General features: G+C 39.8%; 1 protein-coding gene across 2 annotated transcripts; it reads right to left on the bottom strand.

Annotated features, from left to right (window-relative positions):
• Positions 1 to 32,473: 32,473 nt before the first annotated feature.
• negr1 (neuronal growth regulator 1) lies at positions 32,474 to 239,972 on the bottom strand. Of its 2 annotated transcripts, XM_030727994.1 has the most exons (8): positions 239,488 to 239,972; positions 164,724 to 164,962; positions 128,171 to 128,296; positions 99,022 to 99,153; positions 82,780 to 82,900; positions 80,468 to 80,616; positions 67,769 to 67,810; positions 32,474 to 35,614 (listed from the first exon to the last, which is right to left on the bottom strand). In XM_030727994.1, exons 1-8 carry the CDS (start codon positions 239,907 to 239,909, stop codon positions 35,514 to 35,516), a joined length of 1,332 nt encoding a protein of 443 aa, XP_030583854.1. In that variant the 5' UTR covers positions 239,910 to 239,972; the 3' UTR covers positions 32,474 to 35,513. The 2 variants fall into 2 exon arrangements, with proteins under 2 accessions (XP_030583854.1, XP_030583855.1); XM_030727995.1 differs by lacking the exon at positions 67,769 to 67,810.
• Between the last annotated feature and the right edge of the window lie 48,386 nt (positions 239,973 to 288,358).

Below are 288,358 nucleotides of genomic sequence, written 5' to 3' on the forward strand. Positions count from 1 at the left end.
CTCTCAGTGCAGCTGATAACGTATGATTACAGGGGAATTGTTCACAGGTGGATAAAAGTACCAAAACTGGAACATAAACACTTTTATGATTACTTTTTGATGAAGCCCGTTAGCCATTTGAAAACTCAAGATGGTGGCCATTTTCAAAATGGCTGTCAACAAAGGCAAGAAAATATTAGTTTTTCAGTTGAACTAGACTTGCCTTTCTGAATGATTTTAGTCTCAAATCATAGATCTTCAACTATATACAAATTGACTTTGGAAGGCTGAAATTACTGAGAGGTTTTTGGATGTAGTGGTACAAGTAATACTATTTGTTTCAGTCACATCTCCTGTATGGACCCCTACACTCCTCACTGGTTACCCATTTAATCTTATTGTTTATGGTGGCTCAGGATTTAGAGTGCGTTATCTACTGTTGAGAAGTCAGTAGTTCGCCCTCCAGCTCTTGTATGCATCTGTATGTTGAAGTGTCCCTGGGCAGTATACATCTATCTGGGTTTGCAGGTGTGCAAGAGTGTTAAAAATGTCTCTGCGCAGCTTGCAGTGTAAAAATTGCTTTGAGTCCAAGGTGAGAGTAATTAAGTGGTATATGCAGTTCATTTACCATGGTCTAAACCAGGAGAGGGTAGAACATAGACAAAACTAACAAACCTAACTTGATACTATAGTTAGAATAGGTGCACCAGTCTCCTGACAGCAAGAAGGCTCCAGGTTAGAACTGTCCAAAGACCAGAGGCCTGTACTAAGAAGCAGGATTTCATCTTATCCAGGTAACGTCAGGGTTAACTCTGGGTTTTCTGTACTATGAAGGTGGTTCATGTTTTACTGGTGTACATCACCATGGTAACCTAGCCTGCTCCAGAGCAGGATAACTTCCAGATTAGAGATCAACAGGTATGAAATCACCACATAGTGACCAATAAATCCTCAATTTCAGCAGCATCTAATCTCTTTGTGTTTCCCTGATGTCCATCAGTAATAAATACTGATTCTTAGACGCAACTTTATTATGCAATTTTTATTGATCTTAAAACGTCAATATACAATATGATTCTAAAACAGGATACTGTACCTACATTGTACTTGTGGACATATCAAATTTGTAGATAAACTAAGCCTATGTTCGAAGTCGGTTTTCAGTATTTACTCTCAAACCCTCAAACAGCACCGAGTCTGCAGCTGAGAGAATAAAAATGAAAACTGTCAGGAGCAGGTTATGTTCAGCGTATTGGTTTAAACTTATTGGAACAAAGACACAATTTTGGTAGTTTTGCCTCTGTCCACTGCCACAATGGATTGTAAATCAATTGGTATGTGAGTGAAGTGCAGACTTACAGCTTTAATTCAAAGGGTTTTATAAAAATTTTGCATCAGCTGTTTAAGAATTACAGCAATTTTTATACACAGTCCCCCATTTTCAGAGGTTCAAAAGTAATGGGACAAGTGTTTGAAGCAGTTTCATGGCCACTTGAGGTTTGCTCCCTTCTTATTTCATGACAAATGAATCAGACATAATATTTAAAGCCCAAAGAGATGGTAGTGCAAGCGCGGCAGGCCATCATTAAGTTTAGTAACCCACATAAACCTGTCAGAGACACAACAAAGGCTTTAGGAGAGGCCAAATCAACAATCTGGTGCACTGTTAAAAAGAAGGAATGCGCTGAGCAGCTCAGCAACACCAAAAGGCCTGAAAGACCACAGAAGAAAAACAACATCACAACATCCAACCAAGTACAGAACACTCTTGAGGATGCAGGTGTACTGTATATCTGTCAAAGTCTACAATCATGAATGGAAATACAGAGTTTAGAAGAAGCTGCAAACCACTGATTATGCTTAAAACCAGGAAGGTGAGATTACACTTTGCCAGAAAACATCTAAAAGAGCCAGCACAGTTCTGTTAAGAGAGAGAGAGAGAAAAAAAAGCATCTTTGGGCAGATTAAATCAAGGTTAGCTTGTGCCCAAATGCTGGGAAGAGAAAAGTATGGAGAAAGACAGAACAGCTGGTGAGCCAAAGCACACCACATCATGTGTCTCACATGGTGGAGGTAGCGTTATGCATAGCTGCCACTGGAACCGGGCCACTAGTATTTATTGATGATATGACTGCTGATAGAAATAGCAGGATGAATTGTGAAAGGTACAGACCTATAGTCTCTGCTCAGATTCAGCCAAATTCTGCAAAGCTGATTAGACAGAGTTTCACAGTGCCAACAGATAATGACCCAAAGCATACTGCAAAAGCAACCCAAGGGGTTCTCAAGGTCAAGAAATGGGATATTCTTCAATGGCCAAGTCAGATACCTGACCTCAGCCCAACAGAGGATGCTTTTCAGCTATTAAATACAAAACTGAATGCAGAGAGGCCCACTTCTGAACTTCTGAAAATGGGGAACTGTGTATAAAAATGGCTGTAATTCTTAAACAGTTAACATTGTAAAACCCTTTGAATTAAAGCTGAAACTCTGCACTTAAGGCACATGTTGATAGCTTAATTTACAATCCACTGTGGTGGTGCAAAACTACAAAAATAGTGTCTTTATTCCAATAATTGTATATGAATATGTTTTATATGTCCAGCTTGGTAAGCTTACCAAAACCACAGAATGCAGCACAAATGGATCCAGTTTCAGCACTCTACTGTGCAGCCATCACCTAAAAAAACCATCAGCACTGAGAATGCACTGTGACAAAATAATTAACTTGAATAAACATGTTTATTTTACTGCTCTGTGCATTAAATCACCAAATTAACAATTTCCTGCAGGATTAATCACACGTTCTTTTAATGTTTATGTTCTTCTTTTTTTTTAATTCACCTTTTATTATCATCTAATAACATCTCTGATTGGAGTAGTTGGCACTCAAAGGAATAATTTTCTGTAGAAGAAGAGTCATATGATCTGTGTGATTTTTCAAATTAATGTCTCCAGAGGGACGAATGTGGAAAAGTTGGCCCTTGTATCCACTTTTGAAAGATTGTTTCCGTGATCTGCTGCACTATCCATCCCAGAGAGTGAAACGGTCACAAATTAACTTTTTTTCTTCTCTGAAAAAATACAGCCATGGTATCCTTAGCTAGCACACAAATTGTATACCAGACTGCACAGAAACAGTTTGCATGTCTGGTGATTATTTGAGCTGCTTGAAAAGTTGCATTTGAAAAAAGATGCATTCACTGTGTAAGTGGGACATGGGAGGGCATTTTTTCTTATTACTGAGCAAGTATATTCCTACTGTCACTGGAAGCAACACCAGACAGCAGGACATGAAAAAGACTCTTTTGAAAGTTACAGTATATGCATGAGCCTACCTATCAGATTTACATGCTTATTAACTGAAGGTGCCAGAATGCTGTTCTGGATTGTTCTGGCTCACTTTAACTCTTGTTTATGCTCATTAGCTGCATTCTGAAGTACCACAAACACAACTTTACATCTGAATCATGAACTCTTCGCAGGAATGACGCACAAAAAGGATGTGTGCAGGTGGGGTTATGTGATGGCATCAGCTAGAACGACCACCAGGCTGCAACTCATAAAACACACACACACACACACACACACACACACACACACACACACACACACACACACACACACACACACACACACACACACACACACACACATCAATTTTTATCAATTTATCTGTCTAAGCGCTGAAACCATCTTTACGGCATCCTTTTCAGCAACTTTTACATGAAGCAAATGGAGAGTGATAGTACACATTTATGACACACTAGGAAGCAACAAACTGTTCTGTTCTAGCTTTCTTTTTGTTTCCTTTGTTATAGGGCATTTAGTTCTGTAGGGAGTTGACAAGCAAGGATTTATCGCAAACACTCACGATAGTCAATGTGGACTCAACAAGGACTGGAAGAAAGACAAAGTAATTGTTCCTGGATTCTTTCACAGCAGCCAAAAAGTTGCTACATTAAAGTCTGAACATGAGGAAATAACAGATGTTTTTTGAAGATTCTGTCACATCCATTTGTAGAAAAAAAGAAGCAAACATTGTGGAGTATAAGAAAGGAACAATATGATATTTTACTGAACTAAGGAGCTAATAGGGAGATTTATATGCTCACTGACCACTTTGTTAGGTACACCTGTTCTGTAACGCAAATATCTAAGCAGCTGATCACATGGTAACAACTCAATACATTTAAGCATGCAAAAAATGTCAAGACAACCTGCTGAAGTTCAAGCTGAGCAAAGGAAGAAAGGTGATTCAAATGACTTTGAACGTGACATGGTTTTTGGTGCCAGGCGGGCCGGTCTGAGTATTTCAGGAACTGCTCTACAGGAATTTTCCACACAACCATCTCAAGGGTTTACGAGAATGGTCCAAAAATAAGAAAATATCCAGTGAGTAGCATTTCTCTGGACAAAAATTCATTGTTGACGTCAGTGATCAGATGAGACTCACCAGACTGCTTCAAGCTGATAGGAAGGCAACAGTAACTCAAGAAAGCGCTCATTACAGCCACAATATGCATAAGAACATTTCTGAATGCACAACATGGGGAATTTTGTAGCTGATGGGCTACAGCAGCAGCAGAAGACAACAATGGATGCCACTCCTGTCAGCTAAGAACAGGAAACTGAGGCTACAATTCTCAAAAACTCATCAAATCAGACAGTAGAAGAAAAATCGTTGCTTGGCCCGAGTCTCAATTTCTGCTGTAACATTCAGATGGTAGGGTCAGAATTTGGCATAAACAACATGAAAGCATGGCTCCATCCTGCCTTATATCAATACTTCAGACTAGTCATGCTGTAATGGTGCAGGGGATATTTTCTTGGCACACTTTGGTCCCCTTAGCACCAGTTCAGCATCGTTTTGATGTCACAGCCTACCAGAGTGTTATTGTTGACCATCCTTTTATGACCACAGTGTGCCCATCTTCTGATGGCTGCTTCCAGCAGGATAACACACCATGTCACAAAGCTCAAATCATCTCAAACTGGTTTCTTGAATATGACTGTACTCAAATATTCTCCACAGTCACCAGATCTCAGTCTAATAGACCAGTAGAGAGAAAAGGTGCACAAATATACATGTTTATTTTACTGCACTCTGTGTGTTGGAAATGTGCAAATTAGCACGTTTACTTGAGTAATATTTGATTTGCATATGTAGTGCAAAACAAACAAACAAACAAAAAAATATTGTCTTGATGTACATAAGTAATCCACTCCACCCTGTTTTGCCCTGTATTCACCTGGAGTCTCCTGTCTGAAAACATTTGGCTTATTTGTGTTTGAATTGGAGTAAATGATGTGCATGTATAAATATAACAGCTTCATTTTGTAGAGTGTGTAAATGAGTAACTGTACTGTAGTTATTATGTGTATAGCTGATTTTAAATTCCTGTGTAATTGCATTCATTGCCTGTACAACTTAATGTTAGAGCTGTGTCTGGAAAAAAGAGAAACTTAACAAAGATCTTATAAATAAGATAAAATAAAAACCTTTCATTTGGGAACTGCCAAAGCATTGCTTCTGTTTGAAAAAACTGAACACAGAGGACAGAAGTAATGACCTTTCATTTATTTAATCATGAACTTAAAAAATTGAGTGTTTGTAACAGTCATTTACCATTTGATATGATGGGACTCAGATCACAATACCTGATTTAATTTCCTTTTATTTCCTCTTTTGTTTCTGAGTCACATAGATGGTAATATTATTAATGTGTCAACATTACTGAGGTATTTGAAGCTTGTTTTCACACACACACACACACACACACACACACACACACACACACACACACACACACACACACACACACACACACACACACACACACACACACACACACACACACACACGCGCGAAAGAGAGAGAGAAATGCACAAACAAAAGGCTCTCTCTCTGATCTACTTGAGTTTGCTCCATCAGGCTACAACCAGCTGTACCTCCTGAAGATTATTTCACAGTTTCAAATGCTGCATTGTAAATGGGACCAGTTCACTTCCTGTTGCTGGGTTTGATATTTGCTGGTAGGAAGTAAGTTGTTTTCTTGCAATTACATTTCACTAACAGCCATTCAGATTTCCTTTCCTTTCCTTTCCTTTCCTTTCCTTTCCTTTCCTTTCCTTTCCTTTCCTTTCCTTTCCTTTCCTTTTTTTTAAATCTGAAAGCACTGCAGGGTCACTAAAGTTTCCTGAATTTGTACTGTACCCCTAATTTCATATGACTTTTGCCCTTGTATGTACATGATCGGCAAGTAATTTTAATTTGATCATTCCAGCAGAACCGCTTTCACACAGAGACTTTGCCACTTTCCACCTGTGTATCCTCAGGGAGCCTTTGTTAAGACAGCCAATTTATCAGATAATAAAATAATGATAGTGGTAATTAGATTAATTCTCTTGATCATGACCCGTGCACCTTGAATGCCGATTACCATGTAAACACAGTCTCTGTATGATTTTCCAGGCTGATAGCTGTGTGCCAAAATCAGAACGCCAAACGTGTATCCCAAGGTCTAATGAAATAATAACTTTAGCAGCTCAACCGTAGTCAAGTTTTACTTCTCCTATTCATGCTGCTGCACCATGGAAAACGACTCATCTGCCTGCTATGAAACATTAGCCATCAATTATGTTGTAATTAAGCAATATCTAAGCTTTGGCACCTACAACCATATTATAAATTCTCCACAGCTGACTGATTTCAATGCATTCGGAAAGTGAATGCAAATTGACTTTCAATTTGGGAAGAGGATGTAGGCTAATTGAGTTGACCTTAAAATGGTATTTTATTAAAAAAAAAAAAAAACAGAATGTTAAGCAGTGGTCTGGGTTTTTTTTTGGAGGTTAGTAAGTAACATTTGCTAAATGTGAGCCTTCATTTCACCTGCACCTCCAGCTTCTGCAATCTAGTCATTGCACAGGCAATTTTTTTTTCATTTCATGGGAAATAAACAACACGAGGAGACTAAATCTGACATAATATTTGTTGCTCTGTCAGTTTTTGATTGTGTCTTATAGCGCTGCCCTAATGACTGGAAAATATCAATCTGAACAATTTCTGTATGCAATTGCACACTTGCACAACACAGACTTCAAGCAGTGTATGCGTTATAAAAGCTGACAGCAGGCTCACGGATGCACAGCCAGCTTGAGGAGTTGGGTTACCAGCGCTGGCCGCGGAGAACGATGTCACACCCTTAAATGGCAGCGAAAACTCTTTCTTCAGCTGCAGAACAAGCAGATGCGAGGACGCATGGTCCCACACTGAGCGGCACCGCATTAGCTCAGCTGTTTATGCATTTAATGCCAGCTACAGCTATATATGCAGCAGGTCATGAATCACAGAGAGGACTTTTGGGCGGTATAAATCATTTATATTGTTAAGCTTTCAAGCGGAAACAGTCATTCATCCTCAGTTCAAGGAGACACAGGCAGCTTAAGACACTTGTCATTGACGTGTTTGGAGAGAGTTCATAACAGGCTGTCAAGCTGAGATTAGATGCACGCCATGTACCAAGACAGCACTAAAACCAACATCCTCTTGCTTATCTGTGCTATAAAGGGATGCGCACACACACACACACACACACACACACACACACACACACACACACACACACACACACACACACACACACACACACACACACACACACACACACACACACACACAAACTTAATGGATGGAGATTGCGCCATCACCCCGTCCTCCGCCCTGCAGCAGCCATTGTAAATTATCACCTGTCATATCTGTGACATTTCAGCAAAGACACTTGATGTGGTGATGCTGGAGATATGAACTTTAGAGGAGGTGGAGGGCTGTGGGGGAGTTTTACATCTACAGATGCTGCGCTAGCATCTTATATTTCAGTGTTATCAGTGCATCTTAAGAAGAAAGATCAAAACATGAAACAGTGGCAGTATGTTCCCTGAACAGAGATCGAAGAAAGGATAGGTTAAGCTGTAATTCACCACGCGTAATCTGCATCAGGCGAGATGTGCTTGTCAAAAAACTGCTCTTAGTGCTGTGAGACACGAGTGTTATTAACACTGCACACAGGCACTAAAGCTAGCCATATGTCCAAGTGGAAAGTTTAAACACGAGCATATTCATACGGGTCTTACATGAAAGACACAGAGTAATAAGAGGATTCTTTATCTTTGAACAGTTGCCAGTGCAGAGAGAGGGGAAAAAAAAGCCTCAAGTCAGACACCCAGTAATGAGAAACACCTGTAATTACTTGGAAATGTCAAGTTGCATGACAAAGTAAGAGAGTTCATGTGTAGAAGACAGCAGAGCATCTCAGCTGGTATAAAAGCTCATGTCTGGAGGTAAACAGCATGATGAGTCATTTTGTATTGCAGGTTGCTTCTCTAATCGCCTTGTTTTTCTGTTCAAGTTTCTCCTGAGGGAGAGCTGGCCGAGTTCTGAGATGGAAGCGACAGAAGGAGGAGGACACACTATTCCCACGTGGGATTGTTTTTGTGTCTGTAAAGGTAGCAGGAAACCTTTCAGCTTCACACGGTTACACGGGATCATATGCTGCCCACGAAATGCCAGTTAGCATTCTGGAGAAAGAATTCAGCTTTAACAAAGAGAAACACAGCTGAGTCCGTGTGGGGTCTGTGTGTTTGAAAAACAGACAGCTTCGTGATGAAAAGGGATCTTTAAGGCTACACTTGAAGCAGTGTTTGTAAAACAACTGCAAACTGTCCTTAAACTTTAGGTTCAGCCGTTTCAGACATTATCAGCCCACTGATGGGCCATTATCACTTGTAGTTATCACAGCATTCATTGTTAGGCTGGAGTCACGGTGAAGGCATGATACAAGTGAATCATAACTGAGACACATAATGTAAATCTGAGACCCGTCTTTCTGAGTTGCCTGTTTTTTGTCTTCATGATATTTGGTTAGGTTTAACCCCCTGAAATAAACATAAATAAAACTTTATTAATGACATTCATGATTTTATGAAATTGGTGGATTAATTCAGGAAGCGGTGACAACACTGTCCTCTCACATAGATTATAGACTTGTCAAGGCTTCAGTCTCTCCTGCAGCCACAGGTTGCCAGAGAGAATTTTGTGTAGTCGCTTGGTGAAATTGGTCACAAAGTCGAATACACTGCTGCACCAAAAACTTCACTAGCAGATTGCTGTGGGTGCCTGTAGTTTGCATGGCAGAAGCTAACTTATTGCAGACATTTACCAACTTGTGTCTTATTGGGCGGCACCAACATGCTTCGAACAGCACAACTTTGACTTTGAAGCCTAACATTCCCTGTTTCTGGTTTATGCTGCACTTTTCACAGTTTCACTACAGCAAGTAGCTGACAAGTGTTTTCAGACAAGTCGGTGTGTTTCATGCAAATCTGCAACCGAAACAATCACAAGGAGGTTTTTGGTTCAGCTTTTTGTGACCAATTTCACCAACTTCCAGTAACCACTCGCCAGCTGGGCAGAGGAGACACATTTTTCCCTAGCAACCAAAGGTTGCCAGGGGGCTGCTGACCAGTCCCTAGACCTGTGTGACTGAGGCCTAACACGGTGATTTTCACAGAGGTAGCTGTGATTGAGGATGGGACTGATTTATGTGCTCTGGAGCAGATAGCGATCACACCACATCCTTATTGTGCCAGAGTCCAACTGAACCGTGCCCAGGCCTAGCTCTTCAAGCAAGTCACATCACAGTATGCTTAACCACACCTGGGAACAGCACACATCAGTGATGTTAGTCAACCCAATTAGACTTTGGGGGTCACAGGCACTCAGGTATAGTATGGCTCATCTAGTGTGAGTAATCTTTCATATCCTTCTTTTATTAAATGGTTTTCCTGCATGTGACAAGGACAGCTCTTACACTGAGAGATGCATTTGTGATCTTTCTCTGATAAAAGCAGGTTTGTTCAGATAAAGTGCTGGCCCTTCAGCTGCTTTGCCAAAATGAACAAAACACACAAAGTGCTCAAGGTCAGTCTGTCCAGGGATTGATTTGATAGTTTCCTATTTTTGCTGTAAATTAAGCACTTTTTAAAATAAAATGATGATTTACAGTTGCATAAAAAAATGCAATAAAGACTAATTGTTACTGCCCATTTAATAATAAGTAAGACAAACCCCTAAATGAAGAAACATAAGTATGTTCTCCTGCAAGTCATGACCTTCAAAGTTTGATGGCGAGGACTGTCTGAAGTGAAGGCAGACTTAAATGTTGACTCAGGTCATTGTCCTAGAACAGTAGCAATTTTGTCCAGTCTGCACCCGGGGCAGTTAAATTCTAGCAGTTTATTTTCTCTGTTTGACATTTTTGTTGCGCACTGTGGATGTCAACAGATGTCAGGTAAAGTCCCCGTTATTTATAGAGTCTAATATTTATATTTATATCTCTAACGTCCAGCAGTCCTTCATCTTAGACATGGCAAAAACAGAGAGACAGAGCATGAATCCCAGGTGGCTGCTTTATAAATATACAGAATTGGTCGGTAAGTGGCAAGCTTTCTGCTTGCAGTCTGATTTTGAGTACAACTGATCGCATTTGAGCAGGCTTTGGCAGCAGGGTGGTGAACAGCACATGTGGAGAGCAAAATGGGAATCACATCAGCAAAAGTGCAACCTCAAAATCATCAGCTCTGGTTTTTTATTAGCATTTTCATTTTATCTGTACTCGTAAACAGCGACTGGCGCTTGGAATAAGAAGCGTTGCCCACATAGACTTGACGTTCCCACACTGAAAGGCAGAGCCTTGGTCCTGGAGGACACACAATTAATGATCTGTATGTACAGAATATAGCAGAACATGAAACATTAAAGCGTGGATGTATCACGATACAGCTGGTTTCTGTTGCACTTGCGGATGGCTAACATGTGAATGAAATTCTAATGAACTACCTAAAAAAAAAAAAAAGGCCTGTGGTACCCATGCAGCATAATAGCTGTGAAAAAAAGAACCAGCTGCCAGATGATACTAGTTTTGACTCGTTTTTGGGAAACACACTTAATGTGAGCAGCACAGTGAGAAGACTGCGCATCTCCATATCTCAAACATTTATATGCCACCCATGTTTTTTCCCCCCCTTTCTTTGTTTTGCCACTTTGAGCTATTATTCCCCTTTTAATAGCATGCCATTTATTTGGGTGCCATTTTCTTGTACAGAGAGGTCCCTTGTTAACAAAGGGAGAAGAAAAGCCATTAAAATGGATGGCTTTCTAATCAACAGGAAGCTAAAAAGCACAGACACGCTAGTTGTTCTCTGAAACCCTCTTAATCATTCAGCAAACACAATTATCAGCATCATTTCCCTGTGAGCCCGGCATGGTCAGTGTTCTTTGATATGAACTTTTTTACTTTCACTTAAAGTAGGGCACCAAAAGATGAAGCTAAACAAAGAGCTTTGGGGCTGTGGAACTGCTCAGTTTGAATTTGACTTATATGTTTACTTGTATTTGTCTTTCTAAAATACAGTTCTTGTGGTTGTTTTGTTTTTGCCATGTTGCTGTTTCGAAGAAGGGGGGAAAAAAAAATCGTGGCAGGGAAACTTGTGTTATCTCAGCAGGACATCGTGCCGCAAGCTCCCGCTCTGTCGTATTTTTTTCCTCACAGCAATATGCTCAATAGATTGCACTTAGCTCATCTTAATTTTGAAATATGGGCACTCACTGAAGACTCAGTGCACATCTCTGGGACCGTGAGGATGGTGTTTTATTATTTTTACATTTTAGGTGTTTATGAGAGATTATACGTCAATGTCAAAAAAATCTGTTGCAGTATATCGCTGGAAGCTTTTGCCAAATGAATGTTTCCATTTTCTTAACAGACTCTCTGTGGGGAGTGCTATGAGGGTGCACTACAGACTTAAAGACATTAAACATGAACATATAACAATTTTGAGACTAAATGGGGCTCTTGCAGCGCTCTTACAATTCAGGATGGCATTATACGAAGCATAGAAGTGTGCACATGAAATGCCAGGACTCATCTAATGACTTCCTCTCATGAGCTGCCAGTTCGTGGGAGATGTGTTACAGTATTGACATTTCTGAAGCTATTCAGTGAAGTCCGACTGTTAGCTGTTGAAGACCAAAACAAGATCTGATTAGCGATGCCTCTGCAGGGATGCTGCTGTGTACAGCAGTACAGTTGTCCTGACAGCGAGGTATCAGCCAGAGTCAAGCATTTGAAGAAAAACAAGAAACTTAAAGAGAGGGACGAGCGAACTGACTCAGCTTCACTCGAGGATGGCCAACAGTTCTGCAGATCCCTTGACAGCTATATTAGTGCTAATGACAGGCTATGTTACTCTGTGGCACAGATGCACCTGAGCCGGAGGGCAGAATAACTACTGACCGGTGTAAGAGCATCACGGTGAACAACAAAGGCCTTTCATGTGTAAAGTATACAGTAAAAATGAGTCCAGTACAGAAAAATACTCAATAATATTGAACCTGACCTCCTTCTGCGGCTGCATCATAGACTTCTTAACAAGTAGATCAGCGCTGGGCCTCTTTCCTCAGCTTTTTAGGATTGTTTGCTGAGCCTAGTTTTTATAGTTTTTTTTTATCCATGACAATATCACCTCTGGTTAGAGAAACCCTGTCAGTGAGTCGGCTGACAATACGACTACCATAGTCCTGATAATGAATGGTCATGAGACTTTGTACAGAAAGCAGCTGGTAAGGTTGGTCATCCTAAATATCAGCAAATTCAAGGAGATGATTGTGGACCTAGGGAGAATGAGAACACCATAGACTGCACCAGCTATTGTATGCATTCTGGACAGGTATGAGGTTTAGTAGGTGGCTCCTTTAAAATATATGAACTCTTAGATCAGTGATGACCTATCATTGATGGGAAACAGCAGCCAAATAAGCAAGAAACCAGCTAGGAGTTCCTCAAAACTGATGCCTCTTCACTCACCTGTTAAAACTGAACTCACAAAACAGCCCGACCTAAAGATAGCAACGCTCATTTACAGTAAAAAACATTATTCCACATACTATAATACTGAAGATGAGATCTTAATTATTAAGTGTGATTATGCATGAACTTTAGAAATTCCTGCATTTATTGAACTTGTTGAATTACCCAGACCATAGGATATTTTTAAGCGTGAAGCCCGTTGTTAGGTTCAGACCACCGTTAAATAAAAGAAGACAGAAACCCGTAGTGATCTTTTTACCTGCAGGGAGAGTCCCCGTCAGCCAGCACACGTGTGTGTCTGAGAGAGAGTCTGACTTCCTTCTTCCTGCTGGCTCTTTTATTTTAGCATCACGTGAGTGTGTGGGGGGTGTGTGTATGTGTGTGTGATGTCAGAAAACAGGCGTTACCTGCTTTCCTCACCTGGAGGGTTTGGGTATGTACAAGTATGTTTTGTCCTTACAATCCGATTGTCATGTGCATGTTTATGATGAACACTTCCAACACACTGTGATATACAGAAAAACAGTTAAACGTTTATCTATTCTTACACCCGTGTTGTAGGGAAAGGGCCAGACCCCCGGAACAAAAAAGAATAAAAATAGATTTCTTTTTTTTAAATAGCAGAATCTAAAATAAAACAACACTGTTGAAAATTACCACAGGCCTATACTGAAAGCCTTATAATCTGAGGTAGTGAAAGTTTTACATGTATTTGTATATACAATAAAATTTAATAAAAAAGATGAAGTAGCAGAGCAAATGTCATTAATATATAACATGTAAACTGTTCAAGAAGTTCAGGATGGAGGCTTACGTGGAGCTCTGAGTGACCAGGTTGAGGCGGAGGAGGAGGTGGGCTGCACAAATGAGAGACTGAAAGGCAGAATGACAGAAAAGCACTGAGATTTAAATCAAAGTGGAAGTGATGTCGAGAATAGACTTGCCACCAAACAGGCAGATGAGTGATTGCAGACGCTCCTTACTGATCTTGCACGTAAGCTTCATAAATCTGAGAGCAGCCAGAAGGTTTGATAAAGAAATGTCCGTGGAATCTTGTGTCCTCACAGGTGTGTTTACCTGTCAAAAAAAAGGAGAGCGGTTGTAAAGTTCAAACAGAATGCTAAGAATGATTTCCTGAAGTGTTCTTTATGGCAGCGAGGTTGAATAAGTCTGAGGGAGAATGGGCTCTGCTGCCTCTGTGGTGGGGAATGGAGCAGGTGTGATGGGCTGTTCATGACGTAGAGCAGTTGGTTCAGTGACCTCCTGCCCCTCACTGACTCAAACACCACCAGATTCTGGCCAATGATGGTTCCAGCTTTGTGGATTAGTTTGTTGATCCTGCTGGCATCTCTGGCACTGACATCTCTGACTCCAGCCTCTCATTCAAGTGACCACCCAAGTACATGTAGCATGAACATGAAGTCAACCACCACCTCTTTTGTCTTGCTCACATTCAGGAGGAGGCGATTTCTGCCAGACCACTCCATCTCAATTATTTAACACAATTACTTTTTTACCAATATTTACTTCCTCTGGATAGATAAGGTTGAGCACAGGGTGTCTTTCTGACATCCTGTTCTTTAGCTGAATGTGTGATTTGGGGCAACAGTAAACAGCTATGAAAACAAATTTTAACAGTAACTTACAAGATTACAGACAATCTCTATTTAGCTTGAAAATGCTTATATTATATTAGTTATACTGGCTGTATTGTCCAGAAAGTGTGTAGTCTCCTGTAAACCTACCTCTGAATGTATTGACTTTACCTCATTGCCTAGCAAGCTGATACTCACAGCTTCTCTTCCACCACATAACCAAAACAATATCTTGCACAATAACTTGGGCCAAATTAATAGCTGGCGGTTGTGGTTTCTGAGCTGTATCACTATTCTCAGCTGGCCTCTGCATCAGTGTTGTGGAGCGGTACTTAACCTGCAGGTTCTTCTCAAAAAATGTGAAGTAGAGCTTGCGAGCAGCTGACAGATACTTTTTTTCACCTCAGCCCAAAATAATGCAAATACTTCACAATGTAATATCTGTCCTCTGCTATCACAGGCAGCTGTAGGCCAAGGAGTCAAATGGAGACAGAAAAAGAGGATTCTTGTCTTGTTTCAACAGAAGCAACAGGGAAATGTGGCAACATTTTAACAGTAACAAGTAACCAAATAACTTGTTACCAGAAGCGCCGAGTAGCCTTGTAAGCTATTAAAAGATTATACCCAACACTGATTGAGAAAAAGGAAGCAGCACAATGTTTATTATGATCATTATTTTTTTTTTTTCATATTCAGCAGGCAAAATTGTAATTGAAAACAAAATAACATTAATCAAACCCTACTGTGTGGTGTGGAACCACACTGCCAAACCTGTGATGGTCTCAAGGAATTGCCCTTGGCCCCCTTCACACCATGAACAGCGTCTTTGCGCTCATGCAGTTTAGCAAGTGGTATCAAAGTGTGCTGACAAACTCCACAAGACTACAGGATAGTTTCTACCTGCAGGCTGTGAGTCTCTATAAAACACCCCTGCCCTTATGCCCACCCATGTCACCCCTCCACATCGTCCCAAACATGTTGATACAGCACTCAGTGCCACAGATACTTCACTGTAAACTCCCGCTGTGTCACTCTGCCAGCATATGTTTTCTACGTGGTGTAGTGCAGTTCATGACATGACATCTTACCAGCCAGTACCTAATTTCCTCTGTCAACTGTTGGTGGTATAATGACAAAATAGAAGCGATTGGGAACAACAGCAACTCAGTCACAAAGTGGTAGGCCACGTAAAATGACAGAGCGGGGTCAGCGAATGTTGAGGCGCATAGTGTGCAGAGGTCACCAACTTTCTGCAGTCAGTCACTAAAGACCTCCAGATGGGTTTCCATGACTGAGTAGATAAGATAAGATAAGATAGTGTTTATTTGTCACATGCACAGTTATACACAGTACAATGCACAGTGAAATGTATTTTGTACCTGCAACCATATATACACACCAGGGTTATTATAGTTAACGAAAACGAACGAAATAACGAAAACTGAAATTGAAAAAACATTGTCGTTAACTGAAATAAATAAAAACTATAATTAAAAGGAAAAAACGATAACTAATTAAAACTGAATTGTGAGTTTACAAAACTAAATAAAACTAACTGAAATTATCGATAAACTGACTTTCATTTTAAGCCTTGTGGATTGATATGAAATCATTGTTTCCGCTCTCGGAGTTTAAGCTGGGAGCGCCACAGGACAACTGTGTGAGTGCGCATGTGCGTGCGCTCACCGCGCTGGTCCGCAAAGTAATTGCTGCGGTCTGCCGAGAAAGCGGCAGAGTCCCGTATGGAGGTTCTTTGAGTACAAACACCTGCACACGACCACAAGGTAATAACACACACAATCCAGCTACACAAGCATAAATGCGGACATGAGGTCGGCAACTTCTGTAGCTTGTGTACAGAGGCCGCAAAGACCCTGCAGGTTTAATTAGCGAGCATCTAACCAAGCTAGCTCCAAAACAGAAGCAGCTTCAGGTGGTGAGAACATCAGGATGCAGCTGGATTTGAGCTTTGACTCCTTCAAAGAGTTTGTTTTTGTTTAACACCACATGTAGGCGTTATTAATCTGCTGCACTGATGCTGAAGTTTATTGTGGAGTTTATTGTAGAATTTATTGAGTTTGGGAGTTCATGTTTTTCTTTGTTTCTCCCTGTTGATGTTCATGTGTGTCCTTAATATTACACAAATTTAGCATGTCTTGTGAACAGTTGGTTGTTGACTATATTTCTTTAAACTGTATCTTTTGTCAAGTTTTCATTACACAATAGTCACTTTTGCGCCTTGAATCTTGCACCTGATCAGGTATGAAAATACTAAAACTAATACTGAAACTAACTGAAACTAACTAAAACTAAGCATGAAACCAAAAATAAAAACTAATAAAAACGAGCAAAACCACTCTGAAAACGAATTAAAACTAACTGAATTAGAGAAAAAAAAAGTAAAAACTAACTAAAACTAAACTATAATGTAAAATCCAAAACTATTATAACCCTGATACACACATATAAATAAGAAGAATAAAAATAAAAATAAGTAATTCACACTATACACTATACACACTTTTACACAGAACTATAGAATATTATAATATTTACATTGTGCAATAATGGTCCAGTTAGGGTTCAGAGTTAAGCAGACGGATGGTGTGTGGGTAAAAACTCTTCTTCAACCTTTCAGTCTTAGCCCTCAGGCAGCGGTAACGCCGGCCTGATGGGAGCAGGGAGAAGAGAGAGTGTCCGGGGTGGCTGGGCTGTTTTAGGATCTTCATGGCCCTCAGCCTGCACTGCTTGGTGTAAATGTCCTGCAGGTTGGGGAGGGTGGTTCTGATGGTCCGTTCAGCTGAATGAACCACCCTTTTTAGAGCCATGAAGTCCTGCTTGGTGCAGTTTCCCATCCAGGTGGTGATGCTCCCACGCATGATGCTCTCGATGGTGCAGGTGTAAAAGTTCCTGAGCACCTTGAGTGGGAGCTTGAAGTCTCTCAGCCGCCTGAGGAGGTAGAGACGCTGTCTGGCCTTCTTCACAGTGATGTTTATGTGATGAGTCCAGGACAGGTCCCGTGAGATGGTCACTCCCAGGTATTTAAAAGTGTCCACTCCTTCTACCTCAGCACCACTGATGACAAGTGGATGGTAGTCCCTCTGCTGCTTCCTGCTGAAGTCCACGATCAGTTCCTTTGTTTTGCTGACGTTGAGCAGAAGGTGGTTCTCCCGGCACCAGTTCTCCAGGCAGGAGACCTCTCTCCTGTAGGCTGTCTTTTCATTGTGGGAGATTAGTCCCACAACAGCAGTGTCATCAGCAAACTTGATGATGACGTTGGACTCTGACGTGGCCTCGCAGTCATGGGTGTACAGTGAGTACAGCAGAGGGCTGTGCACACAGCCTTGGGGGGATCCAGTGTTGAGGGTGAGGGAGGATGAGGTGAGGTGACCCACTCGTACCACCTGTGGTCTGCTGGTCAGGAAGCTGTGAACCCACCTGCACAGGGATGGGCCCAGGCCCAGGTCCAACAGCTTAGAGACCAGCCTGGAGGGAACTATGGTGTTGAATGCTGAGCTGTAATCTACAAACAGCACTCTCACATAGTTCCCCTTACCGGTGTCTATGCAGTTTTCAGGAGAACAGTACTTGTCTGACTGAATTGAGCCAAGTGTAAAGTTAGGTGGAGGGGAAATTATGGTGTGGGGTTGTTTTTCAGGAGTTTTGCTCTTTAGAACCACCCATTCTTTCATAAATGTGCTTGATGTGGCAATGGGACTGAAAACACCTGAATTCAAGGATTAAGAGGCCCAGTACTTTTGTCCATGTGGTGTAACAGTCCAGTCTATTTGTTCATCGACACAAATTGTTGAATTTTTCTAAATTTTTACTGACTAGTGAATTTCAAAATCCATCACCATGGCAAACTAACCCAAGTTGAGTTTGATGACCAAAATGAATCAAGTATTTAATAAGGTATTAAAAAAATGTGAAACTCTGTTACGTGTATGACTTCAATTTTGATCTGTGTTGTGAGAGGCAAAATGAGTCGCTCTACCACCAACCATTCCAACCTCCAAATGCTCAGTTTTTTTTTGCCCTTTAAATGAGGAAAATATTGATTTTGCATACAAGGACACACATCACTACAAAAGAGGCCAGAAAGATGAAAAATCATGTTCAATAGATTAGAGGTTGTGAGTATTTCACAAACTGCTATGAGACTGTGTTGAACATACCCACACTCCACCTGTTCCTTTTTTGCATACCATTGTATGGTTCCTCATTTTGAAAATATGCTTTTTATTCTCCTCTTAACACAGCAGCGTGCAGAGAGGCTGCAAAGGATGAATTTTGTTGCATAGTGTAAATGTTGCTCTGTGTGTACTACAATAAAAACTTTGAAGTGAACTGAAAGAAACTTGGTTTTGGGTGAAAATCTTCAGACTGTTTGATCTTCGGCCATTTCACACAAACCTCTCACATGACGGACAGCGCCATACAAGAACACAAGATCCAATTAGTAGCCGCTCTGCAGCATGCAGGCGTGTCACATGAGGATTACTGTAGAAAAACACTCTTTAGTCACCCTGAACAACAAGTCAATGAAGTTGTAATGGTCCAACATTTATGGCAAAGCACATTCAATATACTTAGATTTAGTACTATATAGTAGCATTTGTTTTTCTTCCCCCACACTAAGAAGGTTATGTGATTGGTTTGTTTGTCTGTTTGTTAGGAGGATTACTCAAATGGTTATGGACAGATTTGCATGAAGCTTCTACCAGACGCAGGGCTTGGCCTAACTCAGAAGTGATTTAACTTTTGGAGTCAATCTGAATCTGGAATCCAGGAATCTTTGGAAGGATTTTTTACCACTGCAAGATAGGCAAAAAAAAAATAGACATCTTGCATTACAGCTTCACAAATACATATAAAATTGAAATGAGAAAATTGTGAGATATTATCTTGATATTTTGTATTAAACATCACAAATTACACCAGATGCAGATATCGCTCTGGATATCTGGAATGGGTGGGACTCCATTTCTGCACGATGTCGAAGGAGTTTTCAGCCTTGGTGCAGCCATACAGTCTTGGACTGCTCTTGCTGCAACATGTGATCCAGCACTACTGTCAATAGATTCATCTTAGCCAGAGTATTTACAGTTCTTTCTCCTAACACTGTCTCTGTATACAAGGTTCCTGTGGAGTTAATGACCTGGAGAAGCATTTTAAAGCTATTTTTGATGTGTAGATCCCCTATATTGTTGTTGTTGTTAATGTTTTGGACTCACAGTGGTTTCACACCATTACAGAATTGGTGGGAAAACAGCAGAATGTGCAGTAATGCCTCTCAATAGAAGAAGAAAGGTAAAACACTAAATTTAGCTTTGCTGTTTTGTTTTTTGTTTTTGTTTTGTTCTTTGTGAGTAGAGCAATAGGAGCAGCATTTATTATCAAGTCTCCATGGGTTTCAGTATACTTGCATATTTCATCGACTTATGAAGAAGATCATTTTATCAATTGCTCTTTCCAAGGTCAGGAATTTTTAAGCTCGACTCTCAATAACAGTTCTGGCACTTTCAGGTCTTTCATCAAATATTCATTTTCGGTGCTGCATTTGTGACGAACATTTGATACTAAAATAAAAAATGACATTAAAACCGAACCTCTAAATCTGTATAATTATACTTGAAATGTCACCAAGCAAGGAGCTAAAGCTAGTCCTGGATATTTAACACATTCTCAGATAGAGTCATCAGGCACCCATGTGCTGTTGCTGAATTTCAGAGTGAGATCATGTTGAGGAAAAGAAAATATTGAATCTGTGTCATCTCGAGGCTGCAAAGACAAAGCAAAGACTGATTAAGGCTGTTAAATGTGTCCTTCCAACACGGATGAATTGCAAAAATGTCACTCTGTGGACATTTAAAGAAACAGTCTTTATACTTCTTGTAGGAGGCCCAGGCTATAAAGCACTCACATCATATTGGATCATTCCTAAAGGCACCCGTGAAAGGAGTGATTTTAACTGAAAATATTTGCACATGCTGGGAATTTTTAAGGACTCTTGAATGTCTCCAGTTCTTAAATACTTTTGGTTTGTAATGACTGCAGCAAATTACATTGCTTTTTATTCATTTAGACCTACTGCCATGGTGCTCAGGCGCCACTGACAAGACAGATTTTGAGAGGAAAAATAAAAGGGGGGTTAAAAAAAATTTCTATGAATAACACAATTTATTCCATAAATGATAGGCTGTGAAATATGGTGTATACCACTTCAGAGCCATCAAAAGGAAGCTTCAGGGAGAAGCTGCATGAGGAGGCATTATCAGACTTGTCAGCACAGCCTGTCTAAAATAAATACCATTTGCATCTTTCTTCTATTTATCATCTGTTGCATTATGCCTGCTGTCCTCTCTTGTTGCTGATTAAATTTCCATTAGCCATGCTTACTAGTTGTGCTGGGCAGGAAACTCCTGAAAAATGCTCTTTAGATGCGATTGCTCTGAGAGAGTGAAGGTTGGGTAATGACATGGTGGTACCATTTTTTTTCTTCTTTTGGAGAGGAGGGGGATATACACCGCGTGACAGCGTGCCTTTTTCCAGTGCATTTCTGGCTCCTGTCTTCCAGGCTGGCAGAAAGAGAATAGAAAATGCAAAGAAGGAGACTCCATGAGATTGAAGGGGTGGAATGGATGCAAGATTGACATTGAAATCAAAATCAAAACATGTTTTCGTGTGCATCGTTTATGTATTAAGATGAGAACTAGTGCTGCAGGGCGTTCAGGAAAGAAAATTATGTTTCAGGGAATGAGTAAGAAGCCCCTAATTCATACTGCAACATGAAGACTACATAAAAAGTTCTAGCTTTACTTACATTTTAATTAATAAAGGTTCTAGCTTTACCATGCTTGAATCATTAATCCACCACATATTTACATAAATGCTGTGCTTGTCAATTCAACCCTGGTTTTGAACTCAATCCTCTAATCACGAAAGGTTCTGGCTTTCAGTTGTTGGCTCCAACAATCCCTTATGCAGCCAAAAGTACAGAAACTGTGGTGGGAAAATCCAAAACCCCTCCTGGTCTCGAGGTAATTTGTCTAACAGTCATGAATATCATCTGTTTGTTTATCTACATTAGACACAAACTGGCCTTTTAAAAAAAAAAAAAAAAATCTATGACAGCACAACTTTGAATCTAAGGTTTAATGCTCATATATACATTCACATAGGTTTTGCACATAAATACTGCTCTTTTAGTGCACAGGTGTAAATGAAATGAAATAAAATGAAAACTAAATGGAATTAGATTAGAGCACCCTTAAATGTAACAAAATAAGGTATTCCTGTCCAGTCTGAAATGTCCTTTAATGTTACCCAGTAAGGACCAATAGTCCATAGGGCTTATCTGAAATCCAAGGAATGGCTTGACTAGCTTGGTACACCTGACCCGACGAGGAAAACTCAAACAATGTCTGACTCCAGCTTGTCGGTTCGGTGAACCACCACTACATCTGACTCACACAGACTCTCTTCCACACAGTCCTCATTTATAAAGTGCTCTACAAACCCGAACATCACTGCAACTTTAGAGCATTCCCTGAACGCGACAGGTAGCTAACAGGAGCATGTAACCCACCTGGATTTTCCAACACTAATAACTTGACAGAAGCCCGTTTCTTTGTGCCCACAGTCCAGGGCCTGATTATGTAGCTTATTAGCATTGATATATGGAAAGAATTAGGTTTTGTCAACTTCTAGCAGGCACTGCATACCAGGAAATATTTGCACACTTGACCACCGTTACTGGGAATGATCTCACCAGGGAAGAAACAGACAGGGCTTCCTGTGCACAAGCTGTAAGGTCATCTTATACATAAAACAGCCTCACAGTGCCCTTGTGTGCAACAATGCTAAATGACAAAAAAGGGGCTTAGTAATGCTGTGTTTCACACGGGTTACATTTGTTTCCATGGGCACAAATCAGCACGACAAGTTTGGAAACTAACAAATTGTCATAAAACTGCCTTGGAAAACCTTGGATCTGCAGTTTAACAGCTGGTAACCATTTTAGGCCTCGGTCACACAGGTAGAGAGACCGGTCAGCTGGAGGCTGCTGTCAGTGCCTTGGTGAAATCACAAATAGGGTGCTGCACCAAAAACCTTCTTGTGATTACTTTGATCACTAGCAGATCACTGCAGTCACCCATAGTTTGCATGGAAGATGGTGATTTGTCTAACTATGAGCCACGTAGTGGTAAAACTGCAGTCAGCACGTTTCAAAGGGGGAAGCTTTTACTTTCAAGGCGGATGGTGTCCTCCATTTCCAGTTTGTGTTGCACTTTTTGCTTTATTACCACTCGGAGAGAAGTTTGCAGGTGTTTGGAGAAGAGTCCGAATCTTGGGAAACTATGGGAAACAGCAGCAATCTGCTACTAACCAAACAATCACAATGAGGTTTTTGGTGCAGCACAGTGTCCCTCTTTGCAACCAATTTGACCTAGTGACTGCCAGGAACCACTCTCCAACCAGTCAGCGAATACATATTTTTCCTTAGCAACCACAGATTGCCAGGGTTTTACTGACCGGTCTGTAGCCCTGTTTGACGGGGCCATAAATGAAGCTTTAGATGACCACTTCCTGAAAGTAAGCAATGGTTTAAGTAGGTATGAATGCAACTTCCTCTTACTGGCTGCAGTTCTCCTTGGTTCCTTTAATGGCCAGCAGGATTGATTAGTGCAGGAAGAACGGGCTGCTATGTGGCCTGCGGCCTCATTACTCTCAGTTTGCAGGTGTTCTCAATGCTTCGGTGCTCCCGCTGCCTTGGCAAAGAGAAGACAGAGGACAGAAACCAGACCCAACTCGTTCATCTTGCTCCCTGTGATGGAGGTCACGCAGGAAAGCACTCTTGCTCGGAATAAGTCGCTGGGAGTGACAGATGGAGTTGCAGAATAGGAGGGGAATCAGCTCAGCCTCAAAGTGTTTCATTTGTTTTTCATCTCAGGAAGGCGGCTCCAGGCACACTTTTGATGACAGCGCCTGCCAGGCTTTCTTTATGGTTATGTAAGGCACCCTGACGCTGTGTGTTTGGATTTTATGGACTATAAATGTGTGTACTGATCGCATGTTTATTGTAGGGTTAGAACAGCGCAATATTTCTGTGCTTTGGTGCGATAGAATAGCTGTGGTGGGGACATAATGAACATAATGAACATAAAAATAATGCACTCGCACTCGTGTCATTTTATCAAGACGAATTGAAGTGGATAAGAAGGCAAAATATGCTCCTGAGCGCACACATGCTGACGTCTGTGGCTAAGAGCAGATGTAACTATTTAAGCCAATTCAGTCTTGTAGAAATTATGTTTATATAACATCAGTGTGTTACCAAACCGGTTTTGATGGGAGCCATTACTGCTGCCTGAATTATCTTCGTGGGCAAAGGCACGTCTGACGTTTTTTTACCGCCCGCTGCATGTGTGTATTTTTATACAATTCTGAGCCAATTTTCCTGTGATAATTACAGTCATTTTGTTTTGAACTCCCAGAAAACACAAGTGAACTACAACAAAGTACAGTGCCTGAACTCAGTCTGTAGAAAAAAGACAAAACCCTGTCATGACAGTTGTATCTCCTTCATCAAGAGAGCCACATAAAAATCTTAAATGATGAATAAGAGCATGTGAATACTTACTCTACATACATGACAATCTACACACAGCTGAAAATCAAATGAAACCCGTGGGTTTGCAGGTTGAATGTAGCGACCTTTGAGTTTCACTGGGACAGATGTTGGAAAATACTGATGACTGGACTCCATCTGTTACAAAGAGATTCATTTTTATTCAAACCCTTTGTTTAGTAGAGTGTACACGCTGAAGTCCTTCCTTCCATCATCTGGGTGAGGGTGGTTTGTGGTTGTAGTACTTTACTAGTCTGAGGGAATCTCAGTGGGTACGGTCTCTCCACAGTGGAGATGCTCTGATGAATCTGGATGCCATTTGTTTTTAAATCTATTATTAAGTCATGTTTAAGAAGACAGAGAAGGATCCTGGTGACTGATCGGAGTCAGGCAACAAACAGGAGACCAGCTTGGACTGTGGTGAGCAATATTTTGCAAACTGTCACACGTGATAATGCAGTTAATCCAGGCAGCATTGTGTCAAAACATGTTTTACTGTTCCAAATTGCTTACAGGATACTGCATGCTTGTAGGAGGAAGGCTCTTAAAGTACCTTTTTGAAATTCATCAACAGATATATTTGAAATCAATTCAAAACAACACCAATTTTTCTTCCTAAAGGCTGCCTCATCATCTGATGAAATCGGCGGTATTAACGTCAGCCAAATGGCCATCTAGCCTGTCACAGCTGTCCTAATTGCTGTACTAGAAGCGGTGAGCTGCCTGAGATACAGGTCTCATTATACTGACTTTCATTTCACAAATACTTTGCTAATTCTTCGTCCTGTCTTCAACTGCTGTCACTTATTGTTCCATCTCTGAGCTGAGTAGTTCTGGATGATAAATTCTATCTCTTTAAATTTAAATATTCTATTCAGACTCAAACAGCCTGCACTTTCCTTAGCTGTCTTCTCAGGTGAGAGGGTAGACCACTGTAAAAAAAAATTGTTACAGGCTATGCCAATTTCAAAGACACTGCAATTAAGCAACATGTTCAGGTCACTTTAATTTATGGGGCTTATTGTTGTGTTGGACATTATCTTGACAATCTAGTATGTGGGCTTTAATTATTGGAACACTTAAAGTGTGTTGTGGAGTTCATCGGTGCTCTGTAACACTTAACACTCGGCTGCCGTGAAGGAAACGAGTTGATGGGCGGGAGGGGGCAATTAGAGTGGAGAGAGTCTTTCATTCAACTCTTCTCCCAAAGGAATTCTGTGGGACAAATTTTGGTTCAAGTCAACAATTTATCCACTGGATTTAACCATCTATCATATCAGACCTCCCACTGCCAGTGTGACTAGCTATTAGTAGATTTTTTTTGAAAAGAAAGAAAATAAAGAAGTAGGACTGTTCTTAACAAATCAGTACTTAATTATAGAAATCAAAGAATTTCATAGCTTGACTTTTGCTGACCAATGGCTCGGTTAAAGGGCAAATTTGTTCCAACATATATATCAGCTGCCTTGTGCTAACTGTGGGACACTGAGCAAGATTTAGGATAAACATTTTTACTTTGACTTTTTTTTATTGTTGAGCAGACTATGTTTTAAAAACCAGAAGTGATGAGAGAGGGATCTGAGAAATCGCTTGACACTGCACGCTAACACTTATAAAATATACACTGCTTTATTGTCCTTTCTGACTCAAGTGGCGACCGAGATTTACATAAAGAATATTATGTTGTATTCCAGAAGACCTGAAACTAGTAAGCAAAGACAAGTTGTGTTTGCAGTTGGAGGTAGGATGGTCATTTCCATAACATCAAAAGTTATGAAAATGTAAGTGACTGAAGGTAAGTAGCCTAACTATTATTCCCAAGCTTCGCCATTATTCCTTTTGGAATATTTTTAGAATATATCTGCAACTGGTATAGCTGAGGTAGAAAAGCTTAACAGGTGTAGTGACAGGGGGTGGGACTTAACAAAAGGTCAGTTATTTGCAGTAAAGATCTCTGAGGCCTTACTCGCACCTCCACAGTGAAGGCAGAAGCACAGCCGAGTTTCCACGTCTTTGATCAAACGGGCATCAAACTAATGTATTCCTTAGTGTTCATCTAAAGCCCACACACTTTTCAATTATATTTAAATGTCAGGCTTTTGTAAATAATATAACTCTGCCGCACAAACATTAAAAAATGCAGAAACATCCACCAATATGTTTAAAAGTAATGAATCAAAAGGTCTGTTTTGTTTTTAAATACACATATAACTCAGTATTATGCTGCTAGTCACGAGCTGCTCAGAAAAAAACAAAGTATCTTCTAATTAAATGGACGACTTGGATAATTTTAGTCTGTAGCATGTTGTTATGAATAAATTACGTCCATTAAAATCACTCTCTCTTGAATTCATAAAAGCATCGCTTTGAGTGGTGGAGAAGACGAGAAATGTTCTATATGAATGCGGTTCCCTGAAGGTGGTTCAGAGCGCCGCTGCTATAAAGGTCTGATTAGTTCAACACAAACACAATCTGCAATTCCATCATCAACTGCCATTTATTAGTATCAAACCACTGCTACAAAATTACATCAAACATGATGAAAAGGGACTTGCATACGTGCTATACACAATGTAAGCTTTAAAGTAACTGAAGTACATGGATTTCTTATTTCTGGACAAATATCAATATATATTTATATATATTATATATAGATATATCAATGCCACTTAAAGCCATATATATCATTCCAGTGATCTAGACCCTATAAATGTACAACTATACCCCTGGTGGCTAAAAGACCTTCATACACATTTAAGTAAACATTTCCATTCGAGATTTCTCATCAAATGATTTTTCAGCATGAAGATTTAAATAAAAAAAAAAAAAAAAGTAAAAAAAAGTAAAAATTTAAACACACACACACACACACACACACACACACACACACACACACACACACACACACACACACACACACACACACACACACACACAAACAATAAAAGTCCATACAGAAAACTTACAATATCCTTCACTTTTTTTGTGAGGAGAAAGCAAATCAAAATAATGGTATAAATAAACATTTTTAATTTGCAGAGACAAACAGAGTAAATGCTGCACCTCATTTCATTTAAACCAATATAACACTGATGCACTGGTGCTACAAGGGGCTGATTTGCTGTGTCGTTCAGTGTATAAAACTACATGTACTGTAATCTGCCTTTTGAGGCGTGGAAACAAATAAAATGGGATTACATTTACTGTCAGTCAAATAATGACATTTTCTCTATGGCAATCCTTTTAATTCTTCTTGAAAAATGACAATTGCCCAGGAGCTTCATGAGAAAACACTTTGCAGTGTGTGATTCAGTCATAGGCGTCGTGGAGAGACCTGGTTCAGATAGCTTGCTTTAAAACCCCGGCATTATCTCAGGCTCTGCATCATTGGCTGGCAACTTATTTTCCAGTTCACTGGAAATAATGAGGGACAGGTTGACAAATACTTGATGCAACCTCTATTTAAAATAGCACCCCCCACCCCCAAACTTGGCAGCTGCCACAGTTTCATAGGGATTTCAAAGAAATTGCAGCGTCACATCAGTCAGAAATTACTCCGTTTGTGCACAAACTGAAATGCTTAAGAGAACCAAAACAGGCCCATTTTGAAAGAGATGACTGTTGTTCCTTTTCCCCCTGTAGAATAGAATCAAACTTACTCAGAGGCTGGCTATAGAGAAAGATATTCAAGCCTTTTTTTTCTCCCCCTTTTCCGCCTGGTTTTGACAGGAGGGATAGCATTTGCCTGCTGTGCAACAAACATATCTACCAAACTGAATGCATTCAGGAAACAGAGGTTTTTTTGATCCTGACAACTCAGTATGCTGCTCAGGGAAGTGGGATGGAGACTGCAGGAGCCAAGCAGCAGCCCCAGCGTGTAGTATGACACAATCTCCCAGTTAAGACTGACAAAGGCACAGGAAGGGTTTCATTAACCGCAAGGTCAGGAGGAACCCGTGTCTCTCACAAGTCCTCCAGTCTCTCCCCTCTGTTCACGCTGTCCACAAAATGCCTTTGCGAAGGGCCAAAAAAAACCCCCAGTTTGACACCATCCTAATCATTTCCACAACTGACATCATTCACCTATATATATATATATATATATATATATATATATATATATATATATATATATATATCAATTTGCAGGAGAACTGCAAATACTCATCTTAATGTCATAACATGCACTGATAGGTTGAGGGGTTGCATCAATGCGAACTAACTCGTCAAGTTTTTATGCACATTTGTCATTTAAGACTGTGCATGCCACTTACCATCTACTGCCTCGCCTCCCTGCTCTTACCGGTGACACGTACAGTATGTGCACTCCACAGTAACGCGCTGTCTCAGAGTGTCACAGCAGTCTGAGTTTGTCATGATGTTTCCTACGCTCTCATCCACAGTCACACAGGATACACAGAATCCTACTCGCTGTTTTTTTAAGCATCAGGAAAAGTTACAATAGTGTCAGGCACAGTATGTCAAAAAAAAAAAAAAAAAAGCAGGGAAGATTAATAAATGTGCCTTTCAAATACAGCTTACACTAACTGTAAAAATAATCTGTGTGCACACTTTGACCCCATAACATCCAGACCCTGCTTCTTATTCCCTGGAAGGTAAACACACGACTACACTGAATTATTCCTTAATCAGAATTTTTTATTATGATAACATTTAACCATCTTTGATTTGCTTTTTTTTTTTTTTTTTTGTGTACTACATTATGTGGGAGTAAAATGTGGCTGAATAGTTGTTAAACATATTTCATGATATTACTTCCAAGGAGAACAAATATGGAGGATCTCAGTTACATGAAAGCTGTAACCTGTGTGAGTGGTTGCTGTTTGCTTCTGCGTTAAAGTCGAATGATTGGTTAGTGTTATAAACTGCAAAGAAATATGACATTTGTGCTCGAGCTAAAAGCATAGAAGAGCTTTTGCTTGGCTCATGGCAGTAATGCTCTAAATAAGGGTTGGGTTATAGCATTCAACTGATTAATAGCATACTTTGAAGGCACATTCAGTACAGTACTCGTCCCCCCTCCGAGACTCACTTTAAACAGCTGTTGTCTCACAATGCAACAAACTCAAGCTCATTATAAGTGCATTCACAGAGATCAGTGTGATTCTGATACATTGCGGTGAGAGGAAGAGGATGCTTTCAAATGGGGAAATTTAAAAATTCAGGGTAGGGATTGCGGGCCATAATAATACGCACAAGCATGAATATTTAAAATCCTCTTATCTTAAATTTAAAAGTGGAGAGATTTTTTTCCCTCTGCTGTCAGCTGGGAGCGTGAGGTGAGGCAGTGATCTCTGCAGGTGGGTGGCATGGCCTCTTTTTAGCTTGTACATCAGCACAACTTTTTCATCTGAACTTTTAAGAGGTAGGTCACACCGTGGATGTTTTAGTCAAGAGTGTATTCGGGTCATACAATACTAGAAAGCCCTGTGCTATTTCCTCCCCCCCAAAAAGGTAAAAAGTAGCACAGGTGTATATGGAAATGGAATGAGCGGTGACTTATGGCCGCTGATGTCTCCAGATCACGTATACTGAGTGATGCATGCCAGTCGGTGATGATGATGATGCAGTGGGAAAGGTGGTTAATCCTACGTGCTGTGGAGTCTGGCCATCTGTGCTCAGGAGACTTTGTGCCGTGATCGAGGCAGGAAGGGAGGGGATCAAATATGCATGATACTGCACATTTACGATGATAAGTTAATTTGAGCTGCACCATAAAAAAGACTGATACCTTCCTCAACCACAACCTGCTTATGCCAGGACGGATACAGCAGTTCTTTTACAGATGAGCAGCAAACTAAATTATATAGAAAATAATATTAAATTAACTTGCAGTAACAGATGCATTATGTTAGAGATTCATATGAATCTAAACATTAGCGTTGACTACAGTAATGTTAGTTGACGTTACAATTTCACAGGCTTACAGAACAAACTGATTAAGGTGATTAAAGATTTGTGATTTTTAAAGCATTTTGGGGAAGATTCTGACTGTTTCGCTGTCACTTTGGCTAACACTTGATGGCTATCTAACTAGAGAAGTGAGGTTTTGCAGACACGTGACCGCTAACCAAAGGGAGGGAAAAATGAGCATTCCTTAACCGGTTGGCAAGTGGTTGCTTGAGGTTGATGACAGTTGCTGGGAAACTGACTGCTAAAGACCTAGTCACAGAGAACGGTTGCTAGGGAAAAATACTGTGATGTGTGTTGTCTACAGCAGTGAGGCACAAGCTTTACTTTGAAGGTGAGCTGCTGTTAGTTAGCGGTAGTTAGTAGTTCACTACAAGTGGACACGGCAATCTGCTTGTGCTCAAAGAAATCATAAAGACATTTTTGGTGCAGCATCCTCTTTGCGATTTCACCTAGCGACAGCCATCAACTTTCAGGAACCGCTTGCCAACTAGTCGGGGAACGCATATTTTTTTCCTTGTGACTGGTGGTTGTATCACAATTCTCAAACGACATGTTAATAACATCACGAGAAATCTCAGACTTCACTCATTTGGTCCACTTGACCAGGAGAAAGACACAAACTTTCCAAAAAAAAAAGGAGAGTACATACATACACCAGCTGTTCGAAGTCCAGTTTTAGGTAGTTCTAATGTAAGTGTTTACTAAGTCAAGATTTATACATTACTAAATTATAATGGGCCACACCAAAAAAGCTAGTTCTTAAGTTGAAAAATTACATAATTTGGGAACGCATGGTAAATGGACTGGTACTTGTATAGCGCCTTTCTACTCAGTTGTGCACTCAAAGCACTTTCTACTACAAGTCTCATTCACCCAAACGAACACACATTCATACAGCACTTTTCTACGTGCCTAAGTGCTTTCTAACATTCACACCCACACTCCGACAGAAACACTGGGGGTATCTCGAGGTTCAGTATCTTGCCCAAGGATACTTTGGCATGTGGACTGGAGGAGTCAGGGTCAATCCACTGACCTTCTGATTGATAGATAACCCGCTATACAACCTCAGCCACAGCCATTCCAATCCATAAATGGGGACATTGAAAACAATACTAGAGGATACAGACAAACCATAGACAGAATGAAACATGGATTTAACTTATGGGTCAGAAAATGAAGTCAGTATAGAAGTGCCCTAAATCTGCACTCTATCCAAATGCCACCAGATGGCGATAGCTGTGGTTCTAAAAAAAGGGCCATAAGGAATAAAAAAATTAAGTCTGTTTTATAAATTTGCTCATACCATGTTTCAAAATGGAGGATTATCCTTGATATGGCTCACTGGCTAACAAGTTAAAAAAAAAGTTAACTTGACCACGCCGCATTGCGGTGCGGGCAGCGTGGGTTCGAGTCCTGGTCTGTCACCAATTTGCCCGCGTGTCTTCCCCTATATCTTTCCCCCATTTCCTGCCTCCCTCCACTGCCAATAAAAACCGCTGTGGCCAAAAATGCGAAAAAAAAAAGACCTGCCCCTCCTCGTCACATCGATTTCTTTGCAATCAAGAGGGTGGAAATACTCAAGAATTTACAAACCGACGGGTGACATCACGGTAGCTACGTCCATCTTTAATACAGTCTTTGTCAGAAAGTGACTTAGCACAAACTGTAACTAAAAGATGGACACTCATTGGTTTGTGGATTTCTGTTTAAGTTTGGCATTTTAGCTGTGGCCAGCTTGGTGGGCGAAGAGTGGATCTGACTGCAAAGCCAAGGACACTACCAAACCACAGTTACTGAGCATCTCCTAAGCATCCCCTGCTTACAGTAACTGTCTATTTTACTATAAATGGGAGCATACTTTATAAAATAAAAATCACAATGCATTGAAGATTTGAAACTAGCGATAGAGATCATAAAGCGATGAGGAAATGGCTCACTGGGGTAATAAAACAAGCAAGAAGTCAGGTCATATTCCCACAGACTTCTATGTAGAAAAAAAAAGGCTTCATATTTAAAAGCTATGACCATTTTTATTTGTCACTTTATGGTTGTTACTATGAAAGACTTCAAATGTAAACATAGTAACAGATTTACGAATGACTGGTCCAGCCCACACGAGCTTGCGATGAATGTTTACAAGGTAACTTTTAAGTTAATTTTGCAGTTTGGCTGACTCATGCAAACATAAAAAGCTGATAGCTTTTTAAGAAAAAAAACTGTCACGGGAGGGGGGGGGGGGCAGTTATGTGCAGTGAGGTTGTAGTGATGGGGCATCTTATGTTTTGAGGATGCCATCTCTGCTATCTTTACACTCTGGCTCAAAACCTCATGAAGCAACAATGACAAACTCTTTTTGAGTGCTCATGAACTGAGATGTAGGTTTATATTGTAACATGAAGACTTTTATTGCAAATAATATTGATTTGATAAAAGGGACTTGTTAATACCATTATTCAAAATAATCAACATCCAGTACATTTCATATGGAATACTAGCATGGTTTTAACTGCTTAACAAGCAACCAACATAACTCCAGACTGTCACCAATGTGCCACAATAATCATCATGACTCTGAATAGCAGTTGTTTTTAGTTTATCAGCAAAGCTGATTGAAATAAATCACAAACAAACATAGCCTGGCAATCTGTAAGAGGTATGTATTTTTAAGACCAGGTTTATGAACCAAACGTTTGGAAAAAACTGCTTCCATTCATAAAAAGTATGAATATCTGTAAAATGCCCACCTCAAAAACACAGGTTAACTTTGACATGCAGCACAACCATACTCTCTGCACATCGTCAAACACGCAAGTGTGTGAAACTATGACTACACACTGGCTCTAAAGATCAAAAGGTATCATATTTTCTCCAAATATACACACATTGATTCTGTTCTATAATACTGTTATATTGGTTCACACCCTCTCTCTTTCAAAAAGTAGGTCATTTGATTGCAAACATTATTCTTTTAATGTACTTAAATCAACAACAGTTATGGCATCTAAATGAACCAGACAACATTATAAACTATGCCATACTGTGCCTCATTCAAATAAATGTCACATATTCAGTTTTACATGTTTCAAATGTATTTTTTCTTTTTACATTGTTTTCATAAAGGAAGAGAATAAATATACGTCTGACCCATTTTCATTATACCTTAACATTTAAACAAGATCATATGGTGCAGTATTTTTATAATTTGTAAAACAAGCTGATAACAACTTCAGTACAAACAATAAAAGAAAAAAAAACAAAACAAAAAAAAGAAGTTCAGCAGACCTTAAAACAAATCACCACAAAACTTTCAAATAATAATGTTTGTGCTTTAAGTCTTTTAACTGCGATGGCTATTTTTCTATAGATTTGCAGTTACAAGTTCGCATCTTAAAATACTCTGAACTTGAATACTGTTAGTCCCTCGACTGTAGGGCAAAACACAACAGAGTCCAAATCCGAACGTGTTAACCTGGACCACAAATACTGCATTTGTACAACTGACTTATTTGAAAATACCTGCAAGTGCCATCTGTAGGATTTGGCTGAATGTAATGCCTAATTTAACAGAGAAGTCAGCTAATGAACATTCAGTCATCAATAATATGTCAGACAAATAAGTTGTATCATATTGAGATTTTTTTTTTTCAAGGTGTCCATTTAAAAGAGGGTAATTTAATGTCTATGGTACTATTAAGGCATTACAGTACAGTTTCTCTGTTTCAACCATGAATTAAAGATACGTGAGGATGAATATGCCACGCTGACAGTCTCATCAAAAAGCAAACCCTTTAAATAATGCTGATTTTGAGCCTTGAAATTGTTTCAGAGAGCAAAAAGTTACAGTTTTTCCTATTATTAAGCAAGCCTGTGACTGAATTTTGAGTGAACTCAGATGGACACTGATCATCTCTTTGTTAACCTTGATCATCTTGGAGGGGCTGGTAGCACCTTGGGCCATGTTTGTTTGGTAATGATCATGTTCTCTTGATCATAACATGAAAAGAACTCTGGTTTAAGCAGCAGAAGGTGCAATTATTGTACTTTTCCTTTGTAGATTTTACACTTAGCCAAATATACTTGGGGAAAAAAAGGCTTTGGCTCTTTATCTGAAGGAAACAACAACAACAAAAAAGGTTATATTTACTGTAAAAGTGAGTGGGGAGTATTTCTGCATTTAATTTTCTGCACTGGAAAAGGGAGTAAAAAAAAATGAATAAAATTCAATGCTGCAGAACGGTGCTTTCCCAGACTCCATTATCCAAGTTTCATACCCAAAGTTTGGGGCAAAAAAAACCTTTCCTACAGTACAGAGCTGTAGTTTTCAGCCAAAGATGATCAGTAGGTGCACAGTGTATTCAGAGACAAAAGGCTCTGCCCCGATGCCTACTGGAGGTGGTGTGTTTCAACTGCAAACTGAAAAGCAGTTGAACTTGGGCTCTGCCTTTTCCTAACTGCAACAATTTGTTGTGTCTTTCACATATGTGGACTCACTGGAAAAAAAGAAAAAGAAAAAAAAGTCGAGTATGCTTTTGTATTTATATTTTCAAGAAAAATGTAAACATAGGGCAGCGATGTTCCTCCCTTCATACTGTACAAAGTCATGGTTTGTGTTAATGCTCTTGGTCGAATGAGGAAAGCTGGTCCCACTTTAAAACAAAAGCCTACACTATATTAAAATATAAAGATACGATACAATATATTTTGCTACTTTGACGGCTGCCTGATTGAAGCTGTTAGGCAGGCATAGTAACTGAAGGACCCATTTCAGGATACAACAAACACTCTTCACACTCTTCAGCCATCTACTGAGTAATCGTGACAATACAGATCCTGAAAAAGCCCTGCCTTTTTACGATTTTCTTTTTTTTATGTTTTTTTTTCCTGTTTTTTTTTTTTTTTAAGCACACTCCAAATTGTATTGTTAGGAATCTAAATGTCTTTCCTTTGTTCAACAGCCCGTAATACATTCAATACAACATTGGTATGGTAATTCTTTGTACTGAGAGACTTTGCACAATTGCTTCTTTTTAGCCATGTACAAAAACGGATGAAGATGTAAATTTTGCATCACAGGGAAAAGATGCATGAAAGTAACTCATTTGAGAGGTTTGGGGGCTGTTGGTTTCATTGGAGGTGGTGTGGGGCTGGGGATGAGCACTGATTCACAAGGTGATCAATCAATCAGAAAAGAAAAAAAATAAGAAGGGAAATAATATTAATAATAAAAAAACATCATAGTATTTACATGACAGAAATTTCACCAAATAAGAAAATTAAAAAAGCAAAAGGAAAAAAAAAAAATTCCCCACACAAAAAGTAACGCTGATTTTCCCACCACAGCTTTTCAACAAACTGTACCAGATTGGATTCCAGCCATCAGCAATGTCAAAAAGGATTCATAAATGCTCTCGACAGTCATTGTGTCTGGACTGGCCTCTGCTAGTACACGCTGATGAAGGAGGAGAGAGCCATGACCAGGTACCGGCAGGCCAGCGGGATGTGCGCACTTCCTGTGCTCCCATAGGGTGCGGTGTTGGGCGCTGTGGGCAGGAAACAAGAGAAGCTCTGATTAGTTGTGATTGCACTTTCACTCACTGCACCGACCATTTGCAAACCAGCAGTCAGCTTGGCATGGTGCTTCCAAATGAGATCGCAAAAATGGCAATTACCATACCGCTGCCACTGATTCCAGTTGGTTTGTAAGAGACAGTTAAGCACTGGTGCTACTTTATAATCCCAACAATGGTGGAAGAGTTATCAAATGTTAAACAACTAAAAGTCCTGTATAATAACCTCATCTGTAGCTAAATGTAATGAAGCTATCAAAAGCAGCAGTTATTATTACCATACATGATATTGTAAGACTTTTAGTGCTGCTGCATCAATGAGTAGGCAGCATTTTAATGAGGATGGTGATAATTTAACTGATCAACAACTCAACTAGAGGTCAAGAACCTGCCAAATGGCCCCTAGATAACTGGGCGGGATGGTGAGATCAAAAATCAATTTATTTATGGAGCAGATTTAAAAACAACAAATAATGAACCTTCCAGGCAACTACATATCTCATAACATGAAAGTAATGTTCAAAATCAATCAATGACCAATGTGTGAAGAAATGTTTGGTACAAAATTATGTAGCTGTGTTAGGTGTTAATGGATTTATTTATTTTTTTTACATTTATACATTATTGGTCATGTAATAATTAAATAGATCTGATCACTTGCAGATGTTTAAAGGCAAAACTGTATTGACACAACAGCCCATTTACTACTTCTTGAGTATAATACCACAAACCAATAACCACTGGTATGACCTTTAACAATGCTTCATAGATGTTTAAACGTAAAATCCTAACATGCACGTGCCAAAAGTGACATCATTACTGCTGATGCGGGAGCACAGAGGTTCTCAGAGGGAAATTTTCTGCAACATTTAGAGAAGATGAGATGTTCTGCTGGAGTAAACTGAAAAAGTCACCATGATTGCATTGTTTTCTGTTTTGAATTTTTCTTTTGGTAATCCAGAGCTGATTTTTATTGTAATTTTTTTTTCTGAGCTGCAACACCTGTCATTTGGAAGAAGACTGTGGTGAGTATAAATGGTTATGCAGCGAGCAGTGATGAATGCATCACCCATAATTGCAGCTTAAAGCAGTAATAGTTAACTGAGACAGGTGTTAGTGTGTTATGCTGTCTGATTAGTTTACTTCTCAGAAATGAATGAGGGTGTGTGTAGCCTGATTGACAGCTGTTTATTTTCCTCTTCGTTTTGTTGCACATTCAGGTGCCTGGACAAACCCAAAGGATCCAAACCCCTAAGTCACTGTCCTGTCACCACAGGAAAATGTGCAGGTGGTGTGAATAACATTAATGATGCTCCAATAAGAGTCCAGTTAACTAGCATCTACAACAGCAGGACCTTCCCATCACACCTTTGGTCCTCTTACAGTAGAAGTTGGTCAATGGCTCACACGAGTAAAAACATGATAGCAAACTCCTTGTGACTAGGACAAATTGGTGGTGGCCAAGTGACTGCACTGAATTTTTCTACATTCGAAGACTGACTGCAAATAGTTGTGGCGACCGATTGGTTGCTCAGAGGTTGAATGTTCAACACCCTCAACCTCTGGGTGACCACTGTTAATCTTGAGGTGACCGCACAGGTTGCCTGGTGGGAGGCAACCTGTCTTCAAACAACTGCAGTCTGACACAGAGAGACTGCAATCACCCTCAGACAGGTTACAAATAACTGTCATCTAATTTACACATGATTGCCAAAAAAAATGCTGCAATCAATCTGAGTCAGTTGGCGCTGATGAGCGCAACTCAGACACTTATTATGTGAGGTGCGCCAGACATTAATGTATATGCAGGTCTTTTGGAAACAGGTAACCTGAGGGTGCTGCTAAAAAAAAAAAAAAAAAAAAAAATTCTCCTTCCAAAAGTAATATACTAATAAACTGACGTCAAACTCCAGTGGGACCTTATGGCCTTAACAGTATTCAATACTTCAAAGCAGTGGTGCATCACTGGTGGGCTTTAGCAGATTTCTTTAGCACCAGCACATACTGCATTCTGTCTACTATGATGAGCCAGAATTTTTGTTGTGAAAATGGTCTCTTCATCCAACTTTAACCATACCTACAGTTTAATCAGGAGTAGCAGCACCAGTGTCAAAAAAAAAAAAGAAAAAAATTTTTTTCTTCCATCTCAACTATTTTTAGTTGAGTGTCAAAACACTTATTCCCCCTTTTCCTTCTTTCATATTAGTGGCCCAAAAAAGTCATCAGTGGAGAACAGCTGAGGGCTGTACAAGGTCTTTTCTACCATTGCTATTGAAGGAGCCTTTGTTTTGGCTTGTTTGTGTTTCTCTGACCAGCAGACAGCCACAGTAATATGAACAGGTCTCTCTAGAGAGCTGCGTCAGGCGGGCAAAGAGGAAGAGGGCAGCCTTTCATTTGGAAAGGGCTACTCTGCCTCCTCATCACACTCACACACACTCTTTTAGGTTGTAGCTCAATAAAGCACACCTCACATGTTACAAAACAAGCACTCCATCAGTGCACACATATATAGTTGCATGTACAGGTCACATGCACGCTTGCACACACAGAAGCAGCACAAACAGGCTCTGCTGCACCAGGGGAAATCATGTGGTGCACAGCCCATATCAGCAGGGTGCCTCTATTTACACAGCCATATAATTAGTTCACAATGTAACTCCTCTGATGTGGACCTCACAAACACACAGCGCAAAGTGAACGATGGCAAAGCCTAACACACAGACATACTGTGCAGAAACCCAGATTCTGTCAAAAACAAAAAATTAAGGTGTTTTCGTTGTGTTTCAAAGGTTAGAGATACATGATTTGCAAGAAGACGACTGATAACCCACTTAGCCACTGGTAGTGATGACAATGCATTTATTCAATAAATACCTGCAATGGTTGTCATTAGAGTGTTATTAGGGTGTTATATGACTGCTGGGCTGTTAAAATAAATACAATGATGCAGAGATTGAGTGTTTTTTGTTTTTTGTTTTTTTAACCAACATAATAGCTTGTTGTTGACAATTTTCACAGGCGATGTGATGGAGAGAAAGGGAAAAAGCCACCCCGTTATCACCTGATATTTTCAAGCATTATTTGTCAGCGCTGAAGTTGTTTACCTATTAGAGTGAAAACTATAGCTTGTCTGACAGATGGAAAGGGGGACAAAAGAAAAAACTAAACAAAACAAAAAAAACAGTGAATAGAGGTGCACAGTCACACTGATCTGCCACAACATTAAAACTACACAGTTAATATGGTAAAGGTACTCCCAGGGCTGCCAAAACAGCTTGGACCTGTCAGGGAAGGGACATGTGACCCAGGGGGTTGTCCTGTGGTGTCTGGCAGCAGCATGATATTGGCACCAGATCCTTCGGGTGCAGGTTTGGGCCTCCATGGATCAGATACAACCCACAGATGCTTGATCGGACTGGGATCAGGGGAGCTTGTCTGGAGCTTTTTGTTGTGCTCCTTGAGCCATTACATTACTAAATAGCCTGTGATGTTTTTTTTTTTCAGTGAAGCAGCGCATATCCACACCAGGATTCCATCGTCCGCTGGTTTTTGTTTACGAATGCAGATAAAATTAAAATAAGCTGATGATAAGCTAAATCAGATGATAGTTGATGATTGTAGCAAATGCATTTCCCCCTTTTTCTGTCCACGTGGACACTTTACTTGTGCGGAACCAAAGCTTGCTTAAATGTGACTGGTTAATAGATATGCAGAATCTATTTATAGAGATTAGCTGGGGAGGCTAATAGGTGAGGGTGATAAGTCTGCAGCAATGTTTAGGTGGGTGGTATGTGTTAAAGTAACATCCACATAACTGCAAGGACCTGAGGTTTGCAAGAAGGACCTTGTATTGTAACAAGATAATCAGTGTTATTCACATTGACTGTAAGCAGTTCTAATGTGTTTGATCTGTGATAATATATGTGTTATGTTCGTGGCTGGCCCGTATGAGCTGCAGACCATCTTTTCTTTCTCCTTTTTACCTTTCTTTCTTTGTCACCCCTTTCCACCTCATTCTCTCTCTTTGTATTCGTCCCCTCCCTCTCTCCCTCTCGCTCTCTCTCTCTGTTTCACCTCCTATCCAAAGTACAGGATAATGACACAGTTTTCCTGGGCTGTGAGAGAGCTGAGAATTGGTAACCATAGCAACAGCTCCTGTCCTGCTCAGCCGGCCCACTGTTGCCTGCGCCTCAGTGCGCAGCATTGTGCTAGCCATGCTAGCAAAATCATTTTGGGTGCTGTTTGTGTTGCGTGTGAGTGTGTGTGTGTGTGTGTGTGTGGCGGAGGTGGTGGCGGTGGTTGTGGGTGGGGGGCAATAGGCAGATGTCACTATTTGCCTTCTTCAGTCTCTCATCTCATCAGTGTCAGTGTAGTTTATGGCTCAGTAAATACTGCAGTAATCACATTAATATCTTGTGCACAAGTGCTTTCGTGCAGCAGTTCAAAGAGCTCACAGAAAGTAATTACTGGATTTCTACGATGACTAATGTTGACTGGGCTGAAAAGCATAACAATAAACCTCTCAGTACTTCAGGAAGGGAAGTGTTAAGTGAGGTTGAGGTATAGTCAGACTTACTGGTCCCTGCCCCCTCTCTGTGTTTGATTTTGGGCTTGTTTAATATCTCCCTGTGTCACTGCGAAAAGCCTCCATTGTTTTGACTGTGTGGGTTGTAACTTGCCATTTTAATTAACTCCCCAACCAGGAACTGCCTGCAATACTATTACTCTGCTTATTACCATGAAGGGAATAGAAGGAGAAAGATACAGACAGTGAGTGCAGAAGAAAGACCGATATGGGGAAAAGAGGGGTGAGCTAAAGGAAGAGAAAGCGGGGGAAAAAAGACAGTGATTGAAAGGGGTGTGAAAGTGAGGCTGCAGCAGCAGCAGACAGGAGAAAGAGGAAGATTTTGGGGGGGGGGGTGACTGAGCTCTACTTCTTTGGGGTTTGAATTTAATTGCCATGTACATCAGCAGCAAGCTACAATGAAGTACCAGAATCCCAGACAATATATCATAGAGAAACCAATAGTGTCAAGATGCGCAAATGCAGGGAAGACAAGCAGCGCTCCAAAGGGAGAGGAGCAGAAGAGATAAGTGGAGATGAAAGTGATACACTTCAATTACTGTTTTGCAACAGAATTGAAATGAAAAACTAAAGCCTCTCCAGCTGCAGCAAGAGTCATATGAAAATAACAATCCTTGGTACTCTCCCCTGATTCTGGACTGGAGCCATTAGCTGTAAATAGTGAACTGGAGTATGAGCCATGCTCACTCTCTCGTCCTTCCCTACCCCTTATCTCTCCCAAATTTCCATCGACAGCAGTTTTGTCACCCACATATCATATGCACAACAAATGCTAAGGCCTTGAACTTCAGTCTCTGTTGACACAGATAATGAATCATACTGAAATCTGCAACTGTGGCACTCAATGCAGGCTTTGTATTGAGCATTATCTCGAGTGCTGCACTGCACTGTAATTCACTGGAATACCATTATTTATTAAGTAGTAGGGTGCTTTTCATTATGCTAACCTATTCTTCCTTGCATCCTATCTTCTCCTATGACCCTAAAATTATTCCCCCTCCGCCATCGTGAGGACCTTTCAGTCATTTAAATGGTCCTCAAGGAGCTCGAGGAGGCTTCTGGAGGAACTCACAGCAAAGAAACACAGGTGTATCCTTTTTGCATAGCATAATGAAAAGCATCCATAGTGTGCAGTAATTGGCTGGCTTTGCAGACACAGGTTTCTTTGCTGTGAACTCCACTGTTGGTCCCGTTATAGCTCAAATCAACGTTTTAACCAATCATCATTCCACCTATGCATGCTCAGGCTATGCACTGTTGGCTTTCTGAAGGGCAGCATCCACAAGCATCTATGCAGCCTTTGAATAAGTTGAAGTCCCATTATCCTTCTCTCTGCATAGCCAGAGAACTATGGAAACAGACACAAATTCAGAACCATAAATGCAACTTCACTCTCCCTCCCACTTTAAGCCCTTTAACCAACACATGCTGAAAAAAATAACTGAGTCCTGTGGTTTTCTTTCCTTGAGCTTCATACTGCGTACACTCAATAAAGCACATGAAGGAAGATACATAGAAAAAAAAACTGTGCATGTTTTTGTATTGGATTAAGCCTCCAATCTATTCATTTGCCTTTTATTGGATTCATGGAGTTAGCTGTATCCTCTAAACGGCCTGTCACTAGCGGCACACAGACGGCAGCCAGCCAGGCAACATCCCAATCCCCCTGTGGACGTGGCTTCAGAGATGGGCTCCTCTGAGCAGAGGGTGTGGGAGGAGGTTCAGTGTCCTTGACCATCAATCAGTGGCCTCTGGTCCTTCCCCCACAGCTCCCCTGAGAGACACCAGATGAGACACTCCTGAGCCAGAACTGATCCTGTACATGCCATGCTGTAAATCGGGCTAAATCCCTCTACATGCAAGCTTCACAGTAGCCACCAAGGATGTCTTTAACACAGTACTATAAACACTAAAAGCACATTTTTTTCCCCCAAGCATCATGTTTGGTAAAGAATAGAAATGGAAAATAATGCAACCCTCATGACATGTGATGAGGGGATGCCTCACCTTCAAAGAATGCGTCGCGCTTCACTGTCTTCTAAGGGCTTGCACACCGAGAGCGTACAGAAGGCGATCAGACATTTTCCATGCCTTACCTCACTTCAGTCCACTGACAGTGAAATATACTCTTCTACTTCACCATTCATCTTGTACCCTCTTGCCTGTAGCAGCCTGCCATATTGAGTTGGTGCACAATTGACTCACCGACCCATCAGCTCATTCATCCATTTCTTTCTCTATTCCTTCTGTTCCTGTACAAGCAAAATGTTCATCATGAACAGATATGATGTTCAAAACTCATCACCTCTGTCTCTCGCTATGATCATCACACACTGCCGCTCCACAGAGCCCTCATTCACACAGACCTTCGAGCTCATTAGCCCCACCAATCATTTGCATTAGTGCTAGTAATGAAAAGCCTCCATTAATAAAATGGCCTTCAGAGATCATTTACCCTCCTCCGCCTCCCAGTGGTGCCATTTCCTCACCCCTCTCCCCTCTTCTTTCTCCACATCATGGTACCTGCCAGTTATCACCACCTAGCAGAATGCTTTTTGGGTCTGGCTCTAATAGCTCCTCTCAGCATCAGTATCTGACTGGAAAACGAATGAGCAGGAGACGGGTCACCTGATAGCTCACTGAGTAAGCTGGGGGCTCTCGATTGCAGGCAGGTTTTGGCCTTCAGCTTGACTTAATCAACACCTCTGTGGGGTACCTGGACTCTTAAGAGAGCCCTCAGCACAGTGTAAGCTAGAGGAAGGAATCCCAACAGAGAAGACATTTCCGGAGTTCTTCACAGAGATACTGTTTCGTTTCTTCATTGATCGACTTCTTCCTCATACAGTTTCCTCTTTAACCCTCCTCCTATAGCATATTTACATTCATTTTATCGGTAGTGAGTCAGGTGTTTGAGAGAATCCACGATTCAGAGTGACCTCAATGTATGTTTATTACACCTATCAATTCAAGGACATGCTTTGTGCAGGAAATCAATGAACTTGCAAATGAAGTACTTTATATGCAAGCCTGATGGATAAATCTCCATTTTAAAATGTTTTATGAATTTTCCCTTGTAGGTTTTTTTTTGCCCTCGAAATCTAGAGGGTAAATTCAGATCAGCATGTTCTGGGAATAAATAAGAAAATGCAGTACAGTGTGGATTGATAGTTTAAGCAAGCGCTTTTAATCACAGCATTTTCAAAAGCATAATTACTTCATGACTTTGGCTGCTCCCACTAAATCTGTTTAATGTTAGAGGCTTAAGAAAATGCACAGGGACACAAACAAATGGCGTCAGCATGTAGTAGGTTCATGCAGCTCCTTTCGCCTCCTCTCTTCTTCTCATTGTCTCCATAATAATCTCCTATTCACACGTGGGTCTCTCGCTCCCACTCTCTCTAATAATTCCCCATACCCCCTTTTCTCCCTCGCATTTTAATGCTTATCAGGATTTTATTTCTGTGCAAGTCCTGCTGCAGGGCCAAGGATTTCGCTGAGTCAGGCACTGCTTAGCTCCAGCACCCCCATGATGACAGCGACAATCTGGCCAGTTATGAAGAATGCCTTACGACAAACTGCCTCTACTTGCATCTCTATGAGCTCCTCCATCAATACAGCCTGATAGCATCTGATCTGCAACTGGGAGGCAACTCTTTCTTCCTGCCTGTTCTGTGCACCCATCTCCTTCACCTGTAACCTCCTAAAATAGCAATTCCCTGCTGTTATGTATGTGGGATTATGATAAGACAGCTCCCTTTTATCAATTTTCATTATGCTGCTGATAACATGGCACTGCTGGATGTAGAGGGTTAAGTGCATTTTCTTCTTGATGGATATAAGATAACTTTATCACTGCAGACTGCCTGGTTATCACAGTTCACCTGAGGCTACTTGAACCTTACCAGAATTTGCTCATGCTGAGCATCTCAGCACAAGCACACAAGCTGCAGCAAGAATTTGCTCAGATGGTCATACTATATGCAGAGCGATCCATATTTTTGTTCATATTTACCTACCCTGAGCTGTTAATTGATTTCTCTCAAATCAATTCGGTGGTTTACAGAAATTGTTGGACCAAAAAGGGCCAAATCAATTGCCAAGTGATTAGCATGTGCAGTGGATTATTTCTAGCCGAGGCACTGTGCAAGACTGAGGATGAGTGGACGACACACACAATTCAATGACGGCACAAGCAATATGTTTTTGTTAATTATTTCTAACTCAAAGTCTGCTTTAGATAATGTACGCCCACAGGCTGTGTGAGTGTCACACATGAAATATTCCTTTATTACGCCAAGACAGAACCTGAGGCAGTGAATTCACTCCAGTCTCTACTCCCTACCTTGTTGCTGACTGCCTGCGGGAGGTTCAGATAAAAGCTATAGTGTCCTGAAGTGAGCACCATTGATTCAGAGGGATATTTTATACAGCAGTTTGAGACAGTACGGGTACTGCTGATATAATATCAGGCAGCCTGGTTTCTGTATGTGCCTTCCTTTCCTTTCTCACAAAGGAATGTGTTCAGTGGTTCACAGTTCAAGGTCTCAGAAGCAGATATAAAGTTCTCCTGCCACAAAGGCCTCATGGACAACAAAACAAACAAAACAAAACAGAACCCTAATGCTACTTATGTGACCCCCATGACACATGCAGCTTTAGGAGACTGCAGTCTGGAATGAGAATGAATCCCTTTTACACTGAAACCAGAAAACTAATTGCAGGGTTGTTAATTAATTCTTAATAGCCTCCGTCTGTCGTCCTGGAGATGGGCTGCACTAGAAAGGCTCAAGACTAATTCACTAATGTCAGCTGCAGTTAATTTGGGGACTGTATTTAAGGCAGAATTAAGAGTGAATTTGACGTGTGTCACAGCGATGGTCTTCTTATGACATGTCTGTGTGCACAAAGGAATTAAACACAAAGGATCTAGTTTGCAAAAGTTCTGTATGCTACATTGACCATCCAAGGACAATAAAAAAAGTGGCACATGTTAAGGCAGCGCTGTTAGATAATGTTTTCTGTACATGAACTGTTTTTGAAGTATATGAAAGGAACTTTACACTTATCACAGTTATAACGTGCACAGTGAGTGTTTTATGGTTGTGGCGGAATTGATTTGAACTACTTAGTTGAATGGCTCTAAGAATATATTGTAATAACTTGATGCTCATGCGTTTTAATGTAGAAACTATAACTTTCATGCAAACCCCAGAGACACCTGAAAACAATCAACCTCAGTCATACACTCCTTTTGTTGTGGGGAATTACTGGTTGAATCTGTACCGATGCGGTGTGCAAATGTCAGATACATGCAGTGAAATAAAAAGCAAAATGTTTCGCCCTGAAATTTAGTGGATCAGAAGTATTTAGTAGCATAAAATAAATGATTTTAACTTTAAATGAACCCGAGATTGGTGATAGGGCTCTGCCACATCATATGAGTCATGATAACACTGGTATAAATTTTTATGTGGTATGAAAATGTCATATCAGTATATCACTGATATCACAATGCCATACGTTTACTTCCCCAACACACACAACGAGTCAAGCCCAGTCATGTCTGACAGTGAGAGCCATGTGACTGCCTGATTTAGTGAAAAGGGAGCTACTTCAAGAAAACTGTTTCTGCTGAAGGTGGAAACAGAATTGTTTCACCACTTGAGGCAAAAACATGCTGTTGAGTACAATCAAGCTATGAAGGCATGTGACAAGGAGATACTAAACAGCTGGGGACATGTGACCCAAAAGTAAATGAGCATTGCTGGGGCACTTGCTAGTTAGACTTCATATAACAGAAAGAGCAAAAAGTTGGGTGGAAATGACCGATGCAGTTGCATGGTGGAAAAGCAGGGCTTTTAAGCAGCTGGTTAAAAAAGCTTGACCTAAGCTACAACATCCCAGGTAGAAAATATTTTTCACATTCAGTTTCTTTCTGTGATGATATTGTGCCGGCTTCCGCAGAGTCACAAAGTTAAGTTAGCTGAGTTACTGTTAAACCAAACTGTTTAGCAGTTATTTAATTTGTTTGTTTTTTTAACTTCAAATTTCCAGGGAAAGCACTACCTAGGCTACTTTTTTCTTGCATTTGTCTTATGCTGTGTCACTCTAATAGTGCTGTGTCAGTATTATAATGCTGCCGATACTGGCACCTTGTGGCAATAGATTCACACTGTGAATTAGGTAGTCATCAATGATGGTAGGTCACTGGCAAAGGAGCATAGAAAATGCCCTTCATGTTGTTTGCACTAATAAATAAATGCTGCTCCCTGCAAGCTGCAATCACAGATAAAATGTTCAGCATTTTTTTTTTGGTTGAGACGCAATTAGAATTGTTCGGAAAAAAAAAAAAACAGCCAAAAAAAAAATTCCCCAGCAAAGCCCCCCCCCACACACACACACACACACACACACACACACCATCTACGGGTAGACAACTTGAGGCAATAAAAAAAGCAGCCAAGTAAAAACAACCACCGTGCTTAAAAGTTATATCAAATTTGCTGTCAGTGTATTTAGACAAGAGTGCAGGCAGAGCTGTGTGCATTGTGTACACTGACAATAACTGTGCAGCAGTCCTGGATGTTTAGGTTGTATGAATAAAAGGCAGACAATATCTCCTCACACTGCAACATGTCAGATGCCCAAAAAAGCCCTCAACTCTTATCTGCTCTTCAACATCCTCCCCCACTACTCCAAATCCACTTTAGCCTTTCCTCTGTAGGCTTATCCGCTCTGCCACACTGACACTATCGATGTTCAACTTTCATGCCTGCATAAATACCATAACCAATGATTGTGACACGTGCTCTTTTCTTTTGATGTGGGACTACACTTGGTGAATGTGGCTCTCAAGTCTGTAAGTACTACTCTCCTTGCCTTTGTTTTCCACATGAGGTTAAACATTATTGACTGGAATCACTGAGGGGAATGAGTCTGCGTTTACCGACAAATTGGACCGGTGGATTGACCCCCGGTTCAACTCAGCTGGGTTTCAGGAGCTGAAAAATATCAATACATTTGGTAAAATGCACATAACTCCCTCTGTCAATGGAAGTAGAGCAGATGGCTTCGCATTTACATACAGTATTCATCATCAAGTTGACTCACTGCTCTCGTGACAGTGGATGTGAACATGGGAAATGTCACTACAATTATACTACATTCATACCATTAAAGGCAATTACAGCACAATATAAAGGGTCACCCAGCAGCTGTATAAAAAAAAGCTAATGTTATCTGTCTAAAAAAACTGATCAAAGTACTCCCAGCAGTTTCAAAATGCTGCTTTATTGGTTAATCAGACCCAACATCCAGTTACCATGTCCCTCCATCACCATTCATTTGTCCCTGTATAATGTGTGAGATAAAAGAGTGGACAAAGATTAACTGAATCTGCACTTTTCCATCAAGGTTACATGCAGAGTTAAAGCACCATTTCTGAGAGAGGTAGCAATCTTACCAAAGAAAAACATGCAGCTTACAGTACTAAAAATATATCTATCTCAGACGTGATTAAAAAACAATCATCCATACTTGTTAAAAAAGCAATTCCGACAAGCTGTCCTTATGTGATTACTGACAACTCTTGTCTTAGGCTTGTCCAGCACCATTCAACTACACGCATACACAGTGAACCACTTCTCACCTTAAAAACTGTCAAACTGCAGACCCACATAATACAGAATTTCCAGAACTCCTCAGACCACAGGGATTTTTAGCATAAAATATCCTGTCATATATGTTATCCATAAGTTTGATCATCAACAAATCCAGTGACAAGACAATGTCTTAGTCCTTTTGTCAGTACTTTCCAACACCGCTTGGCAGCATGAGTGTAGCACCAGCTCTATTCACAAATATACAAATATTTAAATAAAATAAGCACTGTAGTTTTTCTCAAAAAGGATTACATCCTTCTGTGCAAGTGATTAAACATTCGTGCACTAGTGAGCATTTATGGGTGCCCATGGTCTTTGTAATAAGGGAACATGTCACCCAATAGAACAATGTGACTCATAGTTTTTGAAACAAGGCTAATAACAAATATTGCTGATCAGACTTTAAACCAGTGGTTCTCAAATCCAGGCCTCGTGGCCCAGTGTCCTGCAGGTTTTAGATGTGTCCCTGATCCAACACACCTGAATCAAATGGCTGAATTACCTCCTCAGTATGCAATCAAGTTCTCCAGAGTCCTGCTAATGACTTCTATATTTGACTCAGGTGTATTGAAGCAGAGACACATCTAAAACCTGCAGGACAGTGGGCCACGAGGCCTGGATTTGAGAACCACTGCTTTAAACCAACAGACAGGATCTGCATGAAATATAAAAGAACACGGTTGGCTTTTTTTGTCCCTTGTCTGCTTTCATGTTTCTGTTTATTTGCCAGTGTTTTCGATTTGTTGTGAAAATCGAATCTCTTTTGTCTAATTGCAGATACTTCCTGCACCCTTTCCCACCTGTGTGATCATTGCATTATCATCCTATTTTTCTTGTGTTTATAGTCTCTGTGTTACTTTTCCCCTCTGCTGGTCTGTCTCAGGAGTTTTTCCTCATGTTTTCCTAGTGTAATCAAGCATTGTTTCTTGTGTTATTTTTTAATTTTTTTATTTGTCTTTTGCCAGACTTTTTAAATATCTCTGCCAGATTTTTGGGACTGACTGCTGTGTACCAGAAACCAGTCTTTAGTGAAAACTTTTGATTTATAACTGCCTTGTGTTTGAGCTGTGCATGTGCGTCCACTGCCTGTTTTAGTCATATATGCAACATATAGACTGAGAGTTAGACTGAGAGATTTATCAAAAAACAACAAAAAAAAAATACACTTCACAGTCACTTTCTTAGATATACCTTTTCCAACTGCTTTTTAACACAAATAAGCATTTAGGCATGTAGACAGGGTCAAAACGACCTGCTGAAGTTCAAACTGAGCATGGAGAGGCAAGGCAATTTAAGTGACTTTGAATGTGGCATTGTTGTTGGTGCCAGCCATGCTAGTCTGAGTGTTTCAGAAACTGCTGATCTACTGGGCTTCTCCCACACAATCATCTCTAGGGTTTACAGAGAATGGTCTGAAAAAGGAAGAAATATCCAGTGAGCGGCAGCTCTCTGGGTGAAAATGCCTTGTTGATGTCAGAGATCAGAGGAGAATGACCTGACTGCTTAGAGCTGATAGGAAGGCAACAGTAATTCAAATAACCACTCATTAAAGCCAAGGTGTGCAGAACATCATCTCTGAATGTACATCATGTACAACCTTGAAGTACAAGGGTTATAATGGCAGAAAACAACATTGAGTCCTGCTCAGCTAAACACAGGAAACTGAAGCTACAATCCAAACAGGTTCATCAAAATTAGACAACAGAAAATTAGAAAAATATTGCCTGGTCTGATGAGTCTCAATTTCTGCTGCAACAATCAGAAGGTAGGGTCAGAATCTGGTGTGAAAGCATGGATCCATCCTGCCTTGTATCCACAGTTCTGGCTGCTGGTGTTGGTGTAATGGTGAGGAGATATTTTCTTGCCACAGTTTGGGCCCCTTGATACAACTGAATGTTGTTTAAATGTCACAACCTACTCGAGTGTTGTTGCTGACCATATCCATCCTTTTATGACCATTATCTGATGGCTGCTTCCAGTACGCCATGTCACAAACCTCAAATAATCTCAGACTGATTTCTTGAACATGACAATAAGTTCACTGTACTCAAACGGCCTCCACAATCACCAGATTTTAATCCAATAGAGCCCTTTTGGAATGTGGTGGAATGGGGGATTCACATCATGAATATGGAAAAAAAAAAAAAAAGTGGTCTAAAATCTCTGAGGAATTAAGGCTGTTCTGAAGGCAAAAGGGGGTCCTACCTGACAAATGAGCAAATAGCTGGTGTGTGTAAGTTGTTACACAGAATAAAATAATAGGAATCCCATTTTTTTTTTTTTGTCCTGCTTTGTGATTTGAGTCCTTTAATACAGATATCTCTTATACCAAGTTAACTCTGATACCTCCTACCTGTTCCTTAAGACTGATGAAATCTGAATCTATTTAGAAGTAACAGCTAGGGCGCAGTTATGTTCAAATGCTTCAGCTCCAAATTTAAAACTTTGTTTCTCTTTTCTGATTTTCTTTGTTCTTATTTAAAATGTTCAGATATTGCTTTTTGGATGGAGTATTATATTTTCTCTTTCTTCTGTGAAGCACTTAACTGTAACTTTGTGAATTAAGTGCTATATAAATAAATTTCATTATGTTATGTAGTACTGTTATTAGTCTTAAATCAGCAACAATACGAGCGAAGGTTTCACTGAGAGACTGTGACTACTGTGCTGACTATTGGTGTTTTGGAGTGGTGGCTCCACCATCACAGAGACTTGGAGAGAACACTTACATAGTCTAATGTAGTCGTTGCTTACAGAATCAATTTTATTAGTGAATGATGATGTGACTTGCTGCCAGCAACCCTTGGTCGTCCTTTGGTAGTCAGGGCAATGCAACCTGTGCAGTAACTGTGTTGCATAACACACTTTTTTAGTTACTGTTAGTTTAGCAAAGCTATATATTTTGACAATCTAGGTGTCAGATGTCAGACTCAGTTTAATAGATGCCTGCAGCACTGATCCTTAGGATATACTTGAAAAGAACAGAATAAATTCTTGCGTAGTCTATCACTTTCTCGTCTCTACTCTGGTGCAAAATAAATTAAGTTATGTAGCAAAGATGGGGCTTGCCGAAACTCAAAACACACATCAATCATCCAGATGTCAACAAACAGTCAAAAGACACACTGGTGTCACTAGTGATATGCAAATGAGCAATTCTGGAAGAAGGAAATAGTCATTCTGGTCTGTGCTAATACTGCTCACTGCACTGGTAAGAGGCATATGGGTCTCTTTCCAGTCATTTTCTGCTGTTTCATGTTGGGATGCAGATCTGTGGCTGGGTGCCCACGGGGAGCCACCCACCATCACTGAGATCTCCGCATGCTAGATGGCATTAGGAATAACAAATGTTAAGCAAAATGGTCTAATCCTCTTGTCTCCTTTCAAATGTGCTCAGACAAAAGCGCCTGGGATTCTTCAGTGCTAATTAACAGTGTCAGTGGTGACAGGACTCAGACTCGTGAGTAGCTCAGCCCATTGATTGTTTCAAACATGTTATATGGGGTACTTCGATAATAAAGGGCCGTTTATCACTTCAGAGGCCGTTATGATCCTTAGTGCATTGAATCCTGAGATTATTTTGCCAAAGGCATCTCTCAGCAGCACGTTCATTGACCTTTCTTCATTACTAGTCTCTGCAAAGAGGGTGGATCCTTGTCAAAAGCCTTGAATAACTCATCACTTTCAGGGTCAAAAGAATACTAAAGGGTTAATGGTTTCCGTTTGTGTCCTTCGAGGCTTTACTCTTAAGCACTTGCATTTCAATTCCCCTGTTGCATAAGAAGAACTGAGAGTAGGGAACTGAGATAGCAATGAGCTGTGCAGGATGCAAAAAAAGTTGTGGATGCAGGGGGTTTAATTTCTGTGTGTGTGTGCATGCGTGTAAACAAAGGAGGGTATATCATTAATTGTCAGAAACAACCCCTCTAGCCATCCAGCACTAATGCATCCATCCCTGCACACACCACCGCAACCAAATGGGAGCATACTCAGCATATACGTGCTTATATAGTATGTGTTTCTGTATGTGTATGGGAGCTGTTCTGCTTTATTAGCCATAACACAGAGTGAAACCACTCCAAGTTGTGCAGAAAGCCTTCAGAAATGACCACTCTTTAGAGATGCAGAAGATGCCAAACTGCTTGGAAATCGAGCCGATAGAACTAACCTTATTTAACGGTCAGACATCTAAGCCATTTCCCCAAAGAGAATGCCATTTCTGAATGTCATGACCTTTTCTAACCGCATTTAAACACCTCCAAGGTCTTCAAGGTGTGGTTTGTCAATGAAAAGAATTTAAAGACTATTGAGGAACGGTAACAGACGGAAATGCGACGCAAATGCTCAGCTTTTAATGGGCACTTCAGTGTAGATACTGTCATTCGTGGTTTGGATGACTGAGAGGATTTTCCTGAGGCTCATGACAGCGATTGAAACAATGCACGTAGGCTTGATTAAGAGAGGGTCCAGACAGTTTCAATAACATAAAAAATAGAAATGAAAAGAGCTCTGTGTGTGAGTGTGATTTAGTGTGTTTGCAAATAGAAAAGAGTAAGTGCTATTTAATGGATGATGGGCAGTGTGGGCTGGTTTAAAGGTTGGGGAAATCGTCATGAAGAGCAGGACTCTTTGTCCAGGCCCTTCAGAGATAATTGCCTGAAAGAGTAAAACAACACCGCACAGCAGTTCATCCCGAGAGAGTGGAGGGGCAACACAAAAGACATCAAATTTGACAAAAAAACGAATTCAAGAAAAGGTGAGGGAAAGGTGTCTGGAGTGTGACTTAAGAGGACTGTGGACTAAACTCTTTGCTCTGTCATAAGGACACCTAGTATGGGTCCACATAATCGATAACACAGTGTTGTTGAAGGTGAAACAAGTGCAGAAAGTCACAAGGATTCATTTAAGAAACCCTTCACTGTGGAAAAGTGTGGAAAACCTTACTGAAGAACACCACTAGTGAAGCCTCCTGTTACATTTCTTCCTGTATGATCATGCATACAAAGTAGAAACCAAATACATTTAGAGCTGTTTGTCTCCGGGCTTCTGTGATTAACAAAGGGTGAGTTCTGTCTCAGTCAAAGCCATATGAAATGCAAATCAGTAGCCAGTACAGTCACATCTCTGATGGCTGACAAGCATTTTCATGCAAGTGTTGTAGCAGGACTTAAAGTTCAATTTACAAAGTGAGCAGAGAACAGAGCAACTGAACTCAGGTGAGCCCTAAACAAATCTGTTACACACAGTGGAAGATTCCTTAAGGATGTTTTCTTTTTTCTTAGCGTAAAGCTGCTATGTAGTGCATGGATTAGAAAAAAAAGCTAGAGGGGCTTGAGTGATATCAAACTGGATACCTTCATACATTCCTTTACTGAAAGTATACATTGTGTATATGCATATGACTGATCTCAGTTGCATTTGGTTGCGTGAGTAACATTTTGCTGGGGGCCAGACGTAGCATTTGCAAACAGTAAATCAACACAAGGGTAGTTTTAAGTGTGGATTAATCCAAAGTAACTCTACAACAGACCTATTTTAGATAAGCTATTTTGATATGAAATAGGTAAACAGAGGTAAGACTCTGTAGCTAAATAGCAAAGAATGTTCACTGATGTCACTACAAACACCTGTTTACCTACTGTACTATTTTATGCCAAAATGGCTGATGTGAAATAGGTCCCTTAAACAGTGCTGTGAAAAAGTATTTGCCCCCTTCCTGGTTTCTTATTTTTTCGCATATTTGTCATGCTTACATGTTTCAGATCATTAGATAAAGATAACCTGAGTAAATACAAAATTCAGTTTTTAAATGATGATTTTATTTATTAAGGGGGAAACAACCCAAAGGCTCATCTCACATTTGCCAAAAAAACATCTTGATGATCCCCAAGAATTCTGTGCACTGATGTGCACTTTCTGGAAGGTTTAAGTCCTGTTACATCTGGCATAAACTTAACACAACCTTTCATAAAAATGACATCAGACCAACAGTCAAATGTGGTGGCGGCAGTGTGATGGTCTGGGGCTGCTTTGCTGCTTCAGGGCCTGGATGACTTGCTGTAATTGATGGAAGCATGAATTCTGCTGTTTACCAGAAAATCCTGAAGGAGAAGCTCTGGCCATCAGTTCATGCCCTGAAGCTCAAGCGCACTAGGGTTATGCAGCAGAACAATGATCTGAATGGCTCAAAAAAATAAATAAATAAAAGAGAGAAGGTTTGGGAGTGGCCTATGTCAAAATTCGGACCTCAGTCAGATTGAGGTGCTTTGGCATAACCTTAAACAGCTGGTTCATGCTCAAAAACCCTCCGATGTGGCTGAATTTAAACAATTCTGCAAAAAAGAGTGTTCCAAAATTCCTCCACAGCGATGTGAAAGATGCATTGCCAGTAATCACAAAAGGCTGATTGCCATTCTTGCTGCCAAGGGTTGCACAACCAGTTACTACTGTATATTTTGGGGAAAGATTACTTTTTCACATAGGGCCAGGTAGGTTTGGATAGCTGTATTCCCTTAATAAACATCATTTAAAAAGTAATTTTAAATCTTTGTCTAATATTAAAATTTGTTTGATGATCTCAAACAGGTTAGTGTGACAAATATGCAAAAAATAAAAATAAATCAGGAAAGGGACAAATAGTTTTTCACAGCACAGTAACTCCCCCCATAAAGACATATTTTATATCAGTTCATAACTGGGCCTCCACTAATGGGTGCCCAATGGAGGAGTTAAAACTGTTGACAATCACTTTGATAAATACTTGGAATTGCACTATAAGGGATCATAAACCACCACACTAAGCAATCAAAGTGGGCAGTATGGTGTTTCTCCGTGAGTTTAGTGATTCCTTTTGGTGTTGACGATGACTTGTATTTTCGTTTGTCTCCTTCGTAATATTAGTTAGGTTGCTAGTTGGTCTGTCATTTATTATACCCTCTGTTTTTAGTCTCTGTTTGTATTCTCGTTCATCTTCTTGGTTATGTAATATTTAGCTATTATCTTTTGTGATCCCTTCCTGTTTCCCCATCTGTCTGGTCTCTCTGTGGCCTGTCTCCGTGAGTGTCTGGTTTCCCCTTTTGTAATCCCATGCTGTTCCTTCTTGTCTCCATGTTTGTTTTTCATTTGTCTCTGTGTCAGGTTAATACAGTATGTCTTAGTCTTGGTCTCGGGGTTAGTTATATTTCCTGTTTTATTTTGGTAGTCTTTGTCCCATATGTTCTGGTGTTCAGTTTTACTTTCCCTAGTCTTATTTCCCCAGTGAGTTTCAGCTGTATTCCCTGCTATGTCTTGTCTCTCTGATTACTGCATGTGTATATATATTGTCTGAGTCTTCCTCTGTTCTTTATTGCATCCTCCCCCTCTATGTGCTCTCTTGGTCCATGGGTTCCCTTTTTTGTCTTCGGGTTTTTGCATTTCTGGCTCCAGCCCAGCCCTGGTTGTATTTTGTATATTTTTTCCCTGTGACTTCCAGCAAATAAAGCTGAGTTTAAGTTTACACCCTGCCCTTCAAGTCCTAATCCTTGCATCCTAATCTGCCTGCCACACAGCTGTTCCATGACATTAGCCTTTGTTATATACATAATATATAATATCAATATACATTAATTAACAAAATGTGATTAATTTATTGTGGAGAAATGCACATTTCCCTGCATCACTAATCTGCTTGTTGATTTAAACAGGGGAAAAATTATTCAGCAACAGACCTAACAACAGAACAGCAGCTAAAATGCATCTCCATATTATTATGTCTGTATGTTTGATTTATACAACTGAAGCCAGTCTTCAAATAATGATTTCTTTTCAAATTTTGGATGCAAGTGTTTAGCATAGGTTTCTTTTAGAGGCAGTGGGCAGAGTATCTTTACTCCTCAGGCTTTTGCCACTGCCAGTGTCAGCAGGGGTTGTTTAAATTGGGCAAGTGAAGAACTGTGTAATTCCTAGCACTTATCATGGAGTGACATATAGGCACCAGTCTCTCTAAAATTTAAATACAGGGGAAGAAGACATGTCATGGGTGGGCAGCGTTCCCGAGGTCTATCAGGGTGGTTGCCAACACAGACTCAACCGCCCTGGCACAATTGCATGACCCGTAATCTTGTGGAAGACAGCTGTCACACACAGATGGGTGACAAATTAAAGAAAGAACTGACATCAAGAGTCTTAGTAAGGTGTTAAACCACCTTGTGCTGATAGACAGCTTCAGTGCCCCTTGGTACTGATTCAATAAGTCTCTGGAACTGAAGTGGTGGGATGGAAAACTAATCGAAGTTCACTAATTTGGGAATGAGATCCAGTGACTTCAAAGGACATAGCATATGATTTCAAATCATATTTAGTCAGACCAACTTTTTACCCCAACTGCAGCATATTACTGTACTATTAGGGTCAAAGGTTAGGTTTTATTTTAATTTGGGTACACACACACACACACACACACACACACACACACACACACACACACACACACACACACACACACACACACACACACACACACACACAAATAAAGTGTCCATTAACAGCAGATTAAAATTTCACTGTTAAGATACTACATATACAACTGTGTATTTGCATAATATTACAGATACAGAAATATATTTTTGAGTAGATTCTCATGGTTTTATCTCAGATTCTAAAATGCTAAGGCTGATTTTAATGTGACAATAGTGCCTGTTGATGAGGATGCAATGTTCAGCTGGCTCTGATTTGTTTCAATAAGCCACTACAATAAGAGCCTGTTTAGGGTCATCACTAAAATCCCAAAAATGTCAAAGAAGAGTTACTGTATTACAGTGAAATTCAGCCTTACAGATAATACAGCATGTACTGGCGAGCACAGGCAGCAGAATTAATTGAGCAGGAACAGCCATAAATGATCAAGGTTAAATCTAAAATCTAATATGCCTGTGTTTTAGATTCTGTGAGAATAAACTATAGGACAAAGACTACTGTTCAAACAAGCAGAGTTTAGGAATGACATCTGTATGAGGCTTTATTGGATTAGCGGGAGTATGCAGCTTGAGCCTGCAGGTCTGCAGATGTCTTAAAGAAAGCTACTTTCTCAATTCTTCGTTTCCTCCAGAACCCAAAACTGAGCATGATGCAGCAAAGAGCCTCCTGAGAAATGAGTGAGCCTGAAGAGCGCATTTGCTGTATTTCCAAGGGCAATGACAACATGTCCAAAGCTTTCTCTCCATTACTACCCAAAAGTGTTCTCTCCTCTACCTCAAAATTATACCCATTTAACTCTGTTGAAGAGTGCACTCACCAAAGATGAGAGAGAGGGAAGACCTAAAGCACTGCACAGTGTGAACCCACTGCAATCTACAAATTGGCCAGAAAGCCATCTTTTCTGATTTACCGTGGCCTCTACTGTAAGTGTGTGGCTTTCTTCAATCATCCTCCGTAATGCACTAACCATTAGAGTCTGTCCAGAAAGAGAATATACCCTGGTGTCTCAATTATAGACCAAGACTGAATCTCTACAGCAGCCTTTCGTGGTCATAAAAGGAAATGACTATCCATTTTCTGCTCCAGCTCTCACACAACAACTGCACGGTCCTGTCTGTTGTTGGGAGCACCAAAACTCATCTTTCCAACTGAATCGTCTTATTAATCACCCCCACCGCAGTGGTGCGAGTGCCAATTAAAGTTGGAAACAGATTTAAATTGACAAAAAAAAAAAAATGTCCCTTTAACAGTGACTTCCCTTTGTGGTCTTTTCTGCTTATTTACAGAACTTTTTACACAAGAGTAGGAATGGCAGTTTTGTAAATACAACATCAAAAATTGGGAAGGATGTCGCAGACCTGAAAGCGCTACAATGCATAATGTGCTTTGATCTTCTGGATACAGCGTGAGATGTGTGAGATTTGGTGATCTGCAAACTCTGAAAAGTTATACTAGAGAAAAAAAAAATATATATAAGTGACAGCGACAGGGATAAAAGTGCTGCCTGCAACAAAAACTCAAATAAGAGATGGAAAGAAACACATGAAAGAAAAAAGAATCTTTGGCACAATTTAAAAACTGGAAAAGGCTCTGACAGGTCTCAGTTTTAATATCCAACTCCAATATTATCATTGCAAATACAGAGAAATATCTATGAAAGATGAATACAGAAAGAAGTCTGTGAAATAGTTTTCTTGCTCTTCTTGAGACAGTTGTTTAAGTGAGCGCCGCTGTGTTTCTTTTCTGTGTGCGTGGGACTGACAGCGTGACCAGGTTTGCATTTAATGGCCGGCACTCCTGAGGAGATGCAAAATGGGAGAGATAATCAGAGGCAGAGAGAAAAGCGGTGCATGTGGGAGCAAGGGAACAACGGAGTGCGAAAAAGAGGCAGAGAAAGAGAGACTCAATGAGAGAAATGTGGGATAAGTAAAATAATCTGCTGACAGAAGGGGGGGGGGGGGGGGGGGGGGGGCACCATGGCCATTTTTATCAGAGACTGACAAATAGGTGAAAGGGAACCCTGAAAATGAGTCTTTGCAGGGGGCAGAGAGGAATAGTGAATGCTAAGGCCCATGAAATATAGACAATAATCTGTTTATGTAGTTAAGATTGGGAAGAAGAGTGGTAAAAGGGCCTTTGTGGGAGCTGAAAACGTGTTGTGAATACTCTATGAGAGTCTGGAATCAGAAAATACTGTATTACTGCTAAAACAGACTTCCTCAGAGGAGCACTATCCCTACATTTAGAAAAATGTAATTTCAGTACATATACGTGATTTCAGAGCTCTAGGTTAGACTGTAAGATTGTGTCATTGTACATACATTACCACATTAATGATAACTGGATGGCTATAGTATACAGTGCATTTCCTACTATATCGTATATAATATGGTACTGTACATACTGCTCAAATCTGTGTTCTGCCTTTAGTTAATTTAGTTCAGAGAGAAACTAAGAAATACCTCAAATCTATAGCGGAGATTAAGCCAGCTAAATGTAAAAAACTTAGCATATGACAAACATGTTTTTTTTTTTACATTGGATGCAATTATGGAAAGATGACCTTTATAGCAAAAATGGTAAACATACATTCAGAGGATATTTTATTATTTAATTCCTCGTTAATGCAAATATCTAATCAACCAATCACATGGCAGCAACTCAATGCATTTAGGCATGTAGACATGGCCAAGACAGCCTGCAGAAGTTTAAAGTGAGCATCAGAATGGGGAACAAAGGTTATTTAAGAGACTGTGTCATGGTTCTTGGTGCCAGACGGGCTGGTCTAAGTATTTCAGAAACTGCTGGTCTACTGGGATTTTCCCACACAGCCATCTCTTGGGTTTATAGAGAACGGTCTGAAAGCAAGAAAATATCCAGTAAGCACCAGTTCTCTGGGTGAAAATGCCGTGTTGTGGTCAGAGGTCAGATTAGAATGGCCAGACTGCATCAAGCTGATAGGAAGACAAAAGTAACTCAAATATCTACTCGTTACAACCACGCTATGCAGAAGAGCACCTCTAAGTATACAGCATGTCCAACCTTCAAATAGTAGGGCTACAACGGCAGAGGACCACACCGAGTGCCACTGCTCTCAGTTAAAAACAGGAAACTGAGACTACAATCCATACAAGATCACCAAAATATACAAAAGATTAGAAAAATGTTGCCTGCTCTGATGAGTCTCAATGGCTACTGTGATATTTGGATTATAGGCTCAGAATGTAATGTAATATGGTGTAAACAACATGACACCTTGCGTCAACAGTTTTGGCTGCATGTGGTGGTGTAATGGTGTGGGGGATATTTTCTTGGCACACTTTGGGTCCCTTACCTTACCTTACCTGACTATTATTGCTGACCATGTCATTCCTTTATGACCACTGTGTACCCATCTTCTTATGACTGCTTCCAGCAGGATAATGTACCATGTCACACAGCTCAAATAATCTCAACCTTGTTTCTTGAACATACAGTAACATTGAGTTCACTGTACTCAAATGGCCTCCACAGTCACCAGATTTCAATCCAAAAAAGCACCTCTGGGATGTGGTGGAATGGGTGATTCACATCATAGATGTGCAGCAAATAAATGTGCAGCAACTGTGATGCTATCATGTCAATATTGACCAAAATCTCAGAGGAATTTTACCAGCACCTTGTTGAATCTATGCCATGAAGATATAAGGCAGTTCAGAGGGCAAAAGGGGGTCCAACCTAGTAGGGTACTAGCATGATGTACCAAATAAAGTGTCTGTAACTGCAACACTTGCTTAGTTTCAGGGAAATGTTGTAGTTCTAGTTAAATAAGGCAATTACAATTACAATTTTTCTAGCTTCATACACGACACTCCAACAGAAGTTAAGCATGAGGTGTCATTTTTCCAATATGGATATAATTTGGATATTGGTCTGTCCATCTAAGAATTATCTTGTGTTCAGTGTGTAACAAACACTGGGCAATCAACATTAATAAACATTTTTCCTTGGATTATAAAAAATGTTTCCTTTTTTGAAGCATGTCTTAAGTGTTTCATAATCAGTTAACCAAAGCAAACAAGGAGAAAGAGTCATCACTTTGTTTTAAAGCCCAGTTCTCAGCACAGTAAAACACAAAATAAATTTCATTGTCGGTATCTCCCACATTTAACTAATCAGCACTAGCACTCAGAATGTGTTTTAGGGCACTGCAATAAAAAGCTCAGGCAGCCACAGCAAAACAAAACCCAGCCTGTAATGACTAATATTACACAAACAACTGAGTACCAATCAGCCAGATCACAAAAAATAACACTTCCCCTGATTAATACTCATTTAGGAAATTACAGAAAGAACACATAAGATCACAAGGCAATCGCATTGTGTGTTATTATAATATCAAAGTAATGGCTTTCATTTCCTGAAAACATATGCTGTACACCACACTACACTATGGTAATGCATATGCTGTCAAAAGGCAAGGGAACTGTTGATCAAATGGATAAACTCTGGCAACCCTAGCACACTTTGACATTTCAGAAGATAATGCAATAAAGCTGAAAAGAGTTATAAACTCAGTCTTCCTTGGCGCTGGATATATCCTGTATAATTTATTGTTTACATGCACTCACTGGCGGATTTTGAGTTCCTATTTTCTTTTCATTAGATATTATAGAATTTCTCTTTTAGCAGAGGAGGAGATCGAGGTTTTATTTCTTAAGCACATCTTATGTGTCTTTAAAATGGTTATTGAAACAACAGGTTTTTGAGCATGGAAGCGCACAGCCTTCCAGTTTCACAGGACAAAACTCACGGTCTATTTACATTGTCCCAGGATCAAGGGGTCAAGTGTGATAGATGACATGCCATCTGCTTATCAGGCCCTTCCAGAGGTCAGTAAAATTGAAGGTCAGCGTAACACCTGAAAATAAACTGTATGGGACAGGAGTTGGGGGTGGCAGTGCGGTGAGGGAGCAAAAGGGGTTTGCATGGCTCCTGATCTCGCCACCACATAACTGATAAGGCTGGCAGAAAATGCACTGCCAAAAAGGATTATCTGTGGGTAGCTCAGTGTGTCTGACACCAGGCATGCTGGGTAAAGTAGAGGCAGTGCTGTTTACAGTAAAGGTTTAACACGCTAAAATGCGGTTTCAACAAGCCCAGTGCTCTAGGATTTACACTACGAGTCAACTCATAGCAGACTCCAATGTAGGTTTAACAGTGGGAGATACTCCATCCTATTGAATATTTCATGAGTGCAATGTATTTATACAGTTAGCTTGGTATGACTCACAAACCCAAGTAGACAACAGTCACACTGGTCACTATATTTTAATTGTCACTTGACACAACTGAACTTCAGCACTTCTGGCTCGTACAACTGACTACAGACATGTAATTGAACTGTATGCATCCGTATTGTCATAACTAAGGCCTTCATAGACTGTTTGTTAGAACAGCAGTTTCCTACATTCCTCAATGTAGGAAACTGCTGTTCACCTCAGGATGAGGACTTTATTCATAAAGTCTACAATACCTACCTCTGAGCAACAGCAAAAAACATACAGCATCTCAGTATGGTTTCAGCTGAGTGCTAGTTCAGGAACTTTGCTGTGGCTGACTTATAGGGCTTTGAGGTTTGCAGAAGCATGGAGGTGGTAGAGTTTCTGCAGTCTGCGGATTTAATGCCAAGGGATGGAGGGAAAAAAGGGCCTTTTAAAATCCGTTACCTGATTCTTTTTGACTCTCCGACAGTGTCACATTGCTTATTTGCTATAAATACATATGGAAAGTAAACCTAGTTTAGTTTGAGAAGAACATTAGAAGAGTTGAAGACGGTGTTACATAACTGATGTGCATTGAATGATTAGTGTGACTGACTTTGTCTGGGACTAAACAAAGGACAGGCAGCTCTATCCAGTTCATCCAATGACATTCCAGAAATCCAATATTTAAGTATCAGTGTTCTCCTGCATATTGTCAGAAATAATCCTGGTGGAAATTAAGGACATACTGTGGTATCAAAAACCTATTATTGTGCACTAAAGCCAAAGAAACCTGCAACTTTGTTTCAAGTGTTCATTTTATTACTTACGTGAATACTTAACTTTTTTTTTCCTGGGCAGCCTGATACATTTAGGATGGCCTAGTATTTAGATTATTATATAATAATCAGTATTCCAGTAGTCCATGTGGACACGGAGCATATGTTGGAGCATATGTTTCAGAATATATCGAAAGAACTTAGTATGCTCTGCTGCAGGGCAAAGGAGCAGGCCAGACTGCTAGTATTTTCAGGGAAAAAATTGTGATAGACAGTTAACCTGGACATGTACAAAAGCAAAACACCAAAGATCTTGATATTACCTACTGCCTTACAAGCCTGCAGCTGAAAACAACTAATATCCCCTCATGTTAAAGACTTCCACTGCATCTGCTAAATCTGAACATACAATTTTGTGTTGAAACTTTTATCAACATTAATTCCCCTTAAGGCCAAATACTAAAAAAAAAAGTTACTAAACTTTAATGAAGAACACCAGAGATGCACCATATATTAGGGCTTAATTCAGTAAAAGTCATATGCTGACAAAATCACCAAAGTAATGCTATACACAGATTCAAAGACAGACTGAATGTGCGTATGGGCTTCTTTGGTTATAGTTAGTCTAATATTTACAAAGTGATGGCCAAGAGAGAATATTAATTTAGAACTTAAGAGAAAAATGCCAAGTTGTGTATTTATAGAGTGCAACATAAACAAAATGTTCCTTAGAGTCTTGCTTGCAACAGCATCAGATAACAAAATACAGAACTGAAAGAAAAAAGCACACTCAACCTTGTTTAAAGTAATCTTCGAAAGGAGACATTACCCCAATTTCAGACATAAATTAGCCAGCTATCCTTTGATTAGAGAAGCTTTACAGGCTTACTACAGTATAATAATTTGATTAACACAACTCCCTGAACCTTCGGGAGCTGAGTGAGTGACTTTTGTATTTTAGAGGACTTTGGAAGAATACTTAATGAGGTAGATTATCTCTTTGATGTTGTGCTCTGGACCCCGAATAAAGAAAGATATATGACCTACCTCTGCTCTAAATCAATCAGAAAATGGGCTTCATTAAGCTGGTAAAACTTCCAATTTGCAAACATTTTTATAAAGAACATCTCATCTGATTCTTTGTTCTACAGAGATACAAGAAATTTTCAGGGAATAATTCCCTGAAAAGTTTTACAGCCTACTCCACTATTGTCCAAGACACATAAACCTTCATAGACTCATTAAACCACTCTTCCTATCTCTTAAAGCGTGATGCTGGAATGGGGGATGGCCAAATAAGTGATTCAAACATCAGTATTAACTCTCTCTGTAATTACTTTATATTATACCAGATAACAGGAAAAAAGAAAATTATGTACCATGAAAAATTAGGCCCCAGTAAAAGGATAAAAAAGAAAGTCAAACAGTATGTGAATCATGTTCAAGCAGCTACACTCGGGCCTAAATTTTGTTTATTTGGAAGTTAACATGGCATCTGGGAATTAGAGAGAGGTACCCCATTATGTATAATGCATGCAATACTCCTTGAACCAGCAGCAGTGCACATTTTGCCTCATGAAGACACGAAATGTGGCTCAGTACAGTGTTAAGAACACTGTTTTGTTAGTGTCAAGTGATCTGTGTGAACAAACAGTAGCGAAAGCCTGTGGGAGCAAATGCTGTTATCACAGATCTACATTTCATTGGGAGGACAGGGTGGCCCCACGCCAGCTGCTTTAGAGAAATGGATCAGTGCTTTATGTTTGGGTAAATGCATGTAAATCCATATGCTAAAGATAAAATAAGCTTAAGGCCTTGATTGTCACCAAATAGTATATTATCATTTTTCACACTGGCAGTATAAACTTCACAGTGCTGTATATAAAAAATTCATCTCAAGAGCCAGAAACAGATGGCTTTCCTTTGAGTCTGTGGTTACCTGACAAATGCAAACATTTCTGTATGAGATTAATAAAATAGGTAAAGAAAGAACAAGATAAAAGTAAGAAATGATTTGCATTGATCTCCATGGGTGCAATTCAACTGTCAAAGGTCAAAGATGCATTTATATCAGTAAACAACAACTGTACAGCTATATTAGCACTTACATAGCTGTATACATAACATACTAGTTCAATTTATGAAAGCCATCATGTTAAAGTATGTTTCTATCGGTCACCATCTGTTCAGTTTGATCATGTATCCAAGCAAAATCCCAGTTACTATGTGCTTTTATAGTAACTGGCAGCATCTTCATGATATTTTCACTTTCACAATATTTTATTTTGCTTCCAAGGAGCCGGATCTTTATAACGCCATATTGAGCAATAGTTCTCTAGGCTTTCTGAAGGTTTTTCAAAGTTTTTCTCTGAACATTTGCTACTTTTTCACAAATTTTTAGCTCAGTCATTACCTTTTTTTTTTTTTTTTTTTTTTTCTCAAGCCACTAACACTGCCTTTCAGATGAGCCAGCTAGTGAAAATGAGAAAGTGAGGTATGCCACATAAGAACTGAGCTGAAAATCAGTGACAACAGGTCTTATGGATTCAAATTTGAAAAAGTCAAAAGAGGTACAACAGCAAGTGTCTACAGACATCTGTAAAACATGGTGGAGGCGCTGTCATGGTTTGAGTCTGCATTTTATCCAGTGGTTTCGGAATCTTTTCAAAATTGATGGAATTACAAAAAAAAAAAAGATCTGATTTTGATCCACCATGCAATACCATCTGGAAAGTATCTGATTGACAGTGCCAATGATCCCAAACACACTGCCAATGAAATAAAAGTATGCCTGGATAGAAAAACACACAGTGGAACACTATCAGTCATGAACTGATAGAAAACTGAACAAAAGGCAGCCAACATCCAGCTTTGAATGTCCTTCACAAAGCCTACTCTTCTTAAGGACTACTTAAAGAAATTATAAGAGAGCTTGTAATTCAGGCTGTAGTTCAGGTCGTGTTCAAAAATAAAGGTGGTCACACCAAATATTGACTTTCAAGCTCAATCGAATTGCATGAATTGCCTTTATATACTTATATACTGTATTTCCATTTGTGTTTCCACATGTTTCAATAAATTGCTGAACCTACTTCCCATTTTACCATCATGAGTGGCTCAAGACTTTTGCACAGTACTATATAGCAGACTGTTTGATCCTGTGTAGTGTACATACTGAAAAACAAATAATGCTGTGCACGAGTAAGGACTGTCCTCAATAGATAATCTATGGATGGGTCAGTTGCTATTCTTTGTGTTTTATCAGCCTTCCTGAACACAACCAGGCTGAGCGAATCCTGCTTCTACAAATTCTAACAATGATATCTTTAGTTTTGCTGATATGAGCTTCATGTGATTATCAGGGATGAAATGTCATTTATGGAGAGGTCCATGCTGTTATGTACCGGAGCTACAGGAATTGCAGCCTTTTCTGACAAATGGTATCATTTCATGGCACTACGTCCCAAGTCTTGCTTAAAAATGCTTTTTAAGTTTACCTGTTGGGTTTGAAAATATCTTTTTGCCATGAGGATGTGTACAGCTGTGTCTGTAAGAGATCAGATTATACAAGTGCTGAGTCAAACAATCTAACATCTACCATAAAAACAGGATTTAATTAACCTACGCAGTAGCTTTTTTGGCCCATTGGAGATGACTTTTATTGGAGTAGTACTGGCCCAGCAAGGTTAGAAATAAAAGCATAGTGACGGATGTTTCCTATTAACAGTGTTTTCTCTTTGTAATTTGATTTTGTTTTTGTCATTTGCCCTTGATCAATGGACTGAAACATACAGTGCAAGTGCTGTGGGGGCTGAGTTTTATTTATTTATTTTTTTCCATTTCGGCTCTTCGGATTCGCTTACCTTACAGACCAGAAATTTCATTCTTATTTTGGGACCGCATCTCCCCAAACCCATGCACAGGGGAAATAAAAGCAGATAATAACCTGGTAAAAAATAATTATGAAACTTAATTATCCAGTGTTTGGGATCTAGAATAATTCCCTTTACCAAGCCACTTAGTGAGGGCGGCATCAAAAAATTAACTTCAAATACAACTTGGAACAAAGCAAAAACAGTGGCTCACTGAGAGAGTTTATCTCTACGATTGAAACCACCGGTGTTCCTTTGGACCATGAAATTGTCATTTGTTCTGCTAGCATTACATCAAATGAGAGTTCAGGGCCATGCCAGGACCGTTTGTTGCTGCTGAGCTTATTTTAACTTGTTATCTGACAGAATCTCCATGGATAATTATATTTGGCTCAAACAGACAGGTAGAGAATCCTTTCACGGAGCTGGGTGAAAAGTCATGAAAAACGCCTAGCGGATAAACCATGCAATATGAATCCTCACATGTGCGGATTGTGATTACATACAGTACATACTGTAAGTGCAGGTGCAGTTGAGCCTGTCACAATATTTCTGAATGGTTTCATTTCAGCATCTACAATGTGCATCTGTGCCAGAGAATGCTTTTAGTGTGAGTGTGCTTCTGTGTACATGAGCAGAATTAAGCAAAAAAAAAAAAAAAATAAATAATGTAACCACCATGAGAGATTACATTCTGTGACTTGCTTAAAACCATTAGAGAGGGAGAAGAGATGACCAGGCAGAGGGGATTATTCTGGGCTGGAATGTGGAAGCAGCAGAATACAGTGAGGAGGGGAAATAAGGGCGACGTCGACAGTGTAGCACTGACAACAGCGCTAGCAGGAGATCAGGTTAAAGGGGGTGGCACAGCGCCAGCGGATTGTTTTAAAGAGGAAAGGATAGAGAGAAAGGAGAGGGAAAGATTGAGGAAAATTAAGAAAGAGACAGAAAGGAGGGAGGATGTAGTTTGGGGGTGGGAGGGGGGCAGAAAAGTACAAACACAGCAGAGATTCCATCTTGCAAACAACAAACCACGGCCCTTTGCCACCAACGGTGTTCTGCCTTTGATGTATACTACATTAAGCGACTGCCGAGGAGCAGGAGAGTGGTGTTGAGAGAGAGAGAGAGAGAGAAAGAAGCCATCAGCATTATGAAAAGCATCAGACCCAAAGGAATATGGAGCAGCCACTTGATGACGCTATTTGATCCAAGTGAGGGTGCTGGTGGGGGAGGCGAGGTTTTAATGGTAGAAAAGGGGGCGGGGTGTTGCGATGGCACAGGCTGCAAGAAGTATAATGTAGCCAGACTGAAGAAGCCAAACTAAAATTACCAAAAAAAAAATAAAACAAAACAAAAAAAAAAAAAATGAAAATATAAAATATAAAAAACATAAAGTGAAGCTGTACACCCAGCAGGCATTCCAGCCAGCCCATTGAAACAAATTGAGATGCAGGAGAGGATTTCAGCTCAGGTTAGTATGAGGCAGCGGACCGCTTTGCTGATTTGGTGTACAGCATAGTGACATATACTGACCTGGGCTTGAGACAGCACTAGTGGTGGTGGGTTCAATAATTGCTACAGGGGAGGAGAGGGGGGGGGGAGGGAAGGGGAGGGAAAGAGGACATTCATGTATTATTAACAGAATGGAGACATAAAAAAATAAAATAAAAAAATAATAATAATAAAGCATGCAAGGACAAAAGGACAGGGAATGAAGAGAAATCCTCTCCATGCATCAAGGACCGATGTCTGTGACAAGATGCAACCACCTCATGCTCATAAACAGCACCTTTTATCCCCCATTTGCCTTTGATTTGCATGGGTTGCTGCTAAGACAAAAAAAAAAAACAAAACTCTGAAGGGATATTGTGACCTGGTGAAAAGTCTTCATTTCGCTTCAGGTATGCGAAATAAGTACTCTTCTTTAGGGCACAATCACATCATGCTCAGGCAGCACCTACACTTACTGGGGTAGCTTTAAAATAGCATCATACAGCTTAATTTTCTCTCTCCATATTGTGTTCCCGCTTTTTAGGTCGCATGAACTCGCTAGAGAATGAACAACAACAAGGGGAACCTTCTGTCCTTGATTCCTCTGAAGACGGAACTCAATCTGATTACCTTTCAGGCTGAGATAATGGTGGCATTTGGCAGATGGAATTATGTAACATCCAGGAATGATCAATCCAATGTGGCAAACTACAAAGGTTGCGCGAGTTCTTTACGTATGTAAATACGATACATAAATCTTTCTGTTTGTGTCACATATGCCACGAAAACACTCCTGCAGGTCTTGTACCAAGACTCAACAATCACCTTGACGGCTAAACTAGTATGACGATATCAGTGTAATGTAAACACTCCTGCCCATTTGATCCAAGTAACATAGCTGTTTAGTAAACAAGCACTCAATTTGAGAAAATCTGCACCCACTTTGTGCAGTGACTCACTTGAGAGCAGAATCTGAAATGTGTAGCAAATCAAAGCTGTTCTTTACCATAAGGGTTCAACTCAAAGTGATGCAGCAGTCTGCATCACTGATGTTTGTTTTTTGTGGCTTTGTGGGTTTGGCATATAAACAGCTATAAAAGTATTTACACTTCCCACAAAGGTGCTATCTAAGCCACCTTCCTCCCAAAAGGCTTCATGATAGAAGAGGAGCTTAAGTGTCACAAGAAAAAAAATAATAGCAGCCATGATTACAACTTAAAAATATTCACATGAGGAACACAATGACTTTACAGTATGTTATTGCAGTGGTGCGGCATCAAGGCCATGCAATAGTGCAGAGGCTACTTAGTCTCTCCATTTTAATCCATTTACATGGGAACTCAATATGGGCACTTGAATTGCAGGGCAAAAGAGGGGACACTATAGTCCCCACATCCTCTCAATCTGTGGTCTGTGTTGCTTTTCTGAAGCACTCAAACAAGTGTGTAATCACTGTGTTACTATTTTACCAGGCCACTGTTATGCCAACAACAATAAAACATTTGCTTTCATTTCATTTCATCATTCTTTTTGAGGTGGAAATTGTGCAAGAATCAGTATTCATACGTGAAATGATATGCCTTTTCCCTCGGTATATTGGTGAGGAAATGGTCGAATTCATCTTTTCTTCCACAAATGTTTCCACTTTAAGTAGTCCTGGGGGACCCGGTATGTGAAGAGAGTTTCTTTTCAGTTCTTCAAACAGGCAGGCGGGTGCTATCTGATTAATACTTGAGCATGGATTCACCACTGAATCATTTCATGAGCTCTCAAGACACTCCTCCATTACTGTGGAACATATCTTTTGACACGCGATCTCTCCCTCATAGCTCCACACCGACTTGGAGTTTCTCTCTCATTCGGGAGAGCAACGCATCATTTGACGTACTGTATATGCCAGCCGGCCTCTTGCACAGCTTGCTCCTTTGCAAGATAAAACACATTAGTTTTCACAGCTATTTTATTTCATGGATTGCTATTCTCTTTGTTCTTTGTGGAAGGGATAATGCAAGAGATTTATCTGACTTGATTTGAAGGAACCAGTGTTCACACAGAGCCCAGCTCAGACTTTTAGCTCATTACAAGCATAGTAAGAAGTTAATACTAAAACCGAACACATCAGTTTTAGCTCTTTGGTGCCACACAGACAGCTATAGCAAAGGGACTTCCTGGAGTTTTCCCTTACATGAGATGTGTTCGGACTTACATTCCTAACAAAGTAGACAAGATGGCAAGCTTATAAAAGTGGAGATCTCAAAGAAATACGCAGTGTCTTTGAAATGTGAGTTTGTGCCAACATCCAAGTTTGTAAAGTCATATTTTAGAGCCAAAAATTTCAAAACTCATTAATTACCTGCTGAGTCAATAAAACTGATCACTAATCCTATTAAACCTCCACGGATAAAATATGACATGTTTGTGCAATTCCGCAGTAAAAATCTTACTTAGCACCATAAAATATAGGAAGAGGAGATTCTAGAGAAACTTGGATATAGTATCCAATTTATTTTCACTGCTCCATTTGAGTGCATTATCAAGGTATTTTTCATGCAGGGACACATTCCTGCATGAACATCTTCCTCACTTATTCCTCCATGATGATGGAATATTCTGTTCTTAAGGCTGTGCTCATTTGAGAGCCAGCCAATTAAGTATTCACCATTGTTCATTTTTAATGGTGGCAAGTGTGTGTGTGGGTACACACTCTGATCAGTCATCCAGGGATGAATGTCCATAAAGTGCTTTGTGCCTCCAATAGGAGTCGGCAATGGTGGGTGGGGTGTTTGTGGGAATAAACTCCATTGCCTGCTGGGCTTCAGGACGAACATTGTGCTTCAGCACCAAACATCATCACAGTGCAACTGGAAAATGTTAATGGCTTTTATGATTGCCTAAATATGGAAATGCAGGCATTCAAAAGACAGGTAAATGGTGGAACACTGTAAGGGTGCTTTTGGGGAAAACAAAGCGTACGGCAACCTTGCCATGTTAAAGTTATTCATTGTCTTTTCATATGTGCCTATTCTAAAATGTCCCCAAATTACGCCACACTGCTTTTACTCAACTGTTTTAATGCAGGAAAACAATCAGCAGCCAAATACTGCCAGGACACTCTTTTGTTTTTTAACCAATGGAGACAAAAATAAAAGAGGAGTTATTTTAAATAACGATAAATAAACTTGGCTAAAGCACGATGCACCGCAGACATCCAATCCCCGCATGGATTCAGTATTATTACCCTGCATTTTAGGCTGTAATCATACACCCACATTTCAGGTTTCACCTTTAGCTCGCATTTTCCTGCATCTCTGCTCCGTGCTTCAGGTACAATCACAGGGTGTGCGAATGAACAACATCAGCAACAACAATGGCAGATGAGGAGACATGTCAAAATGACACCTACACATGCAGTGATTGATAAGCGTGACAAATGAACACAACATTCATTAACCAACTAGCCAGCAGTGTCTCTCCTGCCTGAGGGAGGATGAGCAGTGACAGAGAGAGGAAGAGTAACTCTTTTTCTTCTCCATCAGTCTCTTCCGATTACTGCTCAAAAGGGGGGACGGGGGGGGAGTGGGAGGAGGTAGGTGGGGTGGGAGGAAATGAAGGCAGAGGTATAGGCGGAGAAAATCTCCTCCAGGGCTAAGCCGAGGTGGGCTGGGGGATAAGAGCTTGACCAATTAAACTGGAGGACTCCTCAGAAAATTGGAGTGAGCAGCCTCAGTCTTTTCACCGAAGTTCACTTCCATCTAGCACATGAAATGGGAAGTTGAAATAGGGATTGCCAGCTTAGTGATTGTTATACCTTGGCTAAAATCATAAAGTGTGTGTCTGTGTGTGTGTACTGTCCACACAGTGCTAATATGTATGTGCAGTACGAGCCTGTCAGAAACAACCTGACCATGGTGTTTGGCACTTTTAAAAATAATTTTAGGCCATAAATGATCATAAACTTTTTATTTATGAACATTTTCCACAAAGAGGTTCCATTTGTAGAAAATAGTTATACAATTAGATATGAATGAAAATCCTCTGCACCATACTTGAATTGTATGGTGCAATTCACTTAACACATATATAAACATACATAAATCATTTTGTATTAAAACAACAGTCATAATTACCATACAAGGAGGAGGTGTGGGAAGGGAAAGGGTGCTGCAGCTGTTAATGGTGTGGCTGTCAGAGTAACAGTGATAAGGCTCAGGTTATAATGTCTGTGTTGTACACCTGAATTACTATAAACTCCTGCAAAATGAGCCAATCACTGAAAGAGCCAATTACTGTAAGACATATACGAGCTAGTGCCAATCAACCAATCCAGACTGATTACAGCTCTCTGCCAGAAATAATTCCATGTTTCACTCATTTTATCAAGTGTCAGAGAGATCTACAGCCAGGAAGTGAACATTTACAGCAAAAGGTTATACAGTTAGATTTGGAGGAAAGGGTTTTGCTGTTTGAGGGCGTTCTCAATGCACCTGAATCGTGATGAGGATTCTGCTGTGACCGCAAATCCCCAATACCTAAATTAGCACGCAGGCAAAGAACCTGTCGCCCGAGAAAGAGTTAGACAACATACTGGTTGCTCACAGACAAACATGCAGCAGAAGACTCATTCAATTAAAATATGTTAAACTATACATGAGAGACTGCAGCAAGAGTGCAATTATTATCTGACATATTACCCAATAATACTGATTACTTTGAAATGAACAAATGGTAGGCTCCTAATGGCATCTTGATGCAAGGGAACTAAAATATAACTAGACTATATACATAAACATGTGCTTTTATGCAGGTCTCTCATAAAGCCAATTAAAGCAACAACAGGAGATCAGATATGGATTCAATTAGGATGTAAACAGCTAAATAGCATGCAGAAGCTCACAGAAAAGCACCAAAAACTTCAAACTACAAGTGGACTAATTCAGCCAGTACCAATTTATTATATGTATTCCAATTATAATTTGATAATAGCAACAAGGCAAGCACTGTGGAATGATCCAATTTTTTAATAATACCATTTCAAATGAGTAGAAAGACTGGAACTCAATATATATTTGTCTCTGTGGTATCATAGCAAACTGAGCAGCCAGCGGCACAAAAATCAACTGCATACATTTAAATGCCAATAATTCATGCTCATTATAAATTAAAGAGCAACAGCAGAGCAATGAAACTAAACCAGCAAACAAAGAGCGATAGCATACCGACATTATAGAGGAAACAAAACCTATACTGAAAGAAAACATGCTAACAGTGAATTAAAAGCACAGTGGTTCTCCCCTGTCAGCGTGGGCGCGGTGCGACAGCAAACGCAGTGAACTCAGAAAATACGCTGGCTTCAGAACTGAAGGCTGATTGATAACTGCAAGATGATAAACTATTTACTCCTTAATTAAGCTGTCCAAAATGAGAAGCACAGACTGTGTCAGGTCAGCTAGTTCTGGCAAATATTAATGGGAATATCTATCATTTCTTGCACTGTCCTTTTCAAACAAAACTCACTCACAATTTTCTTGACTTATCTGCAAGTAAATCCAGAAATTATTCAGAGCGCAAAGTTTATGACTGCCTTAATTTGATTCAGTAATGGAAAGAACATCAAACAAGTGCATAGATCCAGTTTTAAACTCTGCAGGTTTTACTCTATAATTTTCACCAAAAGCCGAACCCTCATTAACTGTGATTACATTTCTGTTGTATGCACACTGCGGTTCAATTTGATACAGTGTGATATGGAAAATACAGCAAAGCTACTGAGAGAAAAGCGGTATCTCATGATTAAATCTGATTGACTGATAATGAATCAGAGTGTGAACTAAACCTGTGCAAGCTCTGGTTCAGCTGTAATCACTGAATGCATTTCAATTGAAAACATACAGAAGGACACAAAGTTATTTCTCTGTATTTCTATGCATCATTCATAACTATTATCCAGTCCAAATCATCACACCTTTGTAACTTAACAATTGTTTAGAAGTACAGACAATTGTGACAAGTGCTATTTCACTTTATTATTTGTTCATTCACTGATGACACTGGGTATTGTGCTATTCAGAAAGTGTGAAAAGATTTACGCACACACAGAGTACTGCAGAGTAGTGACAAAGAGGCTATATGCTTTCTTTCTGCTCCACAGAGCCCAGTTTGTGTTTTACCACAGCTTTTTAACACAAGCTTAAAGTGGTACTTAGCTGAAAGAGATCACAATCCCTGACTAATGGTTTAAAAGCACAAAAACCAAAAACGGTCTGATATAGCTGGCAGAATACAACAGACAGTGAGGACATAGCATCAGATGCATTTAAAAATCACAGGCATTAGTCAGAACCTACCATTCCAAAACCAAGACAAGATCAGAATGCAAAATTCTGCTCTTCATCCCTATTTGATTAGAAACAGAATCCAAACTATCTGTCTTCCAGTGGCTGCTCGGAATTGAAGGCAAATGTGTTTACTTTCTCTGGGAGTAGGCTTTGCAGAGTCACAGTTCATCTCATCAGTGATAGTGGCAAACCTTTTCCTGGATTGATTTAAAGTGACTCTGTAAGGTTAAGACAAAAAGGATTTACACCACTGACAGATAAGGACCTTTTGACTTCAAATTCTTGACAACAGAGCAATGATAGTGAGCCTGGAACTCTTTTGTATTTTGCTTTATTGTAGCTTCTTTACCCAGTAACAAGAAAACTTTCTGAACAGGGATAACCCTCACGTGACTTTATCAATGTAAGCAGTGTTGAGCAAACAACCAAAGAAACTATTGTACATACACATAAATACCCCCCCCCCCCCCCACCACCACACACACAGACACAGTTTTTCTGCTTACAATTCACCACACTATATATGATCCTCAATCAAATATGCATACCCCTTTCCCCCTTGCTCATCAATAGCTATTGACTGGTTCAAAAATAGAAACCCAAAGTCACCCGTGGTGAAATCTCACCTCCGGGTTTTGTTATTTGCATCAACATAGCGATGAGGTGCGCTGCGGCAACTGCTTGCCATTTCTCATTAAGAGCGACAACGGAAATGGCCTCTCTTCTAGATCACGAGAGACAAAGGGAGGGGCAAGACAGTGTGTGTGTGTGTGTGTGTGTGTGTTTCTCACTGAGAGAAAGCAAATGATAGAAAGGAAGAATGAGTGACAAAAGGAATGGAAAGGAGAAAAATGAGTGAGAGAATGAGATAAGAGAATCAGACAGACAAAGCCACGATAGAAAGACAGACAAAGAGATAAAGAGATGGAATGGAAGACAGGGAGAAGTTGGGGGTGGCGGCTCAGGAAGCTGCCTCCTCTTTCTATTCTGAGGGTTTCTTTACCGCTCTGCCTTTGAGGCCTCGCTAGTGTCACATTAAGATCATCCATTTGAGAATCTGAGACAAGTCTTTGATGTTCTTTGTGCATGCACAAACAGGAGAGTGGAGTGCTCCTTTGACAATTGCCAACTCTACAGAAATATCTTTTTGTAGTCTGAGTCTCTGGCCTGCTAGGGACAATGTTATCATCAGAGAGTGCAGCGCAAACTAGTGAATAATTTAATTTACCTGTTCATATTTCATCACTGAATATATTACATAGATTTTTTTTTTCACCCACCCTCACTGTAAGACATTGAGAGAAGTATGTTCCTCAGCCCTACACTGTCACTGCTTTTTTTTGTGCGGCAGTTGGGCAAAATAATAGAGTGAAAGAAAACTTAAAACTTAAAAAAGAACTTAGCACCAACAGATATTTCATGAAAGAAGAGTCTTGTTCTTTCAGGAATGAAAGTGGTTGAAAGGCAATTCACAGAGATTTAAAAAATCTGCATTCAATAAGTGGAGTCATCAAACATGTCTGAAATATTTGTAAAAGTTTGACTATAGCAAGTTTCTTTCCTGTAAATGGAAGAAAAATATGATGCAAACCTCTTTACCAGGAATCAAAAAGTCATGTATTGCTTGCTCATTAAACAATCGACAGACCTTGCCTTTTAAGCGCTACACTGGCAATAAGCCTCGGGGCATTTTTAAGCACTTTTATCTTTTTTTGATACATTCTGTGTTTTGAGCACCCCTGACATAATGGGCCAATTATACTTTAATGATCAATAAAGAATTTCACTTAGCCCTGTAATAAATGGACCGATGGCTCCAGTCGGTAGACATCATGACTGTGAGAATGCCTAGAGTGGAGAGTATAAATTTGCTGCTGCAGTGTTTTCAGGGGTTAAAATTTGTTATTGTTAAACTTTCAAAACCTTGAAAGATTATCACTGTCAAACAACCTTATCCAACCTTCATGCATCCATTTTTTTCCTACAAAACCAAGAATTGCAGCTCATATAAAGTTGTATGAAAGTCTTATTAATCTTGCTAAAATAATTATACTGTGCATAAGCTGGCTGCGTGAGGCCTACAGTCACACATGCATGGAGAACTGTCAGGGATCATCCTGACAATCAGCAGCTACACAGGAAGAGTGTGTATTCCCTTACCACTTGCGAGTGGTTGCTCCTGGTTGCTGGCAGTCACTGTGATTGAAATCGATTGCTAAAGCCCCATTCACACACACACACACACACACACACACACACACACACACACACACACACACACACACACACCTAGAGACTGATGACGGACCCCTGGTAACCACTACAGAAAAGTATGCATTCTGCAACAATTTTGCAAGTGGTTGCTGGCTGTTGCTACATGAAATTGGTCACAAAAAAGTATACGTGCTACACACATACACACACACACACACACAAAAAAAAAACTCACTAAAAAAATACAGGTTTCACTAAGGCTTGGAGAGTAAATGGCAAGAGTCTGCAGACAAGTCGGGTTCTTCTTGCTTAGCTGTACATGACTGCTGCAGTCTACCAGGGACCAAAGTAATCACAAGGATGTTTTTGGTGCAGCCAGAAACCTCCAGTAACCACTCACCAGCTGGTCGGGGGTGCATATATTTCCCTAGCGACCAGAGGTTGCCAGAGGGTTGACAACTGATTTCTAGGCCTGTGTAACTGAGGTCTTACTTAGTAAATTCTACAGTAACTTCTCTACATGCACAGAGAGCAGAATCACTGCCAGAGACACACACATTGTGTTTTTTAAAGATTTTTTTTCTTTTATTTCTTTTTTTCTTTTCTTTTTTTTTTTTTTTTTGCTGAGAGACTGCTTATTAAGAACTGCTAAATAATCATAGGTAAGATTTGTTAAAGCACGTTATCCTAATACTGTTCCCAGTACTGACGTGCCCAACTTATCACAGATTTTTTTATTATTATTATTTTTTTCTACACAAATCATAAGTATCAGCAGTATCAACACATCACATGCCTTCCAAACCTTACTCTGTGTGATTATTATTTTCCACTTTTAAATGTGATGAAATCAGTGTGTTATATTTTGTCAAAATATCCACAGATGTTATAAATGTATGGCTACACATTTATGTTATATTCTGCTTTCTGGACAAGATTAGGCCCTGCAATCTTATATGCTAAAAGATCTCTATTCAGACTCAAAGCCTCATAAAGATAAGAGTTAAAACAATACAATAATCAGTCTAACACACAAACATTTTTCCACAGTACGCAGACTTTTACACCTGCAACATCGAGAGCATCATGCGTGGGAGCATCACCACCTGGATGGGAAACTGCACTAAGCAGGACTTCATGGCTCTAAAAAGGGTGGTTCGTTCAGCTGAACGGACCATCAGAACCACCCTCCCCAACCTGCAGGACATTTACACCAAACAGTGCAGGCTGAGGGCCATGAAGATCCTAAAACAGCCCAGCCACCCTGGACACTCTCTCTTCTCCCTGCTCCCATCAGGCCGGCGTTACCGCTGCCTGAGGATTAAGACTGAAAGGTTGAAGAACAGCTTTTACCCACAAGCCATCCGTCTGCTTAACTCTGAGCCCTAACTGGACTATTATTGCACAATGTAAATATTATAATCTATAATTCCATGTAAAAGTGTGTATAGTGTATAGTACATAGAGTATAGTGTGAATTACTTATTTTTATTTTTATTCTTCTTATTTATTTGTGTGTGTATATATGGTTGCAGGTACAAAATACATTTCACTGTGCATTGTACTGTGTATAACTGCGCATGTGACAAATAAACACTATCTTATCTTATCTTATCTTACAATAACTGCTTCAGTTGCACTAATGATTATTAGAAACCTTTCACTCATATGCTCGTTACTGTTGAGTGACTACATGCTGTATGCCTTCAGTCCTCAATATTTTGTTGGGGTGTACTCAATATTTATCAATTCAGAGCCATGACTCATGTGACATGCTCGGATCAGATTTCAAAACACTGATTATGGTCAGATGTTTTTAAAGTTCAATTTAGAAGATTGCAGTTTTTGAGAAAACGTTGATCTTGAGCCCCTTCACATGCCACAGCATCCTTGGGTCCAGTTCTCCTCTGCTATGGGTGTATGAGTGTGTGTGTGTGTGTGTGTGTGTATATATGTGTATATATTGTAAGGCATTTTGTTGAACCACTAAGGCGGGGATTATACTCGGTTGCGGGAACAGTCATGGAGAGTTGCAGACACCACAGATGAGTAGCCATTCCTGTTACACTTCTTTGAAGTCTGCTTGAAGTGGGCCTATGTACTGGTGTGTTGTAGTGTAAAGTCTCCACGGGTGTCACAAAAAATTGGTAGGCAAAAATTGGTAGGCATGCGCACGTCGGCATGGATCTTCGTGCTTGAAATTTACATCACTTGGACCCAGTGAACCCTAGCATACTCACGAAAGTGGAAATTTTAATACACCATTGAGGTTAAAAGGTGCTATAGATGTAGCGCTATAGTGTATTACATTTATTTTTCTCTCATGAACTGTATAACAACTGACAAGCCAGGTTTAAGATTTTTTTTTTTTTACTTAATGAACTGCTTAGAATGAGTGTTTTCCTAGTTATTTTAAGGCATGTAAGGGATTTCTCGTTTTTCTAAAGTCTGGACATTTTCTCTGATTTCAAAAATGTTTACTAAAATGTAAATAGGAGTGTAACAGTTCTGAAATCTTGTGATGTAGATGTTTAGGATATGAATGAATCATATAAATAATTAGTTTCAAATATGCATATATGTGGGTGACAGGGGGACTGGAGCCTATCCCCAGCTGCCACAGGGTGAAACGCAGGATACATCCTGGACAGGTCACCAGTGTTTTGCAGGGCTAACACAGAGAGACAGACAACCATTCGCACTCGCATTCACATTTATGGGCAATTTAGAATCACCAGTTAACCTAACTCCACTGTATGTCTTTGGACTGTGGGAGGAAGCTGGAGTACCTGGAGAAAACACACGCAGACACGGGGAGAACATGCAGTCTCCACACAGATGGTCGAAATCGACCTTATTGCTGTGAGGCAGCGGTGCTAACCACCATGCCGCCATTCTTTCTAGTTTCAAATTAAGCTATAAACTTAATATATGAATCAAATTCAGGATGGGTTTCTTGTATGCATGTTCTAAAATAATGTACTCATTTCCTGTGTTGCTGAATATAGTGATGAGATTACAGGTTCTGATTTGGCTGTATAACAGGTTTTGATCCAGTGCTGTGGTTCTTCTCCCCCTTCAATTGCAAGTTCCCTTTCATTAGTTGTTTTGAATGCTTAAGTAAGCAGGGGTCTGGGTAAGAGGTGGTCTGGGGTGAAAACAGACAGCCTTCTGTATGCCTCTTCCCAGAAACACAGAGACTCCAATCTCCATTGGGAAGGTCTAAGGTTGTGTTCAGGCAGACAACAGCACTGAATGAAAAACCAAAGCCACCTCATTTATTCATATGCAATATTGATTTGGTCGGAGTGGCAATGCCAAAGAGCTGAGCAAAAGAATGCACGGGTGTCTGGGTAAAAAAAAAAACTGAGATGCAATATAAAAGCTGAAGTACTGAAGGATTTCTGCAGTGGTGTCTATGTTTATTTTGTGGACACATAATGATTCATTTATTTTTAACTACCATCTTGATTTATGTAAGAATGCCTCTAACTATAATGAATAAATGCAGTTTATCACTGTGACACCAGGAGCTTAGCCTCTGATATTTGGGCCTTTTTAGAACTCGGAAAGATTCCTTATGGGCTTTGAAAAACTGTGAAAGGGTTGACTCTCAGCCCTCTTTAAAATCTGAGTCATACTCCTACTTGGTATTCAACTTAGCAGGACTGACCTGTGTTGCTGCCTTTGTAATTGTGATGCTGTTGCCTCAAAGCTAAATTTCTTTTTCAGGTGGTGTTTTTATCCAGTACACATGCAGATGTAGACTAAAAAGCAGACACACCGACCCACACACACACACACAAACGCACACACAAACGCACACACACACGCACACACACACACACACACACACACACACACACACACACACACACACACACACACACACACACACACACACACACACACACACACACACACAGAACATCTAACAATAATAGAGAACTGATTCACAAAACTGATGTCTAGGAAATGAGAATTTTTTTTCAGTGGTGATCTGTGGGCACCCATTTCCAGCACTGGGGTTAAGCTTTGGCTGTTTTTTTTTTTAATATAACAAGAAGATTGTAGCAAAAACTGAAAACACTTCTGAGGGCAGAGAACCCCCCACTGACATCCACAACACTCTTTCAACCCTCTGACTCTTCAGCACTCCAGTTAGCCACTAGCAGGTAGAATGACAACTTACGAATGAGAGGCACACTGGCATTAGCCATCCCTAGCTTGTTGGAGGCGACGCACGTGTAGTTCCCGTAACGATCCTCTGTCATGTTGGTCACCGTGAGGAGTGATCTGGAGCTGAGGCTCTTGATTTCGATGCCCTGACCCTTGATAATCCTGAAAACGGAACACAATCACAACAAATGAAGCTTTGATTTCTTACCCCCACACAAATTAACGGGGGTGGAAATGGACAGAGTCAAGGACAGCGCAAATGTTTGTCATCTTTAGTGGATTTTCAGATTGTGTAGTGGCTCATCACCCTCTTCAACAGATCTATTTATCCCTTGGTCTGCCTTGGAGAGATGCTTTGAAGGACTGCGAGGAGAGAGAAATGACCCAGAAGTGAACCAGCTGGCTGCCACTTGACACATTGTTCATCGTTTTGTTGCAGGTGCAGCTGGATTATACTAAATCCTACTACAGTTGTGCCAGGCATCTGTGCTAAGAAATTGACAAATGTTAAATTGTTTACTGTGGTGGGCGTGATGATCTTAAAGAGCCCGCAGAGATTAAAATTCACTGAGCAAAGGCATATGCTATGAATCCTGATGGTGGGATTTTTATAGATAGTACAGCTCAGTTAGTTTTCATCTCAGAAGTTGCCTGTATTGCTACAGTTTCATATTTAAACATGTAGACCATAAAAACCTCCAGAGAGGAGACATACTTCTATCTTGGCCTTGCTGCCCCCCCCTCCGCCAATGATCTCGAGCTTGGCTCGACTTGCTTTGAGAGTCACTCTGAGTTGAAACATTATGTGCAACCTTATGTCCAGCAAATATCCGCAAATCTGTTGTTCCTTATCCCATGGTGATTTCCTCAAATGTTAGCTGAACATTCTCTGAAAATCTCAGCATGTGTCTCACCTCTTCACTTTAACATGAAAGTAATCAATGCTCTCCCCAGCCGCACTGAAAGAAACCTCCCCATATGCACTCACCCACTTCCATCCGAGAGTAAAAGCGGCGATGCATCGAGAAAGATTTACTTGTAAAAACTGACACACTCCTGCCAAAACTGACAAAATAAAAGGACATCTGCAGTAATGTTATAGCTGCATCAACACACAGCTAAAATGAGGAGTGGAGTTCATTTCACATGCACTGTAATTGGGCAATGAAAAAGTGAGTGTTAATGTTGTACAGAAGCTACACATGCTCCATGCTTAAGCCCTTATACTAATGTCCTGCTCATAATGAGGAGTAAATGAAGAAATCAACATTTAGCCATGTAAGAAGTCACAGAAAGAACAAGTCCTTGAATTAAGTAAAGACTAGAATCATGCCAACTTGCCTCCTTAGCAATTTGAATAAATTGAATCCACCCTATAATTACAATTAGCACAGTGTGAGCTGATGATTGAAATTGTGCTCACCAGGAGTGGGTAAATGACGGGTAATAGGGGTAATTTGGTTTTTAAATTCAAGAACTGACACTTGAATCTAGACTGACTGATGTATGTGTCGCGAATGATTTAAACCAGTCTCCAGCAAACATTTTATTAGAATGCAAGGTGAGGACAAAGGCACAAATGACTCTGATTGGAACATTTTCGTGCACTCTCCCCCAGAGGCTGGATGGATGGCAGAACAAACAAATGCACCGTTTCTGGGAAAAAGCAAACAAGCAGAAACGATACATTTTCTATCAAGCGAAGGTATGACCTAATAACACAATCGTTATTGTCAAATGTCAACATGAACGATTGCAGTAAAAATTTGATATTTAGATGCGGACTTTGGACTTTCGTGAAAAAGTATTCCTAGGTAATAATAAGTATTTCTTTGTATTTGTGTCTAACAGACCATTTTTCATGGCATGTTGACTTGTCATAGCAACAAAAGGACAGATGAAGCTAATTTTGTTAACAATGGCTCAGTTCCATTGAGACTCACGGCATGCACAATACCAAAAAAAAAGTGTCATATATATATATATATATATATATATATATATATATATATATATATATATATATACATATACATATATATATATATATATATATATATATATATATATATATATATATATATATATATATATATATATATATGTGTGTGTGTGTGTGTGTGTGTGTGTGTGTGTGTGTATGTGAGACTTTTTTTTGGTATTGTGCATATGGTATTGTGCATGTCATGAGTCTCTTTGCGTTGTGAGACACTTTTTTTTTTTTGTTCAATGACATGCAAAAAACATCTGGTATGAAAAAGGGCTTCACAGGTATACAGGGATGCTGCAAATACAGCAGAAGATAGATGAACAATATGGACTCACCTTTTTTCACCCTTGTACCACTCAAATGTTGGAGAAGGCACAGCAGCAGCCTCACATCTTAGCAGGGCTGTGCGTCCCAGACCAACCCCATGGCTCTTCATCTCATGGATAGATGGAGCAACTGAAGAAAAAAAAGAAATAAGAAATCTTAGCAAGATTACCCACAATATTATCATGTGCCATCAGAATAAGAGCAGCAGTGAATGTTCTTATTCTGATGGTGAAGGGTGGTTGAACTTGGCAACTGCTGTCATCCTGGTCAGTGTAAACTCAACATTCAAAATCTACAAAGGCATATTTGGAGAGGAGAGAGGGCACCCATCCCCTGTGTTAAGAAACTTAAATAAATTGCACTGCATGGTGATAAATGGCTTAATGGAAGTTCAAAGACTCAATGGCAGAGGCAGGTTCTGTGAATGCAAAATCAGACTCCTTTCATGTGCTGAAGTGTGGTGTTAATCTCTTTGCCAGTGTCATGTAGGCAGCGATGGCTTTTAAAGCAACCCGGTCCTTCTGTACTTCAAGTAAGCCTTGAAATAATGTAATACATTTATGTTTCATAGACTGAGAACACAATAAAAATGGTAGGCCAAAAACAAAAGTGCTATTACCACGGCATTAAAAAGTTTAATCTAGTAATTAGAGGTTAAAGTTGAGGAGATGGACCATCTTGTTTTCAAGGAGGTCCAAGTACATAACAAAACCAACCAAAGTCAATCCCAAACCACGTCTTAATACCTGCGACATTAAAATGACTAAAGAAATTAAATAAAACAAAACAATAATGTTGCTATGTCAATGCTAAGTCCTATTTTTATACTAAAATTAAGGGTTTTAAGGTAAATAAATAAAAAAAAAAGTTTAAGTCATGAAAAAACTAATTTGGGTTTGGCAAATTTCTCCGGACAGTCTCTACACATTACCCTGTAGAAGTGCAAGCAACATAGCAAATGTCTGGCACAGCTGGATCAAACATTAAATGGTCTTTAACCTTCCAGCGCTCTAGTGCGAAGGATTCTGTAACGGTATTCGCTTATAGCAAAAAATTATTTATTATTTTGGTCAATAGTGGAATTGTGAATTTTTTAAGCTGCTGCAGGTAACAGTTAAAAATACTTTGACAGGTTCACCTTTGGAAATCTTGTGAGTTCTGCTTCCTTGATATTGAACTTTTTTGACCATAAGCTCTCTTTCAGTGGAATGTTTCAGCTGAAACTAATCAGTGAGTGAGTTTGAGCTTTCAGGGTTTGGTAAAAGTGAACTGTTCTGACACATACAAAAAAAAAAAGAAAAAAAGAAAAACAAGGCAGGGGGCAGTAAGCATTTTATGTCAATTACTTTGTTTTCAGAATGGGTGGAAGCCAAAATCATAACTATGATTAAAATCCAATTAATGGCCAAGCAAAAAAGTCCACGTGCAGGTAACTGTCAAGCGGATTCAAAAGCCAATGAGTGGGTGTAATGTGTCATGACTCCTGAACTCCACTCCATATGCAAAGTAGGGTTACAACTGTTCTGTAACTGGAACTAAATCCATAATCTAAGTAACATTTTTCTTATTTGGTGAATAAAACAGCTGACTGATATTCTGAGAGCAGCATTTAGTGTTAGGCTTAGTTCAATGTATTTGACTGAGTAAACTTTACTAAATGGAGATCAAAGAGCAAAATTAATACCCTATTCATCAGATGAATGATTAAGATTTTATTGTACTAAACAAGACATTTGTCTGCTTAATGTTAGACCTCTCTGAAGGACTGAGGACAACACTAAACCAGTCACAACTGAATGCATACAGTGGTTCATCCCCACTGGTATTTTTATGACTGATTGCAGTCATAGATTTCCTGCTTCTTTACTGAACAACAGAGGCAAAGAAACAGGAAAGAACTATCACGCAGAGCTCAATCTGACATTGTGTATTGTGTAAACTTGGCTTGACTTTCCAAAAGCCTGACAAACAATAAAACTGTTCTGAACAACCAAGCAGATGCACAGGCGTTTGAGATAGAGATACAACACAGGCAAAATTATTTTGTGTCACTCATACTGTTTCTGATTAAATGCATATGATACATGGGAAATGCTCACAATCTTTAGGACCAATCCTGCAGCTGGCAGTAAATTGCCCAGCCGCGTTTGAAAGTAAGATGGGGACTATTTATATTCCTGACAATGAGCTTTAAAGAATGACCTGTCAGTCTGAGCTAAAGCCCCTTTCCAGTGGAAGGACTTGGCCAAGAGCCCGCAAGACTTTACTTTCAATTCCATTTGGAAAGACCTCAGTATGGAGTGAAAAAGCTTCTAAACATAACCCCAAGGCACTAAGTGACATTAAACTCCCCAAACAATGACAATTCAATGAACATAGAATCTGGTCCATTACCATAGGCCACACCTACAGAACAGGATTTAAAAATCCTTCATATCTATCTATCTATCTATCTATCTATCTATCTATCTATCTATCTATCTATCTATCTATCTATCTATCTATCTATCTATCTATCTATCTATCTATCTATCTATCTATCTATCTATCTATCTATTGTAATGGAAAATTTTAAAGTACATGTTTTGTTTCTGACACTTGATATTTTGAACAATCCGCACCTGCAAATTTATTTCTGTATTTGCTGAGTTCATTTAGTTTCTGTTTCCACTCTCGCTTGAACAAAGACACAAAACCACTTCCTCTCTTTCTTTGAATTCCTCTCTGAATAACCCAAATGTCACCCCATCTGGCACGTTCCAAGAAGCAAGACTTAAGGTCAACTGAGATGTTTTACACCCAGGGTGGGGTTGGGTTAAGTGCATATAAGCTGTATGCAAGCAGAAGTACTTCGGAGAATATCACTCAGAATCGCCCTCTGTTGTGAGCTTCTCCCCTTGCGCAAGAGAATAAACTTATGCATCCCAAGAATCTTGTCTCATCCTTGGTTGATAAGAAAATTCCATTACACTCTCTATCTATCTATAAATTTCTGTGAGGTAGCCTTGGTTTGGAGTGCTGCATGGAACCAATGCATCAACAGTCTTTCTCTGCATTCTACAGTATGAGAGTCAATACAGACAGATGAAATGGGATGCAACAGATGTGTGCAAGGTGAAAAAGATGCATGTGAGCATTTGTACGTGTCATAAGATCATGTAAGATGCACACTAAAATGACGTTGTTCTCTGTTATGATGAATGTCCTTCCACCAACCTTCTTCTGCATCCTAATGAGCACATTCATAAGACTAGAGTATGATGATTTTCTGTCCTTGCATGTGTGCCAATTATACTGTTGGTTCCTTCTTTTGTGGCTTGGCTGAATAATCTGAAGGACTTAAAATAGTGAATCAAGCAATGGGTTATGCTAGGGCTCTTGCTGTTCATTTATCACTGCATGAACTGTTAGGCACCATGCTGGGGGGGGTATTAGTAGACCTTGACTGGATGTCTGCGCTGTGCGTGAATGTGTACTTTGGGTGTGTGCACCCTTGTGTCTATGGTCTAAACTCAAAGTATCACAATTTTCTGCTTCAGAAACTTCAAAGATCTGTTCAAACATCATAGATTACTTCGGAGGCAATATTTAAACATAACCAGCATTAGTGTTTGCGGCATCCTAAAGACAGCTCACAAGAAAGTTACAGCATCTTTACAGAGGATGCAGCAACAACCTGCAGCAACTTTTAAAAAAAGCGTATGAGAAAGTAACATCACATCTCTTTACAGAAGAGATGTAGAATACTTAAAGAAAAAGACGAGAACAAGAAGAGAAAATTGCAGGAGTGCTCCACAGCAGAGAAATATAAGCCAATAACAAGTATGACAAAATCAATGTAGTACGCTGACCAGCAAAGGCTTAGCGAGTCCTCGTAATCCTCCATTGGTGGTATTGTGTGGAGCCATTGATTATCTGAAGTCTCTGAAAGCGCCAGGGTGACCTGGCTGTCTTGCTATACAGTTACTAGGACAGTGGACATGGTGGCCCAGTCAGGTGTGTCAATACTTGAAACCTCACATACAGAGCCATTATTATTACCTTCTTTTTTATTAGAACTAGAGGATTTTTTTTAACATATTTTTATGCCAGTCCCCTATAAAGAGGTATTATCAAAAGTAAATCCCCAGAGTTGTAATAAAATTACAGCTTGCACTGTTAAGGTTATCGGGGTTTGATTAAATCAAGTGTTGCAGACATGTTTTGTTTTGCAAATAATCAGAAATAGCAGCAACATGCTTAGATTTCTGTGAAAAAATGTAATGCAGACTCACTGCTTTTATGGTATGCAGACCAATCAAGCTTATGCGGCTTATGTGCATATCTTTAAACATCCACTTGGAGCCAGGGATAGATCCTGAACTGGAAACCACAAAATCACTGGAAAGTTTGTCTTTCTAAATTAGTTCCTTTAATGTTGCTGTTGCATTTACTTTCTGGATTATTTTGCTGTGCTCCCTTTAATATATTACCAGCTGGATCAGCTATTTGTCAAATGAACACTGTGCTTTCTTCATTAGACTCAAAGGATTTCCTCTTTTTACAGTTAATTAGGTTTACTGTTCTCCATCAGTAGTTGGTTAAAATGCTAGGGAGCAAAATAACTCTAAGACACTGAAAGGTTTGAGAACTGTGCTGTTAAAAAATGTGGGCACTTCAGGTGTTCATTCATTACACAGCACAGCTCTAAATACTGTACCAAAAATCCTCAATGATCCAGAAAAGCTGTGCTAAGTGTGCTAGTAACAGTTTGAACTGATGTTCCTAATCAGTAAAGTCAAAGGTCATCAGACAAATGTTTGAACTATTTTTTCTGTTTACTGCACGTAAATTAAAAACTGTTCATAACATTACCCATAAAGAATGCTCACATTACTTTTTTTTTTTTTTTAACAAAACTTTGTACCACATAAATATAGCATCTTACTAGTCAGCATACAATATGAGTACTACAGGCAGAGTGATATTTATGAATAGAAAGCTTAACTTTATCATCATGTATCTTTTCTTAAAGGTCAGCTGCATTTCTGCAAATGTTCAGATTCAAAAAGCAGTCTGGGCCAGATAATTCTTTTTTTTTTGGAACCACAAAAGTCATTCAGCAATTTATCATATGGAAAAATATCCCTTTTCAGGTAGTGGTGGTGCAGGTGGTGCAAAATACTGCAATTTTAATTCAATAATATCAAATCCTTCCAATTTGGACTTTGGCACTGTGATCTGTTAAGACAGATCACAGCCATAAAGTCCAATACAATCCATTAAGTCCAATTTTAACTTGCTGGCATATCTTATATCATTATATATTGTGCTATACACCATCAGGATTTTACAGAGTAATGCAAAGTAGTGCACTAAAAACCATGAAGCCCCAATAATCCAGGTAATTTAGTATCTAGGGAATGCTGTGGTGGTGTTGTAAATCATGCCTGAAGTCATGGTGGCTCTACCAGATGGGGGGGTGAGGGGTTGGGTCCAGAAATAGTACAAGCATGGCAGAAAAACGAGCACTATGAGGCCCTGGCAGGTGACAAATGGGCAGTCATGGGTCGATCACAAACCAAAAAAAACCCATTACATCTGCATTATGCAGAGCTTGTTATCAAAACAAAGCTGATGTCTTCAAATGTCCAAGCAAACTGTACAAATACGAGTACGTTAAAGATACATAGCAAGAGTGACCTTTTTCCCTCTAGTATTAATGGACAGGGTTTGTTCACAAAGCAAAACACCTTAATGTACAAGGCTTCACTGAGTAGCTTCCCTTAAGCAATCCTCGTGTGACAATTGATGATTAATTGGTGTACTTCAAGAATGAATATGATTTATTTAGCTACATACTATTGTTTGCCAAGAGAACGCAGGCTTTTTAATTAAAAGATCAATTAATAACCCTACCTCTTCAGCCAGATTTGAAAATGAGTTTTCATTGCAATTAAGGAATGGACTCATCAGTGCATGACTTGTCAGCTTACACACAGAGACACTGTTCCCCACTGCCATCTGTGGGCTTCTTTGTCCTGCTTTTTTTTTTCTCAGTCAGGAATGGTTCTACTGCCAAGATTTATTAATTCATTAAGATTTCTATTCAGAACAGCTAGGGAACATTGTGTTCCTTCTTTTTATACAATGCGGGGCATATAAATAACCGGCTTAGTGTGCAGGACTGTGTGGGTCGACAACACTGGGGATCAATCTATTGTCTGTGTTTAACACTAAATGGCTCAAGGTACACAAATCCTCACCTATCTTCCTAAATACACACGAGCTGGTGGGGTGTTTCGATGAAGACAATGGTACAGTCGAGACATGCAGAAATATCATTAATCTATTGTTCCAAGAGAGTTCAGTAAGTCATCTCCAATTGTGTAAACATAATATCCATGTTATAGACAATTTCATGTAAGCCTGTGATATTATTTGCCTTTCACTCAACATTATTACTTATTTTGTCACTAAAATGGCAGGCCAATGTATAAAAGGAAAAAAAAAAAAAAAGAAAAAAGAAGTGTACTAGCCAGAACATTTATTCTGCAGAAGATCAAGTTTCCGCTCATTTATTCATGCCCCTCATGCAGCAAGGAATCCAAATAGCAATCAAGACGAGAGCTTTGGAGAGATGTAGAGAGATGGATTTACATCCAAACAGCTTGAGGGTACTGGCTTTAACTCTACTTAGGATTGGATCAGAATCCAATTCTAGGAAGCCTTCTCTTTTGAATTGTAAGCCACAGTATTTCAACAGATACTGCGAACTGTCGACAAATGTTCAACGGAGACTGTGTGTCTGATTTTAAAATGCTCCCAATGCCAGATTTCATTGAACTGTGCAGTGAACATTTATTCCACCTTTGATTTAACCTTACAATCCACCACTGACTGCACTGAGTCTGATCTGGACACACAGTATGTAGGTCATGCATTTTGCAAAATGTATTAAATGTATTATATGTATTATGTATTTTGTGCACAGCTATGCAGCTATTATAGTGTATAATGATTCTTAGTAAAAATAATAACTATCCAAAAAAAAAAAAAAAACAGCACAAACATGCCCACACTCCACTAATAGCTGTTTACTCCAATGTCATTACTTGACATTGTAATGTTGGGTGGTCATGAAGATGTGTCTCCTGAACACAAGTAAACAACTTTAGTCTCTTATTTATCAAAGATGGTCGTGACTCCCCAGAACCACTCTGTCAGCAGAGGAGCATGTTGTGGGTGTATCTACCAGGCCAGGGTCTGAATTCCAAACAGGCATGGATGGCTGGGGTATTAGAGGGAAAGGAAGGTTAGGAGCAAACAAAAGACCAGGTGATGTAAAGAATTAGAAGTATTTGCAGTGTGCTCCTGCATTTTGATATTTCAGAAATCTATAAATACCGCTGGTGAAACCGCTTAAAGCATCTCTGATGTGTGTTGTGATTAAAAATGATCACAGTTCTGCTGGACAATTAGTGTAAGTAGGAAAAAGCGAGGTGCTCTTCTTTTTACAATCACAGCCATGGCGAATATGTGAGCAGAATTCACAGCTGCAGGGTACTGGAGGAGGAAGGAGGCGTAAAAATGGCTGGCAAACTCTGAAGCATACAGGGTACGGTTTCACTCTGAAAAGCAAGTGAAACCTTGCCATGAATGAGTAAAAGTGATATTAAAAAGGAAGACAAACCTGTACTGGTTAAACCTTCAGCCTAAATCTAGGGATCCTGTCATACAAAATTATATGTGGTCAGAAGTCTACATCCCATCATGGGCATGAATGTCATGGTAATTTTGGGCTTTGGATGATTTCTTTGAACTGTTGTTTTTCAGGGTGGAGAGACTGTGCAGCATGCATCTTCAAAAACAAGAACTGGGTGCACAAGTTTGAATTCATTTTGGATTTTCTCAAATCCACACAGGGTCAAAAATTTACATACAGGCTTAGTTATATGCATACATTCACTTAAATCTGGTACTGAAGCTTCAACAGTGTCTATTATATACACTATATATATATATATATATATATATGTGTGTGTGTGTTGTGTGTGTGTGTGCGCACACATGTGTACAGTACTAAACAAAGTGTGTTGTTCTGGGGGGTTTTGTAAAACAGTAAATTTTCATAAAAAAAAACAAGATCTATATTTTAGCATCGAAAACATCATTTTTACTAACAAGTTTGCACATATTGGTGTATAAACCATTACAGAAACATAAAAGTGACTTTGGTAAATAATAATACTATTAAATTATGGCATCATGATTTTGCCTTCCTACAATAACAGACCATGATTGAGCAATACTAAAAATGCACGCTCCACCAATACAACACAACAAGCAAAAGCCAATCAAGCATCTGACCATGTGCCTGCATGTGCCAATCACAGCTGTTCCCTCCACCGTGCAGTTTGAAGTTCCCTGGACTAGTCTGGATGAGCAACACCATGTAAAAAGGCAAATAAACAGCAAAATGCAAATGTCTGGCACAGCAGAAGGCGAAGAGCTTGTCCCTCAAAGCGGATCATCATCTGTTGTTTGGCAATACTTTGGATTTAGCACAAGTGATGCTAACCAATAATAAATCATATGCAAAGAGTGCTGAGTTGTGTCTGTGCCACAAAGCAATGCAACTAACTTATTCAACTGCCTGAAAACACTTCACAAGCAGTAGTACAAAGAATGCATAAAGGACAAGAAAAACCGTGCTCTCACCACAGACTTTTCTCCCTGCTGGCCTCTGGAAAGAGGTTCTGCAGCATTAGAAGGACCACCAGGTCCTGCAATAGCTTTTTTCCCCATGTCTTCAGACTGCTGATAAAATGCCGCTCATACTAGATACCATGTTTCTGTGTGTTAATTTCTGTATGTTCATGATCACACAGAGTTCATGATGTCCTAGGGGATCCTCTCCTAGATCGGGACTAGGGCATCACTGAACTCCTGGACAGTCTAAGATGCAGACTGTGTTGGATAAACCAACTGGGCTTTGTCCTGCACCGGTATGAACCCAGGACCAACTGCACCACCATAGGGTCTGACAATGGATCCAAGGATTTCATCTTGGTAACTAATGGCAGTCAGGGTGCCTTTGCCTAGATTGTAGAGTTCTGTGCGTCCCTCTGTGAATATGGCTCCCTAGACCATCACCCACCACCAAACCGGTCGTGCTGAACAATGTGCAGCACTATGATCAATATGAATAGGGGTTAAAAAAATAGCTGACTTCACATATAGTCTCAATATTGCCTTATCATTCTTACAGCTTTAAATAATGGCCAGTGTGTATTTCTTCAAAACACTATGATGTCAGTAAAAATTACATTTTGTGTAAAATTTTGTTAAAATTTTTGAGTTTGGGTTAAAAACTTAAAGCAAGCATTTGCGCCACACGCTATCAAATTCCCTCTAGGTATTTCAAACAGGTTTCGATGAAGCATCTGTAACAGTGACAAGCAAATAAAATATAGCACGACAAGACAGTTGGCTGTCTGTGGTTCTTCCATGTGTGACTAAAGTTTGTGCAAACTGTCAAATCTCATCTTGCTACATGATGGTGTTCAAACCCTGTAGTCTCACTCATTCAATAAGAGGAACAGACAACTCTCTCTGGAGGAAAAGAGCTTTCTAAACTAGAAAGCAAGGTCAAACACCTTTGATTTCTCATCTTGAAAAAGAAACAGGTTCCTGTTATTGTTTTATCTGTAGTGTTAGTGATGGACGCCTTCATTCTGCTACAAGGTGGCTTCATTAATTAATCAAACACCAGCTTTTTATCTCAGGTGGAGGTGTTTCACGGTGGTTTCCTTTTCATTCATCCCTCCGCCTCAAGCACGTAGATGTGATATTTATGCTTTTGAGTCACACTGTGCAGTGAGAATTTCAGCCAGTAACGGCACCCACCTGCAGTGAAGATGAATATGTAAATTTTAAAAAGTAGGTCAGAGATCAAATTTCATCAGGTAGCATCACAGCTGAAATATCCTTTCGCCAAGTAGGGTTTTTCAGCCAATCTGATTCTAGCACGACCTTCTGGATGACTGCCATCATTCAGGTTTAGATGATAAAAGTATTCAGTTGCCATTCATTTTATCCCTGGGAGCATAAAGGCAAGAAGCCCTCTAAGGCCAATAATTTAATTAATGCTGTCTGATGAAGGTAGGACATTTGAGCCTTAGAGAAATTCATGCTGAGGCTACATGTACTGGACTTAACACTTAGGCAGTGACAATGCATGAAAACGTCTGCCTCATCATCATATCAGAGAACCAAATGGCATGCTTAGTGGCCCAGTGTTATTAAAACTGCAAATATGTTAGAGCTTAATTTTATTTTCATTACTTTGGTTTGCTTATTTTAATTAGTGGCCCTAATCTGCAATTAGCCCAGAGGTCAGCTATACCCACAGTTTTGAAAAAAGGCATTGTTTTGAACATTTAATTAGACTGTTAACCCTTGAAATGTCAGTGTCACTCAATCCTATGCTGTCTCATTAGAATGATAAAAGAAAAAATATTACAGACTTAACTAATTGATGTTTATTAATTCATTTTATTGAACTGCTATTAGCAAGAAAAATAGAGGATCAGTGTTGATACTATGATGGTGTCAATGCACACCGTGATAGCCACTTAAACCTTTTAACAACATCTAACAATACCTTTATGCACTTTCTGTTATTCCACCCCTCATTTCCTTATATTTTGCTAGGAAAATAGGTAATGGGTCAGGGATTTATTGAAACATGCAAACATACATGAAAATGCAGTATGTAAGGCAAAAACAGAGTTTGTACAATTCAAATGAGGTTGAAAGGCAATATTTGGTATGACCACCTTCATTCTTCAAGACAGCCCAAACTCTCTTAGGCAGCTTTCTTTTCATTTCTTTAAGCAGTCTTCAGGAATAGTTCTCCGGGCTTCTTGAAGGACATTCAAGGCTCTTCTTTGGATGCTGGCTGCCTTTTGTTCCATTCTCTGTCAAGATAATCAATAATGTTGAGGTCCAGGCTCTAGGAAGGCCAGTCCATGACTGACAATGTTCCATTGTGTGTTTTTCCTAGCCAGGTATGCTTTTACTGTACTGGCTGTGTGTTTGGGATTATTGTCATTCTGAAAATAAAGCAATTGCCAATGAGATGTTTTCCAAGATTCCAACATCACTGGGTGAATTGCAGTCCCAAAAAATGACAGAGCCTCCACCATGTTTTACAGATGGCTGTAAACACCCTTCTCCTGACCTCCTCCATACATACTGACAAGTATTTGAACCTAAAAGTTCAAATCTTGATTAAGTTGCCATTGATTATCAGTCTAGCTCTTGTGTAATGTGGTCCCCTTTTTTAAGAATGGCTTCTTGAAAGCCACCCTTCTACTAAGACCACTTGTAATGAGGCTTCAATGAACAGTAGATGGATCTGAATGGCCAGGTGCATCTCTCAGGTCCCATATCAGGTCTTTTTTCCAATTTCTTAAGGACTTTTTAATTTTTTTAGGCCTGCCACTTCTTTTGTTCTCCAGTTGTCCAGTTTCATCATTTCGTTAAGGGAGTACTGCACATCATGCTGAGATACGCCAAGTGGTTCAAAAATATTATTTATGCCTGTCAAACTGTGTTATCTTTGGCATTTCTTGTAGAGTCAACTAAAGAAATGGGAACAAATTATGTGTTTCAGTGACAAGATGCTAGCAACAAAATGCCAAACAATACAATTTGAAATTCATTCAACACTGGTTTGTCCTTTGAGTTAAGTGCCTTTTTTAGGGTTGAATGAGTCATAGGTCAATGTTGAGCTGGTTTAACAAACCAAAAAACGTTCCTCTGAAAATGGTCAGATTCAAAGACTGGACTGAGAATGAAGTCCAAAGAAAAACATTGAGGTGTTTAAGGTGCAACCTGCCGGCATCAGATGAACCAAAAAAGGATGTCCCAGAGGTGCTCTACTGGATTTACGTCAGGTGAGTATGGGAGCCTTCAATGGTATCAACTGAAGGACTGCCTGCATATTCTTGGAACCCAGCACCCACTCCACCAGCGTAGAGTCTGACAGTGGGTTAAGTATTTCATTCCGATACCTAATGGCAGTCAGGGTGCCATTGCCTAGAGTCCCTCTGTGGGTATGGCTCGCCAGACCATCACTGACTCACCATCAAACCGGTCATGCTGAACAATGTTACAGGTAGCATAACATTCTCCACAGGTTCTCCAGACCCTTTCAGATCTGTCATGTGTGTTCAGGGTGAACCTTCTCTCCTCTGTGAAAAGAACAGGGCACCAGTGGTGGACCTGCCAATTCTGTTATTCTATGGCAATTACAAATTGGGCCCCATGGTGCCGGGCGGTGAGCACATGTCCCACTAAAGGACATCGGGCCATCAGGCCGCCCTCATGAAGTCTGTTTCTGATTGTTTGGTCAGAGACAGTCACATCAGTGGCCTGCTGGAAGCCATTTTGTAGGGCTCCCGCAGTGCTCATCCTGTTCCTCCTTGCATAGAGGAGCAGATACCCTGCTGATGGGTTAAGGACCTTATATAGCCCTGCCCAGCTCTCCAAGAGAAACTGCCTGACTCCTGAAATCTCCTCCAGGCTCTTGAAACTGTACTGGGATATGCAGCAAACCTTCTGGCAGTGGCACAAATTGATGTGTTATCCTAAAAGAGTTGAACTACGTGTGCAACTTCTGTGGAGTCCAGTATTGCCTCATGCTACCAATAGTACCATTTTGGGAGATGCTTCATTGTTGCTCCTCTAGTGCACATGTTGTTAATTTAATTAACACCAAAGCAGCTGAATGATTAACAATGCCCTCTGCTACTTAACTGACCAGATCAATATCCCAGAAGTTTAATTGGCTTGATGCTCTACTCTGTTTAAAAAGTGTTCCTTTAATTTTTTTTTTTAGCAGTGTATAAAGAAATGACAGGTGTCTGAAGACTTTTGCACAGTAGTGTACTTAAAACAATCCTTTTAATGGCAAGTTTTCCATTGTTTAAGCTACAGAGTTAAACTGACACCTGCTCAATCTCCCAGGAGAACCTTCACAAAATTAAGAGGTTTCTTTTGTGAGACAAGTAAAACATCTGTATGAGCATGTGTCCATACAGTGTAATATTTTTTAATAAAGTTAATTTCTTGCTTCTTGCTGTGTAATTATCCTCTCTTGTTTGAGTTTCAATGTCAACTAATGTCTTTATCTTAATGCAGATTTTCATAGGCTCAGCCCTCATCAATACCCCACACTCCTGGGCGCCTGGTGAATACAGCCTGATGTGTGACAGCAGAGCATGAATGATACAGTAGATTGGGATACAATCCAAATGCTTCTCTTTTTACTTCACAGAGGGAGAAATGTGCCAGTGTGGAGAGGAGGCAGTGAAGAGTGGCCACCAGCTGGCTTAAGCTCTGCCTGCTGTGGCCAAATCAGTCGCTCCAGTGGACAACTTTAATTCATTCATTCTGCTTCCTTATCTTTGGAGATGAGCACATGTGTCACCAGTCACCATGTAGAGAGAAAAGGGAAGAGGCAACTTTGATGAAAAATATACAGGCAAAATGCTTTGAAAAAAAAAAAAAACAGATTATTTGGGGCTACACAGCACAAAATATTGACAAAACCTTTTTTTTGCTAACATTTGAAGAGGTCAACAACCAAAGTCCTACCTCTGTAACGTAGGGGCATTTTTGTTTCTGCGGGTCTCATTCCTGTTCAGCACTCTAAATGCTAAACAGCTGCAATAAAACACAGGGCTTTTCACGTGTGAGATGCTTATGGTGCTAGAAAAATTTGACAATGTTTGCAATAGCTCAAACAGCATGTAAATAATTATGAAATATATTATTTATAACTAAAACGGCAGCATCAAAGATGTATAGCCTGTGCTCAAACACTTATCAGACACCTACTAGTCCTACTACACACAAATTATGAATGAAAATGTGTATGCGTGTCACACAAGAACTCTATCAGATATTTCTTGCATACCAGGAAGATCCATCAAACTGTCTCACCAAATCAGCAGTGCAAACCCAATGGCCCGAGAGCCATAACTAGCCCAGCAAAAGCTCTGATCTGGCTCACAGGTTGGCTTTGCAACATGTGAAAATTGCAAAAAAAAAAAAGGTATTAATATTTTACATTTTGTAGTAAGATGCACTGCTATTTAGGCGTGATGATGCCAGCAGTATAACTTGGAATGTGTGAAAAGTTAAAAGCATTTCTCAAAAAGTTGCATCACGAAGTAAAGTACTATTGTTGTTTGGTTCAAAAATGCTCTAAATACACAAAAGCTTTTTTATTTGTAGATCCACCGTCATCTGTAAATTGTATTGTATATGTAATACAGAAAACGTATTCATACACTTATTATTCTGAAGCCATTTCATTGCAGAACATCACCAGTTTCACGCGAAAGTTTTGGATTTACTTTATGTACTTTAAATTAAAAGAAAGGGGAAAATGTGGTGCCTCTTTTTAATTGGTCATTCCATAATGACTTTATGGTATCTCTATCATTAATGATCCTTCACCTAAATTTAAGGACTGCACACTACTTTATAAATAGTGATATTTTTCCCACTTCCCTCTTGCACAAAAAGTCCTTTTAAGGCCCACTGGATCATTTGAAAAATGAATTATCATCGACCTTACTGAAGGCTGTGTTACTTCATTCCTGAAAAGAAACACTTTGGAGATAATGGCTTTCAACTGACATCGACTCTAAAAATCTCATTTCAAAGTAATCGCTCAACATCCTGCTGCTGCTTTTGATAACACTGTCCAACAAACTGTCTGCTTTACATTTTTCATTTTTATAGCATATTCCATAAAGGTGTTGTAGTCAGGCTGGCTGCGTTACAAAATCTAATTATTCATTACCCTGAAGGCTGATGTAATGTGTGAGAGTTTTTGGTCCATACATTTAACTCCTTTATAATAGACATTTGATATTTCTGAAGTGAAGCAGCTCAGTATCTGCTGTACTGAAGGATTATGTAAAATATCAGATCAAAGGAAAATTTATAAATTGTTTTCAGAAACCAATTTACAAAATAAGATCAAAGGAGTCGCAGAAAGATATCTAGACAATTGTCCTATGTAGTACAGATCAATAACAAAGAATGAATCAATGACCAAATTGTTCTGTCGGCCTCAGATAACTGGCCAGCAGGCCTCAACACTTGACCAAATACCACACACTCCCACCCCAAGTATGGCTCAGGGGCTCAAACTGTGAAGACTTTGACAGTAAAGAAAAGTCTTCCTAATCAATTCACTTCGTTCAAATACTAAACCCACATAACCCTGCCGTCTCGCTTTAAAATTCAGCGTCTGACTATGACATGCCTTATCAATCACTGAGAACATCTCCTTTGTTCTGTAACATAAAGACACAGCCAGTTGTCAAAGCACTTTTCATCCTTGAACCCATGTCTCAGTCAAGCTATAAATAACTGGCCTCTGAAACTTCACTCAGGCCCAGCTCATTAGAGCCAATTCTTGGTTTCATACCAAAGCCAGTATGAACACTGTCTCAATACAGAGAGGTGGATACAGATGATATGCAGGAAGTGATTAAAAATTGTGTTGAAAATGAATATAAAAACTATGTATCAATTTCTTAAACTCCGAATTAGAAAACTTGCATGATTAGCTTTCTGGATATGACTCACTAACTGGGCCAAGAGGATCCTTTTTTCTTCCACTCCCCCCGTCCACCCCTCCGCCTCCACCATTCCCACATCTCTGTCGATGAGTGCTTGATAAGCTGTTCCAAAAGTGAGATTTAGCAGAGGGCATCTATACAGAAACTTCAATGAATAACAGTGAAGTAAAGGAGCACTTTTGAAAGAAAAGGGAATGGCAATAATTGTCAAGCACCCAATCCTGCTTCTGCTTACAAGTGGTGGTTTCTATGTGACCACGACAGCTGAAGCCCAGTATCATTCATTAATGCCCTGGCTCCTCATTACTGTCTCCTCACACTTTTGAAAGACTCATTACCTGCATAATGGAATAGTGCTTAGAACAGTCAGACCTTTCCTTAGTGTGAATTAATCATCTACATGCACCGACAAAAAGGGAATTCTCACATTAAATATTAAGAAACTTCTTTAGCTCTCTACTTTTTCAAACTTCTAGATAGTATACTTTCTTGCACCGTCAGGGACAGGGTATCATTTGAGGCTGCCCTAATGTCTTTCATGTATCTGCAAGGCCAGTGCACAAAAAAATAGGAATGCAAGGAAGAAGAAAGAGATGTACTTACAGTTGACTGTGACTTTTACTCTTTTGGTGTCGGGAGAGGCGATGTCATTTAAAGCGCCGCATTCGTAGTCTCCAGCCTGGTCCCTTGTGATGCCGGTGATGTTAAGATATTCACCACTGTCATACTTCCTGGCTGGAAATAGAGAAATGGAGGCAAAGTACTTACACTGTGTCTACACAGAATACAAACACAACACACAAACACATATATACGCAAGGCTTTGTGTTGCCTGTGGTTAGTGGGTGGAAAGCCCTCATTTGTTGCAAATTGCTTTTAAGTTTAAGCCTGAGTAGAAGACACAATACGATTAGATATTGTATTGAACTCCTGATTACCTTACTTGCATCCTAAAATAGGAGTGCACCAGCAGAACATTGATCTATTTATATCAATACGGTGGTAGGTAATAATGGTGTATTCCCAGTCATCCACTCATCGTTTGCTAAACCCCACACAATGCAGTTAGAGCTGTCCCGGAAGACAGACAGATTTGATAGCTCAATGCACTTGGCGGTGCTTTACTGGCATAATAATAGTGACATTGCGCACTTTAAACATGCAAATCCACACAAAGACGTCCACTCAACACTCGAATTAAAATATGCTAACACAAGAAAGACTCACATGGCTAATTTCTCCTACTAGAAACTGAATTAATAACAACAGGGAGAAAAGAAAAGTGATGGTTTTTCTTTTTCTCTGACAGTTTCTAGAACAATTCAGATCCAGTCGTCAGGAATAAATACATTAGCGATGTGAATTTGAGTATTTCAAATAATTTTAAAGATCTGAAAAAACAAAAGACAGAAAGGATGTGCGTGTGTGTGCGCGCAAGACAAAGCAACGCTGGAAAGCATACAATGAGTATGACAGTTTTATCCAAAACAAATGAACATAAACAAAGTTTATCTCAGTCAACATTATGGATAAGCCACTCTTTGTTTTATTTAACATTGGGGCTAGAATTAATGAATCTTAATGAACAACTATTCTAAAAATCAATTAATCATTACTGTTATTTATTTAGCACTCCTTTGGTACCCTTTCCTCAATATATGTGCTTATCTTTGTCATGAATGTAAAATGAATATCTTTGTGCCTCAGACTGTTGTTCGTATATGAATACATCACTTTGGGCTGTGAAAAATTACGGTATCACTTGCAAATAACCACAATTTTGTGGGAGAATTACATAGGAATATGATAAATCAGCTAATTAAACCTGAAAATAACATAATCTTAAGCTCTATTTAGCATGTTAATGCTCACTGCAGAGGGACCACTTAAAACAGCATTATGGCAAAATTTGTCAAGTCTAAGTATTGATAATCACAGCCAATAACCTCCAACTGATATGAAAAGCCATTCTTGGTTTAAAGTAAAATCACAGATATAAGACTTTTAGTAAATTCCTAGTTTCGATTGATAATTTTCCCGTTTGTCGTGCCTGTGTGAGAAATGGTTAAAATATCTCACTAGGCTGCTCTGTGTACATGTAAGAGAAACTGTGGTAGATTTTTTCCCCAGACAACAATTAATTTCCAACCCAGTGGTGCTCAGTGTGAAATCTATTTATACAGAACCTTTCAGCCTGGTAATGGTGGTTTGTGAGAAGATGTGTGGCCAAACTCAGAAGGCATGGGAATCAAACAGAGCACACACTCAAGCTAAACTGAGCTCAACATGCCATGCAGAAAATCACAAAGCTCTAACCCTGATTTGACAATATCTTATAAAAAAAAAAAAAATCAGAATAAAAACAACTTATGTTTCATGAGCAGAGCAGCTGTCATTCTCTGCTGCCTGCAAGTGAGCTGGATCCTTATATAATGACACATTCTCCAAGCCTGGTGGCTTTTTACTTTTCTTTTCTTTTTTTTTTTTTTTTTATTTATCTGCTAACTACGATGTCAAAAAACTTGAAACTGAAGGAACTGTCGATAATAAGCTTTCTTGTCTTTCTTCACACTGTTGTGGTGGCAACAATGAAGTCCAAGAGTCCTGGCAAAGATACTGTAGCAACACAAACAACTATTAAAAAAAAAAAAAAAAAAAAAGACCAGTGTCTGAAAAACTGATCCAAAAATAAGCACTGAATGTGTCTGAAAAACCAGACCAGTTAATATGCCAAGAGAGCACACGGATGGAGAATCTACACAAAGGGCTCTAATTTTGTGGGAGTGGATGGTATGTGGCTAGGATTTGCACAAGTGAAGAAATGTCTTCACTACGTGCACCGGTTTTGTTTTGTTTTGCTTTGTCTTGTCTTAGACTTAATCCCACTAATGTGAAAGGGGATGTGCAGCAGAGTGTGTCAATATATTAATCAAACAGGGTAGAGCAAGTCTGATGAAATAAAAATATGATTTTGTCTAGACAAGGTTACAGTACCAGGATGCAATGTGCAGTGTTTCCTTGTCCTATTAAATTACTCATGTAAAGGTTGCAAACCAGCATTTATTTAAAAACATATAGTAGTGAATTTTAATCTGGGAAAGCAAAAAAAAAAAAAGAAAAAGAAAAATAGGAATCCATTAGACTGAGAGACACTGCTGCCAAACGCACAATGTCAACAATTTTACAAGGGAACATCAGCTATTAAATATAACCAGTGGGTGGTTTTCAGCACTAAAGCTAATCCTCAATAATCTAATATGCCTTTAATATTTGTGTGACGTCCTTGCCTGTGTACCAGCCCTGATGATACATATAACATCTGTGTTTGAACAAAGAGATCAAATAAATGAATTAAAGTAATTTTTTAACGACATGTTATTGTTAATTTTTCGATCTTTTAAGTGGACTTACAACTGAAGCAAAGCCATAACAATGGCCGAATATGGATGATGTTACCATAAATTGCTTTACTGGTAACATCATCTATATTTCTTGATCGTCCGTAGCATTTGCATTTGGCAATTTGTTCAAAAGAATGAGAAAATGCTTTTATGATGTGCACAAGTGACTAGATGATTTAATGAGCAGTTTTGATCATTTTCAGTTCTGATCTGAGAAATGCATCAAAGCCGCTGAGAAAAAGCTGTAATACCACAGTCATTTTAATTTAAATTTGAAAGAGTTTCAGAAGGCACAGACACACTGCACGATGGATAAGTTTGACAGATCTGAAAACCCTCCCAACTGTCATTGTAATAGAGAGTAAAAATGATGCAATCTACCAATTAATTTGGGGCAGATGAGTCATAATAATTTTCCCATATCTCCTTATTATCGTTGCTATCTGCATCTCTGTGTATGCGCACCATGGTTTACAGAGGGTTTTATAATATTTAATTGATAATAAAGAAGGCAGAATGTTTTCATTTAAAACAGCTTGCATGTCTGTTAGTATTACCCAGATGACAGCTAAAATCAGGTATATTCATTAAAATAAATTTCTCCTTGTTGCAAACACAGCTCTTGTGGATCATTATGGTCCATTAGTGGTTGCATTTTCATGTGATGTTAACTGATACTAGTTTTCTATTGTGAAAAACTCTGAAAGTTGTGCTTTAGAAAGGACCTACGTAAACAACCTTATCTACTTAACTCCATATATACTATAAAAGAACTACAAATGCACATAGTACACACACACACACACACACACACACACACACACACACACGCTAAGCAGTTGCGCTGATGTTTGACCTCAACACTGCCCTAAATGCACAGTTTCCTTCATTGCATTTCACTGTAGTTGGTAATAAAGACACACAGGACATAGTCCACAGTGTGCACTAGTGTCTTAAAAAAGGCAATGAAATCAAAAGCAGTGACCCACAAGACCAAGTACTGTTGCTACATATTACCAAATGGCTGAATCAAACACTATTTACACAGGAAAGAGTTTTTTTCCACAATCTTTCCCTTTCCTGCCTCTACAGAAAGTTGGATTTAAAGATGACATTAGAACAAAAAAGCAGAAATGTAAAGCATAAAGCTTACATATGAATCTACTCACAAGCAATGCAATATGAAAATGGTAGAACGGCATGGTTTTATCAATAGACAGTGAAAGCCCAGCTTTACTTGCTGCTTAACAGTGTGGAATAACACCTAGGTCACCTAGACCCTCTTTGCACAACTGTTAGGCCTGTTATACTGTAATAATCTGCCAACCATATTCTCTACGCATTTCTGAGTTTGCTTTGTTTTGTTTTGTTTTATAAAAATCTTTGAAATTAAAAATGAAAACATAGGAAAGCATTTTCTTGAGGCAGAGCTGTACCTGCAGTCCTGTATGGCTGGTTAGGGCGCAGTCTTTCTACACCTTCAGATGACGCCATCTTTTGACCTACAGGTTTGCATCCACAGAACACTTATTTTTCTTTGCAGCACAACACTGAAAGAATCTTTTGTCCCAACCAGGTACTGCAGGCTCTGCTGTGATGTTTTTTTGTTCCCTTCTTTCTGCCATACACTATTGTAAGAGTCCTGCCTTTTCCTTTTTTTGCAGTGACGTATATTGTCAACAATTTATAGTACAAGCCATAAAAGCGGAAATGCGAATCCTTTCCAATCTCTTGCAGTCAGTCTCCCACACAGTAATGTGTAACTTTGCTGAAAGTGATACACACCATAGAGGAAAAAAGTGCAGCTTTTTTTTGCTTTTTAACAACTTTTTCAATAACTTTTTCAGTAACTGTCATCAAAAGCTTACCCGCTTACTATACTTGAAGAGCAAACTGCTTATTGACGACATGAAACCAGGACAAGTTATGTGAAGGTGGTGACATGTTCACTGACAAAAATATTAACATTTCAGTATTTACCAAGGCATTGTTTGCTTGAACTGTTTAGAGAAATGTAAACATTGAGGATGATTTGTCTATTATAAAATGAGGCTGTTGTAATCAGTTGATGTCTCATGTCAAATTTCTCAATGCTACGAACAAGTGTAGCTTTCTCAAAAAGAGAACTGATGAAAAATGGGTCACGTATGCTTGGTTAATCATATGATATTAAAAAAAACAAACAAAAAAAAAAGCATTTCTGTCTGACTTCCTGATGCCTCCAGTTAACTGGTTTGAAAAATGACAACCCCGCATTTATTTCAGTATTGACACAGCATAAATACAACCAACAGTGAGTTCAATATCACTGAACTGTGAGTACACAGAGCAGATAAAAGAGGCAGCAAGACTTGGAATACGATAGCCAACTGGAATCCTTCACAACAGGAATCAGACATGATGTCATTCTATATTTAATCATAAAATCCAGTTGAAACAGCAGTGGAAACTGTGGCTTATAGATGGTAAATGGAAGACGGTTTGACTGGTCACAGCTAGTGCATTACAGGTATAGTCAATTAATGTAATGATGGCTCAGTCCCGGTAAGCTGTACAGCCGTGCAATCCCAATAACACCCTCATCCTTAATACTATAGACTTAAAGGCTGGCAGGTTTGGCAGTGATTTACTGGAACTTCATTTAATCAGTTCTTTAATAGCCTCTTTTGTGCAGTGTAAATGGAAAATAATTTAAGACTAATGCACACGTAACAGTTGCATTCACATAAGAATGGTGAAAAGTGGTGACCAATTCAATTAAAAATACACAAAACAGATAAAAGCAAATAAAACTGATCTCAGCGGGCAGGAACGTGATTGAAAAAGGAAAAAACAGCAGGAAAATGTGCAGAGATCAGAGACGGTTTTGAAGCCCCTGTTAGTGGGCTGTGCACCATTTTAGAGAATGTGTAATTATACTTAAAAGCATTAATGCTGGTAGGTAGCAAGCTGGTGTTCATCCTAAATGATGGCACTGACTTCTGACGTTTACCAACCCACTGACAGTTTTGATGCAGGTACCTACAGTACGGGGATAGGAATCATGAGGGGGGGGAGCAAAAGAAAAAAAACTTTAAACAAACCAACAGAAAAATCGAAAAACACTCAAAACTGAGCACAACTTGAACACGGTTCAACACAGTCCAAACAAATATTGCATGCAAAAAACAATCAAATTGTATTTTAATGGGCAGCACTTTGCAGTGTGCATAGTTTTCCGCCCACATAATGCCATACTGGCCTGCCATGAGGATAACATTAACAGAGCGTGCACCAGTTACCTGCACCAGTGTGGTTAGGAATTGCTCTGGTTGAGTGGTTCTATGACAGTTAAATGCCAGGTTATTCTGAAACAGCCTACATAATTTCAGTTTCTAGATCAAATTCTACCAAACCACACTGATTTGAGATCTGATCTGTCTTACTTTACACCTTACTGGTTTAGAGCATGTGACCATGGAGAGAAGGCTGACTGTGTCACATTTTAAACAAAACAGTCAAATGGCATTGGCACAATGACAAAATAAAAAAAATGATTTTAAAAGACTAGCATTGCTGGTGCCAACTAGCGAGGGCATATACATGCAAGAAAAAAAATCGTAGGTGTGACCTCCCGCTGAACACATACAAGCCTCTTTGAGGATTTTTAGAAAGGAAAAAATCTTCATGCGCTTCAGCCTATAGAAGCGATCAAATCCTATCCATTTCACATGAGCAGATCACAATAATGAGAAACAGGTGTGAGTAATAACGACTCCCACGCTCAACGGTACCCTTTAGTGATATACACAGGTGGCATGTAGGCTTCCAATTAAACTGACAGAGCTAAATATTCTAGTTTGCGAGTGTTCATAATTGTGTAGAAAATCATTCAGCCTTGTGCTGATTTAGTGTGAAAATAATGACATCTCTGAAGTTATCAAAAGTTAGGAAACCCAGCCAAAATATTAGTCAAACCAAATGAAAAAGGGTGGTTACAAACACTGTTTTCCCATGCCTAACAAATACCAAGCACTATCAGCCTATTGTTGTGCTTTTATGTCCCACATCCCTGTCTTTACTATTCATCTAACATGGTTTTTGGTGCACTTTGTTGTTTTTTTTTTTTTCTTTTTGGTTGCATTTTCTGAGCTGTACAAAGATGTGTTCCTCCTACTGGAGGCTTGTATTTAAAAACAAGTTCAGTGTTAACCAAGGAATCAAAATGTTTGTGCAAGTAAAATGCCTGAATCAGTTTCAAAGAGAAAGACATCGAGCACTGACAATAATAACTATCTAGCTAAAATCACACTATTAATTTCATACAATATTCAGTTTTTAACATAAAAATACAGCACTGCAATGGAAGTGAGAAGCTACAAGATTCTTTATACTAGACATAATAATAGTCTTAATAGTATTTTGTGCATAAGAATTTAAAAAAAAGAAAACAAAAACTAAGGATGTACTAATCTTATATATATTTGACATCTGTCCAATAGTGACTCATATTACTAGACCGGTCCAATCCATGAGGTTTATCAGTTCAAATCAATTAAGTTCAATTCTAGGATTACACTATCATGCAGCAGACACGGAGCAGTACACCTGAACTTCATTTGAAGGAGAGTTAACAGGAGGAATCTCTTGCTTGCGACACTATCTAGTTTTCCTTTGGGAGTGACCAGGATGGACAAGATTCCCAATGAGAATATCAGAGGGACAGTTCAGGTGGAGCGGTTTGGAGAGAGGCAAGGCTGAGACGGTCTAGAAATGTGCAGAAGAGGGATAGGGGAAAGACTGGACAAAGTATGTTGAAGATGGAGCTGGAGGCAAGATGTAAAGGGGAATACCTCAGAGGAGGTTCATGGATGTACTGAAGAAGGAGATGCAGAGGGTTGGTATGACAGAAGAGGATGCTAGGGGTAAGATGAGATCAAGGCAGATGATCCACTGTGTCAACCCCTAAAGGGAGCAGCTGAAAGAAGAAGAGGAAGCACCACAGGTACTATAGGCAGCAATTCTTCTAGAAATGAAGAGGATATCATCATGTGGAAGTAGTGCAGCTGCTGCAATAGCTCCACCCCGACTGGCTGATAAGAAAGTCAGTAGGGGTCGTGTATGGAAGTACTTTGCATCTGAAGTGGATGGTCAAAGGGGTGATAACTCACAGAATTCACAGAAGGCAATATGCAAACAATTCTATTATGTTTTTCAGATTATGGTAAGAAATAATTCCAATTAAGAGACGTACCTACAAGACCAGTATTCAGATCTGTTCAAAGAAGTCAAAGTGAATGAGTTTCAATTCAACATCCAACAAAATCCAAAGTATTATCCTTCTTATCCTGAAATACCATTTTTTAACATATTTTTAAGACAGCTGGCATTGCCTTTGTAAAATCATCTACGTTCCATAGGCTTAAACATCTGGAATGGCTAACTTTATATAAAAGCATAAACTAATGTAATATAATTAGGCCCGAGCCGACGAAGTCTCGGCGAGGAGCCTATTGGATTCACTATGCCACATACCCCAAAATGCGTTAAAATCCCCACGGTCGCATGGGACGCGGTCGCCAGTGACCCCTGACCTCATAGGGACGTGGGTCAGGACGAGACGTTTCCGAAAAGGTATGCGTCGGGGTGACTGGGAAAACGCCTAATTGTTTTTGCTCGAATTCTCCATTATTCTTTATTATTATTATTATTATTAGGCCCGAGCCGACGAAGTCTCGGCGAGGAGCCTATTGGATTCACTATGCCACATACCCCAAAATGCGTTAAAATCCCCACGGTCGCATGGGACGCGGTCGCCAGTGACCCCCGACCTCATAGGGACGTGGGTCAGGTCGAGACGTTTCCGAAAAGGTATGCGTCGGGGTGACTGGGAAAACGCCTAATTGTTTTTGCTCGAATTCTCCATTATTCTTTATTATTATTTTTCTTTATTATTATTATACTTTCTCTCTCTTTGAACCCAATTTTGACCCCCTGAACATGCGCGAAAAGTCACCATTTTTTGCATGGTGGTCAGGTCTGGCGAAAAATTACGTATTTTAATGTTGCCACAAACTAACTCAAAAACACGGCTACACTGCGCCCCCTGGAAATTTCATTTTTCGGGGCCCTTATGGGAGAGGCCAAATTCAAGTTTGCCCTAGATTCATGAAATTCTCGTCACACATAGATCATGTCAGGACAAACAAAAAATCCTCTTGAGGCACCCCTGCATGACCCACAGGAAATCCACCAGGTACACTTGAAATTTGGCTTTTGCCGAGTCAGCAATTTCGCTCACCTTGTATTTGCGCGAACTTCTCCTACAGCATTTGACCCACAAACACCAAAATGGCTCAGCATCATTTAGAGACATAGGGCATCTAAAGTTATCGAAGGCTTCGTATTCATTTCAATTGTCTTGTCACACTAGGCCCCTGAAGTTGGCCTTCGTTTGACCAATAATTCCGGTCCTCTTTCCTGCCATCAATCGCACATGCTTTGCCCGATCTGCCCCAAAATGGAATCATTTATGAACACACCTACACTGAATCCATAAGTGCAGAAACCACGTCGATTGATGCCATAGCGCCCCCTACAGAACAAAATGAAAATTTGTATGGGGGTCCACAAAATTAGTTTCTCTGGTATGCATGAAAATTTTTGTACAAAATCCTCAGATCCTCCTGGTCAGAAAAGGCAATCAGACCTATGCCCAATTTTGCACGCCACACGCGCCACCACACCGCAACTGTGCGTTGCGTTTATATGGGGAGCCAACAATTTACTTTCTCAGACATGCATGCAATTCCAGACAAACATTCTTTACCCCAGCACGATCAAAAAAGTCAATAACACCCATGTCCACATTCCCACAGGAAATCCGCTAGCTTGGCTTGAAATTCTGTTTTTGCCAATTTTGCACTGTTGGACACCTCATATTTGCTCAAACTTCTCCTAGGGCATTTGACGCGCTAACACCAAAATGGCTCTGCATCATCTACAGACATAGGGCATCCAAAGTTATCGAAGGCTTCGTATTCAATTCAACGGGCTTGTCACATGAGGCCCCTGAATTTGGCGTTCGTTTGACCAAAAATTCCGGTCCTCTTTCCTGCCATCAATCGCACGTGCTTTGCCCGATCTGCCCCAAAATGGAATCATTTATGAACACACCTACACTGAATCCATAAGTGGAGAAACAATGGCGATTGCTGCAATAGCGCCCCCTACAGAAGACACTGCCATTTTGTATGGAGGTCCACCGCATTACTTTCTTTGACTTTTCTGATCAGGAGTATCTGAAGAACATGTAAAAAAATTTTCATGCATTTCAATCAGACCTATGCCCTATTTTGCACGCTGCAGCCGTGACCACCACCCCAATGTCAAGATGACGTCACTATGGAGAAACCACAACCTTGTCACACGTATTGCGCAATCACTCACGCACTCTTTCTGCACTTTGCTTGCAATTTCCTTTCCCTTATGTACTGGACAAGACTTAATTTAGATTTGTGGATTCAGACCAACAAGTGCACTAGTGCCCCCTACAGATGGAACAAAAGCATTAGATGGTGGGAATCACATTTAGGTTTTCTGAAATGCATGAAAAAAGGTAGAAAACTTCGCAACAGTCAAATAGATAGATTCAACAGTGTTATCATGTCCGTCCTTGCCAAGATTTTCATCTTTTGCCAGTGGGGATTACATTTGGCAGAACAGGTGGCTCTCTGACAGCTTGAAGGGGGATCTCAGGTGGCTCGCAAGTGGGTTGCAGACTGTTTGCAGGGCAGGTTGTTCGCAGGGAAGGCAGGTCGCCGGTTGCAGGAGCAGCGGCTCTCAGGCGGCATGGAGTGGGGTTTGCGGGGCTCGCAGGTGGCTGGCTGGAGATTTGCGGAGCTCGTAGGTGGCTCGCTGGGGGTTCGCGGGGGCTCACTGGTGGCTCTCGCTGCGTTTGGCGGTCGCGCAGGCAGCGAGGGCCGTAAAACGCCGCTTGCGGCTTTAATTATTATTATTTTTCTTTATTATTATTATTATACTTTCTCTCTCTTTGAACCTAAATTTGACCCCCTGAACATGCGCGAAAAGTCACCATTTTTTGCATGGTGGTCAGGTCTGGCGAAAAATTACGTATTTTAATGTCGCCACAAACTAACTCAAAAACACGGCTACACTGCGCCCCCTGGAAATTTCATTTTTCGGGCCCCTATGGGAGAGGCCAAATTCCAGTTTGCCCTAGATTCATGAAATTCTCGTCACACATAGATCATGTCAGGACAAACAAAAAATCCTCTTGAGGCACCCCTGCATGACCCACAGGAAATCCACCAGGTTCACTTGAAATTTGGCTTTTGCCGAGTCAGCAATTTCGCTCACCTTGTATTTGCGCGAACTCCTCCTACAGCATTTCACCCACAAACACCAAAATGGCTCAGCATCATTTAGAGACATAGGGCATCTAAAGTTATCGAAGGCTTCGTATTCATTTCAATTGTCTTGTCACACTAGGCCCCTGAAGTTGGCCTTCGTTTGACCAATAATTCCGGTCCTCTTTCCTGCCATCAATCCCACATGCTTTGCCCGATCTGCCCCAAAATGGAATCATTTATGAACACACCTACACTGAATCCATAAGTGCAGAAACCACGTCGATTGATGCCATAGCGCCCCCTACAGAACAAAATGAAAATTTGTATGGGGGTCCACAAAATTACTTTCTCTGGTATGCATGAAAATTTTTGTACACAATCCTCAGATCCTCCTGGTCAGAAAAGGCAATCAGACCTATGCCCAATTTTGCACGCCACACGCGCCACCACACCGCAAATGTGCGTTGCGTTTATATGGGGAGCCAACAATTTACTTTCTCAGACATGCATGCAATTCGAGACAAACATTCTTTACCCCAGCACGATCAAAAAAGTCAATGACACCCATGCCCACATTCCCACAGGAAATCCGCTAGCTTGGCTTGAAATTCTGTTTTTGCCAATTTTGCACTGTTGGACACCTCATATTTGCTCGAACTTCTCCTAGGGCATTTGACGCGCTAACACCAAAATGCCTCTGCATCATCTAGAGACATAGGGCATCCAAAGTTATCGAAGGCTTCGTATTCAATTCAACGGGCTTGTCACATGAGGCCCCTGAATTTGGCGTTCGTTTGACCAAACATTCCCGTCCTCTTTCCTGCCATCAATCGCACGTGCTTTGCCCGATCTGCCCCAAAATAGAATAATTTATGAACACACCTACACTGAATCCATACGTGGAGAAACAATGGCGATTGCTGCAATAGCGCCCCCTGCAGAAGAAACTGAAATTTTGTATGGAGGTCCACCGCATTGGTTTCTTTGAAATGCATGAAAATTTTTTTACATGTTCGTCAGATACTCCTGATCAGAAAAGTCAATCAGACCTATGCCCTATTTTGCACGCTGCAGCCGTGACCACCACCCCAATGTCAAGATGACATCATTATGGAGAAACCACAACCTTCTCACACGTATTGCGCAATCACTCACGCACTCTTTCTGCACTTTGCTTGCATTTTCCTTTCCCTTATGTACTGTACAAGACTTCATTTAGATTTGTGGATTCAGAGCAACAAGTGCACTAGTGCCCCCTACAGATGGAACAAAAGCATTAGATAGTGGGAATCACATTTAGGTTTTCTGAAATGCATGAAAAAAGGTAGAAAAATTCGCCACAGTCAAATAGATAGATTCAACAGTGTTATCATGTCCATCCTTGCCAAGATTTTCATCTTTTGCCAGTGGGGATTACATTTGGCAGAACAGTTGGCTCTCTGACAGCTTGAAGGGGGATCTCAGGTGGCTCGCAGGTGGGTTGCAGGCTGTTTGCAGGGCACGTTGTTCGCAGGGAAGGCAGGTCGCAGGTTGCAGGAGCAGCGGCTCTCAGGCGGCATGCAGTGGGGTTTACGGGGCTCGCAGGTGGCTGGCTGGAGATTTGCGGAGCTCGTAGGTGGCTCGCTGGGGGTTCGCGGGGGCTCAATTGCGGCTCGCGCTGGGTTTGGCGGTCGCGCAGGCAGCGAGGGCCGTAAAACGCCGCTTGCGGCTTTAATTAACATTGCAGCTCGTAGTAACATTAGTAAGATACTATTTCTCTGTCTTGAGCTCTTGATGTCCTGTACATGGGACAATCATCTCCTTTTGGTATCAAACTGGTTATAGAGAATCATGTAACTCTACAGGTACTGGTACTAACTACTAAATTTCTGGTATTGTGAAATCCCTAATTATTCGTGTCCAAATTTAAATGTTGGGAAAGTGCCATCAAAGGAATTTTGTTTTGTTTTTTTCATATTAGGTTTCTAACACCTGTTAGAAAGAATGTTATGGTAGTAGTCACATTATGAGTTGCCATTACTACTACTACTACAAAAAAAAATCCTTATTTTTTTCTGTTATATAACCACATTAGACCGAGCACAATCTGAGTACAGCATAAAGACTCAGCTTTATACTAAGCATTTTACAAGAGAAGATTAACAAAGTTGCAGAATATTAAGAATGAGGTTTACTGTCTGTTTCTGCTGCCAAATTAATTTTCACACCAAAGCCACATTATCTTGTGAATCTGTAATAAACGTTAAGTGATTATTTGCATGAAGTGACTGGAATATTATGCAGAGAGAGAAGTAAAAAACAAAAACAAAAAACAAACAAACCATAAATATAAACATAAAAGAAAGCTAATTTAAAATAAGCAACACATTGTTTAACCATAAGGAACTCATGACAAAACCTTCCAAATGAAAATTTAAGATCTATAGGACTGATTTATATAGCACCAAATCACAACAAACTTTATATTGTAAGGTAAAGACCCTACAGTTATTACAGAAAAAACCCAACAGAATGACCCCCTATGAGCAAGCATTTGGTGACAGTGGGAAGGAAAAACTCCCTTTTAACAGGAAAAAACTCCAGCAGAACCAGGCTCAGGGAGGGGCAGTCATCTGCTGCAACCGGTTGGGGCTGAGGGGAGGGAGACAGGACAAAAGACATGCTGTGGAAGAGAGCCAGAGATTAATAATAGCTAGTGATTAAATGCAGAGTGGAGTATAAACAGAGTAAAAAGAGGTGAATGAAAAGAAACACTCAGTGCATCACCCCCCAGCAGCATAGACCTATTGCAACATATCTAAGGGATGGTTCAGGGTCACCTGATCCAGCCCTAACTATAAGCTCTATCATAAAGGAAAGTTTTAAACCTAATCTTAAAAATAGAGAGGGTATCTGTCTCCTGAATCCAAGGTGGGAGCGGGTTCCACAGAAGAGGGGCCTGAAAGCTGAAGGCTCTGCCTCCCATTCTACTCTCAAGTATCCTAGGAACCACAAGTAAGCCAGCAGTCTGAGAGCAAAGTGCTCTATTGGGGTGATATGGTGCTATGATGTCTTTGAGATAAGATGGGGCCTGATTATTCAAGACCTTGTATTTGAGGAGAAGAATTTTAAATTCTATTCTAGATTTAACAGGGAGCCAATGAAGAGAAGCCAATATGGGAGAAATATGCTCTCTCTTTCTAGTCTCTGTCAATAGCTTCAGCATTTTGGATCAGCTGAAGGCTTTTCAGGTAGCTTTTAGGACAGCGTGATAATAATGAATTACAATAGTCCACCCTAGAGCTAATAAATGCATGAATTAGCTTTTCGGCATCACTCTGAGAAAGGATGTTTTTAATTTTAGAAATATTGTGCAAATGCAAAAAAAAAAGTGGTCCTACATATTTGTTAAATATGTGCATTGAAGGACATATGCTGGTCAAAAATGATTTCTCGAAGTGTTACTAGAGGCCAAGGTAATGCCATCCAGAGTAAGTATTTGGTTCGACACCACGTTTCTAGGATTTGTGGGGCCGAGGTCATCCAGGCCTTTATGTCTTTAAGACATTCCTGCAGTTTAACTAATTGATGTGCATCATCTGGCTTCATGGATAGATAAAGCTGGATATCATCTGTATAACAATTAAAATGTATGCAATGCTTTCTAATAATACTGCCTAAGGGAAGCATGTAAATAAAATTGGTCCAAGCACAGAACCCTGTGGTACTCCATAATTAATAGAATAGAACAGAATACCTTTATTGTCATTATACAGGATGTACAATGAGATTAGACCTAACCTTAGTGTCTGAAGAAGACTCCTCATTTACTGTACATGAACAAATTGCAGTCTATTAGACAAATATGATTCAAACCACTGCAGTGCAGTACCTTTAATACCTATAGCAAGCTCTAATCTCTGTAATAAAATGTTATGGTCAACAGTATCAAAAGCTGCACTGAGGTCTAACAGGACAAGCACAGAGGTGAGTCCACTGTCAGAGGCTGTGAGAAGATCATTTGTAACCTTCACTAATGTGGTTTCTGTGCTGTGATGATTTCTGAAGCCTCTGGAGATGATCAGTTAGCTGTTAACTACTCTTAACTACTCTTTCAAGAACGTTTGAGAGAAAGGGAAGGTTGGAGATTGGCCTATAATTAGCTAAGACAGCTGGGTCAAGTGATGGCTTTTTAAGTAGTGGTTTAATTGCCACCACCTTAACAGCCCGTGGTACATAGCCAACTAATAAAGACAGATTGATTATATTTAAAATTGAAGTGTCAATAAATGGAAGGACTTCTTTGAGCAGTCTAGTAGGAATGGGATCTAATGCACATATTGATGGTTTGAAGAAAGTAACTACTGAAGTTAACTCCAAAAGATCAACTGGAGCAAGCGAGTCTAAACAAATACCAGTAATGTTGAAAGCAGCCAAACATGAAGATAAGTCTGTGAGATGGTTATGAATATTTTTTTTTATGTGGACTTACATTTGAACAACACATTAATATAGATCCTTCAGAAAAAAATGGACAAATTTCAGATTTAAAAATGGAATTGCATTTCAGTCCATATTAGTAAATAAACTCCAGTTGCACCATCCTGCCCAGGCTACAAATTGTATTTCTATTGATTAAACTAGGAAGGGGACTTTGCAAAGGTCAGAGAAGCCATTAAGGAAGCATCCCATCCTTGAGACATACATTGAAGATCATCATATGTGTACTGTTCACCTTTGACATTGCAGTAGACAACAAAGAAATAAAACAATGTATCCTGGAAAAAAAAAAAAAAAAGAATGAAAAGAAGAAAATAACTTCTACTGTTGGTGTAAGTAATGTAAAACTATCAAGAGACCCAACATGAGTTGTGTGTGAGTGTGTGGTGAGAGATATTTGAGGAACTGACAGAGGCCTCTCTCACCTGAGGGAGATGTCACTCCAAGCAAATTAAAGAAATCACAGCAAGGTTAATTCCGTATTCAGTGCCAATCCTGGCTAAGTGCCGATGCAGTAAGCAATTTCCCACATTGTGTAGGGGAGCTGAGGATACACTTCCTTCAGGGCTGCAATACACAGATAGGGCAGGCATCGCTGAAGAATCCATTATAGCATAGAGCAGCATTTTCTACATCAATTTATCCTTTAAACTCCTGAAAATGGAGAACAACCCACGCTGCTACATTGTGCACCGCTGCCTTCTGGCCCCAACTCAAGGTGTGGGCCAGAAGTAGGGGCAGAATCACACTGTGTGCAGGGCTTGTCTGAAAAACAGGCTGTTAGTCTACCTTGATACGTAACCCCTACCCTGCTCCCTGGCTGTCAATTTGAGGCTGTTAAAATCCAGAGAGTGGAACTGGGCCAAAGGAGCCTTAAGTCATGTCTGATTGGATGTGCTGCCACCTCTGTGACCCGTAGAATTACCTCACTGTTACTTTCTGTGCTGACATATTTAGTCAAATGTGCTGTGGGCAGTGAAACACAATTTCAGGTGCTGGACTGGTTATTGGTTATTGGAGTGTGTGATTACACAATAGTTAGACAATGCTGAGAGGAGCATACATCATTCAGAAAATGAGCAACAAGAGAAACAGAATAATCTCTGGAGACAAACAAAATAATTAGTTTAACCAAGGAAAGTATTTAATTTATTTAGTGAATTACCAGCATTTCTCACAGATTTATGTTCTGCTTGTGGCCAGGATGAGTGTATTCACACGCAGATATACATGCGCATGTTCATGTACATTACTTTTACTTTCTGCACGAAATACTTCTGTCCATAAGTTTCTCCTTTGCAAAATTTTATTTGGTATGGTATTTTTGACAAATAACAGAGCTGTCTCATCCTCTGAGTCTCTCGTCCTCTGGTTGAACTCCTGCTTCCCCTTTTTGGACCATAGCTGGTTAGAGTGACCCTCCAGATCATAGCAGAGCTTTCAGAGCAGAGGGACTACATACTGAACTGAATTGTCAAATTTTAGTGCTTCCCACATACATTATACTTGGGCAAAACCATCCAGGTATATTAATGGCTGTCCAAGAAGTAAAGTCTGCATATGGAAATCGATGATCAGGTACAGAACAACATAACTGAGAGATTTATTTGTTTACTTAATACAGCATGGTAGTGTAGACTACTAAATTTGTCACATATGTTCTACTAGATGAATCCTTTTATCACAGAAGATGTAAGTTAAAAATAACAAACACATTTTACTTTACAATTAAACTGGTACAAGGTGTAGCATCCTGTTGTGTGGAGTCCATACCACAGCTAAACTGCTTATTGTTTAATTAGCTGTCTCTGTCACTGCAGAGCGTGGGACTGACTCAATCTGTTGAGCTTGGCACACACAGATACTTGACAATGCAATGAGTATGTGAATATAAGAAGAAGAAGAAGAAAAAAAGCAGCCATGTTTTACAAATTTATTAAGAATGGATGGCTTTCATGAGATTTTACTGAACTGTAAAATACAAATGTAACCAAAACAAATGTTTATCGATAAATAGACACAAGGTAATCACAGCGACACAGAAATCCAATTCAAAAGAATCAGTGAATCAAAACGATCGCAATCATAGCTGTTCACCAACCACATCGGCACTCATTTGAAGAAAATTTGAGACCACAATATGCTTTATGAATATACAGTATGAGTCTCATTTTCAAAAAGGTAATATGCATGTATGTAGTAAAGCCTACTAAAATATATATCACCTAAATTTGAAAGTATTCTAGTGGCCAAGAATGTGATAATCCCTTAGAGCTTCAATTATTAGTCAATTAATCGAATGAAAAAACTAATCAAGAATGTAACTGATTAAACATCTAGACTTCATTTAAAAAAAAAAAAATCCAAAATCCTCTGCTTCCAACCTCCAGAATATATTGCATTTTCTGATTTTCTCAGTCTTTCACATCTGTAAGCTGAACATATTTTTTGCTAATCCGTTAACTGAGAGAATAATTAACACAATTAATCAGTAAAGAAAATACATCAGTTGTAGTCTATTAAAAAGCAGTTCCTGAAAAGATTTTGTTTGTGGCTTCGAACTACCATTAAGTAAAGTATGTGTAGTGTGGCAATAATCTACTAGTCATTACGTTACAGACACTACAATAAAGCATGTGCTCATTGAGCACCTCTTTAGTTAGCAACACTCAGTTCAACAGCTGAATGGGGACGTGTTAGACACGGCTCCTGCTGCTGATATGTGAAATTTGAAATGCAGCGCCTAACTCTTTATCTTTCACCTCCCATAGTGTTTAAAGCGTGCCTAAATGTCAGCCCTAGAACTGCACATCAGTTCAATGCAAACTATGACAAAAGAAACCCAGTGCTGAATGAGAGATCCCAGGTGAGCAGACCGACAAACACCCACTAAGCCTTCCTTAAAGAGCTGCCAAATTTCAGCGTGACATGGCAGGCACAACTCGAGGTACGCAGCAGTGATATAAAGTCTAGTTTGAACAATTCATCATGCTATTACTTGCTATAAAAACACTACAACTCATGCAATACCAAAACATCCAGTTAGATCCTGTTTTAACAGGCTGAAATACTCACAGTGCAATTAGTTGCAGGTGTAGAGTATACCTGGTCAGTATACAACCCCCGAATATAACGGGGCTGCATACATTTGGCCCTTTGGTTGTTTCTAACCAGCCTTTTTCTTTTCAAATTTATGTACATATGTGTGGAAGTGAAAGCTGCTTCACTCGAAACGCGTTGGAGATGTGAAATGTGAGAAATGTCAATTTGCTAGCCCCAAAAGATGTCAGCTCACTCTGCAAAAAGAACTATTGATGCAGAATGTAGAGTTTTTACAGGCTTCTAAGTATTTATTTACTGAAGTCAGAGGTAAATCTGTGTGCTTAGTTTGTGAAGAGCACATTGCTGTGTTTAAGGATTACAATTTACAACACGCAGAGAAATACAAGAACTTGACTGATGCAGAGCAGAAACATAAGGACATCTGCACCTTTGCTGCAAAAAAGAACTTTTTACGCAGTTTTACACACCAGGTTTGTGGTTTCCAATAAAATCTTAAAAACAGTAAGCCATTCTCTAATGATGTGGTTGATGGACACCGACCCTCTCCAGGTGAACCGTAACTAGCCGGATTGCAGGAAATCTGGTGCATCCATTGAGAAACAAAGTGGATAAGTTTGAGTTTTTCTCCTTGGCTTTGAACATGAGATGTGACATCTGCAACACAGCCCAGTTACTCATCTTTGTACATGGGATAACGTGAGAGTTTGAAATTAAGGAGGAGCTGGCATCAATGTGCTCAATGAGAGGGACTCCGACAGGGAGTGATTTGTTCACGGAGGTAAGTGCATGCTTGGATAGGCTGGGACAGAAATGGAACAAACTGTCAGGTGTTACAACCAATGGCTGTCCAAATCTGACAGGGAGAAATGTCGGGCTTTTGAAGGAGATGCAAGATAAAGTGACTGAAATGAACTCAAAACTGAAACTGGTATTTTTGCACTGTATTTTTGCACTGACTACACTAGGAGGTATAGTCTAAGTCAGTGCTAAGAATTAACCAAGTTGTTGACGTAACTAAAATAGTTAACTTCATCAGGGCAAGAGCTCTTAATCACAGACAGTTTTTGGAGGAGCATGAGACTGAACATGTTGACACAGGCTACCACACAGCTGTCAGGCAGCTCAGCTTGGGCAAAGTGCTAAAACGAGTATGGAACCTGAGAGCGGACATTCAAGAGTTTTGTGAGAAGAAAGACGAAGACTCTCCAGAGCTCTCAGATACAGATGGAAGGTAGATCTTGCATTTGCTTTTAATGTCACTGTCCTTCACATTTCCACCTCAAACACTGAACCTGACTTTAATGCACTCACTCAAGCCCTAAACAGACTACATTTTTCTCAATGAACAAGAAAAAAGAACTGCAAAAACTGCAGATGAAGTAATTAAACTATAAGCAAAATAGCAATAGCGCTTTGCATAAAGTTAAAAGTATTTGATATTTTGCAACTGTTTTTGTGAATGTTAATTAAATAGTGATAAGATTTTGGCATTTTTACTACACCTGTTTCGCATTTGCCAAATTTTACACATTTCATTGCCTAATTGTAACATACACTCTTACCAGTAGAAGTTTATAAAGAGATCAAATTAATATTAAGCAGAATTGAGTTCAGCTTATTGGTGTGGCCCTCCACAACAGTCCCAGTTTCTCATGTGTCCCCTTAGGAAAATTAATTGCTTGCTTCTGGTGTAGAGGATGCTGCTACCTGCTTCCTTACAGTGTGTCATAGGGAAGATATGTCTCGTGCACTTAAATGAAAAGACAAACCACAGAGTATTGATAAATGTACAGTAGTAGCAGGGGAAGGGAGAGAAAAATGGTCCCAGCTGAGTCCTATCACGAGAAACAATCAAATATGCGTTCTAGTATTCTAGTCAGCCTTTTCAAAGGTCACACTTCTATCCCATGGATTCAAATCTCAATGGAAAAAGCTTATCAAAGCAATTTTCCCAGCCATCCAGCCATCCACACAACCAAACCAGATTGAAACAGACTATATTAAAGGCTATTTCACCCCACTCTCTGTGACCTGTGAATGAATGCTGAGGAAACACAGAACAAGACTCCATACATTGGTAATACCCTGATAAGCAGACATGCTGCCCCAATCTACCGTGAGATTAGCAATAAAGTGGGTAAGTCGAGAGCTAAATTAGTAAAGACAGAGTTGCTTTTGAAATATACTTCATCTAATGCATTTTCCTGCTTAAGTTTTCACTCTATTTAAGCACATCATACGTTGATTCAAAACATGTTTTAATGACACTGAAAGCCTGCGGTGCAAAGCTGCAGGCTAAAAACTGATCAAACTGATACACACCGAACTAAGCAGCTTGCCACTGTTTTTCTGTTTTTACTGAGCTGCAGTGCCGAATTAGTCGGGGCAAAATCCTTGCTCAAGGGCACATGAACAGTGGTTGATAAGAGTTAGGGGAGAATGAAACATACATCTAGTTTTCACCACAAGCTTTCCAGTTATAAGCACCCTTATCATGCAGCAATCCCCACAACCTCCTGAGGACTTCATTGTTAAACACAATTTTCTAATGGCTAATTAAGCTATTAGAAAAAACAGCAATGATTTGTTATAAGCATTAAAGTCCACACATCTTCTTTCTCAAAGCACGTCAACAACGATGATCGGTATTTTTCGAGCGCCTGCTTCAGCTCGCCTGTCTCTAATGAAAAACATGCACTGACTTTTATGCACCAATCCTGAGCCAAATTATCGTCTCAATAAACAGTTTATGGCCGCACTTCACTGGATGCACAAAGTTTCTTATTAGCTGGCAGTTTTCTGGTTGGCAGGAAGTGGAGAGAGAGGGAAAAATGCAAACACAAACTAGTCAGAGTGGGAATAGGAACCTGACAGTCAGTCAGAGCAATTTATCATTCTGTCAAACTTCACTGACTGCTGCAGCAGAACCATCTACAGTGCAAAAAAATCTCCGCCCATTACTCTGAAATGGCTGAGTGTTGAGGAGAGTAAGGCCAGAAAACTATACCTGACATGTAAAAATGTTTGTCACTTTATAGCCATTGCACCTACTTGGACTCACATTAATGAGGTAGCCAAAATATCGAGGAATGGCAGGAAATTTGTGCTGGGTCTCTAACAATCAAATATAAATGATTAATTCACACTAGCTATTTGAGTAATTTGCAAAACATGTGGTGTAGCACTTACAATAAACTATGTTTGACTGAAAAATAAAGTTGAAAATGTATTATACAACATTTTTTTTTCCTAAGCCCCGACCACTTACAAAGTGATGCAGGAAGGCTGGTCAGTAGGAGACATTCCAGGCTCTGGTTATGTATGCAACCGACGTATGTACTTAACACCCCGTCATAAATAAATCTGTGGTATCCATCCAGGGTTTTTTTCTGGCTCAGAATGGTACTACGCATGGCAATGAATATAACTGTCCTGAAATGAGTCTGTGTTGTGTTCTTTGATGGAAATCTATGCACTTTCCTATTATTTGTGACTGTTACTAAAAAGATTACACACAAATCCTGCATGATAAAACACAGTGAGCTGGAAAAGTTTTTTTTTTCTTAAATTGCATCAGCAGCAGCAATATACATGAGTTATAAGATAAAAATAAACAAGTACGTAACTGTATTTAAAAAAAAAAAAAAAAAAAAGTCCCACATGTCCAAAACATTTCGTGTTTCCTCATCAGGGAGAGCTTCTTAACATCTGGCACTTTACAGTCGGATAAGTTTATTTTGTGGGATATACTAGAATAGGTATGTGCTTTAATATTCAAAAGATACACTCAATATTGATACTGTACATTGCTGCAGCACATCCTTTCACCCTCTTCCACACTCCACTTTAACACCCTTCTTCCCTCGCAGGAAGTTTCAGTTTAAAAACAAGTTAACATTAGTTTAGCATAGACCTCTAAAGAACCAGAAATCAATAACCAAGAAACTTTAGCAACTTTTGACTTTAAACATTCCCACTGAAGTCATTTTACATGTGAGAAAAGATGAAATTGATAAATAAACTAATTGCTATTATAATCCAAACTCTTTAATAATGATTCTGCTGCGCCGCACAATAGCTCCTCATTAGTAATTCATTTCCTCTGCTACCCAAAATATTTCTTGTTTACAAGCCGCCAACCTTCTGCATCTGTCTTAGTAAGACCCCGTGCATTCAGTTATTTTATGTTTCAATAGTATTTTCTTATGCAGCATGCACAGGCATGCAGCAAATAACTGGTGTGATGATCACTGCTGTGGGAAGGATAGCAATTATTCTTCTAAGGACAATAATTCTAATGCTAATGCTAGGCAAACAGGAGCAAGAGTAAAAGTGCATTTCTGTTCAAAAACAAATTTGGAACGGATAAAATTACACTGAATGTTTCATTAAGCTGTAGTTTTTGTCAGAAGACTAAAAATAGAGAGAAATCACCATCCAGCACCAAAAATAATAAGAAAAAAAAAACAATGCATTATAATAGCAACTGAGTTATTTCATCATGTGTATTATAGAAATATTATCTATAGGATTGCTCAATCAAAAGCTGGGTTGATAAATGGCTGGTGGTTTGGGGTTGGGTCCGCTGCTTCCTGGGGTTGCCGATATCTGTGGGGAGGTGCCCATTCACCCACTGTATATATATATATATATGGATGTATAGTTGGAAGCATAGTTCAAAAAGCTTGATGTATTTAGCACAAATGCTGTCACTTTAATTCACAAAGTTTCTTAAATAAAGAAAATAACATATCTATGTATTTGGTTGGAAAGAAATCCCCCAAGTTGGCCACAAAATCACTTAATAAAGCTGTGGTTTTGACTATATGTATTACCTGCAAGTAATTACCTAATATGTGCAGACCTCATGAATCCATTTGCAATTACAGTCCCAGTACTGTTAGTTCTTTAAAGTCAGCTACTATTTGACAGATCATTCACAAATGAGGTAAATATTCCCATATGCTGTGATAGCATATTCAAATTGGCTGTGCACTGGTTAAAGCATGCCACTCTGCATATCCAAGGGATTTAATGGAATTCCATCGATAGGTAATTAGCCTATTACAACCTTTCAGTTGTACCACATCCTTTGGTCAAATCACCCTTGCTACAACTGACTCAAAGATCCCATGGCAAATGGCTTCTTTTCTGATGTGCTGGGAGACAGTCTGTGATTACATTTAGTCCTGGGCCCTTTCATTTGACCAGCATATCATTTCCTCCCTGGCATACTTCAAAGTGTGGACACTTCAAAGTAGAATGAGTGACTGCCACTCGGACTCTGAGGATGGCTCTTTTGATCATCCTCAGAAAACTCCTCTAATGCAATCAGGGCAAGCACGCCAGAGAGAAGGATTTGACAGCCATAAGATAAATGCAGTAATCCTCATAGCTATCAGATAAGCACAGCATGCTCTAATCCATTAATATGAAAATGAGGGAGAACTCAAAGTGGCTGGGTGGGGGCTTTGGAGCAACAGTTAAACACTTTGGAATAAGTCTTCAAAGGAATGATTCAGAATTTAAACTATTTAATGATGTGTGTGTGTGTGTGTGTGCGTGTGTGTGTGTGTGTATGTGTGCACACCCAGAATAACAGCTTCCTACATATATAATAACACTAAAAACAAAGATTTTGTTAATGTACTTAAATGATAGCTTACAAAGTGTAAAAGCAAATCTGATGTCTACCTGCAGTGATGTGAGCTAAACTCATTAGTATCCATCCACCTTCATCATAGTCCCCAGTTTGTAGTCCAGTTTATAGCCCCCCCCCCCCCTTTGTATCCTGTTTTATTAGATTATTTATTAGATATTCTGTTTATGCTCTTCTTATATTATCTCTTTATATATAAGATTTTTGTGTTCATGTGGTTATATTGAGTCTTGCTGTTTTACTTTATGTTTCCTACTGATAAGTTTCGGCTTTATCCAGTGTGACTCATGCTCTGATTTTTAATAATAATGGTTCCCTTTGTGTCTTTCCTGTCTGCTTTTCCCTCTGTCTTGTGTTTCTGTTAGTGCCTAGTTGACTGTCTCTGTCATATATAGTGTGACTCTTCTTGGCTCTGAGTTTAGTATTTATCTTTTGTTTACTTACTTATTTTAATTTGAAGTTTGGGTTTCTTTGTGTCAGTTTTACTTCCTTCACCTGTGTCTCATTCCCAGTCATGTGCACTACATGTTATCTGGATGGTGTTTCTAATGAAGGCCAAAAAGAGAGTGAAACACTGCACACTTCTCTCTTTCAGGTAGCCATGTTGAGTATGTAGCGGAAAGGGGAGAAACCACCAAGCAACCTTCACTCAGTAGTAGGAGAATATGTCAAGTGGTACCATTCCTTGGTGCTTATGTGTGTTAAGCTGGCATCTTCACTGTAGAAGAAGTAAACATTTGGTGTTTGGTCAGAGGCTCAGCAAGTTTTAAATATTCACAAAAAGTAGCAGTAGTGTGATACTGCAAATATCATTTTCAAGAAGTACCGTATTTTTCGGACCATAAGGCGCACCGCATTATAAGGCGCAATGTCAATGAACGGGTCTATTTTCACACATAAGGCGCACCGGGTTATAAGGTGCATGATAAAACATATGTAGAGCGAAACAAAAGGGTCAGGTAAGTCCAACTTTATTCAACTCATTCACAATAACTCAGAATATTGTTCAGCCCTATGACAGCTGGGATAGGCTCCAGCCCCCCCGCGACCCTTAACAGGATGTGCGGAAGCGAATGGATGGATGGATGGATGTAACAAATACAGAAAAATTCACTCACATTTTAAATCATTCATCTTCCACAAATCCATCAAATTCCTCATCTTCAGTGTCTGAGTTGAACAGTTGGGTGATTTCAGCATCAAACATGCCGGGTTCCCTCTCGTCATTATCCGAGTTAGTCTCGTTGCTGTTACTGTCTTGTTTTGGTTGCGGCACACAGCAACCATTTAATTGTTAATTAAAGGGCAACTTTTGCTGGCAATCTCTCGCCACCTTCTTCAACATCTTAACGGACGCTACAATATGTTCTTTATTAATGAAGGTAAGAACAAGTCATTTCTTCATTTTATATATAAGCCCTTCATAAGTTAAAAAATATATATTTAAAAAAAAAAAAAGGAAATCCCTTTTTGACTCAACACTGGAAACCTGAAAACGTACATACATACAGCGCTCATACTGCGTCCCTTCATACGCTTTGGCATCACCCGGATCTCTCTTTGGCACCGAGGGGAACAGCACACACACCCCCGGACCTCGATTCGTCCTTTAGCTACTTGTAGTGACTTTTGAGACAGCCAACAGCGAGTTTCGTTACACAAAAGTTGGCAACAGCGCCTGTGTTGTGCCAAAAAAGTGATCGTCTGCCAGAAAGTGATTTTTGATGTTTCGATGTGCTTTTATGTGTAATGTCTTTGCTCATATTTGTGAATAGAGTGTATTCAATAGGATTTATGAAGGGCTTAGCTATAAAATGAAGAAATGACCTGTTATTCAAGTATGTTTATGACTCTGCATTATTGCACGTACATTATAATAAATCCAGTCCTCTTTGGTCACTTAAAATATCATTATAGAGTGTAATGTCATATTTGTTCTGATTTCTGCTGCCCTCTTGGCCACATATCTCTTTAAAAATCTGGCCAATCGCAGTTTTTACCCTGATAAATAAAGAATATATAAAAGTCGCTGCCAAAAACTGATTGCAGCGTCTACCTTGTGACAGAAATGTTGTTTCTTACTCAAAATGACTTGATACCATTCAGGAGAGATATGTTTGAATTATTTTTCACAGATCATAGGTCAGCAAGTCATTTACAACAGTTTAAATATGGGCAATCACTTTCTGGCAATCACTTTTTAGCAGAAATTCACTTTTTGGCAAAACACCGGCCGCTGATCGCCAGATTACGCACAAATATACGGGCCAGCAAAGATGAAAATAGGCCAGGAACATGTAGAATAAAATCCATCATCGTTTTCTGCGGTTTTCTGCGGTTTTCTGCGGTTTACTGCGTACGGTTTCTATTTTTGGAACAATGCTTTCACTTCTTGCTGAATTTATCTCCGGCGGCTTTGGCTGCTTTCCACACCTGCTGCGGTGCACTCACAGCTTGTTATATCGTCAGTAGAGTCATTTTGTGAATCAATGATGGACTATTTTAGAGAATTCAATGAGGCCTTTGAACTGATCTGCCAGACCGGAGGAAATATCGCTGCATACCACGCAATGGTGCAGTGGTGTGGATTCTTCGGCCATCAGCGGTTAGACGGCAGCGTTCAATTATTTGAAAAGTGTACGCTGGGTGTTACCCCCTCTCCCCCCGTTGCACGCTTTGTACGCTCTGGAAAATGTCGATATGTATTAAATGTCCCTTCTCAAAGTTGCACTAAAACATTGACAGATTTTTGAGCGCAGTGTACCACATAAAATTGTTTCAAGGTCAGTAAGCACAACAAGAATTCATACATAAGGCGCACCGGATTATAAGGCACACTGCCGATTTTTGAGGAAATGTAAGGATTTTTAAGTGCGCCTTAAAGCCCGAAAAATACGGTACACAACTTGCTGTGTTGAGTTTGAGTTTGAGTTTGAACATTACCAAAGTACCAAAGCAACCAAACTGAGAGAGTCATAACCTGCTGCAGAAAACCAGATACCAGTTGGGTTATCATGAAAAGCTTTAGAACATCTTTTTTTTTTCAATAAACTGCAAATGTGTTAAACTGCAGTACGGTGATTCAGCAAATACACACTACTAATGACATTCCACACGGGCTGGTCCTTTTAAGTGTGTTTGGGCTCAGCTATGCCAGAGTAGGAATGTCACGATACCAGAAATTAAGTAATACCAATCCCAGTAGAATTTCTCGATACCAAATTTGATACCATGGGAAAACAAACAAGCAAACAAACAAACAAAAAAAACACAATGTACTTTTCAAATGTACTTAAACATTAACTCCTTCGTTGAAAAGTGTCAGGAGAATTTCCAAGGAAAAATGACTAAGAGAAGGTTATAGGTGAAATGCAGCTTCATGAGAACTTGCAAGTCTGGAGCAGTCACTACACATTCTGGAAAAAATAATGCGAGGAGCGCCCCCGAACGCTTCTGTTCATCAGCTTGTATACAGTTTACATATCATTGATTTCAGGGCGAAAGGGAAAGTGTTTCTTTTCCGGTACTTTCCGCACATGCTGACCGTTAACACGTTTCTCTGTAAGATGTATACATCTTCACATCAGTTACTTACAGCTCTCTGTCTGTTAGCTTTTAGTCAGCTTCCTCTTTTCTGTGCATCATCTACAAAAATACTTTCTAGCAACTGCTGACTTCTCAATACACTAGTCAGAAGCAGACTACATATTTTCTTTCTTAGTATTGAAGGATTAATGTAACAATGATTATACTGTAGTACGATTAACTGTAAAAGATTAATACTTAAGTTAAATTTTCCTATCAAAAAGTAATTTGAAATCACTGACATGGTTGTGGCAAACCATTTATTTAAAATGTTAATATTATGTTTTGTAGACAGAACACAGACTGAGACCAAAATGTATAGACTATGAACATTCCTACAAGGTATAGCTTAAGCATTTATATAAAGTTATGCATTGCAAACATGGATAATGGAACATTTTAGCTTTTGGTCCATAGGCTAAAATGTTTGCAATGGCTAAAAACGTTCCTCCATCAATTTCTTAAAAATTGCAGTCTCAGTACATTCTATGCAAAAGATTATCAATTTTCAGAATTTTGGAATCAGAAAGCATTTTAAGTATAGGTTCTGGTGGTTCTTACGTGGTTAAATGTAGAGCACAATTGGCTGTAGTGCCCTCAGCTTGATGTAGGATGAACTCTTTAAGAATGAACCCAAACTCAATGTAGTATGTGTCAATGTGAAGAAATGTGGAGAAAAACTGCTATTTATATTTGTAGTTGAGACTTTGAATGCTTTAGTTGTAAAGTTAGATGCAGACACCTCCAAAGATGAGCTGCGTTAAAGGGCGATAAATGCCGATTTTAGGCATATATGTAAATAAGTAATTCCCTAATGTTACAATTGTACCTCTCCAGCTGTTCAGACCTGAGGTGAGGCTTCTGTTCAGTCAAGTGATAACTGGTCCTATTGTATAACTGAGACACAGAAAAACAATAAATTACCTTCTGCCTAACCCCTAATTTGTTTTTTTTGAAAGAGCTCAATTGTTGCATCTGACCACCTGCCCTTCTAATGCAAATCCATCCAATCACATGTATCCCCCATCCTATCTCTTCCTCTTGCTATTTCTTTATCTGCAGCATTACTAGAAGTACTCTGTCCTGTTCATACAATCACCTATTGATCCTGTCTATGCTTCCCCATTACCGCTTTCTATTCATCTATCCTTCTGTCCATTTATCCATCCCTTCATTCATTAGCATAGGTTATGTGAGAGGTGATGTGAACTTACCTAATGGGGTTATGTGTCTCCAGGTAATGGTTGGCTCAGGTTTCCCACTGGCTGTACAGATGAGAGACACATTGCTGCCCTCATTTACCGTGATGTCAGGGGAAATGTCATATATCTTGGGAGGAACTGCAACAAAAAAATGAAAATAAAAAAAGGAGAACATATAAACAAGATTAGCATTTCAAAGTGAAATATGACTCCTCCAGCAATTTCATCCATGTGTACCATTAAATTAGAGAGAGAAAAGTAGTGCATGATGAATAATACAATAAGAGCAGTAAGAAGAATATATGTTTTGGTAAATGTTCCCTCACTTTGCTGTTTGCAAAAAACCCACAGTGCATGTCATATTCAGACCCCATGAGTCTGACATTGTCACCTTATTAGATATTCTCAGTGGGCGGAGGGGGAGTTTGACTTTCCCCTTGGCAGTCACTGCTATTCAACTGACTCAGTGACTATCACAGTCATGACTGATGTTACATTGGCTAGTGCACAGTTAGTGTAGGTTAAGCAGGTTTAAAGAAAGAAACAGTTTGTCTGATGAAAATAAATTAAGGTATGACATCTGTCCTGGTATGAGGCAGGCTAGATTTATGGTTATATTCTGTTCTACATAAGATTCCTAAGGTTCAACAGTATATTTACAATATTTAAGTATGTTTGGTTGAGTTCATTATAAACTCCATCCATTTTTTCCAAATTCAGGTTTGCAGTGGGGCTGGAGCCTATCCTGGCTGTCAAATACGCTGAAAGGTGGGGTACACCATGTACAGGTCGCCAATCTTGCCAAATAGAGACAGACAACCTTTCACACTCACATTCATACCTGTGGCCAATTTAGAATCACCAATTAACCTAACGTCATGTACACTCCACACAGAGGGCCGGCCGGTGGATTTGAACGGGCCAGCTGGGGCTATGAGGCAACAGTGTTAACCACCGCAGCACCGTGCTGCCCATAAGCTCAACTCTTTAACAAGAATCAGTATGGCAATATATCGTACAACTTCCTCTTCTGTATAGGTTATCAACATATGGATATAATTATTTGATATTTTTACAAAAACATGCTGGAGCGCTAAACAGATCTTGACTTCCCAGACTCACTACTGCTTAACTTCAGGTGGTGGAGCCCATCACATGAATGAGGATGAACAGACTCAAAGTTAACTAACATGCACTCACTGTGGGAAAACAGCTGACAGCACAAGTGTGGGAGAAGGTACAGCTTATATAGTGGATTGTAAAACTCTTCAAAATGAATAATAATTGAATACACTCTGACACCATAACAGTGAAAAACAGTATTAGTGAAGGTTACAAATGATCTTCTTAGAGCATCTGACAGTGGACTCATCTCTGTTCTTGTCCTGTTGGACCTCAGTGCAGCTTTTGATACTGTTGACCATAACATTTTATTACAGAGATTAGAGCTTGCTATAGGTATTAAAGGTACTGCACTGCAGTGGTTTGAATCATATTTATCTCATAGACTCCAATTTGTTCATGTAAATGGGGAGTCTTCTTCAAACACTAAGGTTAATTATGGAGTTCCACAGGGTTCTGTGCTAGGACCAATTTTATTTACATTATACATGCTTCCCTTAGGCAGTATTATTAGAAAGCACTGCATCAATTTTCATTGTTATGCAGATGATACTCAGCTTTACCTATCAATGAAGCCAGATGACACTCATCAATTAATTAAACTGCAGGAATGTCTTAAAGACATTAAGGCCTGGATGACCTCTAATTTCCTGCTTCTAAATTCTTGTTCTCGGCCCCACAAATCTTAGGAACATGGTGTCTAACCAGATACTTACTCTGGATGGCACTACTTTGGTCTCCAGTAACACTGTGAGAAATCTTGGAGTCATTTTTGACCAGGACATGTCCTTCAATGCACATATTAAACAAATATGTAGAACCGCTTTTTTGCATTTGCGCAATATTTCTAAAATTAAAAACATCCTTTTCAGAGTGATGCTGAAAAGCTAATTCATGCATTTATTACTTCTAGGGTGGACTATTGTAATTCATTATTATCAGGCTGTCCTAAAAGCTCCCTGAAAAGCCTTCAGCTGATCCAAAATGCTGCAGCTAGAGTACTGACAGGGACTAGAAAGAGAGAGCATATTTCTCCCATATTGGCTTCTCTTCATTGGCTCCCTGTTAAATCTAGAATAGAATTTAAAATTCTTCTCCTCAAATACAAGGTCTTGAATAATCAGGCACCATCTTATCTCAAAGACCTCATAGTACCATATCACCCCAATAGAGCACTTCGCTCTCAGACTGCTGGCTTACTTGTGGTTCCTAGGATACTTAAGAGTAGAATGGGAGGCAGAGCCTTCAGCTTTCAGGCCCCTCTTCTGTGGAACCAGCTTCCAGCTTGGATTCGGGAGACAGACACCCTCTCTATTTTTAAGATTAGGCTTAATACTTTCCTTTATGATAAAGCTTATAGTTAGGGCTGGATCAGGTGACCCTGAACCATCCCTTAGTTATGCTGCTATAGGCCTAGTCTGCTGGGGGGTTCACATAATGCACTGGTTCTTCTCATTCACCTTATTTACTTTGTTTATACTCCACTCTGCATTTAATCATTAATTGATATTAATCTCTGGCTCTCTTCCACAGCATGTCTTTCTCTCCCCTCAGCCCAACCGGTCGCGGCAGATGACTGCCCCTCCCTGAGCCGGGTTCTGCTGGAGGTTTCTTCCTGTTAAAAGGGAGTTTTTCCTTTCCACTGTCGCCAAGTGCTTGCTCATAGGGGGTCGTTTTGACTGTTGGGTTTTCTCTGTATTATTGTAGGGTCTTTACCCACAATACAAAGTGCCTTGAAGCGACTGTTTGTTGTGATTTGGCGCTATATAAATAAAATTGAATTGAATTGAATTGAATTGAATATACAAGCACTTCTTTTTTTGTTTAAGAATATTCTTTTATGTATTATAGATGACTGTAACGTATCATGTATCGAAAAACTGTATTATTATGATACCTTGGTTGTTGTGGGAAATACATTGTGATACTATTTTATAGTCAATTACTCTGATTCTTAGCCCCACAGAACTAAACCAGGCTTTTTTGGAATCACTCATCAAAACTAAGTAATTCTTCGATATGTAGCCAGGCAAGGAGGCTGTATATCATCCATTTGTGAAAAAGAAAATTCTTTTGTATTGATGGCAGCTCATCAGAAGTCCCTGCTGGACATCACTTACACTTATAATTGGAAAGTTTCTGCGCACTTAAATCCTCTTGGAGCCTTGATGTTAAAAGCTTCGGTATTTAGGGTGCTCAAAACGCAGAGAGAAACACATGAAGCCATCCACAAAGGCCTTTAAACACATTTGAATAAGCACACATGCAGGTACATGTGCATGTGCGCACACACAAATGCAGGCTTATGAGACACTATTTTAATCTGCAAGATTTGAATCTCTGTGGGGGCTTTTCTGCAGTGGACTGTGTTATACAGTAATGGATTCTCAGTCATCTGGGTCCAACTATTCAACTATTCTACCCTCTGATTCTGCCTGATGCCTGCTAAAAAAACAACAAAGGAAAAGTTGATTCAACAATTTCCAGAGTTCCTCTTTGGGCCCACCAACACTTTTTAGGTCACATGGTCTCTTGTGTCAGTGAACTTTCACTGTGTTCAGCATCATTTGTCCCTATTCACTCTGAGTTTAAAAGGAACTTATATAGAACTTACAGTGTAAATAAAAGCAAAATCTATGACTAATTATATTTTAAATATAGTGTTTAGTGTTTAAAAAGATGTACAATCAAGCTAAAATAAATAATAAAACAGTATCTTTAATATACAGAAAACAATCTGTGATCTGGATTATGTAAAAGTGTAAATCCCTGAGCAGAACACTGATGACCAGCATTAAAGGCATAAACAACATGTTATTCTGTACCTTTAAGCATTCCACTTGTTTATTAAGAACTGTCAATCATCAAATATAACACGGGTTATTAAAAATAATCTGTTTTAAAACTCTGAGACTTAAAGGAAACAAACTGTATGGTATGAATCACAAACCACCTACCACCAGCCTGCACTGACCCAGGCATAACCAACAATGAAACAAGGGAATGCCCATGAAAACATTTGCAGTGCTGGAGGTTTTTGTTGAGGGATGATAGGCGTCGTTTTTGATCAACAGATCTGGATCTAAATGAGATGAAAGTGGTGGACCTTCTGTGGGAGAGGACCGGAGGCGATGTTGAATCTAGGTTATTGCTTGTCAGACTCCTGTGTTTACTTGCTGTAGGACCCCAGTGTTGACACATCTCCTCAGTGTCTGATAGCGCAAAATTGAAAATGTTGGGGTTGTCTACTGATCCTATCTCTCTTTGGCAGGGACTGAGAGGTTTTCAAAGGTTTAGATGAAGAGCCCTCTGTTTTTCAGCTCAGAGCTGCAGTAGCTCAGTGGCTTTACTGTATAACAATGCTTGCTCCAGTTAAGAATAACAACCAATACTGTGAAACAGAATAAAAGATCAATACATAACAGTCAAACTTTAGACACTAAGTGAAAAACTTTTTTTATTATTACGGAGCTGGGATATCTGAACAACTGAACCGTAATTTATTCACCAGACAGTATTCCATGTTTTCAATTCATGCCTTTTAAATGTATTACAGTAAGACACAATCCGACTACCCAAAGGCAGTTTCTGAATTGTAAACCTTTGATCTTTAAACTTTCTCTGCTACCTCTTTCTTATTCTGCTGTCTATTGCAGTGCCTAGTATGGAGGAACAACCAAATTCAGTAAATGCATGTATTGTATAGAACACTGAATGGTTTCAAATAATATGAAACAAAATGTAGATAGAATTTTTTCTGCATTTGCAGTCATGGCAAAAAGAAAGTATATCCTCTTTAAAAGTTTTTACATATCAGGACATAATAAAAAATAATGTGGCCTCTGCAGGTCTTAAAATTTGTTAAATCAAACCTCAGATGAACGGCAAAATGTGACATATTACATTTTGTCATTATTTAACAGAAACTGAACCAAAATTCAGAAGCAGTGGGTGGAAAATTAAATGAGCCCTTACTGTTTCCATAGGAATTAAGAGCATAGGGAGCAGCCAGGTGCTAAAAGCAGAAGGTTTGGCAGTTTACAGGTCTGGAGCATTGAGGTGTATGTTAACACAATGCCAAAGGGGAAAGTCATCAGCAATGATCTTAGAGAAGAAACTGTTGCTGTCCATCATCTGGGAAGGCCATTTTCATTCTTGAGTGAGAAAGATTATTCACAAGTGCAAAAACATTCAAGACAGCTGCCAATCCTCCCAGGAGCGGACATCCCAGCAAATGCTTTCAAGTTCATGACAATACAATTAGAAACAGAATGAACAATTATGGCTTGTTTGCAGTGGTTGTCAGGAGAAAGCCTCTTCTCCAGCTTAGGGTTGCAATGTTGCATCTGAACAAAAAACAGGAGCTCTGGAACAATCTCTTCTGGACAGACGAGACCAAAGTACAGTACAGATATCTGGCCACAATACACAGCACCACATTTGGCAAAAAAACAAACAGCATATCTGCAAAACACCTCATACCAACTGTCAAGGAGGGGTGATAATTTGGGCTTGTTTTGCAGCAACACCAACAGGACCTGGGCACCTTGCAGTCACTGAGTCCACCATGAACTTTCATCTGTATACCAAAGTATTATGGATTCAAATGTGAGTCCATCATTCTGATAGTTAAAGCTCGGCTGAAACTGGGTGACGCAACACCAGAAAATCAGCACCAGACTGACTGAAGAAGAGAAGACAATGTGTTACCCAGTCAAAGTCCAGATCTTGAAATAAGTGAACTAAAGTGACAAATAGTGGGTCAAAATTCCTCCACAATGTTGTGAGTGCCTGACAAAGTCATACAGAAAATGATTACTTGAAGTAATTGCCACTAAAACTGATTGTACATGCTTGAATCATGGGGTGTACTTAATTTTTACACACTGCTTCTCTCTACTGAGTGCCCTGCTAGCCTGAGGTTGTATTTACCTAATTTTAGAACTGTGTAATTTTTATTATGTCCTGAACAGTAGAACTGAAAGAGGGGGTTACTTTTTTAGTATTTACACTTGCTTTAATTATCCTATTTATTTACTTTCCCATTGAAGTTCTACATTTTAAATGTATGTATTCTTTTATCTATTTAGTTTTTGTAACAAGTCCCCATTACATTTTCCTGGTTTATTTGCCAAAACTTATTTCCTTTTTTGTTTGATTTTACATTGCATCTCTGCTTTATTATACAGATGAGAGGGGGTGCCATTCAAAGTGTGTAATAAGGTCAACTTTTCAGCTATTGATGTCTAATAAATTAAACTTTTTATCATGGACAAATGAGGCAGTCACTGAAAGCATGTGTCATATTTTGTCTCACTACAGCAGCCCCCAGTGGGTTTTTAAATCGGCAAAAGGTTACACAACTGAAAATGTTTTTAGTTTAATAATTCAATGTTGCTATTAAGTATGAAGGGTTTATTGTGTAGGGAATAGTGAAAGAGTGATAGCGTGACAAAATATGACTTTGCCATCTGTTGTTTCTCCTGTGCAGAAAGCTAAATAAATAAATAAAATCTTAAATAATATCTTACATTTGTTTTTTGTTTTTTTTTATTAAGTGGGAGTCTTGTTGCTAAGTTACAGTGCTAAGCATTTGCAATTTTTGTTGCTGAGGGGTCCACAGGATGGACACTTGACACTTGTAGGAAAAGGTACTCACAATCTTTACTTAAATCCCACATCCACTGATGAGAAACCAAGTTACTGAGACAGTAGAGATGAAGTGTCCACTTTATGCCTATTGTTCAATGATGGATTTTTATTGGTGAAAATGTTACTGGGAAACTATTACTGCAGATGTTAATCATATTAATAAAGAAGAAAATGTGTTATATGAGTGAAAGGGCTTTATTTTTTAAAGATTATCTGATTACTACAATCAAATAATGGTTGCTATTATTTTCATTTGCTGACATTTATATTTTTTTGTTCTGGGATATCCTGCCCTTCAATGTGCATTAGAGCCCGCTGATATATCAGCCGATATTAGCTGTTTGCCACTATATCTGTACCTGCATTTATAATGGCTGATACATAAAAAAATTTAACAAGTTATGAAGAGAGATCTGTTGAACACCGTGTTATGGGTGTTGATGTTGCATCAACACTCATAACGTGTTATAACTCCATCCATCCATCCATCCATCCATCCATCCATCCATCCATCATCATTTTATTTTTGTATGGGCTCATAAATAGTTAAACATAACAAATGTTATGGAACTCTGTTTATGTTTCATGTGTCTGAAAGAAAAAAAAAGTATGTCAACAGATCAGCGTTTTAAACTCACCAAATATCAGTATCAGCATCATTCTTCAAAGTCCTGTATCAGTTTGACTGTAATGTGTATATGTGGAAAGCATAAAAAGAGAAGAAAATTCTACACCATTCCATGTGCACACATGGAAAGCTAAAGATGGGGACAGCAGCAGTCAGAACAGAGCAGGCACCAATGATAACAGATATGGCATTGATTAGGTCGGACATAGCAAAGGAGCTGAGTTGCAAAGGAGCAGAAGCGCAGCAAATACAGGCAAGCTAAACCAGTTTAAATAGAGTAGCCTATATGAGATTGTCCACTTGGATGCGTACAATATCAGCTGAATCATCAGCTGATGTGGGCTGGCACTGAGATCATCTTACCTGTCTGGACTATAGTTGAACTTTTTTTATGGTCGGCCTGGCCTAATGTAGGCGAATGCTATGCTTAATATTTATGGCATTTTTGCCATTGTTAGAAAGTGAAAGTGAAAAAAAAAGAGAAAAATGATGGACATAGCCACAAGTGCCATAAGTGAAGTCCCATTACAAAGCTTCAAGACTGTTTTTGCTGTTGCCATTTTTGTGTTGGATTCTTGTGATGAACAAGTCATTAGCCAACGAGCATATTTTTCTGACTCTTAGAATGTCACAACAACGGCATTATTCAATATTTTATTGAATATGACCTGAAACTAATGATTTAGCTCATAGACTGATTAGAAAAGTTTTTACAGAGGTCACAGAAGAAAAAAAAGCAATTTCTCCACAGACGTCTATACAACTGTAAGTGTTGGTGCAACCAGAGGAGTCGTTGGCCATTAAAGAGCAGGGGATGACATGTAATAAAGTTCCAGTCAGCAGGAGTTAAACCAGAAACTCAGTGCTGTAGACATTACGCCCATATATTATGGGTCCCAATCCCACGGCTGTTGCCCCAGAATGGTATAATCTTATCCATGTAGTGAGGTTAATGAAAGAGAATGTGTGTTAAAGACTACCATTATCTTATTTTACAGTAGTATATGTCTCATAACATAATAATGGAGAAACATGGTGCAAAATGTGAAAAATCTGCATTCAGAAATATAGCATTCAACCTTTGGTAATAGCAACCATAATGAGAATTTTCTGCATGTTTCTCTTTATTTTTACACACACACACACACACACACACAAAAACACACAAATGTTTCTGCATCTGCAGTGGATAAAAAAAACACAAGTCCTCGGGTAACAGCAGTGTTGACAATCTTCCTCTTTAAGCTAAAATGATACCATGGATTTTTTAGGCATTATATCTGAAGGTAGGTGACAGTATAATGTTATTCCAACACTTCAGAAGCCAGAATAGTCAATACCTTGACCCAATCAACCCTTATCAATGGTGGCCAGTGTACTTCAGGTGGTAAATTTCATCTTGTTTTCACAGCACTGTAACACAGTTACTCCAAGGTAACATATGCACTAAGGTTCACTTTGTGTTTCTCTTAAGGTCAGGATATGCCAGAAGATACAAGGATCGTTGTAATAAAACAAGCTGTTAGACCAATCATAGTAAATTGTAGTTTAAAAAAAAAAGGTTGAAACAATGTTGATAATTCTGGTTTTCTCAAAATGTCTTTCCTTTATTTCAGAATGAAATAAAGGAACTTAACTCAGCACAATGGAATAGTCAAGATAAAAACAAATAAGTAGGTATGTATGCAATTATGCTGATGTATCCATATGTACCCTATCACCTCTTTGATGGTAGGGTACTCTAAATGAAACTTTACACAAACATGTACAGCATTACAGCATTACTAACATGGGGTGGGTTTAATGCTAGTATGAATACATAAAAAAGGAAACTACTTGGTCAAAGTAGGTTAGAGAAAGACTGGTCAAATCTAAGGTGACATTCATATAAAAGTTAATCCCTGCTGTGATAAGATATTGCAGGAATTCTCAGTAGCAAAATTTTCAGTTGAAACATTGAAAGCCTGTAAAGTCCAGTACTGTTATTTTTCCAAGAGCGCCTCTCTCTGAGTGCTCTGCATTATCACTTTCACACTTCCTCCACCTCTACCATTAGAAACAGTCGTGACTGTGCTACCCCTTCAACAGCAGAACATTATAACCCTTCCCTCGATACCAACATCACCAGCTTGTTGTTTTCTTTGGGTGCTAATTCATTAACAATGCTATGATTGTCATGTTTGCCCATTCCTCTCTAATTTCCCTTCTCTAGCCCTGCGGGAGGTGCCGAGCACAAGCTGCCACAGCTGATCTGGGTGGCATCATCTTCCTCCTAGCAGATGCCTCAGGTGAATAAATAAGCCTGTAATGACGCCGCCTTGGATTACGGAAATGCTTACAGCTGCACTATTAAAATGCGGGAGTTTTCTTCTGGGGCTGCAAAGTGGGATACACAGTACTGGGCTCTTCTATGAATTCTGACAGACCTCTCCAGGATGACTTCTGTTACTAAATTGCAGGACCCAATTACTGGCTAAACCTACTGCCATCAAGCTTTCCAATTAGAGCGCAGAGGGGAACCCTGGCCACTAGCTGTAATGGACGGCAGTATGGGTGATGAGTCACAGGAAGCTGAGAGGAAGGTAAGGGAAGGACAGGTGAGAAGGAAAAGAAACCACCGTTTATTTTCCACCAACAATGGAGAAATGGATAAAGATGTTGTGAAGAACAAATTATATCTTTAAAATTCTACCTATTTCCAAATGTCCCCAAACTTAATAAAACCAATAAAACCGTAAATGTATACCTATGTTTCTAGGGTGTAATATACACCTCTATAATGAGACAATTATTCCTAAAGGTTTTCAATTACATTTCCCCACTGCATGCAGCAAAAAAAGAACCAACTTCCTCTCCGTTAATTAGGTGTCAGACACGGAGACTAAACATAAACAGTGACAGATTATATTACGCAAAGGGATTACCTCCATTTGCAGTGCCATAAAGCATTCACAGATAATTTGTAGCACTTAACTTTGGGAAAAGTTCATCCAAATAGAGAAGAGAAACATGTCACTATTTGATACAAAGTTCTTTCTTTAAGTGTCAGGAAAAGGCTTGTCCACATAATCGTGTTTGTTCTCATAAACATAAGTGCACTGTATGTCACATCATTATTTTATGGGCCTCAGAATCACTTGGTTGATTTTTTTTTTTTTATACATGTAAAGGAGGCTGCACCTTGGTGGCAAGCAGATTTGCCCTCCGTGAGAATGAATAACAATAATGAGGGGCTGACTCGGCTGGCTACAATCTCAACAGGCTGGTCCGGTCAGAACCGATGGCGCCGTCTGAAATGAACCCACTGTTCACTCTGTAGTTGTTGTGATTGTCCACTTATTTATTTACAGCAGGTTTAATCCACGAATATACATCCATTTTACAATTGTGGGGAGTGAGGAATAAGATGGAGTTAACTATGTGAAACTGAGTGAGATGAGACAAGATGGAGTGAGGTGGTGTGGTTCTGTTGGATGGAAAGAACATAAAGTTGCATATAATTGCCTGAACAACATAACTGGACATAAACAATATAACAAGTAGCGGCAGGCACGTTCTCAATCTAAGGGACTGTCAACAAAGGACAAGCTCACTATTTGAAGAACAGATGGGTACCAGAATGACAATTTAGGGACGGTCCCTTACTGGCCGCATAGCAGAGACTACTTCGCTATAGCCGTGTAGCATTACATCATGAACAAACTATCAATTAACTACAGTACAGTGAAGTATTGTCATTACATTAGCTCACAGTGACTAACAACAGCAACATGCTACAAACAGGTGTGTGCCACGAGCTAACTAATGCATATGAAGTGATATCAACGAGAATGGAACTGAGTATCAACAACAAAGGAACCGACAGGGTAAATAAACAGCACTTACAGTCTCATGGATGCACACCACTAACCCAGCATGAAAAGGGGAGAAAGAAAGTTCACACAGGAAATAAACATCTGCTGCTCATCTCCGCGAACAGCTCCGACTGACTTCCGCTCCTCACACATCCGCCCGATGAGGAGACGGACTCGGGATCTTCTGATTGGTGCAGGGGGATGGGCCGATTTGACGTCGGTTGGGGGGTAGTACTGCCGCTCTTTAGTCCACAGCATGTAAGGTAATGGCCGACTGGATGGCCTTTTGTACAGCCGCCCACAACTTTGCATAGCAAAGGTGCTGTCGAACCAGTAAAGGTCAGCCAGTAGGGTCTTCTGGTAGTGCTGGAAGTCTGATGAGATGGGCAACTGGTCGTGTGTACATCTTATCCCCCACCTGTACCTGAGCAGTTCGAACTTTCCCATCCGCTCCCGGCATAACCTTGGTGACTCTCCCCATCAGCCACAGGGCACGAGGAAGTTGTTGGTCCACGATCAGTACGATAGTGCCAATGGTCAGCTCATCTGTTTCCTGCTGCCATTTGCTGTGTGTCTGTAGAGAAGGCAGATAGTTCAGAATAAAATGGATCCAAAATTGATCGGCTAAAGCTTGACACTGCCTCCATCTGCGCCTGCTCAGGACCTCTGTTGCTGGGTAGACGACTGGTGGCATGGCAGGATCAGGCCGCCCCATTAACAACATGTTGGGGGTAATTGGGTCGGCATCAGCCACATCGGAGGAGACGTAGCCCAGGGGCTTGGAATTGACGATGCCTTCCACCTCACTGAGTAGGGTCCTAAGCACTTCCTCCATGACAGACTGTGAACCCAAGGAGGTATGCAGAGCTGACTTGATGGAACGGATCTCCCATTCCCATGAACCACCAAAGTGTGGAGCATATGGTGGATTGACACGGAAGTGGATCTGCTGGCTGGCCAACTGAGCTCTCAAAGCAGGGGAGAGACTGTTGAAGGCTTCTTGCAGTTCAGAGCTTCCGCCTTTGAAGTTGGTACCTTGATCCAATATCAGCTCATGGGGTTTCCTACGCCTTGCAATGAAGCGCCGCAGTCCCATCAAGAATGAATCGGTATCCATGCTGGTGAGCAGATCTAGGTAGATTGCATGCGTCGTCAAGCATTTCAAGACGATCCCCCATCGCTTCTCAGTCCGCCGCCCCACTTTAACGAGATATGGCCCGAAACAGTCCACCCCAGTGGAACAGAAAGCTGGACGATGAAGTCTCAAACTGGACGGAGGAAGGTCAGCCATTCTAGGATTACCTGGATGACTGCGCCACCTCCTGCATTCAGGGCAGTTATGCTGATGTTTCCAGATTGCTTCTCTCCCTCTAAGTACCCAGAACCGATGACGGAGTTCGGCAAAGACCCTTTCTGGGCCAGGGTGAGCGAGCTGACGGTTGTAATCCTGGATAATGAGCTTGGTGATAGGATGCTGAGGGTCGGAAACGATAGGATGTAAGATGTCTGGGCTAAGGGTTTTGCATCTGCGGAGCCGCCCACCTACTTGGATCAGTTGTGTATCTAGGTCATACTCGGGTGCCAATTCTAGTAGCCGGCTGTTAGAAGCTACTGGTTTGTGTAATGACAGGCGGGCAATCTCTTTGGTGAAGCAGTCTGTCTGCACCTTCCGAAGAAGAGCTACCTCTGCTTACCTGTTGTCGTCTGCCGTGGGGGTCAGGTCATTTGCCGCCCCATGCATGGCTCGAACTGAAGCTTCGAGTAGGCTCCAGAAGTCACTGAAACCACTGGCATCAGGTAACTGTGGGCCTGAGGGTACCATGATGAGTCCACAGAAACTCTCTTTCCGCAGTTCTGCCTTGTCATCAACAGGAAAGTGATCTGGAGGCTCTGGCCAGTATGACTCAGGCTGCCATAAGAATGGAGGTCCCTGGCTCCATCGATGATGAGGGGTGAGTTGTGAGAGTGTCAGTCCCCGAGTGATGTCATCCGCGAGATTGTCACTGGAGCTAACATATCGCCACTGTCCACCTTCTGTAAGTTCTTGAATATCCGCAACCCTGGATCCAACAAAGACCTTATATCGACAGGACTGAGACTGTAGCCAGTTCAGGACCATGGTGGAGTCTGTCCAGTAAGTAATGTTGGAGATCCTGAGAGTGAGTTCTCGCTTGAGAACAGCAGCAAGCTGGGCTCCTGTGTGAGCAGCACAGAGCTCCAACCTTGGAATCGACTGTTGACGGACGGGGGCAACTCGAAATCTTGCTGCTATGAAGGCTACCTGGACCTTGCGGGTAGGATCACTCGTCCGAAGATAGGCCACTGCACCATATGCCTTCTCTGAAGCGTCACAGAAAATGTGGATGCTCTGTGTGCAATTGGCAAGGTCTGTTTCTGGATGCACATAACATCGCGGCAGGGAGACCTCAGAGAGCTGAATCAATTCACTCTCCCATGCATGCCACCGCTGTAGGAGGTCACCTGACAGGTTTGGGTCATCCCGGTCTCTCTTTTTCCTCCAGAGATGCTGCACTAGTATCTTAGACTGAGTGGTGTAGGGAATGAGCAGTCCAAGCGGGTCGTACTGCATGGCTAGCACTCGATAGATGCTGCGCATCGTAGGCTCAGAGTGATCAGTGTGGCGAGTTCGATAACTGAGGACGTCAGACTAGCAATGCCATTGCAGGCCCAGAGTATGCTCAGGTACATCAGTCCCATCAGGGGATAGCCACAGTTCGCTGCTCTCGGAGATGGATTCCGGCGACATGTGGCTGATGTCTTCGGGGTAGTTGGAAGCCCACTGCCGTAGTTCGAAACCACCTGTCAACAGCAATGGCTGGATCTTGTTGACCAATTGCCGGGCTTCCGGCAGTGATGCGAAGCTCTGTAGGAGGTTGTCAACGTAAAAGCAGCTCTCCACTGTGTGCCAGATGTCTTCCCCTGGACTACTATGATCGAGAACGTGCCACTGAAGAGCATAGGTGGTACAACAGGGGCTGCATGGTGTCCCAAAGGGCAATACCTGCCATTTATAGACGTCAGGGGATCGATCGCAATCCATGCCCCTCCAGAGAAATCGGAGATAGAGCTTGTCCTGCATCAGAAGATGAACCTGATGGAACATCCCTTTGATGTCGCTACTCACTGCAATGGGATACTCCCTAAAACGGAGTAGTAGCACCCCCAGGAGTGTAGAGCCCAAGGTCGGTCCGGGGAGGAGATGCTCATTGAGACTGGTACCATTGTGTTTGAATGAGCAGTTAAAGATGATGTGATTTTTTCCATTGTGGCAGACCATATGGTGCGGTATATACCAGGTGTTGACACCGACTGATACAGCTCCATCAGTCAGCTTGCTAATGTAGCCTGCATCTGCCAGTTTCTGAATCTCATTATGATACGCCTCTGCTCTGGTGGGCTCCTTTCTGAGGCATTTCTCCATGGCTCGCAAGTGACCCAGTACTGAGTCCTTGGTAGAATGCAGCGAGATTGAGTCCTCCTTCCAGAGTAGAGGGGTGGCATATCAGTTTACCCCATCTACTTCTACTCTGATGGTCTTCTCTTCCAGCATATTGACAGCTGCAGTGTCCTGCTTTGAACGTGTAGTCAACTTCTCACTTCGATACGGGAGAACATCCATCTGCCAAAGTTTGGTTACATGACTGAGGAGTTCAGCGCAGGGAGTCTGGGTGTTCGTGAGCATGCACTGCGGGGTGGAGGCTTGGTGCAAGAGGACCTTGGCTGGGCCCTGAAGTGTCCACCCTAGACACGTCTTGAGTGCAGCTGGTCCCCCTCTTGGCCCTAGGTGTACGGGCTCCACTGGAGTCAGGAGGTGTGGGTAGTCTGATCCAATCAACAACAGCGGCTGTGCCTGACGGAACGAATGGAGAGGGAGCCCTCACAGGTGGCGATAGGTCCTTTGTAAGGCGTCCACTGGGTGAGAGTGATTGGAGAGTCCAAGTTCGATAGCGGTAAACGCTCTCTGGATCCGGAACCATTTCCGAGGGTCAGCAGCGGAGGATATCAGGAATGAAACTTACCGCCCCACTACCATTTGAGCATCTTGTCGGATAGTTCGCAGTGCCAACTCCTCACTGGGTCCCTGAAGTCCCAGGTCTTGGGCGGCCCCGTGCAGGAGGATTGTACGCTCGGATCCATCATCCAAGATAGCGTATGTCTCTATCTTCCGTTTGCCATTGTAAAGGCACATCCTGACCATCTTCAGTAGCACACAGCTACTCCCTCTGGTAGGATCAAGGTAGTAGGTCACGGGCTGAATGGATTCCGCTGCCGGCCTGTCTAGGTTGGCAGCTGGTGATAAGGCAATGACCTCATGGAGTACTTCCAAGTGCACCTGGTTGCACTGCTGGCATCTGGCCTTCAGGTAACATTGCTCCATTGGGTGATCTCTTCCACACTTCCAGCACCGCTTGCCTCTCTCAGTCCAGGCAAGCTTCTGTTCTTTACTGAGCTGCTTGAAATTGGAACACTGGTTGAAATAATGCTGGACAGTATCACAGAAAGGGCAGAATTTCTTTGGCTTCCCTGGTTTGGAGATGGAGGGCTGTGCCTGTATGGAGGATTCTGAATCTTTGGCAGGGTGGTCATAGCCCAACAAGACAGTGGTGGTCCCCGCTGCTGATCTCGGCTTGGCTCTGGCACCCTTCTCTCGATCCACTCGTGGCTCTCGAGGTTGCTGAGGAGCCCGAGAATACACATCATCATCTTGAATGTGGACTTCATATTCAAGCCACTCTGCAAAATCTGGCAATAGGTAACTTCAAACACCTATCTGGGATAGGTGTTTGAAGCCTTATAACCTTATAATAATACTCTTATGAAACTGTATCAGCAGCGTCCTTGTAACATTGTGCCAAGAACATGAGTAACATCCTCTGTGCTCGACTTGGATGGGTCCGCCTCACTGCTGTCCCCGGTGTTGTTAAATATAAATGGTTAAATGGACTAGTTCTTATACAGCTCTTTTCTACTCTAGTTGAGCACTCAAAGTGCCTCATATGAGCGTTATGTAGCTCAACCAAGCTAGTTCGTTAAGACCATTACACACTGGACGTGTTGCGTTTTTGCCAATAAATCGTCCTCATACTGTGATGATGTAATGAGGTCCTGATGTTTCTATACAAGAGAAGGACGAAAGAGAGATTCAGCAGCAGGGAGTGTTTCATGGTTTGATCCCAGAGTTGAAGCTGAATCACATCCACTTTCATGCATATTTCATGATATCAGTGGGCAGTTTGAGCTCTTGTTGGCAGAGTTGGGATCACATCTGAGGAGTCAGAGAATAATTTCAGAGCGCCAGTAGTTGTAGTTGTAGTGTATTATTTTACTGTTCCCACATCACTGTATATTCAGTGTATCGGTGCACGCTTATAGCGCACATGTTTCTAAATGCAGCGCTCTGATTGGTCAGATGTTTGTTCGAAAGTCAGAAAAATTTTTAACGCATAAACATTTGCACAAAATTTACTCGTCTGGTGTGTAAAGGCCTTTCAAACAACCACGGGAACCAGTGAAGCTTGTGAGTTTAATTTTAACCATAACGTATCATATGACCAAGACACGCCTCATGACGCGTCAAGAGTGAGTCATAGACATATGTAAAAAGAGAATCTGCCCAGTTTCATCCATCCATCCATTCGCTTCCGCACATCCTGTTCAGGGTTGTGGGGGGGGCTGGAGCCTATCCCAGCTGTCATAGGGCGAGAGGCAGGGTACACCCTGAACAGGTCGCCAGCCTGTTGCAGGGCCAACACAGAGTTACAGACAACCTTTCACACTCACATTCACGCGCTCAGTCACACCTATGGGCAATTTAGATTAGCCAATTAACCTAACCCCAGTAAGTGCATGTCTTTGGAATGTGGGAGGAAACCAGAGTACCCGGAGGAAACAAACGCAAGCATGGGGAGAACATGCAAACTCCACACAGAGAGAGGGAGAGGCCTGGGCCAAGGTGGAATCGAACCCAGGCCTTCCAGATGTTATTCTAACTGTGAGGCAGCAGTGCTAACCACTGCGCCACCATGCTGCCAATCTGCCCAGTTTTCAAAATAAAATGTCGTTCAGACGCTTTCTTTTCAGTGACAGTGGCGCAGTGGGTAGGTGCTCGCCTTGCAGCCGGAGGGTTGCCGGTTTGAACCCCTGTCCCTGCGCTGCGTTGTGTACTTGGGCAAGACACTTAAACCACATTGCCTAACGTGGCGCCGGTCTCTGACTGCATGACCACAGATGCTCGTCTCTGGATGAGTGATCTGGAACGATCATTTTGTTGTGTGCACAATGACAATGAGTTGAATCTAATCAAATCTAATAAATAAAATGGACATAATGTAAGTAATTTATTCTTTCAGTGCGGCTCAGTACCAAATGACCAGTATCTGGGGACCTCTGGTTTAAATTACATGGGAAATGGTTGTTTTAATTAAAAAAAAAAAAAGAAAGTAACTTAAAGCTCCAAATTATATTATACTTTTGACATCAATTCACAGGCTGGAAGCAGGGGAGTGTGTGGGCCGGAAGTGGCCCGCAGGCCGGGAGGATGAAACCCCTGATCTATAAAAGGTTGGTGCAGGGTTAGATCAGTCAAAGGCATGCTCTACTCTGTTGGGATTTGTTGTTTCCCTACGTACTGTAGCTGTCATCATTTCTTAAGCTGTCTGGCAAATGATGACTCCAATTGCCTACTGATTTTACACCCCCAATTTAAGTATGAACAGTCTGAGTGGGTCTTCACCATCAGTCTATGAATTATCAAAATTAATCAAAAGAAAATATTTTATTAATTAAGAAGTTGTACCCATGATATTTTGTAATTTTTAAACTTTTTCAGCACTACTTTAATATAAAATTTTATTGAAAAGAATATTATTTTTTTTTTCTTTGGTTTTTTTTTTTGCCTAATCTACTGCTATGTTTTTTTAAATGGTTTGGCCAGTGTTTGGCCAGCCTTTGAAACTGAAGAAGCCTCTGGGATGAGGGGTGAAACGTCTTCACGAACCTAAAAAGGAAGTCAAGCTCTTAAGACTACCAGGACCTGGATTCCTGAGACTCTACACAGACATTCTGACTAATCAAATCCAACACCAACTTATCTGAAGGGACTGCACTTGTAGATTAGCCAACAAGAACTAGCAATGGCTTTTGATCAATTGTTCAGTTTAACTATAGACTTTTTAACTACCAAGCATCAGATAAAATGTGTTAGACTTGACAAGATTAGATGCTACTACACAAACAGGATAAGCATGAAAATCAAAAGACACCTACATGTACAGCTATCCAAAAGTCTTTACATGATGAATGTCCAGTGTAAATTACACCATGTGCATGTTGCAAATCTGCCAGAAATTGAGGGCAATTGAACACTTCTCAGTCTTAGTATTTTTATTAGTATTTTTGCTTTCCTTAAAATGGGCATCACTTATAGGAACACTCTCCCTTTAAAGAAAAAGACTAAATCTAAAAACATGTCTGAAAACATAGCCAAGAGAAGGTACAGAAGTGTAGTTTCCTCTCAGACCACTTGAATAGTCCCCAAGCGCCTTGAGGCGACAGTTTGTTGTGATTTGGCGCTATATAAATAAAATTGAATTGAATTGAATTGAATTGAATAACAATCTAAACACTGATTTGGTGTTTTGTTTTAGTAGGTTTGGGAGTTGTTGCCCAATGACACCAAAAAAAAAAAAAAAAAAAGCCTCAATCCACTTTAAATGGATTCCTAGGATAATGACAGCTTGGTGTCATAATTGTTTTTTTGTTGTTTTTAGTGTGTTGGTGCCTTTGTGTGTGCAACAGGCACATGCCTACACGGTATGCTTTTAAAGAAATGTTGTACCGTACTTGACTCCAAGCCCATAAACTTTGAAAGTAGCTTTTGTTTTAACTTCAATATCAACTGCTGAGCTCTTATAGTGTTATTAAACATATCAATCTCAATAATTTTCAACAGGAAAAAAAAAATAACACTCAACCATACAGCAATAATAAAAAGCAATAAAAATGTCCCGAAAAAGAGATGTTTTCTTTTTCTTTCCATTTATTTGAGCCCAGCAGCTATTGAGGAGGTGGACTAACTGGTGGAATGGCAGTACCAAGACATAAAACCTCATCATCCCTTATTGCTTGTCTGTTTTTGGCATCTCTTCATATTCTAAGATCTCCTTGTGGCTAAGATGTTGGGCAGGTTAATAAAGGATTAAGATGTTAGGAGCTGCAGCAGACAGCAAATAGCTAAAGACACAAATAGATTCCTGGCAAGTGCACATTAGATGATGAACATTATTCCATAATGGTATCATTAAGTATGATGAATCCAGTGATTTACCCGATTAATGTACTGCAGGAATTTACCTGAGGGCCCGGTGACAGTGTGTGAAGGTGGTACAGTATGATGACTTACTGTATGTCAGTAGCTGCACTACACAGATAGAAACCGGCATGTTTGAAATAAACAAGTTGTGTATGCTGAAATATAGGTGCACTTTCTACTTCATGGAATTCCTGTAGTAGATCCTGTAGTTTTTTTTTTTTTCATGCTAGAAAAGCGCTATATAAGAGCTAGTCCATTTACCATTTACCATGTTAGGGTGGCCTAGTTATGTTTTGTTGCTGAATCTCAGTAAGTATCTACACATAACTGGATCACTGTAAATGCACCTGGCATAAATTCTTACAGTAAAATCTATGCCAGTGACTGTAGTTGCAAGCCTGAAGTTATTTTTTTCTCTCAGTGTATTTCAGTGGCCCACTTTTTTGCTTCAAGGCAGCATTCCTATCTCTCACTGAAATAGAAATGACCCCAATACTGTGGTAACAATAATATACTGGTGAGGTGATGATAGCGTTGGAGAAAAAGAAAAAAAAAGAATGGACAAACATTGGACAATTCTACCTCGAGCCTCTCTCTAAAATGTACTTGCAATGTATGGATGTTTCATAGAGTGAAACAATTTTCACAATGTCAAAGCTGTGTTATTAGACAGAACAGGCTCTGCTATCAAGACAGACTCACAAATTAAAGTTTAGACTTTATCCAGTATTTCATGCATGCTGTGTGTAATAGTTCTAATAATACATGAGTAATTGATTTGGGAGCTAGTGAGATGATAAAGACAAAAAGAATAGAATTCTAAAAATATAAATAAATAAATAAAAAATCAAACATGCTGAGAACAAGCTTTGCCCCCTTGCAGCAATCTGAGGAAACTATAGACACCATTTCTGTTCAACTTGTAATTAACCATTACTTTATGATAATATTCCCGTCATGACCTAATGGTGCAAAAATAACATGCTTCCGCAAATGTCACAACCAATACATATGATGAGTAATTGCCAGTGAGGTTAACGATGCACAAAGCGTGATTATGGAGAGCTTGTTACCAATTTCATGCACTTCTGGGGAATTCGTGAATTAAGGGAAATCAATTGATGAAAATGAACTTTTCGAAATACCTTGTGAGAGGCAATTAATCTTCAGTGGGAGAGCAGCACTGGCCATGTAATTCAAAGATAAGCTATCTAATTTATTCATGCTAATCAGCGTCTTTAAGCCACAGCATCTTGCTTATAAACAAAATTCCTCTACGTGGGACACTTCAGTCTTAAGGATGATGGCTGGTTTTTCAATTAGCTGCATGGCAGCAAAGTGTATTTGATTGGTGTGGCTACTCACAGACCCATTAAATAGTTTACTGTCACAAAAAAACAGAGATTGTCAGAAGCATGCAGCTTTCAAACTCCAAAATGTGAGCCAAGGATTAAATGACCATTGCTATGGGGTGATCCTCTATGCTATGATCGCACCTCAACTCTCAGCTTATGTCTGACCGTGAACTGATAATGTGATGGGACATAAGTCTTTGTCTCCATCTGTCACTGATCCTAAAGGTCAAAGTTCAACCTTTAGAACCTGGGTCTTGATTAATGGGGAGAAAGCAGTTTGCAGCTAGCAGACACACAGTCAGTGCAAAGGAGCTGAGCTCAGTGGGTGTTTGGATCTGCTCTTTACGGGCCATGTGCTCATGAGGTTGACATACTCCAAACATGTACTCAAACAAGTACTAACGATATAGTGTTTGGGATCATGTCTTGTCATTATTTATATTTTAAAAAAGGGGGGTTAGTTAAAGGTACAGTCAGTAATTTTTTAGGTTATTTAATGTAAAAAAAAAGAATGTTGTAATATCCTCATAAATATCCATTGATTAATGTGTAATTACATTTTCCAACAAATTGATGCATTTTCATTGACTTAGAATTAATCAATTAAAAATACATAGGAGCAGATGCCAGTTTGTGGAAGCTGCCAAGTTGCTCCACCATCTTGAACACAGTGGCCAAGATAGATGTAGCCTTTCCGCCTAATCACATTTGCTGTGCAGTATGTGGCTAAAGACCAGACATATACCTAGTACATCTTTTAAGTTAATTTTATCCCTACTGTGCTGCCTTGTTGTTTTCCTTGCATGTTTGTTTATTATGTATTTATTTATTCGTTCATTCATATGTTTGTTTATTTGTGACTTCTGCTGTGTTTGTGTGCCTATAATGCAAGGTGGAACTTGAAGTTTAATTTTCCTGACAGAATCTTCCTAAAAGGATTAATAAAGTTTAATCTAACCTAATCTTTAATTTAAAGATCACAAATAGCTTTTTTCAAACTAAATTTAACCATTTGTACATTATATTTTTAATCATCTCTTTCTCATTAAGTCTTTCTCCTCCTTCCACTAACTAATGTTAGATCCTAAAAAAAAATATCACACTTTCCCTCTTATAAACAGTTTGATTTCCCTCTCACATTGTGTGAGAGTTTATCCACTAAGTGTCCGAGTCCAAGAACGTTAGATCCACTTCAAAGAAAGTTTTACTAAGGCAAAAACAACAGCGCTTACCAACAGAAAAGTTCAGGATACCCTCAAAAACTCACCAAAGTCTTGCTGTCATCAGACAGAAGTGAGCTTCACTGACTCATCGACCCATATCAGACTCCTTTCATAAAGTTTTAAAGCCTCCTCCAGAGTATATAGACGTGGACATCAGCTGAGGTAAACAGCGGCCAGAGTTGTTTGTCCTACAGTGGCCACCATTGCAAGGATTCTGCACTTGAATTGGGAGGGGTACGAAAACAGAATTCAGCTGACTGCAATCTGCAATCTACTGATATCCAGTGGTGAGATTTTACACACTGTACCTTTACGATCCAAAATACCCACCCACATCAGAAAACGGCAGAGCACCTGGACCTTTCATCTATAGCCCATACATCTCAGGAAGTAGATATATAAAACCATCACTGATACAAAACAGTCTTGCATTTTTAGAGATGCTGTTTTTAAACTATCCAGTTTCTCAGTTAATCTAAATTTAAGATGCCTCTCTATGCTTTTCATCATACTTGTCAGAGTGCCCTTGAGAGTTCTGACAAGCGTCTTTGAGCACACTAACATAATCTCGACTGGGCTGCTGGAAGACCCTTAATCATCAAAGCAATGTGTATTGCCCTGTGTTTGTTTTGTCCATTTGTAATGTCATTACTCGGAACAATTGCTATGTATCCCTGTGACTGGGCCTTGGGTTGGAAAAGAAGTCTACATTTTCATGAAGTGCAATGAACTGTCCACGAATAAAGACATTTTGTGAAGTAAGTGTCTAAACACACTCATGCATATCAAACTAGCTTCCTCTCCTTCTGTCTCCCTCAGTCGTGATTTATTTCTCTCATTGTTGAGTAACATAAGTTTGTGATAAATAGCATTGGTTGACAAAACAATTCAAGGTTCAAGTGCATAAGAGGATTAGTGATTACTCTCAGAGTTTGTGTGTGTGGGGTACACGCATGTAGTATGCACGAATGTGCACAGCCACAAACACTCAACGTGTTTGCATACAGTGCATGTATTATTTGTGCGTGCTCCATTCATTCCCTGATGGTGCTCTGTATCAACTGCTTTTCTTCACAGTCTTCCCCATGGGTTGATAAAGGGAGATTTGGATTAAAAAACACGTAGGTAATGCAGGGCAATTCGTGTCCAGCGAGAGCTTTGGAAAGGCCAAAGTCATGAATATTCAATAAATTGCTCATTATTAAAAACCATCAGCTACTTTGCCGAATACAGATGTCAGTTCCTGCTATTTGTTTACACTGTTAGTCCAGAATGATAAAGATGTTACTACAGAACACCAGTGGCTCTGATCATTTTAAATCACAAAGCATCGCACGTCTGATTTTGTGTCTTTGATAATACATCATGTGTCACAGCACTCTAATTGTAGAAATAAAGATGACCACTGCGGTATCCTGCGGCAGTCATTTGTGCAAGCTCTTATTGTGAGTCACAGTTATAGTTTAAAGTAAAGGGACCACTAGCAATTGTGTGAATAAGAACATGTAGAATGTGCGCTGGTGTTCTCAAACATAGAAAATGGACTTTCTAATACATTTGTAACGTTGTAAAAGAATGCATTTTGACCTAAACCATGTAATTTCCTAATCCTGACCAAATAACTTTGTCACCTAATCATGACTAAGCAGCAGCAGAAAATCAAAGTATTCAGTGAAACCTAACAATAGTCCTAAACAAGAGTCTAACTCCAGTCTCCTGGTGGAAAGTCAGCGGTGGTCTATTAAAAGTGGAAACACTCCTATATGTCGCTTATTTGGGTTCTTTTCAGATGGTAAGAAAAAAAATGGCTGATATGCTTGTTTAGCTGGAGGGCTTCTAAGAAGGCACGAGGGTTTTTGCAACCAGACGCTACTACAGCTAGTAGTCAAGGAAGCCGACAGAGAGGAAATCTCTCCCTGCTCTTTAATTGCACTTTGGGCAGAAGATAAATCTCAAGGATGAGACAGGCGGGCGGCACCCCACTGCTGGTGGTCAGTTTACATTCAGGGTGATGTATGCAACAGTGCTGTAGGGCCAGAGAGCGCAGCCTGTGATATTTATCTGCCCAATTAGGGCCAGTATATCTCTGAGATGTCTGCCAATGTTTCACCCCCAGCGAATCTGTTTCACAGCCATCCCACCGTTCATGAAGGTTATGCTGTATGATAAACACAGCCTAGAGGACAAGCACGCTTGGATCCACATAGAAGCGAGAGAATTCATATTTCTGTTGTGATTTACACCTCTGAGAAGCAAATGTTTAACACCACAAAAACCATGGGCTGACAACTCTAAGCCTGACTGACTGTGTGAACAGTCAGTCAGGCTTAGTGGGAGAATGATGCAAGAGTAGCATGTATGTTGACAATTCAATAAAACAGTTAAAACCAGACTGCATGTGGCAGTGAAAACTGGGCAAGGATTGGGTAATTTACGCAGATGTTGACTGGCATCACGATTCATAAAAATCAAACAGATATTTTCCTTTGAAAAGCAATCAGGGCTTCTATCAAGAAAGCTGCAACGCACACTCATTTTCATGATCAATTTAGAAATGTGTCCTCAACCATGTGTAAATTTGAAAAAAACAATTCTGAAAAATAGCCATCACAAAATCTTTAAGTCCAACTCCTGCTGTCTCACATAGTCACATAGAAAATCAGCAAAAGTCATACTTGGAACCACATCAATATAGTTTCCAGTTAGTTTTCTGACTTATTCATTGGTTTCCCAATTATTTTTATGGTTTGTAATCTAGGAGGACCAGAACAGAGTGGATCCCTTGGCTTTCTCTTTCTGCAGGTATCTTTTGCTCCTGAGCTGCATGTTGTTGGTCTGTGGTTACCGGTTCCACCGACTGGCTGAGCTTCTGTTGTGTGTCGGCTGTCATCTCTCTATGCCTTCCCCTCTTCACTCCAGTCAGTCAGGCACAAAAAAGTGTCACTGTCACTGCATGTCCCTGGTTTACCATTGTTTTGGTTTTCTTCTTTCTGAACTACTGACAGATTAAAAATTGGTCTGCACTTAACATGAAATACTTGTAGGTAGGGTCAGGTTTAATTATTTAACACGTCACAGTAAAAAAGGCATCTGAACTTATATTAGGAACTAATACTTCGTTTGGAAAACAGAAACTCACTGCAAGTGTGGTGAGTATGGCATTAGCCTGGTTTCAAACCTCTGAATCGTTGCCCAGGTTTCCAAATATTTGAGTGATTAAAAGAGGTCCGGTTGTGTTTATTAATCCCTATGAAAAAAATAAAACTATATGTCACAGATGAAACAAACAAACAAACAAAAACAGCAAAAGGAGACAACAATGAGTGAATAAGTTTTACAACTCGACAAACTCAGACGTTCTCACATGTCTTAAATCACGATTTTATTGCATCTAACGAGACAAACAAGATGAAGAACATCATCCACATCAAACGGGATGATGATGATGATGAGGTGAACATATAATGGGGAATTCAGCCTGCTAATTCATATAGTGTGGTATGCCCACATTGTTCCAAAGCAAATGCTATGAAAATGTAAAACATCCTGAACTCACCATGACAACAGCTAGACATGAAGGAAGTTTAAAAAAAAAAAAAAAAAAACCTAATTAAAAAAAGGCATTGAGAGTTAACAGCAAGGTTTCTTACTCAAATAAGATACAATTAACAGCTAAAAGAGGGGAAACTGGAATTAAAGGCCTAATTAGGTCTTGGTTCAAATAAAGGACAGGTTCCCGCTTCATTTTAAGTAAATAAAGCTATGATTTAAGAAGCTACAGCAATCTATGATTCATTAAATTACTTTTTTGAGTTCATTCGTATTTTATTTTCATTAGATTATACATCTGTGCATTCTGACACATGTAATGTTTTGTTCAAATAGTAATTTTTCTTTACAATTTTGGGCTTCCTGATGCTAAAGGCATAAGCTGAATGCTATCTAAGTTGGAGCGTCTGTGCGTTTTCATGACTCGATGTAATTTATTGAATTTTTATGGTTATCAGCAACAATGAATGACAGCAGTGATTTATTTTTCCTCCCCATTAATCTAATGTTATCCACAAGTACAGGCATGCAGAGAACACATTAAAAAGGAAGGATAATTGAAGTGGGACGCCATCCAAGAAAATTCTTTGGAAGTAAATCTACATTTTGTGTTTTTTTTTTGTGGAAGCAACCCCACTACTATAATCTGGAGCATTTTGATATACAGTGCATGTATTTCAAAGTACAAAAAGAATAAATCACCCCACGCAAATAAATTTTACATAACCGATCTCTCTGAATCTGAGATTCTTTTTTTAAAATGTCATCTTAAGGTATTTGCATACAATCAGCATGGAAGCTGACAATGGTGAGACAAATTTAATACTAAGCTGCTTTACCTGCAAAGACCATTCAAGGCCCTGAATAAAAATGGCCAAGTTTCCTCCACTCCAGCTGCCTCCATTCTCTATTCTCTAGAGAAGAGAGATGTGAGAGCTGAGTGGCTGACCTTTAACCTTACTCATTTTAATTAACAATGGCTAATATCAGCCATTTTCGTGATGAGGATTCACTTTAGACAAATGCACAACCTATACACACACACGCACGCACATGTGCACGCAATTGCACAAACATATACTGCTGAATGCATGTGCAAACCCCTCGTGATGAGAGAAATTTACAAGAGATAGGATTAGGATTCACACACACACACACACACACACACACACACACACACACACACACACACACACACACACACACACACACACACACAAATGACAATGATTGGTGGCTAACTAAATGTCAGGGGCCATAATGGCAAATCTGTTCCTTTAGACGCACTCATATTCTCTCTACACTTTCCCCAGCAATATAAATGGCAGCCACATTGTTTCAATGCATTATTATTCCACTGAGACCCTTGATACAGTTATTCCAGCTGATGCTGATTCACTATTCCCTTATCACAGACATTAGAAGCTATTGCAGTAATGTTGTCAAAGTGTGTGTTTCACACTCTGATGGCAACTCAAGTGATATCATGCAACAAGAGCAGCATGTCTTGCATCTAAAACTAGATTAAAAAAAAAGAGCTAAACAATCTCAGTGTAATTATTTTTCAAATTATTTTAGTCAAATCTAATAAAGTAAGGTTATCTTAATAAAGTTTCAACCAAAAACTGTTGCAGTAATTCTACCTCAACAAATGTAACTGGAAATATCACGTGTAACACGCTGTGGCTGTAAAATGCTTGGCATCCTCTCCACATTACTTTACATGCACTGACCGGCCGCTTTGTTTGGTACTCCTGTTCAACTGTTCGTTAACGGAAATATCTAATCAGCCAATCGCATGACAGCAGCTCCATGAATTTAAGCGCATGCATGTCGACACAGTACATGTATTTACGGCCTGATGAAGTTCAAACCGAGCATCTGAATAGGTAAGAAAGGTGATTTAAGTGGCACGGTTGTTGATGTTGGAGTATTTCAGAAACTGCTGATGGGCTACAGCAGAGAAGACCACACCAGGTGCCACTCCTGTCAGCTAATAATAGGAAACTGAGGCTATAATTCACATGGGCTGACCAAAATTGGTCAATACAAGATTTGAAAAATGTTGCTCGGTCTGATGAGTCTCAATTTCTCTCACCACATTTGGATGAAAGAGTGAGAATTTGGCATAAACAACGTGAGAAAACATGGATCCATCCTGCCTTATATCAGTGGTTCAGCCTGGTGGAGATGATGTAACGGTGTGAGAGATATTTTCACGACACACTTTTGGCCCCTTAGTACCACCTGAACATTGTTTAAACCCCACAGCCTACCGGATTATTGCTGCTGACCCTGTCCATGACCACAGTGTACCCATCTTCTGACTGCTGTTTCCAGCAGGATAACATGCCACACCACAAAGCTTAAATCATCTCAAACTGGTTTCTTGAACATGACAATGAGTTCACTGTACCCAAATAGCCTTTGCAGTCACCGGATCTCAATCCAATTGGGCACCTTTGGGATGTGGTGCAATGGGAGATTTGCATCATGGATCTACAGCAACTATTGTCATGTCAATATGAACCAAAATCTCAGAGGAATGGTTCCAGCACCTTGTTGAATCTATGCAATGAGGAATTATAGCATTTCAGAAGACAAGGGGGGTAAAAAATAAAAACTACATCTTTGTCCTCTGTCTACTAAAATGGTTGCTCATATAGGGAAATTATTCCCATGATTGTTCATTCTTTCAAACATTTGTAGACTATTAGAGTAAATATCGAATATAATTGCAGCATTCAGTTTACTCTCAGGGTGAGCTACATTAACTATTGACAAAATGTCTTGTTGTGTTTCAGATTCAATGAAAAACGGAGAACTTAATAAACTTTTGAAGCTACTTGACATCAAGTTTAAAAGGAAAATTGTTTAACCAATGTGTTCACTCAGCACAATCTACTTTAAATTGAATAAAGAGCAAAGCAGAGCTAGGTTGCAATTACATTTAAATTTTATAACACTGATGTCACTAATTCTCACGTGGATTTTCCGACAGCAAGTGAAGGAGAAATGGCAGTGCAAAGGTCTTCGTTCTGTGGATTACTTCACTGAGCTGCTTTAGGGATAGTTGACAGGACTGTATTTTCGGGCTCAGGTCATGAGAAAATTAAATCTTTTTTAAAAGCACCCAACAATTAATGAGACTGACAGAATCATAGCACATTACGAATAAACTGTGATTTGCTGGGTCTTTTTATGCCATGTAATTATACACTGCTTCTGTCCTGACATTAAAGAGAGGAGCTGCAACTGGAGGTTTAACCCTCCATTTCACTCCTTGCTGTGAAACACTCTTTCCAGGCTGACTCACTCCGTGGGCGTGGGCGACTTTTCGCTGTGGATCCGCTTTGATCCATATTAATGTCCAAAGCATTTTCATCACATACAGGATTACTGCTCACATTTTTGAAAAATGTTAACCCTATGAAGCAATACACCATGCCAGGGTATTGTGTAAAATCCCGCATAAAATCCTATATCTTTAGACATACTGCATTAAATGGAACTTCATTATATGAACAAGATCTATCTTAACAAATTTGTGGTGATGAAACCTTGAAATGCATTTCCAATGCTCATGTAAGCAGTTAATGATGGTGAAAGGAAGCATGCTTCTTTACCCTTCCTCTCTCCGACAAGATATTCTTAGATGAGAGGTGCTGTGCATATTTAATGCATTATCACATCTACAATCTTAATTAACCGAGAGCGAGGAACAGAATGGCAGCTGAGGAGGAGGCTACTCATGTGATGTATAGAAGGGCGGGAAGGGCCTGATACCAATCTCTCTGTATCCTCCATCACATGATGTTCGGGGGGATTGTTACTAAGTTAGTGTAAGCACGATGGAGAGAGGATGAGAGAGGATGAAGAGAGGATATGCAGACGAGGATGAACAGCTGGGTTCATATGAACTAGTTAGTTCTGGTCAGAGCATTTCACATTAACTCAATAATCTGCACACAGCCACAAGGCACAGCCCATTTCGTTTAATCTTGTTAAGTCAAGTATTTGACTGCTCGGCACCTGTGCCAAAGGTACCTGGAGGAAAACAGGGACCTTTAGTAATTTAGGAGACCTCCTGTGGCCTTATGATCGCTGCTTTTGGCTGAGATTATATGGAAGAGAGGGAAAGTTATTTGGGCACTGGTGGCTTCAAACTGTTGTTGTGAACTGGGGCTATTTAAATAAAAAATAATTTGTAGATCTAAGGTTGAGTTGAGTTTAAGTTTTACAATAGCAATCTATGAATATGCTTCTCCGTATCCGACAAAGTATCATACTCACAGTCCTCTCATTATCTTATTTTTGTTTTGACATACTGAGCTTATTCCATGTACACTGACAACAAAACGTGAAAATACAGTGCTGAGACTGTGCCCTTGACGTTGTGTGACTCTGAGATGTCATGCCAGTGCAATAGTGTGTTCTGAATTCTAGATTTTTCCCACTTCTCAGGGGCACTGTTGGCAATAGAGCTTGGGGGGGGGGGGGGGACAGATGCAAACGTCTAATTTGCTGAGGTGACATAAGGTCTCTGAGGGGGATAAATGTCACGCTGAGATTAAATGATTCTTAGAGAAGACAGCGAAGTCATATCCCACTTCTAGCCTCTAATAGAGCAGCATGTGATTCATGCATTAAGAAGTGTGACGATAACTAGAGATTCTTGGTGCTGTATGTTCAGGTAAAGAGAAATCCCGTGGGATTAGACTACAGAGAAGGAGAAAAAAGTCTCATAGCCACCTACGTCTTCATATTCTCATATAAAACTGACATTACTTTTCATTGCCATAAATAATGTAAAGGCTTTTGTTGAGAGAGAGAAGACTAAAAAGGAAACCGTGGAGTTTTATTTATTTTAAAAGTGGAACAATTCCAAAAACAGCTTTTCATATTTATCAAAGTTACAAACTTTCAGTGGGATCTCAGTTCGCCAAGTCATCACTGTTAAGGAATTGGTGAATTTTCAGGATTTATGAAGTGAAGTGTTGAACATTATTTCCATCTCCGTCACAAGCTTTCCTTTAAAAATGTCCAACTTTTGGCAACTGTTCCTCGCTTATATTTTAGCATTATTCATTTCTGCCCAACAGGCTGGTAAAATATTCAAATATAACCTTTTTCAAATCTGTAATGACATGACCAGACGCAAGAAGGCCACTCCCTGCACTACAGACATAGATATTCATTTCAGATAAGCATAATTGCTCAGTGGATCAACTAGTCAAAGACCCTAAACGTGCACCTGAAATGAGTTGAGACCACTGCATATTTTCATACAGTAATCCCTTCTTGCTCCAATTTTCCATGTTAGTCTTCATGGCACACCGTCTAGCAAAGTAAAAATGCCCCAAAAAATCCAATGCCATGAAATCCTTTTAAGTCAACTGTAACATTTGTGTTGCGGTATTAATAAATGTTGCATGCTTGGAGTGAAAAGCTCAGATTAAAGTGTCTGCTTTTTTTTTTTTTTTTTTTCCTTAGCAAGTCTTCCCTTTCATTTCAGCAGATGAAAAAAACAGCAGGCTCCCAGAAGCCTCTGCAACATGACAGAGCGGCTCCTCTGCTGCATCTCATCTGTAAAGAAATCCCTCTGTTCTTGATGAGTGGGCTTAAGCATGTGTACACAAGTACCACACAGTGACAGGTAATGTTTCCCAGTGCATAGAGTTTTGACAAAGCAAATCTAAACCAAAGTACAATATGGTGTGAAATTATGGAGATGCCATAAGAGCACACATATGGTTGGGGCTACATAAAAAAGGAACAGAAGGAGTGGCAGTGTAATGAACCAAATTTTTTAACTAGCTCTAGTGACCTGTCAGAGACGTGACTGTAGGCATTTATCAGCTGGAGGGAGTCATCTGTATTTCAACATACTTCCTGCCTGCAGCTCACTCTCAGATACACAGTGCTGTCTCTCCATTTGCCTGATGACTCAACAGCACCAGATTTAGATACATAACACAATCATAACACCATCAAGCTTTACTGAAAGCTGATAAGAGCAAAAGCACATTTAGAGATCTCCAGGTTTTACATTTTTCATGTGATTATATTGTCCAATCATCATCCATCAAGGTAACAATGACCATGTTTCTTCACACTGCTGTCAGATCTTTTTTTTGTTTTCTGGTATCACTATCCAGTTTTTCTTCCATTTTAAAGGTTTTATGAAGCTGCAAGCGTTCTATTAAACAGCTTCTGTTTAACCTCATTATTGTTCATGCGGAATAAAATGCCATTCTCAGAGCCTAACTCACTGACATCACTGGCTTAGATTACCAGGAGGTTACATTTGCGAACAACAGTTGGTATTTGTAGGTCGAACTCTTGCCAAATCTTAGTCGTTATGTCACATCCATCAGGAATTCTAGCCATTCCAAAACTTATTATACAGCTGACAGCTGGCACATTAGCTTCGGTTTGATTGTGGCCATATGGCCAGTGGTGAGGCGCTGCCATGACCCAAAACACCCCTGGTAAGATTCCCATCACAAACTGTTCTTCAGAAAACCAACGCCTACAAAAACATGACGGCCCTGTAGCTCATGTTACTGCCTGCCAAGCAGCTGATTACAGTTTATCACATACATATTCAGAAACATAGTGCACCTGTGAAATGTGGCTGGAGCTAACATAGCTCAGTCCATGTGAATATCAGTAAATAAAACCAATCTTCACTCTGTTCACTCCACTGTAGTCACTCTAAGAATTGGCTGCTCAATGGGGCAATTTTAAGAGTGTGAATACAATAAGTTACTGTAAAGAAACAAGCATGGACAAAGCTTTATATTGCCGGGACTATGAGATTTTCTTGTTATAACCTCCCAGACAAAGGTGCTTTGATTATAACCTTATGACCAGCAATTAGCCCCAACTTCTAGGGATGTTCTGACCTTTTCTCTCCTGGTACCTAACCCCAAGCAGTCTTACTAATACCAGTGCTCTTTCTTTTCCCCCAATTAAAAATTTGCATAACACCTCTTATTGCATGGATCTCATTGAAATTCCAATTCCTAAAAGTTCACTATAAGAAGTACAATCAGTCCACATGTTCTAAAAAAGATTCTCTGTCATTAAGCTTTCAGATAAAACACAGTTTCAAATTTCTGCGTGCCATTAAATGTTTGCTGTGTCAACTTGTAATAATGACAATTAAATGCCAATAGCCACTTTCATTTTCACATTAAAATGCATACAGATTTCATAACAAATACCTTTAAAGGAAAGGATATACAGAAGTGTTTAATGCCCTACAGCAAATGAACAATTTTTGAGACTCATCTACATTCAACTGATATGTGATCCACTTAAAAAAATTAGTATTCAAGGCCAGTTTAAGGAAACAGTTTAAAGTGAACAGATGGTTTTCTAGAAGTAAATTTATCATTCACTGAGAAGAAGCAAATGCCTGTGTATTTGTGTTGGTGTGTGCATGTGTCTGGGGGTATGCTGGGTGTATACTTTACTTTAGGAAATGTTAACAAGGCTCAAGACTGTTGATGGACACATTAGCAGAGGCAGGATTTGCCCCTGTGACCTTTCAGCTATAGCACATTCACTGTAACTGCATAGCCACTGTGGTGCTCTGATGAATTGACAACTGTTGACAGAACACTGCATTTATATTATAGGCTTAAACATATCAGCATAAACAAACAATAAGTGAGGCTACGAATGTTCAGTTTATTGATCAAAGATTATAAAGAAATGAGATGAGGTGCATTTGCACCAAAGCATTCTCCTGAGGGTAACTGCTCACTGGGGAGCTTTTTTTTTTCCTTTTTTTCCCCTGATTGCATTCATGCTGCCAATTATAGTGACCTGTTTTTGCTCAGCATTGTCATCTTTGCAAATGATGGCACGCCCCACTCTTTGGTGTTATTTCAGCTTGCCGTGCACTTTCGATTTTAATTACCTGAGGTACACACCGTGGCTGTTGTGTCCACTGTGGAGACCCACATGGATGAGCAGGTCGGTTTTTACCGCCTTTAAATGATAGATCAGTGCAGGATTCTGGAGAAGACTGCAGGGAGTCCGGCGTGTCTCCAGCGCCAGTATGAATGGTTACAGGGCTGTGATGACGTCACAGCGGGCACATGTGACAGCAAATGCTGTAACCATAAACTAAGCTTAACACTAATGTGACATAATATCAGCTGTCAGATGCTATAGTAACTACAACAAGGTGGGAGAAAGTGTGCTGTGATGACAGCAGAATTGGAAAGGCAGAGTTTCAAACAGAAAACTTATTCAGCCAAATGACTGAGACCAGCCCGAGGAGGAGGCTACATTATGGATTTAATATGTAGCTATATCCACCTGATGTAACCTTATTATGTTAATGGGTGCATGCCACAGAGCTGTGTTGGTGCAGCTCTTCACAGTCAGTGTGATCTTTTTCTTTTTGTAATCCTGTTTCATGATTTTGTCTCTCCATCGCTTTCTTGATGCCAGATTGACAAGCTGACAGAAAATGTAGTTCAAAATTGTTCTGTTTTGCTTTAAGTCAAAAATCCTGTTGAAATTTGATTTTATTCGATTTGATTCAAATCATTTTTATTTATATAGTGCCAATTCACAACAGTCACCTCAAGGCACTTTATATTGTAAGCTAAAGACCCTGCAATATTAGAAAGAAACCCGAACAATCGCACAATTCCCTATGAGCAAGCACGTGGTGACAGTGGGAAGGAAAAACTCCCTTTTAACAGGAAGAAACCTCTGGCAGGACCAGGCTCAGGGATGGGCAGCCATCTGCTGCCACTGGCTGGGGGTGAGAGAGCAAAGCGAGACAGTACAATATAGGTCACAATATTCCATCACATATAGGTTTAATAAAGCCTGGATTTCACTGTCTGTTTATTTCTCTATGTTTTGTTCAATTTTAGAGCTAATTGTCAATTAGGTAACGGATTTTTATATGGATTTTTTTTTACTATGCTGGTTGCATACACTCATGCCACACAAAAGTTATTCTTGTAATGATGAGTACCTACACTGAAGTGGGAAGTCCACCAAAACAGTTTTCTATGAACCTTGACAGTTCCTTCATGTTTCCTTTAGTGTGGGACGGACTTTCTCCTATAAAAAAGTACCCACAGTACACAGTTTACATTCTATGACCCTTTAAAACAGGATTGTTAAGCTATGGCCATTTTCCAGTGGGATTAGGGTGAATGCATTCTCATCAGTAGCCAAACACATGAACCACAATATTTCAAACAACATTTTGTACTTCTAACCAACCTTAGTTACCATGCTACACCCACTCACTTTAATATTTACACACAACAGGCAGCACATTAGGATATTTTGCAAAACAGCCTGTTTTAAAAGCACACTGCTTTCATGTTGTGCTCTGTGTTTAACAGGGATGGACACCTGAGAAGGTAAACAGCGATTTGTTTTGACTATTCTTCTTAGTGCTACCTCACAGGATAGCAGTTTACAGAAGCACCGTCCATGCTGTTTGTAAATTGATGTGACTTTTTTTTTTTTTCCCTTTTTTTAACAAACCCTAGCGTTCTTGTACCAGTTTAATGTGGATAAAGGCAAAACAAATACTTTCAATTACGGCTCACAACAAACAAATCAAACTGCAGGTAGGATCACATGCCTGAAAAGAATTTTCATAAGCTCTCTCCATATGTCATAACAGAGATGCCAGCTGGAGAGCCATTTCCACTTGCACATTTCACATATCACTGCTCAAACTTCTGCAGCGAGTGCTCCTGACCCTCACCTCTTCTATTAATACTGTGCTGCTTGTGTGGAGGTGTGCAACATTATGTTTTCATAAATTAGTGCTTACCTTGGCTAGGCTTAAAGCAGAATGAGAATAATTTGTTGTGCACTTTCAATTAATCTGATTCCTGCTGAGGGGTACAACAAGGGTGTGTGTGAATGTGGGCCAGGACACAATGTTCTGAAATAAATATTAAGATTGAAAGAGAGAAAAGGCGTTTTCATTTGAAAATTTTTCACTAAATTTTTACATCAGCCTAGAAAACAAACACAACATGGATGGGCCCATTTAATGTCTTAAAAAATCCGCACTGCTTAAGATGAAGCCCAATGCAGACAACCTCGAGGAAGCTCAGTGCCAGCATTTTTGTGTTTGTGTGTAAATTTCAAAACATTATCAACCATGTATATACTGTATAGCATATCTTTAAGTACAGGATGTAGTTAAAAGTTTCAGAATGGGTGCCTGGGTGGCTTAGTGGTGAAGCCGGTAACCACAAACATATGCCACGTTGCAGTGCGGGCGGTGCGGGTTCGAGTCCAGGCCTGTTGCCAATTTGCCCGTGTGTCTTTCCCCCATTTCCTGTCTCTCTCTCTCTCTCTCTACTGCCCATAAAAGCTGCTGTAGCCAAAAAAAAAAGTTATCAGAATCAGATCTCTTTTTTGTTTCGCATGCTGCGACAAAATCCAGGGAGGCCTGATTAAAGCTATTCTGCCTCCAGTCATTTAAACCAACCGGCTTTTTGCTGCATGGCCTACAGGCATAAAGTGTACCTTAAAATGTCGGTTTGCCGTCACTAAAGCAATATCTCAAGCTTTTGCTTTTGTGATCAACACATGAGATGTTAGATCACAAAAAGGCAGAGGACAGAAACTGTAAGAGTATGTAACCAACATGCTAGAAAACTCTACACCTACGAATCAAATAACAGAGATTATCCTGCAGATATGTGCCGACAACTGAAACACGCCTGGAAATGGAAATGATCTAAGTTATGATGGCTATCATGACCGTATATACTAATTAAGATAAAGTAAAGACATCCACAAAAAACATTACACACATAACATGTATGACCTGATATACGTACCTTTTACAATAAGGTTGAGGAGTTTTGGCCGTGGGTTACGCTCGCTCTGAATTGAGCATGTGTATAGGCCGTCATCAGTTACATCCACTTTCTGTATCTGAAGGCTGTACTCATGTTTGTCACCAACACTCGACACTATGGACACACGTGGGTCCACGGACCACTTGTCATTCCCTGCAAATATGATGCTTGAGCGGTTCAGCCAGGCTCCTTTAGAGATCCCATCCAACAGGTAGCACCTAGATCAACAAAAGAAACACATTTATATTACTTGGAAAAACACATCTGACTCAAAGCCAGTTTTTTTTAGTCATCATTTTTTATTTAGAAACATTGGTTCATTTATTAAAGCTGTCTAGAAATTGTTACCCGTCTTCCTAAATGTTATTGTCTTCCTTTCTAAAAGAAACCTCCTGCTGTTTATGATTTTTTTTTTTTTGTTCAGAAAACGTACAGTTATGTGCCAAAAAAGTGAGTGACACAAAATACAGAAATGTCATCAGCTTGACACTGTGACTTAACATGTAACAAGCTCGGGTTGCTTTGAGATTTGATTTGTTTTGAGACTAAATTATCCCGAGCCATCAGAAATAATTTTGGATAACAAAGGCTGCTCTGTTGTTGACATTCTAAACAGGTTCAAAGTGAAATACTTTGTCACTTTTTTCAATGACATTTCAACAGTTAAGTGTTAATCGGCATCTTTATATTCAAGCAGTTCACCGATGGTGCGTCTGTCTCCATTTATGGCAAACTGATTCATAAATTTAAAAGGTATGTGACGAAAAAAAAAAAAAAAAGGTGTTTTGAACACAAACCACAGTGGTCAATATAAGAAACATTTGAAATGCAGTCCAAACAGAGTCCAAGCAGATTGTGAGTGCCTGCTGGCCTCATTAAGCATCAAAAAAATGCACAAATGTGTCTAGAACAACACTGTTTGCAGTCTGGACATTTAAACCCTGAACCTTTTCATCACCAGGTAAGATTACTAATTGACAGCACTGGGGAGACATGGTTGTTCACACACCCTGTCATAAATTTGGACAATGACACTGCATGTGCAAAAATGAGATATGCTTGTCTTTTTGAAGGTAGAAAGCTTACAATAGTCAATATGGAAAATAAGGCTGGGTGAAATAGCCTCAAAATTATAGCATGATATTTTAAGGGCACTTATATTTCTGATATTTCTGACAATATAGCAAAAATTACTGAAAAATGTTTTATTGGTGGCTGCAGCTTGCAGGAAGCAGCATCTTTTAGTGCAAACAAAGTGAAGCACATTTTCCTACCTTCTTTCCCAATGAATTACTGTTATTGGAGAATACTTCATTTGAAATGTGTATCTATTGCTACAAGATGTCAGCAGCAGCATTATAGTACAATAGTAGTAACACAGCATCATACACTGTGACATGGCGTCAAATGTAAGCACAGTGTCATATCATATTGTCCATGATAATACTAGTATAAATTTTTGTGACATAAAAGTGCCATATTGCAATATCATTGCTAAAGCAATGCCATGCGTTTACGTTCCTTATTGTGCAGATCAACGAGACAAGGCCAGGCATGTCTGAGAGCAGGAGCTACATGTCAGCCTCAGATGGCACTTTAGTACCTAAAAAGGGAGCTACTTCAACCTCCTCTAACAAAGCAAAGAACTTTGCAAAATATGCGAGTACAAACAGACTACAAAGGAGGACATGCTAGCAGCTGGTGACATAAACAAATGACTCAACCAAGACATTTGTTTACATTTTGATAGCTGCACTCCATATGACAAGAAGAGCAAACAGTGGATGGAAATTACTGATGTGATTACATGATGGAAAAACAGGGCTTTAAGCAGACGGTTACAAAGCTCGACCCAAGATACAGCATCCCAGGCAGAGAAAATTTTCATTTTTATAAAGACATGCAGTTAGTGGGGTTAGGTTAAATGGTGTTTCTAAATTGCCCATAGGTGTGAATGTGAGTGTGAATGGTTGTCTGTCTCTCTGTGTTAGCCCTGTTGACAGGCTGGCGACCTGTCCAGGGTGCACCCTGCCTCTTGCTCTATGACGGCTAGGATAGCTCCCTGAAAAGGTGCAAGTGGAAGAAGATGGATGGATGATGTGACAATACTGTGCAGCTCCTGCAGTGTTACAAGGTTAGGTTACTTTAGTTATTGTTACACTAATGTGTTAGGCAGTTATATTATACTTTGACTTAAAATTTTCAGGGAAAGCACTACTTTACATTTGACATATGCTGTGTCACTATAGATATTGCTGTGTCACTAATATTGCACTAAAATGCTGTTGCTGATGGTACCTTGTGTCAATAGATTCCCACTTCCCACATAGTTTGTCATCAATAAAAATACTTCATTTGTAAAAGAAGGACAGAAAATGCTCTTCATTTATTTACACATCGATAAAATGTACAGTATTTTTTCTATATCATCATAAATATCATTGGAAATTTTTTGGAAATATAGGGATAAAATTTTGAGGTTATATTGCCCACCCTTACTATGCTGTGCCACTACGGTACTTAGGAACCCATGTAGTGTTTCCTGTGGAAATTTTAAGTCAAAAATGTAAAACAAACTTTTTCACACTTTAACAAAAAAAGTCAAATGACCTTGTAACCCTTTGGCAGCTTGCACAATATTGTCACCTAAATTTAACAAAAGCAATTAAATGTAACTCCCACACACTGACTCGCTTACCATTAATACATTTATGAAACTGCAAATTTGTCACGTACCTGATTGTAATTTAATAAAATATATTAGCCTGGCAGTGTGCAGTAATTGAATTTCATTGTGTTTGTGACTTTTTTCCTCTGATGCACCAACAAAGCATTTTGTTTGGTTGGAGAATGTTAAAGTAGCTCCTGTTTTAGTAGATCATCATTGGGGGCTGACACACAGCTCTGGCTGTCTGAGCTTGTGAAACTTTGATATGTTTTTATATCATGAAAATATTCATACTGGTACTACCGCAAACAACACCAGCCCTAATGGAAGAAACTCTGCTGGTTTTGCATGCACTATCAAACATCAGCAATGTTTAAGGAAACTATACATAATGGAGAGGTAAATATAAAGAATTTATTTATATAATTTATAAGGGGGGGGGGGGGGGGGTAGATAGAGAGATTGCCTATTACAGCAACACAATTTGTGTTCCTACCCCTTGTATTCTATGGCCTGCAGTTTTGCATCTACCAAAAAGTAAGGTACATCCAAATCAAGTGTCTAAATCTTTTAGACACTTGAAAACTTAAGACATGAGACTACTGGAATATAGCAAAAAATTATTATCACTATAAATGTTTTTTGGTCAGTGTTGCATTTTTGATTATTTAACGTGATTATTGATTAACATGAATCACCCCAGCATACATGGTTGAAACCTTGGCATCATCTCTCTGATCAAAACGGGTCACAACAGAACAGCAAAACCTCAACCTTAAACAGACAGATGTTGATGTTGTTTCCACGTAGAATAGAGATCTACCATAATCAGACCATCTCCTAAAAAGTGAGAAATAACAATCAGATTATTATGATAGATAATTTGTCTACTAAATGATTGTAAACAGATCGTCATAAACCCTGTGATGCAGCTGTTTTTGTGTGAAGGTGGTTGGCTCAGCAGGATGAGGAGTGAGCCCCAGAGAAAGAGATCCTGAATTTGAGTCACCCTTGCAGTCAGGGGTTAAAGTGGGCTGGAACGAGCCGGAAAGGCATTCCAGCACCTTCAATTAATGAGCATTTAAATCTGATAGGATAGGTTAATGTTTATGTCGATGAGTTAATTTTTTTGTCTCCTGCAGCCTGGCGTTGCTTCCAGTGACAGCATGAAGATACTTGCTCAGTAATAGGAAAATAATGATATCCCACAGCCCGCTTACACCCATAACACATCCCTTTTTTTTGTTTTCTAATCACTGTGATGCGTTCATGGTGCACATGTAAATAAAGCTGGTCACAGCACTTCAGTTTTTAGCTAGTGCCGCAAGAGGAGTGAGCAGAGTTAAGCAGAATGAAGCTTTTTTTAAGTGCCAGGTAAATGCAACTCAAATGCAATTCTTCAAGCAACTCACAACCAGTTTCTGTGCAGTTTGTCACAAAATGTGTCTGCTGTATTTCCCAGGGACAGAAAGAAAATGTTAATGTGACACAATCAGAGATGGAGAAAGATGTAAGAAAGGACACAGGAGGGAAATGAGAGGTTATTTTTAAAGGTAAGGACAGCTCAGCACGTAAAATTTGAGAAGCTGCAACTTTAAAGCTTACATGTAATGTCCTCATTAATTTCAGAGCTCTTAAATCAGATCCTTGTTTTTTAAATAATGTGTTGCTGAATTATTTTTTGTGGAAAGTCTTGCAAAACAAGCCGCAGTATACAAATTTTGTGTTATTCAAAGGCTGCATGAAAATACCAGGCCAATTAGTGCACGCTACACTGGTTAGTTTGCAGTTCTGTGGTGAAGTTTACAGTGATGCTCTATGCTGGACTGGTACAGAGCAGGCTGTTCATGGCCAATGTTCAGTTACATCATGAGCAGCAGACAATTATTATTGTTATTATTACTATTATTATTATTATTAACTCTATTTAAGGTGATGATTCACTCACCTAATTCTACCTTTTATAGTAGCATTATACTGTGTAGGGGTTGGAAATCAGCCATGTAGCTCTTGAAGCATCGGCTTGAATTCAGTTGGAGCCCTAAATCCACAAAAAGCAGTAATTCTTTTCCCCACACTCCACCACTACACTAGATCTTAAGGTTCACCCACCTGCCAAATCCCACTTTAACCCTTGTTTGTAGTATACATGTTTTTTTTTCTTCTTAAAAAGTCTAAGAAGGAGGCCCAAGCAATGTTCAATAAGTAAGTTGAGGTTACATCTTAACATCAGCACAACTTTCTTTTGTGGCTATTTACAGGGGATTTCACTGCGGGGTGGTTGCTGGTGCTGACAGGGGCAAAAAGTGTCCTAAGGAGCTGTGGACTCACACAGCACAGCAGCAATTTAGAAACAAAAGCAACTTAAGGCAACGGTTTATAGTCCTTCGATGGAATCACCTATGTAAAACTGACTTTCACTTCCTCTAGTTAGATCTTCTGATCATGTTCACTGAAGTCTCTCTTTTAGATACAAAATACAGAGTGTTTCTTTTACATTATACAACTTCAGGCTGTATCTGCACATAGCTTTCCAATGTGGTCACCAATAGGCAACCACACAGCTGTTTATCAAGGTATATGTCTTCAGTCCAGCCACAGACAGTCAAACAACCTTCACTCTTCTCGGGGTGTTTTAAAAGAGCATATTCTAATATCTGATGAACTGGTACCAACACAGTTTACCTTCAGCTTTGGTAAAGGTCACAACATGTTGAAGCTGGGGGTAACCAGTCTCAGAATGAGGTTTTTTTTCTTTTTGTTCCTGCTCATAATTCCAGTACTGTGTAGCTAAGAAATCGCATCATATTCTGTAACAAATACTGTAATAATGAGCAGGAAAAGAGGCAATCAAGTTTGGCTCTTTAGCTGTTGTCAACATGCCACCCAGACTGCCAGCACCAGTAGTAAACCCACCAAGGAAATCAGTTTGGCACTAACTGCAAAGCTCTTTACTCCTTATGCCAACAAACTGTCTGTCAGGAAAGTGGGTAGAGGACAATGGTTTCGTCCATGCTAGTCTCCCCTTAGAGACAGCATTGCTGCATTGTGACAAATAAGTGGCAAACAATGTGAGAGTGGGTAAAATTAAATAAGCACAAGAGAGAAGTGCAGATCCTGTGGAGAGCCCACACAGACCTGTCAGTTAGTTAGTCCATTGACCACCTGAGTCACGGTGTTCCTTGCCCTTAGGCAAGATTTACTGGAGGAGCCTCAAGGCAGGTTTCACTCCTTTTCTATTTTTCCTTTTTTTTTTTTTTTCAACCAAATAGGAATTCCTTGTGCACTTGATCTTAGAGATGTGCTGATTATATTCAGATAATGGCAGATACGTGGGCTTCAAGTGCTAAATTCATTACTGGGATTGACCATGACCGATATAAATTGCATTAAGATGACATGAAGCCAATTTTTAATGTATTTTCAGCTGCGAGAAGTGCAGGGAGGCCTGCTTCCTACCTGTAAGACCACAGCCCTTTAGTGACTATTTAACACACTGTTTAGTGGGATCAATGAGAGTGCCAGTTTGAAGGCTAAACATTAATGTACAATGCACCTTTGTACAGCCCACAACCACTGATGTGGACTACTTCTCAACAAGTTGCAAGACTTTCATCATTACATTCTTGTAAAACAGGGTAACCATAGAAAACATTGTCTCCAGTATAGTTGCTATTGATTTCTTTGTTTTCTCACCTGAAATTGTCCTTTCAGAATTACTCACATTGGCCTCATAGGTGGCTGTTACAAAAGCATCCTCTTCAAAAGAGTTCAGAAGCTCTGGTCAGCTTTGTACAGATGCCAGATACAATGCACTTTAATGGTGACAGGCTTTTAAGGCTTAAAAAATTATCTAAAGGTCTCAAACCACTACAGCAGCATTGGCTTCTTCTCTTTGTATGAACCACTTATACTGCTATCCATTGGGACCATCAGACGTGGGTTTTTTTTTTTGTTTTGTTTTTGTTTTTTTGTTTTTGCCATGCTGTGGTTATATATAAATTGCTGATACAGCTGTTGTTCTGCTGTTGCTGAAGAAGGAAACATTTTTAACTTTTAACAACCACCTTTCAAGGATAGATTTGGGGAGAAGTTAAAAGCTAAAGCTAAAAGTATGGCCTGAAGATGCATATAACAGTGCCAGGATCGCTACAAGGACTTTGGATATTTTTTCTTCATCTCGATGACCCAGACCTCGTTGTTTTTGCACTGTTTTTTCCAGTTTGCTTATCACTGTTGAGTGCCGTTGCACTCTTTCTGCAGAAATTATTATTGTTATCTCACTGTCATCTTTCACCATGGCACCAAAGCGTATTTGTTCAGCTGCTCACAAAGCAGTGTGTCAAAACAGGCCATTTTACATTAGCACATTGTCTCGGGTGGGGGCTGCTTAGTGAGCTGCTTCCTTTGTTGCTGCTGTCTTCAATAGGAGCTACAAGGGAAGTGATCACAGGTCTGGCACGAGACATCTCGGTGTGGCAGATTCAGGCTGCTTTTGGGCCAAGTCATTTTGGCTGCCTATGATGGGGCGTATATACATATATATATATATATATATATATATATATATATGTGCAATATTTTTTAATTCTACTATTTTAAAAGAATGTCAGATTATACAATGAGACCCACATGGAAATTTTGCATTTAAAGCAACAAGCTATTTCACATGCCAAAAACCTTGGGTATTAAATGTAAATTATTCCAAGGCCATATCTTAGGGTGCGTCTTTATTTCTGCCACATTTCCCTAGCTTATCTGCTAGTGGCTCCATAGTGTAGTGGTTTACACATTTGCCTAACAAGCAAAAAAAGTCTCAGTTTGATCCCGGGAAGAGACAAATCCCTTTTGGGGCTGTGTCAAGAAGGGCATCCGGCGTTAAAAAAAAAAATCTGCTAAATCAAATATGTGGAGCTACCTGCTGTTGCGAACCCTTGTGAATAAGGGAGCAGCTGAAAGTACCCCCCCCCCCCCCCCCCTTCCCCGCTCACTCAGGCATAACAGCACAAAACTAACACCTAAGGTGAGCTTTGTTTTCATAAAGCTGCCTTTCTCTGGGAGCCTCCCCAGGTAACAGACTGCTCATGGTTTATACAAAGCTCAGGTAATTATTTCACAGGTATCAGAACTTCTAGTCTGATGCGGCTCTGGCATCAAAAACATGTGCTAATTGATATTTCTATTTATTCCTGTTTCTGACGTGTGACTGCACAGGAACCTGGCCCATTACAAGTTTTTTTTTTTTTTTTTTTTTTTTTTTTGTGTTAAACTTATATCGAATTTTGGAAAATAATTCAATTCAAACTCCAGTGATTATGCATGATGTGGAAGAAGGAAAGTGATAAGCTGGTGTTTGAGCTGCACCTCACATGAATGGAGAATGATGACAAACCATTAATTACAGTATGGCAGCTGGAAAGACGCAGCTGATTTTTATCCATTTAGCCAAACTCATTCATGCTCTTTGATTAGATGCCATAATTAACACTGGGGCATCACTGTGACCCAGATTCTTATTTGCTTTATGCAAATGTTTGCTAGATCTTCAACTGTAAATATTCTTCTTGGCACCAACTCCACAAATCTTGCCTTGTAAACATCTTTCAGTGTTTCACAATATAGGTGTTTTTTCCTTCCTATTTGGCAAAGGAAATAGATGCAGTTCTGGATGTATCCTTTCAAAGATTTTTTTTCTTTATTTTAGATGGAAAAGTTATGTAAGACTAAAGACAAAGGATATTTAAATTTTAAAAAATGAAAACCCTTTTCCTTTAAAATTAAAAGATAACAGCACAGCATTTTGTGCAATTGATTTTTTTTTTTTTAGCCAGCAGTAGGCCAATTTCAAAGGCTGGATTTTATTGTGATTATTATCATTTAGCTGTTTATCTCTGGGAGAAGAGGATGGCAACAGCTCTTGTTGTACTTGCCATTACTCTATTGTATGTAAAAGAGATGTAATTAAAAAAAAAACAATTCTAATCACAGCCTGTCTTGATCTGTAATCAGTCATAACACTCAAATCAGCTGGTCCTGTAGTACCATTTGTCTTCTCCACCAGGTTTGCTGACACTCATCACTACAGCAGAAGTTGGGGAAGGCAGTGTGAGGGTTCCCTTGTCTACTGCCTAATTAATCAGTTGCCCCTCTAGCTCCTTCCCTTTACAACCTAACTTCCATCTAGTTTGGAATGCAGTAACTTCATCTTTTTACTGGTTTTAGCAGGCAGCACCACATCACCCCAATCCTGGCTTCTCTCCCTATGCAGTTCATGATCCATTTGAGGATTTTACTGAATGCTTTTAATTTTGTGTGTGACAATACGTCCCAGCTGTTGTCGAGATATTCCAGCAATCTGTGTTTTTACTGTCAGACAACAAGGGAAGCTGTTAGGGATGCCATTTCTGGGAAGATCTTCTCTAAGAGGAGTAGCGCAGAGCTTTTACACCAAAGAAATCAACCCCTAGTAGAACCACAGACCAGACCAAAAAAAAAACCCAATGTACATGAAGAGGTATGTGGTTGTGAAAACCTTGGAGCTGTTAATCGACTCAAAATCTGATAATTCATGTCTTATCACCTTTATGATTCCGACTTGAATATGAGTCTGATGGGTCAAGTCATGACAGTCACCACACAGATGCAGCAGCAGAGGTGAATTTTCACATCCATACGCAGATATGTCGGGAGTAGACAAATTACTCATGGATTTGGGCAAAGGCCTGTGGTGCGATATAGGTTGTTCGTCAACCTGTTGATATTTGACAGCTCAACCTCAGACTATGATTTTTCAGAAACGGAGTTAAAAGATTTACAGCTCAGGCCTTGTTCTCTGTTCCCAGTAGCCAGAGATGCAAGAGGAAAGATACTTGGACATGTTTTAAATCTGACAGAATTTCAGATTGTTTAATAATTAGGTACTACAGGAACATCCACTGAACATCTTAAATGTGAGAGGTGAAATACAGAACTGATAACAGTTATGTTTTACTGTAATATTACATCAGACAAGGAGCTAAATGAAGGTTTATTTCTCCATTCTTTCTCCATTTTCACATGGCAGGGGTGATCCTGGTTATCCTAGATGCCACTACTGAATACATACTTTAGTAATTCATTTACTGTTACTCAGAATTCTGAACCTCTCAATGATGCTGTTAATACTCTTGATTCAAAGCAACCAGTTGACTTTATTGAGAGATAATTTTAATGAGACTAACTTGTATGCTGATCAGTATTCACACTGAAGGTGATGTTTCACTGCATGCTATCTACTGTAGGGCCCTTTTTCTCCCAGGTATCATTCATAAGCCTGAACTTGAAATGTACCGGTATACAGACAACATATTAGCTACCCCCCACCTCAACAAGGTCATGTCTCACGCTAGGTTTGAAATTATATTTAGGCTTCTTCAATGATAATGAAGCACAGCCAGTCAAAGGTACTGGCAGGCCAAATCCTGGCTTTTGTCCAAATTCCATGAAATATATCAATCAAACAAAAATACTGATGAGTATATGATCCTGTTATAACACGATACTTGGCTGCAGTGAAGGTGCTGGCCTGGGAGACAGTCTCAGACTGACTTTCAGCTTTATTAGGTGTTTCATGAATATCTTTTATAGTTCTACTGTACTGTGTGAGTGCCTGTTAGATAGAGGTGGGAATCACCAGACACCCCATGAAATTATATTATTGCTATTTTTAACATTTTGCAATATGCTAAATATTACAATAAGATAATATTGCGATTTGTCACCTTTTTTTCAAATGCATGTCCTCAAAGTTCAACTTTATCAGTATCTGTTCTATCCACTAAGATAAAGTCTCACTTAAGTAATTTTTTTTTTTGCTGCAAAATTACATCACCATACCAGCATACCAACACTGTCACTAAAACCTACTATAAATGTTGCCATAAGACAGAGTCAGTCTGCTATCAGTTTATGATTGAATAGGGCCAACTTGGCAATTACAGGCAATATGCTTCTGATAATAAAAATGGCCTATTTAAGATTGCAATGACTGTTCAGAAATATCCACTTGTATTTTATTTTGTGTTTTTTGTCAAAGTTTGTTGACTATGTTAGATGTCCAACGAGTTGTATTTTACTATGTGTGTCTTTAGCGATTGGCAGGCATACTCACTTCATCATTCTACATGTAGATCTACAGTGCCAATTCAGTACATACTTCCAAACCAGTTGGACATTTTGGAATGACAAAAAAGAAGAGAAAATCAAGCAGATTTATCTTAAGAATGCAAACTTTATAAATGAGAAGTAATAAGTGAATGAGTAACTGAATTGAAATGACTGCGAATATTGATTTGACCTTGAACCTGCATCTCATATGAATGAACTCACTTAAGCGTGACTTGTGAATGCAATTTTTGAAAAAGGGGAGAAAAGAGGAGTAAAGTTAAAAATAAAGTATATATTTTACTAACTGAATTTTTTAATAGGCCTACATGTATTTTAATCACATAAACAAGTATTTTCATCAAAACAAATAAATGCTAAGACCATGTTAGATATTCAGTGTAACAGTGTCTAAGCTCGGTTAGCTCCCTGGATGTAATCATTATCAGCCTTTTCAAGGTGTTGATAGTATTTCATAACTCTGACAACTGAGTAGATAATGAGTGAGAATCTCCCCAGTTCACCTAACACTGCTAGATGAGTGGATTTTTTTAAAATCCCAGAATGGATTTACATGGCATTCTCTAGTCCCTATTTGAAATTGTTTTCTGTACTGTATTTGCAGGAGGTGCTAACCATGCTAAAAGTCTGTCAGCCTCAGGCAGAGATGCGACAGTTGTAGTGCTTGATCAAGATGAGGACAAAGATGACGTGGATGTGACTGTCACAGACATGAAAGTGGATGATAACAGTCATGCTGATGCTGATGTCGAGGAGGTGGAGATAGATGATGGGAAGTACGAGAGTGACACAAGCACTGTGACTGCCAGCAGTAGTACCACCAAAAAAGCACAGGGCAGGACCTAGGTCCCCGGGGCCTGCTGGAGGTCAGGGTTCCCGGCAGTTAGCTGGCAGGACACTTTTGTCATTGTACCAGAGGCTATCAAGTCAGACAAGGCAATATGTGGCAAAACCACATCCAGAATATCAGGAATTTGGTACTTGAAGTTATTTCTAAAGTATAGCCACTTAAACTGACTTTAAAAAATAGGAAAAATATTTTGAAGTAAAAATTAACGAAATTGAAATAAAAATTACTTTTAAGAATGTTAGATTTCACAGGCTAGTGGGAACCCTAATAACCAGAATACGACCAGCTGGCAGACAGTTGAGTCAAGTTCCCTCGAGTTGTGCTCATTGACAAAGACTCATTCAGACCGATGACAACATGTTGGCAATTTGTCTGCAATTATAAATTAGACAGCAATTATCTGCAAATCTTCGATAATCTCTCTGAGAGTGAATGCAGTCAGTCTAAGTCAGTCTGCAACTGGTTGCAAAAAGGTTGCCTCCTATCAGGGGACCAGTGCAATCACTTTGCAATCAAAAGTAGTTGTGAGTGTGCAACACCCTCAAGCTCTGGGTAACCATTTAGTCACCACAAATTGCGATCGGTCGCAAGGTGATGATAGATGCAGGGAGGTTGCGGTATATTTTTACTCATGTGACTGAACCATTAGCTTGCACTGAATTAGAAGGTAGCTTTGTCAAGCTAAGTGTGCTCAGTTTTGGATGTTTTTTCAGTTGAGCTGATTGGTCAGCTAATGTTATCTCAGGATTTTAGTGCATGACATAAGCCCTCTTGTTCATAATATTCTTAGAGTATTTTAATTTATTTAATAAAATATCGATATTTGGTTTATCAATACAATATTGCCAAAAATCTGATACAATTTTTCCCCACCCCTACTGTTAGAGCCTTAGCAGGCTTTCTGTGGTTTTGCCTGTGTGGGTGTCTCTTGCTCACTCTCTCTAGCCTTAAGCTGGAAGTACTTAAGAAGAGCTCTGGAGGCAGAGTGTCATTCTCTTTACAGCATCTGAGCTGTGTGTTTGTGGCCACCTACACCTCATGGATAGGAGCATGCTTTAGGGTTATCCTTTTAACATACTCTTTACTGTGAGTTTTATTGTGCTTTTCTTTATCATTATCATTTTTGCCTCACTGTCTCAACCTGCACACTTTTACTGTTGCCTCCCCACATCCCCTAGATTTCATGGAGAAAGGTGTCTAAATTGAAAACCCATGTCAGCCTTAAACAAACTAGCTGAAACTAGCTTTGAAAAAAAAAAACACTACTGGTTGAAGATGTAGGTAATACTGACTTCAGAACTGGGGAAACAAATCATGCATCACAGTTATGTCTGGCATGGTGGAACAAACAATAATGAAATAGCAGAAATAGCTACAAATTCTTGGATTGACGCATATGGAAAACATTAAGGTATGTCAGACAGGTCACCAATAAAAGTTACAAGGCAAAACACAGTAATGCAATAAATGGAGTTGACAAATTTGATCAAAACATTGTGTATCACTACACAAGTGGAAGAAGACATTTGTTATGTTTCTATTAGAGATCAATTTGATCAATGCTTTTGTCATTTACAAAGCATGAACAATGAAAAATGAAGCGCTCGCCTCTCATTCATTCAAAGTGTCCTAAAACCAAGGGCCAGCATAAAGCCTTTCAACATGCTGCCAGTGAGGAAAGATGACCCTCAACAGACTCCTAGCACCAAACAATACTAATCCAAGGAAAAGGCTGGATATAACATGCAGAATAATAAATATGTGAAGTTTGGAAAAACTACAGTATTTTCAAGGCTGTAATGCCTGCACTGTTCTTGGAAATGTTACTATATACTATACTATTTTTTGATCAGCTGAGTGAAGGTACTTTGTAGAAGTGATGTAACGATGTAAAACTGAAATCAATTTTGTGCTTTAAATAATCTTTCACGAAAATGTATTTTTTCAGGTTTTCATCTAAGAACATTTAAACCTTAAATGTCTGTTTGTTTTTGTTTTTCCTGGAAAATTATCAGCTTCCAAAGATGAAATGAAGGTATAAAAAAAAATGCTTTTCATATGAACAGCTCCATTATTTCTTTTAACATATTCACTGTTTAAATAATCACAACAAAACAATCTGTGGCCTTGAAAGATTAGGGGATATGAACAAAAACGGTGGCAGTGGCTGGCAATGTAAAAAGAATATATTGGCGTTGATGTACGTTTCAGTTGGGCTCAGAGCTACGTAGCAGGAATGTTGACCCCCTATGATCCAGTTAGCAGCCTAAGATCCCCAGGTGGGGCCATCCTAGCTCTTCTAAAGTCGAAGCTTAAATGTAAAGACAAGCATGCCTCTGCGATCAGGGGCCCTCGGCTTTAAAATTACCTGCCTAAGGAGATACTGTGAGACTTTCAGGATCAATTCCTGCCTTTTTAAGTAATTTTATGTTTTTAATCCTCTAACTCTTATTTTTATTTATTTTATATATATATATATATATATATATATATATATATATATATATATATATATATATATATATATATATATATATATATATATATATATATATATATATATATACTTTTGTATTTTATGAAACATGAGGTTATAGAGATTACATCTGCATTTCTGTCAAGAGCAGCACTTGATTTCTGGAGATGTTTGATTCCATTTAAGCCATTTCACACAGAGATACTGTCATGACCTTTAGAACAACTTAGTGGCCTCAAAAGACATCAAATGTCCATTGACTCTCCAAATGAGAAACTGCATTTCACAGGGACTGAATATTGAATCAGTAGTGAAAGTGAGTAGGAGTTTGTTTAAAAATCAAAGGCCTTTTCTACTGTGAAATATGAAATGAGCAGAAAGTTGGAACATTGGTTTTCTTTTTCAGATGAATTACTGTAATTAATCACTGAGTTAATCAATTAATCTAAAATGAAGTGAGTTAACATAATCTCACTGAATATCTTCACTTTAAAATTGACTACTGATTTTTTTTTTTTTTTGGGGGGGGGGGACTAGTTTTTGCTCCATGTACAAGGATAAGGATAGAAAACAAATGTATTTTTGCAATGCTGCTGGAACCCGGCAAGTAGACAAAGGCAAATGAAGCAGGCAAAAACAGAGCCCAAGTTCTCAGGCATGGCCGAACGGTAGAATGGAAAGGTGTAAGTAACAGACAATCTGACAGGGTGCAACTGATGGACATATGTACACGGAGGGACTAATTAACTGAGTGGGAAAAGGTGAGCAGAGGGGTGGGGAAGTGCAAGGCCGTATTCAGGTTGAAAAACATGCGACTTGTTGATACTTTTTCTGGTTTGAACAACATGTTTTTATGAAACGGTGTGCAACAGTGTGCAACAGGCTTCAATGAATGTTTTAATTAATTTAGTGGGATTGTCAGAAGCATTACCAAATCACCAGTGATGTGTATATAAATCCCCATCATATTGAAACGGCAGTCACAGGGGCTACAGTCAAGTAGTCAGTTTCTCTTAGGAAGCCTCCTCAGTGAACAGACAGATGTATCAGCGTAGCAGTCATATTAAGAGTTTATCAAATTTACTAAATGCTATTTATTACTCCTTAACTGCAGGATACACTCGACCATCCTTTATCAAAAAGAGGACAGGAGATAATACTGTCCCACATTTCAAAGCGATGCACTATCACAAAAACAATCACACCAGTAACTGACAAGTGACCCAGACCATCATGGAAATGACTGTTTTTTCTCATCCTATGCCATAATTTGCACAAATGATTCCATCATGATTTGAACTGCAAACATTTAATAAACCCACCAGCGAACACTGAACATTACGCTGCTTTATTAAAATCTTCTTGTTATGAAGTTGTCTGCTTGTATGAAGCACTTTGTAAAGTGCTCTACAAATAAAGATAATAAGCCATATTACAGTGATCAAAGTGAAGGCTGTAGTGTAATTCAGTTTGCATTGGTTATCTCCTCGTTTTGCTGTTTTGACAGCACTTATTAGAATTAGAAAGTCTGAAAGCTCTATTAAAGGCAAAAGTTAAACTGGATCACCTCTTCAGCAGGAAGAGAAAATATGACAGGGCATTTCTTAATACAACCAATTCATTTCACTGTTGCGACTGTTGTCACTTTGTTAGATACACCTGTTCAATTGCTCATTAAGGCAAATACCTAGCCAGCCAATCACATGGCAGCAACACAATGCATTTATGGCATTTAGACATGGTCCGAAGGACCTGGTGAAGTTCAAACTGAGTATTTAAATGACTTTGAACATGACATAGAAACTGCTGATTTAATGGGATTTTCCCCACAACCAGGATTTATAGGAAGAAAGGTGACTGAAGTGACTTTGAACGTGGCATGGTTGGTTAGTGCCAGATGGATTTGTCTGAATATTTCGGAAATTGCTGATCTACTGGGATTTTCCCACATCTAGGGTTTACAGAGAATGGTCCAAAAAAATGTCAAGCGTGCCATGTCACAAAGCTCAAATCATTTCAAACTGGTTTCTTGAACATGACAATGAGATCACTGTACTCAGAGGGCCCCCAAAGTCACCAGATCTCAATCCAAGAGAGTCCTTTGGGATGTGCTGGCACGGGAGATAAAATCTCTGAGAAATGTTTCCAGCACCTTTTTGAATCTATGCCACTAAAAATTAAGGAAGTCCTGAAGGCAAAAAGACATCCAACATGTGCCTAAATAAATGTCAGTTGAGTGTATGTACAATACTGAAGTGCTATTTTGTCCATGTTTACATGCATGTGTACATAAAAACAATAAAGTAATATGGTGCACATAAGGCATAGTATCTAAGAAATATTGTTTATAATCCATCTTTGGGACACTTAAGTTTCAACACAGTAGACTCATATTAACTACAGCCTAAAGTACCACCGTTCTCTTTTCCCAAATAGATGAATTCTTGTTCATATCTCTCCATGACCTCATGACATTTTCCATCCAAGTCAAGGAAAAGTGATTAGGAAGAGACATACACGTTTTTGTTTGTTTGGTTGGTTGTTTTTTTAAATCAGCCCCACTGGTGGGCCACAGAGCCTGTCACAGACAGGTGAAAAATATGTTGTTAAATGAACTTGTAGGAATATGATAATTTTGCTGTGTTTTATGGAGATCACTTTGAGGAAAATGTAACTGTATTGTTGTTGTTGCTTTTTTAATCTTAATAACTTCTAAAAAATTGTGGGGTGTGGGGCATGAACTTTTTCTTCTGACTTGGAGCATACCATAAAAAACTGGACAAAATATAATTTGCACATTAGTGCAGGAACAATTTACTACACAACATATACAGCAGATTTTAACAAATCGTGCACATTCTTTTGTGCTTTCACAATACAATAAAAGTCTTTTATTTTAGTTTAGTTTGCATAGTGGTGGTCTTGCTCATTCCCTTGAGGATAGGTATTGGTTCCTGTCTGGTTATTGGGTGGGTATGTTAGAGGTGGGGTGTTGAGTTGTTGCAAACGAATGAGGGAGAATGAGGACACACTGTAGTGCTGTGCAACCAAGGTACAGAGCACCAGGCTCTTAATCCCTAAAATAATCCTGTCGACTGTGGCCAGTGGGACACATCTGAAGCCTTTCAGCCATAATCCACACACACACACACCCAGTGGCGAATGCCATCTAACATCACAGACACAGAACACTCTGAAAACTGTCTCATAGTCTTTTTCTCATTACAGTATCACTTTCTCTGAACTGACACAGATGGAGCCTCTGACTGTGGGAGCAGAAATTGGTTAGACTCCTGACTATGCCCCTATTCTGTTGCCACAGCAAAAAGAAACTCTTAACAGCATCACCTTGTCCCATCCGGCTTCAGATCTCCTTCAGGCACATATGAAGTGGTTTTGTGTTGTTGCACATGTGTGTAAGCTCCATAAAATATAGAGTCAAAGATATCTAGAAGGTGTGAACAAGAAAAAAGCCATTCTTTCTGTCTAAATAACAACAAATAAGGCTGTAGCTCTTCTTCCCAACCCCACATGCAGAAGATTTCACAAGCTGTTTATCTCAATTTGAGCATAAGTCAACACCCGTGTTTCTTCAACAACGAATTCATGTACAGAAAATCGTTCAAAGCTCTACACGAGTAATCTCTGGATTAATTCACATTATTGATAGTTTTTTCAAGCATTGGCATTGACTGAATGAATTCAACTTTGAGTAAAAGCAAAATAATGAATGGTGCTTACAAATCAGCTATTGAATAAAAGCTGAGAGCTGGAATTCTGAGAGGATAAAGAGTAGCCTTTGCAGACGCATAATGGGAGTGCATTGTCCACTCCAGACAATTCCTCCTTATTAATATGTGAATGTGCTCTATGTAATATATTCACATCAAAACGGAGTCCAGGGCACACACAAATGCTGTTAAATGTCACACTGAAAACCAAAATAGACAAAGCACAATCAAACAATAAACAGTTTACTGCACTATTATATGTTAAACAAATAGTTTATTGTATAGGAGTCTAATTCCCATGATAAATTTTGCAATTATTCAATACCAATGTCAAATACCTCTTCTCCCAGCACGCTATTGGGACCACAAAGTCTGTGATACTGAGTCTCAAAAAACATAACTCTTTTAGTTCTAAAGACACACTTTTAAATTGCTTTAGTTATCTTTGTTTGGTACAAGCAGCCTGCATTCCAAAGTACATTGCTGAACGTTTATACAATGTATACCTTACTGTTCAAAAAAAAAAAAATTTTCAGAAGGCCGCTTTTAAAATATTTCAAATGTAATATGACGAGAGTTATTTCTTCAAGGCGCAAGTGAGCTATTTAATGTGTTTTACTTTGTATTTGGCATCAATGGTCTATCACTGCTTGCCTCAGTACATCAATTTGTCATTAATAATATTACAGATCTGCATGTTTTTGTTCCATTTTACAGTTTATCGTGTTGCATAGTGCGTGTAGCTAATAACCAAGGCAAGCCCACAGACACAACAAGGCCCGTGTGCGTGAAAGATGTTTTAAACCAATGCAGACTAGAGGACAGCATATTTTTGAGCCCGATACTGATACCGATATTTGGTGATTCAAAAATCTGATATTCTGTTTTTTTGTTTGTCTTTTTTTTTTTTTTTCCCTTTTGGACACATGAGACATAAATAGATTTCACTAACATTTGTGCATTCATGTAGTTATTTATTTATATTATTTATCTTGTTTAAACTCTGCTGGACTGGCTGCTGTATTTGTGGGGTTTCAACATGTGTGCTGCCAACAAGGAACTTGCAGAGTGCCCTCTAGTGGACAAATTCTACAACTGCAACATTCGTAACATGGTTGACCCGTTTCTCCCGTCTCTTCTATACTTTTTTCCCATTGTCATTTATCATCTGTCATAAATGCTGATATCGATAGCTGGGCAAATGGGCTGCTGAAATCAGCTAATAATATTGTTGGCAATCTGCTCTAATACAGTTTGCCAACAACATGACACCTTTCAAATGATTCAAAGAGCAACAAGTCAGAGACTACATGTGTGATTTGTCTTGTGACAAGCGTGCCTTTTTGCTATTAAAATCTGTTAAGGAAATAAAAAAACAATAGTTTAATTATTATCTTTTTAGCTAAATTGCCAGTGAGTGAAACATCACTATATGCTAATTCAATAAATTCATTAAATATGTCATAACTTTAAAGCTGCTAAAAAACAGACATTTACAGATATGCTTATTAGTTTATTATTAGTAAAAAAATGTCTTCACTCACTTTTGTTTCACTTGATTTTTGGGCAGGTTTGGGTACCAAAAAATGTTTGGTTAGGTTTACAAATAGATTTTAATAAATTTTTCCCCCTTTTGGAACATTAACTTCCACACACACGTGTTTAAATGTGATGCCAGGGAGTCCTTTCCAAGTGTCCTGCCAAGTTGACAGAAAGCAAGTTGGAACTACCTTAAAATCAAAAACAGAGAAAATAGATGTTACTAAAAATAAAGTTTTTAGCAGGATTGTTGACTTTGTGTTTACCTTTGATGTATATTTGTGGCCTCCTGACCAAATGCTCTATAGAAATCTCATAATGTGTCAGTGACTATAAAATATTTTACAATGAGGCACTCAGTATTTCATTATGTATCAAAAATTACTAGTGGTTGTACAGACCACGAACAATGGATCAACCATATGAAATGACCTTGTCGTTAAAAACCACTGGTTCAACAACGGACACTTCCTGTGGTTCCAGCATTAGGGGGACTGAAGTTTTTGCACTTTCAAAGAAATTTAATTCAATAAAGTCTCACAAAAAGGAACACCTGGGACATCCCTGAAACTTACTGTAACTGCTATCCACCAAAAAAACAGAAACAAAACAATGATAGGCATTCACAGAAGCAAATTTCTGCAGTATCTTATTATTACCAATTATACCAATTGAGATGCTGTAATGGCTGTCTGGAATTCGGCATTCACTGTGAATAAATGCCTGTGTCTTTCCTATGGAAAGAAGGGAGGAGGGATTACGTGCAGTAGCGGGGGAGAAGAGGCGAATGCAAATATGGAAAATAACTGCATTTCTGCTGTGTATGAAAGACCCAAAGATCAAACGGAAACAGTGGGTGGCTGACAAACCCCAGACAAGCGCACAGTAGTTCATGGTGTTATATTGCTTGGGCCCTGGAAGCGTTTTAATTATGTCATTTAATGTCAAATATGACACTATATGTGGACAGATAACTGTACACCAGCTCACTTACTATTGTGTACTATTGTGTGTCTACTTCATGACTGAGACCATTCATTCTTTTGCCTTTGATCAATTTGTTGAGTTTTTTTTACGCACTGAGAGAATGAACAAAGAAAAGTTATTTAATCAATTCTCACAATGAAATTCTCTCATTCAAATAGTTGGTTTGGCTCTATATTCATTAATGTCCGCAAGTGTAAGAGCCATTCATGCAAATCAACGCACACACAGACCTTTCCTGGGCGGACACCTTCTGCAATCAATTTATCATTATTGGATAATCGTCCTCACTCTTATTTTGAAAGTTCAGTCACAGCTAAGTAGCTTGCTGTGGTGATTCTCGTTTCAGGCTTCCCTATTTGTTGGTAAATTTAAAAAACCTGAGACTTTCAAACAGAGCCAGAAAACATAAGACAAACGATGCCATCAAAAACTACGGCAAGAAACGAAAAAATCTAGGAGTTTAAGAAGATGAAGCTGATTAAAACAGTCAGTATACAAGTAGGCCAAATAATGGCCAACAGTACTGTAAAAGTCAGAAGTGAGACTAAAATCTTGTAATGTATAGTCTATATTTGTTTCACCATTATATTGACTGGTGATCATAAAAAGACCTGATATAAACCAGATGGTTGCATGCACATTTTCAGTGCTCTGCTAAACCACACAGGATGTTTATTACTGAGTTTATGTGTCATTATTACCACTGGTACAGTAGGAGTCCACTGGGAAACAACATTATGATCTCATCATTTCACATCTTTTATGCATTTGCATTCCTATAGAAGGCCATTATGCCACAATGGCTGTATGTAATGGATGTCATGTGTTTGTTATTTCTTTCTCAATTCGTGAAGACAAACACGCACCAAAAAAAAAAAAAAAAAAATCAGTTAGAATGCATCGGAAATGTTTTTCTGCCTCTTAGTAGTCCTGGTGACATTTTCACACATGGAATTCATTTTTTAGCATCTGCTTTCCCAAATCTAGCAACCCGTTCTGCGGAGTAGCCTATTTGCTCTGCATACGTCTGTTGCCTTTTCTGGGCTGGCAGGGACTACCCTAAACAGCTCAGCCGGGACATCTTCCTCCCACAACCATCTGTGCCCAGGTCCTCCTAATCCCCCGCTATTCTGTCAACCTTTACTCTCTCCCTTCTCTCTCAAGTTGTCATGCTCTAGCTTGTACTACTTCAAACACACAGTGGCTATAATACACAAACACCATCTAAGATGAAAGGTGAAAAAAAAAAAAATTGCATCACCTTTACAGCTACAATTAATAGCACAAAAAGTCTAATTTGCTCAGGATTTATCAGTGTGATATTTACTGTAGGTAACAAGGTTAATTGTAAAAAATAATAATAATTTCCAAAGATACATCTAAATAATAAACAAAGCAAAAAAATAAAATAAGATTAATCCAAAAATACCTTCCTCTCTAAATGGACTAATCCTTATTCTGGTCTGCTCCTCGACCTCTTTTGTTTGTGCTTTGAAGTGTGTATGTGTGTGCGTGTAAGGTGATTCCTTTCATCCGTATATGCTTAGTTGGGCATGCTGCTGCCGAGCAGTTTACCCACACCACTCACCACCCAAGTGACAGGTCAGGCTTGGCAGTGTGCCATGGAGAGTGGGGGAAGTGGAGTCAGTGGGATAGGTCAAGGCTGGATGTGGGGTAAAGCCACTCACTGCCTGTTAGCCTGGGACCACTGGGGCTCAGAGATGGGTTTACAGTGCTCAGTAACAGAGCTTAAACCCCAAGTTAAATCAAACCAAAGGCAAGTGTGTTTGTGCAATGTCTAGACTGTGTGAAGACTCTTGAGATGATGAGGAAGGCTATGCATACAGTGCTTTTAAAGGTCACTGCAAATTACTTCTTTAAAATGAGGCCATGCTGAGTCTTTTTTGGGTGACACTTATTGTAAACCCCAAATTTTTAGGTAAGTATGTGGCATGGGCATAGACTCTTCGTACTGGTGTTTCTTGTAGGCTTCTGTTAAATTATGCATTACATTTTTCACAGTGCTATGGGTAAAATAAAAGGATTAGCCATTTTGATTGTGCTTGTTGTGTTTGTTTAAAGCATAAACTAAATATTGCATTTCAATCAAGGAGCACCTTGAAATTATTACACTTACTACATTCCTTTAAAGAATGCAAAAGAAAACCAACAGGGCACGTTCAGGGCATATGCTTGGTAAGTGAATGTGTAGGAATTAGTTTGCTTTTACAGAGAATAAATCATGCTGTTTAAAAAGGCAGTTTAAAAATGATGAAAAGGCTGTTTTTGAAGGTTCATTTCTGTCATAGTGATGGACCACAGTACAAAGAAACTGGCATGGACAGAATTTGAATTCTGCTTACATTTCTTACACTTCAACTTCCTCTACTGCCTGTGCCTACTGTTCTACTAACTTACAGAAAATATCAAAATTACAAAACTCATGCAAAACTGAATAAAGACAATGTTATAGATGTAGTATACAGTGGTGTGAAAAAGTGTTTGCCCCCTGCCTCATTTCCTGTTTTTTTGCATGTTTGTCACACTTAAGTGTTTCGGAACATCAAACCAATTTAAACAATAGTCAAGGACAACACAAGTAAACACAAAATGCAAGTTGTAAATGAAGGTGTTTATTAGTAAAGGTGAAAAAAAATCCAAACCATCATGGCCCTGTGTGAAAAAGTGATTGCCCCCCTTGTTAAAACATACTATAACTGTGGTTTTTCACACCTGAGTTCAATTTCCCTAGCCACACCTAGGCCTGATTATTGCCACACCTGTTCCCAATCAAGACATCACTTAAATAGGAGCTGCCTGACACAGTAAGGTCCACCAGAAGATCCTTGAAAGCTACACATCATGCCGAGATCCAAAGAAATTCAGGAGCAATTGAGAAAGAAAGTAATTGAGATCTATCAGTCTGGAAAGGGTTATAAAGCCATTTCCAAAGCTTTGGGAATCCAGCGAACCACAGTGAGAGCCATTATCCACGAATGGCGAAGACATGGAACAGTGGTGAACCTTCCCAGGAGTGGCCGGCCGCCCAAAATTACCCCAAGGGCGCAGCGACGACTCATCCAAGAGGTCACAAAAGACCCCACAACAACGTCCAAAGAACTGCAGGCCTCACTTGCCTCAGTTAAGGTCAGCGTTCATGCCTCCACCATCAGAAAAAGACTAAGCAAAAATGGCCTGCATGGCAGAGTTCCAAGAAGAAAACCACTGCTGAGCAAAAAGAACATTAAAGCTCGTCTCAATTTTTCCAAAACGCATCTTGATGATCCCCAAGACTTTTGGGACAACATTCTGTGGACCAATGAGACAAAAGTGGAACTCTTTGGAAGGTGTGTGTCCCATTACATCTGGCGTAAAAGGAACACTGCATTTCAGAAAAAGAACATTATACCAACAGTAAAATATGGTGGTGGTAGTGTGATGGTCTGGGGCTGTTTTGCTGCGTCAGGACCTGGAAGACTTGCTGTGATAAATGGAACTATGAATTCTGCTGTCTACCAAGAGATCCTGAGGGAGAATCTCAGACCATCTGTTCATGTTCTCAAGCTTAAACGTACTTGGGTTCTGCAGCAGGACAATGATCCTAAACACACCAGCAAGTCCACCACTGAATGGCTGAAGACAAACAAAATGAAGACTTTGGAGTGGCCTAGCCAAAGTCCTGACCTGAATCCTATTGAGATGTTGTGGTATGACCTTAAAAAGGCCGTTCATGCTCGAAAACCCTCTAACGTAACTGAATTAGGACAATTCTGCAAAGATGAGTGGGCCAAAATTCCTCCAGAACGCTGTAAAAGCCTCATTGCAAGTTATCGCAGACGCTTGGTTGCAGTTGTTGCTGCTAAGGGTGGCCCAACCAGTTATTAGGTTTAGGGGGCAATCACTTTTTCACACAGGGCCATGATGGTTTGGATTTTTTTTCACCTTTACTAATAAACACCTTCATTTACAACTTGCATTTTGTTTTTACTTGTGTTGTCCTTGACTATTGTTTAAATTGGTTTGATGTTCCGAAACACTTAAGTGTGACAAACATGCAAAAAAACAGGAAATGAGGCAGGGGGCAAACACTTTTTCACACCACTGTATGTATAGTTTTTTTTTTTTTTTTAGTTTATCCCTCTTTTTTGGTTACTTTCCCCAATTTTTAGAGGTTGGAAAGAACCCAGGCCCATTACTAATGTTTTGGGGCACGATGACCTGTCCATCTTATGTTTGGTGTCTTCTGTTCTCCTTTTACAAAAACCTCAAACAGAGCATGACTGCCTGTTGAAATGCATAAGCTCGCTATATTCTCATTTCTTAACAGTGTTGTACAGAATACTCTCTGTAGAGTAAACTTCAGAACAGGAGTTGTCTTGAAGAGTCATACATTTGCAGCATTTGCACTCAACTCTTTATCTTCATATGAAGTACAGTAAGTATAAAAATATGAGCAGAGGATGAATCTGTATTTTAGATTTTTACATCTGTGTCCTCCATGAGAAAGACCCGGTCACAGCAATATTTCCAAAACAAGCAATAATCCTTTATTTCTTTCTTTGTTTTTTGTTTTTAATTCTTTGCACTATAGAGAAATTAAAAGCTTTAATTCTCCAAATCACTGCCCCAGTGGCATAGAAAGTGACACATTATGAACAATCATGACTTCAACCTGGCAAATGGTCAACGGGATTCAAAGTAGTTTTAGTAATACTGCATTGAAGAAAAAATAAAATTGTCTTTTATGGTCCATTTGTGAGCATTAACATTATAGTGGATCAGAGTAAGTTGTGCAGTTTTCTAGAAACTAATGTACACTGATGCTGCTTGCCAAGCCAGCTCTGGCATCCTTACAGGCAGTAGCAGCTGAGGTGAAACAGTGTCTGAGCCTTTTTTTAACACAAAAGCAAACATCAACATTCTCCACAATTTGAATGCCAAACGGCCTTACTAAGCAAAAGGAAAAAGGCTCCAATAGCTGTATTAGCAACAACAAAGAAAAAGTACAAGGCTAGTAACAATCATGTCATGCAATAGATCAAATCATTTGTTTTCACAGTTCTCTACCAAGCTCATTTATATCTTCAGGCCTTTACTTTTGTTAGGTGAGGGTTGTTGTCTTGTTGGAAATCTAGGATGTATTCCAGAAGCATAAAAAACATAAACATGCTATAAGTGCCAAAGCATCTAAAATATCTAAAATTTCAGTTTAATATGACAGTATTCATATTCACCGTCAGTTAGCTAGTACACCCCCCTGCAGACATGCATCACATCAACTGAATCCTTATGGATATTTGTGTAGCTATCAGCTCTAATGTTGGGTGGTGTCAGGTCTTCAATGTATGCATGTGACTATGTTTAAAAAATCACTCCGTCATGAACAATGACAATAACAAGTGAGTGTTTTTGTTATTGCTTTCCCGCAGGGCTGTATCCACCTTTTTTGATGTGCTCTGTCCATTGCACAAATGGACAATCCTTCATTGTCAGAGGACTTTGGAACCCCTGCACAGTCCGATAGGTGCAACCACATTCATCATCCTGACAAAGGGAAATAAGCAATTGCCACAGCACTTAACTGGTTTCAGTCATCTGCAAATATTGAAATAAATACAGTGAGCAGAGGAGAGGTCCCTCTGGGTATAGTCATATTTTACATGCCCTATTTGTGCTAACTTGCTTGCATTAGGGACAGTGCTTTTTCTATCTGTCTTACAGCAATGCACACATGCTTGCTAGTGGCTGAAATAACTAGGTTGTGCATCATGAATAGTTTAAACCTCCTGCTTTTTACCACAAACCATTAGTAAACACTTTATTCAAGACCCCCGCTACTATCACTGTTATAACACCCAGACAAGAGGTGTTTAAAGGAATGCATGAAGTCTTTAACTTAAGGTTGTTAATTATTGTGACACAAGCAAGGAAAGGGCTCTGCACTGTATCTAACTTTATTATTACTGAAAAGCATCATTGTGAATATTAAAATTTGAGGTATTCAAACCTTTCTTTGTGTACATATGCAGATATGTAAGCCTGTTTTTATAGAACGAGGTGGCAGAAGGCTGGATGAATACAGAAATTCACTGAATGCGCCACTGCTTAAAATGCAGAGCCTGTGCATTGGCAGGGACCAAAAAGTCCTTAGTTAAGCTAATCGCCAGTCCATTTGGCAAGGATTATGTTCAGCTTAGGGTTCGTCCCACGAACAAGGTCTCTGATTCATAACAGTGATTTGAGTAAGTAATTTTATTGATAGAGCAAATACTCCGTTCATTGCCTTAATCACTGTAAGGTCTTCATAAGAAGTCATTAGTAAAAGTAAAATACTATTACATTAATTAAAGATATAAATATGCCTCTCTTGTGTGTGTGGGTTCGAGCTTGGGTTGACTTGAGGACACAGTCATGGGGATAAGTCTGAAAAGGAGTCAGCAAACCAAGAGCCCGAACATTACTTCCTGACGACAGCCAACAGGGGGCACAACATGGGTTGGAGAGGCACTTATTTACCTCACTTCACCTGGGCCCAGAGCCTGTTGCACTTAACTGACTGAAGTGGTGGTCAGCAGGGTGAAAAACAATCCAATTCCTTCAGGAGTGTCAACAGTGGTATACAGTTTTAAAGAGGCTGTAAAACAATCCAAAGCCCCGGGCAGTGCGTGCAAGGTAAGCTAGACCAAACAATTTAAGTTAAATGATGGACGGAAGACAATTTTTGAAGTTAATGCAGTTGGAGAGTAAACAAAAAGAAAACTCAATGAGGAAGCAGAGAACTTAAAGAGTGAGAGCAGTGATGGGAATCTGTGTGCCACAGATCAAGAGTCTATAGTCTATTTTTCCCTCAATGAGATAAATGGGGCCTCTCATGAAGGGAGATAGCAGAGCAGTTAAGCTTAACTTTGGCTATTCCTGTGTTGTGTTGTTTTGTTTTACTTGTTTGGTATACAGTGCTTAACAAATTTCTTAGACCACCTGTCAAAAAATGTTTAAAACTAAAAATATAAAAATATTATGAGCAAGTAACAAATGTTGTGATGGCATCTTAATCAAAAAAATAATAATGCGCTTTACTATTTGTATTATTTTTTCAGCTTTTTATAAAACAGTAAAGTTGAAAATTCATGAATAACAGCAATAACTATATTTTAGCATTAAAAATATAATTTTGATTAAACAGCTTGCACATCTTGAAGGATTAACCATTACAGAAACATAAAAAATGATTTTGGTTATTACCAAATTATTACCAATTTAGGGCAGGTGGGGCATGAACCTTACACTGGATGGTTGTCTAATAAATTTATTAAGTCCTGTACATCAAACATAGATAGTATAATACATGCAAGTCACATATGGGTTGTCATCTGCAAATATTAGGGGTGTGCAGTTAATTGAAAATTAATCAAAACCAACATTCAGAACGTCTAACTGACATAATCTTGCCCATGTTATGTGTTCTTGTTTTGCTTTGGTTTATTTATTTATTTATTTTCTTTTTTCTTTTTTTTTTTGGAAAGGGAAGGGGGCACACTACTCTGTGTGTTGTCACATGACTCTGCCCCATCCAGTCTGTGACATGGAAGCGTCACGGAGGTAAAAGGCAAACACTGAGCTGACTGAACAACTCGAGCAAATGGTACCAAAGAAAAAACTAAATAAACAAAACGAAGTCAAATGTAAACACCAAAGGGAAATACCACCAATCTGTCTCAACACTTGGAGCACAATATCCCTGCTTTAATAGTTGAGCATATTTACTGTAGTATTATAACCCTATTATTATAACCCCAATAATGTGTAAGAAGAGCCAGTGACCCTGGAATAATGATTGCATTGATTTAAGATTAATATTCCAGTTATCTTTACAGTTACACAAAGTTTGATTTTCTGGTGGATTCAAGCTTACCAAATTGACCAAAGAGAATCTCTCAAACCACTCCTACTTGAAGTTTTCTCTATGCTCATACATAGTATGCTGAAGGGAAAGGCGATATATCGAGTTTTTAAGAATCAATATCAATATATTTTCATACACAGTATAAGATGAGACAATATTGTTTATATCAATATAGTCTATGTGGCGTTACAATCATACTTGTAGATCCACAAGCTCACCTTTCTCTTCTCCCAATTTGTCTCTGCACAGCTTCACACTGCCCCGCCTCTCTCCCTCACCGCTTCACCCCGAAATCATGCAGGAAGTGACAGCATGGCAGTGTTGCCAACTTAGCAACTTTGTCACTAGACTTAGAGGCTTTTCAGACCCCGCTGGCAACTATTTTTTTCCAAAAAGCGACTAGCAACAAATGTAGCGACTTTTTCCAGTGATGCCGACAACTTTTGGAGAATTTTGGAAACCTGTCACCGTGTTTTGCATATTTACAGCCATACAGACTGGCTTTTTAGAGAATAAGTCAGCCTTTTGATATTTTGCTATGTATCTTTTCCGTTTACATTTTAATAGCACAGCTGTGAGTCTTTTTTTATAGAGGTAAAAAGCACTAATTTATTTGAGGAGCATTATTATTTAAATATACAAATAGTTTATTTTTGAGCAATTTCTCATGTACATCTACAGCTGAACGTTAATAAAAGTGCCCGTGTAACATTTGGGACATGTAGCTTTGACTCAGAAATGCCTTTTTGTTTATACCTTTTGGGAAGAAAAAATATCGAGATATATATTGTATATCGCATTCAGCTAAAAAAAATATCGAGATATTCTTTTTGGTCCATATCGCCCAGCCCTAGTATGCTGTATCAGATTAAACTAAAATTTAACAAAATAGTCAGATTCTGTCTGAATCTGAAGACATACTGTGAACCTATTAATGCTGACACTTTTTATAACCATAAACAAGGCTAGATGAAGTCCAGTATAATTATGATATTGGGTCACATTGTAAAGATACAGAAAGATAACTAAAAGTAATTAGGTAATAAAAGTTAGGTTTTTGTTTTTTTGTTTTATAACTAAAACACCAATTAAAATTACTCTGAGATGCCATGAGTAGTTAGCAGGCAAGAGAAAAAATTGTCAAAGACAAAGTTAAGTTATACAGTTGCATACTGCATCTGTTCATGGGCTTAACCCAAAGCATCCCCTGTTATTTCTGTAACAGTTTCCTGTTACCAAATGGCCTTGTTAAGCTTATTTAGTTCGAGATAACAAGGGAAATGTTTACCAGACAGGCCTGAGTGTCTGAATTAAGAAAAAATTGTAATGGCAGTGAGGGAAAAAAATACAGTTTAACTTTTACATTAGTAACAATGATCTTACAGCTCATTAAACCACAAAAAAATGTAAAAGTAATACACACATCACAATCTGGTTTCACTCAACAACCTCCTGATCAATTGTTATTCTCCCCCTCCAATCTCATTAATGATAAAAACCAATCAAAAATCCTGGGGAAAATTGCTCCTCTTGCTTACCACGTCCAATCAATTGTACTAAGTCATTGAAACATGTGCAGAGGCTATGGCACAGCTCCAAAATTGGCAAACATTTTAACCATCACGATGCTATCTGAAGCCCATTAAAAGATGGATTTGGGTCTGATTCTTCCCCACCCATGTGTCAGTAGTGACGGGGAATAGCAGGGGAATGCATGTCTAAGTGAACAGGGTCATTAAGCCCATGTAAATGCTGCACTTTCCAGGACTTTAGCATTGTGGCAACCACGATAATAATGGTAAAAGTGAAACACCCAGCAGAGAATCCATCTCATCCCTTCCTTGGGCTTTTTTATGCCTCACCAGCTCTGGCTGCTCATTACCAACATTGCACAAGCTTAAATGAGCCAATGGCAAATGAGCATATACACAAACACACAATCCTGTGCTCTGTGGGGTTTGGGGGAATGGACTGATGACTGTGCACTAGATACAACATAGTCACCTCATAAACCGCCAACAAGAAACACAACACTAAATTGATTTTGTGACTGATTCCTTTTCATCACGCTTATGGCTGGGATCACAGCACTGAACTGTATTGTATGACTCACCCCCCCCCCCCCCCCCCCCCGAAAAAAATCCCACTTTATAGAGTATGTAATTTAAGCTAAGGGTAAAATGGCTGATAAGAAGTAAAGTCAGCTAAGCTCCTAAATTGGATGGGTGCAGGAGTGGGGGAATCTAAATAAGATGTATGGGCTGCAGCCTGTAACCTGTTAGAATTTTCCTTATCAGTTTATGAAACATGCAATTAGTTAAAGATGGCTGCAAGGTTTATTGAATAACCCCATTAAAGAGAATGGTGTCAAATATGAAAGTGCCTAAAGGCAACTGTAATGGGTTTTTTCCACTGGCATGCTTTTGATGGGACCCATTTGATGGGAGAGAATGCTTTCCTTGTTCTTAATTTAAGTCCAGGACACCTTGAGATGGAAAGAGAAGGCCAGTTATTCCACAACTAATGAATATATACATAATATAAATGCATAACGCAAACTAACTCCAGTTTATGTGTTAAAGATCTGGTAGCAAGTGCATCTTAAGGGGTTAGAGGGAGCCTTGCTAGCCTGCAATGAAGAAAATAGCCAATACTTTTAGCACAGTAAAAATCAGGGATTAAACAAATGGATTTTTGAACACAGCTTAGCATAGCATGAAAGAACAAAGCTTTGGGAGCTTTTAGTTCCCCCATCCAGGGTTTGGTTACATTAACAATGAGCCAAGTCCTTCACAACACAGATGTCTGTTTTTTAAAAGTTCCCTAACTTAAAACTGTTGGTTCATTTAGTTTGGAGGATTTAATTGTAATTACAAACTCAACCTGAATAATTTTGGCATGCAGCAATCACTTGACCATAGACATTTTGGAACTATTTGCTATGTAAAATTATTCTGTATGATCTTTATTGCCTTTGCCAAACCACAGTTAAATACTTTTCAGTAGAACAGTAAATGGGTCTAACTCATTACTATACTTTAGAGTGAAATAGCCACCACCCACACATATAGACACTCGTGTTTGTCTGGAGATGTGTGTAGTTGTTTCATACTTGTCCCAGTCAGCTGTACACACACTGTAAGCACAAATGGTAAATGGACTAGTTCTTATATAGCGCTTTTCTACTCAGTATGAGCACTCAAAGCGCTTATACAACCTGTTTGCATTCACCCATGCACACCCATTCATACAAGCACTTCCATTTTTATGAAGCTAAGTGCTTTTAATTAACTAACATTCACTCACATTCATACTCCGACAGAACGGTCGGAGAGCAACTTGGGGTTAAGTATCTTGCCCAAGGATACATTGGCATGTAGCCCGGAGTAGCCAGGATTCGAACCTCTGACCTTCCGATCAGTAGGTGACCTGCTCTACCTACTGAGCTACAGCCACAAGTCACAGCTAAAGGGGTATCTACACAGGAAGCAATTTGCAGCTATGTGACAACCAGAGACCATAGAAAGGCAATAATATTTGGCCACTTCAAGCTGTGATGGGTAAAATAACTGCTGGCAACACAAAGTGGGCGGGTCCTGAATTATCAACTTTGAGGCAAGTGCTTGAAGCGACAACCAATGAGAGCAAAGGAGAGCAGAGGATGACGATTTGTTATGTGTAGCTATTTATTTACTCTTTTACGCTCTGCCTGGCTCTTCTTGGATCAGCTGGATATTATATTTGTGGCGTTCCAAATATGTTTTGCCAACAGAGAAGTTGCAGATTGCCCTCTGGTGGACAAACTATGCCACAACAACACTCATAGCATGTTTGAAGGGTGTTTCTCCCATCTCTTCTTTACTTTTCACATTTTCATTCATCAGCTCTTATAATTGGTTGGGCTCTGAAATAAATCTGAGGGCTACTTAAGTAACCAGAGCTTGGAAGGAGCTCTTTAAGAGCTAAATATCCATCATCCATCCATTCATTAGGGCCCGAGCACGAACTGTGCGAAGGCCCTATTGTAATTGCTTCGTTTATTATTATTTTTTTTTTTTTTTTTTTTTTTTATTATTATTATTATTATTATTCAGGCAAATGAATTGGCTTTTTGGGGGCTTTATCATATTCAAAAACTCATGAAACTTTGCACATGCGTCACACCTGGTGAAAATTTAAGTATTTTAATGGGCTCGGGCAAGGGCGCGCCCAAATGGCTCGCTAGCGCCCCCTAAACTGGAGCCCCACCGCTGTGTTTCACGTACATGAATGAAACTTCATACACATGTATATCATGTCCAGGCGCACAAAAAATCCTCTTGGAGCCATGCCCTAAACCCAACAGGAAGTCCGCCATTTTGAATTAATTATGCAAATTTGGCCATTTGCAGCCCTCACACTTTTTCTAATAACTCAGAGGTTTTAGACGTTATCATCTTCATATTTGGTTTGTCTAACCTACACCCCCAGGGGAATCTAAATCTCGAAAATGGTGAGTTTTTGCCAAGGGGGAGGGGTCCTTATTCATTAGGGCCCGAGCACGAACTGTGCGAAGGCCCTATTGTAATTGCTTCGTTTATTATTATTTTTTTTTTTTTTTTTTTTTTATTAGGCCCGAGCCGACGAAGTCTCGGCGAGGAGCCTATTGGATTCACTATGCCACATACCCCAAAATGCGTTAAAATCCCCACGGTCGCATGGGACGCGGTCGCCAGTGACCCCTGACCTCATAGGGACGTGGGTCAGGACGAGACGTTTCCGAAAAGGTATGCGTCGGGGTGACTGGGAAAACGCCTAATTGTTTTTGCTCGAATTCTCCATTATTCTTTATTATTATTTTTCTTTATTATTATTATACTTTCTCTCTCTTTGAACCTAAATTTGACCCCCTGAACATGCGCGAAAAGTCACCATTTTTTGCATGGTGGTCAGGTCTGGCGAAAAATTACGTATTTTAATGTCGCCACAAACTAACTCAAAAACACGGCTACACTGCGCCCCCTGGAAATTTCATTTTTCGGTGCCCTTATGGGAGAGGCCAAATTCAAGTTTGCCCTAGATTCATGAAATTCTCGTCACACATAGATCATGTCAGGACAAACAAAAAATCCTCTTGAGGCACCCCTGCATGACCCACAGGAAATCCACCAGGTTCACTTGAAATTTGGCTTTTGCCGAGTCAGCAATTTCGCTCACCTTGTATTTGCGCGAACTTCTCCTACAGCATTTGACCCACAAACACCAAAACGGCTCAGCATCATTTAGAGACATAGGGCATCTAAAGTTATCGAAGGCTTCGTATTCAATTCAATGGTCTTGTCACACTAGGCCCCTGAAGTTGGCCTTCGTTTGACCAAAAATTCCGGTCTTCTTTCCTGCCATCAATCGCACATGCTTTGCCCGATCTGCCCCAAAATGGAATCATTTATGAACACACCTACACTGAATCCATAAGTGCAGAAACCACGTCGATTGATGCCATAGCGCCCCCTACAGAACAAAATGAAAATTTGTATGGGGGTCCACAAAATTAGTTTCTCTGGTATGCATGAAAATTTTTTTACACAATCTTCTGATCCTCCTGGTCAGAAAAGGCAATCAGACCTATGCCCAATTTTGCACGCCACAGGCGCCACCACACCGCAAATGTGCGTTGCGTTTATATGGGGAGCCAACAATTTACTTTCTCAGACATGCATGCAATTCGAGACAAACATTCTGTACCCCAGCACGATCAAAAAAGTCAATGAGACCCATGCCCACATTCCCACAGGAAATCCGCTAGCTTGGCTTGAAATTCTGTTTTTGCCAATTTTGCACTGTTGGACACCTCATATTTGCTCGAACTTCTCCTAGGGCATTTGACGCGCTAACACCAAAATGCCTCTGCATCATCTAGAGACATAGGGCATCCAAAGTTATCGAAGGCTTCGTATTCAATTCAACGGGCTTGTCACATGAGGCCCCTGAATTTGGCGTTCGTTTGACCAAACATTCCCGTCCTCTTTCCTGCCATCAATCGCACGTGCTTTGCCCGATCTGCCCCAAAATAGAATAATTTATGAACACGCCTACACTGAATCCATACGTGGAGAAACAATGGCGATTGCTGCAATAGCGCCCCCTGCAGAAGAAACTGAAATTTTGTATGGAGGTCCACCGCATTGGTTTCTTTGAAATGCATGAAAATTTTTTTACATGTTCGTCAGATACTCCTGATCAGAAAAGTCAATCAGACCTATGCCCTTTTTTGCACGCTGCAGCCGTGACCACCACCCCAATGTCAACATGACGTCACTATGGAGAAACCACAACCTTGTCACACGTATTGCGCAATCACTCACGCACTCTTTCTGCACTTTGCTTGCAATTTCCTTTCCCTTATGTACTGGACAAGACTTAATTTAGATTTGTGGATTCAGAGCAACAAGTGCACTAGTGCCCCCTACAGATGGAACAAAAGCATTAGATGGTGGGAATCACATTTAGGTTTTCTGAAATGCATGAAAAAAGGTAGACAACTTCGCGACAGTCAAATAGATAGATTCAACAGTGTTATCATGTCCATCCTTGCCAAGATTTTCATCTTTTGCCAGTGGGGATTCCATTTGGCAGAACAGGTGGCTCTCTGACAGCTTGAAGGGGGATCTCAGGTGGCTCGCAGGTGGGTTGCAGGCTGTTTGCAGGGCAGGTTGTTCGCAGGGAAGGCAGGTCGCAGGTTGCAGGAGCAGCGGCTCTCAGGCGGCATGCAGTGGGGTTTGCGGGGCTCGCAGGTGGCTGGCTGGAGATTTGCGGAGCTCGTAGGTGGCTCGCTGGGGGTTCGCGGGGGCTCACTTGCGGCTCGCGCTGGGTTTGGCGGTCGCGCAGGCAGCGAGGGCCGTAAAACGCCGCTTGCGGCTTTAATTAGGGCCCGAGCACGAACTGTGCGAAGGCCCTATTGTAATTGCTTCGTTTATTAGGGCCCGAGCACGAACTGTGCGAAGGCCCTATTGTAATTGCTTCGTTTATTATTATTTTTTTTTTTTTTTTTTTTATTATTATTATTATTATTATTCAGGCAAATGAATTGGCTTTTTGGGGGCTTTATCATATTCAAAAACTCATGAAACTTTGCACATGCGTCACACCTGGTGAAAATTTAAGTATTTTAATGGGCTCGGGCAAGGGCGCGCCCAAATGGCTCGCTAGCGCCCCCTAAACTGGAGCCCCACCGCTGTGTTTCACGTACATGAATGAAACTTCATACACATGTATATCATGTCCAGGCGCACAAAAAATCCTCTTGGAGCCATGCCCTAAACCCAACAGGAAGTCCGCCATTTTGAATTAATTATGCAAATTTGGCGATTTGCAGCCCTCACACTTTTTCTAATAACTCAGAGGTTTTAGACGTTATCATCTTCATATTTGGTTTGTCTAACCTACACCCCCAGGGGAATCTAAATCTCGAAAATGGTGAGTTTTTGCCAAGGGGGAGGGGTCCTTATGCCCCTTTGAACTTTGATCATTCGCCATGAAATTTGATTGCCTCTCATTCATACCTACATGATCCAATGTGCATCAAACTTCTCCAGTAGGATGAGGGTGCCCCCCTGAACACATACATATGACAATATTTAATATCAGTCGCAGCGCCACCTAGTGGGAACAGGAAATGTCATATTTTACACTTGGAGGTCCAGCTCCAAGGTGGTTTAGCAGAACCATCTCAAATTTCACCTGGAAAGCCTTAAGAACTTGGACTTACTGTGTTTTTAAAACTGTGACTTTTTGACAAAAGGGCGTGACCCTTATGGGACGGCAAAGTTCGATGATTCGCCATGAACACAAAAATGGCTGTAACTCAAAGCCAACTTGCCCAATCTGGCTCAAACTTCAGTGGTGTGATAAGCATGCTGCCCTGAACACATTCATATGCATAAAGTCCATAAACGTTAGAGCGCCGCCTAGTGGCAGCTCGGAATATCTTAAAATAGCATGTTTTTTGAGTAGCCCCGGAGCTACGTTTTATCTACATGTATGAAAATGTACAGGCTCATGTAACATCCTAAGACGTACAAAAAAGTCTCTTGGACCCATACCCCAAACCCTACAGGAAGTCGGCCATCTTCAATTGAAGGTGTCAATTTTTGCGATTTCCACGCCTGCTATTTGAACGAACTCGTCCTAGGGCATTTCACCCACTGACACCAAATTGGCTCCAGATCATCTACACAAGTAGCCCATCAATTATTGTGGAAATCTTTAAAAAATATTAAACGGCCTTGTCACACCAGCCCATTAAATTTGGCCTTTGTTTTTCTCCCTCACCACCAAAATTTTTTGTGCACTTGTTCGCACATGCTTTGTCTGATCAGGCTGAAAATTTAATCACTCATGTACACACCCAGGCTGAATCCATAACTACAGATTCAAGACTGTAGGCGCAATAGCGCCCCCTACAGAAGCAAATGAAAATTTGTATGACCGTCCACAGAATTAGTTTTGCTCTGAAATACATGAAATATCTTTCACCATTCCTTACAAAATCCTCATCTATTTGATAAGCCTCCTGCCCTGAACACATTGACATGCATAAAGTCCATAAACGTTAGAGCGCCCCCTACTGGCAGCTTTAAATATCATAATATACCATGTTTTTTAGCTAGCCCCTGAGTTACATTTTATCTACAGCTCTGAAATTTTGCACACTCATGTAACATCCTAAGACATACAAAAAAGTCTCTTGGAGCCATACTCCAAACCCTACAGGAAGTCCAGCATCTTCAATTGAAAGTGTCAATTTTTGCCATTTTCAGGCCTGCTATTTGAATGAACTCCTCCTAGGGCATTTCACCCAGTGAGACCAAATTGGCTCCACATCATCTAGACAAACAGCCCATCAAAAAAGTCAATCAGACCCATGCCCTATTTTGCATGCTGGAGCCGTGACCCCACCCCCAAATATTCCATTGCGTCTATGCCGAGAGCAAAAGATATCTTTTCCTATAAAAGAATTCAACTTTCTAGAGACCCATCACGATCACAAAACCTCCGAGTGCGGCACGGGTCGACGAGCGCCACAGGTCGACGCGCGCGGAGTGCGAGGGCCCGATATCACCGCTTGCGGTTTTAATTATTATTATTATTTTTATTATTCAGGCAAATGAATTGGCTTTTTGGGGGCTTTATCATATTCAAAAACTCATGAAACTTTGCACATGCGTCACACCTGGTGAAAATTTAAGTATTTTAATGGGCTCGGGCAAGGGCGCGCCCAAATGGCTCGCTAGCGCCCCCTAAACTGGAGCCCCACCGCTGTGTTTCACGTACATGAATGAAACTTCATACACATGTATATCATGTCCAGGCGCACAAAAAATCCTCTTGGAGCCATGCCCTAAACCCAACAGGAAGTCCGCCATTTTGAATTAATTATGCAAATTTGGCGATTTGCAGCCCTCACACTTTTTCTAATAACTCAGAGGTTTTAGACGTTATCATCTTCATATTTGGTTTGTCTAACCTACACCCCCAGGGGAATCTAAATCTCGAAAATGGTGAGTTTTTGCCAAGGGGGAGGGGTCCTTATGCCCCTTTGAACTTTGATCATTCGCCATGAAAATTTGATTGCCTCTCATTCATACCTACATGATCCAATGTGCATCAAACTTCTCCAGTAGGATGAGGGTGCCCCCCTGAACACATACATATGACAATATTTAATATCAGTCGCAGCGCCACCTAGTGGGAACAGGAAATGTCATATTTTACACTTGGAGGTCCAGCTCCAAGGTGGTTTAGCAGAACCATCTCAAATTTCACCTGGAAAGCCTTAAGAACTTGGACTTACTGTGTTTTCAAAACTGTGACTTTTTGACAAAAGGGCGTGACCCTTATGGGACGGCAAAGTTCGATGATTCGCCATGAACACAAAAATGGCTGTAACTCAAAGCCAACTTGCCCAATCTGGCTCAAACTTCAGTGGTGTGATAAGCATGCTGCCCTGAACACATTCATATGCATAAAGTCCATAAACGTTAGAGCGCCGCCTAGTGGCAGCTCGGAATATCTTAAAATAGCATGTTTTTTGAGTAGCCCCGGAGCTACGTTTTATCTACATGTATGAAAATGTACAGGCTCATGTAACATCCTAAGACGTACAAAAAAGTCTCTTGGACCCATACCCCAAACCCTACAGGAAGTCGGCCATCTTCAATTGAAGGTGTCAATTTTTGCGATTTCCACGCCTGCTATTTGAACGAACTCGTCCTAGGGCATTTCACCCACTGACACCAAATTGGCTCCAGATCATCTACACAAGTAGCCCATCAATTATTGTGGAAATCTTTAAAAAATATTAAACGGCCTTGTCACACCAGCCATTAAATTTGGCCTTTGTTTTTCTCCCTCACCACCAAAATTGTTTGTGCACTTGTTCGCACATGCTTTGTCTGATCAGGCTGAAAATTTAATCACTCATGTACACACCCAGGCTGAATCCATAACTACAGATTCAAGACTGTAGGCGCAATAGCGCCCCCTACAGAAGCAAATGAAAATTTGTATGACCGTCCACAGAATTAGTTTTGCTCTGAAATACATGAAATATCTTTCACCATTCCTTACAAAATCCTCATCTATTTGATAAGCCTCCTGCCCTGAACACATTGACATGCATAAAGTCCATAAACGTTAGAGCGCCCCCTACTGGCAGCTTTAAATATCATAATATACCATGTTTTTTAGCTAGCCCCTGAGTTACATTTTATCTACAGCTCTGAAATTTTGCACACTCATGTAACATCCTAAGACATACAAAAAAGTCTCTTGGAGCCATACTCCAAACCCTACAGGAAGTCCAGCATCTTCAATTGAAAGTGTCAATTTTTGCCATTTTCAGGCCTGCTATTTGAATGAACTCCTCCTAGGGCATTTCACCCAGTGAGACCAAATTGGCTCCACATCATCTAGACAAACAGCCCATCAAAAAAGTCAATCAGACCCATGCCCTATTTTGCATGCTGGAGCCGTGACCCCACCCCCAAATATTCCATTGCGTCTATGCCGAGAGCAAAAGATATCTTTTCCTATAAAAGAATTCAACTTTCTAGAGACCCATCACGATCACAAAACCTCCGAGTGCGGCACGGGTCGACGAGCGCCACAGGTCGACGCGCGCGGAGTGCGAGGGCCCGATATCACCGCTTGCGGTTTTAATTATTAGGGCCCGAGCACGAACTGTGCGAAGGCCCTATTGTAATTGCTTCGTTTATTATTATTTTTTTTTTTTTTTTTTTTATTATTATTATTATTATTATTCAGGCAAATGAATTGGCTTTTTGGGGGCTTTATCATATTCAAAAACTCATGAAACTTTGCACATGCGTCACACCTGGTGAAAATTTAAGTATTTTAATGGGCTCGGGCAAGGGCGCGCCCAAATGGCTCGCTAGCGCCCCCTAAACTGGAGCCCCACCGCTGTGTTTCACGTACATGAATGAAACTTCATACACATGTATATCATGTCCAGGCGCACAAAAAATCCTCTTGGAGCCATGCCCTAAACCCAACAGGAAGTCCGCTATTTTGAATTAATTATGCAAATTTGGCGATTTGCAGCCCTCACACTTTCTCTAATAACTCAGAGGTTTTAGACGTTATCATCTTCATATTTGGTTTGTCTAACCTACACCCCCAGGGGAATCTAAATCTCGAAAATGGTGAGTTTTTGCCAAGGGGGAGGGGTCCTTATGCCCCTTTGAACTTTGATCATTCGCCATGAAATTTTGATTGCCTCTCATTCATACCTACATGATCCAATGTGCATCAAACTTCTCCAGTAGGATAAGGGTGCCCCCCTGAACACATACATATGACAATATTTAATATCAGTCGCAGCGCCACCTAGTGGGAACAGGAAATGTCATATTTTACACTTGGAGGTCCAGCTCCAAGGTGGTTTAGCAGAACCATCTCAAATTTCACCTGGAAAGCCTTAAGAAGTTGGACTTACTGTGTTTTCAAAACTGTGAGTTTTTGACAAAAGGGCGTGACCCTTATGGGACGGCAAAGTTCGATGATTCGCCATGAACACAAAAATGGCTGTAACTCCAAGCCAACTTGCCCAATCTGGCTCAACCTTCAGTGGTGTGATAAGCATGCTGCCCTGAACACACTCATATGCATAAAGTCCATAAACTGTTAGAGCGCCGCCTAGTGGCAGCTCGGAATATCTTAAAATAGCATGTTTTTTGAGTAGCCCCGGAGCTACGTTTTCTCTACATGTATGAAAATGTACAGGCTCATGTAGCATACTAAGACGTACAAAAAAGTCTCTTGGACCCATACCCCAAACCCTACAGGAAGTCGGCCATCTTCAATTGAAGGTGTCAATTTTTGCCATTTCCACGCCTGCTATTTGAACGAACTTGTCCTAGGGCATTTGACCCAGTGACACCAAATTTGCTCCACATCATCTAGACAAGGAGCCCATCAAATATTGTGGAAATCTTTACAAAATATTAAATGGCCTTATCACACCAGGCCATTGAAGTTGGCCTTCGTTTTTCTCCCTCACCACCAAAATTGTTTGTGCACTTGTTCGCACATGCTTTGTCTGATCAGGCTGAAAATTTAATCACTCATGTACACACCCAGGCTGAATCCATAACTACAGATTCAAGACTGTAGGCGCAATAGCGCCCCCTACAGAAGCAAATGAAAATTTGTATGACCGTCCACAGAATTAGTTTTGCTCTGAAATACATGAAATATCTTTCACCATTCCTTACAAAATCCTCATCTATTTGATAAGCCTCCTGCCCTGAACACATTGATATGCATAAAGTCCATAAACGTTAGAGCGCCCCCTACTGGCAGCTTTAAATATCATAATATACCATGTTTTTTAGCTAGCCCCTGAGTTACATTTTATCTACAGCTCTGAAATTTTGCACACTCATGTAACATCCTAAGACATACAAAAAAGTCTCTTGGAGCCATACTCCAAACCCTACAGGAAGTCCAGCATCTTCAATTGAAAGTGTCAATTTTTGCCATTTTCAGGCCTGCTATTTGAATGAACTCCTCCTAGGGCATTTCACCCAGTGAGACCAAATTGGCTCCACATCATCTAGACAAACAGCCCATCAAAAAAGTCAATCAGACCCATGCCCTATTTTGCATGCTGGAGCCGTGACCACACCCCCAAATATTCCATTGCGTCTATGCCGAGAGCAAAAGATACCTTTTCCTATAAAAGAATTCAACTTTCTAGAGACCCATCACGATCACAAGACCTCCGAGTGCGGCACGGGTCGACGAGCGCCACAGGTCGACGCGCGCGGAGTGCGAGGGCCCGATATCACCGCTTGCGGTTTTAATTAGGGCCCGAGCACGAACTGTGCGAAGGCCCTATTGTAATTGCTTCGTTTATTATTTTTATTATTTTTATTATTATTCAGGCAAATGAATTGGCTTTTTGGGGGCTTTATCATATTCAAAAACTCATGAAACTTTGCACATGCATCACACCTGGTGAAAATTTAAGTATTTTAATGGGCTCGGGCAAGGGCGCGCCCAAATGGCTCGCTAGCGCCCCCTAAACTGGAGCCCCACCGCTGTGTTTCACGTACATGAATGAAACTTCATACACATGTATATCATGTCCACGCGCACAAAAAATCCTCTTGGAGCCATGCCCTAAACCCAACAGGAAGTCCGCCATTTTGAATTAATTATGCAAATTTGGCGATTTGCAGCCCTCACACTTTCTCTAATAACTCAGAGGTTTTAGACGTTATCATCTTCATATTTGGTTTGTCTAACCTACACCCCCAGGGGAATCTAAATCTCGAAAATGGTGAGTTTTTGCCAAGGGGGAGGGGTCCTTATGCCCCTTTGACCTTTGATCATTCGCCATGAAATTTGATTGCCTCTCATTCATACCTACATGATCCAATGTGCATCAAACTTCTCCAGTAGGATGAGGGTGCCCCCCTGAACACATACATATGACAATATTTAATATCAGTCGCAGCGCCACCTAGTGGGAACAGGAAATGTCATATTTTACACTTGGAGGTCCAGCTCCAAGGTGGTTTAGCAGAACCATCTCAAATTTCACCTGGAAAGCCTTAAGAAGTTGGACTTACTGTGTTTTCAAAACTGTGAGTTTTTGACAAAAGGGCGTGACCCTTATGGGACGGCAAAGTTCGATGATTCGCCATGAACACAAAAATGGCTGTAACTCAAAGCCAACTTGCCCAATCTGGCTCAAACTTCAGTGGTGTGATAAGCATGCTGCCCTGAACACACTCATATGCATAAAGTCCATAAACGTTAGAGCGCCGCCTAGTGGCAGCTCGGAATATCTTAAAATAGCAAGTTTTTTGAGTAGCCCCGGAGCTACGTTTTCTCTACATGTATGAAAATGTACATGCTCGTGTAACATACTAAGACGTACAAAAAAGTCTCTTGGACCCATACCCCAAACCCTACAGGAAGTCGGCCATCTTCAATTGAAGGTGTCAATTTTTGCGATTTCCACGCCTGCTATTTGAACGAACTTGTCCTAGGGCATTTCACCCAGTGACACCAAATTGGCTCCAGATCATCTACACAAGTAGCCCATCAAAAGTTATTCAGGGTTTTGTAGAATATTGAACGGTGTTGCCATGGCAACCCTCTGAATTTGGACTTTTTTCAATTTCAAATTCACAGAGATTCTAAACATCAGCCCCTGGGCTGTGCTTTCTCTATGTACCTGAAAATGTGCCTGCTGATGTAAAATGCTAACATCTACAAAAAAGTCTCTTGGACCGATAGCCGAAACACAACAGGAAGTCAGCCACGTTCACTTTAAAGTGTCATTTTTGCAGCATTTTTCGCCTTTTCCAGGCCTTTTTGCCTCAACTCCTCCTAGGGCATTTGACCCAGTGAGACCAAAATGGCTCCAGATCATCCACACAAGTAGCCCATCAAAAGATATTCATGATTTTGTAGAATATTGAACGGTGTTGCCGTAGCAACCCTCTGAATTTGGACTTTTTTTCCATTTCAGGCCCAGATAGGTTCTAAACATCAGCCCCAGGGCAGTGCTTGGTCTGTGTACCTGAAATCGTGCATGCTGAAGTAACATCCTAAGACGTACAAAAAAGTCTCTTGGACCGATAGCCGAAATCCAACAGGAAGCCTGACATGTTCTAATTAAGGTTTCATTTTTGCAGCATTTCTCACATTTTTCAGGCCTGCTATTTGAATCATCTTCTACTACAGCTTTTCATCCAGTCACACCAAAATGGCTCCAGATCATCTACACAAGTAGCCCATCAAAAGATATTCATGGTTTTGTAGAATATTGAACGCTGTTGCCGTAGCAACCCTCTAAATGTGGGATTTTACTCATATACCACAGTGCACCAAATTGTTACATCTCTGACATACATTGTCCGATGTGCCTCAAACTTCACAGGCTTAATGGGAGGGTAAGGGAGACTGGACACACCCCTCTATCAGCTTTGTTTCACACTCATAACGCCACCTAGTGGCAACAGGAAATCAGTAGGACACTGATACTCATCATCCTATGGTCATTACAGTTTCATTGATGGCTGCAGGCATTACATAGAGCATTGTGACATATTAATTAGTGGGCACTCACCGACGCCACCTAGTGGGAGCGGGAGACGATCGACGCGAAGTACGGCTAGCCTGCTGAGCCGTCAGCAGCCGGGTGAGCCAGCTACTCTCTCGTCTGCGAGAACCTCCGAGCGCGGTTCGGCTGGAGCGTGCCACGGGTCGACGCGCGGCTTGGCTGGAGCGCGCCAGGGGTCGACGCGCGCCGGGTGCGAGGGCCCGCTCATCGCCGCTTGCGGCTTTAATTATTATTATTTTATTATTCAGGCAAATGAATTGGCTTTTTGGGGGCTTTATCATATTCAAAAACTCATGAAACTTTGCACATGCGTCACACCTGGTGAAAATTTAAGTATTTTAATGGGCTCGGGCAAGGGCGCGCCCAAATGGCTCGCTAGCGCCCCCTAAACTGGAGCCCCACCGCTGTGTTTCACGTACATGAATGAAACTTCATACACATGTATATCATGTCCAGGCGCACAAAAAATCCTCTTGGAGCCATGCCCTAAACCCAACAGGAAGTCCGCCGATTTTGAATTAATTATGCAAATTTGGCGATTTGCAGCCCTCACACTTTTTCTAATAACTCAGAGGTTTTAGACGTTATCATCTTCATATTTGGTTTGTCTAACCTACACCCCCAGGGGAATCTAAATCTCGAAAATGGTGAGTTTTTGCCAAGGGGCAGGGGTCCTTATGCCCCTTTGAACTTTGATCATTCGCCATGAAATTTTGATTGCCTCTCATTCATACCTACATGATCCAATGTGCATCAAACTTCTCCAGTAGGATGAGGGTGCCCCCCTGAACACATACATATGACAATATTTAATATCAGTCGCAGCGCCACCTAGTGGGAACAGGAAATGTCATATTTTACACTTGGAGGTCCAGCTCCAAGGTGGTTTAGCAGAACCATCTCAAATTTCACCTGGAAAGCCTTAAGAAGTTGGACTTACTGTGTTTTCAAAACTGTGACTTTTTGACAAAAGGGCGTGACCCTTATGGGACGGCAAAGTTCGATGATTCGCCATGAACACAAAAATGGCTGTAACTCAAAGCCAACTTGCCCAATCTGGCTCAAACTTCAGTGGTGTGATAAGCATGCTGCCCTGAACACACTCATATGCATAAAGTCCATAAACGGTAGAGCGCCGCCTAGTGGCAGCTCGGAATATCTTAAAATAGCATGTTTTTTGAGTAGCCCCGGAGCTACGTTTTATCTACATGTATGAAAATGTACAGGCTCATGTAACATCCTAAGACGTACAAAAAAGTCTCTTGGACCCATACCCCAAACCCTACAGGAAGTCGGCCATCTTCAATTGAAGGTGTCAATTTTTGCGATTTCCACGCCTGCTATTTGAACGAACTCGTCCTAGGGCATTTCACCCACTGACACCAAATTGGCTCCAGATCATCTACACAAGTAGCCCATCAAATATTGTGGAAATCTTTACAAAATATTAAACGGCCTTGTCACACCAGGCCATTAAATTTGGCCTTTGTTTTTCTCCCTCACCACCAAAATTGTTTGTGCACTTGTTCGCACATGCTTTGTCTGATCAGGCTGAAAATTTAATCACTCATGTACACACCCAGGCTGAATCCATAACTACAGATTCAAGACTGTAGGCGCAATAGCGCCCCCTACAGAAGCAAATGAAAATTTGTATGACCGTCCACAGAATTAGTTTTGCTCTGAAATACATGAAATATCTTTCACCATTCCTTACAAAATCCTCATCTATTTGATAAGCCTCCTGCCCTGAACACATTGATATGCATAAAGTCCATAAACGTTAGAGCGCCCCCTACTGGCAGCTTTAAATATCATAATATACCATGTTTTTTAGCTAGCCCCTGAGTTACATTTTATCTACAGCTCTGAAATTTTGCACACTCATGTAACATCCTAAGACATACAAAAAAGTCTCTTGGAGCCATACTCCAAACCCTACAGGAAGTCCAGCATCTTCAATTGAAAGTGTCAATTTTTGCCATTTTCAGGCCTGCTATTTGAATGAACTCCTCCTAGGGCATTTCACCCAGTGAGACCAAATTGGCTCCACATCATCTAGACAAACAGCCCATCAAAAAAGTCAATCAGACCCATGCCCTATTTTGCATGCTGGAGCCGTGACCACACCCCCAAATATTCCATTGCGTCTATGCCGAGAGCAAAAGATACCTTTTCCTATAAAAGAATTCAACTTTCTAGAGACCCATCACGATCACAAAACCTCCGAGTGCGGCACGGGTCGACGAGCGCCACAGGTCGACGCGCGCGGAGTGCGAGGGCCCGATATCACCGCTTGCGGTTTTAATTAGGGCCCGAGCACGAACTGTGCGAAGGCCCTATTGTAATTGCTTCGTTTATTATTATTATTATTTTTTTTTTTTTTTTTTTTTTTTATTATTCAGGCAAATGAATTGGCTTTTTGGGGGCTTTATCATATTCAAAAACTCATGAAACTTTGCACATGCGTCACACCTGGTGAAAATTTAAGTATTTTAATGGGCTCGGGCAAGGGCGCGCCCAAATGGCTCGCTAGCGCCCCCTAAACTGGAGCCCCACCGCTGTGTTTCACGTACATGAATGAAACTTCATACACATGTATATCATGTCCAGGCGCACAAAAAATCCTCTTGGAGCCATGCCCTAAACCCAACAGGAAGTCCGCCATTTTGAATTAATTATGCAAATTTGGCGATTTGCAGCCCTCACACTTTTTCTAATAACTCAGAGGTTTTAGACGTTATCATCTTCATATTTGGTTTGTCTAACCTACACCCCCAGGGGAATCTAAATCTCGAAAATGGTGAGTTTTTGCCAAGGGGGAGGGGTCCTTATGCCCCTTTGAACTTTGATCATTCGCCATGAAATTTTGATTGCCTCTCATTCATACCTACATGATCCAATGTGCATCAAACTTCTCCAGTAGGATGAGGGTGCCCCCCTGAACACATACATATGACAATATTTAATATCAGTCGCAGCGCCACCTAGTGGGAACAGGAAATGTCATATTTTACACTTGGAGGTCCAGCTCCAAGGTGGTTTAGCAGAACCATCTCAAATTTCACCTGGAAAGCCTTAAGAAGTTGGACTTACTGTGTTTTCAAAACTGTGAGTTTTTGACAAAAGGGCGTGACCCTTATGGGACGGCAAAGTTCGATGATTCGCCATGAACACAAAAATGGCTGTAACTCAAAGCCAACTTGCCCAATCTGGCTCAAACTTCAGTGGTGTGATAAGCATGCTGCCCTGAACACACTCATATGCATAAAGTCCATAAACGTTAGAGCGCCGCCTAGTGGCAGCTCGGAATATCTTAAAATAGCAAGTTTTTTGAGTAGCCCCGGAGCTACGTTTTATCTACATGTATGAAAATGTACATGCTCATGTAACATACTAAGACGTACAAAAAAGTCTCTTGGACCCATACCCTAAACCCTACAGGAAGTCGGCCATCTTCAATTGAAGGTGTCAATTTTTGCGATTTCCACGCCTGCTATTTGAACGAACTTGTCCTAGGGCATTTCACCCAGTGACACCAAATTGGCTCCAGATCATCTACACAAGTAGCCCATCAAAAGTTATTCAGGGTTTTGTAGAATATTGAACGGTGTTGCCATGGCAACCCTCTGAATTTGGACTTTTTTCAATTTCAAATTCACAGAGATTCTAAACATCAGCCCCTGGGCTGTGCTTTCTCTATGTACCTGAAAATGTGCCTGCTGATGTAAGATGCTAACATCTACAAAAAACTCTCTTGGACCGATAGCCCAAACCCAACAGGAAGTCAGCCACGTTTACTTTAAAGTGTCATTTTTGCAGCATTTTTCGCCTTTTTCAGGCCTTTTTGCCTCAACTCCTCCTAGGGCATTTGACCCAGTGAGACCAAAATGGCTCCAGATCATCCACACAAGTAGCCCATCAAAAGATATTCATGGTTTTGTAGAATATTGAACGGTGTTGCCGTAGCAACCCTCTGAATTTGGACTTTTTTTCCATTTCAGGCCCAGATAGGTTCTAAACATCAGCCCCAGGGCAGTGCTTGGTCTGTGTACCTGAAATCGTGCATGCTGAAGTAACATCCTAACACGTACAAAAAAGTCTCTTGGACCGATAGCCGAAATCCAACAGGAAGCCTGACATGTTCTAATTAAGGTGTCATTTTTGCAGCATTTTTCACATTTTTCAGGCCTGCTATTTGAATCATCTTCTACTACAGCTTTTCATCCAGTCACACCAAAATGGCTCCAGATCATCTACACAAGTAGCCCATCAAAAGATATTCATGGTTTTGTAGAATATTGAACGGTGTTGCCGTAGCAACCCTCTAAATGTGGGATTTTACTCATATACCACAGTGCACCAAATTGTTACATCTCTGACATACATTGTCCGATCTGCCTCAAACTTCACAGGCTTAATGGGAGGGTAAGGGAGACCGGACACACCCCTCTATCAGCTTTGTTTCACACTCATAACGCCACCTAGTGGCAACAGGAAATCAGTAGGACACTGATACTCATCATCCTATGGTCATTACAGTTTCATTGATGGCTGCAGGCATTACATAGAGCATTGTGACATATTAATTAGTGGGCACTCACCGACGCCACCTAGTGGAAGCGGGAGACGATCGACGCGAAGTACGGCTAGCCTGCTGAGCCGTCAGCAGCCGGGTGAGCCAGCTACTCTCTCGTCTGCGAGAACCTCCGAGCGCGGTTCGGCTGGAGCGTGCCACGGGTCGACGCGCGGCTTGGCTGAAGCGCCACGGGTCGACGCGCGCCGGGTGCGAGGGCCCGCTCATCGCCGCTTGCGGCTTTAATTATTATTAGGGCCCGAGCACGAACTGTGCGAAGGCCCTATTGTAATTGCTTCGTTTATTATTATTTTTTTTTTTATTATTATTATTATTCAGGCAAATGAATTGGCTTTTTGGGGGCTTTATCATATTCAAAAACTCATGAAACTTTGCACATGCGTCACACCTGGTGAAAATTTAAGTATTTTAATGGGCTCGGGCAGGGGCGCGCCCAAATGGCTCGCTAGCGCCCCCTAAACTGGAGCCCCACCGCTGTGTTTCACGTACATGAATGAAACTTCATACACATGTATATCATGTCCAGGCGCACAAAAAATCCTCTTGGAGCCATGCCCTAAACCCAACAGGAAGTCCGCCATTTTGAATTAATTATGCAAATTTGGCGATTTGCAGCCCTCACACTTTTTCTAATAACTCAGAGGTTTTAGACGTTATCATCTTCATATTTGGTTTGTCTAACCTACACCCCCAGGGGAATCTAAATCTCGAAAATGGTGAGTTTTTGCCAAGGGGGAGGGGTCCTTATGCCCCTTTGAACTTTGATCATTCGCCATGAAATTTTGATTGCCTCTCATTCATACCTACATGATCCAATGTGCATCAAACTTCTCCAGTAGGATGAGGGTGCCCCCCTGAACACATACATATGACAATATTTAATATCAGTCGCAGCGCCACCTAGTGGGAACAGGAAATGTCATATTTTACACTTGGAGGTCCAGCTCCAAGGTGGTTTAGCAGAACCATCTCAAATTTCACCTGGAAAGCCTTAAGAACTTGGACTTACTGTGTTTTCAAAACTGTGACTTTTTGACAAAAGGGCGTGACCCTTATGGGACGGCAAAGTTCGATGATTCGCCATGAACACAAAAATGGCTGTAACTCAAAGCCAACTTGCCCAATCTGGCTCAAACTTCAGTGGTGTGATAAGCATGCTGCCCTGAACACACTCATATGCATAAAGTCCATAAACGTTAGAGCGCCGCCTAGTGGCAGCTCGGAATATCTTAAAATAGCAAGTTTTTTGAGTAGCCCCGGAGCTACGTTTTATCTACATGTATGAAAATGTACATGCTCATGTAACATACTAAGACGTACAAAAAAGTCTCTTGGACCCATACCCAAACCCTACAGGAAGTCGGCCATCTTCAATTGAAGGTGTCAATTTTTGCGATTTCCACGCCTGCTATTTGAACGAACTTGTCCTAGGGCATTTCACCCAGTGACACCAAATTGGCTCCAGATCATCTACACAAGTAGCCCATCAAAAGTTATTCAGGGTTTTGTAGAATATTGAACGGTGTTGCCATGGCAACCCTCTGAATTTGGACTTTTTTCAATTTCAAATTCACAGAGATTCTAAACATAAGCCCCTGGGCTGTGCTTTCTCTATGTACCTGAAAATGTGCCTGCTGATGTAAGATGCTAACAACTACAAAAAACTCTCTTGGACCGATAGCCCAAACCCAACAGGAAGTCAGCCACGTTTACTTTAAAGTGTCATTTTTGCAGCATTTTTCGCCTTTTTCAGGCCTTTTTGCCTCAACTCCTCCTAGGGCATTTGACCCAGTGAGACCAAAATGGCTCCAGATCATCCACACAAGTAGCCCATCAAAAGATATTCATGGTTTTGTAGAATATTGAACGGTGTTGCCGTAGCAACCCTCTGAATTTGGACTTTTTTTCCATTTCAGGCCCAGATAGGTTCTAAACATCAGCCCCAGGGCAGTGCTTGGTCTGTGTACCTGAAATCGTGCATGCTGAAGTAACATCCTAAGACGTACAAAAAAGTCTCTTGGACCGATAGCCGAAATCCAACAGGAAGCCTGACATGTTCTAATTAAGGTGTCATTTTTGCAGCATTTTTCACATTTTTCAGGCCTGCTATTTGAATCATCTTCTACTACAGCTTTTCATCCAGTCACACCAAAATGGCTCCAGATCATCTACACAAGTAGCCCATCAAAAGATATTCATGGTTTTGTAGAATATTGAACGGTGTTGCCGTAGCAACCCTCTAAATGTGGGATTTTACTCATATACCACAGTGCACCAAATTGTTACATCTCTGACATACATTGTCCGATCTGCCTCAAACTTCACAGGCTTAATGGGAGGGTAAGGGAGACTGGACACACCCCTCTATCAGCTTTGTTTCACACTCATAACGCCACCTAGTGGCAACAGGAAATCAGTAGGACACTGATACTCATCATCCTATGGTCATTACAGTTTCATTGATGGCTGCAGGCATTACATAGAGCATTGTGACATATTAATTAGTGGGCACTCACCGACGCCACCTAGTGGAAGCGGGAGACGATCGACGCGAAGTACGGCTAGCCTGCTGAGCTGTCAGCAGCCGGGTGAGCCAGCTACTCTCTCGTCTGCGAGAACCTCCGAGCGCGGCTCGGCTGGAGCGTGCCACGGGTCGACGCGCGGCTTGGCTGGAGCGCGCCAGGGGTCGACGCGCGCCGGGTGCGAGGGCCCGCTCATCGCCGCTTGCGGCTTTAATTATTATTATTATTCAGGCAAATGAATTGGCTTTTTGGGGGCTTTATCATATTCAAAAACTCATGAAACTTTGCACATGCGTCACACCTGGTGAAAATTTAAGTATTTTAATGGGCTCGGGCAAGGGCGCGCCCAAATGGCTCGCTAGCGCCCCCTAAACTGGAGCCCCACCGCTGTGTTTCACGTACATGAATGAAACTTCATACACATGTATATCATGTCCAGGCGCACAAAAAATCCTCTTGGAGCCATGCCCTAAACCCAACAGGAAGTCCGCCATTTTGAATTAATTATGCAAATTTGGCCATTTGCAGCCCTCACACTTTTTCTAATAACTCAGAGGTTTTAGACGTTATCATCTTCATATTTGGTTTGTCTAACCTACACCCCCAGGGGAATCTAAATCTCGAAAATGGTGAGTTTTTGCCAAGGGGGAGGGGTCCTTATGCCCCTTTGAACTTTGATCATTCGCCATGAAATTTTGATTGCCTCTCATTCATACCTACATGATCCAATGTGCATCAAACTTCTCCAGTAGGATGAGGGTGCCCCCCTGAACACATACATATGACAATATTTAATATCAGTCGCAGCGCCACCTAGTGGGAACAGGAAATGTCATATTTTACACTTGGAGGTCCAGCTCCAAGGTGGTTTAGCAGAACCATCTCAAATTTCACCTGGAAAGCCTTAAGAAGTTGGACTTACTGTGTTTTCAAAACTGTGAGTTTTTGACAAAAGGGCGTGACCCTTATGGGACGGCAAAGTTTGATGATTCGCCATGAACACAAAAATGGCTGTAACTCAAAGCCAACTTGCCCAATCTGGCTCAAACTTCAGTGGTGTGATAAGCATGCTGCCCTGAACACACTCATATGCATAAAGTCCATAAACGTTAGAGCGCCGCCTAGTGGCAGCTCGGAATATCTTAAAATAGCATGTTTTTTGAGTAGCCCCGGAGCTACGTTTTATCTACATGTATGAAAATGTACAGGCTCATGTAGCATACTAAGACGTACAAAAAAGTCTCTTGGACCCATACCCCAAACCCTACAGGAAGTTGGCCATCTTCAATTGAAGGTGTCAATTTTTGCAATTTCCACGCCTGCTATTTGAACGAACTCGTCCTAGGGCATTTCACCCACTGACACCAAATTGGCTCCAGATCATCTACACAAGTAGCCCATCAAATATTGTGGAAATCTTTACAAAATATTAAACGGCCTTGTCACACCAGGCCATTAAATTTGGCCTTTGTTTTTCTCCCTCACCACCAAAATTGTTTGTGCACTTGTTCGCACATGCTTTGTCTGATCAGGCTGAAAATTTAATCACTCATGTACACACCCAGGCTGAATCCATAACTACAGATTCAAGACTGTAGGCGCAATAGCGCCCCCTACAGAAGCAAATGAAAATTTGTATGACCGTCCACAGAATTAGTTTTGCTCTGAAATACATGAAATATCTTTCACCATTCCTTACAAAATCCTCATCTATTTGATAAGCCTCCTGCCCTGAACACATTGATATGCATAAAGTCCATAAACGTTAGAGCGCCCCCTACTGGCAGCTTTAAATATCATAATAAACCATGTTTTTTAGCTAGCCCCTGAGTTACATTTTATCTACAGCTCTGAAATTTTGCACACTCATGTAACATCCTAAGACATACAAAAAAGTCTCTTGGAGCCATACTCCAAACCCTACAGGAAGTCCAGCATCTTCAATTGAAAGTGTCAATTTTTGCCATTTTCAGGCCTGCTATTTGAATGAACTCCTCCTAGGGCATTTCACCCAGTGAGACCAAATTGGCTCCACATCATCTAGACAAACAGCCCATCAAAAAAGTCAATCAGACCCATGCCCTATTTTGCATGCTGGAGCCGTGACCACACCCCCAAATATTCCATTGCGTCTATGCCGAGAGCAAAAGATACCTTTTCCTATAAAAGAATTCAACTTTCTAGAGACCCATCACGATCACAAAACCTCCGAGTGCGCCACGGGTCGACGAGCGCCACAGGTCGACGCGCGCGGAGTGCGAGGGCCCGATATCACCGCTTGCGGTTTTAATTTTCTTCTTGTAATCCTGTATAGAACCAGGTACACTCCTACCAATCATCTTCTGCACTCCTGATGTAATCATACGACATTACGTTACTGTTAGTGCAATGAGATCTTTCCTTTCTGCTGTAAATCTCTAAGGTCACAGTAAGGCACACGTGGGATACAGTTGATAGAAAGGTGACTTAAAGATTGGTATTTTTTATAGTCTTATAATTTTCCGGCTGTGCAACACAAACCCAGCAGTAAAACACCGAGCTAGATTGCTGTGGGCACATCTGTCTGGCATAGTGGGCCCATCATTTGTAGGCAAGTCTGACAGTGAAAACAATAGAGACTGCTGAATTATGGACAGTAATTTTACTGGCTCATGACATTCAAAGTAGCTGTAGCAGCTCCTCCAGAGGGCAATCAACCAAAACTGTGATCAGCAGGTTAGCTGGAGAAATTCTAACTTTGCAGAATTGCATGGAAAAAAAAAATAATGATAACATAAAAAAAGCATATGCTTGGTCTATGAGAACAAGTCCATGGGGTATTAAATAAGCAAACTAAGGCAAAAATACTTTTAGGTTGTTTTTAATATAGGCTACTTTTTAGATATGAGGAGCTTGAGGATAACTGCTAATGTAATTATGTATGTTTCTCATTGTCAGTGTTTCCTCTAGGTTGAGGACTGTGGTGGGGAGGTAGGGGTGGGTGGCCGACACCCCATCCCTCGACAACCATGGAAGGAGAAACTTGGAAAGAAACTAGCACAACCATAAATTACTGCAAAATTCATTAACTGCTCTCACAATGCACTAAAATGAAATAAGCGCACACATACCAGGAGATCAAGTTAATAAATATTTTGCTTTTGTTAGTATTTTTTAAATTTCTATTCTATCCTTTATTTGGCTTTATTTATTTATATCCCGTTTGGCTTTGGAACTTTGAATTTTCTCCAATCTACAATTTAACACAGGTTGTGTCTTGGTGCTTTTGGCCTCTTAACTGACTGATTACTGTGTTCACAATGTGGAAATGTAATAAATGGATTTTGTAGTCTAGGCAATGGTATATGCTCAGTTCTGGTAAGGCTAGTTTGATATTAAAGCCAGCAATCTGTTACCAACTCCCTGAGGTCTAATGGGAGAGGCTCAACATTAGTCCCAATCAAGCCATAACCAATCTGCTGCTTGACTGTCACACACACACACACACACAAACGTCTGCCTTTTGGAACATATCCGCAAACAAAATCCTGTCTTATTTCTGAACACATAAACAAACCTATACATTAATTATCTATTTCAATTTGGCTTCTTAGGGTCACATGACAATAGTAGAGGAAACTATGATTTCTGCCCTTGTTGGGGTCACATTTTTCCATTTTGTTGCTTACTCATACGCGTTGCTCTGAATCTGACATTTGACATGATGGATGTAGAATATATGGTGTGTTTCACTAAGCCCACTAGGTTGCCACTCTGTTATAGGCCTAGCAACCATTGACCTTGACAGCGAGACAGGACAGCCCCCATCCTGGAGGCGAGATTCTGATAACCATGTCATCCATCATAGTGGCACTGAACCAAACGCACAGGTCAGAAATCTCAAGTTGATAGCAAATCCTCACCTGTACAAAGCGTGTACTCACACACACACACACAGACGCACAGTGGGGGGGGGTTGAGCAGTACAGTCTTTCAGCCCTTAAAGGATGCGGCACGACATTCATTTTTGTCAGCGATTAACAATGTATGGAGCTCTACAGTGTTGTGGGAGCCAGTGCCGTCACTCAGCCCCTCCCCTGTCTTACTCACACACTTTTCAGCGTGTGATAGCGTGTGATACTGGCATATGAGAAAATGCACTTCACAGGGCCACAAACATATTATGCAATCATACATGTGCACAAAAAAAAAGTGAAGAGCGTCTGGCTTCTTCTCACAGCGCTTCCTCTCCCTATCGCTGTCTCTTTTATTTTTTTCCTTCGCCTTTGCAGAAATAGTCCGCAGCATCGACGTATCACCTCCTGACAGAAAAGACCTCAATTCCCCACCAGTACACACTAACAAGAGAGCGTGAATCCTCCTTTCAGCATGTAGGTCAGCTCTGCCTTTCATGACTGCCGTTTAAAAGGAGAGCTTATTACCAGTAGATCCAAGCTATACTCTCCTGCAGGCGCTTTGTCTAAAACAGCAATATTCTCCCGAATGAGTTTCATACTTTATGGCGAGCACACACTATGAACTCTGACCTTAAGGCATAAAAATCCTGGATAGTCTCGGTAATACATGTTGTCATGAGATATGCTTTTCTCTAATCAAGGGAAATCTCCATTGGAGCAATAACATTTTATACCCCTGCCAGTGAGGGTGCTAGAGTCATCACAAATGCCATATGGATATTAACATCAAGATAATGCTGTTGAGGACAATTTGTGAGTGATGAAATATTGCTTTAATGAAGGGACAAGGACTTAATTACACAATATTCAGCTAATGTTGATGACTGTTTTATGAGGGGTGGATTTCACATAACTGGACAGTAAGCCACAGGCCATATATCATATTTGCTAACCTGGACCTGATTTAACAGACCGAAATGACCATTTTGAGCACACAGATATATTGAAAGGTTAAATTAAACCATAACTGCAAATGCATTATCATTTTTCTTAATTGTCATCCTTGTGGCTTTTTATGTATCAAATACCTTCCTGAAGGAAGATTATCACAAACATTTTCCTCATGGGCATTTTCTGCCCTACTGGAGGGCATGAAATAAACAAAAGCTCTGTGCTAAGGAATATACTTTGAAAGATAATAATTTGAAAGTCCAAGGAGACTTTTTTTCAAGTTCATACATGATAGTACACCTTAAATATTCAGAAGACATTTTTTTTTAAGCTTTCATTAGCTGGTACTGACACTGTCAAGACCATGACAAAGCAGAGAGAAGACTCTCAAATGAGAGGCATTTTGTATGATGATGAGCTGTCATTATCATTATGCTCTCCATACAGAGCCAAGTACCCATTTTTGGAAACATTACAAATCTTTGAGCCACTGTCACATGCATTATGTTAGTGATAAAGCCAATGAGGAGCAGCTAGATGTAGATGACTGACACAAGAGAGAAGGGAGGCAATCTTAATATTTGACGGGGATATATAATCTCTGTCATAGGTCAAGGTGTGATATTGCATATTGGCAGCGTCTGGTGATGGCAATCAATAACCCCACACACAATGTGCAGTAAGTGACACGACATAATCTGTCATTTACAATTTGCATTATATGTCGAGTTAAAAGGGATTTTATTTTTGGACTGCACTGATATATCGGTATTGGTCAATATCAGCCTTGATGACTGCCAAAGGCCTATCGGTAAATTAAATTACATCAGTGGCCAGTGATACAAAAAAAAACAAACAAACAAAAAAAAAAAAAATTGCATTAGCTTTCACCCAAACTGTAAAAACAAAAGGAAGTAATTTCCCTAATTTGATATCTAGACATAAGCTTTAATGCACTCAGTGGTGCAGTCTGTTGCCATTCCTGGAACTGGGTAGCCACTGTCATTTTCTCCTCCCCTTCTTTCTCTCTCTGCCAGATAGGGAAAAGGGCTGGAACAAGCCTGGAGCTGGAGTGATGATTGATGACACGCCTCCTCTGGTGCACACTTCCCTGCTGACGCACCCTCACACTGCAACACTTTTCACCACTAATTGGGCAAACCCTGCAAACTCTACTCTCCATGTATGAGGGGTCCAGGTCTAAGCCAACCGCCCACTCAAGAGAAGTGTGTGAGCTATACTGCTCTGATTAGGCACTGCTCACAGCCCCCCTAGCATGTCAGTAACACACTGTGGTCCTGTTCACTGTGTAGTGCCAGACAGAAAGGTGGGCACTAGGAGCCACAGTATTGACAGAAGATGAGAACATGTATGTTTCCTTTTGAAACAGTAAGATTATCTATGGTCAGGGAATGGCCTTTGTGCACTTATAGAATATGTTATGACAGAGGCAACAAACAATGACAAAGCAATACAATCCAGACAGAAACAACCGGATATTCCCCAGGAGTGTGCTGCAAGCCAGGGTGCTATCTGGGGCTCGCATTGTTTGTTTCTCCTTACTTTATCAAGGGTGACTTACATGAGCTATGATATGTGCATAAAGCCTCTATGAAGACGGATATTAACTGAAACAATTTAGATTAAGTGCCTCGCTCAAGGACCGTGTTTGAACTGACAACCTCGCGATCATTAATTCATTTAGGGCTCACAGGGTTACAGGAGAGTAAACAGAAGGTCATTGTCTTTTTAAACTGTTTGCTAAACAGCACGGCATGTTCAGATCATGAATTCATCCACAGTGTTCTGTAATGCAGGCCCAGGCAATTACTAAGCCTGCTAACCATATGGTTGGAAAGACACTTAATAACAGCCTGCTGTATGTTCACTGGTTTTCAATGAAGGACAAAGGTTCGGCTTATGGGTTCAGAAATTGTTGCTGTTCACTGAGGCATGGCTGATCTGTGCAACTGGTAAGCAGAGGGTGGTATTATGTAAAAAAAAAAAAAAAAGCACTGAATAAATATACAGGATATGCCTCTAAATCTGATTATGACACTGAAACAAGTAGAAAGAACCATTACTGTCATTTTGCTCTCCCCAAACTCAATTTCTTGCCTGCTTTATCAGCAGAATGTTGAAAAAAAATAAAGGTATCTTCTGGTTCATTTTCTCTCTTACCCTTTTTTTTTTTACCCTTCTCATTGTTCATCTCCTTTTATGTGCTGTTTTTATCCCTACGTAATTGTTAATGTTTAAGTGTGTCTGGGCCCCCAAACTGTATAATTAGGACCTGCCACTTCCTCAGTGGAGGAGTAAACCAGGAGATGCTTCAGTGTCACGTCCAAGAGAAAAATCACAAGAATTTCGATTGAAGAGGAGGTGCAGATAATGTGTACAGAAGCCTTTGAATTTACTTTCTCGTTGGCTCTCAACTAGGCTTAAGCAGGCACTTCTGAAGACAAACACAGAACTTTATAGGTAGCTGCTTCGCCTTAGACAGGCTTGCTAGTTGATTAGCTGTTTCTAAACCCCTTTATGTAAGCTTACAGCGGGAATTCTTCTTATTCTGTTTTTAATCTCTACAAAGGAATGGCTGCATGAATTATTCAAGCAGTTGTATACGGTATACTCCGATTATTAACTCTGAGTTAAAAATCTATCAATCCCTGGAGTAATTTAGCTGACAAAGCAGCTGCTAAGTTGACACACAGGAAGTCCACTTTGCAGCTGATGAAAAAAGAAATTTGAGGAATCAGAGTTACTGGCCAGTGTTAATAAGAAGTGCACTAAACATTCACTCACACAGAAGGTTCATTTGTTTTCAGATGGAGAATTCTGAAATGCCAACTCCTGCTATGCCTTATAACTTATTCACTACACTATCAAAAGTGCAGCTACACCATATAAAAACATAACATTGTATAGCAACATATAAGTAAGTCAGTCACAGCATTCAGTATTCATTTATGGCTAACACTCACAAACACACACACACACACATTATATATATATATATATATATATATATATATATATATATATATATATATATATATATATATATATATATATATATATATGCGCTCACATACATGCTCACATTCTAACAGACACTATTTCTGGGTCGCTCAGGGCTGTTTATTCTGACTGTTACCCAATGCTTTTCATATTTCAGTGAAAGCTTTCACTATATTTGGCCATTGCCATGGCAGCTGGAAAACCCAATCTCATGCTGCATGTCAATAATGAGTTCGAAAATAGCCAACAAACACATCCTGTCAAACGGTATTTTGTGTCAAGTGTCAAGGCTTAAGGCAACAGCAAGAGCTCAGTGCAGACACGCTTTGATCCTTAACTAAAATATTTCACCGATATAAATCGTTTTTTAAAATGTCTGCAGGATTTAGAAGTATTTTTTTTTAAAAATACCTCTAAATTGCTACACACACACAAATGAGCGTTTCCTAATTACATGCTACCTTGACAAAACCTCGCCACTTTCCTTTAACAGATGAAGTACAATGCTTACTGACAGGTCCCTGTCATCTAACACTCAACAATATCAGATTCTTGTTTGCATCTTAAATAAGCCTTTCATGAGACAAAACTATTACTGTGCTAAAATATTCCATTTGGCAATGTAATTTCAATGCACCTGTCAACACAATTACTTTGAGCAGAAAGCTGTCTTGTTCAATGGACAACTTAATCAATTTCTTCAATTTCTTCTTTCCAAAAGACTGTTGACTGATTTTACACTCCAGCCACTTTATTAGTTACTCTTGCTAGTACTGAGACCCATTAGATGATAGGTACATTTTGATTGTCATGGGTGCTGGACATTGTGGCACTTAATGATGGTACTGAGGTGCTAAAAGTACAACAACAACAAAAAAAAAAAAATACCCCAAAACCATTACACTACCAGCAGCCTGAATTGTTGACACAAGGCAGGATGGATCCAGGTTTTTATGCTGTTTGCATAAAGTCTATCATCTGAAAGTTGCAGCAAAACTTGAGACTCATCAAACCAGGCAACATTTTTCCAAACTTCCACTGCCCAATTCTGATGACCCTGTGCTCAAGGTAGCCTTAGTTTCCTGTTTTTAACTGACAGAAGTGGCACTTATTATGGTCTCCTGCTGCTCTGGCTCATCTGCTTCAATGTCTGAGGTGTTGTGCATTCAGAGATTCTCTTTTACATACTTCAGTTGTAATGAATTAGTTTTTTTGTACTGCTGCATTTCTATGTATTGAAACCAGCCTGGTCATTTCCTCTGGCCTCTGCAATCAACAAGGCAATTTCAACCAGAGAACTGCAGCTCACTGAATGCTTTTTTCGCCTTTTTTCCCCCTTAATTTTCTCTAAACTTTAGAGATAGTTGTGCATGAAAATGAAAAGTTTCTGAAATACTTATACAAGCCTGTCTTGCACCTATGAACATATATTGTTCAAAGCCATATTAGATATTTCCCTTATTCTGATGCTTGCAGTAAGCTTCTGCCCTGCAACTGGCTGATTAGATCTTTCTTTTAACAAGCAGTTGAAACAATAAGTGTAACACTATTGGGTACATTTTTTTTTCTTTGAAAGCAGGTGGTCAATTAAAACTTAGATCGCCAACATGCAGTAGATATACACAGGAAAAGATGATCAGTAATGTGAAAACCAGAAACCATAGAATCATACTGAAATTTGCTGACTTGTATGATGAGCAAAATAACCATTTGTTACTCAAGGGAGGGGACTGCTAAGTTAAACTGCTCTCAACTTTGAAGCGAGTGACTGAAACAACTACCAATTAAAAAGAAAACAGACATATGATGGCTTAGGAGGAGGTTTGCTATCAACCAAATATCAGCTACCAAGCAACAGTTGGGTTACTGTGCTGCTTAGAGCTATACCACCACAGGGAGCAATTCGTTGCTCGTTGCACATCGCTTTGATGCTGGCGGTTGGTGGCTTGAAGACATTCCAGGAGCCAGTTGCTGGGGTACTAATTCATTTACTACAAGGTCATATGTCAGTCAATGGTATCCTCCATTCTGATTGGTAGTTGTTTCAAAATTAAGACAAGTTTATTTCAGGACCTGCCCACTTCACATCACCAGCATTTTTTTTTTTTTTTGCTTGCAGTCTACTGAAGCGCCCGATTGTCACTAACTTTCTATGATCTCTGGTTACCACATCTCTGCAAATCACTTCCAGTATGGACTCTTCTCACTCACTAACATTTTGTTGACTATTGAGGAAGAGGTCTAGTAAATACCTGAAGTTCTGGCATAACCTTGTCTCAGACCTTCAAACATAATTCAGTCAGAGTAATTATTCTTGTCATGTGCAGGGATGAGTAAGCAAGCCTTGGATTTGCTTCATTGTAAACACTTCTAATTCTAGAGCTTCTTTCTTGCAATGATCTGCAATACACAACCTGAAAATATTTCCTCATCACAAGACTATATAATGTGCTGTACTCCTACAGTTTGCACAATCAAATCAAACACTGCTGCTCACTCAAGGTGAGTAATTTTTTTTGTTCCCAAGAAAGAAATACCAGGCCTCTACTATGGAGTGACAACTATAAAACTCTGTGGCAGCCACAGAAAACAAAAACATAGTCATCTTTGAATGGCCACATTGTCCTGTCAGAAAAAATATGAAGTGTTTTGCGTGTCTAAGTTGAAGGCAAGAGTTTTGGAGTTTTTTTAGGTTCTTATAGATGCTCCTTCAGTTCTAAAGACTGAAGAAGCCTCTCGGGTAAGACCCTAAAAAGCTCAAAAACTCTTGCCATCCATGCCATCAACTGAAGTACTTAAGACAGCCATGATGTGGATGACTGCACGGATAGAAAATTTGATGCTTATGTAGTGATTGCTTTAAATATTAACATATCAAATGGAAAACCTGGAACGCATTCTGAAACTGATAAGTCTTTTTCAGAAATGCTACTTTTTCAAGAGCCACTTCCCACCCCTGCACGTTTGTGCTGTGGTACGCTGGCATCAGCATTAACACAACATAATAAAGCATCTGGCTTGGATATTCCCCTAAGTGAGCCACTATAGTCATTCAGCACAGCACCTGTTTCCACATGTAGCCCTGCCTGTAATGGCAGATATGAAACATGACAGCAAGAACAAACCTTGCAAACACTGCACTGCAGATTTTTTTCTTTTGAACTTGCTAAATGGCCCTGAGGTGGCCATGAAAACAAAGATGACAGGATTATCCTTTCCAGGCTCTGCAAAAACTACCCATTAGTTATTGCTATGGCAAAAAAACAAGGCTGAATATTCAGAAATGAAAGTGACACTCATACAGTGCAGAGAGGAAGGCAGTGGGGGTATTGTGTTGAAATCAAAGACAGTGCCTGGATTGAGGTTTGCGGCAGAAAGACATGGCCCACACACTTCCAAGGAAGACAACTGGCTGTTTAAGAGATTGCAGAATGAAGTGCTGAAGCTGGAAACTGATAGCATGCCTCAGGGAAGCTCTATTGTTGCACATGACTGTTTCTCACAAAATACAGTAAGATGAATCAGTGTGTGTTAAACCCAACAATTGGCATACAGATTCTAACATGGTAGAGGCATGGTAGCTACATATGCTGTATTATCTACAAAAGCATGTCATTCGTAGCTATAGGGCTGGATGCTAATTAGCTCTGAGCTCTAATCCTCCTTTTCATAACACTAACTAGCCATAATACAGAGAAAAAAACAAAGCTTCACTTCTTTAAAGAGAACCTTTGAGGTTAATTCCAAGTTGTTCTAGAAAACTTGCATTAAAGTTGGATGGCATTAAATAGAATAGTTATAATGTTTCCAGAGAGAAATACTATCCTCTCTGATCCAAAAGCTTCTGAATTGGCAGCATGGCTTTTACTGAGCCCGTACTCTGAGGGTTTGAGACGCCACTAGAACAACAACATATCACTTTATGCTGTTAAGAGAAGGCTAAACCCTTGAATTGCTGTTGCAAAGATAATAAACTATCATATGCCGCAATTCACCAAGGGAATGACAGCATTACAAAAAGCAAAAATGTTATTACTACGAGAGTATAACTGCTGAATACACTAACGTAATTATTTCTGTCACCCCAGCACCCATGCATCAATCAGGCAAGAACTGTACAACTGTCTTTGGGTATATTGAATGGATTTTCACCTACAGCAGATATTAATAAAACATTACAAAAAGTGTGTTGTGCCGAGTGGACAAGATACTATGATTCAATGTGCATCTTGATTGTTGTGGTCAAATGTAATAAGGTTGCCTGAAAACCTCCAATATTTACCTCAAAGGGTATAACTGGTAACTGAAATAATTAATAACTGAGCACATTGAACTGACTGCTACATATCACGTGGAATACAGCAAACCTCAATATCACTGGTGAGTAATTACAGAACAATCTACACATGAAACTGACAACAGTAGACAGCTCATTTATTACCAGATAGTAACTGATCACGACTATATTTGCCTTGGCTGCTTACCTTTCAGTGCAATTTAGGAGCAGACAGTTGCAGAGAGAAAGAGAGAGATGAGTAAAGAAAAGCCACAGAGAGTTAAAGAACGATACAAAGACAGAGGAGTGTGGAGAAATCAAAGTCCCACTATGAATAGCGAAAAGCCCTCCCGAGTCTAAAATTAGAATGCTAATGAGTGGCAGCCTCATAGATCAATTGATGAATGCGCTATTTTACAGTGGCACAGACGGAGCCTGCCAACATGTGGTTAGGACAAAGTCTGACAACCGTTTAATATCAACATTTTTTTCTCTATGCATAGTTTAAAAACATATACTGTTATGAATGATTTTTAAATTTTTTATACCTGAGCTGAATATACATGACAGAGAGGAACAAATCCTTCTATAATGGCTGGTCACACCAGATCCTGAGCACATATTATTAAAACTATGTAGGTCGGGGGGCTTTTTCAATAACCCAGCACTAACCATTTCACTCATCACAGCAGCATGCTGTGTTCCCATAATAAGTCAAGGGTTAGTGGGAATGTTACAAATTCCACTTGAACACCAGATTTTTTTTTTTGCTTTAATTGGATTACTCTACAGTAAAAAAAACTATTTATGCCATCTGTGTAAAACAGCAAAGAGTTAATAAACTGTCATGAATCTACAATTAGTAACCAAAGGGGGCATTTGTCATGGTTGCCTTTCGTCGACCATAAAATTAAAGCTTTGCAGTAAAATGTGCTTCAATATGTTGTCAGCGCAGTGATATTGTAGAGAACATTAGGTTTACATTCATAGTGCCTTGAGTCTGGACAATATTAATGAATCAGTCTTACAAATGGTTTTTATTATTCTCAACATGGCACTGCTGTTACCTTAACTCCTGACCCCTCTGGAAACAATAGGTAGCACAATTCTCAGTGATATTGATTTGCTCCACTGCTTCTTTCTCCATTTACTAATAATTACTAATGCAGACTCTCCAATTACTCGGCTCCAACAAACATTTACAGCAGCCTGAAATCCACACACTCATTATGCAGATGACAAAGAGAGAGAGAGAGAGAAACACAAAAACCATAACCTGCTCAGAATGAGTCCAATTAAAATTCTTTAGCCATGCCAACATAGAACCAAATGAATTATGACAATACGTACCTCCTTTAGCTGCTGGGCTTTTTCTAATCAACTGTGAAAGACCAGCCATTGTGAACATAAAATTCAGATAACAGAAGTGCTAAAATAGAGATCACTGTCAATATTTCTTGTTTTTTTGTTTTGGTTTTTTTCCCAATGTTCATCCAACCAATGCCTCCAGGGGGCAAAGCCAAAGAACACAAGAAGAAACAAGAAATATGAAACAAAAAGTTTTTTAGTGATTTATATATACTAGTTTCTTCTCTGTACTAGACCAGTCAGCAACCATCTGACAAGAACTGGCGAAAGAAAAATGTCTATTCCCTGACCAGCTGCGAGTGGCTTCTTTAGATTGCGGGCAGTCACTGATTGCTAATGTCCCATTCACACAGGCCTAGAGACAGTCAGTGACACCCCCACAACCCCCACCCCCAGTAACCACCAGGCACTGGTGAATGACTGGTTGGTGAATGGTTGCTGGTACTGTAGTTGCTGAAGTTGGTTGCAAAGAGGTATATGGTGGTGAAAAAGCAGGTTGCCACAGTTGTCAGTAGTTTGCATGGAAGACACCAACTTGTCTGCAAACACTCGCAAACTACTAGCCAAGTGGTACTGAAAGTATGAAAAGTAACACGCAAACCAGAAACGGAGACCTTTTGAAACACGCTGCTTGCTGCAATAAGACCCAACTTTTATTTTCTGAATGCAAAGGTTTCTGATTTAATTACACTTTTTCCAAGTTTCACCACAGCTCACAGATAAGTCAGCATCTTCCATGCAAACAAAGCTTGCCAGAGGGTCACTGACCAGCCTCTAGGCCTGTGTGACAGAGGTCTTAGTGTGAGAGTCTCTACTGCATAGTTGTGGTGTCATAAACCCTTTTTCATAAATAAACTTGTCCAAGAGAGTCAGATTGGGACATTATCTGTATTTGTGCTTTCTCACACATCCAACAGTTCTCACTTCTAGAAATACTCTTTTTGGGTGATGGTGGGGGGAGGCAAGCAGACAGGAATATGGTAATCCCGCCGACCCCCTCTTCCACTCCACCCAAAAGCAGTCAAGCTACGAGAATCAATTTTTTCCTTTCTCTCATAAAATTTTATGATGGTTGAAAACAAATTTATTTATTTGAGATGTCAATTATGTGTGATTCATAAGAGTTGCTGATATTTATATAGTTGGAGGATTATGGCATGCCAACAAAGTAATCCTAAAGTAACCTAACCTAAATACTACATCACTTCTAAAAGCTCGACTCACAGCTATGCTCTGCTGCATAAGGATTAATTCAGGTGATCTAAGGTCACACTTAACATTACACATATTGTGGAAAAGCTGCTAGTCAGTTTTACAATTTGCAGCTCACTGGGAAAAAAAAAAGAAAAAAAAAAAAAAAACGATGCTTCACTTAATAGTGACGTGTAAATCCAAGATACAGTGATGCCAAATGTTGAGTTTCATTAAAGGACAAAAAGATGCCCTCTACAAGATGTTGAAATCCCACCGGCCTTTGTTAATTCACTCAACAACAATATTGACATATCCATGTGTCAACACTTCTAATTTATTTTTCCCAGGGGACCCAACTAATGTTTACCTGCCTCATGTCATCAGCCACATTATCCTATGGGAAAGTCTTCTCATGGTGATGACTCAGATTCGTTGTACATTATAAATGAGTTTAAAACAACAGAAGCAGAATGCCTTAGTAAGATGTGAAGATTTAGCTCAAACAGGTCACAGATTCACCTCCTGACACAGGCTACAAAGAGCCGAATTTAGAAAGCTGCAGAGATTTCCATTCAGGAAAGACCAGAAGCAAAGTGTGCCTCCCATACAAATGCACTCTTTTTTTCAGCGCTTCGCCCAGGCTTCAAACTGTGATGTCAGCGAGTTTTGTCTATAACATGCTGACATGAGAGGCATACCAAGACTTGCTGGTATACAGCTCAACAGAGGAGGCACAGATGAGATTACGCAATGTTGTCAGAGAAGCACAACTAATTATCATGAAACACAAGGAGATGCTAACTGATTGATTAAGGGTTTTAATTGAAGGGGCTCTGAGGAATCATTCCTCTCTGTGATGAAAGGCTGGGAAGTGTTGGCATATGATTTAGAGCAGAAAAGGCTGCACAGTATTCAACAAAGAGCTAGGAAAAACAAAACTACTCTGCAATAGCTGTCAGATGGGAGTAGCTTAATCTTGTCCCACAAAAATACTATGTATCCATAAAAACATGCACAAAAAATAGCATGATTTTTAATATAGGCTACTGAAAATCACTGAACACATTGAATATATGAGTAAGAAGCCTGTAGAACCTCCAGCATTTCAATTAAAATATCCACAATCATAAGTGAACAAATTATACTCTGGTGCTAATTTGTATCCCTTTAAGATGTTTATAAGTCAACCTTTCAATGGGTATGTTTATATGGAGCCTAATTATGCACTTATAACTGGTTTAAAAGCCCAAACAGAATAAAAATGTGAAGTCTGCATTCTTTATGCTCAGGGACTCCATTTTGATGATCTTCTAAGAATGAATTCTGGACAAAAAACACAAGCTTCTAAGTTGAATTGGTGCTCTACAGAGAATCATGTATTTTAGAACTATTACTGTGCAAAAAGTCTCACTCACTTCTCCCACTCCTCAATCTTCATATTTTGCTTCTGAGGAGCCAGACTTTCTTGTAATTTTTTGAACTGGTCTTTTTCACTTTGTTTACTTTTCAGTCCAGTCTTTCTATCAGACCATTTTCAGAGGAATGTTTTTAAACACTGACCTATGACTCATTCAATCATAAAAAGGGCATCTAACTAAAGGGATGAATCAGTGGCATATCTACACATAACAGACAACTTAAATAACCAATTTTAAATTGTACCTCTAGGTACCTTGTCACCAGCAGCCAGTCACAAAAAAACATCATTTGTTTCATCATGTTAGTTTAAACACACCTGAGTCATAGTAGTCAGAATCCTCGCCAATACCAGCCTATGATTTGTCTTCTCTGGCTAGATCGCTGCGCTATAGTATTATTTCACCGCAAATTGCAATCTAGCACCGGGCACGGCCAGTTTCGCGCTGATCCTGTTCACGCTTGATTTCACGGGCCTACAGAAAGCAAAATGGCGACCAGCGCGAAAGCGAGGAGGAAGAAGAGAAAAAAAGGGAGATCAAAGAGCAATTCCAGGCTTTCTAGTAAACATAAAATCCTGGGAGCTGTAAGCTGGAGAAAAAAACTACAGTTCCCAGCAAAATGTTGTCACTTCACACTGTCATAGTTTTAGTGGCTTGCATTAAAAACATTATAGTGTTAGCGGCTGATTGGATGATAAAACACCTGGATTATGATGTTTTTCTTGTGTTTTTATGTGATTTCTGCAAACCCATTAGTGGAAGGAAATGGCGCTCTGGGCCATGTTGAATGCGTGATATATCAGTAAATGTAACGCTTCTGGTTTATATGCAAAAAGAATTATCGATCTAACTGTTCACCATGTCTCAGTTAGCAAGTGGGCCCGGCATTTAGCGTCTAACATTAACAATACTTTAGAATATAAAGCGCTTTGAGATGACTGTTTTGATTTGGTGCTGTATAAATAAAATTGAATTAAATTCGCTTTCCTTGAGTTTCATTTATGAAAAATGCCAAAGATAACACAGTTTGACAGATATAAAACAGTATTTTTGCACCAACAAGGTGATTCCCAAAGAATGAATAACCAAGAACAAATGTCAGCATGGTGTGCAGTGTGTACTTACAATTTGAGTAAACTGCACAAGCAGAGGACAAAAAAAGACGTGGCAAACCTAAAAAAACTACCAACTGGAGAAGATCTGACACAGGACCTGACAGAAGGGAAACAGGGAGAAAAGACAGGTATGCCAAATAAAATAAGAAGCTGAAAATCAGCAGCAACAGGTCTAGCTGTTGAATCCAAATTTTTTCATTTTTGGTTCAAATCATTGTTAATAGTTATGTATGGAGGAGTTCAGCGAGAGAGGTACAACAGTGTTTAGCGCCATCTGTAAAACATGGTGGAGGCTCTGCAATGGTCTGGGGCTGCACTTTAGCCAGTGGTGTTGAAGGTCTTGTCAAAATTGTTGGAATTATCAACACAAAAAAAGTACAGTCAAATTTTTGTCCACCATGCAATACCATCTAGAAAGTGACAGCTTCATTTCTCAGCATGACAATGATCCCAAAACAGTAACAGCATACCTGGATACAAAACCACAAAATGGAATACTGTCAGTCATGGACTGGCCTCCCCAGAGCCCATACCTCAACACTGAAGAAGTGTGGCACTATCTTGACAGACAATGGAACAAAAGGCAGCCAACATCCAAAGAAGAGCATTGAATGTCTTTCTAGTAGCCTGGAGAACTATACCTGGAGACTACTTAAAGAAACTTTACCTAAGAGAGTTCAGGCTGCGCTGAAGAATAAAAGTGGTCATACCAAATATTGACTTTTGTTAGAACTTTGCATAGTCTGTTTTAGCCTTACATATTTTCCATTTGCACATAAATCACTTTTCTAGCAAAAACAATTAAGAAAGGAAGGCTAGCTCAAGTTTTGCACAGTACTGTAAGCATCACACTAAATTGAAAAATACCTCATATAAACATTTGACTTGAAACAATAATCCGTAATCAGAATTTAAAAAATTGTGTTTATGCAATCTCAGCCACCGAGGGAAAAAAAGTAAACACCTTTGGCATGCACTTCAGGAAAAGTCAGTTTCATGTAACTTCTCCTTAAAATTGCCCAAAAGATAACCTGTTATTGCTTCTCCACTCTGTCTGTCAAGTTTAATTTTCAGGCTTATAGCTTTTTCACAACACAAAAATGCTCCTCTGAGATTTTCTGTAGAATTATTGCAATTATGTGGATGCTTGGAGCTTGGAATGGGTAAAAGCTCAATTTTTCCACCCCAAATCATTTTCCCTATCCCATATAATTGTAGTGATTATATTATATTAGAAAGATGCTTTAAAACCTAGCATAGCATCTATTTCCCTCGAAGGATTTACCTTGAGAAAGCATTTCCATTTAGACTTTAATTCACTGCGGCACTCAATCTCTTTAGTGCTAATTGAAATATATTAGAAATAGAAATGCTTAATTTTTATGAAGTACAATAGATTGACTTGCCTGAAAAATGATAGGCACACATGTAATCCATTTAGAAATTGTTTATAGTGTGTAAATTTGGCTTTTCAATGCATTTTAGCCCCAATACATAGTTGCAGCATGAAGTTATAAATCATGCCATGGAAAAAGCTCTGGCACCCTGGAATGTGTTAAGCAGGAAGCCAAAAGTAAGAGCTTTTCTTCACATCCAACACCATGCTGGATTTTCTTTATATCTTTCATAAAGAGATGTGGGGCCATTTTGTCATGCATCTGACTAGCTAACCTGGGCCAAGCTGTAAACTTCAAAAAGCATTTTATATATCTCAAATTTTTCAGCATCAACTGGTATCAACAAAATAAAAGGTGTGCACGTTTGCTTCTCATCACTGCGTAATAAGTAAATTAGTCTCAGAAGACTGTCTTTGTTACAATAACCCTTAATATTAAAAAATGTCATTTTGCATAACATTTATTTCCGCAGATACTTTTGCACCTTGGGAAATTTTCATCTCAAAGTCCTTCTGGCAGTGGGCTGAGTGACTGTTTAAAACAAGACATAACACACTCTGAGTTTTGAGTGGATGCTGTGGAAGAGGTTAACTGGAGGTCTTAAAGGAGGCAGCTGCTAGGAAAGCTTTCTTAACAACTGCTCTAGCGTGTCACCTTGTCGGCTGGTTTCCATCTGCACTCAAACACATCTGTTACAAATGGATGCCAAAGTAATGATGAATACTTTGGTAAAGCCAGCTTCCCTTGGGCGATGGAAGATACACCTTAATATTAGCTATAAGCCTGCTTTTTGACATAAGACAGTGAGTCTCCAAACATTAATAATATGTTTTTACTGGGTTTTTCGTGGCTCAAAATGGACATTTTGGTGGTAGCTACATAGGTAAGAACTGGTCCCCATATTGCACAGGGAAGGTGATGAGTGTGTATTACTTCACTTAACAGAAGTCTATGTATTTCTTGTTATTTCTGCACAATTGTGAAACTCAGGAAACCACCAGAGACCCTGGTGTATGGATGGCTTCATCTGGTACCCCCACCCCCGCTTAACAACAGCTTCTTCCCACATACATATGGTTTTGTATCATGACAGTTGCTATTCACTGGCCAAAAATTAGGTCAACTGACAATCCAAACACTTGATCCTTGAGATTAGGAGACTCTGAAGAAAAGCAGCATTGTGCTGACAGCAACACAGACTGCATTAAACATAGGCTGCAGCAAACAGACGAGAGGATTTGGGCGTTTAATTAACAGTGACAGACTCAGGTGGGCCTCCAGATGTGTCATAAGAGGTAAACCAGGTTTTCCCCCAAATGAGTGCATGAAACTGCTGATATCTGGCAGTTAACTGATGTGTTTGGAGCACACAATGTTTACTACATCTCCAACCAAGCTGTTGGAAATGAAGCAGCCTCACTTTTACTTTTTTTACTGAACTTGCTGTGGCCTAATTAAAAAACTGCTGAAATGCATAAAGTGGTGCTTCTCAGCTACGGTTATGGCTGTGTGTTAAGCAGATCATCAACTATTCCTCCTTTTTAAATTGTCTCCTGTGAAGTCTGAACTGTCACGTATTGTTCCTCTTTTCTGTCTTACCAGCATGTGTGCTGGGAAGCGAATACCAAACCATTTAAACTAGATGTTGTCTCTGGCTCAAGTGCTTATAGTAAATGTCAAGACCTTTCAGAGCCATAATAATGACACAGTTGAGGAAAATGATGCATGGCACAGTTTCTGCCCTGGATGAGGCTAAAAAACAGCTTCAGTACAATCATGTAGAGCCAGAAAAGATTTTCATCAACTGGCCTGTTGACATGAAGGCAATGATTTTAGATTTATACGAATACCAGACTTTGAAACCAGTGACAGGTCCATTTTGCACCATTACAGGGACTATAAGGCTGGTGGTAGAGACCTTATTTTGTGGCTGGGGACCAACTGTCATACTAAATAACAAAAATAAGCTAAGACCATTGTCTTATTCTGTTTGCAGCCTTGCTACTATTTATGTCCCTCTGCTTTTATTCAAATGTAGAAAAACATTTTTTTTTTCACTGCTAATCAGTGTGCCTTTTGTCTGGCTCTCTTCATATCATGCATATTTCATTGAGAAAAAAAGAAATACAGAAGCACAGGGTGCAAGATAAAAAGATAGTTTAAGAAGAGTACTTCAAACTGTAACCATATGGCTGCAGCCTGTTCTTAAGATTTCAGTCTGCATGGACTACATTTATAGACACGAGCTCTTTGCTGTTGATTACAGCTGCTTATCCATGTGGAAGAGGCTGCCACTGATACTGTGTGTTTCCTGACAGCACAGGGAACTGTCTTTTCATCCAGCTGTCCCCCTCAAATTCATAGCCAAATATGTCATTTACTGGGGATTTATTCAACTGAATCCAAACAACACAAAACCTGTAAAGGGTGGGGAAAAAGGGATTTGTAGCTACTTTGAACAATGTATCTCTTATGATTTACAACATGTGAAAAACAGCACTATGTGCCAAACTTAAACAGGCATGCAAGACACTGAAGCAGCACCACACTTCAAATACAGGGGAAATTCATTAGAGGCTAAATATGGCTGAGCTTTTAGGTAATCAGGAAAAAAAATTAAAAGGGTGATGATACACATGTGGACCATTCCTCATCTTCAAGAAGCTCAAATCACTTAATTGCTGTGGACCCACTGTCCAACATGAATCAGGGCAGCAGAAATGCAACACTAAGAATTGAAGAGGTGAGGGGAAATTAACATATGACAGAAGACGCACCTCTCGGGAGCCACTTCATAATCCCGAGGCAGTAGCTAATTGCGTGCCAGTATTTGAGGATGCACGCATTTCTTTTTTCTTTTTTTTGCCAGCAATCCGCTTTAGGGCAAAGGAAAAATGGCCCCCACTAGTTAGGGGTCTTGACAATGAAGAAACTCAACAAACAAGCACTGTTTTCAGCACCAAGCTCCTACATGAGACAGCTCATGCTTTGATGCCAGACTCTCAAAAGGCCAATAGAAAAAGATGGGGGAAATACAGTCATGTGTGGTTTTGGGAGAATCAAAATATCACTGAACTCAGTTCAGTGATATTTTGAAGATAGATTCTAACTTGAGTTAAAATGTTTTTTATTTAGATTTGGTCAACAGAGTCACAGTGGCAGTATTACAATAACTGAAAAATGCCAATGAATGGTTACACTGAGCCCGGTGTAACCCATAATAAACTGTAAGAAGCCAGCAGTGATATCATCTCTAGAATTTTTCTTCCTTTAAGTTATGAATCTCTCTATAGATGGTTGTTACTGAGGTGATGGCCTCCTTGTTGATGTGAGTGTTGCCTTATTCAGGTGGTGGGAGGCAACTAGTCTGTTGAGTTGATTAACAGCACAGTGATAATCTCTGGTCCAATAAACCATCAGGATCCAGGCAAAGCTTCTGCTAATGATCACAGCCAACCCAGAATGATAGCAGGGAATTAGACACCCTCTCTGAAGATACATTCGGAGGTGTAAGTCTCTTTGATGGGATGGCCCTTGGGCATGGAGGGAAATAGTGATAAAAAATACTGAGTACCCCTTGTTCCCAAGGTGATTCTGTGATGAGCACCAGTACATTTTGACCCTCCTCATAATAACTTATCTCCATATTTTAGCTGAGGTTCATCTTAAGTTACAGGAAACCAAAAAGGCAGCTTTTCAACGACCAAGTATGAGACAACAATGACTAAAAGCCCCAGCTGAGTGGGAACTTTAGACATTTAGCTGCTCTATATTCAGGTCCACACCCAGCATCTCTCAGAGTCAACATCCACAGAATTCATATTGAAATGGGGCAGGCCCGCCCCCATCAGCCTTTCCTCAGATCCATCAAAACGGATATTTAATATTGGTGGAACAAGATATTATCTCAGCTCTCCAAAGAGTTTGCTTTTTTTTTTTTTTTTTTACTGTTTTGTAAGTATTTTAATATTTTCTATTCATTATTATTAAACAGACACATTTGCTGTTACACACAAATCTGCAGCTGTATACTGAAACTTATGTATTATGTAATGTTTATTAAAGCACTATTAGTAGCCTATTTAAACCAAAGGCTGTCTGTCTGTGTGTGTGTGTGTGTGTGTGTGTGTGTGTGTGTGTGTGTGTGTGTGTGTGTGTGTGTGTGTGTGTGTGTGTGTGTGTGTGTGTTTTTAAGAATGCTTGGCAACGATTCTGAGTGTACTCCAGTGAGGAAGAAGTTTTTGCAAGCTTCCTAGTGAAATGGACCGAAACCACACCCATGAAATTAATTTAGCCCTTAATGGGCAGCTACCTGTGCAGCTGGCACCGTAGCCTACGTGACGGAGGCAGGGTTGACGGAGGGAGGCAGGGTGGAGGAGTTAGCGCATCATTTGCCACAACTCTATTCAGATCAGCAGCGACCACACGTACACTCTTCAGGCTGGTTTTTGCAACTGCGACATCACACTGCACATTCAGCAAAATCTGGCGTAAAGATTTCAGAATAAGCACGCTGGACTCGTCATTTGTATATTAAGCCCAATCTTAGCACTTATGGCGTTTAAGACGGTGGGAATGAGCGGACATAATATAAGCAAATTACATAAGCGATAGGCAGCGGTAGGCTAACTTCAAGCGATATACTCCCACGTACAAACAGCTATCGATTCACTCTTAAATAACTAATAACACTTAAGTTCAGTTAACTGGTGTGCACAGAGGGAAAGTATCTAGAAAACTTTGGTCGTAAGCAGCCGAGCAGTGTAGCGGCCGGTCGGCCCCCCCTCTTCCGACAGCGACAACAAGGACGGGATGGAGGGAAAATAACCTATTGTGTGTTCATTGCAGGCGCTCAATGACAGAACACCCACGGTCTCCAGAAGTAGTTACCAGACATTTCTGTCATTAAAGAGAGTGTGCAGTGGAGGTGTGTGTGCGAGTATGTGTGTGGAAGGGGGGGTTAGCTTCTGAGAACTCCAGCAAAGGGTGAGGAGTGTGAGCAGGAGAAAGTGAAGTTGTGTTAGCTCGTTTTACCTCAGTAGTGCCGTGTCGCCTTGTCTGCTGACCACACTTTCAACCGAGGAATAGTCCACAGTTTGTCCAGCGGGCAAGCAGGACGGCAGAAAGCAGCACAGGCTGAGAATTATCGCAGTAAGCCACTGACCAGAGACACAAGCATCCTGCACCGCAGTCATTATGTCCATCACAGCTATATATTGTTGTCGCTTTTCCCAAGTCTTCTTGTTAAAAATAAAACAAAAAGAAAAAAACAAAAACAAGCGGATGGAGTTAGCTTTAAAAAAGGGGGGAAACCTTAACGCGAACGACGTCTTATTTCCACACTTTTGCGGAGCCCCGTAAATAAATGATCCGCTGTATAGTTTCCCAAGGTTTGTTTGGCTGAACGTAGAGCTCACTGTGCGGGGAAGTGTACTCTCCAGTGGCTTGCACACCATCTAGTGAGGAAATGCGATGTAAAATGGGAGCAGACCTAGAAGCAGACAACCCCCAGGCTCTGATCCTGTTGCCATGCGGCCGTTTCCCGGGCAACCCGTTCCCAGTGGCTCGTGATGGAGCAGCAAAACCGGAAGGTATTGATACAACCCAGGAGCAATTAAAGATATCGACTGGAGAAGCTCCCCCTATAAGGAAATGAACAGTCTGAGCATTTGGTGGAAATGGAGCTTACTGCCGGTGACGCAGGTGTATCCCATAGGAAAAGTCCTGGAAAGCTTTCAGACTGCTACTGTAAAGATACAAATACAAATGGGAGTCTTTTAGAATCATAGTTTATGCACATAAACTGTGATTATTTTTTCTAGAAGGCATCCACAAAATACTTTGAAAAGAGAAGATTTGGCACTACCAAAGTTTTTTTTTTTTTTTTAGCAAGGAAAACCACAGCGCGCACACAGAGCACACATACACAAAGACAAGAGGAACTTGCAAAGTTTGTTTTAGAGCAGTAAACCCCTTCCATTATGCTGCTCTAAGCCTTTTGACTTAGCCTACATAATGCAGATTGCCCAGCCATAACCATGGAAATGACATACATTTCTACGAGGTGACATATTGGCATGGTGCGCTGAAATATCCTTAAATTCTTGGCATGAGCAAAACCTCTGTGGATTTTCCATGATTGTAGCAACAGAAGGTACTTAATCAAGCAGTCACCTTGAATGGTTATTCCAGAGAACATGTGCATAAAAATTACTTTAACAATGCAGTTTAACATATTGTTAAAATAAAAAAGTCAGTCGGATAACCATGGGCATATTTTTTAATTCAAGCCAAATGAAGTAACAGATGTTAATCCACGGTGTGTTAATCCCTGTTGTTTTGTTGTTGCTTTCATCTTTGCAGCCATTTTTTTTTTCTATTTGATTTGTTGTTGATTTTATTTTACAGTTTTAAACTGACATCTTATACAGAAAAATGTACCTTTCCTTTCTTTTTCTGAATTCTCTTTTATATTTAAAAAAAAAAAAAAAAATACATATCCCCAAGGAGATCAATATAGTTTCATGATATTTTAGCTCACTGGACAAAGTGTAAAGATCGAAGTCTGCAATGTTATCATGCAGTTTGAAGAAATGAAATAAAAAGGTGTGAGTGACTGTAAACTCCTGAAAGGTTTGCTTCAGTTTTTATACTGAAACAAGCTTTAAAATGGTGCTCTCCCTTTGGTTGAAAATTAGGAAAGGAGCCTGGATCCTTTGTAAATTTATTCTGGATAGTGCAAAAGTTGCCTCTCCAGCTTTGGTTATTTATTCAAGAAGATAAATTGTTATTTCAGTGGTATGAGAGAGGGGGAGTTGGGACACATTTCTGTTTGCTGGGCTAGCTGTGACAAAGAGCCAGAAAACAGGTTTCCAGAGGTTACAGGGGACATTTCACCATATTGGAAATGAGTCAACAACCAATGTTCCATGACAAGCAGCATTAAAAGAGGGGGAGTGAAAAGTTCATCTTGTCACAAAAACAATTGTAATTTGCATAACTGAAGCTCCCTCTGCTGTTAATAGCTGTGATAATGCCACCAGTGGAAATACTCACGCTCTGGTTTTGTGACAGAGGTGTTTTTATTGGGCTGAGACAGGAAGATAATTTCCATCCTAGCCTTGTCAGTCACAATGCTGATTTTTTTTTTCCCCCAGTTTCTCTGAGCCCTTCAAATTACCTGAGAAAATGTACCTTTCCATGCATGAAAGCTATAATTACGATGACTCCATTTAGTGGTAGTGCACTTTTCAGAGGCAGAGAGTGGGGTGGGGTGGGGTGGGGTGGGGTGGGCGGGTGTTTCAACTGTTCGACTGGCAGGCTCATAATAACCTCAGGAATTCTGAACAAGATGAAAAAGATCAAGGCTGGACTATCACGATGTGTGAGCTGTTTTGAGTAATGGATACCACAGACGTTTCCCTCCAGGTGTTGGTAGGCAGTTGTCTTCTCTGAGCTAGAGGGAAACGGATGCATGCAATTTGCTTTAATAAGGCCCGAATGAAGCAACAGATAAAAAGTTTTCTTTGTGCAGCTTGTTTCCCCGACAGCCTTAAATATATTACCGCTATTATTATTAATACTACTAGGAATAAGAGACTTCTTTATGGGTCTGCTTAATGGAGACTGTTATGCAGAAGCAGAGGTGTAGTTACTGTCTTAATTGTGACTGTATGACAAAACTCACTGAAACATGTGCTGTCGTATTTTAGCTGCTGTGACTGAATGATGAACTTGAACTGAAAACTCCTGAGTAAACAGTCCTTTACTGCTTCACTGTTGTCTTTCTTGCAAGTTGTGACAGCACTCTGTTCAGCCATATTTCTGCTTTACACCAACCCCAGTTGATGAAACTAATTTAACACATCAGTAATGTCATGTCAGTAATGCAGCATATTGAAGGCTATTGTTTCCCGAAGTAGTTAAGAACATGGTCATTTTTCTTTAATAGTGATTTGGTTAGCTATTATGAAAATGGATGACATCCAGCAGGGAAGTGTGCCAATCGATCACGGCAAAGCAATGAAAAGCTGAACAGTTCTGGTGAATGCATCCTTGAAGCCTGGGACATGACGGGACACGAGAGAGATCCATGAGGGAAAATGTAAGGATAATTGATGTCCTGATCAAAGGATCTGATTTTTAATCCCAGATTTTACTCTGCAGAGGATGTATTTTGATTAAATAATTGTAAAGAATGATGTCAAACAACCTCTTCAGCTCCAGTTTTAAGGGATGTATTATACTGGATTTAGGATATCTGTTATAACAACATAACAAAGTGAATAAAATGAAAGCAGAATTTGCTGTGGTTTGTGTCTTCTGAATAAAGTTCAGAGCTGTAAGTTAGAACAGGCTCAATAATATCAGTTTTTACTGACTCGTTGTTTTAAGGATGCTGCTTATTCTGATATACAGTTTTAACTTGGTGGAAATAAATGTTAGTTTGTACTAGAGTTTTTTTTTCTTCCAAATCACACTCTGCCCTAATCATAATGATTCTATTTCAAAACTGTTCCTTGAACCTTCAATCTGTTTTTTTATTTCAATTTATTATTTTTTTTTATTCTTACTGCTGTAAGAATAAAAAGGGCTAAATTTCAAGTGTAAAAAGTCGGCCATGAAATAAAATAAAAATAAAATAGTCTTATGCTGTAAATCAGTCAGCATTTTTGTGTGGATAAATTCTCTCCACTTCTGATGAACATATGAATTCTATTTGTATATTTATTCTTTACTTGGTCTCATACCATTAAACACCACCTGGGCTGCAGCTGAAAGAAAAAAAAATATGTACAATAATTCATCAGATGCTCCTGTGTCTTAATGATAGAGTAGTGATATTGAGAAGCCTGTTAAACTTACACACTTCTTACCTTCAAATAGGCAAAAAACTGACCAAAACTTTAAAGGAAACAGTCTGTACCAAGCTCTTAATGTTTTTCCCAGAGTCAGATGCTTTGCTGCAAGCACAGTTATCCATGTTTCTGACTAATCAGAAACATGGAGGGAATCATATGTGCAAAGTGTGCTTAGCTTCAACACAACGGTGGTTTGAAACTCTCTTGACAGTGTGGTAGATTTTCAGCTTCATAAAAGTTGAAATTAATGGCCATAGAGTATATATATATACTAGTATATAGAGTGTATATATATATATATATATATATATATATATATATATATATATATATATATATATATATATATATATATATATATATATATATATATATATATATATATATATATATATATTATATAGGTTGCATGTCCACTTCGAAATTCTGACAAAATGCAATATCAGCTATGACATCTAGCCTTCAACATCAAAGGCTGACCTGACGTTCTAGGATACACAAAACCAAGGAATCACAGTGCTCTTGCCTTTGCCCTCAGTGCTTCACATAAGAAATTCCATTATGTTATAGTTCAACAGCTGCCACTTGTTTGAGAAGGGAGTAATGTATTACATTTCTCAAACTGCGCCTTACTGTCAAAGTCCAAATGCACATTTATAACATAGATATAGTGGACAAAACACATTTTGAATGAACTATGGAGTTTGATGCATGTAGCCCTCAAGCAGTGATTTATTTTGAGCCTTTCCTTTCTTTGTTCTTCCTACACTGGCCATGAGGGACAAAACCTACAGCGCTCATGAGTCATAGCTGATTTGTACTTTCAGTCTGCATCGACCACATTTCATACATGTTTCAAAAAGCTCTTCTGAGTCATTAAATATAGCAAGAAACTGATCTGTTTGTCCCAAACGTGGCTTTCACTCTGAACTTTCACCAGGATGAGCAGCGCAGCCAGACAAGTGAAAAAGAAAAGAAGGAGGAAGTGAAAAGTTTGCCTTGTCACAAAACATGTTGAAGATAGGCAGCTCTTTAAGACACTACTGATGTCTTTATAGGACAAATTGTAGTTTCTTGTTAATTCTCATCTCTTAAATGTGGATCAGCTGTCTGGAACAGTTGACTGCCCAGTTGGCAGGATGCAGAGTGGTCCGTGGTGTATTAAGTAGCTTTAGGCTACATAATAATGAGACTCTGGGAACCAGCAGTGGATGATGGCACACAAAACCTTCAAAACACTAAACTGGTAATTTACTGATCATAAGCACACAGATTCCAAGAAGATAATACAAACACGTGGCTGTACTTGTGATTTTATTGGTCTCAAATAAAAAGAAATGTGTCATAGCCTATTGTAAAATTCACACATATCTTGATACTTTGCCAAAGTTCTCTACATTTATTTAAAGATTTTCAAGCGTTCACGAGCGCAGCGATCAGACCGTAGGCTGAATCTAAAGCACACATGTTGCTGGATTAGACACAAGCTTTGTTTAAAGCCACAATTATTTTATTTCGGCCCCTTAGGAAGAAGTCCTCAAACTGACAACACAAAGAGCTGACAGCAGTTACAGAAGACCGAAACAACGATCTGAAAGAGACTGACAAAACTGTAAAACGGCATGGTAATCCTGTGTGTGTTCAGCACTTCAAGCTACTGTTTGACTATTGTGCATAGTCATTTAACTATGAAAATTACAGTCGAAATTTAGACTGGATGGACACATGATTGATGAACAGTACTTCCTAAATACAGGTATTTTTCAACATAAATATTTTTTCTATTTATTTTCCATCCTTGTAATTTGCTGCTTTCTCTATTTTGATAGATACACTTATTTTTATTTATTTTTTCTGAGCGCATCCTGTCTTACTGAATTTATTTTAAAATGAACATTGTTCTCTGTTCAGCGCAGCATTGTAACTGATCTGAGAACCTTAGAGTGTGGGAAAGAAGGTGTAATGCTGCCGTGCTGCTCCTTTGGTTTTCTTCTTCTGTGTTCTTCTCAAACAGCAGCCACAGGCAAAGCAGCAACTCCTGTGAGCTTTCTTTGATTGCGTAAGCTAACATGGCAAAGGCCCCCCTCCACATGTACCAAAAAACTTTTTTTTTTTTATTCTGGATAAATGTTTAGTGTCTTTGCCAAGATTAAGCACTTTGAACTGCTGTTTCTTCAGCGAATCCTTCTTAGGCACAAGTCTTAATAAAATCCCTGGCAATACTTCTTGTGCTGAAGACTTTGCATGAATTGACCTGCACTGGCAGCTGATTTTCAGAAGTTAAAGCTGCAGTATAAAATGATATCAAGTGCGATTTAGCATAGCTCAAGTGTTGTAACTCTTTGTTATCAAGCCAAAATGGCAAGTGACATTAAAGCCACTGGTTATGTTATATATCTCTTCTTTACTTGACATTGCTCTTAGGTCTCAGACATACATCATATACTTTGTGATATATATAGTTAAGCCTCTCACTTGGAGGCCACAGCTCTGTCACAGACTTGTATACGTGTTTGGCACAAATCCTCAGTTGCTGATGCGGAGTCGATTCAAAATCATAAATTACATAAAACGACTCTTGGCAGGCTTCAAGGTAGAAAACTTGTTTTATTTACGTCTGAAGAAAAAAAAGATCTCTTTAGCCATCTATCAAGCTGCTTTGAAAAGCTTCTCAAATTGAAGGAAGTTTTAGCTGAGGACTCACCAAGAAAGGACACTTCAGCTGTGCTGTGCTTCACTGGTTCCTGCACTGTAGTATCTGAGCATAAGTTCCATTGACAACACTAGTGTCAGTGTTTAAAATAGCCATGAAATTTAACTAATTATTTCATGGTCAGAGCCATGAAAAACAATCACATGTTGTGTTGTAATACAGTTTGTTTTAGGCGCTTGAGGTAGCAATTGTGACTGTGTGGGGATTGAATCATGCATCGGCCTGTATTTTTGACTCTCTTTAACTTCATTTCTATATTTAAGTGTTTCTCCTGCAGTTTAGTCATGGCACTAAAACTCCTTCTGCTCCTTACTATGTCTCAGAAAGCTACATTTGAAGAGAATCTGTATCTGAGGTCAGTCTGCAGTGCAGGCACAAAACATACTGCGGTTAAAATGCATTATCTTGCTGACTGACATGAAATAAAAGAGAAAAGGTACGCATGCAAGAGCGACCCCGTGCCAAAGGTTGCAGACTGGAGCAGATTTGATTGTCATTTCATTAGCTTTTAATGTTCATTCTTCATTTTCATGCTCTTTTCTAAGACATATGTACCACTGACTGTGAACATCGCAGCAGCGTGACATCTCAGTCACCTTCCCGGATGTTGTGGGCTCCAGCAGAAGCCTCTTTCACTCGAGCATGTTGAGCCTCGAGGCAGTGTTAATATTGCACATAGCTACCCTAACATCAGTGGATTCTTTTATGGGAAAAAAAAGTGGCGATCCGTTTTCTAGTCTAATCAAAATAGTTTTCTTTGTTTATTACTTACAGTAAGAAGAGGTGAAACTTCTGTACTACTTTGACAGTTCTGCATTAATTTTTCATCTCCTCACAGGTAGATTGGTGGAAAATAACTGCCTCGAGTGAAGTGGGAATGTCATATGTTAAATATGCCACTATTATCTCTTCTATCCGACTGTAATGATCTTACTAGTGGAAGTTGTAGTTAAAGTACCAAATTAATGTGAAATAATAGATGTGCTTTTTAGTATTCCTGCTCTCTTTGTCTGTCTTGCGTTAGTGATGCTGGCAAAAAATATTTTTTGAATATGTTCTGAAGGTTTTCTTTGTAAATAAATAATTAAAAAAGGTCAAATAAGGCTTTAAAAAAAAAAAAAAAAAAAATAAAAAAAAAAAAAAAGGTCAAATAATCCAGATTTACTGTGAAACACGCGTGAACAAATCAGTCAATTAATGTGTTGTAAATAACATCTTATGCAATGCAAAGGCTTAAATGTCAGCAACAAATTTAATTTGTTGGGATTTAATCGTAATGCCTGACCTTTTAAGGTATTCTAAAAAACAATAAAGGTCATCAAAGATAATCAGTTAATATCGAGCTCCCTTTTTTAAATAGGGATGATCTAATTTAAGGTGGAATCATTGAGCAAATGAGGCTGAAATGGCTGAATTGAATGTGATTATTGCTTGGACAAGGTAATTACAATGAAAAGGACCTTATCAATGCTATCAAAACCATCAGAACAAAAATGATATTGTTAGTAGCAAGATCAATGGAAGTTAGTCTCGGCCATGCTTATTCCCGTGAAAAATATAATGATAAGAGTTTAAATATGGGTGTGTGAAATGAGGGAGAGAAAATATTGTCACCAAATGGTGATCACCCCCCATGCAAAAGCAGACATTAAAAGATAAGTCTTGCATAACAGAGCTCAGGCTGAATGTGGTAAAGTAGCATGTGTGCTACTAAAATTCCTATTTTTGAAAGAGATGTCATTTTAGATCGGATAAAAATGATGTTCAGAACTATCAATTTTGCAGAAGCTGGAACGAGATCTAATTCCTGGGGGGGTTTGACAAATGTACACTTCATCATGAAAGGTGCACGTAGAACTGTTTCATACACTTCACACAGTCTCAACTCTTGAAATGTGAGCCTGAAAAAATGCATTGGTTACAGAGAGAGAACGTCGAGCGGCTGTTCTTTTTGGTACAAAGACACGACCTTCACACCAGATGACTTGAAGTTAATTTTACATCTCATTGAGAGGTCTGTTTTAGAGCTCCCCTGCAGACAGCTGTCATAGAAAACTGGGATCTTCATAGGAGGGTTTAATCTGTCTGACCTTCTGGCAGAGGGAAATAGATTACCACCACACCTCCAGAGCCTCTGCTCTAACTACCTGCATTGCCTTATGCATACCAAAAAGAACATCAGACCTGCTGCTCATTACTGTCTTTGTGTACATCATTAGAGGCATTTTGTATTTTATCAATGTGGGAAACAAAGGAGTTCATCTGTCTGCTTCTAAAATGTGCATTTGACTCTAGGATTCATGCACCTGTGTGCATATGAACAACTACTAATCATACCAAAGCAGGCAGAGGACCTCAGCTATATACCTCTACATAGAGTACAGAGGTGAGAATTAACAAAATACAGTACTTTGTTAGTGTAATTAAGTAGACTGTTCAGGTTTGTGTTTTTACTGACAACTTTTTACTCTTACTTCCCACATTTTAACACAAATATCTCCGTTTCCATTTTCTACTGCTTACATTTTCAAAACAGGCTCGTTACTTCAGGTTTAGCATTTCACTATATTGTGTCACTGCTCCCTTTCCTGGGGGATGGGGGAGAAATAACACATACAAGACAATCTAGTTGATATTTCCATCACTGGTGCTTATTGCACATGATGAGATATAATTTATAGTACTGCACTCAGGGCATTAAAGGAGGCCAGATCATCTGCGTTGACAATTTTGGTACAGAAGTTAGTAAGTTTTGGTTGCTGTACTTCAGCATCTAGCTAGTGCTACAGAAGAGGAGCGAGCATAAAGGGAGTAACATTTTTTAAGTGGCAGATAATTTTGAATGCAGCGTTTCAAACAACTGAACAAATATCAGCAAACACACAAACTGTTTCTGTGCAGTTTGTCACATGATGTGCCTGCTACTGTAGCTGAAGGTAAAGCTGCTGCATTTCCCAGGGAGAGAAAATAGTGGGAGATAACTTCACACAGAGATGAAGGATCTAAGAAAGATAGAAAAGGAGAGGAAAAGAAGAGGGTTTTTCTTTCAACAGATTAGATCTCTGACGTGTTGTTGAATTACGTTTTTTGTATGTTGTGAACGTTTTGTTTGTTTTTTTAAATTGAAGTATATTAACTGTTATTCAAATGTATAAAAATAGACAATTTAGTATAGTGTACACTGGTTAGTTTGCAGTAATGTTGTGAAGTTTACAGAGATGCATGTTGGACTGGTGCAGAGCAGCTGTGGTGTTCATGGTCAGTGTTGGGGCTATTTTTTATTCCCCTTGTTTTTCTCTGCTTGTGTTCTACGTCGCAGATGTTCATATGGTGTGAATCCATTGGAATAAGTTTAAGTTGAAATAAAGTTTGTATTTTGTATTTTATTGTTATATTGGTATGCCAGATGAAGATCTAGTTAGCTTTGCATAAAACCGCTGAGAAGAGCTAATTTTATTTCTATACTTTGAGAACATTTCAGTCTGTACCTTTTCCCTTTTACTTGAGTAAAGAAATTGAATCACCACTTTTGCTTTAACCAGAGTATTTTTTAACACAGATATCTGTACTTTTGCCACCACCATCTGTGCACATTACTTAATATGAACACTTCAGTCCATAGTGTAAATATGCCAGATTTAGCCATATGGGTTAATTTTCATCTGCAGTCTTCAGGTTTATGACATTTATAACCCATCTATCCATCCATCCATTCTTGTCTGCTTATCCTGTTCAGGGTTGCGGGGGGGCTGGAGCCTATCCCAGCTGACATAGGGCGAGAGGCAGGGTACACCCTGTACAGATCGCCAGCCTGTCGCAGGGCCAAGACAGAAGGACAGACAACCATTCACACTCACATTCACACCTATGGGCACTTTAGAATAACCAATTAAACTAACCCCAGTAACTGCATGCCTTTGGACTGTTCTGGGTTCGAATCCACCTTGGCCCGGGCCTTTCTGTGTGGAGTTTGCATGTCTTCCCCGTGTTTGCGTGGGTTCTCTACGAGTGCTCCGGTTTCCTCCCACAGTCCAAAGACATTTGTAACCAGTAAAGAAAAACTAAAGAGCAAAAAACATCTAAACATATGAATGGTAAAAGGAAGTCACTACCATATGCTATATTAATCAAACATAAAGACTTATAAAACTCACATACAGACACAAAAGTGCATTAACACAATTACTAAAACCTAGTTAGCAAGACTCACTTACTGTACTTCAGATTATGACAGCATGTTTGATTATCCCATAACCACTGTTTTATAGATTTGGAGAAAGATGTCATGTTCATTAGTTTTGTGGATATAATATTCCTAGTATGTGCTCCTAGCTGCAGTTGCAGTCAGACTTCTGGGCCTATAGAAATCTATGGGAAAACAGCTTTCTTGCTTGACTTCTGTAAGCACTTTCCCGATGAGCTTATGGTCTCAATCACTCATTGTGGGTCACATTGAAAGAAAAAATTGAGTCTGTTTTGTAAATCTGGGTCAAATTATACTACAAAATGGAGGATTATCTGTGCTATGAAACTGCTAATAAGCTGTCAATTTCAAGTAATTAGCAAATTAATGTGCTGTTTCACATTCGGGCACCAGTCCTCCTCACATCTGTTTTTTTTTTCTCCACGTTGGCAGTGTCAGAAAAGCTCAACTCAAGGCTTCAAAACAGGACTTCAGGAAACAGTTGCGGCAGCTATGCCCACCTCTTATACAGTCTATGTGTTCTTCTAATTAAGAAAAGCCTGACTGCCCAAAAGCTCTTTTCCTGAAAGGTGTTTCATAATCACCTCTAGAAAATGCTCTCATCTTTTAATGCAATGCTTTCAGATTTCTGATTATAGTCTATTGATTGTGAGGTAGTTTAAGCTGCTTGTATCTAACTGGTAAGAGAATCATGGCATTGATGTACATCTCTGAAGCCTCAGTAGCTCAGTTGTTCCTAAAATGTGTGAACCTAGCTCTTACACTTATCAGTTACTGATAGGCTTCCCTCAGCTACTGTAGGAGCTGAATCTGGATCTCCATTTGCAGTCTTTGGAAAAAAAGAAAAAAAAAATCCCACACTTTGCTTTACTGACTCCGAGGAGTAAAATGGTTCAAAGTTGTTACCTGGGTGGGTTTATCCTTTGCCTTGTTACTAATCTGTCAGAGCAAGAGACGAAATGCTAATGAAATGGCAACATAAACACATCACATATTGCGGATATAAACATCTCCTGCAAACAGATTTGACTTAATGGAATAAAAGAAATCCATAATTGGATTTTTAAAGAAAACCATCACCTTGTATGCCTAAAATGTCTATCAGCTCCCTGCTCATTAACAGATTAATAAATACTTGGGGGAATAAGAAAAGAACAACTGATCTGAATAAATAGCTGGGGAAACAACACCTATTGCTTTCTTTCCGGACCCAGTGTACCTTTCAAATTCAACCTCAGGAGAACAACAGATGTGTCGTGTTATACCTCAAATTGGCTCGATTGGAAGATTCAGCAAGAAATAATGAGAAGTGATATGCCAAAGCGTTGCTGGAGATGAAAAGCCTGAGGGTATCATGAATGCTCTAAAAAGTGCAGAGCGGCCTCCAGATTGGATGAGCCCTATATTCATGGCAAGCATATAAAATCCAATTTATTTGAGTGCTACCAGCCCCCATGTGCGCTTTATTGGAAGGCTGACCCTGACTTGACCAAAGACAAACAAAGCTACAGTATATTGTTCACCCCTTCCGTCTAAATACAGAGGGAGAGAAACAAGCCATTACAGTTTTATGCCTCCTATATCGCAAGACTTGTCTTTTTATGCCCTCTGTGTTTATCCTTTACTTGAGGGTGATATAATTCCTTGGGCTATTTTGAAATAAAACAGCATGAAAGATAGAACAGGAACATTGAAATACAACAACACGAATAACTTTCCCAATTGGAGAGATCCAAGCGATTTTGTTACCGGCGTTGCTTTGTGGTCACAAATGTAGTTTTCACGTTCTGGCAAAAGGTTGAGTTCCTCTTTCATTTCCCCATGGTTGACAACCCCAGCAGCCCTCTGCGGGACGGTGAGGATAGAGGTGAACGTGTCAGTGTGAAATGAAATGCTCTCTGTCTCCTGAGGGAGGTCCCTGCTCTATGTGGCTCACCACTCAAGGAGAAATAACATTGCTGTGTACATGGATTTGTGAGGCAATGTGTGTGAAAACATGGACATTTGACTGTGAGGTGAAATTGTGCCAGTACACTGGGAAAAAAAAGTAACAAAAAAAAACTGGTGAAAAGCCCAAGAAAGAGGTTAACTAATTGTTCCATCTGCTTTTGTGTGAGACTCGACACCAGATTAGATCTCTAATTCATGATGATAGTAGATGCTTAATCCATGAAGAATATGATCGAGGCACCCAGTATGAAAGTATTTGTGAGATAAATTGCTTTACAGGCTCTTTAAATGAACATCAAGCTCTCAAAAAAGAAGGACGCAAAGATTTAATGAGTTTGTTGAGTGAAATTTTTCTCCTGGTGAAACAAACTTGCAGTAGGTTTCTTTTCCATCAGATATATCAAAGCTTTCCCCACCTTTAAAATGTTGTTGTTTTTTTTGTTTTTTTTTTACATTATAAACTGATTCATAGGTGCACCAGATGTTGGCACGTGGCCCTGCAGCTCAGTGGGTGTGACATGGCATTGACACCAAGAGGAAAGCGTGCTATTTTTACTGAGTTACTGCTGCTACACCTGTCAAGCTTTCCTGCCTCGCATGCAGATTACAGTTATTATGGTGGCAAATTTAACACTCAAAACTCACAATAATTTCCGAAACAATAGATGTTTGATTTCGCACAAGGACAGACAAAAGCCAGCTCCTTATTTCTAAGTGATGACTATCAATTGCTAACTCACATAGCTGTCGTTAACTTGCTAATAACCCTAATTTTAGCTCTATTATTTGGTTAAAAATGCAGTTTGTAGATTGCATATTTAAGAAAAAAAGGTCACTGTGATAATTTTGTATGCATTTCTGATATTAAGCAAAATACCCGAGGCATAATCCAGGCAATACAGCAGCATTTTTATTATTACCCAACAAATGACATGACTGTCACTCGCTTTTTAGTTTACCTTTCTTTTGCTGTTTACTTTCCTATGGGTGCCACAGTGGTATAGCACTTAGCACTGTTACCACACTGGAGTAGCAGTAAGGTTCTGGGTTCTCTCCTCTTGTCAGCCGGAGCCTTTCTCTGTGGCTTTTGTGTATTCTCCCTGTGGCTGCTGGATTTTCTCCAACTCGTCCTGCTGGATAGGCCTCACTTGCTGTATGGTTAGATTGAGGCAGCAAAAAAAGATTTGGTTAGTGTTAAGTAAACACATTTGTTTTAGTAGAAGTAGAGTACTGTGCAAAAGTCTTGAGGCACCCCTCATTTCTATATATTTTGTTAGAAAAATGGGAAATAGATCCAGTGATTTATTGAAATGTGAAAAACATACACGAGAATAAAGCATGTAAACCAAAAACAGTATCTTCCTTATGTCAAGATGATCCCACACTGCTTCAATAATGTTCAATCCGGAGGCCAATCCATGACGGATAGTGTTTCATTGTGTGGTTTTCTATACAATTATGCTTTTACTGCATTGGCAGTGTGTTTGAGATCATTGTCATGCTGAAAAATGTTATGCTTTTCAGATGGTATTGCACGGTCAGAATCTGACGGTGCTTTACAGAATTCATAATTCCATGAATTCTGACAAGATTCCCAACACCACTGGGTGAAATGCAACCCCAAACCACGACAGGACCTCCACCATGTTTTATGGAACAAATGAACAAATGAAAACAGAAACAGCTAATGTGTTTTTAAAACAGGCTGAAAATGGTTTCTTTGCTAAGTTGCCTGTTATGTGTGGATACAACACTAACACATTAATGAATATGAATTATTCAAGCATAAAAAAAAGACACCTAACTCAACCAGTGTAAAGTGGCTTAACCCCCCCCCCCCCGAAGAAAAAAAAATCCACTTTAATTCCACTTTAAAAAATTACATGAAAGTTTACCTCCTTGAAAGCAAAATATAAAGAAATGAAGGGGTGGCTCAAGACTTTTGCACAGCACTGTACACGGCATAACAGTCCTTTAATGCTGAAAAGTTACCCTACAGGCCAAGTTCAACACCTAGGGAATTTCAGGCTGTTCTTATTCACTTTCACTTTTTCAGTGTTTTTTTTTAAAGCCACTTAGGTTTCAGTTATACTCACATGTCCTCTGTGTTATGGTCTGAGGTAGCTGACCGTGTGGTGGGTGGAGAGAGTGAGGACCTAAATGCAGGACGCGTGAAGGCAAACAGGGTTTAAACTGAAAACGAGTCTTTTACAAATAGCTGATGTCAGGTAGCAAAGTTAAACATAAAGCCTCAAAACAGAACTGAGAACTACTAAAAATTAACACTAGGAAACCTCACTGAAACTGGAAACTATGAAAACAAAACTCTAGGAAGCTGCTGGAGGTTAGGAAACACTGGGGTAAGGGAACATGAACAGAAACAGACAAGCTGACAAAGGACAAGTGAAGACTGAGACAATATATACACAGAGGAATTTTTAGGGAAGTGGAGACAGCTGGGGAAACATACAGTGGAACTAAATTACAGAGTAAACAGGAAGTGTGATAACTAAATGGGAAAAACAGACATTACCTACATGTAAACACAGGAGACTTAACACAAGGGAAGAGGGGGGAATAAAACTAAAGCAACTGAGAACAAGACTAAATATACTTAGAATACTCGATGCCAAAATAAACATTAAAAAACAAACAAGAATCAATAGTAATAATTAAATAAAGTTAAAAAAAAACAAACTCAAAAACATGGCACTCTTTTGTCAGTGCTATTGGGTTATAGTAGTAGTGAAACAGTCTCACTCCTACCCCATGACATATGGACATTTGATATGGACCTCTTGAACTCCTGGCTTGCGACTTATAGCACAACGACACTTCCTGCATCCTAATGCAGACTTTGTCACTCTTCATTCAAACAGGACTGCTATCTCTCAATAGTGAGAGGCACCAACGTGAAAGGTCACCTTGCATATATTGTCACAAACTGGCTTAAAGTAGGGAGTCCGCATAAAAGATTTACTTAAATAAAAGATTATTTATTAAACATAAACTACACAAGACACAAATATCAAGGAGGATTAAGGCCAGGTGGAACGGAAGAGAGAGGGAGAAGCTGGGCCAGCTTTTGTAGTAGCTGATGGAAATCAAGGTTCCCACCCAACTTGTCCGATCTGGTTTCCCTACCCTGCACATGAGTTCACTGGCTCAGAAATGTCTCGATAAGTGGATGGATGGCTGGATGGATGGATGGATGGATGGATTAAAGTCATGTCCAGCACTTCAGCATGTGGAACAGTCATGCTAGTTAGGAGGGAGGGGTCCTTTCTGGGTGACCCCCTGTGAAGATTAAAGGTTCTTTTTCTTGTTTAGGATTAAACCACCGACCAAATGACCAAAGTCTGAATCATTTCCTAATTTGCTCTGTTATAAAGAGATACCAGGTGGTAATCATTATGATATTCTGTGAATGCCATACTAATTATATAATCTCATTGAGCCTTAGAAAGCATCAGTATTCACATGCACAGGCTTCACAGTGGAGGGACACATTTGCCATTTCACACATGTCCTTTAAACAGAACATTTCCTGTGTCATGTATATGCATTGTTTTAAGCATTACCATGACCTTTTACTTGATTTAAAATTTATGTTATTTATTAATAGATATTTATTAAGAGGTACCGTCCTTGTAAATATACTTTTGCTGTGTGAATGCTGTTTTTTTCACCTTTTGCTCATATTTTTATCCTTGTACTCATCACACACATTCACCCATTCACACACACTCCACACACACACACACATATAGTCTTGTATTATATATCCTTGTATTTATTTACTTTTATTATATATTTTTCTTTTCTCGTACTTTCCTCATTGCATGCTTGTGACGGTGGTAGCTGTGGCAATAAAGGATTTCTGATTCTGATTCTGAAAATACATGTCTTCTATCAGTCTCTTCATAACAATATTTGTAGCTTATTTACAGCATACTCAAATTAAAAGCTCTTCATATGAGCTATCAATAAGTTTGTGTGCCAAATCTTTCCACAGAGTACACTGGAGCTTTGTTTGCATGTGTCTCACATGCTTTACACTGAAGAAACTCTATTTAGAGAGGAGTTAAAAGCCCCAGTTCCTTCCTAAACTCAAGACAGTTTTGCAGTCTGACCACACATATTACTGCTGAAATGAAGAGCCTCCTTATCTAAATGCTCATGGTGCTTCTTGATACTATTTGAAGTCTTTTTCCCCCCGTTTCAGCCTAGTTTTTTTTTGTAGCCTAAGGCAATTATATCTTTAATTGAACCTGTTCAGTGTTTAATTGGACACCTTTCGCTATCATATAATATTGTTTGCAGTTTAATAGATGTTTTTGAACTCTTTCAGGCCTACAAAGACAGTCTTAATATTTTCCAGCAACCTGGCTGAAATTGTGGTAGGAGTACAATCAAAGGATTCTGAGAGGTTTGAAATCATCATTAAAAAAAAAAATCTACTGTTCACATGCTAACGTGCCCAATATACTCTCTTGTCTTCACAGTAAAGTCATTGTACTGGGTATGATTGGTACAATTTGGACACTACAAGGTGATACATAATTATGTGGATATTAGTAATTATCTCTGTCACATAAACAAACAGCAAAGCACCTGAAGGACATTTTAAGGCCACGGGCATCACGGTGTTGCAGCGTTTGAATAAGACTATGCTATATACCTTAATAACAAAAAATTAAAATCTGAGCACACAAAACTGTATTAGCAACACTCTTTGGGTTAATTATACTCTCCTGCACAAGCCTGTGCAGTTACAACTATGCCATTGCAGACTATGCGCTCGGAAGCCATTCTATAAACATGCATCTGTTCAGTTGCTTGTTAATGAAAATTCTCAACCAGCCACATCAGTTCAGTGTTTCCTTTTGAATTCTGCTTTCATCATTCTTAATGTTTCCAGTCCATCTAGGTAGATTGAGAGGTTTCTGGAAAAAAAAAAAAGAAGCACTCAAGCACTTAATGGGTTTTGGTTAAAAAAAAAAAAAAAAGCCTCTCAAATTTGTTAAAAACCAATGAACTGACTCAAGTTACATTTTTGAAAATAAGACATTTGATTCAGTGACTAATAACCTTTTCACTGCCATTAAACTGAACTTACTGAACCTGAACATAACAGCCTGGTTAAAAAAAAAATGCTTACTTAAAACAAAACATTTTTTTTTTTTTGTATCTGAATGTCTGAACAGCAAAATGTGTGCTTTTAAAACTGCAGTACCCACAAAGTTGTGTTATAGTTACCATGCAAATGTTCAATAATTGACTTAAAAAGGTATTACTAACATATTTAGAGTTTAGGTTGAACAACTCTCTCAAATATGGTTCCAAGAGGCAATTTAATAATAATTTCTGAATTCCTGCTGCTCAGGCAGAGGAGGAGACAAGTCATAGCACGGTAGAAGTATCTGAGGAGTATTATGCTCACCAGGAAGTTTCAAGAAAATCACGTTAGCTCCATATTTGACTGCTCTTCTACTTTTTCTCCATCTGACAACAGGCGCAGGCCGCAATGCACGATGGTCTAAGTTGATAAATGTAAGCTACAGTTTCTGTACACTGCGTTTTGGTATGAAAAAAAGTAGAACCTAGAAATCCATTCAGGCTGAGCGCTCACCTCAAAATGAACCAGTTAATACAAGTTATGATGTGGAGCAGCCTGGGCCATCAATAGGGAAAAAGAGTTTAAAAGATTGATTCTCTATAATAAAACAGCCCCCTCTTTAACTTGATACAGTTCACAGAGGGGTCACGCGTTGGCTCAGCTATAGAAGAGCACCTCTTGAGCTGACAGGGATTCAGTGTCATAATCATCTGCTGCTCAAAGGTAAGCTCATCTTCTTATTAAATGACATTTACAAAGACCCCCCCGCCCAAAAAAAAAAAAAAAAAAAAAGATAAAAGAAATCCACTTTTTATTTCCAAACTAAGAGAGCGCAAATTACAAGCTGGCCATGTGGGAGCACACTAAAAAAAATCAGGTCGGATTACACACACCCTGGACAGTGTCTTATTGGCACCCTCCCCTCTGGCAGGCTCAGGGTCGTGAGGGCACGGAGAGAAAGACTAAGACACAGCTTCTTTCACAGAGCTGTAAAAGCTCTGCTGTAAGCCAGAGCATGGACTTTACACTTTGTATCCTACTGGACTTTGCACCTCACACTCTGCACCTTACTCCACATCCACACTTTATGGACATTTAGGCCTGTATTAGCTTATTTTTGTTGCCATTTGTATTTATTTATATTTATATTTGTTGTTATTTTCTTGTTTCTTGCACTCATTTATATGCTGCTGCGAAAAAAGACAGACCTGCCAAACAGAAGTTTGTTGCCTGGAAATGTGCAATGACAATAAAGAATTTCTTCTTTCTTCTTCTGTAAGTACGGAAATTTGACTCCCATTAGCTACAGTAATGTTGTTAGCCACATTAGTGGAGTGGATTTATTTTATTTTTTATGATTAAAGCAAAACAAAAAAAAAAATGGCAGAACTGAGCAAGAGAAAAAAAAAATCTTAATTTGTCAGTAAAATGAATCAGCTAATTAAGTGAACTAATAGTGATAAAATTAATGTTAAAAAAATTAAAAAAGGAATGCTTGCAAAAGCTGCTAGTGATTGCACGCCACACATACTACAACAATAAGAATAAGAAACAGCGTTACATGTCAGTTTCTTGCTCTGGTACCCTTATAACATGTTGTACTTACTGTACAAAAAATATACAAACTGTTAAAAAAAAAAAGAGACATTTATCCTCTTTATACAAGCCAAACATGGCTTTCCCTTGATGAATTATTCAAAGATTTTTTCCTTCAAGATCAAGTTATGCTTCAGTGTAATTGCTTCTAAAGGAGCCATGCTCAGGCCTTGACAGTTTATGAATTCAAAGTAGTCTGTCATCACATTTCAACATCTCTATTGCTTTTTGGCAGTTCATAAGGTTAAGTTGTGTGTGACATCAATAAACACCTACAATCTACACAGTACACACTGACAAATAGACTGATGCCTACATTCAAATACACACTGCAAAACCCCCCAAAAATGTATTCACAGCCAGAAAGCTTAAGACCGCAAGTTTCAGATAGTGGAGCGGAGATTTCAGATTTTGAGAAAGTGTGCATTAAAGCATTCACTGAAATGAACTGTAATTTTGGCAGACTGCTGAAGCTCAAATCAACTTTGAAGGCATAAATTCAAGTCCCAAGTCATTTTTGTCTGTTTGAGAACATAATAGCACATAAGCCTTACTACATTTAGAGATTTTCAGAGTATTGTTTGTGTACGTAAAGTCCAGCATACATGAAGGCTCCAGCTCAAATATCAAAGGGGATGTTCCCTTTATTGGTTCTAGTTATTATTTATTCACAGCAAAAAAGCAATTTTAACCAAGCTTGCATCTAATAAATAATTGCCTTGTGCTGGGGCTGTATCCCAATAATATGAAGGCAATTTGTAGCAGAGGGATACAAGAGAACACGAGGCCAGAGGAAATCAATAAAAAGACAGAGCACAATGATAAAGCTTTTTACATTACATCACTGTCTCTCCTAGCTGTGTTAGAGCCTGGCTATGTTTGAATGGTCTACTCACCAGCTCATTCCCTATAAAGGGTTAGCTCTATAGTGGACTCACTGGGGGATCCGGGTAAAAAGCTGTGGAGACATTTGGGACACTGCTTAATTATACAACTCTAATTTGTAATTATCTCTGTCACTTAAACAGAGAACAGAAACTCTCCATCACAGTTGAAGCATGTATATCACAGTGCTGCTATTTTGGTTAAGCACCTTGTGGCATAAATATCTACAATATGGAAATAGAAATGTACACAAATCTGTACAAACTGTATCCATTACTATGCTATTATATTCTGAGATAGTGGACTCTTATAAGTACCTGGGTGTTCACCTAAACAATAAACTGGACTGGACTCATAACACTGATGCGCTCTACAGGAAGGGTCAGAGCAGACTCTACCTGCTGAGAAGGCTGAGGTCTTTTGGAGTGCAGGGGACACTCCTGAAGACCTTCTATGACTCTGTGGTGGCATCAGCCATCTTCTATGCAGCAGTATGTTGGAGCAGCAGCTTGTCTACAGCTGAGAGGAAGAGGATAGACAAGCTGATCAGGAAAGCCAGCTCTGTCCTAGGATGTCCTCTCGACTCAGTGCAGGTGGTGGGAGACAGAAGGACTCTGACCAAAATAACATCACTGATGGACAAGGTCTCCCATCCCATGCATGAAACTGTTGCTGAGCTGGAGAGCTCCTTCAGTGACAGACTGCTGCATCCTAAATGCACAAAGGAGCGTTACCGCAGATCCTTCCTCCCAGCAGCTGTAAGACTTTATAACCATCACTGCTCCCAACAAAAACCACAATAGCCTACACAATGTAGGATAATATATAATATACTGTAAATAGTCCGGCACATCATGCACATTGTATATAGTGTTATTATTATTAGTAGTATTAAGGTTAATATTGTTTGTTGATTTTATATATATTCTTTTCTTAATAGTGTGAATTATTATATCTTTATTTATATTTATAATAACTGCGGCTGCTGTTACACCCAAATTTCCCCTCTGTGGGACAATAAAGGCTGTTTCTTCTTCTTCTTCTTCTTCTGACCTTCAGTATATCACTTGCACAGTAAAGTCACCTCTGCAGTGGTTCTGGTTGTTTTCAGTCATGTACCAGACAAAAAAAGACACTGTGCCACCAGTGTCTGCTAATGCTACAGGCACACTAGGGACAACAGTGGCTGGAGTGTCACCATAATTATTATGAGCATGTGTAATGAATTTGCAACCTCGCTGCCTTTGAAATGGTTGCTTCAAAGATGGGGACCAGATCTGCAACCACTCACAGTCAGTTTCCAAGTAACTCTGGTGACAGGGAAGATGATGAAATGGCAATAATTCTGCAATCAGTTTGCAATTGAATGGGGTCAAGTTGGCAATTACATGCAATCTGTTTGTGATATTATGGAAATTAACTGTGATAAACTGAAGAAAATTGCAAATCTGTTGCCATCTATTAACTTCTTACATTAAGAGAACCTGATAGATTTGAAGCAGAAATTCAGAAATTCCTCTACAAATAATGATGTACAGGTAGTTCCTGCATGATGTCGATTTTACTGCAAGGTGCTTGGGAACCATGTTTTTTTAATATGGTAAATAACCAGAATACAAGTTGGCAAACAGTCGTGTTGAGTCCCCTACTAAAGAGACTCATTGCTGGCAAGTTGCACTCATCGGGGCAGATTGATTGCCAACGTTTTGGAAACAATCTGTCTGCATTTATAAATTAGACAGGAGTTACTTGGAAAACATTGCCAGTTTTTAAGGCTACCACAATTGTTTGGAGACAGGTTGCCATCCCACGAAGCAACTTGCACAATTGCCTTGGAATTTAAGGTGGTCATTGCAACTACTTGCAATGAGTCTCCAATAGCAAAAAAAGTTGATGCAATCATAGGGCAGCCACTGATTTTTCTCCTACTCACAAGGAAGTTGCAGTCCTGTTTTTAGTCTAGTGTGACTGAGCCCTTATGAAACATTATAAAACAACAAATGAACATGTTATGCATATGTTTAAAATCCAAGACTACGTTTAGGGCAAACAGATCATCATACAATGGCACTAAGAAGATACTGTAGTTGCACTGAATTGTGTCTTGATCATAAGTTTCACACAATTTAGTGATCCTTGGTTTCTTTTTCTGCTTAATTTTTCATGTCTTTTGATGCACAGCTGTTACCTTTTAACTAAACATTTCATATTGAACTTGGCATCCTGCTCATAGCGAGTGTGATAATGTCTGTTCAGTCACACTTTAATTATAATCACTGTAAGAATTACTCATAATTAGCCTATATTTCCTACCTGCACTACTCCAAATTATTCAAACATGTATACTTACCCCTATTTGAATAACACTGACCTATGCAAAAAAAAAAAAATCAAAAAACATTTTTGAAAAAATTGCTCCTAAAGCAGCAACCCCATGTTTGTTTTAAGCTACTTCACAAAGTACTACTACTGCTTCAGACCTCCACAGTAACATCATTTAAAATATTAATCCTGGAGGGATTTTAACAGCCGTTTTAAACAATCTTTGCATTCATGCAGAAGAGACGAGCCACAGCATGGCTGAGCTGTCTGAATAGTATGATCCTCACTTGACACTCAGCAGGTAAGAAAATCACATTAGTTCCATAGGTGACAACTCCTGCTCACGATGCGTGATGGCCTAAGCTGATCGATGTAAGGTGCGACGTATGCCCCCTACAGCGCGCTGACGCTGTGAGTCACTGTGTGGTGAATGAAATTTTCAGCTGAGAATTCGAACAGCGCAACAAAATGGCTAATCTACTATAAGGTGGACATATAAAGTAGACAATCTCAACACAGCACCTGACACATTTCATGAAAAGCTCCATTTGTACACCGCACAGCGACAGTGCGATATGGTGAGGACGATGGCTTGTCCTCTCGCCTTTTCCAAATCAGCACAAATTATTCTTGTGATTAATGCCACATCTGATCACAACATTCTCATTTTGGCTCTATCTGCTAAAAAAATGACAAATTGCCACCTTTTCTGTTTTTGGTGTGTATGTGTTTGTGTGTGTGTGTGTGTGTGTGTGTGTGTGTGTGTGTGTGTGTGTGTGTGTGTGTGTGTGTGTGTGTATGTAGAACAGGCTGGTCTGTGTTTGTGTGTGTATGCATGGTTTCATCTGGGTTATGTATCCAGGGCAGCTCTGACCGATGTTCTCTTCTAGACCTGGAGTAGGTGTGATTTATTCCCTCTGTATGATCTGCACAACTCCTATTTTATTTATTTATTTATTACGCTGTGGTGATTTAGCAGCAGGGGTATTAAGACAGATGTAGACCCAGAATGAGATTATGTAGAGAGACACAGTAAGTATGTTTCTTTGCATATGCATACAGGGATTTAATGTTCATATTTTCCCAGCAATAATCTAACTGCAGAAGCAAAGAAAAAGTAAGCCTTTCTCAGTACACTGCACTCTGCGATTAAATGAGTTAGTTTATTAAAATTAATTAGGATGTGCAAAAGAAATACAGAGGCATAATATCATTTTATTAACATAAAACTAATTGCGGTAAGTAAATGACAGACACAAGAAAATAAAATCTAATTACAGAAGTTGTCGAGTCAGTTTTATTCAGGAAACCACTAAATGCAATTTTATAATTGGTACAGGATAAGATGCCCCCTGTCCTTAGGACCCTCAGTGGGGATGTAGAACTTTCATTTCAGTAAAAAAAAAAAAAAAAAAAAAATCCTTTCACAATCATGAATCTCCAAAGCTAAAACCATTTATGTTGTTTGTCACCTGATGAAGTGTGTTCATATGGCAGCTTGCACCCCCCCCCCCCCCCCAGAGCAGCGTTTGCCACACACGCAGCTAGCGAGCTGAGCTGAGTGGAGAGCTGAGCCAAGGGAGGAGAAGATGGAGTGCAGCTCCGCCTTTCTGTCTCAGGGTGACAAGGTTTCTCCTCCACACCTTCACATTCGTCTAATGAGGTGATAAAGTGAATGAATGAGGCATGAAAGGAGACATGCTGCTGGGGCCCTTAGATGCCACTCCCCACCCTGCATCATTTTGCTTCTCGGTACATTGTGGTTGAGGACAGAAAAAGGCTCACAGGAGGATGAGGCAATTTCTGCAATGCATCTGCAAGACATTTATCCATCCTAGGTGGCATGCACACAGCCTATATGATATGTGCTTGTTACAATTGCTTTGCAAAAAGGAGGGCAGGCTCACCGAGGAGTAAAGATTTGTGGAATCAGTACCGAATTCTGATATTTCCCTCATTTTGGCAGAAAACCCAGCTTAGTTGAATTGCTACAAAAGGCAAATGCTAGTGCTTTAACCCCCCCCCCCGTCAAAAAAAAAAAGGTATTATTCAGCAACTTAACTCGGTACGAATTCATACAATAAAGAAAATTGATCCATCTTCTTCTTGTCTCTGAATAATGCCAGGAAACAAATGACTTTCTTTCACTTTGGCTATTCAGCCATGTAAAATTTTCAGATTTGGCCAATTCTTTGTCATGAAAAGCAACCCACTCAATGCCTTGTTCTCAAGCAGCAAGTGCAGTCATTTTTGAGAGATAAAGTACTGGCTGTGGTTGCCAAGCAAATTTATTAGGTGAAATTTAATTCAGACATGCTATTTGGAAGGAAAAAAAAAAAAAAGATACTGAGCCAAAATGACTTTCGATATTTTTAAACTAGGTATATTTTTCAGATTATTATGCCGCGGGTCATTGTTAAGTTTCAGGCAGCTCATTTGGCTGTAACAGAGGAAGTTTCAAAGAGAATACATTTCTAATGTTTTGACATGCGAGATAAAGCAAAGGCTGCATTTTTTAATTAGCGGAGTTGGATTTGAATAAGCTCAGCATTAAAGTGTGTTGGAAAAGCAAATTGTGATACAGTATGATGATCAGTTGTTAAAGCATAAAACATCAACTATATCCTTCTGGCTCACCAGCCACCTCCCACAAAAAGCCAGGGGGTATTAATGACTAATAGCTACCTGAGTCATGCTGTTAGGTGTGATTCAGATATTGACGTCCTTTCAATCACATTTGCTGCTTCCATTCAAAGTGTGAATTCTGAAACAATGTGGTGCGGCTGGAGGGCGAGGAAAGGTCTTGGTTTCGGACAGCTACTGCAGATTAGTGTACTTTCTGGAAATAATGACTCTCTGCTAACAATGTAATCTGTCAGTCCAAACACTGAGAAAGGCTCTGTGTTTCACATCCCAGTGAACAGATTGGCAGATTGTCTGTAGCCACGACAGACTGTAGATCATATCCTTATGGTGCTTCCAGGGAGCTACAGTGGGGCTCAGGCTTATTAACCAAATCCTCATATCAAAGGAAACTAACCAGGAATCGTCAGACAGAAGACAATCTCAAACACAAGAATCCTGTTTGCACTGTAGTTCTTTTGCCTCTCAGTAGTGAACATAGGTCACTGTGAAAAGCACCTGCAGTACAGTGTATGCACAGTGGCTGCTTAAATGGGGAATAAATAACACCCACTGAACCTCAGCTTGAAGATAACACCCTACCCGGGGAGCAGAAGTGTAAGTGCTTAGCCCAGGAGGCAGGCCTGGGAGCAGAACGGCAGGAGAGCTCAATTGGTATTCCTGCTTGAGTTGCATCCCAGAAGGCCAGCCCTCATAAATAATATGATAATGCTGTATTTCCAGTGCTGCTGAGGTTAGCTGTATGGCAGCTAAGGAACAAAGCACAGTAGTATGAGAGTGACCCAAGGTGAGTGGCAAGGATTGGCATCGGCGGGTGCATCTTGGGGTTACTGAGTTCGCCGCCAGTCGGAAGCCGAGGAGAGGAGCGGCGTTGACAAGTTTAATCAAACTGTGTCAAGTTTGACAAGTGCAAGAGTGGGACTGTAAAAATGTCTGTCAACGGCCCGTGTTTATGCAGAAGGCGCAGTGCTGCTGGCACAGATCATTTACCCAGGGTTTGAGAGCTGTCTAGAAAATGCTTAGGCCCCTTGTTTAAGCAGAGGGGATCTTAAGCTGCTCCTGTGCTGACCCAATCTTTCAAAACAAACCATGCTCCTGGCAGACAGGGTATAAGAGTGGAAACATCAAATTTAACACTGCCACAGGGTGCAGAGATGGGAAAATACAGGTTCAGTTTCTTCTTTCACCAGCAGCAAGGAGGTGATGGCTCCCTGAAATCAACAGACACAGAGGAGCTTCTGCAGAGAACAGCTCAAGCAGCAAATTCAGTCTGTATGCAGCAGAGATTTTTACTGTAGTAACACTTTATCTCTCTGGGTTCACTGTACGGATGATATATGTTAACAATGTATTTACAGTTATTATCCAATAGACTGTTTTTTTTTTTTAATCTCTCTGTCATTGTGTGTCTGTGCCTCTCTCTTTCGCCCGCCCTCATATCTTTCTGGCTTCTCTTCATATGTCACATTCAGTGTTTGTGATATTTTTAGCTCAAGTGTTTGCATACTCTGTCAGCAGAGAATTTTTTCCTGACATATCACCCCAGAACAATATAGGGGAACCACTTAGATGTAAGCAGTCGTTGCCAGCTGAGATGGGTTTTGTAAACTGTAATTTAATATTGTGCAGAGCATTCTTTAGTGTAATGGTTTTACATTTCACAGCGATGAAAATGCTATATGTGGAGGCATAGTCTTACTTACAGTACATGGGCTACACGGTACTTTATATTATTATGCTCAGAGGATAAAGCTCTGATAGGAATGCGGTGGTACGCTCCATCAGGTGTATTTTTCCCAAACAGTGAGCCCAACACATTTTTATGACAGCTGACACAGCAATCTCAGTATCACACTATGATCACTCAGACTAATTTCAGCTCTTCTGAGCCTTTTTTCTACCATAATTTAAAAACCGAGAAGGTACTTCCCCACATCAGAATACCTATAACCATCTTCTTTTTCAAGGATATTGATGTGTTTATGTTTACGGTCCCTTAAGAGCATTTCCAAAAATCCTTTTAGAACAAGTTGGCTCATGAGATGGTTTACCACATAATTGCTGCTATAAAATATTCAACAGTGCGATGTTCAACAGTGAGATGCTTTCTTCATTTTAACATTAATCTTTTACACTTCACCTGCTATGGAAGATAAATATATTATTGACAATTGGTTTAAAGGAGGCTGTTTGCATTGTCATACTGATTATATACATACATATTAATATATACATGTACATAAGATATACAAATGCATAATTAATTTTATTATACTACCAGGAAAGCTCACTATAATGACATAATAATCATAATTTTTGTGATATTTTGACCCAGTTTGTTGAAAGGAGCCCCAGCTAGTCCAACTTGAGGGCCTTAATATGCAGCAAATGACATCTCCTGCTGTAAAAATCCTAAATGTTCAATACTTAGTTTGACCCACAAAGGGTGCCATTACTTTGCATGCACAATGCACAAAACCCCTAGAAACATTCAAAATTGCACAGTGTTTTTGGCTTTTGGCAGTCCTTTCTGGTTGAAAGTAAACAAGGGAAATGATACCAGTCTTCCCAGCTTCCATGTGATAAAGAAGAGGACAAAGGAAAATGAAGACAAATTTCAAACGACCTGCGGGCTATGATGCTGCAGGTTATAAGCTAAAGCTAAAATTAACTGCTGTGCCCACAATTTTCTCCCACAAAGAGTCCAAATGCCCTGCAAGCCAATGGTCACAATCCTGATCATGGAGGGACCTGCTAGTTCAGTGAGTTCAGCAGTTTCTGAGGATTCAGTGTCCTCCAAGTAAGACCAGTGAAGCTACTCTGATGAATAAAGACACATAAGCTGCAGCCATTTGTTGACTGGGGCAAAAAACTAGAGGTAGACTGTGTGATAGCCGCGAGTTCAAATCTCTGAGTTAGTGGAATTTGTTTTATCATAAACCTAATGTGAGCCATACTTTCCCCTTTAACAGCTGCTAACTGAACACTTTCTCTCTCTGTTAGCACACACAGTAGGAGCAATTGCACCAATGATGTTGCACCAACTTGCCTTTGTTATGGTTTTCAGTTTGATGCACATTTTGAGTAATATCTGGTATCATTTCATCCTTGGTTATAAATTGGGAATGTTGAACCAAATACATCATTGCAACCATGTGACGTCACTACCCAGACTTCCAGTGTAAACAACAATGGTGGCCTGCTAGTGAAAGAGTTTTTTTTTTCCCCAAAAAGACATCTACCTCATTTAAAAGATTATTTTTAAATTGCTGAGATTATCAGATTAGATTAAGATATATTAAGCAGATCGTAAGATGTATGAAGATTTATTTGCAATTATGCATAATTTTTTATAATCATTTTTTGTATGACTTTATGAGTCTTTCAAATCATTGTGGAGGAATTTTGACCCACTCTTTTTTACAACTTTACTTTATTTTATTGAGGTTTGTATGCATTTGTTTATGCACAGCTCTCTTAAGGTCCTGGCACTGCATTTCAATCAGTTTCTGGTCTGGACTGTGACTGGGCCATTGCAAAACCTTGATTCTTTTTCATCCATGCTGTTGTAGATTTGCTGCTGTGCTTGGGATCACTGACTGTAGCATACTTTGGTATACAGAGGAGTTCATGGTTGACTCAATGACTGCAAAATGCCCAGGTGCCAAAAGGACATCTTGCGGTTTATTCAGATGCAACTTTGCAAACCTAAGCTGTGCTGCCAGAAAAGGTTTTCTCCTGGCAAGTCTTCCAAACAACCTATACTTTTTCTAATTGCACTGTCATGAACTTTAACATTTAACATGTTACCTGAGTCCCTTAGAGTCTGACATGTAGCTCTTGGGATTTTGCAATTTCTCTGAGTCTGACCTTGGGGTGAGTTTCCTTGGACATTCATTCCTGGGAAGATTGTAGCGTTGTGTTCACACACCTGAATGCTCCATACCAGTAAAAGCCAAAACATCTGGCATCCTGGCAACTCCAGGCTACATGCCAATGTATCCTTGGGCAAGATACTTAACCCTAAGTTGCTCTCCGACCGTTCTGTCGGAGTATGAATGCGTGTGAATGCTAGTTAATTAAAAAAGCACTTAGCTTAATTAATGATGGAAGTGCTTGTATGAATGGGAGTGCATGGGTGAATGCAAAACAGGTTGTATAAGCGCTTTGAGTGCTCTGATTGAGTAGAAAAGCGCTATATAAGAACTAGTCCATTTACCATTTACCATCTACTTCTACGAGGTGCTCACACTTGGTGATGATCAATTAATTCATTAAGTTAATATTAATATTAAGCACATTTGATTAGTATCACCTGGTTGCTACCTACCCTCTTAATTACTGTGGAAGCAGCAATGCATAGATTCCTCTTAAAGCTTTTTTTCCCCAATGACTTTACATTTAAAGGATAAATCGCAGCCTGTTTCAAACTCTGCCTACTTCAAGTAATCCTTTTATGGCAGGGAAATGTATTCCTCCCCCCTTATCAATCTTTACATCAACATCTACCCACTTGTAATTTTTGTTGGATTACGTTTTGAAAACAATCAGGAAAAGTCATTTTAGAAGAGAGCCTGTTAGGATGTATAAGTTTTTAAACACAAATACAAAACAAGCACATTTTTAATGTCTTTTTTGTCATTATTCTTACTTTATTCACATTATTTAAATTCAACAACAAATTGCACATTGAGTTGACATTCAGTAGCGGCAATGACAGACCTCTTGTAACAAAAGCAGAGATGACAGTGTTAAAGCTAAAAATATCCGAGAACCTAAATAAAAAAATGTTCTTTCTCAGGGGCGGCTGTCAGTCTTCATAAAATCAGAGCTGGAACCATGGAGCCATGGAGTCTATGATTTACAGATATTAGGATTAAATTAGTTTTATTGTGGGGTTTTTGATTGCTGCTACCTAAAGTCTCATTACGACTTTCGGCCAACTCACAGAAATAATGTTTATTAGCTACAGCTGATTAATTCTGCTGATGAAGTTCTGAGCTTGCTGTTTGGTGGGCTTGTTTAAAAAAAAGGCTGCCAGTTAACATGCAAACCCAAAGATTATAAAATATAAAGCAATGTATCTCAAAGAAAACACGATGCTATTTTTTTGTTTATTTGTGGCATTAACATGAGTTTTTGCACTAATTGACAGTCAGTTTAAAAATGTGAATTTCTCCCAGCCCTCTTTGTGACACTTGTTGTCTGGTTACTAGACAGGCCAACCTGCAGTGTTTATTTCGATAATATGATGGCCCAGTGATCCAAAAGCTTTTGCAGTGTGTCACAAACATTCATGGGGAGAAGAGCCAGTGCAGAGTGTGTCAGAGTTGATTTCTGCCAGCAGCGAGGGCAACACTCAAACTGCTCGATTGACAAAGTCTGCCTGGAGGCTCCATTTTGAGCAAAGGGGAGGGCTTCATCTCACAGTGAGGAAGCAATGTGGAATTTTACCTTTACTGTCAGTGAAACACAATAGAATTCATGGTGGACTTAATATCGATTTGCTACAGAAATCATTCTTTTCTCGCCCTCAGAGTTAAAAAACAAAGCAATCTTTTGTCTCTGTTTTTTCCTCACCTACACAGGCTTGTTATTGCTGTGCATATGGAGCTGTTAAAAATACATTAAGTGAGATTCCTGTCATCCCACAGCTTAAAAAAGTCCATAATAAGAAGTAAATCTGCTGGAGTTTAATTGTGTTGTGATACAACACAGGCACTGAACAGTCTGGCTTTCTAAAGGTGCATAAGACATTTTGCTCTCTTCTTGCATGAATGCCGGTAGTCCTGCTATCGGCAACCAATATGGAGAAGAAAACAACTTATAAGAAATACACAGCCCTCCAATATCCATCATCCATCTTCTTTTGCTTATCTAATATGGGGGCAGTGGGTGGACTTGAGCTATGCCAGCTGTAATGGAGTAAGAGGTGAGGTACACCCTGGACAAGAAACCAATCTATCGCAGAGCTAACAGACAACCATTCACTCTCATATCCATATCTACAGTCAATTAAGATTTAGTTGGTCTAACAAATGTGTATTTGGACTGCAGGGGGAGGCTGGAACCCACGCAGGGGCAGGGGGAGCATGTGGGCTCCGTGCTGAGAGGGTAACCAGCTGGTGGGTTTGAACCCAGGACCTTCTTGCTGTGATATGACAGTGCTGACCACTACATCACTGAGATGCCTAAACCTCCAAAAGTAAACTTATTTTTTATGTATATATATGTCTTGTAAGATTATCATGTCTCATCTTATGATTTACTCATAGTGTGTGTGTGTGTGTGTGTGTGTGTGTGTGTGTGTGTGTGTGTGTGTGTGTGTGTGTGTGTGTGTGTGTGTGTGTGTGTGTGTGTGCGTGTGCGTGTTATATACCAAAATGTGAGAGGGACTGCTTTTATGAGTAAATCTAAAAAATACTTTAATGGCATATATACTGTAGTTTATATAAAACATGACCCAATAGCTACTGTCATAAGCCACCACCGTAGTTCAGTGATGGTTGTTCACAGTGGACAGAGACACCAACTATCAGGCTCTACAATGCAGTGTGGAGAGCCCTTCCCAGGCATTTCAAGCCCCATTCACACCTTGCATCATGTGACCTAAATAGCTCACATGACACAAAGTGTGAGTGGGGCACAGAGGTTTCACACCTTGGCCCGGGTGATGGCAATGACCCAAGCATTTTTTAACAACTTGTCTCATGTGACAACTCACATGATTAATAGTGGATTAAGGTCCCACAGGACACCCTCCAAGGGGACACCCCCCACTAGAGGTTAAATACGTGGGACTCTCCCTAACTTGTTGTGGAACTGAAGCCTCTTGGATGTGAGGGGAAACGTCTTCAAAAATCTAAAGAAGTCCAACTGCCTTCTTCAAGCAGTCGACACTACAGTGACTGGATGACTGAGAACCTAAACAGGGATACTGGTGATTGACATATGACAGGGTAGTAAATACATTAGAGGGTTACCTAGGCAACAGGAGTGTGGAACCTCAGCGAGCAACCGTCAGCTTCAAAGCATTAACTTTTTATATTCAAATCTTTTAAATGCCAGCATGCCAGCATGAGCTGTTACTGCAGATGCCAGCTGATGATATTACTATCTCTATTGGATAGAAGAAATTTACCAAAAAAATATAATACACATCATGCATGATGTTGACTGGTTGCCATTCTGTGATTTGTTTTTAGCTAGACCTGATTAGCAAGCTATCTACTGTACCACTTCAGTTTAGGGCACTTCAGTTCAGTTTTATTGAACTGAATCAATCTTCAACAGGTAACAGAAGCAGTGATGAGCAGTCAGGCTTGCAGCACTGCAGCCTCCATTTCCACCCATGCATGTTTCTAAAGTGCAATCATTGTGTCGATCGCTTTAAAGTCTCTTTGGGCTTGTTTTCATCTTTGCTTTGTGTTGTCTGTTTTGTGTTCACATTTAAAAATGATTGTGTTTGAATGCTTGTTTTAGGATAGGCATTTGTGTCTCTGTGTCTGGGACTGAAGTCTCAGGTTTATATTTTTAAGTGGTAACTATGTGACTTCAGGTCATATTATGGAGTAACACGTAGTGTAACAAATTACTTTTGTAACGAACTGCATTACTTTTAGGAAAAGTAACAAGTAATGACCAATACTTTACCTTTTTGGGAAATGACGTAAATTGTGGCCTCCTATTACCTGTATGAATTTGAAACCTTGATATCCTGAGCAAAAAATAATGGGTACGCTTCATCTCCATATTCTTGCGTTGAGTGTGGACAGGTAGGTGTTGATTTTGTTTGAAATCATTTATTGGAAATTTGTGATACTGTTTAGATTTCAGAACAAATAAAGCATCTTTAAAAATGTATATTCTTCAAATGAATGATATAGTTCAAAAATTGCTACTGTATTGCCAATGCCAAATGTTTAATTTGGGACTAAATATATATTTTTTAAATTCAAAATATGTCACTGCACATACATTGTGTTCCTATCTCAATGTGAAATGCTGCGATGTAGAACTGTTTGTTTTTGTCAGTATTTTACGAGACATTTACTAAACTTACCTGTTTTTTTCTTTAATTAAATCATTTTTTTAGACGCACAAAGGCAAGGCTGAAATGCTGAATTACCACCTTAGTGGAGGTGACCACATTGATTCACTAGTATGTTAGGCTGTACATACATAAAATCTATGCAGTACACAAAACTTAAATGCAGTCTATGAATCTAATTTCTGGGATAAATGGTTGTGTAATGTCCTTTTAACAGCTATTCTACAAAATGTAATGATTATGGAGTAATGTCTCGGTTCTTTTGAGGATTTCATGCACCTCTAAAGCATGAAAAAGCTCTGATGTGCTGAATTCTGACACCATTGGTCATGTTGCTGGGTGTTACTCTTTCAATTCAGGTCAGTGCCAATGTGGGACACTGTGAAGGCATTGGTGCGAGAAAACTTGAATGTCCATCAATATGCTTCACTCACTGAAGAAACATGTTGAAAATCCCTACAGAACCAGAGAAAAAGGGAGAATGAAGTGTGTTAAAAAAGCCCACTGGGTGAGTGACAAGTCACAGAGCGGCAGGAGGACATTGCATTGCCACAGTGACATTCCCTCTCTGTTAGGGACGTTACTGCCAAAGATATAACAAATCCTGGGGTGTTTTCACAGGGAGCAGCTGACACACACACACACACACGCACGCACACACACACACACACACACACACACACACACACACACACACACACACACACACACACACACACACACACACACACACTGGTAGGCTTTATAGCTCTTGTCAAGCCACTTTAACCTCAACCTCACCTCATGCAACCCTTAACCCTCACCTTTCTTTTGCTCTGAGAGTTTCCAGGCATCCTGTGCCAAGCCAGGTATTTCTAATTTGCCCCTGTGCCCTACGGGCTTGAGGAGCTGTAGTGCGTTAGCTGTAAACAGTAGGTGTGACATAGCAGATGGAAGGAGCGGTGGGAGACTAGGTGAGTCTTGCAGTCTTACGGTGAGTCCCCTGGGCTGCAAGTGGAAAGTGACCGCGATAATTAATCCATTTTCCCCACTTTTTTTATACTCCAAATATTGAGCCTCATGGGTGTTCACTGAAGGACACCAAGTACAGCAAATTTTATCGTGTTTTTTTTTTTTTTTTCTTTTTACACTCTCTTGAATTGGTGGGCGAGAGAAGGAGAGATACTGTGTAAGAGCTCAAAGGTAATACTGCAGAGCCATGTTAAATGGGGGTCACAGTGAACTAAACTGAGTGAAATCCAAACATTTTATGCATGGCTCAATTTGAGATGGCCCTCATGTATCAATCAAGTTACAATGTAATGTATAAAGGATCCAAAGAGACTGGAAAGGATAATCTTCCTAGTGCAAGTGTTTGAATATTTTGAATGTCTTTGATGGAGGTTGCGGGTGCATCAGTCTTCGACTAGGCTTCAGCCTTTTGTTGCAATAATTGTGATGCTGCTGAAATGTGCAAATCAACTTTGCTGCCCACAGTTAAGGGAACACCATCCTCATTTTTTGTGCCCGCCAGCAACTCGACACACTATCACAGAGAAAACCAGAAATTGGTTGAAATAATCACATTTTTCTCCCCCTTCTGCCAGTTTCCCCCTCTTAAATCCATTCAGATCTCAGAGGTTGCACAGAAATTTCTGTGTTGCATCATAATGAAAACATCAGATCAAAGGAAGGAAGTCTTTAAAAATCGTCTCTATAGATTAACAGTGTAGCAGTGAGTATTAATTCACAGAGAACAAAGGGCTGGTGTGCTGTACAAGCACGTACACGACACAGAATTAAGCTTGCAGTGGCCAGGTGGGCATCTGAGTAATTCAAGGATGCAGACAGGAAAAATCTGAGTTTGCGCACGCTTGTATTCACTTGGCCAAGCAGTTTTGCCATTCTTTGAAAGGAAGTGACCCCCCATTAATAAAGGCTGACAGTGCATAGGTAGTACACAAGAAATGCCCAGGGGTCAGTGGTTATTTCTTTAAACAGGTGATTGTTCTTGATAATATTTTCCCTTCTGCCTTAAGGTTTATGCCTTTATTGCTTTGTGAAAACAGCTGATCTGAATATTATAAGACACTGAAATCTCTTTTCATCAAGAATGCACTGGATCACATTTACATAAACAGTATTTATATAATCTACTGAAGACTGGAGGCAACTGTAATGACCAACAATGGTAACAGTCTCAGTTTCTCCAAATAGAAACAAGCTAGAGGGGTGAAACTGAGGGCTTACTCGTAGTAAGTGATCCATCCTGTGCCCATCCAGCACTCAAAGTCTATACATTCCACTAGTGTGATCCCTGTATACAATGCACAGGCATGGGCAAATATAAGTAAATGTAAAGTGTGTTACTCACCCAAAGTAAGTGTGCCCACTTAAGTGTAAAGTAAGCGGACACGGCAGAGCCCGTGTAGTGTGATTGTTAACTGCGCCCAAACAGCTGTGCCTGCCTTGTTGTATTAAGTAACAAATTAAAAATGCATGTGAGCTTCTAAAAGAGGTCTCACTTAAACCACAGAATACAAAAAGTCATGAGCCTCACTGTCCTCTTCAAGAGCGCTTTCAGAAGGCGTATGCATGTGTGAAAGAGAGAGTGAGAGCAAAAGACAAGAGTGGGGATGCTGAGGCAAAGTGAAGCTTTTGTGGGCCGGATCATTAAGAGCAGTGTGACTGCAGGCCAGCAGGGGAGTGAGATGGGGTGACAGTGGTGCTAGGGCGTGGCACAAGGCAAGCTTCCTGGTTTGAGTAGACCCTTACTCTGCACGCGCTCAGCAGGATTTTCTTTCTGCCTGTGAAAAAGTAGCAGGGTCTGTGCACCGTTATGGATGTAAAGGATTTTTGTTTAGATGATTGCAACTTTAAGCCAACATCAGTTTAATATTTTGGTAACGGACAAAAAAAAAAAAAAAAAAAAAAAGATCAATGACTGGCACAAGCTGTTGCTAGCTAGTTTGAGGTTTTTACAAAAGAATGGTAACACTGTGCTGCTATTTTTTAAATGTAGTTGGGCAGAATGTAGAAAACCATAGCCTAATTTAAATAATTTTTTTATACTTGTATTATGTAGGTCTTTCCTATAGTACAGTACAGCACAGGTGTCAGACATCTGTATCATAAAAATAGATAATGAAATCTTAGAAGGTCAGCATTAGGTAATAGGTTAGAGATTCAGGAAACAAAGGTAACACAATGAAGGAAATCTAAATAAATCACATACTTGGGTGTAATCAAAGCAGTCCTTCCATTTTTTGTGTGTGTTACATATCAGGCTTTTCCTTTAGGACTTATTTGTAAAATGGTTCTAAATTCAAGGACACTTTGCAAAGTGATATTCATCACTGGCCGGCTTTTCAAGAAGATGCAAAAATAACCCAAAACACAATAAAAAAAACAAGACAAACTCAGGCATAATCACACAAATAATACAATAAAATTAAAACAAGACAACTAATATAGCACAGGTCAACAGTGCACCACATACAAGTATATGAATTTAAGCGCATGATTAGTTCTATGATGAGAATTAATATACAGTAATTTGAATTTAGCACTGGGTGAGAATAAAACCTTAAAAGGAAAACCAGTTCCTTAACCCCCCCCCAAAAAAATCTATTATTTAGTTTAATCAGTAAACAAACAAGTCACACCTGAATGCAGCTTATAGAGAATTAAATGTCATCAAAGATCTAAAGAAATCTGCATCATTAGCAAAACCACATAGCTGCATCATCAGTCTGTTGTCAAAGATTAACATTTGACATTGTGAACCAGATTAACAATTGAAACAGTTAAAGGAACAGATTCAAGCACACAGCCATGGAGTCCCTTTGAAGACAGATAGAAATCACTGAAGCAAAAACATCAAACTGAGTCTGTCATCATGTACACACCACGGCTTCTGTGCCAAGTAATATCTGTCAGGGAACAGTGTGATCAACGGCATTAAAAGCCCTAGAAAAAGATCTATAAATAGGCAGCAATAATTGCCTATGAATTTCGGGAATGTAAGTCTGTCTGCCTCCTGACGGGAAGGCTTTGTCATATTCGGAAAACGCCACGATCACTTAAAGTGCTGTGTTAAATATCACATTGTACAGAGGCAGCAAATCAACTGAACTTTCATATCCTTGGGTTGTTTTTAAGAATACTGTCTCTTAAATTGAACTATTTGTTTTCCTTTGCTTATGGGGGCAAATCTTTGTGGTTATAACACTTAAAAAAAAAAAAAAAAAAAAAACAACCCAAGAAAAACAATGTATAAAGTGAAGTGCTTCTGACAGAAAATGTCAGACAAAAACTCTGTTATGAATAATATACTGCATAAGGAAATGTGTTGGATTTTAAACCTCCTCTGACTGACAGTAAAAGCAGCAGAAAAGAAATGAACAATAAAAGGAGGGATTAATAAATATTTGACAAACACTTGATTTAATATTCTGAGTGTGGATGCTGCTTGTTGTATACTAGTCACAAAGAAAATGCTTACTTACTGACTTATTGCTAATAATTAATATTTGCTTTGTAAATGTTGAATATGCCCCAGGACTCATGAACATATATTTAGTTGAAAATTCACAAGTCATTCCCACTCCTTGATAACTGCAGGGACACAAGGGTCATGTGATCTTTGCTGATAGAAACAGCATCAGCTGTACTGTATACAGCAGTAAATTACCAAAACACGGGCGTGAAACTGCTTCACTGCAGCTGGATCACAGAAGATATTGCTTCCATCGATTTAATTGAAATTCTGTCAGGGGGGTTTCCAGGATTTTTTATTTTTTAAATGGCCTGGGTGGGGTTATGTGGGGGGATCAGCGCAGAAATTCCATAGAAAATATTGGGCATGAATTTTATGCTCATGTGCGTACTGTTCAATGTGATAAGTGGTGCTATACAACAGTTTAGATATAATTTTGTGTTACTGGAATTTAAACTAGAGTTTTTACTTAATTAAAAGTAGCTTAAGACTGATTTAGAGTCATATCATGAAAATATATTTAAAATACCTAAAGTAAACATACTGATTACTTAGAATGGCAATTTTCTGAATCACATATATTATGTTATTTGATCATTGCAGCAGGTGATTATTTTATTTCCTTATATTTCTGGGCAGCTTTATCTGCAAAATAATAAGTGACTTAAACTTTTAAATAAATATGGAGTACAAAAAATACTTTTTAAAATTACTTATTTGCATCCAAAATATAGAAGAAGAAAGTAGCATAATATAGAAACACTTAAGTACTGTACATTTAAATTGTATTTTAGTAGAGTACTTGACTAAATGTAATAAGCTACATTCCTACCCATGCTCTCAGTCACTGGTGGGTGTGTACGTGGGTGCCCACCCCATACCACCACCACCACCGCCCACCCCCTCTGGATAGGATTCAGTGGCTGTGGTGAAATGACCATCAAAATCACAATGATTCTTCCTCTTTTGACTACGAATGTCTGTAAAACTCAAGTGTGTCTCATTGAAAAGCACAATGACAGGAAGTCGGATGATTCATGTGCTCTTTTAACATTTCATTCTGTATGTGAGAAAACAAACACAACAGATCCATCTCCAAGCCACCTGAAGAGCCCTGTCAGGAATACAGGTGGTAAAATCTTGAACACATTAGATGTAGATTGTGTATGTGTGAAATAGAAGGTAAACATTCTGTTGAGGTTTGCAAACACTCATTCATTGCAAGATTTTAAAGGATTTAGTTCATGCATATTATGTTTGCCTTAAGGCAGTATACATGAAGACAAGCAGAACACTTCTCCACCAAGTCTAGTAGTAACAAGCCTATTATTACTGTACTTGAATACACACCATAATTATAGCTATTCAGTGACTTTTAAGTCTTAATTGGTTTTCTTCTGTACAGTTCCTGTGATATGTCATTTATTTTAACTACACCTATTAAATAGAGGCTAATTATCAGTCAAGTGAGATTTCTCTTTCACAGGGTTCAACAAGTAATTCCCATGACTGAAGTTTGGTTTGTTGATATAATTTTCTCCATCCTTGACAGTCAATAAAGCCACTGTAACCCAACCAGTTGTTTTTGTTTGTGTGCTTGAAAAGTGAAGAGATGCTCTCTGACACCACTGGAAATAAAACTGTCGCATTTTCATTGTTCCTTTTCAGTAGACACTTTCTGTGCATTCATAGAAACTTAAGAAAAAGGACGGGGTCTTTCAGAGGCTGAAAATAGCAGTACTAAAAAACAAGTTTTTAACTAATATCTGTAATAGTTGAATACAGTTCATGCAATATGAAACTGGCAATTATATATATATATATATATATATATATATATATATATATATATATATATATCTTCATTGGCTCCTGTCAAATCCAGAATTAAATTTAAGTCATGCTTCTTACATACAGGCGCTTGAATAATCAGGCCCCACTTTATCTTAAAGACTTCATAGTATCACATCATCCCAATAGAGCACTTTGCTCTCAGACTGCTGGCTTACTTGTGGGTCATAGCATACTTAAGTGCAGAATGGGAGGCAGCACCTTCAGATTTCAGGCCCCTCTTCTCCCAGTTTATATTCAGGAGACAGACCCCCCTCTCTATTTTTAAGATTAGGCTTAAAACTTTACTTTTTGATCAAGCTTATAGTTAGGGCTAAACCAGGTGAGCTGAACCCTCCCTTAGATATGCTGCAGCAGGCCTAGGCTGCACTTCTTCACTCACCTATTTTCACTCTGTTTATACGCCACTCTGCATTTAATCATTAGTTATTAAGCTCTGGCTCTGTTCCACAGTCTATCGTTTGTCTTGTCTCTCTCCCCTCACTCCCATCCAGTCGTGACAGATGGCTGCCCCTCCCTGAGCCTGGTTATGCTGCAGGTCTCTTCCTGTTAAAAGGGAGTTTTTCATTTCCACCGACACCAAGTGCTTGCTCATAGGGGGTCGTTTTTCTCTGTAATTATTGTAGGGTACTTACAATGTAAAACACCTTCAGGCGACTGTTGTGATTTGACACTATATAAAAAAATTTAATTGAATTGTATATATGCTGCTGAAAGATGATTGGTGCTCCCTGAATCCATGACAGTCAGACGTCATTTAACACAGGATGCACTCAGCTTGGTTTTATTAAACACTGGTTTGAAAACCTGGGCAAAATATGCGTAATGTAAGAAAGCCATCCTGCTGGCAAGCATTTGTTTTACCATGATAAATTGTCTCTGGCACCTGATATTGGCACCTTTTACCTGTGCCATTGTAAAGCTTGCCAAGTCACTTCTTAAAAAAGATTATGATATTTATTTCTGTGACAGAGTGCTCATTTTGTTGCTTGCATTTTCAGCAGATATCCTGGTGTGTGTTTGTGTGTGTGTGTGTGTGTTTTCAGATTAGACCTATTTATGTCTCCGGCAGTGAGACCAACGTCTGCTTGTCAAGGTGTTGTGTTAAGTGTTACTTTGCTGCTTCTTTAATCATTCTGCTTCACTGAGAGCAGACCTGACAGCAGACCTGCGTTAAAATGCCAACCACAGTGCAGATTAGGCACATCTTTCAGGGTGTCTAAAAATGTTTGCTAGTCGCAAAATTGAAATTCTCTCATTTATTTTACATGGTGACACAATAATTTATTATGCTATTTCTCATTAACAGTGTGTCAAATGAAGTTGACTGGGGAAGCACATTTGTAGCTTCATCATATAACAGTATTGTGTCTGGCTTGTCATAGTTTGTAAATGGCAAACACTTTGTATTGTGCCTCCACTACCAGTCAGCATTTGAAATATTTATTCAGTCTGTTAAGGTGATATGCTACCTGTAGCCAGCTGTAGGCACCAATGGCACAAAATGCTTTCAAATGAGTTATTACCTGTCTTAGCTACGGCACCCCCCTGTGGTTGTTGTGGTCTGCATTTTAAAGCTTTGAGTGTGACATTGTGGCTGTGGCTTTCTTGGTGCCACAAGTTCTAATTTATTAGCTAAACGTAGCAAACTAGGTTAGTAAAGCCCCAGTCTCATAGGCCAAGAAACTGGTGGGCGACTGCCTGGCAACCGCCGACCGTTAGGGAAAAATATGTATTCTCTGGGCAATTGTGAGCGGTTGCTGGAGGTTGCTGGCAGTCGCCGTGAAATCATTTGCTAAAGCCTCCTTCACACAGGCCTGGAGATGGATCATTGACCCCCTGATAACCTCTGGTTGCTAGGGAAAAATGTATAATTCCCCAGCAGGTTGGTGAGTGATTCCTGGGGGTGGTAGTTGTTAGGTAATAATTGATCTCAAAGAAGGTGCTGTACCAAAAACTCCTTGTGAATGAATAGAATAGAATAGAATAGAACTTTATTGTCATTATACATACAACGAAATTAATCATCATACATACAACGGAATTTGTTCAGAACAACCCTCCAAGAGTAGGACAGACAAGACTATGCTTTGGTTACTAGCAGATTGCCACAGTCACCCGTAGTTGGAAGACATGAACCTGTCTGCACACATTTGCTAATTAACCATCAAGTGGTAAGAAGTAATAAAAATGTCTGAAGATTGTGGTGGAAACCAGAAGCAGACACCATCCACCTTCAAAGTAAAACTGGCAACTTTTGAAACGTGTTGAAGGTGAATGTTCACATTTTTTGGTTTCACTGCCACTTGATGGTTAGTTAGCAAATGTTTGCAGACAAGTGGGATTCTTCAATACAAACTACGGGTGACTGTGGCAATCTGTTAGTGATCAAAGCAATTGCAAGGAGATTTTTGGTGCAGCACCCTCTTTGAGATCAATTTCACCTCCACTACCACCCCCAGGAACCACTCACCAACCTGCTGGGGAATACACATTTTTCCCTAGTGACCAGAGGCTGCCAGGGTGTCATCAACTTGTCTCTAGGACTGTGTGACTGAGGCTTAAGATGGTTGAAGGGTCCAGTTCAGTGGGTCTGTTTAGCAGAGCTGAAGCCTGGTACCCTGTGTCAGTATCCCCACCCTTCACTTGTAGAGGCTTCACTCCTATAATGCAACTTTAAATCTTCATACAGTTTAAATGGGTAAGCTTTCACCCCTGGTGCAGTTATGAGGAGGGAGATTATCTCTTGCGAACCAAAATCTCTTTTTTTTTGTATCTGGCTGTAAGTATATTTATTTCTTAAATGTTATCAAATGAATCATTGGAACATGGGAGTCCATGACTCACTTTTGTAGCCAGTCTTAACTGGCCATTTAGGAAATATAGTTTAAGACACTTTTGCAGGTTCTCAGTTAGTATAACCTCAGATAAAAAAAACAAAACAAAAAAAACAGCAGGTAAAAATGAAGCATAATTTTTTAAAAACACTTGTTTCTGTCAGTTAGTGAGATTGAAAGCAACCATGCTGTCCTTCAAGTCTTACTACATTAGCTTAGTTACCTTCCAATGAAAAACTGAGTAAAAAAGAAAAAAAAATGCCATTTGTTCTGAAAACATTTTAAGGACAAAAACTTCACACTGGTTTCAAAATTATTGCTGTTCTGATCTACAGTGTCACTCCGTTAGCTGTGAGCTCAGCTGCTTTATTACTGCAAAGTGTACTTAGGCATTGAGTGTACATGTTTTTCATGATTTTTTTGTGGCAGTTTTTTTTTTAGACGTGCAACAGGAAGAAGTTAAACTATTTATAATGCAGTTTACCTTAAAAACACAAAACTGGGTGTGTGTTGTGTGTGTTTGAGAGTGAAAGCGAGAACTAGGTAGACAAAAAAATGTGTGCAACACAGAAACACATTATGTTTAGTCAATTCAGCTATGTTCGTTTGTGTCCAATCTAGTCTGAGTTTTGCATTCAACACACAAACATGAGAGTGGTAGATGTTCTTATATAACCCTTTGCAAGAAAGTATTTAATTATGCTAGTTATTGATCCATTCAATTTCACTGCAAAAACAGATTTCTGTAGGAACTGTGATACTTTGCTCCAACAGCAACGTCAGTAACACCGGACTGCACCAAACCATTAGATTTCTAATCTGCTTCCGCTATAATTGTATATAAATAAATGAATTTGGCTCTGATTGGTTAACTGAAAAAAATCTCAATTGTATTTTGTCACAGTATGGCTGAATAAGCCCAAAAATCGGGATAATAACATTGTGTAAATTCTGGTCTTTGCAGGGATCAAACCAGCAAGCCTGCAGTCATGCAGCTAATCTCTAATCACCCTGTCGCCTTGCCACCTGCTCGCCTCAGTATGTAGGCTTTATAGTTATGTTTGCTAACGAAAATATAAGTTGACTGATGGAATTACTTACAGAGGCATGTTTGAAGTTAACATGTTAATCTCATGTTGTTGAGAGCTAAAAATAATGAGACGAGCTATGGAGATTCTTTACATATAACGTGCTTATGTTTTCCATCTTATTGTAGCATAGGCCTATATTATGAATGTGTGTGTGCATGTGTGTGTGTGTGTGTGTGTGTGTGTGTGTGTGTGTGTGTGTGTGTGTGCAACACAGACTTCCTTCTCTTCACTGCCCAAAGCTTGATAAACTGTGAGGTTGCCGTGGCAACCGCTCTTCACAGGCACTCAGATCAGTTTCAACAGAACCTGTAAAACCGCACATGAAGAATTGCAGTATTCCCAGCTGCTGAATGCTTCGAGCTACTACGCCATTACTTTTTAACAGTTTCAGTAATTCTGTTGTGCAGTTATCACGGAAGGCTCGGCAGCAGCAGTTTTTCCGAAGAAAAAAATGGGAATTCACTTACCTGGTTTGGCAGAGCAGCAGATTTCCGGATTGCTTTCTTTTGCTGTCTTTATTTTATTCATATGAAGCTTCTAGAACATATCTACATTGTAGAAGTGTTAGAATGTTTGCAACAATCCTTATAAGTAGTGTTCAACAGACAGATGTCTAATAGGCTCCCCTGTGAGTTCAAATAAATCTTTATTTTAAATGGTACGCACTGGGATGCTGTGCAAGTGATGCTTCTAAAACTTGCGGTTGCCTCCTTGTGTTTATGCATTTAAATTTTTATCACTCTGTGTCACTGTGTGTGTGTGTGTGTGCGTGTGTGTGTGTGTGTATGTGTGTGTGTGTGTGTGTGTGTGTGTGTGTGTGTGTGTGTGTGTGTGTGTGTGTGTGTGTGTGTGTGTGTGTGTGTAAATCTGAATTTCTGGGTCATAAGTTTGGAACAGGAGAATGGCACTGATCTTCACAGGAAGACATGAAAGTTTCACAGAAGTAAAAATAGAAAATAAAGCTCCACAAGCAGAGGCTTTGTGCGTCACTGCTAAGACCAACAGTGCCCCCGCCTGGTGGCTGAGTGCTTAGGTTACTCCTTAAGCAAAAATAACCCCTAAACAAAAAAAACAAAAAACAAAAAAACCCCCAAAAAACCAAAACAAACAAAATAAATACATAAAGAAACACTGTTAAATGTTTACTGGGCAAATTGAAGTACATTTAGACACTGCAGAACTGAACTCCACAAACATCATGCCCATCTGTAAACACTGAGATTATGCCAAAAAAGTAAACAATCAATGACAGTAATCCATATTTAAAGCTCTGATGTGTCTTATCTACTGTATAGACAAAGTAGGGTGTCTGGGAGGTCAAAACATTAACTGTTACCTACCAAATTAATGTTACATAGCATAATAAACAGGCAGGCACATTTGAAAAATCTCTTGAATATGACCACATCCAGGAACTTAGTCTGAATGAATGAATAGCCACTGGGATTTAAAAAAAAAAAATCAGAGAAAAACAAACAAACAAAACTAAAAACACAACAACTGTTTAAATGGTTTGCTGACTTTCCTCCAAATTGAGGACTTTCTGCCTCTTTGCTGCTGCAGAAATCTCTCATAGATTTAAATTCACGATTCTCTAAGTGTCATGTCTGCCTTAAAATCTGCTTATCATCTCTAATATGTAAATGCTAAATGAGCTGGTACTTATATAGCCCTTCCCTACTCTTACTGAGCACTCAAAGTGCTTTTATACTACAAGTCACATTCACCCTTTCATACAACTTTTTATTCTATGCCTTTAAGTACTTTTTATCTGTCTCACACACACATAGAGATTCATTGGGGGTAATTTGGGATTTCAATGGGAGCAATGGGACTTTTTCCAAACTCTAAACACAGTAACACCTCTTCCTCACTCAAATAGCCCAATACTTAATTGTTCAAAAGCACATTGTCAAGGCTGGCAGCAGCGTGGCAGGTGGATTGAGGACCCAATTTCATGACTCTGGAGACAGGCATAACGTTATACTGCTTTATTGCAGAGATCACAAGCAAAGTACAAAAATCCTCCCAAGAGCAAAACCAGAGGCACAATCCAAGACTGAGAACCTTCAAGGCAAAAACAGGAACAGACGGACACACCACTGAGAGGAGACAACACGACAAAGAACAGAGGGGAACTGTATACACAAGGGGTAACGAGACAGTAGGAAACAGCTGGGAGAGAAACATGGAAAGCAAAACTGAACACACTGCACAAGGACCAAAAGTACATCAAAATAAAACAGGAAGTGGCAAACAGTGACCAAGACTAAGACACATGAAACCAGGACAGGAAGGTAAACAAACAACTGAGACTCAATGAACTTCACACAAGCAGAGCTAAGGATGAACGCGGAGATGAAGGAAAGACAAGGGTGGACTGGATCACAAAGGAACAAACAGCATGAGAAACAAAGAAGCCCTAGAAATAATATTACCAAAAAGGCAGGAAAAAATAAACTTGAACAATAATCACCCCAAAACCAAAATCACCAAACTCAAAAACTCAAAACCCTGGATTCAAGACCCAGGGAGCATGACACACATTTTCTTAACTAAATACCAACCCTGCATGTCACAATACAAACAAAGTTTACTCTACAAACGCTAACTCCGTTAAAACAAAGCAAGCGTGGTTCAGTATCCAATCATTCTTTCAAAACACTAGCGCTGATTCTCTGTTCAAGAGGAACACAGATCAATCACAGCACATCTGCTGTCAAAAAACTAACAGCTGATGGCATTACAGAAACAGCATTAATATTCTACTCTCTCCCACTAAACAATAGACATTATAACATCTATTGCTTTCTTATAAGTCAGTTTATTTTTTACTGAAATCTTCTACATTTGTAATTTCTACTCAAATGTGTGCATTTTGGCAACATACTGTGTACACAGTGAGTGAAGTTTATGTACTGTGTGCAATGTAGAGTAGTCTTGCAGTAAAGGCTATATTTCAGTAGGGACATAAAATTGTTGCCTAAATCAAAAAAAATTGCATTGGTTCCATGTGTAGAAATATACACACACAAAAAAAAGCCACACAAGTTGGAAAAACAAAACACAAAACTGAACGATCTTCAGCATTTGGCCACATGTTTTCATCCACATCACATCTGACCTTGCCATGTACCTTGCCATGCACCTGGGATAGAAACACCTGGCATGCCTTATCCAGCCCTGGCAGTCTTCAGCTGAAATGTCTGCAGCAAGCATCCAGGAGGGACATTTAGTCATGTGGCTGATGATCGTACACCTTCCACCTCAATGCTGAAAAAAAATTCCTCAATGAGGTTGAGGAAATGCAAGTAGGGTGGGAGGAACAGGGACCTTGTTCTTCAATGGGCTGCAGTCCAGTTTGTGATGGCATGAATGGTGGATCTACATTGTCCCTTGTATTCACAAATGTCCTCATGCGTCCTCCCACCTGTTCCCTTTCTGCTTCTGGCACCAATTATTGGTAGAGTTCATCCAAAAATAAAAAGAAGGAGCTCAGTGTTATAGGGACCAATCATTTGTGGCATTTGTGAAGCACTTGACATTGCAGCACATATTGTCATATTTGCTCCTCTCTGACCCAGTACATGATGATATTTCCCAGTATGATGATACTTCTACCCCGCTGACATGCTTTGGCCAGGTTAAATCCTGCCTCATCCACATAAATGAGTTCACATGGGGTCTGATCAGCTTCCAACTCCATGACTATCTAAAAGAAATCAAACACAGTGCATGAGCACACTTTCAGTACTACTGTATGTACTATAACTAATGTTTCCATGCAGGGTGGCATAGTGCAATACTCACTATATCACAAGTTATATAGTGAGTATTACACTATGCCACGCTGCATAGGCTAGACACCAGACCTGGACCTATTGGTGCCGGTGTTCCTCAATCCTCTCACTGTTCCTTTTGAAAAGGAACTGCTGCTTCATTCAAACTCTGTATTTAGTCAGAATGTGGGCAATGGTTGTCAGGCTAATGCTTTCCACATTGTGAAATACTTGGTTATGTTCTATTATTTTGGATTGAATTTCTTTTAGTTTTATTCCATTGTCAGCAATGGCATGCTTCTGGTCTTCACTCAGGAGTTTTCCCGTTCCCCCAGAGGGAGGAAAATGTTGCTTTCTTTGAAGGAACAAATTACAACATATGTATTAGCAGTGGCACTGATGGCCTATTGTAAATTGTATTGTTTACCTGTTACTTTGCTGTAAAGTCCGAGTAATAGAAGCGACAGTAGACGGTCTGAGGTTAGGCTGCACTCTTTCACCAGCCTCTCTCAGTGACAGACTATGGTTTATCACATGGTCTATGATGGTGGCTCTAATTCCATCAGTGACAGTAGTTTTTACTCTTCATTGAACACCACCACGCATTTGTTCTCCTCTCCCTCTCCCTGGCAAAAATATTCCTCTTCCTTGTCCAGACATGATTTTTCTTTCCTCTCTCACTCCCTCTGCTCCTGTGCCCACGCTGACCAAACCCATTCCAAACACGCCCTCTTTTTATGTGTCACCGACAGCACCTGGCTGCGTCTCCAACTGGGATTGGAATCAGCTGTGGTTGATCTGTTACTGCATTTTATTTCTATGATCTGTATATTCAACAATGTGTATGAGTTTCAGTAGTTTTTCACCTGCTGTTTTTTGTTTATTGTGCAGAACTATGTGTTTTGTACAATATTTAAGGTCTTGAACATTAGGTTTTCATTTTTGACATGCTGTGTGTACGCATTTGTAAATAGGACCAGAAAGATCCAGAATTTTGCTATTTGGTAACCTCGTATGTACAGAAAAGGTAAGCATTTTTAAAAAATGTGAATTGTAAATTGACTGCATTTGTGACTGAAGTTGTGTTACTGTGTTTAGAATTTTGAAAATGTGACTACAGATTGGACAAACGGATGTTAGCGAGTATAAAAAACTGGAAGTCCCAAGCATATGGACTGGAGGAGCCAAGGACTGAAACACTGACCTTCTGATTGGTAGATGACCTGCTCTACGTTCTGAGCCACAGCTGCCCTGTGGTATGTTGTATTATAGCTACCTAATTTATGAACAATTTTGAAATATTTAAGTTAAGTATTTAAGTTCCCACTGGCATGAATTTGGAGTCATGTTTCTGTCCCCTCGTTCAATGTAAGTCTACAGTTCTTATTTTTTTTGGTCTCCACTTGCTGTTAAGAGAAATATCTACAAGCAGGTACTTTGGGTGTCTTTCTTTCTTTCTTTCTTTCTTTCTTTCTTTCTTTCATGTGTGATTTCATTTTAAAACAGCTGCCCGCTGTTGCTTGAAAC

This window comes from Archocentrus centrarchus, chromosome 4, assembly GCF_007364275.1.
Source record: "Archocentrus centrarchus isolate MPI-CPG fArcCen1 chromosome 4, fArcCen1, whole genome shotgun sequence".
Lineage (NCBI taxonomy): Eukaryota > Metazoa > Chordata > Actinopteri > Cichliformes > Cichlidae > Archocentrus > Archocentrus centrarchus.

Excerpts from the sequence above, each read along its gene's own strand:
- negr1 (XM_030727994.1), bottom strand. The coding sequence starts at position 239,909 with ATGGTGTGCAAGCCACTGGAGAGTACACTTCCCCGCACAGTGAGCTCT. Across the intron at positions 128,297-164,723 it reads CCTCAACCTTATTGTAAAAG|TTCCTCCCAAGATATATGAC; the intron begins GTACGTATATCA and ends TTTTTGTTGCAG. Across the intron at positions 35,615-67,768 it reads TAGTGCTGTCTCAAGCCCAG|CGCCCAACACCGCACCCTAT; the intron begins GTCAGTATATGT and ends TCCTGCCCACAG.